Source organism: Pseudopodoces humilis, chromosome 1 (genome assembly GCF_049639895.1).
Source record: "Pseudopodoces humilis isolate 2021_Gansu_Grassland_sample_001 chromosome 1, ASM4963989v1, whole genome shotgun sequence".
NCBI classification, from domain to species: domain Eukaryota; kingdom Metazoa; phylum Chordata; class Aves; order Passeriformes; family Paridae; genus Pseudopodoces; species Pseudopodoces humilis.
This window is the reverse complement of record NC_142200.1, coordinates 34,196,708-34,485,065: the sequence shown is the minus strand read 5'-3', so window position 1 is coordinate 34,485,065 and position 288,358 is coordinate 34,196,708. Positions and strand designations below refer to the sequence as shown.

The following is a 288,358-nucleotide window of genomic DNA, read 5'->3' as shown; positions in this document are numbered from 1 at the left end:
TTTAAAACTGCATTTCAAGAAGAAATGACGCAAGATATAATAGTATCTAAATATTGAAAAACAGCAAGAGAGGTTTATGAAGCTTTGGCAAAGTAGAAAAATTCAGGTAAATTTACCCAGTTTTATATGTGAATGTGAAATTATCCTGTCTGGCAATTAAGGTGACCCATCAGACAGAGAATAGCAAAAGATGGACATGTATTGAAACAACATGTTTTTATCACTAAAACCTTTCTAAGCATCTGATTCAGGCATTGCCTTTAATGATCATAAATCAAGTATTTGGTAGTCCCTCAGCATACCTAACTCTCATATTTCTTTATGTCAAATATTTTCTGAGATAAAAGCTGGTCCAAAATCTCAAACTTTCTATGCCTGAATCATGCTGTAAGCCTAACAAGGTTACTTGCATTTAATGAAAATGCAGAACTATGGAAACATGACCAGCCTTTGAAGGGGCAGCACTGAACTCCATAATTTTACTGAAAAGTCCTTCAAATGGTCTTGAAGAAGTGTCTCTACAAGCTCTGCAGCCCAACCTGGGACAAAGTAGTTCATCCTGCCACAGATAAACAACTTTATTTAGAAATTTGAGGGCTATTAAACAAGGTGAATTTCCCTAGTGGATCAGCACAAATTTATTAATCCAGGTGTTACTCTAATTGTGATTCATTGGGGATAGAAACTCTGTTCAATGGTCCTCAAACTTCCTCTTCCATTTAGTGCTGTGCTAGAAACGCAGCACTGGGAGCTGCAAGCTGCCTAAAAAATCCTTCATAGTTTTTTATATTTTGCCATTATTTGTACTTAATTGTCTTAGCAATTCTATAACAATGGTTTGTTGCAGCAATTGTGGTTTTAGTTATTAAAAGGTTTTTCACAGTTGGGTTTGCTGCTCTGATATCTTTTACCTTCAGAGTTATATTTATCATTTTTCAGTATAATATATGTTTTTTTGTTGTTTTTTTTTTTTTAAGCAGTACTTAAAAAGAGGAAAATGAACAGCTCATCACAAAACAGGACTGGGACAGGCTTCAGTCAGAGAACAGACGTCAGTCAGAGCAGACTTTACTATCACAGACAAACATGTAACATTAATCCCACTGCATTTGAAAACTACTTTTCTTAATCCTTCATTTGCAATGGAAGACTGTTTTAAAAACCCATCCCTACTCTAAGCATCTTGTCTGAGTTCCCAAATAGGACTCTCTTACCACGTTGTTGACTCACTATAATCTGTATCTTCACCCTTTTAATAGTCTTTTTTCCCCGCACTTCTCTGCGGTGACAAAGATGGACAAAGTGATCACTTTCAAAAGCATCCTAAAATGCCACTTTACAGCTATGAACCTGCAAAACAAAGCCCACAGACTGTGGGACCAGGTATCACAGAACATGATTACTCAGTGTGATATTAATTCATATCTGTGCAGTGACAAAGTGATTAAAAATGTCTTTTTTTTCACATATGTGGAAAATATTCAAGGCAACGGTGTTCAAGGAAGAAGTAGATAGATCTGCCTTGCATGTGCATACAGATTTTTAAATTAAATTAAAAATAGAGGGGAACACACTGTATATGACAATTCTGCCCCATTGGCATCCCCTGTACAATGCTGCACATAGCTACAGCACCATGGAAACATGAAGCTTGGAAAGGTCCAGTTGGACACAAGCATATCCACAGCAGGCTGCAGAAATCAGGCTACTGAATAAACAGATACATCCATGATAGTGGCCTTTCTATTGCTCACCATCCATTTACTCCCTAAGCACTGAGTATCTATGGATTTAATTTCATTTCCTGAAATCATTAAACAGGGAAATATCTACATCTGGAATGTGTGTGAGGTAAAGAGAGACAGAGATTTAGCACCAATACGTTAAAGATAAGGAACCATCACTTCTTTTAACACCACCTCTCACTCTACTTGAATCTGTCCAGCTCAGCTGCAACTTGCTGCTGTTGAGAATACACTTCCGGATGTAGATGTTTGGAGTCCCCAGTACAATTTTCCCTGGCTCAAATGGGAAATTTGTTTCAGTATTATACTTGTCACTCTCAATGATTCATCTACATTGCTTAAATTAGCTGTATAGGAAATTTATTAAGAGTACAGACATACCTACCTAGGTTCAGCTCTACAAACAAGGCAAGGAAAAGTAGTGCTCTCTGGTGAAATAACCGCATGACACTATAAGGTAAAATCTCACATATCAATGCACTTAACTCACTGTGTAATAAGGGTCTCCAGCTCTCTGTACTTGCAGGTTAACACTTTCAGGTACCAGTTTCCTTTGTGTTTGCTTTAAAGTTGCTAATACATCATGAATACACAATAGAGTGAACTCTAATTTAATTCCTGGAAATTTTCCAAAGATATCCCTCCTCACCTTTTCAGCTTACTAGAAAAAAAAATGGTTGGTATGAATTAATAGATTGAAACTGGCAGACTTAAATTTTATCATAAATTATATTTGATGGAGTTCATTTTGGTAGCACCAAGAAAAAGAAACATGCAATCATTTCTTCTTTAACAACAGCCATAATCACAAATCATTAAGATTCTCTTGAATCCAATGGGGCGTGACATGTTTTCAGAGGTCAAAGATGAATCCATTATATTTTGGTGTGGTGGCTGTAGAACAACTGGAAGTGACCAAAACATCCAGGCTAAGATGAGAAACACAAAACATTCATGTAAATTTCCCACAGCCTCCTATAAACAAACACAAAGGTAGAGCTAGACAGCAACTGCTAGGTGCAAACTATGTCCGGCTGTGTTTGGTCTTCCACGCCAGCCCTGTGTGGATGAAAAAAGTAAGGGGGAAACTGGAAAAAAATTGTGGAGAAAGTTGCAAGGTGTGACAAGAGGTTTTGTCAACTTCACCCTGGGCTGCATCAAAAGCAGCATGGCCAGCGGGTCAAGGGAGGTGACTCTTCCCTGCTCTTGTGACACCTCACCTGGAGTACTAGTGTCCAGCTCTGGGGTCCCCAGAACAGGAAAGACATGGATATGTTCAAGTGGGTCCAGAGGAGGCCAGAAATGATCACAGGGTTGGAATACCTCTCCTATTAAGGCAGGTTGAGAAAGTTGGGGTTGCTCAGCCGGGAAAAGAAAAGGGTCTGGGGGGACCTTGGGGCACCTTCCAGTACTGAAAGGGGACTGAAAGAAAGCTGGAGAGGGACTTCTGACAAGGGCATGAAGGGATAGGACAAGCGCTAATGGTCTTAAACAGAAAGAGGGCAGGTCTAGATTAGACACTAGGATGAAATTCTTTACTGTGAGGGTGGAGAGGCACTGGAACAGGTTGCCCAGAGAATCTGTGGATGCTCCTTTACTGGAAGCCTCCAAGTCCAGGCTGGATGGGGATTTGAGTAATCTGGTCTAGTGGAAGGTATCCTTGCCCATGGCAGGAGAGTTGGAACTAGGATGATCTTTAATGTTTCTTTCAACCCAAACTTTGCTATGATTTTGTGAAACCACTTGCCTAAAGCACATTTGTGATGATGGCTGCAGTCTCCACTCAGTCAGCCATGTATCCTAGCAGAGCAGTGGACTCAGACTCCAGCTGATAACCACTTCTTCTGCTTCATCTCTCATAGTTATCCAAAAGCCAGGACAGGCCAGAGGGCTTCCTTACCTCATTGAAGAGTTCGGGGATTTAGAAGGATTTGTGAAACATGAAACACTGTTGAGTTCAGCCCACAGCCTTAGACTCCACCAGATCAGAAAAATAAATAATTTTTTTTTTTTTAAGTTCCTTGTGATTTGATACATGGTTCCCCAAAGTCTAGGAAGAGGAAGATGTTTTCAGAGTAGCTGACAAATTCATATGTAAAATTAGAAAGCCAGAGAGCCTCAACAGAGGAAGAGATAAATAGGGAATGGTTGTGAAAACTGAAAGTAAAATGAGACATATTACTTATTTATAATGCATTGTTGGCTTTTTAATTAATTTTCTTTCATGCAAAACCCAAAAATCCCTATTGCAGATTTTTTTTTTAATTGGCAATTTTTGCTGTTTGTATTTCTTTGTAGTTGATAAAGACATAAATAGTCTTTTTATTTGAACCACATTTTAGTTACATCTTTTTATGACATTCCAAAAGAGGTTTTCTAAGCCTTAAACGGCCCACAGAGAGTCAGACATGTGCTTGTAGCATACTGCAAGGAAGTCCAAATGAAATTTCTTTATTACCATATTTGCTAGTAAAGAAATTTTCGTTCAACTGCTTCCACTTTCATCATGAAAAGTCTCCCAAAAAATCTGAGGTAAAAAAGCCTTACCCACTTATATCATTCTCTTAAAGTGCAAGTAGTAGAAATTAGGGGGAAATTCCCACTTTTCCTTGCCGTATTTCCTGTAATCTTCCAGATAATATATGAGTTAAGACATTCATTTTACACACTAGCCAGAAGATACAGCTGAACTTTAATCAAATATTGATGCAAAATGTTAGATATGTGTTACTTTTATCAGTCACGTATTTTGTTCCTTTAGAAAGTTACATTAATTTACTAACACTTCAGAATCCTACTAAGGATTCATGCAAGACCAAAGATGGAAGGGAAAACCTGCTTTACCTTCAGCTTAAAGGAAAAAAATAAAACAGAAGTGGAAGAAATTGATCCTGTTTTGAACATTTTTCATGACAGCAAAGGTGAAAATTTTGATGCCACTGTGAGTGCTATATTAATGATTCACCATAACACACAAATTGTTTGTTAAGCTACTTTAAACTAAAAACTTTTCATTTCCTAATCAAACTTACTATCACTGCAAAACATTTACAGCTATTTACATCAATAGCTCTATTCAAATCTCAGCTAAATGCAGTTTAACATCCTAAAATTTGAGAGCTTCATTAAATATAAATTTAATGTGGGGAGGTTTCCAGATTAATTTCAGATTAATTTGCATATAGGTATTTGTGTAGCTCGAGCAGTATCTTTCCTTTCTGTCATTTCCATCATCTGATGGACGGTGGAAGGAAGAAAATGTATAGAGAAGATGTACAGTGATAAAGTAAGTTGAGGAAGATTTAATTACAGACTGTTATTACATATTCTGCCCTGGAAAGCATGCAAAAGGTAAGAGAGCAACATAAATTTGCTAACGACTAGAGTGATAGAAGATACTGGAACATCTTAGATAAATAAAGTGGGCAGTTTGAAATAGCAGAGCAAGGTACATGACTATTAATACTACTGCATTCTCTGTTGAAGTTTAAAAATGATTTGACAACATAGGATGCTTCATGCACATCAGATGAATTGAATCTTTCCACTAGCAGAGTTAAAAATACATAAGAAATTTCAGAAAGTGGGTTTATGGGTGTCTGAGGGAAATCACCACAGATGGGTATGGGAATTCTGAACTGTTTTGAAAATTGCTAACACTTGCAAAATACTAGCTGAAAGAAAACAGAAAAATATTCTTGCAGCTCCCAGCATAATCGTTTATCTATTAGGGACATGGCCTTTCTGTTTGTTTCTGTTTTTCATATGTTTCCAATAGAGTATCTCTACAGGGAGGAGTTAGAACGAAGTAAGTTGAATATATAATACAGTACATTCAGATACAGAACATTACTAATTATTTGTTTGGGGGGCCAGTGAATCTGGCATACCAGATGGCTTGCATGTTTCCATTGGCAGCAATAAAACCCAAACTCACCTGTGGGGAAGTTACTTGTGCACCACTTACCCCCTTGCATGCTCATGCAATGCATCCCTTTAGACTTCTGCCAGGGACTTCATAGCTGGTCTAGAGCTCACTGAGCACTTCACATCCCCACAGCAGGTAAATGGACTTGTTCTTGACATGTGCTGTAAAAGAGATCATAATTGCTTAAGACTAATAAAATTAGTGCTTTGCCCATTGAAGATGTGAAGGATGGGCACCGCTTGAGCCTCCTGTACAGAATCTGGGTGTGACGGTGATCCTCCATGCTTGGATGTTTCCACTCCTTTCTTCTCTAGCATCTTCAAGATAGGGGCATAAAGTAGAGCAACACTTGCAGCCCAGAGAGCCACAACATCACACACAAGGATATTGCAGACATAATGCCAAGGGCGTGGGAGGGAGCTCAATCAAGAGGAGACAATTTGGTTTGCCCCATAAAAGAAAAGCCAACCACGTGCGACAGGAACAATGGCTCAAATCACTGACTGCCACGAAAAACAGTTTTGTTTGGGGGTTACAAGAGGAGAACATCATTAAATAGCTAAAAAAAAATAAATCATTAAATAGCTGGTGCAGGGTGGTAGCTGCAGCAAAACAATCTGCTAAAAAAGGAATTCAAGATAAATCATTCTTACCATTGTAGCTTATGAGCTATCTCTCATCATAGCTCATAAAATAAAACATTGTCAATCTGAGTAACGATAAAACAAACAATGAAATCATACCACAATATTGACAAAATGTAAGAGAATCAACAAACTATTAGAATGGGCCTGTTGACTCAAGCAAATGGAATGCAGTAGAACAGCTGTTCGCTTTATCTTGCCCATAAAGGAAAACCTTGGTGACTCATTGAGGGCTTTATAAATTACTGGCTTCTTTTTTCCCCTTCCCTGATATAAATAGGATTCTTCAGTCCTGTCCCCTGAGTCCAGCCTGCACCTATCTCACCTCGACTTACCATAGCAAGTGCTGTTAAATACTCCCTACCTTCCACAAGGAATTCAGATCAGAAAATCACTAATCTATTTTCAAGATTGTTAACAGTGAGTTAAGTGATTTAGCTTCCACCAACAGGCAAAAAAAGAGCCTAAGAGCTTTTGGGAGCCTTTTCAGCTTCCACATCAAAATGTAAAGAGGTCCAGTGGGAACAGAAACGAGGTTTTGTTGACTGATGCCAGAAAATATTCTTATTTGTGTTTTCAGGAAGATGGTATGGTAATGAGCATGACTTAGGGGAAACTACAGCCCACAGAGTCAATTCTAGATCACTGTAATGATCTCAATCATAATTTTTCCTCATTCAGGAACTTGAAATAATTCAGACATTGTAGACCAAAACAGATGCTCAGAGGTACTCCATAGGGACTATGGACTTTCTAGATTTTTTCTTTTAGAATTGAGTCACAGTATGGTGCAAAGACGTTTATTTCCTCAATGACTTGCACTTTCTAGAACACAAAAAAAAAAAAAAAAGCTGTTTTTATCATTGTTCTCACTGCTAAAATGATGTTTAATATGCTATGTATGAAAGCACTCAATCTCTAAGATATTGCATGGCAAAATAGAATATATCTAAATTGTTCCATCTTTACAATTACAAAAAACTAGTCAAGGTTGGAAAATTGAACTAGAGGAATTCATTTATGTAAGCATGACTGCATTCATTTTTGATGGCTGATACAGAGAGCACAGTGAAAATCAAGCCCAGAAAAAGGCAAGGACCCAGCCTTACCATTTGAGAACACTGGTTTGAGATTTAGCCCAGCAGCTTGCATGGGGAACTGTGAAACTGAACCTAACATTTTAAAAATTAAGGGTTTGGGGAGAAACTAAGAGACAAAAAAAACCCACAAAAAATCACTTCATAGAGCATTGTAGCTCATAAAGTAACTGAAAAAGAATAAAATTCTGCCAGTGTAGGATTGAAAAAAAAATCCTGAAAACTCAAGCCAAACACCTCAAACAATTAAAAATTAAAAGCAAAATACTTTTTGTGAATATTTTTTTAGTGTCTCTAACATTTATAGATGTTCTTGTTCAGCATGTGCAAATAATGCACTGATGTGTGTTAGCTCATGCCTTAAGCTGCTGTAAGGCTCAGGTGAGGCTTACAGGTAGCAGGAGCAGCCAGCAGAGTTCTGAAAGATTTGTGTCATCTTCAGAGCTTCGCCCTTCCAGCCATAGCCAGGATCTGTTGCTGCCATGAACAGGTCAGACTCGCCAGTCCAAGCTCTTTTTTCCCTGGCAAACAGAGGCCGTTTCCAGCAGGTAATTTCCAGGAGTTGTGGAAGACAGGCAGGGCTCCACCAGCACCTAGGCTGGGTGGCCGAGCGGCGCGTTGCCAGCGGCCAGCCGGGACCATCCGTCTGGCAGTTGCTAAGAGACAGCACATGCCAACGTGGGTTGAACGGGAGCCAGCTGAAACGACAGGGCTGCAGGATGGAACGGCTCACACCCGGAATACCAACTCCTGGCATCCTTTTTCTGAGCTCCCCACTGGCCCCTTAGCGTGGTGGGAGCTGGTTTTGATTGGGGAGGCCTTTCTGTGAGCAGCGGCAACTTTGCCAATTCTCCCCAGTCCTGCTTCATAGCATTTATTGATAATAGCAATGCGTTAATTATAGGAGACTTGTTCATGGACTGTGAATCCAGCAGGAAGGAACACATTGCGGTACAAAATGTTCCTCTCGCACCATCACGCACCCACCCACCCACCTATTTTCCTTCCATTTGAATTACTCTCCACTTCTCTCTCAGCGTTGCCACTTCTCCTTTGTGTTTGCCAAGGAGCCAGGGCTAGTCGGACGGCAGAGCAAGGCCTCCAGACGAAAACATCACATTCAGCTCCCCAAGAGCTCTCCAAGAGACTGCTGGGAAACAGTCAGGCAGCTCCGAGAGACTTCACAAAACTCGAGTTCCTCAGACTTCACTCTCAAGGCTAGTCCTCAAACATAAACCAGAGACAGTTTGTTTCAAAAATTTCAGGCATGCCAACAAGAAGTCCACTTGTCCATGCATGTGCTCAGCAGGCACATTGATATTAGCCATGAGTACTTGCAGAATAAGCATCAATATCATTCTCTTACAAAGATCTTTCCAGCTGCTGCTGATTTTAGCCAAGAGCCTTTCTGAGTTTTTAAGCTCATTCACAAACCTGTGCTAGTACCTACTGCAAAATACCTTTTTGGACGGCAAATTGCAACAGCAGCAAAGGAGATAAGTGGAAAAAGTATTTTAAAATTTCTGTATACTATTCAATACATGGTTTACTGATGATCAAAATAACATCTTTGGGATATTTCCCTACATTAAATTTTGTACAACTGCTATTTTTCCCATGATGCTATGTGCCCTACTGCAGCAAATACACAAAACTTAAATTACAGAGTCTTAAAACAGATATAATAGACCTTTCATTAACAAACTTCTGTTAATATATCTGTATAATCACACATCATTCACATGAGACTATCCAAAAATAAGGCTTCCTAGGAGCTAATCTCTCATTCACATACTTTAATCTTTTAGATTGTTTAAAAGCCTACAAGACAGAAGTTTAAAGAGCTTTAATAGGCACTTTTGCCAGTGTAATAAAATACCTTTTCCAGGTTGCATATCATCTTATAAAATCAAACTTTAAAAATACAGACTAAATGTTCAGGCCTGCAATTCTTTATCAGAACAGACCCACTGAGATAAAATAAATGTTGCTGTGGCAATGAGACAATGGAACAGACTGTTCAAATCTTATGAAGGTGATTGCTGTAAAAACACATCATTTTCCAGCAAGACACAATCTTTCATTCACCCTTGGTTTGGCAAGTTCCCCCAGTGGGGAGAGTTATAGACAAATGACAGTACAATAAGGACACAGTGGCAGCTTTTTTACTGATTTCCCTGTTTTTTGTCAGTTTTTGTTACAATGTTAAAATTACTTAAATCTAGGGTTAGTTTTTCTGTGAAGGAGACAGGCTATTGACACTGTGTGACATGGGTGACTGGGGGAGATTTTGCATGTCACAATATATTTGTGCTTTGACTGTTCTACCTATAGATAGATCTGTTTTTAAAAGCTTCAGTTTATGCTATGTTCCTGCAGGCCATTTCTTTGAGTTGATGAAGCAAATAATGGGGTTTTTTGGCTTTTTTAACACAGATTTTAAGGGGTTGTCAGAGAAAGGCTGATGAGGGGTTAAGAATTTCTCTTTGAAGTTGTACAGAATTACTAATGAGTTGATTTCTTTGATGGGTCTTTTATATTTGGCTGCAGCTGTACAAGAAGCAACCACAAAGGGATCTTGATTTTGTTCATCGTTAATTCTAACTCAACAGATGAAGTCTGGCTATCATTGTCACCTTCTCAGTTTGCCTCTCTATTATGTGAAGCTCATGTACTCAATTAACAATCTGATTAGCAAGTTCTTACATTCTTCAAGTAGCTTTCTTTATTGCTGCCAACATATTGAGACCTTCAAGTAGGATTCAAACCCATAATACATTTTTGGCTGTGACATAATTTATAATCTAACATTTAATACTGAAGCACACAGGCCAGCAGGGGAACATAGAAATGAACTTAAGAAAGTTATTAAGAATCACAAAGATTTAGAGAGAGTTATTTCACTTTAAGCTATAGTGAATCAATCTTTTTTTCCTCCTTTGTACAGAAGAAATGCTTAATGAGGTTCTTAGTTTTGCCACTTTTGTTTAAATTATTAAGGTCTTACAGAACCAAAGCAGAGCAAGAAAGATCTGATGTTCTGGACTCTGGTGTAAATTTAAATCCTGGTCTGGACTGGACACAGGTACTGATGAGTGCTTTACTACAAAAAGATGACACAATCTTCTTGGCCCCTCTTTTCCCATCTGAAGCCTGGAATCACTGTTTCAGGAAATCAAACCAAATGGAAACAATGAGGCAGTGGCTGATCTTGACATGGTGTAGAGCTTTATTTAAAAATTGCCTGTTCCAGAAATAAGAGTAAATATCTGAATATTGAATAGCATTTTGTCAGTATTTAAAACTCACATCAGACTTCTGCCTGGAGGAGGTACACTTGGACAGAGAGAATATGCATGAAAATATTTGAGTTCCTTTTATAATCACATTTAGCCCCAGACAGAATCAACGGCAAATGCACAAAAGACGTTTATGATTTTTTAAACCAAGTTATCTTATTGCAAACACACAAAGGAAAAAAAAAAAAAGACAGAAGCATGAGAGTGAAATCCATTGCATTTACAACTTAATTTACAATGACATGTTAATGTTTATGTTTTTCTATATCATATCTAGCAGGTACAAATAGACCTATTCAATCTTTTTTCTCTGATGAGCTAAAACTTTTGCATCTGCCAAATTCCACAAATATTCAGAGGCTCCTGTTAGTTTGATCACACCTGCAAAATAACACAGAATAAGTGTGAAATTTCTCTCTGTTCACTTTGCAACATCACATCACACTCCCATAGCACATGATGAGGCTCCTCTGCTACAAGTGACTACAAGTTTAAATTCACAAAATTTTAAATACAGCACAGTGAAAGCAGTCCCCTTCCTTCACCCTGTCCACAGGCCATTGAGATATGATGCTAAGCTGGCCCCTGCATGCTTCAGAGGATGCTGAATTCCTTGGAAAATCATGAAATGACAAGCTTTTCTAGAAGCATAAAGGTGAAAAGAAATCATAGTTTTTCAAGGAAACGCTAGCACTTTTATTGCTGCTTCTAAAGGTTTATGTAATACCTTGCACTTGAATAGCACTCTTCTCAGTGATCCCAAAATCCTTTGTCGTAGTGTATTTCACTTTGTGACAGTCCAACGAGACAGGCAAATAACACTATCTCCTTTATATAAATTGGTCAGTGAGTCTGAGAAAGTTAAGCACCTAATTCAAAGCCCATTAAGGTAAATGAAAAGACTCCCAACAGGCTTTTGGTCAGTTGTTAATGAGACATCTCAGGTCATACAAAAAATTTGTGACAGAGAGCAGAACTCAAGTGTCCTTATTCCAATTCATGTGTCTTAGGTAGACATCATCCACCTTCCAAATAAAAAAGATTTTTCAAAGGGCAGATTTGTGGCTGTCATAGCAGAGTGTCAAACCTTTAAGGTGATATTACACCTATTAAAAAAATAGCTACACAGCAGAAGGTCCCAGGTGGGCAAAGAGGGGTCTCTCAATGAACAGCTATCCAAATCACAGCTCCAGGAAATTAAGGCCATATTTCAGACCAAAGTGACCCAAGTGTGTCCTGACCATTTTTATAAGTACAGGAAATCTTCACCAACTGAAGCATGGAGAAATAAGAGGAGAATAATAATCTGATGGGAGGGGGTAAAGGCAGCATAGCCAGACACTTCTCTGAGATTGCCAGTGACAGAAAAAGAGGCAATGAACACAGATCAAAATGCAATAAATTCTGTTTAAACACATTATTTTTTTTTACTGAGTCACAGTAGTTGAACACTGGCTCAGGTTGCCCAGAGAGGCTGTGGAGTCTCCATCCTTTGAGTTGATTAAAAAACTGGGCAGAACCCTGAACAACAACAGAGTAGTTGGATGAAATGACCTCCAGAACTAGCATTATGATGAAAAAATTCTACGGTACCTAAAGCAGAAGAAATCACCCCCGGCTACTCAAAGTCTAGGTGTGGTATACAGTAGCAGAAATCCTTGCAACCCATCTCCAACCACTGTAAGTAGTTTTAAAGAAGAGCTTTCTCCTCTGCTGACCACTAAGGTCTCCATGCAGGTTGCACTGGAGCTCCAGGTCCCACGGCCGTGGCCATGAGGCTGCAGTGACTGCTGGGGAGCATCCAGGGATACTGCAGTGCTGTAACTGAGAGGCACTGTAGTTTAGAGATCCACCACACCTGCAGTGACAAATGTATTGCTCATGTCCAGCTACAGTGAAATAACTCTCTACTCAGCCATTTTTCATAACATTCAAAATGGAAAGCACTTTTTCAAATCACCATTCAAGAGACAGGTAAAGAAATGGTGGGGGATTAGGAGCAGGAAATACCTTATAGTCTGCCTACACTTTACCTGGAAAGGTTTGTCTTTCCCTTTACAAATTCTGAAAAACCTGCTTTTTGATGGCTTTTATCTTCCTGTATATCTCTATTCTTAGGTTGCATACTTCAGAAAAAAAATCTTTCCTCCTAGCTTGTGTTCCCTTTATTGAAACTTAACTAGGTACCAGGAACCTAGACAAGTTTATACTTTATTTGTGAAACTTGTCTAGTTCTTTCTCTTTGAGAGACAGAATCAGTTCATTCCTTTGGGGATACAAATGTCTTTCATGAAACTGTGGAGTTTCTGTAGTGATAAAGCAGTTTGTAGCCACTGCAATGATTCTTAAATCCTTTTCTTAGATGTATCCTAATCCTTTCCTTCCTGGATCAAACATATTTGTTCAGTAGAAGCAGAATCTTTCCTTTCCTGAAGTGTCTGACCTACATTTCCTTTTACCAGCATGCAGCTCAAAAAAAGTGGTCTTTATCCATGAATGAGCATATCCTATATGATACTGCACAGAACCCATCAATGAAGTATGTAGTTATAAGGAACATATTCCTTAGAAGAAGACTCTGCTGACAGTGTACCTCTGTAGATACTAGGTATATTATTAAGGAGAAATCTCTTCACTAAAAATGTAAGTGATTGATATGCTTGCATCTACTTAAAGCTAACTACAACTACACTACAAAACCCAGTTTTTGAAAGTCATGCCCCCACCTCTCATGTGTGTTTTAGTCACCACAATCCCCTACTGAGTGCTAAAGGTAGAGTTAAGCAACAAATTTCCCTGAAATGGCAATGAAGTGCAGCCAAAATAGAGATAATTATTTTAATTAATGGTAATGATTTTAACGGTTGAACATTTTAACTAATTAATTATGATTGATTGCTTGTTACTAATCAGGAATGTGATTCAAAGTTCTAATTGAAAACCTGAGAGCAACATGCACTAAAATATGATATACTTCTGCAGAGAGAGCAGGCATTTATTTTTTATAGGAAACACTTCAAAGTAAAATTCATTTTGACATTTAAGATGGCCAGAAAATAACTTAAATTTCCTTCACAGGAGGCTTTTTACCCTCAGACACAGGAATCTGAAAATATCATGATAACCAACTTGAAAAAAATGAAATAATCTTTCTGATCTTGTTTGAAATCTGTTTAACCCTCCTGTGTTACGTCCCATGTTGTTCCCTGTCAACATGGCATCACACTGTTGTACTTTAATACACAGGGGAGAAGTTAACTGCATAATATTTATTCAGGATATGAACTCACTGAAGTGGCTTTATAGATCTGAAGCTGCTCTAAGGATCTCAGTGAGGCATTTATTGAATTAAGTAGCCCAGCAATCTATTCTCACAGACACATCTCTCACCAACGCGCTACTCCTGACTTCCTCAAGCCTGCATTGAGGACCACAAGGCAGAGTAGACCAGCATCTCTCCCACCAAAAAAATCTAACATTGCATCTGTTCACGTGGTGGCACAGGCAGCACTGTGCCATGTGAGGGGATGCTGCTCCCCAGAGCCATAGGGATGTGTGCCAGGAGCCAGGGCTACAGTTTGCCCTTCCACCAGTGGCCAGGACTCTGGGGCAGCAGTAGGGTTTACAAGAGACCACTGTCTGACCACTGCTAACCAGAAGGCTGGGCTGCTCACAGAGCAGCTGCTGGACCACCACAAATGACAGCAGAGACAGCTTTCTAGAGATGCCATTAGTCCTGCACACTGGCCACCATCACTGCACAAGGACAGACAGCCCTCCATCTAAATTCTTAGACTGCAAGGAGAGGTAACCTAGTGCCACTGGGAACATTTTGACATTGTTCATTTCATGTAAAGGCAGCCTTCCTCTAAAAGGGGCAGTCCTGCTCATACAGTTATCCTGGCCTCTTTATCTCTTCACTTCTCCCAGTTCTTCATGGCATCTAAACATCCTATGGCAGCAGGGCAAGTGATTTCAGCTGACCTGGCAGATAATTTATCTGTTGGGGGAAAGAGAGGCAAAAGTCTCTGTCAACAGCTGCCCATGGTCACTGGCTTATGTGGAACAGCCAAATGTCAGCACAGAGAGCAATTCACAAGAGGCAGCAGCCCCAGGAGCAAACACCACAAGCTGAGAGCAGGAAACATTGCAGATGGGCAAGGTCAAAATCATCCCCCTTTCCAGGAGTGGGGCATCAAATGCTGGGCTGAAAACTGATCCTCTCTAAAAACTAGAGTCAGAAAAATTTCCCTGCTACCAGTGCTTCCCTGCAATGCAAATCTCAATAAAGAAAGAAAGAAATGTTCTGGCCTGGGCAAAAGGGAGTTGTAGTGCCACCAAAACATTTATATAGAAGAACCATGAAGCTAATCCACAGTTTTGAGAGAGGATTTGTTCCCTTGTTAGTCGATTTTAAAAAAGGAAGTTCCCCAAAGTACTACTTGTCAACTACTATAAATAAATTATTACATCATTGCACACATAATACTGCTTTCTTCTTCTTCAAAAAAAAATAAATTCACAATACATGTATGTGTTAGAGACATGTAGAGCTGGATTAAGATAATGTGACATTTTTAAACAGGCTTGATACTGCTGGTAGCAATGAGATGGCCTAAGGTAGGCAGTTCCTGGTTTGAGCTGGTGGTGGTTGTAGCAAGGCAGGATCCAGTCTCACACCAAGTGGGCAATGCCATGGGAAGCGTGAGGGCTCTGGACACCTCCATCCTGTAGCCTAGCCCCCAGCTTTGGGTCTTTGATGCCTTTTTGTCTGGTTCAGTGGTCTGAGGATGCCTACCTCCAAGTTCAGGCAAACCACTGCAGTGATTTACCCTGGGAGCATGATTTTAAAACTGTTCTGACAACCTGAATATTGTTTAAATCTATCATAGAACTTTCATGTGTGTTGTGAGGTTCAAGCTGGAGCAATATGCCCAAAACTCTAGATGTTTTAAGTCATCAGGCACTTCAGTGCAGAGCCTGAGAATCCTTGGGGACTTTAATCCAACACACATGACCAAAATGCAGGTATCTCACCATGGTCCAGGCCTAAGCTGTCATTCCACCTGAGCTCCATTCCACCTAAACCTTCCCAAAGTCCAAACATGGTCAGATTTGTGCTTAATTATGACAGTAATTACTCTGGGCTTTAGAGGCTTGACTGCTCACATGTGCAGGTGCCCCATGCCCATCATGCACGTACCTGGGGACACTGCCCTTGAGCCCCAAACCCAGCCAGGAGTGTCATCTCAGGAGCTGATTCCTGGTGGACCAGACATCCTTGATTTAGCCATAGCAATTTCCATTAACAGAACACAGGCAGGAACAAACGCATTCACCTCAATTTCCCATCATATTTGGTACCACTACCCCAAATTCAGTCCTTGAAATTGAGAGACTGAATTCCACCCCAGACACTACACATTTACTCGTTGTGTTAAACCATTAAGTTCATCTTGGAACAAAACAAAATAAAGCAAAATAAAAGGTAGACAGCATTGCTGATCTAAAGAAAAAGAGAAGGGAGTCAGTGTCAAAGATAAAACTTCCACCTACCTCTATATCACAGACAGAATTTGGCAACTTGACCATGCAAGCATCTTTAAAGATTTTAGCACATTTCTTCCTTAACTAATTGCATAGTAGAGGTATGATTTTTCTTCCACACCACCCCTATAGCATAAATTCATTGGCAGAGCTGACTAGCAGACACTAATACACAATCGAGCACTTGCAATTTTATCTTTGGGAAGAGACAAACTAGAATGGATTTTTTCCTGACATTATCTCACTCTACCTCCAAGCAGCAAGCTGAGAGAACCAGAATTCCAAGGAGTATGGCTGCCAGCTCAAAAAGAAGGGGAAAATAGCAGTACAGTGTAGAAAGGACTGTGCCATTCAGTTTACTACTTGCATGTTGAGCAATTTAGCTGGGGGGAACAAAAAAAATTCGTATTTGCTGATTGCCTAAATAAGCCCCAAAGCTGCAGTCCTGTGCATTCTGCTCCTTTGAAGGACTGCCGTATCATATTAGCAGTCATGAGAGGAAACCATGCCTAGAAACTTCTCTGAAAGCTGCAGCACTTCAAGAAGGATCAGGAAGAAATGTCACTAGGCAACAGTCCCTCTTGCCCCTTTAGCATAATGGCTCAGGAGAGGGAGATTACAACAGGTTTTCATCATGAATATTGTGTGTTTGAGCAAGGAGCAATTTCCTGACAGCTTTGATTCCAAATTTCAACATTATGTCACTTACTGAAGTATCAGACACATCATTAACCAGCTCTAGCAGGTTTTGTTATGATATGATGAGTCAATATCTGCCTAGAAAATTTAACCCATTTTTCTCTCTCTCACACACATTTTGAACAAGCTCCTGGAAATGCCTTTCTGAACAGCATTTCATCTGAGTCATAAAATACCCTTTGATGCCTCATTATTTACAGAGCATTTGCACATGCTTGTGCCTTATTCTCAATCATTTCCATGAAATAGCTCTACACAGGATTCAAGATTTAGTTGTATTCTTTATTTTAGGCAACTAAACATTATGCTCCTACCCCTAATTTCAGAAAAAGGGAGAGAGCTGTGATATCTCACATTTCAAGCCCTCTGAAAGGGCAACTGCTGGCATGTACAGCCAGGCCAGACCCCACTTGCTATGCTCCATTCCACCTTTTCTTTCTCGTTATAGTTTATGTGCACTATCCCAAATTAAAGGAGCTGATGCGCTGGATGATTCCCTTAATCTTGCAATTGGTATACATCGTTATGTACAGTGCTTTGCAAGACTAGAAACTAGGATAAGTGGGTTTTAAAACTCATATATTTTAAGTATGAAAAGGGCTAGTTGAAGACAATGACTACTCATGTCAGAAAGAGATATATCAAGGTAGCATTAAATCTCCCTAAACTATATACTTTAAATTCAGTTCCAGCCAGGCTTTATTACAAACCTCTGCTGATCTAGAAGCAGGGAGGCCATCTAAAACCAGGGGTGTTAAATTATATTTTCCTCACTACTGTGTTCATTTAGTACATCTTTTCTGTTTCTTTAAAGCTACTACATGAAACATTTTCATCAAAATATGTCTGTTTAAATGCTCTGGAATGTGCTTAAAGCAATACACTTGGGTTTGCGAAGCTGTCAGCCCAATTTTATTTTCAGCAGGTTAGGATTATTTAGAGAACTGCTTTCCTCCTTCAGAGAGGATTTGGGGAAGGAAAGCCTGGGAGGATCTTCTCCTGGGAATCTCACACACCATCTTGTAGACCACCATAGCCTGAGTATGTGTTGAGATAACTTTGGAGGCTATGCTCAGAGAGCACAGTCAGATCTAGGGCATTAGTCTTGAGCTCTAATGCTAAATATGTATGTTCTTATACAAAAGTATTTTTAAATTAAACTGCCCAAAATCTGAATTGGTTATGAATTTCATTTCAGGTTCTCCCTGTTCTTTCTTGTGTTGTTTATGAATAACATGGTTATTCACAAAATACACCCAAAAATATTTCTTAGCTAGTAGACTGAAATGTCAGTGCAAAAAAGCAGGACTTGGACAAATATTTTTCCAAGGTTTTCACACATTTTCTGGCTCCAAATAAAGCTGTTTTTCATCAGCACTGTATCTGCTGTATTTATGAACTTGTTTGATCTTTCTTCAAAATACAAATCAGAAAACAGAGCCAGAGGTAGTAAAAACACAAAACTAGCTGCAAGTTGAAATATCAGCTTTACCTATATTAGCTGCTCTCCTAAGAGTTGTCCCAAGCATGTCACCCCTTAAACAAATCGTGAGTAGGAAGTTGGAGGTACAATAAATGCTCTAGTTCAAAATTTATTCCTGTTAGGATACACCTACATCTGCTATGTCTGTTAATTGTTAATTAATATCTCTAAAAATAGTTACCTGAATTAGTTTTATTTGCAAAGAGAAATATAATTACATAGGCTTTTTTTTATAAGTCAGCATTCAATATGTCAAGATGCTACAGAAGAATGAAAAATAGATTAAGGTTCAACCTGGTGCCCTTTCTCTCTCAGAAACTGGGCTTGAAAGCCTTAAAATGGGCTTGTTCAATACAGCAGCAGCCTAGATCTCATGCTTCTATTGAAAACGGCCTTGGAAATGAGGGTCATACTGCAAAACTTTTGGAGAAGAGGTGGAATAGAGAATTCATTCACTTGAGCAGCAAAGAGATACAAAGTCCTCAGACAGGAGCATTATTATTTCACCAAATGATTGGCAACTGAAACAGAAAACAACAACAGCTTGCTGGTACCCCCAGTAAAAACACTGATAATTCAGCATATTTAAGCTGCCTTTCAGCCTTACTGGTGACTTATTGGTGGGGAAACTGAGGCACAAGGCAGTTTTTATAATCAACAGCCAGGCCAGGAAAAAAAAAAAACCTTTCCCAGGCTGTTGGCCTGACTCCTTCCAACACAACACTGAATATTTCCATCCCCCTTGTAGTTCCCTGCCCCCACGGGACCAGAAATTGTTCCAGCTGGTACCCAGATTTTTACCAGCAGGCTCAAACTGGGTCCCAAAGGTGCAGTGGTAGAAGTACACAACTGTCAATAGAAAGACATTTCCATTTTCTTAAACCTAACTATGAACTTATTCTGATTTCTTTGGCTTTTGTTTTGTTTTCCTCACAGAATAAAACAATACTGAGAGCCTTCAAAATTTCTGCAAAATTTGGAAAATCATCTCTATTAGCCAGTTCTCTGACAGCTGCGTTATTAAGGATGTCACCTGCTTAGATCATCTCCTCTAAAATATTCCACACAGAGGAAGAGAAAAAGCAACAAAAAAAAAGCGAGTTGGAAGGAAAGAGAACTTACTGTGAAGAATGCAGAAGTCTCTTTGACTGTTTAATAGATAGGAATGAATGCTGCTTTTTAACTAGATCCAGCCACTGAAATATCTAATTAAAACTGATGTGCTTATTTAGTTTCCAATTCATCACAGGTGGGCCCACATTAATGTGAAAATGAAAGTAAATTACCAGCATTTGGCAATCTCACTGAATGTCATTCACATTATTAGCTCAAATCTCAGAATGCATTTTAAAATATGGTTCATAGGTAATAATGTGCCTGAGAACCAGTGAAACCCACAAGTGTGAATTCAAACTATACCGGGGGAGCTGCCGAATAATGCATGTGATGTTCTGTACATAAGTGCCTTTAGGCAGAATGTTCTGGGGGAGTTTCACCCACTTTCCTACCACTAATACCACTTGGGAATGGTTGTTTATATTGGCCCCACTCCTACCCGTCCCCCTCCAGCTAGAAGCTCATAATAACTTCAAGCCATTTAATTGTAACCAGATTTCAGGCTCACACTCAGATCACGGAGACCCTGCGTGCTTCAACCGCAGTGTATTCAGCTTCACAATTGCAAAACAAAAAGGGGAAAATAGGCTTGAAAATAATGTGTCCTCCTAAAGCATTTGGTTTTTTTAATTTATTTTTTTTATATATATTATATTTATAAATTTTACCTGTTATATGAGCTTGAGCTGGTTGGAAAAAAGAAAACTAAAATGCATTTGAGTTTGACTGAGAAAATCTATGCAAATTTTCAAAATTTGCAAGAACACATTTAAGCCACAGGTTTTGACAAACAGAATTCTTACCCAGAGCACAAAGGGAGACTATCCAGAAATACATATATCCCTTCAAAGCCAGTTAGTAGGATTCTACTAAACTGAAACCATTAACTGTCTTTGTTTTTGTGTGGGTCAATGTAATGAATATCTCTTAAAATTAAGTGCTATAATCAGCTATAATATAGCCAGCTATAATCAGGGACTTACCTCAGGTGCTCAAAGTCCATGAAATACAGTGATGCCAAGCTTTAGATCACATTTCTTAAGTTCAGAGAACTTTATTTTCTTTAACATTTAATCACAGTATTGTCTTGAGTATTATTGGCCACTTAGAACTCTAACACATGGTTACTATAGTGAAAAGGGAAATTTCTATTTCATTACTTCAAAATAGTTTTTACTCTGCTGCTTTGAAAACCACCACTTTTCATTTTAGAAAATAATTGTAAAAATATTTTACTGGATTTGAAAAATACTTTTGCAATCTTTTCCTGTTTTAATGGTCTTCCCCACTCCTGTTTTGCCACTAGAAAGAGGAATTTAAGGGAATTTATTAAAATGTGGGGGAAGATATATATACAAATTTCTTCACTAATCAATTGGTAATTGCAGCCTGTGGTTTTACTGGAAAAAAGCCTGGTTTTTCCTTGGCCAAACTCCTATGTCAAGGCACTGCAGCCCTTGCAAGTACCATTTTAAACACTGTCTCCCATTATCAACCACAACAGAACATTCCCAAGACTTGTATTGCAAAGGCAACCAGGCTACTCTCCACTAATCTCTTTTTTTTCAGACAGAGAAAGTGATGAAAAGCATGAGATGAGCCAGAGCACACAAAAGAAGAGAAAGGAATGGGAAGAGAGAGAAAGGGCTAAGCAGAAAAACAGTGTGCCAAAGAGAAAACATCAGAAACTTAGTTTAAGAAGAGAAAGAAAAAAATATACAAACAAGGGTGTCACATCACCTAACTAGTCTGGAAAAAAAAAAACACTATGTGATTTTAAAAGCAAAGAAACAAAGGAAATATATAAGACCAGCAGCTTATCCACTGGATGTGGTGAACCACCATTGTGTGTTTGACAATGTATAACTCATCTCAAGCTGATGAGTTGCCAGCCAAACCTTTCAGAATGTGAGGTGAGACCAGCCTCCAGCCCCATCAGGAAGTACAGTCAGGGTGCTGCCAGTCTTCCAGCAGGGTGAGGACACTAACATCCCTAGGAATGTTACTGGACAGCAGCTGGGGATCAGGCTTTTTGCCTCCACCCCACCACAAACTCTCTTTTCAAAGACTCATTTGCAGTACATGTAAGGAAAGGAGGAGTAAGGCCAAGAAACTGGTTGGAAATAACAGGAAAGAAGTGCTGTAGTTTGATGAGGATAATAACCTTTTTAACTGGTGTCCTATCATATTAGTTTCCCCATGAAATTATTTAAAACAGCAGGGAATCAAACATCCCCACATTATTAACCTCTAACTTGTGCTTATTGAAGAAAATCAGGCAGATATTTTATGGGTGGCTTCCCAGATGATGCCACACAGCACGGTGAGGACCACAGGACCAGGCGCTCACGCTGATGAGGACATCCCTCTGTGTCCCAGCTCTGGTGGGCTGGTTGCCACCCCACACAAGCCCAGTGACCACCACCACTCACTGCTCCCTGACCCTCTCTGACCAGCTGCTCGGGGCACAAGGTCTCCCCATCAGCTGTGGGAAGGCAAATACCCACAAGCAAGTGAAATCCTCAAAAACAAAGTGTACAAATCACAACACAACGCCAGGATGAAACCAGACCTGGCTGTCAGTCCCCACTGCTCTATTAACTCAGCTCTTAACAAGGCATTTGAATATGGCTTTTTAGGTGAAAGCTAGTCTCGTGCTAAACATTTCAGGGGAAATATTTTTAAAACCAAATGAAGTCCATTTATGAAAAAATGCAAATGTTTCAACTGGCAGAGCTGGGAAACCAAAGCATTGCATCATCTTTCTTACACCACTTGCAAATCTTCCAATGTGCGACAAAAGAAATTAAAAAAAGTAGCCACCTTCAAAAGCAGTTATTAGATAATCTGTGAATTTATATCATCAAAAGACAGAGCTGAATCATTTAAATGAGAGGTTCTTCCTACTTATTCACAAATTGAGTTGGGAAATAATTTAGCACCTTTTTTTTTAATTGTAGTCCTCCCTCAGAGCAGTACATTGTTTGGCTGGGGATCCTCTGCTGGCTTTTATGTTTAAACATTATATTTTACTTAAATGCTTTCTAGGAAATATTTTTTTTCTGTTGCCAAAAATTCTTTTCTTTATTCCCAGCAAAACTCATATGATATCTGTTTTTCAAATGCTTATGCTTATTGACTAAACCTGCACTTTTGTCAAATGCTAAGGAATTTAGTACAACAGAAAGTCATTGAAATGTTACTTTGAAATATTTAAACCTTCAGAGGGCAGGTTCAGTTTTTAAAGGTTTATTTTTGACATTTGTGAAGATATACATACATAAATTATTGGTAGCACTGAATTCCAGCACTGGAAATGCAGCAAAGGACCTTGGTGGCACCACCACAAACAGCTGCTTGTGATGAGCCTGCCTTCCCAAACACCCAGAGGAAGGTAGGTAGCACTGAAGTGTTGGCTGAAAACTCAAAAACATTGCAAAGAATAAACTTCACCATAAAGCAAGATGTGAGGAACACACTTCTGTTCTTAACACCCCTTGGGGCAACACTGCAGGAAAGACCTGGCTATATATTTTATATCTCTGCTATGTGCTCATACAAACACGCTCTTCTGAAAAACAAACAGAAAGTACCTTATTACTATTTCAGTGTCTCTGAAATAGCACTGACACCCCATAAAATAAGTATTTCCCATGTACAGCACAGCATAATCATCTCTCTGCATGGCCAGAGGTATTTGCCATCTCCTGAAGTGTCACTTTTTAGCCCTGGCGGGACTACAACTGGCAAAACAAAAGGAGGATTCCTGTATGATCAGCCGGATGGTTCAAAGGTGCTGGGGCAAGATGAGTGAGCAACTCCTGAGAGAAAATGCAGTTTAGCATGTGAGTGAGAAGGGCAGGAGAGCTTTATGGTGGTGCAGGGTTATTTCTGAGAGGTATATTATTGATCACTTTGGAGCAAAGGCGATGCCTGTCAAGAACTGTCGCTATGTCTGGGGCTGCTCACACGCCGTAATAAAGACAGATTCCTCCACAGAGATTTTACAAGCCAGGTATATGACCAGACAACACACAGATGTAATGCACAAACACAGAGGAAGAGAGGAAAGGACATAACAGTAGAATGAGCATGCATTTTTCATAATAGGCAGTAATTTCATGGCTTAATTTAATCAATGGTCTAACTTAGTGCAGTACCTTGCTCTTCTCCTGTACTCATAGGTTTTAAGGCCTCATTGACACAGGATGTGTATGGAATATTTTATGGGGTCTTGTTCCATTTTGAGTTGTGGCCCCAATAGAAAGTATTTACCAACCATCATTTCAAGAGGTGTTCTGCAGTAACTTATGTTTTCTGTAGTAAGAATAGTATATGAGTGCTGAATTTTTGGCTCTGGTATCTGACAAGTGCAAGCCTAGGCTTTTAAGAACATCCTCAGCATTGTATTGTCTGACTTCCACTTACCCCTGTCTTACATCTGGAAAGGGCTTTGGGAACTGCTGGCAAAAGATGTCTCAGCACCATTAAGTGCTGTTGTAATGAAACCTTTTCCACAGAGAAGAGGAAAGTGCTATGTCAGTTTAAAAGGTGAAGTTAAGCTCTAATCCTGAGGATGCAGTTTTTGCTGGGGAAGAATGTTCACCATGTGTCATTGTTTTCTGTAGGAAATCAGGCTGTGTGTGACTTAGCATAAAGTCATTAGCATGAATATATGTACAAGGTGTACAAGGCAATAGCCTTTTATGTTTTATTTGCCATCGCTCTTCCTATTCTTACCTTCCATTCAATGACCTCCCATCTCAGGCTTAGCTGCAAAGACCTGCCAAGAGACTGACTATGGATATATATGACCACACACCTTTGATTTCATTTCAGTAGATTACCTAACACATAAGGACTTTTCTTAACTATCTTGATAAGGCCCACAAGGCCCTTAAATAACAGAGGAGGAACAATCATCCTCCTGTGTTGCTGAACATCACCAACTTGTGTTGAGACCAAAATATACATTTGTGCTATATTGTGCTATTGATATAATTGAAATTCACCATGAAGATTCAAGATCTAAAGAAACTGGAGAAAACTCAAATCTGGTGCCAGCTGAATAGAGCAGCAGAGTTAAAGGAGAAACTAATTTGGCCTGATTATTTTAATGTGAATTTACTGCTCTTGAAAGACACTGCATTTATGATAGTACTTTATTTCTCATAAGATGTACAGTATGAGTGACACAGAGGCTCCAGGAAAAGTGTTTGCATCCCCTTCATCATGTCCACCAGGATCTTTGGGCTTCCAGGTCTCACCAGCAAAGTCATCATCATTTTATCAGCATTTTTCACACAGAGGGGAGTTAGGCTCACAGAAAAGAAATTAGATCAACTTTTTTTTAAGGGCTGCTGAAACACAGCTAGATGATAAAGCTTTTCCCTTGTAAGAGATCACAAAATCTCAGAGCTAAATTAAATCATGAGCACTGTAGAGGCATATTTCTCCACAGGTTGCCACTTTCAGCTGTATTCATGGCTCTACTCATTTCATCTTGCCATTAGTGAGAGCAGAAATGTAGCTGCAGGTTTCTGAAGAATATCCCAAACTTCAAGAAACTTGATTGGAACCAAGTCTCCCCTTCAACTAGAATATCCTGGCTGCTCTTTTAACAACATTAACAATTAGATTTTAATTAATATCACTTTATAGCAGAAATTTAATTTCCTATTATATCCCATTGGTCTTCAGTGCAATTTTTGGAAGAAACCTATTGAATTATTTTGATTTATTTTTTAGGAGATCTCTTTAAGGAAATGTGCATGAGCAATTACCACACACTTTGTCACAGACAAGTCTAGAGAGTTGACACTGCTTGTGTTTGGTGTCTATACCCATGGTACAGTGCAACAGAAAAATGTGCATGTGTTTGGCTTAGTGCTAATTCATCCAAGATCAGGCAGACAAATCAAAAGCTAGAAGCAGGAAGTCAAACACCCTGCCCTGACATTTGGGTATGAAGTTCAGCAAACATTTTTGCATTCAGAACAGAGGGAAAGAAACTCCCATGAGCCAGATAAATCTTCCAGCCAGCCATTTTTCTACCATGGAGAACAATTCTTCTTCACTCAAGACCCAAAATTTCTGTTTCCATGGGAATTTTTGGTTTCTGTAAGCCATTTTGTTCAGTATTCAGGTTCAGCAGTTGTGAAATTCCTCCAGACAAGCGCTGAACAGTATAACCCATTTTTTCTTTGTGTTTTCAAATTTTCAGAAAGAACAAGAGCACTAAGGAGACACAGAAGTGTTAGTCTTACACTAACTTCCATGATGTTTAGTTATATTTATCCAGAGGATAAAGTCCATTATGTAAATTTTAAACTTTCCTACAGATTGAAAACATGAGATAGGATATAATGCCTTATGATCATCAGGAAAATTAAGTACTCAATCTGAGATTATTACAACTTTGGCAGAGAATTCTAGACCTCAGAATTTCTAGAGAATCCTACATATCCTTGGTTTGTGATCTCATTCCAGCTACACAGAGAACATTTGCAAGTACCTAAACTGGTATTTCAGCCCCATACAGCATCTGTGATATCCATCACTGGTGAGTTGTTATAACTAGACCACTGAGTACCCATGTCTAGTACTCATAGTACTCACTGGATAGTGAAATAGGCTTAAGAGCACAGTTTATCTCTGGGATTTTAACTAATTTTAAATCAAACTTTGAATTCCATGCCCACCTTTTCAAACAGAAGGGTGTTACCTACTTTGATTATGTAGGAGATGAGGTAGATGTAGCAGAATAATACAATTAAATGTTTGGCTTCCTTACTTCCACCCATTTCCTCCTCGCTTTAGTGTTAATCATTCACCACCATAGACTTTAGCCCAGAATAATGTCTTTTCAATTAAAACAAAAAAAACCAAAGAAAAAACAGGAAAAAAAGCATCATCAATAGCATCATCATTAACAATCTGCAATTACTGTCTAGTTACAGCACTTGTTCTGGCTTTGGGGCGGCGCGCATCCCCACGCTGATGACGGCGATGATTGCAGTAGCAAAGGTCAGGCTTGCAGCCTCTCCGAAGCCAGTCATCCAGACGATTACCATCATTGACAGTTTTTGCCAGCAGCACACTTATTGAAAGCAATGTGAATGCCACAAGGACTGTGTATAAAAATAGAGGAAAATTGTCTGCAGTCTTCCCTCATCTCCTGGTTGCCAATTGTAATTAGATCTTCAGGCTGCTTTGTAATCAGCCATCAATTCTGCGGTATAAAGACCTCCACAGCAGAGTATGCACTCTATGTCTTTATCATCAGAGTCCTCCAGTCATTCAAATGGCTTACAGTATAAATATCCTTTTCATATAACTTAGGAAATCCAGGGAAAAAAAGGAAACTGAGTATACCAGAGCTGCTTCTAGCAGAAACTAGAAAAGAATATCAATTGTAATTACTGTGCAGTATTTCCTAATGCAACCTTATGCTTTGCAGAGGTACCAAAATAAGGTCAGAAAGAATCTTCATTTATACATACAATGTTCCACTCTCTTTTTGCCTTTTTCAATACATGGGATTGTGTCCCCTCATGCAACATATTTAATCTTTTGTTTATCACTAACGTAATATTCTTAATTTCAGTATTTTGAGGGATCTAATTTGATCATACTGATACAAGCGACCTCTAAGATTGTATTCACCTACATGTTACATGATGTTTCTGTATCATTTTCTCTCAGGCAAAAAAGGCTTTTCTTATCTATAGGCTGTTGTTTAAATAAGCTGAATTACAATTGTAGTGATTTATAAATAGATATGCTCATAATCAATTTCCACTGTGTTTAGATGTTAGATGCATAAATAGAAGAGCATTCATCTTATTGACCCATAATCTATGCTCTTTGTATTTATTGCTCTTAAAGGAATCCATATGGACAAATACTCTGATTCACACCTTTGCACCAATGTCCTGGTTTTCATCATAAAGAGCATCAAATACATACTTTTTTAAGTCCCTCTCAGATAATTGTCTTTTAAAATGTATTTAATATGGCAGAAATCTCTCAGCAATGCATCTTCTACTAAGCAATACCAGAAATTACAGTAAGACATAATTCTTCTGTCTCTGAAAACACTGCTCCATGCTTCTCTTTAGATGAATTCCATGTGGGTGGTGGAAGAATAACTACTGTTGCATTTCATAAAGCCATAGACTACCAGCACAACCCCTCAAGGTGAGTTCAACCACTCTTTAGCTGCAGAGGATTTTCACCAGCAGAAAACTTCAGAGCACAGAGAAAATTGTGTGTATTTGCTGGGCCTGGTTGTTGAAGCTGGCAAGTCCCATCTCCATCTTCTCAGATGCTCATCCCATGAGTAAAAGAGAGATTCTATAGTAAGGACAGTTCTGGTCAACATAGACATAGGTGTTCACTGCAGTTTTGAAAGCTGTTTCTTTACTAAATAGGAATGATAATGACCCTGCAATGTAGAGTCAATATAATAATAATTATTTCTGCTACAAAAGTTCCTGCAACCTTTGTCCTTACTTCTAAAACCATTGTCAAGAAAGAACTAGTGCTATACTCCCTTGATTTTACCTTGTCTCTCCAGATGAAGAATATACTTCTATAGAAGAGATAGGGGCAAAACTTAAGAGTAAGACATTTAAAAAATGTTTCATGAAGATTGGAAAATGTCACACTGAGCTTCTCAGGTGAAAATTCAGTTTTTATGCATTCCAACCTTCTTTCGCTATTCCCATCTGACTCTCCAGATTCATTAACTGAGCAGCCACATTTTCTAGCAGGTTTCCTACAGTGATTGAAGTTTGCAACACATCTATTTCTGCATATAGCAATTCCAACACTTCTCAAAATGATCCCTTAAAGTCCAGACTTGTGGCAGATTGTCTTTCCAGCAGGACAGCACAAGATGGGCTCTGGTATGTGTCTTGAGATGTAGTGGTAATGCACGTTAAAACAAATTAACTATTTATACAGAGCATTTCATCTTAAGAATTATAGAGCTATCTACCTCACAAACCATGCATAAAAGTAGCAGCCCCTAGAAAGAGACAAGGGGCTTTATGCAGATCAGGATCTTAGGCACTAACAAGACACCATCCTAAGGAAACCTGATGAACTTGGGTGGTTCTGAAAATAACTGTGATGTTATTTGAATCACTAAACGTTGTGTAAAAAAATCTTCCAGGATCAGGGATTAATGGTTCAGTTTTGGCAATGAAAAGCAACTTTATATCTTATACCTTTATACCCTAGCAGAATGACCTTTAGGCATGACTGGAATGTTCTGCTTTTTTTTTTTTTCTTTGTTAAGAGCCAACAGCTTTAACCAACCTGTATTTCAACAGTCATTGATAGAATTAATTAGAAAGAGAAAAGTTCTCAAAGTTCTCCTAAGTATTTATGAAAAACAGCTGCCTAGTAATTCTATAGAATTACATCAAGTGAAAATACTTTAATAGTTTTGTTATATTGTGACACCTACAACCCACACTTAGTGGTTAATGGACATAACTTCGGGGTTTTTTTAATCTACCTTCTCTCACATTTACCAACTAACAGTAGGATGCAATCAGACCTGCTTCTTGCAAAACTCCAGCCAGCTGAACCCAAGTGACCTTTAGAGAAATGCAGGTGATGTGAATTTTCTTTTTAATCACATGTGAAATTTATTTTTAATTCCTGTGTTTCCAATATAAGAAAAACAAAACAAAACTGGCTAAGATACAGACTTAGTGATGAGCAGCCAGGAGTTGTACTCTCAGACAACATACTAAAAATTAAATCCAGTTCCAACTCTTCCATTTTTTTTTGTTAGTATTAATCATAAAATCATATAAAAGGTTGAGGAAGACCTTGTAGATCACTGAGTCCTACTGTTAACCTAACACTGCCAACCAAGTCTACCTCTTAACCATGTCCCAGTGTGCCACACCTACACTTCTTTGAAATAACTTCAGGGATGGTGACTCAATGACTTCTCTGGGCAGCCTGTTCCAATGGTTGACACCCTTTCTGTGAAGAAATTTTTCCTAATATCCAGTCTAAACCTCTCCTCTAAACTTGAGGCCATTTCCTCTTGTTCTATCACTTGTTACCTGTGACAAGAGACCCCCACCTTACTACAATCTCCTTTCAGGCAGTTGTAGAGGGAAATAAGGTCTCCCACCAAGTCTTCTTCAGGCTAAACAATCCCAATTCCCTCAGCTGCTTCTCATGAGATTTGTGCTCCAGACACTTCACCAGCTCTGTTGCCCTTCTCTAGATTCACTCCAGCATCTCAATGTCATTCTTGCAGTGAGGGACCCAGAACTGAACACAGGATTCAGGTGCAGCCTCACCAGTGCCAAGTACAGGGAGAAAGTCACTGCCCTGGTCCTCCTAGCCACACTATTCTTCATACAAGCCAGGATGCCACTGGGCTTCTTGGTCACCTGGGCACACTGATGGCTCACATTTACCCAGTTGTCAACCAGCACTCCCAAGTCCTTTCCACCAAGAAGTTTTACAGCCACTCTGCCCCAAGCCCTCACGGGGTTGTTGACACCAGAGTGCAGAACCTGGCACTAGGCCTCGTTGAAGCTCATACTGTTGGCCTTGGCCAATGAATAGATCCAGCTTGTCCAGATCCTTTTGTAGAGCCTTCCTGCCCTCCAGCAGATCATTACTCTTGACCAGCTTTGTGCTGTCTACAAAGTGAGTGTGCCCTCGATCCCCTTATCCAGATTATAGATAAAGATACTAAACAGGACTGGCCCCTTTGCTGAGCCCTGGAAAACACCATTTAACACTGGCCAGCAATTGGCTATAACCCCATTTGCCACCACTCTCTGGCCTGGCCACGCAGCAAGTTTCTTACGCAGAGAACAATGCACTCATCCAAGCCATGACCAGCCAGTTTCTCCCATAGAATACTGTGGGAAAATATGTCAAAGGCTTTCCTGAGGTCTAAGTGGAAAATGTCTACAGCCCTTCCCCCATTCACAAAGTGGGGCACCTTGTAATAGACAGAAATCAGGTTAGTCAATATCATAAGTTAAGGCTGTCATTGGTACTGCGGTCCATGAAACACAGTGCCAAATTTACCAACTTTTTTTATGGGAAATGACATTAAAGCAGCCGCTTCTATATCTCTGGTAAGCTCCACATATTGTACAGACAGCTCTGAAGTTGCCTTTAGATCTGTCATATGGTGCAAACAGCTGTCGATGAGCCATGTGAACTGCTTTGACCTCCTGTGTGCCATTTTCCTCTGGCTTCCCTTTGACTTTGAGCATGCGGCCTCTTTTACACAGCTCACAGGACTGCAAGACAAAAGTTTTTTTCCCATTTGAAGAGACCAGTGATTTTTCTTGGAGAATACAAATCAATAGTTTCTCATTTTGACATAAGGGAAATGTGGGTTTTTTTCAGTGAACTCTTTTTTTACCCCTGAGACTAGTACAAAGCAACAAGAAGAGGCTACATTAGAGATGCACAGGAGATTTTAAGACTCTGCTTCACTTGCCCCCAGTTCACATTGTCAAAAGATGTAAAAACAAAGGATTTAATTTCATTGACAAAAGACATGTCAGTAAGTGTACAACTTCAGAAGAAGTTTAATTACATGGTGAATTCACAGGTGACAAGGTGATAGCATTTGTATATATAAAAACTGTCTGACTTTGTATATTTGAAACCACCAAGCTTTCAGAAGGATATTTCCTTCAACACAAGGAAATTTTTTCTACTGTTTCTCACACTTATTTAAGGTCAAGAACCCCAGTCAGACATGTACATAGGACCCTGGGCTGACTAAACCAGCAGCAGAATAGATACAGAATGTGTCCCTTGAGGTGTACATTCCCCTTCTCCTCCTGGACACCACAAAGCTGGGCTTTCGAAATGTATCTTTTTTTTTTTTAGGTTCGTTTTATCTATTTAATATCTGACTGATTTAGCTAGGAAGTGAAATCATCTTTACACAACATGCCTCCGTTCTCAAGTGGTCTGCTAGGCAGAAGTTTCATCAGAAGCTTCTGCCCTTTAAATTCCTCTTGTAGAGAAAGGGGCAGCATGAAGCCATAGGAATAGAGCAGAGAGCTGTTCCGGGGAGAATTACCAAGCCATGGCCCTGGTACAGCTGGAATTAGGAGCAATGGATTTTCCTGTGGGACTTTTATGTCAGTTCAGGGAAAATACCACATGCCCCAGCTCTGCCCCACCTTCTGCCATGGGGGAATATGCCCCAGGAGGTTTCCATGCCACAGTGCTCAAGTGACATATCCTATGCTCAGGGCATTACTGAGCAGGATATGACATCAGAAGCAGGTCTGGAACCCAAATTTTGCTCCAGTAACCTGTGTGGCTTGCTGAAATCCTGCAAGTCTTACACAGGACTGAGATGTTTAAGACCAAAGACAAAATTTGTTTTCTTTTGTTTAGACTTAACAGAGCTACATTTCATTTCACATTCCTTATTTGTACAGCAAAGAAGCAGATTGATATTTCAAAACCTTTTCCAAATGTTTATTTTAAGCAGTGATACAGGAACTCTGTATTTTTACATATGGTTAGTGGTGCTGTTTGCAAGTTATCATTCATCAGTTTAATTTTTAATCAAAGGGTTTAAAACATTTGTGTATCTTTGAAAGTTTCACACATATTTAAGTGAAGCTTGATGAGTAGCAAAGTTTTAATTGAGCAGGTGTTCAGGGATGGATGCACACTTCCTGATAGCCCTCCTTAAGGCTATCCCTGGCTAGCAAGACACTGAGTGGCTGAGAGTACAGGTAGCTGAGATTAGGCGTGCTGACAAAACACCTTATTTAGTACAAAATCTCTAAAACAAAAAACAAAAACCAAAAAAAAACAGGAAACAAGAACAGGCTTTGATTGTTATAAAAGTTACAAAGATAATTTTACAGCTACCATTACGTATTGCACATACTGCATAAATTATTTTCTATTCTGTTATAGAAATCTTCATGCATTCAAGTTTCTTGGGTTTTTTTTTTGCTTTGTTTTGCTACTGCCACTTTCTGATGATTGTCTTTGATTGTATTACTTCATTTGAGTTGACTGTTTATTACTCTGCTGCTAGAAACCACAGAAAAGGATGTAAATAGTGCAGGGAAATAATCTAACCCTGAGGGTCTAAGGACCAACATTTGTGACTCCTTTTACTTCTCTCCAGTTTGGGTCACATATATAATATACATGCCATATGGAGCCTTAGAGATTTTATTCTTATTAGTTAAAACATGGTAGATTTCGAGGTATACACATTATATAGCTAGAGAGACAAGAGCAAGTATTAAACATTCACAGACAGATATGAAGATTCAATTATACAAGCAGTTTTGAAGTCTTGGAATCAATGTATACATACACACACTCAGAGACATACACACATGATCATACAGACACCTAAATGCAAAGGGGTATTAATACTGGATATTGTTTTCTAAGTGACAGTAAAAAATAAGTATATGTCTGTTGCATTCAAAAGACAGAATTCAGTTCCTCAAATGAGTTAAAATGTAAATACACCAAAAAGTAAACATGAACAACAGATTTAACACAGGAAGAATTAAAAAAATCTTCACAAAAACAAAATATATAAAAGTGGGTCCAATTATTTGAAAGTTTCTTGATGTATATAAAATTCTAAACTATTAATAAATATATCTGATAAATAATGATGATAGTCTCCATATTTCTTTGTTTAATTCTCAGTTTTCTTGCAAGATCTTCTTGAAGTTTGGTTGTAATGGATCATTACGTCCATAATGTGCTCAATGTTGGAGTGAATTTTGAACAGTTTTTCGGCTGCATACTGTTTTCTTCCAGATAATTTACTGGATTAGAATTAGCAGTGTGAAAAGCTGTAGAGAAATCTAAATGCCTGCCAAATCAAAGAAATAATCACATTTTTATGAATATTTAATATCATAGTCATGGCAAATAAGGCAAGTAATTAGTACTTACCATAAATTTGCAAAGTATTATTTTATGTAAATGTTACATTCTACTAGTTTGATATGAATTATTCATTGTATTACCAGACAGTGACACAAACCAGCAAACACTAAAATCTATGTGTTATTAGTTTACTTACCTTTAATGATATTGTTTAGAGGGTATTTTTCTGAGATTACTATTTTTTCCCAAATGGGATGGAAACAACAAGAAAGTCATTTAAAGTCACCTACTGCACATTCCAATATTGGAGAAACTCAAGATGCAAATCAACAGAATGCAAGTTCTTTCATGTGTACAGATGAAGAGCTCTCAGCTATGTCTCCGATTGCAAAGACTGCACAGGTGATTATTATTAATGAAGTATGGTAAAAGCTGTTTACAAAAATAATGGATGTGGGAGAAAAACACACGTCTTTACAGATAACCTCCAGAGCCCCTCACAGTCGAGGGCCAGAGTCCTTGGGTCAGGTAACTGAATGATTAAAAGAGAATCTAGCCCTGACTATAACACACAATATCCAAATAGCACTTCAGGACAAAAAAACACACTCCCACCCCCCCAGCTTGCCTACAGGTGTGCCTTGTCACCGGTCTTTCGAGGCTTGACTGCTAACTTCCCTTGATTCCTACAAAACTCAATTCCTTTTCCTGATTTGTGATTAGCACTGGTAACTGAAAACATCAATCCTCATCACACTTCCAGCATTAGAGTATATTAAATGGTCAAAGCCACTTAAAACTCTTGCTCCATCTTAAATATAATCTTCATCTCCTTCTGGTGGTAGAAAAACATTTCATTTTATTGTAACTGGCAAATTTTCACTGATACTCCTTTAAAATCGCCAAAAGAGAGCTACTCAACCCTAATTTCTAAAACATAGACCCCATTGCAATTACCTTATGATGTGAAAAATCACCAATAACTTCCTCATCTATCTTCCACCTACCAAATTATTTTATTGAATCCTGATGAGCAGCATCTGACTGTTTTTCTTGTACAAAGCAAGTCTTCTCCAAACAGTAAATCTTTCAGTCTAAATAAATTACATCCACTGCTTGTCAGCTTGCTCTGCAACAAACTTATCAAAATCTTATCAAAAGTTTATGCCATACATCCTCTCTTTGGTAAATCCGTGTAACTTTTTCTGCAGACAATTTTAATCCACTCTAGTACTCACCTTTCCTAGTATAAACCAATGAATTGCTCATGAGACTTTCAGACTAATTGGTCCTGGAGCCAAATTCTCACCAAAAACATTTTGTGTTTCCTATGCAATAAAAAAACATACATTGGTCTTTTGGATCACAATTCAACTTAGACCTACCACAATACACTTGGAATCTACCAAAGGATATTATAACTTTCGATGTCTGCTTCACTCTTCACCTCTCTGGCAGTGTTTGTGGGCAATAGTGTTCACAACACACAGACAAAACGCAAATGCTCTGTTTGTAATTTTTTTTAAAATTCATCAAAGAAGCAAAGAGTTTTCTTGTCCTAATAGAACTCTGAATAATGAAAATGTGAACTACCTACACACAGTAAAAAGCAATATTACCATCTTTGGAGAGAGGTTGGAGCAACTGGAGTAGTTGTTTTCTCATGGTAAATAAATCATATTACAGACTGGTAGAGGTAGCTTTTTCCTAGCCTTTGGCACCTCTGAATTGGGAATTTGCAAGTATGAGAAACACTGGTCTAAATTTTGTTTATTTTATTTAAATAGAGGTTTCCTTATGCAATCTTAATTCTGTTTTACTTGTACTTTTCACTGGTTGGTATCTGGAATTTTGTTCAGCAAAGGCAAGCTTTAGCCTTTCATGCTATCACTGCAATAGAAAGTGTGATTTTGAATAATGTCATGCTAAGGCACACACCAACCATAGCATCTTTACAGTTTCTAGTGCATTTCACAAAAGTAAAACCATCCCATTTCCAAAGAACTGAAATACAAGGATTTTAGCTGGGACAGAAGATGGATATCAGATGTGGCTTCTTGAAATGAACTATTTCGAAGTACAGAGGAAAAGGTGCTGTTACAGTAGCTCCTTGCTATGAGTTCATGGTTTCATGCAGTGCTTGGGAAAGGAACTGGCTGCTAAGCTTCCAGTATTAGAAGCAGTTTTAGAAACCACAGCTCAGTATCCCCCATTTTAAATAAAAGCTCGCCAGCTGGCAAGTAGGAGAGAGGGAAATTTCTTGTCCTTGTGGGTGGCTTGGACTGTGTACCAGTAAACCATCAGTCTTTACCCTAACAAAACTCTCATAATCTTTGGAAGTTGCATGTTTTCCCTTAAAATCACCCTTGTGTAACCTATTTTATTTAGGTTCAAATTTATTTCCGCCTCCAAGTAAGCAAGTTAGCAGAGTCTATAGAAAACATAGAGAAACAGATGCAATGATCAAAAGCTCACACAGAAGAATCCTTCAATCCCTGACTCTTTCACCCTTTGGTGTGGAGTCTCCTGCACCCCACTCTGGCCTCATCTCCCCCAATCATAATGATAAGCAACATGTGCAAAACATCCAATTAAAGGCAAAATTTAAAGTGATGATAGAGAAGAACACAGCACAATGGACAGCAAAAATGTGGTTCACATAAATGTTTGGTTTTAGCTTTAATATTTTAAACAAACATTTCCTTCCACTTAGACTCATCCTAATCTGCAATCTCCACCTGGTGTTTTTCAAACCAGATGGAAATGTAAATTATTTAAAATCATGAAATTCCATTAGCAGTTGGGCTTAAGTGCTTAAAAAAAAAAAAAAGAAAAAGAAAAAAGAAAAAAAAAAAGAAAACAACAAAAAAACGAGGAAGAAAGAGAACTTTTCCGGGTTCCAGAAGGCGACTGCGCCACCCATTGTGTGTGGCTGTGGCTACAGAGAAGGGTCCAGGAGTGCTCTGCTCTGTGCATGCCCTGGCTGAGCTCTGAGCACTGGTGGAGAAGCCCTAGATGCAAGTCGTGGCTGAGATTTGCACTGCAGCAGCACCTGCAGCTCGCTCATTCCCACAGCAGAAAGAGTGTGACCCCTGGAGAGCCTGCAAAGCAGACATCCATTTCACCTCCCAAACTGCTTCCAGCAATGCTACCTACTTTGCTTCTATTCCATGGGGAGAAAGAATTTTCCAAAAATGGGGTTTTTTTCCAAAGTGCAGCCGGTGCCTGTGATGATGCCAGTTCATTTCTGTTTGTAGCATAAAAGCCTGTGAAGAAATACCATATAAAGAACATGCCTGCGTGAACAAATACCACAGTGAAATGAGAAGGACCACAAGGAAGAAAATAGAAACTAACTGCATCTTTCTATATGCAGGATCTTTGGCCATGACAATAACAAAAATTACATTTGGAGGCATGGAATTCTTTTATTTCTCCTCTTTGTTGAGGCCTTGCACAAACAGTGACTAAAAAGATACAAATAGTTATGTTGTTGAGGTGACTCACAGATCTCAGGTGCATCACAAGACAGGAACCTACAGCCACTAACACCAAGAGGCTGAGTCATAAAATCTTCTCCCATCTCCCTTCCTTTAAGCTGACTGAGTTCTGCCAAAAAACATCACCCTCTGCTGAGCTCCCTATTGCCCTGCACAAAAAAAAATCAAGCACAGCAAGAAATCTTCACCACTGGCTGAAGGATTTTCTTCTTGTGCTTTCAATATCAGTTTTTGTGAGATGGGAGCTCTCTGACTGATTACTGTTTGCTTGGATTTTCTAGTATTTGGCCACATGTTACTATAAAAAAATCTCTAAAGCTCAATTGTATTAATTAATTTGAAAGAACTTCAAAGTATATACAAAATGTGTAAGAAGTTATATGTACAAGAGTATATCCAGTGGCATGGATATATTCTATTCACACTCAGTGGTATCCTGTATATATGTACCCTTTACAAAATCTACACCAGACATACCCATTCTGGCTCTGTTATTGAACCCCAGTTATTAACAAGCATACTCCTTTTATAACCTCACAATTTTAGATGGTAACCACACCTCCACCTTTAATCCCACTTTCATTGACCATGGAAGAAAGGCTGGATTTTATTAATTGTTCATGGACCAAATTCACTGAAGGAGACTTATGCACTGTAACATTATCTTAGCTGTCTTATTATGAATTCAGAACTCTGCAAGAGATGGCTACAGCCTCCTTGCAAGGCAGAAGAAGAATTTGATGCTTGTGAAGGGAGCACACTGAATGCCTGTCAATGCACCTAGGTCTCTCAGAGTGCTGACCTGGTGCACACACTCCTCTGAGGTTACACAGATCTCTCTGCTTGGTTTGGACCACAGATCTGAATCCAGATCTAGTCCAACAGAAAATGACTACATAAGAAATCTTAAGCCATACAATCAGAGGATACAGCAGATTGTTAAGGGCATTGGATAGATGGGTGGCAAGTGGGCAAGGAGCTGGAATACTAGGTTTGATTTCAAGTTCTTTGTTTGAAGGTGGTACCAACTCTATGAGTTTGGCCTGTTTGTACATTGCCTTGTCCAGTATGAGTCCTGTCTGCTGCAACACCCTGTGAAATTCAGAGAAACTGTGTTTAATGGTTATCATATTTATTGTGGAAACAATCACTTGGGATTTTTTTCTTGTTTTGTTCCTTCACACCAACACTTCTGCAAATCTTTCATGCCTTTGGTGCTCAGATATGACCCTCTACAGGGAACTATCTAACTACAATTCCTGGTATTTTGTACCATTGGAAAACAAAACTCTTTTTCATAGGGAAAACATATCAAATGTTGTAGCACTGAAAGCACCCAGAAGTGGCAATGTAACCAACAATCCAAGTTTCTATGTCTTCAAACAAATGTCAGAGTAGCTGCCTTATGGAACACAGGGCTGGTTGTTTCGTATGGCTCTGCTCTTCTCTGCTCTGCTCCTTTTCCTTATTACATAATTTAAATTCTGGAGATGCTCTTGTCACAGCTTTTTCTCTCTCTGATTTCAAAGAATGAACCAAGGGCTCAGGAATAATCAGGATGGAGAAGCAAAGAGAAAAAAAAGCATTCTGTTCCTGTAAGAAAGGGAATCCTGTCAAAACACACTAAAATAAAGAGTATTTATAAGCATACCTATTTCATAGGTATACCTATATTTTTTTTTTTGTTGCAGTTTGGGCAAAGAGAACTGTATTCACTTCATGGATCCTGGGGATGAAAGATTTTTTTGCACAGAAATTGGTGGGATAAAATGTCTCAGTGTTTCCTGAGTTCCTCAGAATGGCTTTGCAGCCTACATGGAGCTCTCTTTTATGTCACCAGGAGCATCCAGTTCAAATCTAGCTAGGATTTCTGTACTGCAGTCATCTCAGCTGCAGAGTAACTGCATTGTAGTGTCTCCTCCCATGCAAAACAAGTGACTCTAGGTTGTTAATTTTCTATAAGTTTGCATACCCCACAGGTAGTCCAAAATTATCCTGCTTCATGGAAAGAAGTCATCAGCCATCTGCACCAGAGTGAATGGTACTCAGCTTGAGAGAGGTCCCAGCTGGGAGCAAGTCTTCCTCTCATTCTCATCTGAGATTTTCCCTCTTCCCTTAACAAAACCCAGAGAAGCCATCAAAAAGTACTCCAAAATTTCCATAGCTTTATATCCATATAAATGTCCAGATATCCAGCCTCTTTAGCTTTATAAAGATATAAAGCTAAAGCTTTCTTTATATTCTCTGTATAGAACAGCTTGCAGTATTTGAGGGTATTCCCCTTCTTGGGGTAGAGCATCCAGAAATTCAGTCAGTTTGACCATAGGTCCCAGGGACAAACTCTGGTATGGTTCCTTCATCATCATCCTGCAGATGATGACAAAAGTAAAGAGGCAAAAGGGTTTGCAAACTGGGGTTATACTGTCTATCACCTTGGACTCAGAGCTGCAGAAAGAGAAAGCTCCTCTCCACTGCTTTAGGGAGATCAGAATTAGGTAGGGATTCCCCTCCATCCCATGTGAATCAGAGGGCAATGCAACTTGCACAGTTCATCCTTCTTAAAGAAGGCACAGCTATGAGACCAGGTGATGTTACTCATCACACACAAATTCTAACAAATTCCGTAAACATAGGAGTGAGCAGGTAGAGCATCCCCTTCCATGGCTTCACTCTGCTCATGGTGAAACAGTTTTTCCTCATATCCACTAGGATAGAATTTTCCTTGTTTCCTTCCAACGTCTCTTGTCCTTTCACCACACACTGCTGTAAATTCCTGTCTCCATCTTCTTGATAAGTTCTTCATTGATTTTGGTACACTTTTGATAGGTCCCCCAGAAGCCACATCCTCTCAAGGCTGAATGAACCCAGTCTCCTCAGCCTCTCTTCACAGGACAGGTGCTCCAGTCCCTGACAACCTCAATTGGCCCCCTGCAAAATTTGCTTCAGTATATTGATGTCTTACTTATGTTGGCATGCCCAAAACTGGATTCATTAATTAAGCCACTGAGAAGATCAGAAGGGGTCAAAGCAGGGAGACATTCTGAGAACTTTCTACACCTTTGAATGGGCATTTCCCCACCCTATTTGATATGTTTCAATATGAAATCACAAATGATTGCACACTTGGTTTGCAATAGGTTATCTCCTTCTGGCTAACAGGAAACCAGGAGCCAATGGAATGTACACATCTTTTTCCAGTGTAGCCTAGTTGTGGCCAGTTAGGAACCTTCACACAGCAGATGTCACCAGTTAGCTGATGTGTAAAGCCCTTCAAGTTTAACCTTCAAGTTTAGTTTATCTGTTCAGTCCAGTTTATCTGACCAATGAACGCAAATTAACTTCAGTATTGTCTCTCTGTCTCCTTTCCTGCATTGCCTGCCAGGTCTTCATTCCTCTAAGCTGGCCAAACATTTTCTTCCTTCTTCCTCTGCTATCTTCCATTCTGAAACTCTGTAGTAATTCCTGCAGCAATCCCCTTACCCTCAACATGCAGTTTGAATCTAATCCATTTCAGTGATAGTCTTTGTTTCACCACTTCTGTTTGGACCAATATCTACAGTTAGGGGGCTTCTTAGTTTTCTCCATAGGAAACACAGTTATTTATAATAACAAGAGATGTCACAAATGAAGTGCATGTATTACTATGGTTGTATCTTTAAGATAGGTCCAGTACAAGGATGTTAAGGATGGATTCTTATTCAGATTGAAGCATCTGAAGTTAGGTTACAGCTGCAGCTGTAACTCCCATTACAAAAAAGTGGATAGCTGAAATAGTTAAGGTTGTGAGCTTCTCACATACAGCTGCAGGCTGGTTTACCCATATAGCCTGCAGGCTATTTTTATCTCAAATCAAATCCTACCTGAAGAATTAAAAAATGGGTTTATATAATATAACCTAGAATTTTCTTTTCCTGCTACAGACACAGGAAAGAAGGACCAGTGTGAAGCAATTACACATTTTGTGCTAGCTCAGGTCTCCCAGTGGCTTGCTCCAAATACCACACCTTGCTCCCTTAAGATGTTAAATGCAGCAGATCAGCTCCATTTAAAAATATTTCTCAGAGCTCCCACATGCTTTGTATTTTGCTACAGGCCAGCGGTGGCACAGGGATGCAAGACCCTCCAGAGCCTCCAGCATTCTGAGTCTCCAGGTTCTGAGTCCTGAGGGCACAGCAGTGAACACAGGCTCCACCTGGGAGTCAATCCCCACCTAGGGCAGTGAGTGGAGAGCCCTTCCACCAGCAGGTCCCAAGGAAAACTTTACCAACAAATGGAGGAAGAAAAGGGCTCCCAGGTGAAGGGGTCCGGCTGAAGCAGTTGGCTGGGGCACAATATCAAGGGGGAAAGAATGTATATTCTCCAGTAGTCACCGTGCCATCTTTTTTGTTTTCTTCTTTGTTTGGATCCAGGGCAATTCAGGTCCAGATGAGACCACTTTCAGAGTCAGGGGACAGAAGCAGTTTCAAGTTAAACAAAAAACATTCAAAGTTAATAAACAAGTCTCTGCAAATGGGAAGAAATAGATTCATGCATTAAAGCTGCATTAAGTGAGTAAAGAGAAAAATAATTCTCTGTCTGCCACAAGCTTCACTTTAACTGAACACTAGTGGAAAAGAAATGCTGTTGGTCCCCAGTGCAAAAGTGGAAGGGGTAGGAAGGTTACATGGGGAGAAGAAGAAATCACTTTATTTCTATCACGATGCACTAAGATATAAATACAATCAAAAGGGGTTAATCTAATCCTTTTGTGAAGCACTGAGTCAGAGAACAAGACAAAAACAAATCTGTGATCTGGAACTTCCTGAGCACCCACTCAGGGTGGATTAATGAGGAGTACACGGCTGTGAAATTACGTGCCCTCTGAGTCAGGAAAATGGTCCTAGTGGTGCATGACCTTGAAATGAGGGGAAGCAAACTTCACCTGATCCACAATTATAAAGACCTAAAAGGAGGGGGACTAAGGAGGAGAGAGAAGACATTAAGAGCCAAGAAAATGTTTCTGAATATAAAACTAACAAAATATTAAACAAACCCAAGGCTTGAAAGATTAATTAAATGTAGCATAAAAATATCTAGAGGCTTTAAAGGATACTGGCATTAGTGTTTGAGCATTATAAGGAAAGCTTGTCCTCTTTATTTACATGAAGTGGGTATTTTGTTGCTGTTGTTATGGACTTAGCGATATTTGTCTGCCTTCAATTTTCTCTTTGCGATGAAAAATTGTTGTGAGATGATTTCTAGTCTTAGCTGCTTTACATGACAGTATTATCAAGGATTCATCAAGAGGCCATCTGTCGAATTTATGAAAAAAAATGCAAAAACAAAACAGATGAAAAGGAAAGAGCAAGACAGAGACTAGTCCAGGGGACGATAGATGTGGCAGCATGTGCCTCAGTGTGAAAATTACAACATTTAAATACTGTAGAATAAATTACTGTGCCGAAAAATTAGTGATGCTCTCCCACTTCAGATTCTCTCCTTATGATGAGAACATAATGAAATAGATCACAGACCAAATCATTTTTTCCTGTGGCTATTATTATATTCTAATGAAAAATTAAAATGGAGTAAAGACATAAAACCTGTAAGGGAATCAAATAAGCTTAGCTACTGAGTCATTTCTTAGGTATCTCCAAAATGTACAGCTGATGTGGAAACAATAAATTCATAGCTTTTTATGTCTGTAATCAACTGATCTCCTCCTGTTTTTCATATCTTCTTGCATCTTTATTGTTGATATGTGTAGACTCAAATACATGCCTGTGACATAGAAAAGATAATGGAAGAGCAAAAAAAATTATTTGCCTCATTACAACTGGTTGAATTGCATAGCAAAGTAAGTAAAATACAAACATCTATTCCCAACCAATATATATTGCATATAAAATTCACTCTCTACTCTTTTCTAACTACATTGATACCCATGTTTACATACTGTGTATAAGAAATAAATTTGAATCAAATACATGCATATTAAAATCAGGCTGTTTGATTTAATCAGAATTTAAATCCAGCTTGTAATGTATTTTTTAAAATTCCGTGTCTTTCTTAGCCTCTTTTCACTTGTCTTCCATAAGGAATGCACTTCAAACTAAGTGGGAAAATATTGCACTGATTATTGTACAAATTCAAAGATTTTCAACAACCTTTCCCCAATTTGTATTTTACTGATTATGTTTAAAGTTACAGAAAGCCAGCCACCAGGCTATACCCATAAAAATGTGAACAATCAGAATTTGTCAGATAATATATTTTTAAACATAACTGTAAAACATAATGAAAAATTTGAATTCTCCATGTCCGCAGGGAGAAAAACTGAGAGAAAAAAAGGCTGATACTGCTGTTATACCACACATAGAAAGACACTCAAAATAGCTAACTCTGACTTTCTCCACCTCCCCCAAAAGTAGATGGCCTACCAACGATGACCTATGCAATGATTTTCTGCACGAGAGAAAGAGCAGATGAAATTGCCCTCAAACTTTATTAAAGACCTTCCTCAACTATTCTAGCTTAGTGTCAGAAACCAACTTCTGCACAAACATCCATGAGTTCCAATTTTTAACTAACAAGCAAAGGAAGGCTACATTTGGAAATCCATCAGGCAGTCCTCGAGCACACAATCATTTAATTTAGATGATGAACATATTTGGTGCATGGAAAAGGCAACATCCCAAAATCTTCTGTTGACTTGGGAAAAAAAGCACCAAGATAATCATTAATTTTAACATAATTGAATTGGGAAGATCATCTTGATGCATCAGTAATTAAATGACAGCAAACACCATAAAAGCAAACTGTGCATATATCTTAATGGCACAGAGCAAAAAGCAAAACTACTTACAAGGCCTAAACTGTGTGTCCTTCCAAAACTACAATGCAGTTTATGGCTAAAGACCATTGTATCATTCACTGTAGCCTGGGGAGACTGCATTAGGGAGAATCTGTAACTTTAACCCTGGAAATATATGCTTACTTATTTCACTTTACTCATGAGAGTAAGCTCACAAATTTCACTTGTACTTGACCTAACTGTAAGGGCAAGAATATACAAATCCCTCTGAAAGATGAGCCATAAAATTTACATTCTGGAAACTTTTTTTAATACAATTATGCAAATATTACTATCGCATTATTATGCTTTAAGGATCAATTCTTTAATTATATAAGCATCAATATTCACCTGACAACTGTGATGTAATTACAAGCAAAAGAGGAGGTAGTTATGCTGGGTGGGGGCTAATTAAGTAAAAGTCTTCTGCAGAGTATTTTCTTTTGAATCTACTCAAATATCTGACTATTAAACAAAGTCAGGAGAACAACTCTATTACAAAAACATTGTCTGCAGGACTTGCTTTATGATTTAAAAGATTGTTACGTGAATACCAAACTTCATACCTTTTTTGAAGAAGGACCTGTCATGCAAATGCAGTGAACCCAGAGTTTCTCAGGGATCAGTAATCTTGCTTGTGAAAATTAACAGAGAAGAAACCCACAGCAATCAAGTCTATTTTGTCACATATACCCTATTAACATTTATGAAATGACCAAGCATTTAGACAAAGATTGTGCCATAGTAAAAAGGAAATAAAAAACTTGTTGAGAGTGATTTTTGATCCTCACTTTACTGCATCTCTAGGAGCAGTTCAGAAGCAAAAAATGGCATCAACAAACTATCAGTGTCCTCTGTGACTGATTTTTAAGAATCCAGCTACCTTGTTTAGAACTGACAATTTCCTTTGCTCTACATTCTCCAAGAAAAATAATTAAAACCTTTGCTTGAGCCAATGTGAGGACCAGCTCATGCTGAAATGGCACAAGACTGCTTCAAGTTTCAAGGGAGTGGTGTTTCTGACAGAGTTGCAGAATTCTGCAGATGTCCAGCCCAATCCCTGCTATTGATGGATCATTTAAGCACCTCACCCATGCCAAACCATTATCTCTGTACTGTGCAACAAAACCCAATGGTGACATACAATAACAATCAGCATCAAAAGAAATTGTCATGCAAGCACTGGAGGTCCAGTTTCATCAGGAGCAGAGAATTCCTGGTAACTCCAATTCATTTACTGGGCTCAGACACAGTTGTTTCACTGGCAGCAGATTTACCACACAAGCTGTGGTCCTATTTTTGGGAAATCGAGAGCTTTTGTGCCACTCTTTTCCTGTCCCGAATTGCTGGCACCCCGTGAGGAGAATTATGCTGGGGCAGGGTTGTGTGGGAGAACATGAAAACACATTCCATTAAATTAGTTACTCAAGTGTGTAACACTGCCGTGCACAGGAGTCAATTACCTTGATAGCCCTGCTCTGCCCCACTCCCTATCACCATATGACTGAAGATCCATTGTATAATAATATCCTGCAACAAGGTGTCAAGAAAGGACATCAGGGGTCTCTGAAGCAATGAGCATTAACTGGGTACAATATTTTCCTGGGTCCATTTTATTGGGATAATCCCTGAACTATTCAAAGACATGAACTCCCATATGAAACGGGTATCTCTCCATCTGCACAAGCCCCGTTACTGATGAACAGGCTGGAAATATATGGGAAGCTACGATATTTTAAAGAACTGTTCCATAAAATAAATAGTAAGCACACAGCTCAGCATTTCAAGAGCCATAAAATAAACCATCATCAAAAAAAGCTTATTTTATGAACCCATAAATTGCCTGAAAATAAACGTTTTCTTCATCTTCCCGTGTTTTAATAAAAAATTCCTTTTTTTACTCACTCAATTACAATATCACTATCAGTTCAAATTACAGGTCAATGATATGGGGCTTAATGTATGTACAGCCAGTTCTCTTCTCCTAATAACCTGTCATTCCCAGGATTTGAATGTCAGAACAGAGCCTGCCGTGGTAATGCTACCCGGCAGCACAGTGATGAAAACTTTGGACAAATCATGAAGAACATTCCAGATCCAAATCATCAGAAGGTTACTGGGGAGAGCCCTTCATCCCGCTCTGACCCCTTGATCTGACAAGTGACACCTACAAAATGAACAGCTCTCCAGCTTAAATTGTTTAACTGTAGCCTGATCAGTTTTATTATCTTGCTAATCCGGATATCAGCCATTTCATCAGAATGGAAGATATGCATATCATGAATTATTTTGACACCAAGACCTTTTAATTTTTGCCAGCAATATTTCACTACACCAATCAGGGGCTGCAGTCAGTGATGCTGTTCGCCTCCTGGGATGTCAGAGGACAGTGCACTCCTGACAGCACCAAATCATCTGGGAGCTGTAACGAGCTATTGCTGCAATTATTATTATCTCTTGTAGTCATGCATTTCATTACAGTGCAGGCAGACAGAGGTTTCAGTTTCAGGCCGCTCTTATTTAGGAATCTCTGCCATTTTATGGGCTGTAGGGCTCTGTAGTGTAATTTCTTTTCTCCTCGGTAGACAGGGATAGGTGAATTTCTAATAAAAACAAAACACAAGCGAGGTACTGTAGAAAGAGGGAGCACAATACAGTACATTAACCAGCAGTGAAACAGCTTAAATGGCCCACTTGTAGTTTATGAAAGCAGTGGTTAATCAGCAATATGGTTTGCTGCAGAGAGAAATAAAGAACAGTTTATCTTTAAATACATATATATTATCCTTTTTCAAGCTACCCACTGCTAAACTTTTTTGAAGGCTAACACTAAATCTTGAAGGGACAGATCTATGGCTTTTAGTGAATTTTTTTCTGCCACTTCATAAAAAAAAATCCTAAAATAGTTTAGCTCATATTTCTGTTTTTTTTTGTCTAAGCAGCTTAGTGGCCATTATTGCAAAGCACAGGTATGTAAACAAGCATGTTGGAGAGAAAGGGGAGAGGAGTAATCTCATCTAAAAATTAATAAAAATTATAAAATTATAAACATTTAAATGGATATTCAAAGGTAAAATATATCACGTCTTATGAGGAACAGCTGAGGGGGCTGGGATTGTTCATTCTCAAGAAAAGGAGGCTCAGTGGGGACCTCATTACTCTCAAAAACTCACTGATAGAAGTTGTGGTGAGGTGGGGGCTGGTCCCTTCTACCATGCCTGCAGTGAGAGGACCAGAGGGAATAACCTTAAACTGAGACAGGGGAGATTCAGATGGGATATAATTTTTTTTTTTTTCATTGTTCAGGGGGTCAGGCATTGCAATAGGTTGCCCACAGAGGTGGTGGAGCCACCATCCCTGGAGATGTTCAAGAGCTGTCAGAATCTGGGCGATGGTTTAGTGGTGTAGGGGTTACAGTGGTAGTGCTGGGTTGATGGTTGGACTTGGTGATCTTAAAGGTCTCTTTCACCTTTGATGATTCTCTGATTCTATGACCAGGGGTCCTTCCCAGAGAAATCAACAATCACCATTTCATTTCTTTCTTATATCTAAGGAAAAATGGTTGCCCAAAAGATGACAAAATGTGAGATGACTCTCTCTTCAGCAGTTCCTTTTCCTCAGTTTCCTTTCTCCTTTTCAAACTGACTCCTTCTCAATGTTTAAGATACAAATTACTTAATTTCATAATAGAAAAAGAAACACCAAGAAAAACAGGGATAGAATTCATCAATTTCCATGCTTTTTAGTAACAGTATGTAATACGATGAATGAAAAATAAATAGGAAACTTTCTATTAAATGTGAGGTGCACAGCCAAGCTCCTGGCTATCTGTGTATTCATGATAAAACACTGGAAAGTCAACCACACACTCAGAGAATCTAAAACTAAGTTACTACCAATATAGACAGAAATTCCTGCTACATTAAATAAAATGATAATTTGAAGAGACAAATATAAGTGTAAACAATAAAAAAAACACTTCACACCACCTTTCCCCATGAAAACTACATGATGTCTTCTTCTGTGCTGAGGTATTTAATTATGCACTTTCCGTATTCAGTCATCTCCTCCACATGTATAGTTTTTTTGACAGCAAGAGAGACAAAGTTCTGAATATTAAACTTAAAGTAACATATTCTGCCTCATCACTTGTGTAAAGACAGCTGATATTGCCTGAGAGTTTGGCACCAGGGGCCAGGCACCATATTTTCAGCCACCCACACATAAACCCTTTCAATACAATCACTAGCAACTTGACTGTGAAATTTCCAGACATTGATGGCTAGCAAAGACTAATAGCAATGCTCCTGTGATGGACTCCCGTCAAGAAAACGCAGCTCTTCAGCTTTTTTGATCCCATCTGTGTGATGCGAAGAGAGCAGGGGAGACTTTGCCTCAGCAAAGATAGGATAGTGTGTCCAAAAAGGAGCAGAGCAGCACACCAGGGTCTGTAGTGTTGTGTTTATTTACAGATGCCATGCAGTTTTACATAACTCCCTTGTTAGTTAAGGGTTGCTGATCCTACAGACTCTTACACATGTGAGCAGTTCCATCAAAGTCACTGGGACGTGCGTGAATTAAGATTCCACTTTCAAGAAAGGCTTAGCAGGATCAAGGCTGGTCCTCATGGCTGTTGAAATCTTTGAGATTGACTAGAAGGAGAGGCTAAACCCCCTCAGCCCTAATCAAACTGGAGAATACTTTCTCATGACCCATCTCAGTCTCTCTTTGTCTAGGAAGACAGTCATTCACACCTCTGAGGGGCTGGCTCTGCCAATCAGTGCTCGTGGTGTGCAGCTACGGATGAGAGAGCTGGACCGCAGCCCCAGAACAGGTAACTGAGGTTAACACTGAAGAGCATCAGCTCAAGGCACATGGACAGCAAAGATTGCTTTGTTGCCTGAGGGTCCTGATGGCCCCTGCTCTGCAAGGGCTGGCCCATGGGTGACTTAGAGGCAAAGTTTCCATGTCACCCATGGGTAAGCAAGAATCATCCTCCTCTCTTTGTCAGCAAGACTTCAGAAAACAACTTTTTAAAGTCACTTCACCTTGCAGGTGTTTTAACACAAGCTTTACATTGGCTGTGCCTATCACAAGTCAATCACAAGTGAAGACATTTAGCATGAAACCAAAGCAAGACAGCTCAGCCAGGAGGATCTAAAAACATCTCAAACCCAAGATGGAATTTTCTGGACATTTGCAGCTTTTTCTCTACCCTGAATACAAACTCTGTTTTGCTCCATCACAGCTAAGAACTAGGAAACAACTGAGCCAAAGGCAGAAGTGTGCTGGCTGTGCCAGGTGGCTTCTTTTTGAGAACAGGTGGGAAAGCACAAAACTTCCTTCAAATTACTGAAAAATTTTAGTGTAAAAGAAATTTAAAAAAATTAGAAGAATTACCAATTAATTAGAAAAGCGTAAGAGCAAACCCATGCAGTGGAGTTCTCCCACTCCCACTCTACAACCTGTCACTGCCTCTAATGTCCCTTATTTTATTTATTTTATAATCATTTTTATTCCCCTAAGACAAATGTTTTCCTAAATGACTGTCATATCCCTTTTTAAAATCAGCTTAAAACTACTGTCACCTCTTTACTATCAGTTTATCTGGATAGACTTGATAAAAAATCTTTTTAACTCTTGAAAAATTGAAATTCTTTCATGTGCATCAGTAAGAGATTAAAAATACAATGCAATAAAAAGAAGAAACATTAAAGTTGCCATTCTTCAGGTCAGTGAGAAGCTCTCCAAACACATTCATGCAAACACACAAGGGTACAGATTTCATACAGTGTCTTCTGTAATATAGTTTTGAATTCCACATTATTGTGAATAAAAATTCATAGGAAAATATGCTAATAATGTCAAAAACACCTGCATTTCAATCATCTTTTGGTGTGTAAGTGATGGGTTTTTTTTGTTTAACAGAACACAAGAACACCTGACTATAAGGAAATTACACAACAGATATAATGACTTAATTGGATCCTCATAACATTTCCAGACAATCTGTTCCAGAATTGTCAGAATCATCAGAGGTCAAATTCCACAACATCCATTAAAGTGAAACAATGTTGTTAATTGATCTGACTCAGATCAGACTCCTTATATTTTTCGGGGATTTCAACATATGTTAGCATGTTGCTTAAATCTTGTAGTGATTATTATTTCTTGTTTACTATACATTATGTTGCCTTAGTAACATCTTAGCTTGTTTATTTACCTGAAGAGCCAGGTCCTTTGTACTGCAGTTCAAAGAGTGTTCTTGCTTATAACATCAGAATTTTAGTTATCTTTAATGACAACACAACAGATTTGCACAAAAATAAAGTTCTTCATCAACTTTAGAATGTGTATAGACTCAGCCTTTTCTTTTTTTACAAAATCAAGCATGACAGATTCTTCATAATATTTATCAAAACAGAACTTGACTTCCATCTGAGTCTTGATGATGAGCTGCAGTGTAACATTGCAGCCACCAACATCAGCGTTTACCATCTCAGCTTATAGGTGCGTTTACTCATCTAAGTGATCCGACAATAGTTAAGCAAAAAATCTGCAGGAATTTTTAAAAATCTGGCTCTCAGCAACCTGTCAAAAGCTTTATCCTTAAATTCAAGGTAAGAATTCAATATTTCGTAGGTATCATGACTGAGCTTCAGCCATCAATTTGTTCCTTGTAGTAGCTCATGGAAAATTTTTTCCTTCCCCCTTTGCCTTCAGTATTGTGTCTTTCATTCTTGCCATGCTAAAAAGTTAAGGATGCAGAGTATACAGCACTAAGGGCACTTTTTACCTTTGCACTGGTAACCTCATGTCCATGTAGGGAATGTAGCACAACCTGCTTAAATTCCAACCACTTCTACCTATGGTGAATTTAATTTGTTAAATATCCTGCAGTTTATGCCATACTCACAAGTAAAAAACCAAGCTAGAGAAAGCTTTCATGGTTTATGTATCATGCAGACATGAATACCCATTTTAAAAGCAGAAACAGAAATCTGCAGTCCAAGAATGACCTGGTAAAGTTTGGAGCAAAGTTTCCAAATGCAGTTCCTGGTGGCAGGCTTCCAAGCCCATGTTAGGCTCATGAGCCCATATTAATCTTAAAGCATCCATCCAAAAAAAGGGGGTTAAGCTCTGCGTGAAGGAGCCTCACAGCATTTCAGTAAGCACCTGCTGTTTTCACAGAGAAGGAGCCAAGCATTGCCACAAACAGCTCTTGTTGGATCTGTGTTGTGCCAAGGTATGCACTGGGAATGGAGCAGCTCTACTGGCTGTGCCAGGAAGGAGATCACTCCCAGTATCTGGGAAAGAGCTGCAGGCTTTAGGGGGTCAGTAAACCTCAAGAACTAGGTGCTCTGGAATAATGTTCTCAGCAGAAACCTTTAGGGGTATAATGTTGGATATTTAAAACAAAACTCAGAAATAATTAAGTGACCAGACTCACATTTGGTTTGACTTAAAACCACTTAGTGCCTGTATGTCCCACTAATGGCAAAAGCTACTGTGGCTTTTTTATGGAAGAGACAAATCTGGAATGCAAAATTAAGCAAAATATTTGAAAATGTTGGCCTATAAACCTTGTGTATATAACCAGTCTAAACTAAACTCCTAAATATTTAAAATCTTGTTTGCTTTTTATTAGACATAATTTTGGTTTTAGGAAAAAGAAGAATGGAAATAAAACCTCTTATTTTTACTCATAGGATTCATTTATATGACTCCATGAGATCACAGTTAGGTACATAAATTAAATTAAACTACGCAAGTAAGACTTCTTTGGCTTGAAAAGTAAGTTAGGGAAGAACAAATGACCATTTTCCCCCCTTCTGCCTGATACATTTTTAACCCTTCTTTCTTGTGCAGCCACCATTGCCATTCAAGGTGAAGTTTAATGGAATTAAAGAAAAATAATGTATAGCACTCTGCTGCATCTACAATCACCTAATTTTAACTCTTGCACATAAAATTTTACAATACTAAATCTAAAAGACTAATCTTGAAAACTTGCTGGGAATCCTGACCAGTGAAGTGACTCCACCATTCTCATTTTTCAGTGGAACTAAGAGAAGGGCCCCAGGCTGTAAGTCTGTGTAGGGTAATATGTGACTTTCCTCAGAAAACCCACTCTTTGCTGGCAGTTTGGCAAGTTTAGAATCAACCCCTCTGTTGATGTTTACATGCTGCAGAGAACCTGACATGTTCCAACAAAGCCTGTGTGAAACTTTCAGAATATTTCTTTCCAATATACTGGGTGTGTCCACAATTTTCTTTTAAACCTGAGGAAATAGTACACTTACCTGTGCTGTCAGTTTGTTGTTAAGCCACCACACTGGAGAGAGAAGCCACTGGCTTTTGAAGGAGGGCTTGATCAGTGCAGCTGCTGCCTACTTTATGGGAAGCTTTAGGCTTTCTTTTCCCTTTCTCACTCACACAAGGAAGTTCCCATTTCCAAATCAGTCTGAATTAATCTATAAACTGCTACACAGACATATTTATAATTTTGTTTTATCCTAAACAATGTTTCCTTTTAATGATTTAAAAGCACTTGGGTTGGTATAAATCAGTAGTTCAGATCTGCTGTTGTCATTCTATAGTAAATAACCTTCTGAATTACTTGTAAAAGGAACGGTCTCCTAAAAAGGGGAGAAAATATCTTCAATTAAATCATAAACATTTTATAACATAAACTGTCATCCTGGGGAAAAAAACTGTCTAATTTTTTGTAAAACCATGTTATCTAAGTAGGGAAAAAGCATAATGAAACTCAAATCTTATGAAAAGAGTTTCAATAGGGCATTTTACTTTGTAAGCAGTGGACAAATAGAGATCTCACACACTGTCTACTACAATATGCAGGGGATGGGCCATTTTTTGCAGAGGAGTTGAAACTCAATTGTGTGATCAAATGTGTGTTCATGTCCAAAGGTATGTAACCAGTTTTGTTCAGGAGCAGACAAAGCTACTTCTAATTAGTCTTCATGTTTAAAGCTGAGCATGTACTTGCCTTTGCAGAACTGTGGCCAAAATGGCTTTTCAATGCAAAAGATGAGGCAGGTCACTCATTTCTCTGGAGAATACTTATGTGCTCCCGGGTTAGGTGGACAAAACAGTACTTCACTGTCAAGTTCACATCAATCATAGTTTGCTTTATTTGCAATCATTCTGCCACAGGAGCCTTGCAGTTCAGTTTTCATTATTTGTGGGTTTGGGAAGCAAAATTAAAATGTGAAACCCTATCAACATGTGAACTCTGCACCCTCTGACATATGGGGCATGCCCCTCATCCAACACAATCTTTGGTTAACAGCTGTGAGGAGTTTTACCAGGCTAAACAGCTTTTTAGTCTAACCCAGGGGAACTAGCATGTGTTAGCAGAGCTACAGAAGGTCTCTACAGTCCCTAAATGCAAAAACATATTGAGGATTGCAAAGAAAAAGTTACAAGGGGGACAGAGTTCAAATAAAATTTGTTTTCTGCTTCATGGCAAGATCAATCTATGCTCACAAACACATTCAAGACAGGCTCATTTGCCACAGGTTTGCATTTGTGAATGCTCAGTATTAAGAGCTCCCATTGACATCCCCAGGAACACTGGCACACAGAAATACCTCTCCTCTGTGGAGTGCAGACAATTTGCGCCACCTGAGGATTCAATTAAAAATACTTACAAGATGAGGTTAGAGGGCTGTGTTCCATTATAAGCAAAATGAGAGGCAGTATCACTTTTGTTTCATTTGGGGGTGGGGGGGATTCTTGCCAGTGGAATAGCCTTAAAATTCATCCAGGTATGCAACAATCCATGGGCACAGCAAGACCTGAATATGGAAAAGCAAAAATATTTACCTAGGCAATTTTTTGGTGTGGCCACTGTCTGAAGGTAATCCTAGGAGCAGCACACATTGAATTTTTCCCACTCAGAGTAGCAATGGAATATTAACTGCATGCAAACTGGTGTCTGTGTCTGGGGCTGCCATATTTCTGCGCCTGATTCTTCTGTAAGGCAGATGATGCATACAGATTTTAACAAATCTGTTATGCAAATATAGGCAGAACAATACATCCCTCAACTTGAGGCTTACTGTACCTTTAGAGTTCATCTGTCATGCCCAGCTGCCCTCCACTGCACACAGAGCCTGGTCAGACCCAGCAGCCTGAGCCGGCATCAGACAGCCTGAAACACTGAGCAAACGGCAAAGTGTTCTTTCCTTGCCAAACAAAGGAAAAAATAAAATATTTTCAAGGAAAACTGGATATATGGTAGCAATGTCCACATAATAAAGAATCCAGACTAGCTTAACTCTGACAGCAGGACAGTCTGTTCAGGCCAGTGTAGCCTGTAAATAGCCCATTGAGCACTTGAAATCACCTCCGTGCTGCATGAGGGGGGACATGAACACTTATGTGCCACAGACATGTGAGAGTCAGAGAGAGAAGGGTGTTTACTCCCTTGTCAGTGTGAAGGGTTTGTTTCATTATTCTGGCTTTGACTGAGTTCCTCTGCCTCTTGCCAAGTTAAACTTCCATTATCACAATAATTCTAGGTGCTGCTAAAGGCATTTGGCGAAGCATGAGGAAAGCTAATTGACATGGAAAAGGAAAATTTGCAGGCCATGTTTTCTCCTGTGGAAATTATGTTAAATTGTTGCTGCTGCATTACACAAATAATTTTGATGCATTAACTTGTCTTTTGCTTGTCTTTACCTCAATCTCACCCAAATACTATGTTTTTTTTATGTACCCTTTTTAGTTCTTAGTTGACTGGCGTCTGGAGAGCTCGCAAAGGCGTCCTAGAGAGCAGGTTCCTTCGCATCGCTTCAAATGCTGATATGGAGCGCCAGTTATTCAACAATACAATCATTTCCTTAAAAAGGAGCAATACTTTATCAAGCAGCTTACATTTCTCTGAAGGACTGACAGTACTGACTGCAGTCAGGCTCTGCTGCCATGGCACGAGCTGAAGCTCTGCAGTGCAGCAAGACTGCTGCCAGGTGAAGGTTAAGTCCTTCGTGGCGGCTGTCGTGCCCTGCTGAACTATTTTTGCCTGTCATCATCATCCTCATGCACCACCTCAGGTAAAACCCTGACCTAGCCCATGCTGCTTGAAAGTCATATTCACTGCTCCTGTGGTGACAACTTGGTGTGACAACAGGCTTGCCATCCTTCCCCATCAAAGGTACAAAAAACATTACTGCCAGAAAGCAGCAACATTTCTGAGGCGTTTAGTTCTGCTTTATCTATGTCTTTGTTCAGTGCTCACCCACACTGACTCTGTCATTAGTTTCTAACAATTTCAGGCATTCCTGTTTTCAGCTTTCTCTGAAGCAGCATGTAAGCCTCTGACAGTCACATCTCACTGATACTTTTCTGTAATTTAGCAAATCTAAATATAGATCAGAATTCAACTCAAAAAAAATTGGATCAACAGACACTTTATAAATTTTACACTATTTTCACTTACCCACTGCAATGACAAAAGCAAAGACTATTAGTTTTTATAGTGTTAAAACTATACAACATTTATAATTCATATCTCTTTTATAAATACATAAAAACTTAATCAAATTACTTCACTGCAAAGTGCTGAAATACGTGCCCCATAGATTGTGGCCAAATCTGAAGATGGCTATGAATGAGTCCCTCAGAAATTAAAAAAAAAAAGAAAAAGAACATTAACATTAAAATATTTTTAATTATTTACATCTCTGTTGTTTCACTGTATCTTAGATGTCATTTTAAAAATGAAGTGATATTTTATCTTGATTACTAACAAATATATTACCACTATTTTGCTATGGGCTTCACAATACTATCTGTCTTGCTAATAGATATTTAGAGAAAATGAGAACTCTGTTTTATTTAGAGAATGATAATATTCTTGATTGTTCATCCTCACTGTTCTGGAAGAAAATGAAACAGCACTTACATGAAGGATTTACTGGTTTGCATGCCAGGACAAAAACAGATGGACAAAAGAAGTTTAGACAACTGAATCTGAAAAATTGGATGACCTTTATTTCACTAACAAAGTTACAGAAATTCAGAAAAAGCCAAACACTGTTTTATTGCCTTCAATGGAGAAATTCCAGTATTTGTCCTAGAGTCAATCACTTTAATTTAAACCTGATGATGTAAGTTAGTAGCTAGCCCTTATGGCCCATACAACATCATTCCTAAAGCACAAATATCTCAAACGCTTTAAAAAAAGCCCCACCCCATTCCCCAAAATAATTGTCTTAGCTAAGGGTAAGATCAGACCTAATGAAGGAGATATATGGATTTGGTTTCTTGGGGGTTTTTTTGCACTTGGTAGCATTGACTCACAGCCAAGATCAAGTGACTTGCAGTGACAATGTCAAGCTTGGGTGAGAGATCCTGACTCTGGCAGCTCAGGGGTGAGGGTAAGGCAGAAATTCACCAAGCAGACAAAACAAGAGGTCTGGTAGGCTGCTGAAGAGTTAAGGAGGAAAGAGAAAAGCACACCCTTGTTAGCAACAAAACACAAGGTTCAGATCACTGGTTTTAAGGCATGCAAAAGGAAATTACACAAAGCAAGTCTTCCACTGATGTTTCTAAAATATCCCATTCATGTTCTCTTTGCTGAAACCATAAGAATTGAGGCAATCCAGGCAGAGAGCAAAGATATGGGAAGGCCACTGCAACAAGTAAGTTTTGTAACTATGCCCGTATATATTACAGATTTGGAAGGGAGATTTAAACTCTGTAAGATCTATAGAATTCAAATATTAAATTAAAAATATTCCCACATGTATTCTTCACACCCATTTGAGAGCACAAGTGTAAACTGAAATTATCATGAAAAGCTGATCAGTGTCCTTTCAGCTTTAAATACAATGTGTTCTAAGAAGCTGGAGATTCAAAGTAAACAAAAGGAAAATTAAAACCTACACAGGAGAATCACCTTATACAGAAGCAAATAGAAAACATTTCAAAATATGGAATAGCAAAGTTTGGGAATCACAGTTCCCTCAACAATCAAGCCCAGAAACAGCTAGGTAGATATAGAAAATTGCTTCCTTTTCATCTACCTAATAGAAATCAGCTGCTCTTTTAGGAAGTATTCAAGGCAACTTCTCATGTTCATGTGGTCTTCCTCAGAGAAGCATCCTACTCACTAAGGATTCTTGTCAAGGTTTTTGTCCCCCACTGATCACACTGGGAACTTGTGTTCACACACAGCAAGGGATGAGGATGGCCTCCTGTGAATGGGTAGGTCCTTCCTCCATACAGCTCCTATGCAAAAGTCAATTTTATACATGATGGAAAGGGTAGCCCTTGTGAGAATATATCAGTCAATGTAGCAGAGGGACAGCCTTGCCCTGTCATTTTTAAATGAATACTTACAATACTGCTGTGGGAATATGGGTTTACTATGTTCTATGTGGTTTTGTGTGAATTTGCTATCTAGAAAATTCACTTAGTACCATAATTTTTAAAAAAACCACAGAAATTTATAAGATCATGGGGACATTTACCCTTCACTTTGTTGTCTGTCCAGACAGTGTCTCCTCTACGGTCATGTCATGTGCAGAACACAGACCTATACACCTGCTTGAAGCACCTGGTATTCTAAACTGGACACCATCATATCAGAACATCATTTTTAACAGACCCCTCTGCCTGGATTTCTGGTGGTTATGACTTTGGTCTTGACTTAATCCATGTACATCCTGATGCCCAAGTTATTCTCCTCTAACTTTACTGGGACTCTGCCCTGGCTCAGGAGAGACATGATCAGGTCCCAGGTACAATGTGTGACTGCAATAGAACCAAGCATTTCTGCTTTCAAGTGAAAGAGCTTCTCTGCAATCATTTTCCTGACTGAGGCAGACCACACAACATTATGACCTGAAGGATCTTTATTTTCTTTTTGTGGCAGGGATAAAGTGCTCCCTCTTCTGCATCTCTCAGCTCTATCAGCCTTTGTTTCACAGAGCTGTTCAAAGATCCAAAAAGACAGAATCCTCCTGTTCTGCCTTTTGCAAAACAAACTGCTGTATTCAGAATGAAAATGCTCTGCAAAGACATAGCTTTTTATTCTCAGTATTTCTGTTTTTCTTTTTTAGCAGAAAATGGTTTAATTCTGTCTAACAAGCAATTAATATGTTCTTCCAAACAAATCAGAACTGAAGAACCAAATTAACACCCTTCAAGATGGATATATATCAGTGCCGGATTTCACAGAATGCTTTATGACCCTTTCACCTAATCTAATGGATAGATTTTAAACATAAGAAAGCCTTAACATAGCTTGAATTTGAACACTTCAACTTCTTCTGACTGTGTGCCACTAATTACAGTGAGACTTTATTAAACCAAGTAGTCCCCTATTTCAAAGACAAGAAAACCTTTTAAAAAGCCAGCAACCACTAAACATTACATTCACTGTTATTTTTATTGAGAAATACCCAGCGAAGGAATATTTACCATTTCAATACTGCATACATATCAAGATTATTTGTAAATCTAAAATCAACTAAATATGAAACACATAGCAGTATCTAGTCAGAACCAGGGATATCAGCTGCTAATTTTTTCCACTTGTCTTTCACTTCCTTCAGCTCATAAACAGATTTAATAAAAAAAGAATCATGGAATCAAAACAACATATTCATGGGGAGGTATGTTCATTTAAGCAACAGGCTGTTCCAATGTAGCTTTTAATAAGATAAATGAAATTGAGTAAGTGATAATTTAACCAATGACAGAAATGGTTTTGCATACATTGCAATAATGCCAAGTTTTGAATTCTAATGAATCCCCTGTTTTTCTCATAAAACATCAGCTCTTATAGTTAGTTAATTAGGCAGTAATTTCATTTTTTATTTGGGGGAGTATGCAAAAAGATACAATTCTGGGAGTTGTATTTAACAAAAAAAAAAAGAAAAGTTGATATGAAGGAAACACCTCAGAAAACAGATAGTAAAGGAAAAAAAGAACACAATGTTCAAAATTATGCAGGTTTTGTGTTGTATGGTGGGCAGAGCTCATGATTACATATATATATTCAAAGTATCCACCAGGATGTAGATGCTGGGAGTCCAGGTGGTACCATTACCTGGTGGTACCATTACCAGCACCTGCAAAAAAGATGAGGCAGACTGGGAATATAATTTGTGCTACTGAGCTCTTCATGGATTAATATCCAGGATAATATCCAGAATCAGGGTATCACCCAGGAGAGTGGTCAAGTGTACGCAGAGTTAAATAGCCTAAATGAATGGGCAACAGCAGGGCAAGATTCTAATGATGCCTCACTCACATAGGCTAACTTTGTCCTGAAGAAGTGCCTCTGAAAACAAGGCTAAATCAGCCTGCATGCCTGTACAGCTTCTGCACTGCCAAATCTGGCAGCAGAGGTTTCTGCCAATTATTTTTTGTTAAGGGAATTGGACTGCAGCCTGTGATTCATTTTACATATAGTAGAGCAAGAGTTGGCCTACATATAAAAATTCACACTGATAAAACTGTGTCAGTTTGGGGTGTGATATTTTGCTGACAGTTTTACCTTTAAAAGACCTAAAGTAGATGTGGTGAAATCTGTGCCCAGATACCTTATACTCACTGAGGTTCTTTGTTGGGTTGGTATTTTTTTCCTGGTTTTCAGCTAGAATAAACAGGCTAAACTATACAACTACGGCACCTTACAACAGGCTGCATATTTATCTGTTCTTATCAAAATAATACAGATGACATGTAATTCCAGACATGTACCAGAAGCTCCCCTCCAAAAAAGGGTCCTTTAACAGGCCCTTTGCTCCAGTCCTCTCTTTACAGAATCACAGAACAGCTAAAGCTGGAAGCGATCTCCAGAGGTCATCTGGTCCAATGGCCCCGCTGAAGCAGGACCACCCAAAGCTGGTTGTACAGGACCATGTCCAAACAGCTTTTGTATGTCCTCAAAGATGGAAAATACGGGGCAGTCGGTGCTCAGTCATCCTCACAATGAAAAACTGTTTCCCAATATTCAGACTGAAACTTTACAAGAAGGATAAACTTGTTAGGCACAGACATTTTAAAAATCTACCAAATCTACCAGAATTTTTGAGAGGTTAAATAATATATATAACACCCAGAGTTACCAGAAATGAGTCTATGTCTTTGGTCTAAAAATGATACCAATGCAATGGCCTCATTACTCACACTTTCCAGAAATCAGTGTTTATACTGAGTAGGGCAATTCACCATATTTAATTGAAAAGTAAGGAGGTCTGAAACTAAATCTCCTCCTTGGATACCAGCAAACTGAGACTTGCCAGAAAGGCACAGTCAAAAATTAGTTTAATTTTTAATGTGCACTCCCAGTTTATTCCTCATGTTACTTGTAGGTAGGAAGAGATCATAATATAATACAAATGTTTTAAGAGTCAAGATTTACATGGGGAAAAATTATTTTCTAACCAACTACATCTTGTTTTATTAGAATCACTATTTTGAAAAAGACTGAGCAATGAAAAGAGAATTTGCTTTCATTTTTAACATTCCCTTCCCCCATTAATACTCTTAGTCAATAGCAGCAATCAATTTCGGTTTGACCCACTGAGACTTCACATTGTAGGGACTGGAGTGGGTAGACAGCTTTTGCATCTTTTCCATATACTATTTTATCCGACAAAACTAGTTTGGCAACCACATGTCAGGCTCTTGGCAGAGGATCTGACCTGACCATTTTAAGCACTGTTTTCTTAATATAATGTTGACATATGGCTATTGTGCTCTTAATGTAGTTATTTTGTGTCTGCTGTGTTGTTGCTATCTCATCTTCTGAATTTTCTTCAGGCAATTACTGTCAGAGGCATTTAATTTCTTCTGCTACATATTAACCAGTTGCCAACATTCCCCTCTTTTTGGTGTGGATGGGGTATTTATGAGGCCAAAGCAATACTGTTGCAAGGTGTCCTACCTATATCTGTATACTTGCAAGGCCATCTAAAAATATCCTGATCACATAACAAAGAGATGTAGAGAAGCTTTGGAGAGAATAAAGCTGTTCTTTTGGCCTTCACATGTCATGAAGCCAGAAAAAAACACGCTATGTTGCTTTCATGTCTAATATGTTGAATAGTTGCCTGTGGTTAATTACAGTGCATCGTGGAAGGTGCCACAATCAAGCAGTAGGTTTAAGCCAGTTGAAAGTGATGTGAGGAAACAGATGGAAAATAACTCAGGTAACCACAGAAAACAAGTACAAGAGCTCCAGTTGTAAGTAGGCAAAATATCACATTTAACCATTTTACACAGTGAAAAAAGGAAACTCCCCTGCAAGAAATAAACAGTACAAGCTAACACCCAAGACACACACATTGTTCACTACCACGTGTTGACAATATTTTGACCTTGAGCATGCAAGACCAAAGGTACTTACGATAAACTGAGAAATGAAATAGCTGTTAGGCACAGATTTAACACAGGAGAGGGGAAGGGGGATGTCCTTCACATTCCTGTGAGGGGGAGCAGCTGCCCTGCTGCCATGCTTTCCAACATCCGTCAAGGCAGTTGGATCATCCCTGACCAGCCTGTAGTCTTTATTAAAGTGTATGGCTTCTGTTTGGTTCTTGTGTCTCGTTCTAATGACCCTTAACTCTAAGCTATGGAAAAGCTGCCAGCAGAGTATGAGATCAGGAGGTATTCTTATTCTACGAGACTTCACAGTGCTAAGTCTGAATGGTCCTCCAAGGAGCTTCTCTCCCTTTCCATTTCTGTAAATAATTCACCTCACAGGCACCGAAAGTGGGCAGTGTGAGGTCCTGTTCATCAGCATTGTGTTCAAGTGCTTTGTTCACATTCCTGTGCATGATGCAACTTCATTTTTCCTGCGCCTCTACTTGCAGAATGGGGTGGCAAGACCTACTTTACCAGCTGCAAATATTCCAGCTTGTTGTCAGGTGATCAGCTTTGCCTTTATGGGCATGACTCGTGCTCATGATGTTTGCTTTCACGGAACAAATTGCAGATCTCTAGAAAATCAGCATCTAAATTTGTTGCAGACACTCATTTTGAATGCAAGCTAAGTCCTATGTTTTCAGATTGTACCCCACAAATACTAAAATAAGCACTTCCTGGGGGCTGGAAAATAAACCTTGAAAAAATATACCCTCGATTTCTCAGAGAATCAAGAGTAGATATGTGAAGAGAAAGAATGAAAGATATGAGATCTATTCCTATACTTCCTAGTTTGCCAGATTCTGTACTGAAATTCAACCAACCATTAAGTCATAGGATAACATGTACTATTTACAACAAACTAAATATAACAGTTGGTTTTATTCACAAATGCTCATACTTTTGTTTAGTGATTTCTAAAGGAATTTTATCATATGACCATAGGTTTCACAAATGTTAGTTAGACAGACATGACAAGGGTACTGATTACATCATAAAAGCAGCAGTTACACTTTACTTGACCACTTAGAATAAATTGTATCTGTATCAGCTAATCAGATAACTGGTTAGCAATTAAGAAACCAGTTGATTCATAAAATTAAATGTAGCATCAAAAACAATGTGGTAATATGACTAAGCTGATCATATAGTTTGAAGCATATTGGACAAGAGACCTGTTTGCAAAGTTCATGAGAATTCGGCTGTGCTGCAATATTCTACCAGCCATCATCATTATCTTGTACAGGTACCTAGTGGACAAAATAACAATCTGAACTACAGAGAAACTGCTAAAATTCACAGTTGAGTGAAATGCTGATTACAGCAACAACCCTCTTGTCGTCTCCCTGTCACTCCCACCCTTTTGTTCTCTTCCACTTTGCTTTCCTCCTCGGAACAGCAGACAGCGGTACAATGGCGTGGGCAACATGTGGTATATTGGTCTTATTAGCACTCATTTACACCGAGCCACAGAGCTGCACTCCTCCCAAACCCACACTGCTCAGCATCCCTACTGCCAAGGCACACGCTTGCCTGCACAAGGGATCAGGACACCTTCTCTCATGGGCTTTTCGTCTGCCCCAGCAAAGAAGAGCAGCTTTCTTCCCACTTTGTGCACTCAAATGCCTCATTGTTTAAATCAAATTGCAAGCTTACGTTGTGTCCAATCTCTTTATCCCCTGAAACCAAGTTTGAATGTAAAAGATAATGCAGCACTCACCATAAATATTACTCTGTTCCATGACTGTAATTTTCATCTCCTAATTGAAATATTTCTTATTTTCCTTTTCTCCGTGAGCTATTTTAAGGAATAGCTGAATGAGATTGTGCCAGAAGACACACGGAGTATTGCTCAAAACAGAGATTTTTTTCAGTGAGCAAAATATACCAGTTCCAAAATAAGTCTACCTGACGTGAACCTAGCTTGTTAAAAACTGGCCTTTCCACCAGCTTTCATAGCCAAGTCATTGTGAAAGCAGAATTCATGAAAAGTTATCTAAAGAACACTTATATGTCATGGCTGGATATAATCTTTGTGTGAGAACTAACATAGACCACAAAAATGTCCACCCAACTAAAGCATCCTTTTGAGTTCCACAATATCACTGTTGCTTGCTGAAGAAGAGGTCTCATTTTTTAAGGGACATTGTAAGATCCCTTAAACTACAGCAAACCATACTTTGCTCAATATTTTTACTTCAAAATATAAAGAATTACTTTATATTTTTCACAGTTATCTTAAAATAGGAAGCTATGGGGGAAAAAATAATTTCAGACAACAGCCCAGCAACTGAACAGATTACTTGATGCCATCCCCAAAACCTGGTTCACAAAATATCTGGCTCATTGGTCAGGGAAATGGGAAGTCTGTGCAGTACCTGATCTATTATTCTGAGCTGCTAAATTTTTCTTCTTCCCTTTCCATCCTTCATGCATTTTAGCTAGCACAATCAGTGTGATTAAGAAGTTCTAAGACAGTGCAATTCACCTGTGAGACAACAGATACATAAAAGCAAGGGTCAGGGAAAGGAGCTGCTTTGGGACTTAGATAGAGCTGCCCCTCCATCATGCAGCAGGGTGGAAAAACAGGTGCCTGCTTTAGGGCAAGGGAAAAGAAAAAGAAAGGTATAAAAAAGGAAAAAATACAACTGATGAGTTTCCATCTTCCTTTTGCTTTCCTGCCCCCCTTTACCACCAACAGAGAGATAATAAATTGAAAGACTTGGTGCTGTCAGTGAATCAGGGTCCAGCCTCCATCGGTGTCTAGAATCCAGTTTGAAATCATCATGCCATCTTCCAGGTAATAGATATAAAAGTTGTTGCAGGAGACAAAGCACCTGAAGTTGGATCACATCATCAGTTTTGTACTGATGAGACATTGGATGGGTTTTCTATTACATATCCAAAGAGTGAACATCTGTCTTACCAGAAAGCTTATTCAGGCTCAGCCAAAAGCTTTCATATTCAGGGATACTTGTCATAATTCGAGCCTAGTGAACTGGAGATATTCTGGGGGAAGAAACATGCCAGCACAGAATATTTTAACACAGCTGAGATTGGTCTAACATGGAAAGGACACTCAGGAAAAAAAAAAATTCTTGGAGTTTTTTATTTCTGTTTAATTCTGAGTAAATCTTTTTCCCCTGTAAATCTTGTGTGCTATATGCACACTGGGCATATAGGAGATAAATAGGAGATAAAGCCACTAAAAAAAAAAAAAAAAAAAGGAACATTAAACAAAATAACAATAAATTTCAAAAGCATTGTCTTTAAAATAAATTTAAAGTATGTGGGGTTTTTTATAATGACAGAAAAATTCTCCCAAGCTAAGGCAGACCTGCTGAGACCCAGCAAGCTTCCAGAACGTGTTTCTTTCCAGCCATCAAGGATATCAGGCCTCTGGGGAATCTTCCTCTAAATTACATGGGGAAAAGCAGGCTTTGAATGTGCATGGCTTGCCTCCTGAAGGCAGCTATCTGTGCAGTGACCAACCTCCACACCACATACCTTCCCAGAACACCTGAAGTCAGCTGGGGCAATATTGCCCTATGTGACCATAAAACAGAACCTTCCTGGTGCCACACCATGCTATAAATCAAGTATCTGTTAGAAAATTTATCTTCCCAAGAGGACTTTTAGAAGACAATCCATTTTTGATGCTTAGGTATCCAGGTACAAAACAAGAGGATCCAGCCTGGAAACAACTTCTTCACACAGGCAGCACCATAAATTTTAATGTACCTATTTGCATGAGTAAATATTTTGCAGACTCATGACTTTATTTCTTAACTACCTTTTGTAGAAATGGCATCCTAAAGCCCCTTATGAAATGAAATAACATGGTCTACTCTTTTGTATCTGATATAAATTACAGAAAACAGCATCATAAAGATATTGCACGGTGAATAAATTAAATCATTCAGTCGTAAGGCAAATGACCGAAGGAAAGAAAAATTAAGAGACATAGGCAAAGAAGGAAAGATATGTTTCAGGACTGGGTTTGAAAAGAGATAGAGTTGATGAGGCAGAGAGACATATTCATGCAGTGGGACTGAATACCAAGAAAAACTTTCCGATTTTCTGATAGCCAGACAAACCAACCATGGACAGGCTTGAATAGACACATGGTACATGGAGGCTGCCACACATCTTCCTACACAAACAGCAATTCTCACACCTCACGAATTAATTATAGGGAGAAGCCTGGTGCTTGACTGGTCTATAACTTGTTATGTCTCTAGTTTTTCAGTTCACTGCCCTATAAAAGGCATTTATGCCAGCACAAATCCAGCAAGACACTAGACGTATAGCTTCAACCCATAGAGCAGAGACATACGAAGTGTTTCCTGAGAGAAAGAACAACATTCATGAAGGTACTCCAAACTCTTCTGCATTCATGTGCAGCCATGTTGTGATGCCAGCAATCCAAGGTGCCAAACAGGTGGACAAGATTACTGCATTTACAGCAGTATAATCACAGCAGAAACTCCAGTCAGGTGGCATTTGGTTTAGTTTTCACTTCTATCAAAACTCATGGGCCATACCCACATTCATATTTAGGTGGCCTGTGCCACTAATTTCAATGGACCTTAGATGCTTAAATGCCTCCATGAGCACAGCTTTTAATGCCTGGTCTTCAGCAAGTCATTTAAAGATTGTGTAACTCAAACCCTTCCCTGTCAAGCTGGGATGTTAGCACTTGGTAAGAATAAATTAGGCCAGTGAAAAGTTCCTGTAATAACACACAGCACTAGAGCCATAATATCTGCCTAACATTTTCTGTGTCACATCAACCAAGAGACAAACAACCCAAAGCCACAATCAGAAACAGTTGCCAGATAGGGCTGCCCCTTCAGGCAGAGCAAGACACTCTCAGACCCAGAAAGAGATTCAGAAAGTTCATTTAAAACCTATTTGTACGTCAGTTTCACCAGAGCTGATGAAATAAAGCTGGAGTCCACAGGAAGAAAAAGACAAATTATTCCTTCTATCAGATGCAGAGATATACCTTCCTTCTTCCAGCTGTCATACTGGCTCCTTTCTGTTAATGGGAGGTGGGAGGTGGAGGGGGGATCAGCTGTATGATTGTAAAAGACTCATTGGACTATGTACATATTCACTCCAGGTCCTCTTGCCTGTGTTCCCACAAGCACCTTCTCCCATCGTTATTCTGATCAATCTGTCCCAGCCTTTCTATCCCTGCCACCTCCGCCAAGAAGCTTCCCAAGTTCATCCAAGTTTTTCTTTTTCCCTAGAAAACTTATCATCTGAAATTTCCACTCATGACAAGCAGCTTAGGTGTGACCTGAAGAGCAGTGCTGCAGAAAAGGCCCTGGGGATCCTGGTCTGTGGCAAGTTGAATGTGAGTCAGCAGTGCCCTGACAGCCAGGAGGGCCACCCGCATCTTGGGGGGCACGAGGGACAACATGGCCAGTTGGGCAAGGCAGGGATTGTCCCACTCTGTGTCACTGCTTTGGCCTCACCTTGCCTGATGTATGCAGCGCGGGGCACCACAATATAAAAAAGACATTAAGCTATAAACAAGCGTCCAAAGATGGTGAAGGGCCTGGAGAGGAAACCTTATGAGGAACAGCTGAGGTCACTTGGTTTGTTCAGTGTGGAGAAGAGGAACTGAGGGGAGAACTTAATGTGGTTTTCAACATCCTGAGGGGATGCAGGGGCTGGTGTAGTAGACCTCCATGTTGTAACCTAGCTGCCCATGGCAGCAGGGTTGGAACTAGGTGATTATTAAAGTCCCTTCCAACTCAAGCCATTCTATGATTCTATGACTTAAACTAGGAAACCTGCAAAACAGTCACATTGTTAAGCTGCTTCTAAACCACCATGCTAACTTTTAATACTCTATGGAGACAACTGCTGATGAATAATATGGTTTATCCTCCTAAACAGAAAAAAGAGAAAAATTATTGTCTTGGTTTTGTCTGAAGACAAGAGGAAAATGTAATCTTACAGGTCTGCCAGTAGAACAGGTAGTGAGAATTTAGGTTCTCAGCTTTGGTAAAGACTTTTCATCTCTGAGCCTAGTCACGCCAGCCTGTGTTTTCCATGGTGATATCTCTTTTTTTACATTATGAGAGCCTATGGTGATAGGCTTTGACTCACTGAGCACTTCCAGATTCATAGAATCGTAGAATTGTAGAATTATCAAAGTCAGAAGAGACCTTTAAGATCAGCAAGTCCAGCCATCAACCCAGCATTAACAGTGTAATCATACTATTTTAACTGGAGGTAGAGCCAAATCGTGCTTCCATGAAACTGGATGTGAGGAGAGTCAAGTAGATCGAAGAACTCATGAAAATGCACCACTGCTTTTGAAAACTTGAATATTAACAATCCTTCCTCTCAATTTTCTCCCCTAGTGCAGAAATGTTCTACCTGCTCAACACACCAGGGCATAATGAAGCTGAAATCAAGCTTAGAAATTATATAAGACTCTTGGAAGGAGCTGCCTCAGAGGAATGACTGCTTAGCAAATTCCTCCTAGGAAAGGGAAGGGACACGTGTTATGTCTTATTGAGCTTGACTGTTGAAGTGAGACCCCAAAGATTGTATGGTACATGACAAGGTTAGACATTTGCAAAACAGACACATTCTTAATATGCTCTTTAAGTCATATGGACACTCACTAATTCTTCATTAGGCTGATAATCCCTCTGCATGAAAGGACAAAGACTACAGATTTTTCCATGTAGCCTGGGAGCCATGAGGTCAGCTTTACTGAATGAATTTATCAATAGAGTTAGAGTTTCAATTTATCTAATATGTTTTACCTAATAAGGCAGTTCCTGTAGTAATTGCTGTTGTAAAGATAGGAGGTTAATCTTTTAAGTGATGGCACTGGACTCACCTGCTGAGAGATGATCTGAAGCACTCCAATAAAACATTCATGCCTCCTCTGCTGCACTTAAATCTGTGTTAACAGTTTCAAAAAGCTAAAAAGTCAGATCTATGTTCTGCAGTGATCAGTGGCACCACAGTCAGAGATCATTGCATTCAGCTCAGTCAGATAGATTCAGTCTTTGGTAGATTTAGCAGTGGGTGGAAATGACAGATGGAATTTAAATCTTTTGTTGAAAAGCTTTGTTCTCCTCCTGCATTAATGCAAAGAAGTTTTCTGTGATGTTTTGCTTGCAGTCCAAGAGACCTGAAGCACCAATTATTTTGCTTTTTTCCTGCTGGAAAATAAAATAAAAATATCATATTTACTGAGTATGGTGTGAGGAGACAGAAAGGGCAAAAAGAGGCACACATCCAGTTCTTCCCTACTGAGGTGACCCTGAGAAGATTACATAATGTAATAGAAGGATTTAGAAAACAAAGATCTAGAAGTAACTGATAAGAATGGCAGAACTTAACAGGAATGATTCTGCCATGAAATAAAATTTACAGCATGGTTCAGTAACACTTACAAACTAGTTACACCATGCAATTAAATCCAGGGGACAGAGGTTGCTTTCATCTGTTAATGACAGAGTTAAGACTATGATTATCAGGTGAAAAATGGTATTCAAGTGTGAACCATCAAGTTCCAAAAACTACTGTTTTCTTTCTGAAAAATAAGAAGCATCTGCTCCACAATGGTCATGTTACTAGTGCAGGTCAAGCACAGAATATGATCTATTGGTATCCTATTTATTATCATTAGATGGATGTTACACTTTCAAATTGCTTTTTATAAAAGTGAGGTAGTTAACAAAGATACAATGGATGTAATTTTAAACTTGTGACCCATTTAAGGCTATGGATACCTGCAATCTCAGCAAATACCAGTCTGCATTGGGGAATCAGTAAAATGCCACTAGCTCACCAAGGAACTCAGCTGAAGAAGACTCAGAAGAAGAAAAGCAACAAATAAAACAGCTGAAGGTTAAAGTCTAGTTAGCAGTGGCAAGGCCAAATACAATCCTGGGCAGTAATTTCCTCAGAAGCTGAAACAAATATCTCTTACAAGGCCCTTTTCAAGCCACATTCAGAATAGTTTATTTGACGTGCTTCTTTCTGAAAAAGATAGTCAGGTACAGAGGAAGAACCTAGAGAACCAACAATTCAGCAGTAGACTAAAACATTAAGGATTAAGATAAAATTATCAATATTTTAATCCCTAAAAGGAATGCCTTTTGTTTCATCAATAAATTTATCTATGAACAAAATGGAACTTGAAAAATCCTTGAAAAATCCTACTAAAAAAAGGCACACAAGGGTTAGCATAATTTGGAAGATGCAGCATAAGTGGAGCCATACTGAATATGAAGATGAGACACATTTAGTTTAAACCTCAGAAAGGGATTTTCTCAAAGGAGGATGAAACATAATGTTTGCTATGTGCAAAACATAAAGATTGCATCACCATCCTTTTAGATACAGCATATGAACATATCTGCTGAAAGTCAAAAGTGAAAGACTCTAGGAAGCTGCCAGACCTAGGGAAAATGAATATTCTGCAAATATATTTATTTTACATGTAAAGCAAAGCAAGGAAAAATGTTGTTAAATATTTACTCATCACTCGGTAGTTTATTAATCTTTGTTGCAGCAAATACAGCTGACTGCAGAGTGTGAGCAGAGATGGTCCTTCCAATAAATAAGCAGAAGATGCACCACCACAGCCTGGGGCTCCTAGGTAAGCAGAAGCCCTAAGAGGGGCAGTGGCTCAGCTGCATAAAGAGCAGATGCACAGGCAAACCTGGCCATTACTCTTACATCCTCTTGCTCTTGTTTTTGCTCTGTGATTTCCTTCACCTGGCCCCCAGAGCTGTCCTGCTCTAGCAGACATCTCACAGCTGTTACTGCAGCACCTCTCCAGAATCACTGGAGTCCGTGAGGACATGGACATATTCTGATGACCTGCTTTAGGCACTTAATATTGAGAGTTGGAACACCTGAAAATCAAACACCTTGCCCCAGCCTGATGACTCAGGAGCAAAGGCTCCTCACCTGCTCTGTGGGGAATGTGATTCAGATCATCAAATGTCTTTTTCTCCCCTTGGTCCTCTAGGTTTCCCAAACATGGCACTTTCTACTTCCACCTGGTAGGAAACACTGGTTCCTAGCAGGCCTGCACTGGAGCTTGGTGCAGTTTCACACCACTGCCTGCTGAGAGAGGAGTCAGGAGTTCAGGCATTCCTCTGACTGACTGAGCAGCCACAGCTATTCCTGCCTTAGCACAACAACGGGGTGGCAGGTCCCCAAACCCAGGAAGAGGAGACTTAAAATCTGAATTCTACTTTAGACTGAGGGCATCAACCCCATCAAAATCTCATTTCCCTGGGAGTACCTGGCTGTGCAGGTTACACACTAGAAGAGAATGCTCCCTTTCTTAAAACTGTGCCTGTTTTGTTCCCCTACACACTTCTGTGCAGGGCTCATAGCACCAGAGAACAGACAGGGAACCTGCCTGCACCATCCAGAAGAAGTCAGAGAGGTTTGATTCATGGTTGCTGTCACTCAATGGCTCTCATCAATTCAAAAGAAAAATACCAAGCCTCCTGGAACAGGAAGCAAATGACCTTGAGAGAGTCTCCCCCTCATGGATGGCATAGAGGCATAGAGGAAGTTATCTGATTAACTCTTGATTAAAAAAAAAAATTTTAAAAATTAAATTAAATGAACACATCACACATGGAAAAGACCACAAAATAGTTAACAGACAGCTTCATTGCACATTGGAAAATGTGCTGAGTGTTGCAGTGGGCTCTGGCAATAAAATTATGACTGGTTGTTTTCCCTGGGGATACACTGGCCTTCAAGTGTGAGTTATTTAGTGAAAGTCCAAAGGTCTATGTTATGCAAGAAGGCAGATTAGATGGTCATAGCAATCCCTTCTGGTCTCTTGCAATTAATCTATGACATGATGTCAGAAGGTTGGTTCATCACAGGCTGAAAAAAGCAATTTCCTTGCTGATAAATGAAAAAGTAAATCAATTTTTAGTCCTAGAAGAGGATGGGATTCCACTAGTCCCTAGGGTCTGTTTCCCTGTTCAGGCCCTGAGCAACTGATCAAGGGACTGCTGGACCAAACAGCATGTGCTCTTGCCAGGACCTGGATTTATCCTCCCTGTTTCCAGCAAAATCACAGCCACAAAAAGTGACTTCTGGCTTCTGAAGGCACTGATGAGTTTAGATGGGGTCCTGGCTTCCAAAGGAGTACAGAATGCTCATTGATACTCAGCTGAACAAATGATGGAAATCAGGGAAGGAAAAAATGGGCTGGTATTTATGCTGCAGGATCACAACTTCACTGGTCTACATTTTCCCCATGAATTCAGTTCCTCAAGTCAAGATTGGATGCTGAAAGACAGTTTTCGGGAAATTTTACTGCAACAGGTATTGAGTAACAAATTCTCAAATACTTGTGTGACACCAGGGGCAATGTTCTTCTTACCTCCAGTTCCCCAGGGAGGGAAGTAAAACATAAGAGAACATGGCCAAAAGACAAAAAAAAAAAAAAGGAAATGAGAAGAGGTTGAAAGTGGAATAAGCAATTCTCCCAGTCCCATACTCCTACCGCCAAGTTTCATAATCCTTCAAAGGTCATTCCTGCCATTTCCAAGACTCATACGACTTAAATCTCCATGTAAATTTATATCTCCATTTAGCACTTTAAATCTCCATTTAGCACTGTTTTCTCTTCCCTGTACTAGGATCTTACAAAGTGAGAGAACAACAGTGGTCAGAGCCTGTGCCTTTTTCAGCCAAGGAATGGCTGTAGTACAAAATGGCAGAAGGAAACCAAACCACAAAATGAGTTATATTCCATCATCTTCAAGCACTGAAAATGGATGGATTACACTGCCACTACATTCTTAATGATACCACTGCCAAGAGGATTTCCCCACAGCAAATGTAAATTTTTCATTAATGCAGTTGCAGAAATTATATAATTTATTACATTTTTTTAAATTTCTCATTGGTTATGTTTAAGTATATAACAAAATAATTGTTGTGCACGTTTGAAAATGACAGATAGAGAGGAACTGCTCAGAAATAATGTGAAGTGGAGCCACAGTGTCTTTATTTTGCATTTGAGGCGTTTTCCCAGTCAATGAACCTCTGTGGAAGATTAATGTCATTTGAACTTTTATTGTGGAATATCATTCGTGCACTGTCACACTTCGCACAAATGGTGCTTCAGTCACAGTTGGGTAACACTCCAGCATATTATTTCCCAGGCATTTGAGAGTTTAGAGAATTATTGAAGGGCAAACTGTACTCGTTTGGTAATAAGGCAGATCGCTGTTGCAGTCTCCATATGAATTCAACAAATGGAATCAATGTTAATTTCATTGAACGTAGAAAAATAGTTGTGATAATAACCCCAGTGAAATATTACACTAGAGAAAAGAGATGGAGTATAGTGTCACAGTGTTTTATATTATCTACTCATAGGACTCTAAAAAAAATACAGAAATGGGTGTGGAAAAAATACCTTAATAATTTCTGAAAAAAATATACTCATATGAAGAATCAAAACTATTATTTCTCACAGTCTTTATGCTTTGATTTTAAGAATTTGCTGCTGGAGAAAGAATTAAGGAATTCTCTTCTAAAATCTTCTAAAATCACTTCCTATTTTTACCAACCACATCCAGCTTTGAGGCAGTCTAGATGTTTCAATTTGGCATTACTGTTTGTGCAAATACGTGTTATACTGATCCTGAAAGTAAACATTTCCCAAAGCCATGATTTGTTAGCACTGTCTTCACATATTATAGTCAATTAGTCAATGATTAGTCAAATAATTAAAAATATAATTATGCAATGATGTTGCCTTACTTTTAAATTAAGGACTCATTCACAAGCTGATTCCTTTTCCAGATTACATGTTTCTTTGCTGCTAAGCACAGAAAATTTAAGCACAGAAGCCTTGGTTGCTTTTTCTCCCTTTTAGATTTAAAACAGGATTCTGTTAATAAACAGACAAGAGCTTATTAATGTGCTGTCACCAGCAAAGACACAAATGTGCAACTAAATACTTATGCATCTCCCCCAGATGCAAATCTATCTGTAAGAACCATCACTGATGTGTTAGAGACCTCTAGAGCTGTAGCTCTTCTCATGAAACTACAGTTGCTGACATTACCAGTTATTTTATAAGGGCTATGGTTCACATATACAATATCAAGCTTTATTTAAAAACTAAACAAACATTAAAAAAAACCCCTACAATAAAACAAAAAAAACTCACTAACTAAAAAATTCCCTTGCAGAATTATCAAAATATCTCCTATACACAATCATAAAGTGCACAACACCCCAGCAACCACCATGGTTTCAGTATCTTTGAAACTTCCTTGAAACAGAGGGATATGAGCCTTTAGAATGGAACTGATGTCACGCAGAGGACTTGGTACCACTATTAGAGAAAGAGAGAAGTGTCAGTGCTGTGTACTGGCACCCAGAAAAGTAACTTCTACATGAACCTCATAGCCATAAGACAACCAAAATCAGGAATTCAGTGTGTCTTTAACCATCCATTCATTTATCTGGTTCCCATCTATCCATACCAAGGCTACAGGACTTCCAGCTTGCAAGGTCTGCAAGGAGGGACCAGGATAACTTGGAGTGAAGACACACACTTCACCTCACCCTTCAAATATAAATCTATGTTTCTAACTTAGGAACTGAAATGTATGTTATATGTATGTTGTATGTTATATGTATAATCCAGTGTTCTCCAGCGACTATATTCACCTTCCTATCTAGCTACCTTTTGTAGTTGTGTTAACAACACACTAATATTCTGAGAATTTCTATCATCTAGGTACACAGTTATCAACAGGACTGCATGGTGCTATGCCATGCTCCATTGCAGCCACCTCATGCCTCTTCACTTTAGGGCTGTGAGGAACCTTATCTCCCTGTAATCTCAAGAATTTAGAGGGAATCTCAAGAAGTTAGAGTCGGTGACACAATCAAAACAAACACAGGACTATGCATTAGTTCCCCTGTAGATGGAAATGGAGACTTATGCAGAAAAACAGTTACAATTTGAGCAAAACACATGCCAATCATCTCATGTCTTTAAAAATGGCTATTATTTTACCAGATGCAAACAATTCCTATTAAAAACTCATAAAAGTCACCTTGCGTTATTCTTAAGGTCATTTAAAATCACCACTATGGGCCAAGCTATCCCAAATTAAATCTCATCAACAAATGTATCCTGATGATTGGAGGGTTAAATACTGGATCACAGAACCACAGAATGGGTCAGATTGGAAGGGTCCACAGTGGGTTATCTGGTCCAGCCTCCCTGCTCGAGCAGGGTCAGCACACGGCACAGGATTGCATCCAGATGGTTCTTGAATATGTGCAGTGAGGGACACTCCAACATTTTCTGCGCAATCTGTTCCAGTGCACAATCACCCACATAGTAAAGAAGTCCCCAGTATTCCAGTGGAACTTTGTGTGCATCTATTTCTGTTCATTGCCTCTTGTCCTAATGCTTGGCACCACCAGGAGCCTGGATCCATCCTCTTGACATTCCCCATTCAGACACCTTTATACACTGATGAGGACTTTTCTCTGTTGTCTTTTCCCAAGGCTGGACAGGCCCAGCCCCCTCAGCCATTCCTCATAAGAGAGATGCTCCAGCCCCTGCATCACCTTTGCAGCCCTTCACTGGACCTGCTGCAGGAGCTCATTGTCTTGTCTTGAGGAGGCCAGAAACGGACAGAGCACTCCACATGGAGCTTCACCAGGACTGAGTAAGGTAGTTACCAGCCACTTCAGACCACTTAGATGAGCGGGATTCTTGTCTGAATGAGGACTGAGTAGAGATTAAGACTTGATTATGTTATGAAGGCAATTGTGCAGTTCCAGCCATGTATAACATAAACTTCTAAACTAAATGCATCCAGTACACTATCAAAAATATTCATTTTTCTAATATGGATGTTTTTCCAAGAAAACTCTCAACCATAATTGGTACCAAGATGTGGGCTTGGCAGGTGTATAGAAAACTTCAATTTTTGTCTCTTAATACATGGTACTAGAGATGGGAAACATTTTTGCCTTCATACAGGACCCAGATGGCAAACTGTGAAAGCTTAATTTCAAGAGCATTCAGGCTGACAGCTCTACAAGCAGCTAGCTGAATTTAACTTATGTGATTATGACACATACACAGGACTCTTCAACCAAGTGGTCCAACACTCTACCTATTAGAGGCACAGCTATGAGACCTGCCTGTGCTGCATGGAAGCCTTTACTGTGCAGATCAGGTCTGGACTACTACATTAGGAACCACACGTGCACATGCATGCAACTTATTTCCATGGTCTAGCTTGTCAACCAGGATATTGGTTCTATTTCTGCTTTTGCAAAGGGTAATGAAGAGTCTAAACCTAAAGGGTTTCACTTGTGTTGTGCCTTACTCAACTCCACGCTGGCACACCACCTACTGACAGCCTAGCGTTGCTTTCCGTGTTTATTAAAATCCTGTCCCTATGTGAGCCCAAGACCTCTGACCCTGTGATGTGTGGCTGTGCAAGCCAATGCAGCAGCATTTGTCAAGATTCTAAAAAGAGAAGGTATTGAGAGAAAGGATCTTCAGGCCACTGGTGGTATATTGATAAAAATTAATAAGCTCAGCTGTTCCACATTTCAAGCCAAGCGGTGGGAAACGAATTGTCTCCCAGTTGAATGAGAAGCAAGCAGTCAGACAGCTTATCAGCAAGCAGTTAATGAGTCTGGTATTCTGAAAATCTCTTTCATCCAGGCACAAAGTTAGCAAAAGGAGTAATAATTGTATAGTAATACCCCATCCTCCGTTTCAGGCATCTCCCAAGTGCAAAGGTCAGTTTAAGTTTCTTTTGATTCCACATTATTTTAAGGTGTTTGTATATTTTAATGGTTGCAGATATGCAGTCAGATTGTGGTGCACAGAACAGAAGTGCATAAAAGCATCACCTTTTGTCCTTTCTAACATTACTTTCTATATCACTACTGCACAACTCCATAAGGCTGAACTTCCTGTCCCTATTTTTTGCAATGTTTTATGTTCTTTTCCATGTATTTACTTTGATACTCCATAAGTAGCACTCTTGAACCTCATAGGCTATTCTAAGTAAGAGGAAACCATGACAAAATAGTTGATCCTGATAGTGAAATTAAGCGTGTCTGGAGAGAATTGACAGCAACTAATGACCCCTCCACTTTCTTCAAGTTACAGCTGACTGTACATTAAGTCAACCAAGCATTCCTGAACTTAGTAATGCTGGGATTTGACAGATACTTCACATCATCCTGTCATCTTTAACATTTGAGGTGTCCTGATCCACTGACTTTGCCTCCTTCAGTAACCCAGTGGGAGCTACTTGTCTCCCTTTCTCCCCGACTTCTCATGACACCTTGATTTGGTCTGGATCTCCAGATCTCAGCCCATCTGTTTCACCCTAACTCACCTTTAAGAATACCTTAAAAACACTATTTCTGGAACTTTTGGTGAAAGGAAGACATGAGTGACAAAAAAGAAGGGAGAGGCTGTTACATGTCTGACTGAGGAGCTGTGTGATCGTCCTCCTTTTCCTCTGCTCACAACATGAAGGGTACACAATCACACCAATGGAATTCATGTTCCTCAGTGCCAAGATCATGGTTTGCTTGTCCCTGTTAGACACTAAATAGCCATTTAGAATAATAAAGGGAGGGATATTTCCTATGGAGGTTGCTAGTGTTGCAGTCTCTTAAAAAGATTAGTCTCTAGAAGTATCTAGTGTGTCTAATCATCTCAAGGGTCAATTGGAAAGAAGATTAACATTGGTCTGATCCAATTAGCAGGGATTTGAGGAAGAAACAACAACAAAAAAAAAGTTGTAGATTAACCTTTAATAAATCCTCAGGCACAAGTCTGAGGAATTGGTACACGTTCTGCATAGCTGTACAAGTATGTGTTCATTCTGGTGTGTGTGGTCTTAAAGGGATCACTGCTGCAAGGGGCTTTGCTGTGCAACTGATGCTTCCCTGTTTGGTGTGTGTACCTCAGCTGAGATGGCACGGAGCATCCAACTCCCTCTGCAGCTGCATCCAGTCTGGAACACCATAATTATCCATCTGGGGGAAAACCTGATGCCTTCATTTGCCCAGTTTAGAGCTAAAGGGTAAAACATTGGATGACTTCCCTGAGTCACACAGGTACAGCAGAGAACATAGCCCTGGGATCACCAACCAAAAATTACTGTCCATAACAAAGAAGTTTTCTTCCTGGAGACAGAAGAAGCAATAAGAGTTAAGTAGTGTCACAAAGACCATCAGGAAACGGGCACAAGTTTTTATTGCACAAATGTATTTGTAGAAAAAGCACCCTCTTCAATTTTAAGTGTTGCCACTAAAATTCCATGAAATCTAACTGTAACAGTTAAACTAATGAAGATCCAGCAGATGTTGGATCTGTGCTATTTTCTAGCATTATTTTAATTGGGGGAAGAATCCAGTTTTGCTAAAATATTAATGAAAGCATGCTCATTTTGCTTCTGGATTCACAAAATGCCTCTCTTCAATAGCTTGTTCCTATTTCCAGTTCCCACTGTTGCTTCTTCATCTTACTAGTAAGACAGCAAGAGGCAAAAACAAAGAACTAATAGTCTTTGTGCACTGAACTGTTGAATGTACGCTGTGAAGAGGACAACACAGAGGCTGACATGAACATATTTCTTCCTCTATGACTGCACCTTGGAAACATGTCCAGCTGAAGCCAAACTGAAATCAGATGACACACACCCCACCCCCCCCCCAAATTTCCTTTTGATTATGCCCATACTGTATGAACAAAAGTCATAGGAGACTTTCCAAGTATTGAGCTTCAAACTGCAAACCTCATTCTGGACAAAATACCCCATAGTAAATTGGGAGGCTTTTATATAACAACTACATTTGACTTACTGTGATAAGATAAAAAAACCTCAGGTTTTGCACTCAGCCTAAGTCACAGGATCACAACCATCTAGGCTTGCCATGAGGCCTAGCCATTTGGAACATTTCTAAAGGCCTAGAGTGAATTCTCATTTCTGACTGACTGTCAGGAGTTCTCTTTTCTGTCCCCACAACAGAAACCTCAAATTCTGTTATTTCCATAACAAGCAATCCTGTGCCTTTTTTTTTTTTTCTGAATCACTCTGCTATACGTGGCTCTCTCCTGTTATACATCTGTTGTGGCACAAGCTCATTTCCCCACTGTCATTCTCTGAGTCAGTATTTGTACTTCTGTCTCATATTATGAAGAAAACATCTCTAGTGGCACTACATTTTAATTGGTATGAAAATATTTGGTAGCATAGTCAGTAACACCCACAACTTTCATTTATTGCTTCTCTCTCTCTATGGAATAGTGGCATCATCATCCACTTTTAAATGGCATTATTCAATTCCCATTTTTTATTCCACTGATGGGACTCCTAGTTTTAAGCAGTCCATTCTACTAATACATAAGACTCTTTTCAAGGAAGTATTTTAGAGATGTGGGGAAAGGAATTTAATCATGGCACGAACATCAGTAGACTTTACACCAACATCTTCAGCTGCACTTACAACCAGAGCCTGACACAAGGTCAGATAGGACCATAAGACATATTCCTGAAATTTCTGTGGGCTGGTCTTCTTGGTCAGCAGCTGTGGCCACAGACCAAGCTGATTTCTGTTGTAAAGGTCCCATGAGGGAAATAACCATGACCATGTGTCCTGTGTATTACACACTGCAAGAATATCAAAGCCTTTACACCTGCAGTAATTTTATGAAATTTTACTTATATATAACATAGGTTATGGCAATGAATATGCACTGTGGGTGGCAGGAGGAAGTCTATAAACAGACTGTTGTCTATTCTGAAACATTCAGGTAACAAGAAGAGCCTTCTGAAGTAATATGCACAACATTTCTCTCTCCTACACATAATGCATCCATATCCACCAATCAACTGATCTTCCAGCAACATATTTTAAATAAATTTTTAAATATATTTTAAATACATTTTAAATACATAAACATACATATTTACAACATACATGTTTACAGGCCTACAAGAGGAAAAAATATTTGTCTCTGCTTTCTGTCCTTTGGAATAAAGTGCATACAGGGTATGTAAATTGTAAAAAAGATCTTCTAGGTTCTAAATTAAAATGCCTTTTTGTAACCCTTCTGTATTGATTGTCTTCATAACAGTGGCACTAGTTTCCTCTAATTTCACAGTTAATTCCTCTAGTTTTTAAAAGCTAAGTCAAACAGAGTGGAAGGGCATTGCTTCCTAAAGAAGAAACTTGGAGCTCTAATTTTGGCTGCATTAACCTGGGCCAAACTTTACATATACCAGCATAGCTAAAGGGTGCAGACCTCTTCTTTGCCTCACTCAACCTTCCACACACACAAGGACCAGCCCCACAGCCACAGCAGCCAGGAGGCACTTGTGGTGCCAGCACCATCCTTGAGGGGAATCAGCTCTCTCTAGGAAGGGAGGAGCCAGGCTGCTATCCCTGCCCCCAATGCTGAATGAGGCACAGCACATTCCAAAAGAAAAATAAACACACACAGGCAAAACCTTAGCCACTTCCAGGAAACGCTTTTTTTGTGTTTCTCACTAATTCCTCATTTAGATGGATGTTCTTCCATCATGTATCGCCATGAGGAACACCAGAATAGATGAAGAAGAGAGGCACTGCTCATGTTCCTGTATTTTAAAGTCAGCCAGAAGCGATGACAGCGGTGGGGCATTGGGTGGAAACCTGTTATAGCAGCCTTGTCCAAGTGCTGGGCAGGTCTGAGAGCTGGCCATCAGCCTCTGTGACTGTTCATGCAAACTAAGCCTACAAACCTACAAAATCCTTGGCAATACCTGGGTCTGGAGGTTGAACAAAAAGGAACATCCCTTCCTCTTGAACCAAAGCATGACCTAGAAGAGGGCATTTATTTGCAAAGAACCTGGGCTGAATTATGATTTATGTTACATTTGGGATAAAACTAGGATTAAATTATCCTGTGCTTGCACTGTTGTCAGGTAGATCAGCTCAGGACTTCTGTCACTCAAGCAGGTGGCACATAGAGCATAAATCTGCAGATATTTACACACAGACATACAAAACACACTATCCATTCCATTTCATGGGTCATTAACATTGTCTGTAGCGCTTTATATGCAGTTATGAATAAATTAATTGTAAAAAATAAACGGTGGTCTTTATTTAGAGACAGAACTCACTTCCGGCAGTTTTTCTGAAAAAAAAACAACAACCCAAAATAAAACAAAATAAAACAAAACAAAATAAAAAATCGAAGAAACGTAAGCGTGAGATCCACATGAGAACAAAGAAAGCGTAATGCTCCTTCTATGAAAACCACACAAAGTTCGGCAGAAAAGTGAAAGAATGCATTTAAAAGAGAAACAAACAAACAAACAAACAAAAAAAACTGAAGGAGTCAAAAGACGGGAAGACATCTACAGCCTCGTACCCCAGCCGGGAAGGCGCCGGGGGCTGAGGTGCCAGCATCCCCGGGCGGGCTGCCCGCTCCCTCGTTGTCCCCTTCCCTCCCTCCCCCGTTCCCCGTTCGCTGCCGCCTCTCGGCCATCGGCACGTCCATGCTGCCATCTAGTGCTGCCGCCCCGCTGAGCATCCGCACAGCCCCGGTACAGCCCGGCACAGCCCGGCACAGCCCGGCACAGCCCCGGCACAGCCCCGCACAGCCCCGGTACAGCCCCGGTACAGCCCCGGTACAGCCCCGGTACAGCCCGGTACAGCCCCGGTACAGCCCCGGTACAGCCCGGCACAGCCCCGCACAGCCCGGCACAGCCCCGGCACAGCCCCGGTACAGCCCCGGTACAGCCCCGGTACAGCCCGGCACAGCCCCGCACAGCCCGGCACAGCCCGGTACAGCCCCGGTACAGCCCCGGTACAGCCCCGGTACAGCCCGGCACAGCCCGGCACAGCCCGGCACAGCCCCGCACAGCCCGGCACAGCCCGGCACAGCCCCGGCACAGCCCCGGTATAGCCCCGGCACAGCCCGGCACAGCCCCGGCACAGCCCGGTACAGCCCGGCACAGCCCCGGTACAGCCCCGGTATAGCCCCGGCACAGCCCCGGTACAGCCCGGCACAGCCCGGTACAGCCCGGTACAGCCCCGGTACAGCCCCGGTACAGCCCCGGTATAGCCCCGGCACAGCCCCGGTACAGCCCGGTACAGCCCGGTACAGCCCCGGTACAGCCCCGGTACAGCCCCGGTTCTGCCCCGGTACAGCCCGGCCCAGCCCCGGTACAGCCCGGTACAGCCCGGCACAGCCCCGGTACAGCCCGGTACAGCCCGGTACAGCCCCGGTACAGCCCCGGTACAGCCCGGTACAGCCCGGTATAGCCCCGGTACAGCCCCGGTATAGCCCCGGTACAGCCCGGTATAGCCCCGGTACAGCCCCGGTACAGCCCCGGTACAGCCCGGCACAGCCCCGCACAGCCCGGCACAGCCCGGTACAGCCCCGGTACAGCCCCGGTACAGCCCCGGTACAGCCCGGCACAGCCCCGCACAGCCCGGCACAGCCCGGTACAGCCCCGGTACAGCCCCGGTACAGCCCCGGTACAGCCCGGCACAGCCCCGCACAGCCCGGCACAGCCCCGCACAGCCCGGCACAGCCCGGCACAGCCCCGGTACAGCCCCGGTATAGCCCCGGCACAGCCCGGCACAGCCCCGGCACAGCCCGGTACAGCCCGGCACAGCCCCGGTACAGCCCCGGTATAGCCCCGGCACAGCCCCCGTACAGCCCGGCACAGCCCGGTACAGCCCGGTCCAGCCCCGGTACAGCCCCGGTCCAGCCCGGTATAGCCCCGGCACAGCCCCGGTACAGCCCGGTACAGCCCGGTACAGCCCCGGTACAGCCCGGTACAGCCCCGGTACAGCCCGGTACAGCCCGGCACAGCCCCGGTACAGCCCGGTACAGCCCGGTACAGCCCCGGTACAGCCCGGTACAGCCCGGTACAGCCCCGGTACAGCCCTGGTACAGCCCGGTACAGCCCGGTATAGCCCCGGTACAGCCCCGGCACAGCCCGGTACAGCCCGGTATAGCCCCGGTACAGCCCCGGTACAGCCCCGGTACAGCCCCGGTACAGCCCGGTACAGCCCGGTATAGCCCCGGTACAGCCCCGCACAGCCAGGCACAGCCCCGCACAGCCCGGCACAGCCCCGGTACACCCCGCACAGCCCCGCACAGCCCGGCACAGCCCCACACCTCCCGGTACAGCCCCGCACCGCCGCAATAGGTGCACGGCCACCGGGACCCCGCTGCGGGAAGGACACGGGGGCGCTGGAGCGGGGCCGGGGAAGAAACGAAGCTGGTCAAGGGTCTGCAGCACAAGTCCAATAAGGAGCAGCTGAGGAAGCTGGGAGTGTTTAGCCTGGAAAAAAGGAAGATCAGGGGTGACCTTATTGCTCTCTACAACTCCCTGAAAGAAAGATGTAGCCAGACGGGGTTAGGCCTCTTCTCACAGGCAGGTAGGGAGCACAACAGGTCACAGTCTCAAGCTGCACTAGGGGAGCTTCTGGTTAGACATTAGGACAAAATTCTTCAGAGAAAGGGTGATTAGATATTGGAATGGGCTGCCCAGTGGAATCACCAGCCCTGGAAGTGTTTAAGGAAAGAATGGACATGACCTAATTGACAAGGTGGTGTTTGGTCACAGGTTGGACTCAGTGATCTCAGAGGTCTTTTCCAACCTGTGATTCTGTGATTCTAGCTTTCCATCTTGCTTAATGTGCAGAAGTGGTTTCAACAGGGTGACAGAACATCTTCTCAGAGCTGGCAGTACCAACTGCCAGCCAAGGGGAACAGCCCTGTGGCATTGCTGAGGCCCAGGTCACAACTCTGGTGTTTGACACTGTTCAGGTAAACCATAATGGGAATGGGCACAGGCAGCAGCAGCAGCCAAAAAACACACAACACCTGAGATGCAATACAAAGTGGAGTTTCTTCCTAAAGTCTCTTCCCATGCAGCAGGAGACCAGCATGGCCATGCAGTCCTTTTAGGACTTTAGGACTCATAAGGTTCGGTTAACTTTAGGTGCAAGCATGCTTATGTGGGGAGTCAGCCAGTCCTTCCTTCCCACTGCCCCTTCACACAGGAGGTTTAGCGTGGTCAATGAGACAGAGATGGAGCATCAACCAAGCCAAAGCTGAAGGTCTAGAGGCTGGAAGGGGATGAGGTGGGGAGAGTTTTCCCTTTGCATCAGAAGTGCCCTTAAAAAGTGCCTCTTTAGAACCTCCATAACATTTTCACAGTCATCAAACACTAAGTAGCAGCTTTGGGAATAAGGCCAGGCCATCAACTACAGAGAATAACTGAACTGGTGGTAGGAGAAGTCCAGGAGTCCTTCCTGCCTGCACTAGTGGGCTACACAAGCAGCCACCCAGGCCTCTGGCAGGAGACCAATACTTTCAAACAGAGAATAAAGGAGTTTCCTGATATCCCACATTTTCATTTATACAAAAATCATCCAGGAGAGCAGGTGATACAGCTTCTCTCCATAATCTTCACATCCCAGAGACAATTTCTGTGATTTCATAATATATGTGGGTAAGATTTACTAACAGCCTCCTCCTATCTTGGCCCAGTGCTGCCCAGTCAAGTCTCTCTGACTTGATTCAAATACTTCACTTTACCAAATCCTAAAGGAGAAAAACTCTGCCCTGTTATCCTGCCTTGCCTGGTTGAAAAGTGAGATGCAGAGTTATGGCAAGCAAAACAGGCAAAAGAAGACAAAGCAAAATATAAACAATGCAGAAGACTCTGAATGCTTCAAAACCACCAAGCCAGGGAAACATGAATAGGTTGCATGAAATGAAGCTGAGGCCAGTGAGGAATTAGCAAAGGAAGGAGAGTGGAAAACTTTTAACTTTTTGTTTGGTTTTGGTTTTTTTAATGCAAAGCCCTAATTTATAAGGCAAGAAATTCTACAAAGTCTCAATTTTCATTAAAAAACAAGCATCCCTAATCCTCACACCTGCAGAAATGATGGGAAAAAACCCCCAAAAAACAGAGAACTGCACTCTAGCATACCCAAACAGCAGGATAAAACAAGCAAGAAGCAAAATTATTGGGTTTGAATCCTCAGGGAATTTAAGCTGAGTTTCTTGTGGGAACTACTCTTCCATATTTAGTGTTATAAGGACTGAATGGATGAAAGACTACAATGATGATGACAACAAGAGTATTGTAATAAGAGCAAAAGCAAGGAACAAAGAGTGCAGTAAAAGAAGCAGGTTTGTACAAAAGAAAAATACTTACTTGCTTAAGGATTTCACACTCTGCACTGATAGATGCTGCACCAAGGCTGGAACTCCCAACATCCTTGGATTTATTATTTTCTGTGGAGGGACTTGTTAATTTTAAGTGTCTGGAGTTAAGTCCTGAAGAGCAAGAAGCTCAGGTCACAGAACCCAAACCAATTTCCCTGTTTCATGCTGATCAAGCCAGCATTTTGCAGGATGGCCCAGCAAAAAGCACTGCACAATTCTGGTGGGTATCCAGTTTGTTGAACAGCTCTCCCTTTGGCAGGGGACAAATTTGGTTCTTAGTTTTGCCTTTTGATGTCTCACACAGCAACTTTCTTTGTGCAAACAGATACCCTCATCCACTTTATATTACTTCATAATTTTTGAGTTTAGAGTGGAGGCCCTTGCTTATGCTGGAATTCAGTTCCTTGTAGGACAGTCCTAGTAGAACTGCACTCTGATATAGAAAGAAGGAAAATCTCCCTTATGGAGGCCAGTACTGGTCATTTCTTAAAAGCAGGTGCAAGGAGTAATCACCAGTAACTTTCTTCAGATTTCTAACTTTCGCCTACCAGATTTAAGGGCCAGCCTCAGAAAAGTATGAAGGAAACACGTTCTTGCCAAGACACTATTATTAGAAAAAACTATTCATGGAACAGCCATTGCTTTAGGGTGTCACTGTGGCACTGCAAACTGCTACTGATAATTAATAAGTGGCTTATAAGAGCTTTGTCTTAGGCAAGTGAGATCATATCTCCCATGGATGAAAAAAAAAACATTTTTACACTATTTATTCCTATCAAAGAAAGTTTCCCACTAATAGCAATGGAAGATGTTGATCAGACTTCTTTAAAATCAGCTTAAGGACAACATTGCAATCACAACAGCATTATGTGGGGGCATTTTTGTCAGCATTGACAATTTTTATCCTGTACAAATGGTGGTGTTTAACAAAGACATATGTTTACACAGATGGAGGAGGGAGGTTGTAGTAATGGTGTGATTGAAAGTAAATTGGATTGGTTGAGTAGCTGATGCCAGCTGCCATTTCAGTCTAGGAGTAGGTGGGTACTCGAGATGGGCTGTAGTCACTGGGACCACAAATTGGAAGTTTGCTGGGTACCTCTTATCATCCATTTAGATGATCCTAAACCCATCACGCAGCAGCTGAGAGCTGGCTCAGGGTTCAGAATGCAGTGAGGCCTTTTGGGTTTGGGTGTTCCTATCCTGAAGGAAGGAAGGAATGGCATTTAAGTACACATGTCTTTAGAAGTAGGCACACAGCACATTGATGAAGGCTAAACTTAAGTATCCTTACAGGTCTCCAAAAGGAAAATTTATTTAAAGACCACCCTCTCTCTTTTCCCTGGTGGTGGCTGACTGTCCAACAAGACAGACACACAGACGACTATACTGTTGTTTAGCCAAAATAGCATGACATTGACCTTGCAGAAGAAACACTGGTCCTAGAGTGCTAATGTTTTGGCTGGTCAAAAAGGGCTATCTAAAGATAGAAGCTCATTTTCAGAATTTGGGTCTTTATGAGCTACCACTACTAGAATATTGAAGTACCTCAGAGCTAATGGGAATAACTTTTTCCATTTTGTGCCAGTCTCACATGAGCAAAGGGTCTGTTCCTTCCCACATCTGTTTACAGACCCTGCTGCTGCCTAGTGGTTTTGGGATGAGTGACCAGGAAGGGCTGGGCTACATTCAAGCTTTTACTTCATTTTGTGGCATTAGATTTTTTCCTTCTCTCCTTCCTACTCAATTAATTTAAATTATGCAGGAAACTCTTACACACTCAAGGTCTTCACAAATAGTCAGGTGTAGCTCTCACTGTAGATAGCCAGATATCCATTCATTCTACAGACTGGTCTGCATCATGCTTCCCTGTGTACATTATGAACAATGTCTCAAAAAGGCATTTTTAAAAATTTAGATACAATTTTTGAAATTTCTAAAGTTATTTTTTGCGCTTTACACTAATAACTACCATTTCATTTTCATAATTTCATAATAAAATCATAGACCCTTGATTCATTTAATTGCAACTGACTATTTAGCTTTACCTTCATCAGGTTCATTATACTGGGGGTGGTGTGTGTGGAAGGCTGAAGAAAAAGGAAAACAGCACAATATGACATTCTTAACTTCTTTAGCCAGTCACACAAATATGAACTACAAACATAATATTAGAGAGGGCATGACTTCTGAGACATCCCAGGTGAAGAACTAGCCATTGCCAGCTTTCATTTACAGGTTCCTAGCTTTGAAGAGGGTAACACACACCTATTTGATAATGATCAGTGTGAAATTATGTTTCAAGAAGCTGTTTTCACAGCGAAGGCTTATGTACAAAAAAACTATTTACTTTTTTCTTAGAACAAAATTTTGCAGAATGGTGGAGGGTTTTCATTGTTGAAGCTGTAACAGTGAAAAAGGTTCCAAAAACCAGACATTATTTATTTTATATTTGCTTAGCTTGTTGAAAGATATAACCCCATTTAAACAGCAGGAGTATCCTTTGATCACATGTAATTTACTGTTACAAACAGCAATGCATTTTATACACCAGAACATCTACACATATGGAGAAACAAAAGCAGCTACATTGACTATAACAGTAAGATTGCTTTAGCAGCCTAAATGACAGAGTTAATGCTCACCTATGTTAAATGGCTGCTATTTCCCTATTATAGTGGGTGATATATCTTCATTGTTTCAGTAATATAGCCAACAATTGAGAGCTAAGTAGTAGCCACTCTTCACCTTCAGTAAGCTTTACAGGTATTTTATATGCAAAGAAATAGACTCCTTAAAATATGCCATTTACTACATCCCACTGAATTACAGTGTATAAACAATAATGGTTATTTGCTAAAACATTACAGCACATATTTGTTGTAGCAAAGGAGGTAAAGCCATGAAACCCAAGGACAATGTATAAGCTGCTAGTTTTATACCGAGATTATGAACCTGAATGGCATTGTGAATACTGAATGTGGGACTAAATACAGGGATTTACAATAAAAAAAATCCATTATGGCAGTTTAAGTTTTTATTCAGAAAACAAAATTAATCTTGCAGTAATGCAAATTAAATCCTCACCTTTAGATAGTCTCATGTAAAGCTAAATTAGCGCTGTTCCTCTGGCCAGGAGGAGCAGCGTTTTGCAGATGAGAAGTCTCTTTGCCTGTGAATTGTCTTCCAGCTTCCTTCCACTCCCTTCCAGCCTCCCCAAAATCAGGACTGCCTGTGCTGGAACATCTACTTACCCTTTAAAGTTAAATACAAAACAATACACCATGGATACTTGCCCATTGAAGGAAGCATGGCCAAAAGGCCATACCATAAAAGGGACACTGGTGTGCTATCACTTTCCACCTGTGTTATACACAGGGGCAGGAAGGGAGTCTAACCAAAACAAGTAATTAAAAAGAAACACTACATTTATATAAGATATATAATATTGTGTATTTGGGGAGTCTAGAAACAGACAACACCTCCCTAGAGAAATGTTAAAGATTAAAACCCACTAATAACATTAACTGCTGGAAAGAGCACAAATACCATGGTCAGGGTGGTTTAACTCTGGTGAAAGCTGCAGATGCCTTGGGCACCTTATGCAGGCAGCACTGCTGAAATACATCATGTTGTGCAAAGCTTTTGAAATATAACATATGCAAAGATAGCTGATTAAAAAATAAAAGCCCAAAGGGTATTTTTTACCAAAAATTTCTTTGCTACCTAGAACTTCAACAAATCAGTAAGGACTATTTTGAGATGAAAATTGGCTTTTGACCTTGCCTTTCAACATCCTGATGCAGAAAACATGTAACTCAATAAGGAAAGTTGCTTGTGACAGGTTTGACTTTCCTACTCCAGCCCAGAGAAGTTGACAGTACAAAGGTCCCTCTTAAAATGGAAAGCATTTCAGTTTATTTATGAAGTGAAGCATGAACTAAGAATCAAAGACAGCTCACAAAATTTTGCACTTCCCAGGATTCCTGAGCAATTTGGGTAAACAGATTCTGTTGTGTAGTCTGTAAAATGAGGCCAATAGAAAAACCCTTTTTTAAAGACCTTGTTTTATGTATGTTCACATGTCTGTGGGATCTTAGGTGTGAACAGTGTGCCAGCTGCTCCCTGCTAGCTCGCCATGGGCTCACGAGGGATCTCACCCTCCCCTTTCACCAGCAAACATCCAGAGGGGCAGTTCCCACAGAGAAGCTGACACAGCAATTCCCTGCACTAGTGGGTTACCATGTCATGACCCGGAAGGAACTCAAAGAGAAGAGGTTTGAAACAGTGAAGTATTACCTCAAACAGCACCCCTTTACTTTCTGTATTTCAAGTTAGTGGTCTGATAGGAAATGAAAACACTTCTGTCATATGGTGGGTTTGTGGTATTCAGATTTCTAATAACTGCTACTTAGAGGACCTTTGTTATGCCAGTCAGACATACTGCCATGCGCTGCTGACAACAAAGTGCTTTCGACGTAGGAAGTTTGGTTTCGCTTGTGATTTTATTCAACTCTTTAGATCAGAGCAGCACAAGCAGCGCTGGCTGATCAACCTGAATTGTAGCCACTGGGCAAGTATTAAACACTGCAGAAATTATTTAGCTACCAAGTTCTGTATCTTGGTAGCCATGAAGTGAGAGAGCTGCTGGAAACTTGATCTAGATAGCAGCCTTCAGATCCCAACATAATAAACAACTTCTACCATGACAACTGGCACAAAAATCTGTTAACAGTGTGCATCTCCTCTGAGATGTGTTTGTATCTTGAGACTTTAACTGCTTTAAAGGATCCTAATTTATTCTACAGAGGAAGCTCTAATTCTTGCAGCCACTTGCATAGTGCAACACGCACAAATGAACAGTAGCTTGAAGAAACTTTAAAATAATGTAATTCTGATGTGGCATGAGTGTCAGCTTAGAGGTAGACCTTACTCTCCATCTATATACATGCAAAGTACTGCAAATTTAAATCAGCTGTTTTCAACCCTATTTAAAACCTCCAATGCATGCTAAACAAAGACTATTGCCTGCCCTCTGTAAACTACAAATAGGACAATTTTTTTTTTTTTCTAATAGCTTTATACTAAGCTTTAGAGCAGGAATCTCAACAGGCAGTCACCCCTGGGGCTAATTAGATGCTGTACCTCACTGAAGAAGTCTCCAGTGACCCCTCCACTCACTCCCTTTTGCCAAATCATGTGCTTTCAACTTTTCCTGAAGAATTACAATCAGCAACAGAGATGGGTTGAGACATGATTCTCATCTCTATGTGTTTTCAACCCTTAATTTTAACAGACAGGGGTTGTTAAGGTTTTAGGAACCCAATAACTAGGTACAGAAAAAGAAACAGGAAAGGCTATGATCCAGCCTTCTGCCAAAGGAATACAGGAATGAGTGGTGCTGCTAATTTTTATTAGGTGTGTTTTTAAACTCTGCTAGTTGACAGCTAGAACGTTGTCAGAGGCAAAAAGGTGCACCCACATTTTATTTTACGTTGCAGGCAGTTACAGGAGTACTTCACACCTGCCAGTTTGCATCTGCCTAGGTAGTCAATGCTTTCTTCCAAATTAGCCCCACACAGTACCCCCCCTTGCCAGCTTACACAGCCTGTGGCAAAACTCAGCCACATCAGCTACTTTTGTACAGAATAAGCCATAGGAATGGGAAAGCCAGAGTATAATGTATTTCACTGTACTGCTTACAGTGCTTTGACAGCTGCTCAGAGGCACAGCTAGGAGCCTAAATTTTGCCTCTACCTATCCCATCAGCATTTACTCTTATAATGAGGAAACATGGTAGTGATTATTCCATTATGCTGTACACAGTGATAACCCTAGGACAAGTCAGGAGCTTCCACCATGATGCAAAGCAGTGCCTGCCTTGGCAACTGAGTACTTTGCAACTTTGCAATGCAATACCAGTGCCATGTCTCCCAGTTCAGCTTCTTTTTAGAAGCCTCTAATTTTGTATTAATTCTTTTTTGTCACATCCTTAGGTCAGAGCAAAAGGGTTTTCTTATTCTTCATCTGACCTCTGAAAAAGTATAAGCATTAAATTAATGAGTCTGTACTATGATTCCCCCCCAATAGTTTTATCAAAGAAATTTCTCCGGAAGTGTTGTTTTTCTTAATTTCCCTAATGAAATATTACCTGCATTGCATCAGTTATTAAAAAATAAAAGCTAATGTCCAAAAAACCCCTGTAAGAATGAATTTGAGATAATATCCTCAAGAATCATCTGCTTACCTACTTTTGCAAAAAACTTTTGTTTTAAATGTAAGCATGTTCTACACATATACAAATGCCCAGCTGTGACATACAGCAAAGGACTCAATATGACTGGACATCTGCATTCCTTTCTGTCAAATTAAAGATGAATACACTTCTAAAACCACAAGTAGCTTAAAAAAAATGCCAGAACATTTAAGAAGGCACCAGATTTTCTTTAGACATTTAAAAAGGCACCAGTCATGTTTTGTTTAGTTATATTATCCTTTATTATTTTACAATGTATTTCAAAAACTTTTACAGATGCCTTAAACTGTTCTACAAGAGCTGCAATACTGTCATAAAAGCACACCTACAGACCGAATGCACAAATGAACTGTAATACCTACTGGTATTGAACCATTAATATCCAAAGGGTGTAGTCTTTTAGCAAATAGATGTGCAGTAATGCAAATGCAAACAGATGTTAATGCAGAAAAACAAAACTCTGCATTCACGGCTATAGAACAGAGGACTTTTCAAACACATTTGGTACTGTAACATTCTAGACAGCAATATGAATAGCATTACATATTTAAAGCAATACATGCCCTGAAAAGCCTGTATTTTCAATCTGTGCGTGTAAACCTGAATCAAAAATAAACTAGATATATTAAAAAACATGAGACATCTAGTCTGCCAACAAGATTTTGTTTTAGTTCTGTTTCTTAGAATGACAACCGGGTGGGTGAACTCTGACCTGCATTATTATTATTATTATTTTACATTATCATATCCTCAGCATTTCTGTAGTACTGACAGCCTGCGGGTTTTTTTATTTATTCCTTGTGCACAGGCACAGGAGAATAACTTTGATGCATTAAATTTCTTTTCTGAGTCTCCAAGTGGTATATATGATTCATATTATAGCAAATACATTACCACAAAAAAAGCACTGTATAAGGACGTTTATAACATGTTTCAAAGTTCTCAGCTGTATTTCTCTGGTGCAACAAAGCAGGGGCACTGCAGCTTTCAAGCACTGTGTATTGAATCCGTTCACGCACAGTGTTTACTAACAGCTCAGATATATTATTCTCTACCTACAGAAGTTTTGCTTTTATTATCACTTCTGCTCATAGGAATCATATAAAGACATCTTTAAACTTATACTGTCTGTAAGTTACAGGGCAAAGCCAATTGTTTACATATGTTTTTTAAGCCAAGCTGATGTATTTTCATGGGAGTCTCATGAAATGTCTTTAGGAGGAAATAGTAATTGCATATCAGGATTGTTAGGGGAAAACAAACTATAGAGTCAAAATTTACAAGTGTGGCACTGTGGCAAAAGAGGCATTCTGTCCTGCTTCATACTTCAAGTTTAAGGTTTTAGTTACCATTAAATATTTCCTAACAGTAAACACCATTTCTTAATCAAATATAGTCTACATTCCTCTATTCTCTGCAGGCAGAGCTGCAATGGGTAATCACTACATTAGACCACAGCTTTTTCTGCTAGTCTTCCCAGCTAGCCTAAACAGCAGTCAGTGGTATTTATTAGTTATATATATGTATATATATATATATATATCAGTCAGTCACACCCATCATTACAAATATGTTCTAGTTTATTTACTGTACAATGTATGTATACATATTTGTGTTTTTCAGTCCCTTTTTTCTTATCTTAAGCACTCCAATGGTTAAGGGCAGGCTGGGAAAAGAATCAATACACATAAAAGGGTTACACATTTCAAGTCTGTAGTGATTCTAGTTTAACAGCAAAAGGGGATCCTCGTGCTCATGCTGTGAACACAGCTGGCAGAAACAAAGGCAAAAAAAAGAGGCAGACTGTATTTTTCTCTGGAAAATCTAGAAAATTGAACAAAACGATGTTAGTCCAAAGGGATGTAGAAATGAAAAGGGCATTTCATTGAATGTACAACTGGAGCTATTAAGAATTTTCTTTCACAGAGGCCCTGAGACGAGTTGAATGGATTCTCTCTACCGTGTTTCACGTGAAATCAAACTTAAAGCTCTATAGGTATAGCATAAACATTTGGTATATAACAGTGGACCCATTTTTAAAAAGTGAAGCAATAAAATCTACATGACAAACTAATGCAGGAACAATTTGATTGGAGGCCTCTGTCCTTTGACCCCTGCCCTATCAGGCTAAATGTCCAATAAAATGTAAAATGCAGCATACATTTGCTTAATCTAAAATTTTTGTGATGATTTATTGCAAATTGCACTTGGCAGTTCACCACACCAATGGAAAACTGGCCCCCTTGTTGGTTCATTCACACAGTCTTTCAACACCAAATACAAGTCACCAGTAGAAAGATCTTGATAGAAAGTTTGCTGCTGTGCTGAGCCAGCTTGCTGCACCTTCAGGGTGTGACCCAACACGAGACACTGCTTTGTCCTGCTCCTTAGTAGGGCTCTCATCTTCTGGCAAATACTCAGGTAGATCTGTGTTCTGCTCTACTTCCACTGGAGTATCTTGGAACGGAACTAGCATCTGGTAGAACACAACAGATTAAAATTATGTCAAATGTTGTAACTTAAAAGAATGAATCAAAGTTATAATATATTCATTTTCAGAGTGACAGGCATGCATTTTGTGAGACTCCTCCCCATTGCCCGGTAGAGCAAGAACATAAATAGAACATACTACGCATAGAAGATACACAAGAAAATCTTTGGCTTAACAGGGAAGAGAAAGCATCAAGTAAATACAGACTACCTTTTAGTGGTTGTGAAACAAATGCACATAAGCAACTCCAACCAAGAAAAGCTAGCACGTTCATTGTGACCCTTTTCATATCATTATAGAGATAATCAATTACAGTACTTTTGTCCTTCTTCTGAACAATAATTTCTGTATAACTGATAGATAACTGTCAGGATATGCTTGATTCTCCTTGTATTGGATGTGTAGCACTCACACTTAAATTCTGCTACTCTCAGATATTATGGGCACAGAGGTGTTGATATTTAAGATACAGCTGAGCTGTAACAACTGGTATTTATAAAGATAGGGCTCCTACCTCCTCACCACTTTCACTTTTCACAACTTGCTGTGCCTTCATAACTTTGGTTGACGCTATTGCCGTTGCCAGCGCCTACAAATACAGAGAAAAGAAGCAAGAGTTCAGTGCAACCGAATGCAATAATGTGAGGATCTGGAGGGTTACAAAGCACTTACCTCTGCTTTTAAATCTGAGCGAATTCGGACCACGCACCTTTGAACAGCCATTTGAAAGGTAAAACTAATAACACCTTTAATTTTCAACAAGGCTTCTTCACAAAGATTCCTTCGAGACTGAAAAAACAAACAGAAGTCCCACAACTAAAAACATACCATGTGAAAATGCTCACAATTAATTGTTAAGGTGCTACTGTATGTCTCAAAGCACATGGTTACAAATGTGTGGTTGAGTAACAGAAGAACTAAGACTTATATTTTAGTGCACAAATATTAAGACTATCTTGTCACAAAAGAAAAATTTGCTTACACTTTAGAAGTCAAAGAAGGATGGAATCAACTGTAAATAATTAGAGAAAAGTGCTGAAAAGCAAAGAACGTTTTTCTCTGTGTGATCAGCTAAACAGTCCCCTCTGGTTAAGTTCTGACTGACTGAAGTGCTCATTGATGAGTAGTTAGTGTTTAAGTTGCTATTTATCAGACACCTTGGCTCCATACTGACTGAATGCATCAAAGCAGCTGTTGTATCTTTCAGCTGCTTCATCTGTGGCAGCTCACAGACATCACAGCACAGCAGACACTTAATTCTTATTTTAAAGGGAAAGTACTTGGTTGATAACCCAGAGTGTTACGTATAAAGTAAGTGACATCACCTACTGTGCTGTAACATTACATTGACCCCTACTAGTTGCATCTGCTACACTACCTTAGAATGTTCTATTTTTTTTTCCTTTTAATATTTGCACAAGATGGTTGCAACAAAAAGAATTAAAGTCTACTTGGAGAGACTGCTAGCACAGAAGGGGATGAAAAAAAGATGGATTGTATCAGACAAACTGACAGCCTTTACACAGGTTTAAAATAATTATATACTTAACTTTTTTTTCCTTCAAGGCTTTAAATAATTATTTATTTCAAAGTATATTTGCATTAGTTACCAAATAATCACTAGTCAGTATTCACTGTATGCACAACAAGCAAATTAAATTCTTTTAATCTCTGGAAGAATGAACTGAAGCAGATTGGTTTGGTTTTTTTTTTTTTAGCAGTTAAGCATATATATTTATTTAAACAATTCATTTGTGTAAGTTTATTTATCAAAATAGCTAACATTTTTGTGTTTTCCAAAACATAACTTTGTCAGATATGCTACCTTTACTATACAAAGGAAATATTTGATGCAAAGATGATAGGCTGCCTTACACAAGTAAAAGTATAAACCTACTCCTGGACACAGCAAGCAACACTTTCATAGCTTCTTAGCCTAAAAAATTAAATTCATACATGGGTGTGTAGCAATTGTGATAGAATTCAGCTTTTTACTCTTAAGATCCCAGGTAAACCACAGGCACCTCAGTTTAATTCAAAATGAGGCTTTCAGTGATCAGATAACTGGTGAATCATTTCTTAAAAGACAGAACTTAAGGTCCATACAAACTCCTTAAAAAACTGGCAGCTTGGCAGCCACCAGCTTTGCTGCACAGACATACTTTGCAAAAGACATTTGACTAGTAGGTAGCCACAAACCCCAGAAATACACAACTAAACATCTTTCTGCATGGTACTGCTGAAGCATGGGCACAGGCAAAATTTAGGTTATTTTCTTACACACCAAGCCTTGATTACCATGTCCCTCACAAATACTACTAAAATATACAGACTAGAAACTGACTGAGGGGCATGCCACAAACTCCTGAGTTACTGCCTTTTTTACCTTTATCACCAAATTTGATTACTAAAACACCTTAAAAAAATTAAAACACCTGACACCAAATTAAACAACAAATGACCTTTCCCCTTTCTTCCTAAAACAATCAATATCTACTATTTGAGGTTTCAAAATCCACAAGTATTTGTAGGATCTGCAACCATTCCTAACAGGAGCTTCCATTTACAAATGTGCTCAGATGACTGAGAACACCATGTCTAAAGTTCTGTGCTTACTCACTACGCCTTTTCAAACTCATACATGCAACCTAATATTGTCTGCTACTTAAGTGAGGAATAAACTATTGAATGAAACCAAATGGCTTTTGTTGCTCACAAGTTTTATGACCCTCCCAGTCTCAACTTATCATAACATTTAAAACAGCATTACAGAGATATTTAACTTCTGATGAGCACCTCTTAACATTTCTTTAATCTGATGAAATACAGAGCTACATACACCAGCTATCTCAGCCTCTGTACAGCCAGATTTTCTTTCAACAACAAGCTAGGAAAACATGCTGGTGTGATCTACCTGCAGTTTTGCTCTCTAGAGATGAATATCTAAATATTCTATGCTTTTTCACAAAACCTTTACCTCACCATTGCAGAGAGAAAACTCCACAAATATTGCTATGTTCCATTTGTTGAAGAAAACAAAGACATGCCTGTAAGATAGAATTGGACTACAGGCAAAATATCTAAACTCACAAAGTAGAAGTGGATGAAATTTCTTGCTTGGAGATACCTATGAACAAACAAATCAACTACAAGCTTAAAAACAACAACCTATGGGACTGAATTTAAAAAATTTTACAGACTAGAAAAGCCAATGGTGTTGACAAAGCACTGCCTTTCTAGATAGAGCAAGTGCTGGAAGGCCAAAACTGTAAAAAATATTTGTGTAAAGTGAGCTAGAGCAGCATGTTATTTCTAAAGGAATTAACTGTGGTCTTATGAAAACAGAACAGTGGGCATGCTGCTGGTATAACTGGGCCTGTGGACATGCTTACTTGGCAGAACGTAAAGCAACAAAGCAAAGGATCAGGTTTGATCATTTAAAATGGGTACAAAACTGAAAGATACAGAGTCCGGAGGGCACTTGTGGATAACGTGCTTAAACAGCCTACATGCTGTTTGGCAGCCGTAAAAAGGCAAACATGGCCCTGGGGTGTTATCTACAGGGGTATGGTAGATAAATCTGCAGAAGTTATTCTGACATTGCATAAAGACTCAGTGAGACCTCATTAATTCAAATGCCATTCTGGTCACCACAGTAGAAAAGATCTCACAGACAATGAAAAGATGCAGCAAAACCAACTCAAAATACAGCATTTCTAATAATAAAAAAAAAACCCTGGTGTCTGAAATCTCTCATAACCAAAAGGAAACTTTTTTTTAGGTAAACACACTTATACAACCACAAGAGATCCTTAAGTAAAAAATGCTGAAGGCATTTTGTTTATTTTATTCTTTCTTGAAAAACCATCAAGAAAACTGCCTTAAAACATCTTCTTTAAGTGCTCTGAGTAAGCTCAATTTATACAAGATTTTATACATATCTTATGCTTCAAAATACCATTCACAGAAATTGCTGACAATTGATGATGTCACATAAGGAGCCCGACTTGGTTTCTGGGGTTAAAATAAATCTCAGTACAGTATACCTTATTTACACAAACTCTGAAGGTTTCCTTACCGAATCATCAAGGCCATCTATATGCAAAACCACTGTCTTGGCACGCTTATTTGTGCTGCCGAGGAAAAACTGTGCTTTCCGCCGACGGTAATTCATCTCATTCACATTGTCCATGTCTGACATGTTGGAAGACTGAAGGATATCATAGACTTCAGAAGCCAGAAGTTTAGTCTCTCCTGGTGTAGTGGTCCTTAAAGAAAAAAGGGACAAAGATTTCCAAATATTTGTTTACTCATTAGTACTTCACAAAGCTATTGATTACATCCTTGCAACTGGAATATTCCATGCAGTACAGTCAAGACACGGCAAAAATGTTAAGTGGGGAGAGCATAAATTGGGTAAAATTATTTTCTTTTCCCAATTCCAATTTTTTATGTTGATTTGTTGATTCCATGCTCATTATGAGAAGGTCTGTTCTCAAACAACATGAACACAATTTACATCAGTTTGACAACTACAAGCCAAACATGGCAGTAACATAGCCAGTGCTCCAGGGTTACTCTGTGTTCAGCGTTATTTATTTTACAACAAAACTTCAATTGCCTTGTGACATGTTTTGTTTCCCACTTTCCTTGCTATATAATAAAAGTAATTTCTCTGTAGAACTGGCATTTTCCCTAATGTTTTCTTCTCCAAAGTTATTGAGCATCAGCAGCAGAGCAGAAATACAATTTCCTTGAAGAATCCAAAGGTTATTCCTGATTAGACTACAATTTATGATATGAATTATATGATAGCATTTTTTTAGATAGAAAAAAGTGGATAATAGATTCAACATATATTGAATTCTTATGATTAATTAAAACTAATTTTAATAAGGTACTAATATAAATCTGTTGTCCAAATTCCGCCCTGTTTTAATTATGCCAGTTATTTAAAGCTTTGTGTAGAAACAAAATTATTACTGCATCAACTTGTAATGAATCTTAAAATGATGAATGACAGCTTTGCTGCTTTGTTTAGCAAACACTAAGTAAGTAACAAGTACCTTTAGATTTATTTTTTTTTCCAATAGACTTCCTTAATTACCAGACACTAAACACGTTTTCCATCCTACCATATGGACAAGAAAGAACACTAAAGCAAGCATGTTAAGAGTTCTTGGCTTGTGGGGGTCTCAGCTAGCCTTTTTTTTTTTTACTTCTCTGCACCTTGTTTCGAACAGCACCCATTTGGAAAGGAAAATGTCAGTTCTTGTGATAATTCAGTAGATTAAAAACATTCCAAGAGAAAAAGAAAAAAGTAGTAATAAGCAAATAATCAAGACCTAGAAAGGGATAGCATTCCAACATATGTTCGGTTTTAAATACATGTTTACATTCTGCTTTCCTATACTGAAAAACCACTTACGTCAATTCAAAGTAACAAGCACTGAGTTGAAACAAAGATTTCAACTTTATCCTTCCATAATTTATTAGATAAAGTAATAGAACTGGTGACAAAGCCATGCAACTGGATGCCTTGAGGTAGTAATAAATCAGCTTCTGCTAAAGTGATAGCTTATCAAGAGATTAAGGAATTGCCCCACTTACTAGTTTTGCCAATTTCTTTCAACAACAATCCCGTTCATACTGAGTGATTTATAACAGAGGAGTTTTATTTTTTCTAAGTTTAAATACAGCTCACTAAGCAAACTATTGAAAATGTCACTATTCTACTCACAGCACCCACTATGCAGTTGGTAAGGGGCTTTGCACCAAAATAAATTGACTATTGCACCACAAAGTTAAAAAAAAAGACAAATGAGAAACAGAGTATCCTTAATATTTGCCGTGATATGTGTATATATATATATACACATATATATATACATACCCACACAAAAGAAAGACAATTTAAAGCTGTCACTATGTCAGCAAATATAAAATATTCAAGTGCCTAAAAGCAAAATATCACAGTGGTTTTCATATATGTTTTATTCTCCCAACATTATAGTTTGCAAGGTTCTTTAAAACTAATGACCTGCTATTAACTGCACAACTGAAACAACCTGCTGACTTTAAAACACAAAAGTAAATTGGTTCTTATTTCACACAGTTACTCCAAGATCTTCCAAAAACAAGTCTATACTGATACATTTTATTTGTATACGCACACACACACTCTCAAACAAGATACTCAGATAATTTCCAATATTCTTCCAAATGGAGGATTACCACTATCTACCACTAAGTTACCCCTATCACCTTTAAAAAAAAAAAAAAACAAAAAACAAACTCAAATGGAAGACTTTAATCTTATTTAAAGAGAATCAGTAATAAGCAACTCACTGTGTAATAAAAAGCATCAAGAAACTCAGACACTACACTACAGGGGCAAGGACAATGACTGTTCCTTAGAAATATCAGATTGCAAAACAATCCCAAGTGAAGGTATCCACCTGTTTTACTTTGCAGAAACAAAATACTACATTTTCAGCAACTCAGTTAAACAAAGATGCCCAAAATTCCTGACAAAACCTTCTAAAATTTTAAATATACTGGTAAAATGACTGAATGCAAGTTTTGAGCAACCTGTTACTCTTTCATCAAAGCAATTTCTGCAACAGTTGTAAAAATAATAGAAATCTTTATATCTTAATATCAGATTAGATAAAAGGAAATGTTTTATGATGAGTGTGGTAGAACACTGGCACAGATTGCCCACATAAACAGTAGATCCCCTAACCGTGGAATCATTCAATGTCAAATTGGATGATTCTGTTGCAGATACCCCTGCTCATTGCAGGAGGTCTAGACTCGACAACCTTTAAAGGTCCCTTCCAACCCAAACTATTCTATGATTCTGTGATCTTTAAGGAAAGCAAATACCTATCTGGAAGCAAGTATAAACCCTCTTGATTGCAAAACCAAGGTGATGTTCAATGGTGAATCTGTTTGCTTACATACTATATTACTAATGAAAACAAATACAATGAAACTGCACATAAAATTAAACCACAGAAGAGTGGAAGTTTTTTATTAAAAAAAAACTGCTGTAACTCGTGGGCTGTGGCTTTGTTGCCTAAAATAAGAAAACTTTAGGAGAAGAGTTCTGAGAGCACTGACACCAGCCCTCCCAGCACCTGTGTGTCAGTAGTTTCAGATAATACTGCCCACAGCTGTCTGACCCAGTCTCCTGCCACCAGCAGAGCAGCACAAGGGAACCCTTGCCCTTTCTCCCTCTCCCACTCCAGTATAGCACTTTAGTCACCACTGAAGGTGCAGGTGCATACCATAATGTCACTGTGCAACTAGATGAGAACAATCATTGGAGCAATCTCAATAAGGGACACAGTACAGCACCCACCACTGGAGGTTTTCAAGATACAGTTCAGACAGGGCATGAGATTGTCTCATCTAGGTTCCTTTTCCCAGGAAAGGTTGGACCAGATCATCTTTTGTGGTCCCTTCCAAGTTGTGCTCTTCTGTGATTCTATGGCTACTGTTGTTCTACTGTGCTAGGAAAATGGTAGCATCTACTTAGAGCGGAGTAACAGTTGGCAAGAGTTGGTTACCATCCCTTTCAGAGGCAGTAACATCTTACATTACTTCAGCAAGATTCAGAAGATGCCTGTCAGAAACCCAACACTTTAGTTTTCACTGTCTTCCTGAATTCTTGTCATCCTAGATTGCTGCCTGTCCTTCCATCATGTTCACCCAAGGCTGGCTGTATAAGAAATATAAACACAATCCAAGCGACACATGCTGTATCTGTCAGAAGAGGATACAAGAAATAGTTCTCATTTTCTACACTATTAAAAATAACTTTTCAAACATGGTCCAAGAGCTGCAGAGTTTTTATTAATATAGCAAGACTTTTTTTAAGTTTTAGCTAACCTTAAAGGACATGAAAACTAATGGCTACAACTCCAAAGGTGTGTGTGATGTGGGCAGAGTACAGATGCTTGGAAAGAACACGTAAGCAGTGTACAGCATCACAGTTGTACAACCAGCACCGAAGTACACACACAGCATCACAAATGGTAACAGAAGGGCATGACAACCTTCCTAGCACAGCTTCATCTGATGCAAAGGTAACAGAGACAGTTTCTTCCTCTAGAAGAAGCACAAAGACTGAGAAAGACTAATATAGTAATTTTCCCCTTTTAGAGAAGGGCAAGATATAAATAAGTTTATAAATATATACATGGGGGCGTGTGTAAAAGATAATCTTATCATTTTTTAAGCAATAATATTTTATGCATACTTTTAAAAATAAAAGTGTATACATACTTGTAAATTACATACAAACTACTGCATCAGAGGAAACATGCAACTGTAACCCTGCTCAAGGTAGAGCACACCCTGTGCACTGTAGGTGTCCCTTTCCTTAGTGGCACCCATTGTGCTCTAAAGACACATTAGCCAAACATTTAACAAACGCACAACTGCATTTCATTACTGTGTTTCTACTGAGTTTATAACCTTGACACAGGAAGTTTCCAAACAAAAGAGGGGATTTTTCTTTACCCAAACTCAAGTACATCCCAGACCCTAGCAAAAAGAGATTTATGTCATTTCATTCCAAAAGTTTAATTTCTGTAATAATTCTGCTTTTGGATGTACTTGCTCAGTTTGTCCAGTACCCCAAGAAGATGAAAAAGTTAATTGTCCATTCGCGAATTGTCAAGGCTCTGATAATCTCTGAACCCCTGCGAAGGTGATGGAACAAATCTGAAGGTGCCTAGGAAGTGTCAGCCCAAATTCACAGAGAAAGTCATTCCTGAGCACCCCAGGGGCCTCCTATAATGAAATGACTGGCTTCACTGGGATGGGAGAACAAATGGGTACTGTCTGTTGGCACTGGCCCTTACACAATCCCCACAGAGAAGCTGATGAAGGATGGCCTGGCTGACCAGATTGTGATGCGGACTGAAAACTGGCTAGATGGCCAGGCTCAGAAGGTGGTGATGGAGGCCATGAAACCCACCTGGAGGTCAGTATCTATCAGTGTACATCAGGGATCAACACCAGGTCCCATTCTGTTCCATATCTTCACCAATGATCTGGGGCACAATGGACCCTTAACAAGTCTGCAGATGACACAGACCAGAAAGGAGCTACAGATACATCAGACAGCTGTGCCAGAGAGATCTCAACAGGCTGCAGAAATGGGCTGACAGGCACCTCATCAAATTCAACAAGGGCAAGTGCAAAGACCTGCATCTGGGGAAGAACAGCCCCAGGCACCACTCAGATGAGGCACAATCCTAGAATGAGCAGCTGGAAAGCAGCTTTGCAAAGAACCTGTTGGACATGAGGATCAGCATCAGCCAGCAATGTGCCCTTGCTGCAGAGGTTACTGGTAATCCTGGGCTGCATTGGCAGGACTGCTGCCAGCAGATAGAGGGATATGATTCTGCCCCTTGCATCAGCAGTGGTGAGGCCTCACCTGGAGTGCTGTGTACAGGTCTGGACTCCCAGTACACAAGATGCATGAACATGCTGCAGAGTCCAGAAAAGGGTCAGGAAGATGATTACAGGGCTGATGAGAGAAGGGACGGAGATCTGGAACAGTAGATTTCTAGAGAAGGCTCGGGGGGAGCTTATCAATGTACATAAATACCTGAAAGGGATGCAAAGGGGACAAAGCCAGGCTCTTTTCAGTGGTGCCCAGTGGCAGGACCAGAGGCAATGGGAACAAACCGAAAAATCAGAAAATACTTCCCCACAAAGGTGACTGAGCACTGGCAGAAGCTGTCCAGACAGGTTGTAGACTCCATCCTTGGCCATACTCCTTGGACAGCTGCCTGGACATAGTTCTGGGCAATGTGGTTTAGGTGCCTATGCCTGAGCAGACAGGAGCTGGACCCATGACCCGCAGAGGTCCTTTCCAACCTCAATCAATCACCCTGTAAGACTGTGAACATATATTGAGAAGTCATTAAGTAAATTCAAGCAGCAATATACATGGAGCACATCCATTTTTACCTACTTGTGGATCTCTAATCTTTCAGGTTAAGAGTATTTTAGGAGATAGGCTTTTATGTAAGTAAAGCAAAAATTTATTTCATTTTCCTGCCAACTATTTTCCTTACACACAGTCTTCCAAAGAGTTCTGCATGACAGCTTACATAATTCTAATGCATCTGATAATTAGAAAGACTGATTTCAGAAACTTCCTGCTCTCATATTTAGACTTACAGTTAACTGCTCAGTCCTAAATTGTTTTATTTTAAGGCATCATGAACTAAAGGCAAGACTAGATGCAAAAAGGAAGGCATCATTCTCTAAGGAAGTAAAACTTGTCAGTTAGGATTGCTGATGTTTTCACCTTCATAGAATCATCCTTGAATGGTTAAGGTTAGAAGAGGACCTTGAAGATCACCTAGTTCCAACCCTCCTGCTGTGGGCAGCAACACCTTCAACTAGACCAGGCTGCTCAGAGCTGCATCTAACCTGGCCTTGAGCACCTTCAGGGATGGTACATCCACAAATTTCCCAGGCAACTGTTCCACCTTAGCCTATAGCAAGGTCTTATTACACACAGTCATCATGGGAAAACTACTGAGATTAGTACACATTATAATAACAATTTAGAAACTTTTAATACAAAACTTGAAAATCCAATGACATTGATTTTAGGAAAACACTGCTCCCAGGTTTCTCACTCAAAATACATAATTTCTTTGTAATTCTACTTAGTGTAATAACTGTATTCAGTAAACAGAACATAAAGAGTATAAAGCCAAAGATGAGATCACACAGACAAACTAAAGATATATTTTAACTTCAAGTAACTTCACAACACAGATCAAAAAGTCAGTGCATATAAGCTCACTCAGTAGTTTACACTGTTACTCTCTTATCTGAATCTGATGTAGTTCAAGAGTATTCCATTTGGGGACCAATCTCAGCCTTGTACTGATGGGCCTTTTTTCCCCATGCTCGTGAACAAGAGAACCAAAGAGACAGAGAGCATTCTCAGCTGCTAGGTTTAGAATCACCTTGTATCTCAAGGCTGACCTGTGGGGCTGTCCTGTGCAGAGCCAAGAGCTCAACTTGATGGTCTCTTTGTGGATCCCCTCCAACTCAGGATGTTTTATGATTCTCAGGATACATGGAGAAGAGCTACAACTCATTCCCCTCCTCATGGAGAAGAGCTACAGCTAATTTGTCTAAACTGAAAAACCTCTGTGATAAGAGGGCAACCAGAGGTAGACTCTATGACAGAACTCACACCCCAGGACTCTGTTAAGATCAAAGCAAGGGAAATGATACAGGAGAATGGTAAATTTGCAATACACCACTTAACATAATATTTCACACAGAGAGTGTCTGCACTATATATATTTTCAGCTGGCATGGCCCCATAAGTAAGGGAGCACCACATATAGCCTTATAAATCATGGACAAAGGTTGTGGTACAGCCAAACGGAAAAGGTGGATATGCACTGTATGGTTCATCACTGTGCTCTTGGTTCACTAATACTTGGGAAACCAACAGAAAGAAAAGAGCAGCTCTGTAAACGCAAAAAGAAAAGTAGCTATCAGTGGTGAAGGAAAGAAACTGTAAACACAAAACCAAGGAAACAGTTCTTGATGTTTTAAAGTTAGCTCAGGTAAAATTTCCTGTATGATATCTCAAGGATTTTACATAGTAATGGAAAGTAGTACCTTAAAGCGCAGATCTGCAAAAAGAATCCACTACACAATTTAAGTCTAACAAATATGAAAAGTTTGAAGAAGAAAAATATCTTCATTATCCAAATTAAGGCTCCAATATTTGGCAAGACTTCAGCAAATGCCATCATAAATAATCTACTCATAAATTGAAAGTAGAAACAGTCACAGAAGAATCCTAAATCACTGGACATAACGAAAGACTGAATGCGTAATTTTTCCTTTGAAACACTAGTTAGAGGGACCTCATTACAGAGTGACACAAACACCTTTCCAAAAAGTTAAGAGAAAACCTATCATCACATAGAAGCAAATATTTTCATTTGATCCCAATCCTCTTCATACACACACATACTGGCCCTAATACTTTCCCTAGGAGCCTAAGTAGTGATATTTTCAACGACTGTTTTATTTATGCAATAAACTTCATTCATTCCAATGTATATAGTAGCCCATATGACACAAAAAGCACAAGTAAGTATTTAATGGATTGACATGAATTCTATCATTCTATCACTGCTGGGCAGGTGCATGCATATAAGAGAGTTTAAAGTATATACATGGTAGAGATTTATCATTTAGACACAGGTAACAAATGGCAAATCAACATATACTGAGGTCGCTATGCATTAAGACCACTGATGTATTTGTTTTCAGGTGAACTATTTCTTTCAGAATACATTCTTCCTATACTTAAAAGAGAGAAATTGTTTCCAGCAACTAAAAGGAGCAGTAGGTGCAAAGAGTTGCTACATTCTGTAAGAGGGAAGGTAGGAAATCACTAATCCTTGATTTTAGAAGTGAGACACGGTGATTGACGTGGTTTTGATGAAAACTTTGAGCATGAATGACAAGCCTAAAGAAAGAGCATGGTATTAGAGAAAAAGCAATCTGTTTCAAGACAGTTATCTGATCTAGCTGCTTTTCTGCCTGTTCTCCTCCAGTGCTAGGGCAAGATTCTTTCTTATCTACAATAATGCTGCTCTTTCTCGTAAGCTTTTAGAGCACCCTGTGATGCAGTGGGCTCTCTCATAAGCACACAACTGCTCTCCTGACTCGTTCCAGGCAGGCACATTGTTTAAAAACAACTTGAAGCATTACTTCAGCACACACCTTCTCAGAATGGTGCTACTACCATACTACACCCTCAATTCCTTCAGCCCCAAAACACAGCGAAGACCAGATAATATTAGAGAGCAGCTAACAAAATGATCACCACCTGCTTTCTGAAAAGAAAAAGTCAAAATCCTGAAGAATATAGACATGCATTGAATACATGCATGAAGAATACAGACAAGATATTGTAGATAAGTTGCTTGATAACAATATAGTAAGCATAGTAATGGGTTAACAACAGGAAAAATAATTTGTAGGGGTAGAACAGGAAAAACAAGAGAACCTGTAGGTCTGGCAAGACTTAAATGACAGAATAAGCAGCAGCACCATGGATCTTCAAACCCCAAAACCAAGCAGGTGGACTGCTCAATAAACCTATGCACAGCCTGAGTACAGTAGTGTTATGTGCTGACACTCCACTGGTATCAATCACGTGCTCCTAGGCAGTTCCACCATGGAAACAAGGCAAGGTCACACAGATTTTCCTAGAATGCTCCCTAGAACTCCAAGATGCCTGTCACTTGGCAAGCCTTCCAGATGCTACTCATGCTGGTAACTGTGAGAATTTGACCAGGAAACACCAAACTAAAAAGCTTATAATGAACAAGGAAATATGATGTCTTAAGGTTGACTTTGTATTTAACAAGACATACTCCACTGAAACTAGAAGTGAGGATTGGATTTCCCAATCCCACTTCCAGCTCAGTTTACACTATATACCTACTGACCTTGAAGATGTACAGAAACCCATATGTAAATGTTGGGATGCTCTGAAGACTGCTGAAAACAAACAAACAAACAAGCCTAAATATTAAATGAGTTGTAAATAAGAATAAAATCACAGTACAATCCCATTAACTGCTGAAAAATCAGCAACTGTGATATAATTTAAACATTTAGCAAATTGATTAATTACCCATACTTAGAACATTTTCCTGATTCATTCTATTGTCCTCTGATCACAAGAAGTGAATGAACTTTCAAGAATGGGATAACAGATTTGAACATATGCCATATGCTTAACCCAGCTATTCATCCAATTTTGTTTAACTCTTGCTATTTATACATTAAATGGAAAATCAACTTTTGATCTCCCACAGCTTGGTATCTACCATATGGACACACTCTGCATAAAAAAAAACAACCCACAAAGGCTGTTAACTCAACTAAACTCAAAAGGCTCCATAGCAGCATTTGCTAGACAAGAGTCCATGTAGCAGACAAACTCCATGCTGAATTTCACAGTAGCTAATTCCAACATCTTCCAACAGTCTGCTAATGAACAGTAATAATTTCATGGATGGCAAAAATCATGTTTATTATATGGTTTCAACAAATTGCAACAGGGCTAAAAAAAAACAAAACCAAAAATATCTTAAGGGTAACAACTGTCTCTGGTCCTTTACAATGAAAGATATAAAATGTTGGCATTAAAAATCCAGTTCTTCCTGGGAATGATCCTGTGCTGAAATCAGACTCAGCACAGAAGCATTTTAGAAACATCTTGAAGGAAGCCAAATACCACTTTCTTGTGTTGTCAGCATGCTAACAGCACTAAGTATACAATATAATAACAGTTGATTATAATAATTATCTGGAAAATTCATTTATATCTTAAAATCCCCATCATTTATTTTAGTTTTTAAAAGTAAGGTTCATCTGATTATTTCCCTGAAATTTACTGGAGAAAGTTTAAATAAAAAAGAAAAAAGGGTTTGAAAGCTCTAAGATACAGCCTTCCCTAAACAAAACTTGTATGAATAATAGGAATTGAACCACAGCAGCAACCAGTCCCAAAGGAAGAAAAAAAAAGCAAGTTTAATCTATGAAGGCATAAAGTCCAAGCTTCATATTTGATTTGCTAATATAAATTAATATCAATTCAGTAGAGACTCAAAGTAGGTAATTATTGAAACTCTTAAACTACTTATTTATTAGCAAGGAACTGACTTCTTTATTTTTAAGCAAGCCAGAATTAGCAGCTTCATTTCTAGTCAAAGGGACTGCAGTCCCCATGCAAAATAGGTTGAAGCATACAACAAGGTTTAAAAAAAGTGTTGTGGGGAACTTGTTGATGTACTGTATAAATACAGCATGTGGTAACAATTTTAATTTGTTTCAAGTTATTAGACTGGACTTTCTACTGCAAAATTCAATGGAAATCCTGCTTAAAGATATTGTAGCAGGTACTGCAAAACAACAAAATATCAAAACATATTCCTGGATAGAAATACATCCAATTGAGAATCACATCTTTTAAGATTAATTGTTCCAGAATAAAATTTATTCTTTTTTGCCTGTAATACCCATCTGAAACTACGCAAGTTCTAATCACACACCAGCACCTTACTATGTTTATTGATCGAGCAGCAGTCAGAAAAAAAGACTAATACAAGGGTAACGCACTTATGGTTTCTTAGGAAAAAAATCTGCAATTTTTTTGGGATGCTTTCCATGAAGGTCAAAGACCAGGGACAAATACCAACTGTGGACAAGGTCACTGTAAACCAAATGTAGACATGTGACACTGGCAGGGGAAGATGAGAAACCTTACAGTGTTAAGCATGTATCAATGCCCTTTTCATAAGTAAATGACTCCAGCCTACAATACTGTCAATCCTCACCTTCACTAGTATTAAATACTTCACCCTACAATTTGTTACTTTGATTTCAAATCATCTTACACCTTCTTAGCTCTTCATTTTAGTAAGCATCAGTAAAAGTCAGCATACTGAAGAACCTACCTCAGCACTTTTTCTTGTAGACTCAATAGTAACCAGAGAAGGTCACTGTATTCCTGAAATACTTTCACCACCAGTTGATGACAAGGTTTATCGAGCATTAAAGGCATCCTGTGTTGCCATTACTAATCCTGACTCCTCTGCCAATCCACTTAAATCTCTACCCTTCCACATACAGAACATACAGAACTCCACCACAAAAAGACAAGAAGCTGTCTTCTGGCACACTGTGTCAGGCAGATCTTGAGGCACTAACATCCAACATCCAACAGTCAGCAGTTATTTAAATACCAACTCAGATTCTATTATTTTTTAAAATATCATAATATTGTGTCTCACTCTGTAAACCACTTTATTTTTTTTAAAATCAACATTTCTGAGTTCCCTATTTGTTTTAATATAAAGTCTGTAAAAAAACAGGAAGTAAAAACATCTTAATCTTAAATTACTTCCTAAAATGTTTAACTCCCTGTTTTAGCCAATATCTCAATAAAGCAGACACTGGCTAAGATATTGAGCACAAAAGGCTTTTAAAGGCTTTAAACAGATGTGTTTTTATTTAAGTTATTTTATACCTCATAACTTTCTCAGTGTTTCAAAGTTATCTATTTTTTAAATTCTGCAATACTCATCACAATATTTCTTGCCTACAGTGAAAAGCGACTAGCTCATTTTTAACTTGCCAACTGATTTTTTCCCCATTTAAACAGAAAGCACTCAAAGCAATTATGACTGCGGCCCTCCCTCTGCCAGAAAAGAAGAATAATGCCCATTTACTCAGTAATGGGTACTGAAAATTCTTTTCCAGGTTTAGGAACATACAATTTGGTAATTGTACAGAAATCACCACTGTAGAACTCAGGCACCTCAATGGACAGGTAACTACTTTCATTGCTTATTATCATATTCTTAAGCCAGTGACTGTAAACCAGCCAAAGGCCATAATTCTGAAAAACTTGCAGGTACTTCTTAAAAACACTGCATTAACAACTACTTATTTTGTTACCTCACTGATTGTCAATTAGTTAACATGAAAGTCTCAAAATGCTAACAAAATGGAACATTTCTATCAAAGAAAAGAGGCAGAACAAACTGAAATGAAAACTGTTACGTCAGAGAAAGTTTTGCATTAACTGCAAGTGCTGCACAGAAACCAGTAACAAAAGTTCTGCTGTGTCATAGGGCGTGCAAATGCTTTGATGTAGCACAGTAAAAGCTGCTCTATTGAACCAGTATGTACTGAACTGGTACTATGAAAAGTCCAAGGAAGCGCAGTACCTGGATTACACTGAGACAGACATCAGGCACTGTAAAGCTGCAAAACCAACAGTCCTGACAGAAATGCCAAGTGGAGCATTGTGAGGTAAAAACAGTAGCTTGGAAAAGAACAAAGAGCAAAACTAAACTGTAGTTCTGATTACAGTAAAAAATACTGTAATAGCAATTATACACACATGACAGAATGAAACTGTTGAGTACAGAAATATATGATCATGTAGAGCTCACCAAGCAAGTTACATGGAAGTAAAAATGACGACTGTGTAATGTCTCTGACTGCAGAGAGGTCCTGAGATAAACAAAAAAATTAAAAAATTAAAAAATTAAAAATAAAAAACCACTAACATAAAAAATAAATCTTGTAAGGGCACAGAGGAGACCCTTCCATTGGGTCATGCTTTTGTATATCTTTGTGATCAGCTCTACACACACACAACAGTAAGCTTACCCTAAACTGTAACTCTCAAAATAAACCTATAGAACACTTACTTACATGACTGCTAATTTCTATTAACCCATGCAAAATATAAACTCACAGTAGTATTTCAATATGTAAATTGCTATTTACATTTGAACTGCTGATGATCCAGACTTTGACTAGACTTACAAATGGACATCCATCTTTCCAAGACTTTAAACCTTATTTCCTTACCTCACAGCAGCCATAAGATTCTCCCAGAAAGCCTATTACATTATGACTAAAGTCTAGGTTAACACCAATATTATAACAGTAGGATTTTAACTAATGCTTTTTTTGTTTTATTTGTCATCATTTGTCCCTGTGCCTGCACCTCTGTGTCAAGATCATAACTTCCTATATGGTTACTGAAACACAGTAGAGGAACCAAAGTCTGAACTTTTGTCAGTTTGCCATGATCCACAAAAAAGAAGAGCAGGAACTTGTACTGAGAACACACCTGAGGTAGCTCACTACATTAAACCTTCTCCCCTCGATATGACTTCTTTCAAAAGAAAGCCTTTGACAGACAAAAGGAGCTTTCAGTTATTTAGAACAAGTAATGTGGTATTTTTAAAGATGATATACTGATGTCTCCTACATTTCATAATATTTCATTTTTTTCCAGGGGGAAGGGGGCAGAGGATGCTTTCTCAAAAATAACTTCAAGAAACAATCAATTTCCAAAACTTGTAATGTTTAGAAAATATACAATAAGAACACTCTTTAAAGAAACTCTGGGTATCTAGGAGAAGGGGATATTAGGCTACTTTGCTTAACAATGCTGAACAGAACAGCCTGCATGTGTCTTCCTGCTGTGACCTTCTATTATTAACAAACACATTGCTCCAGCAATAAATACACTGGCAGCCCCACAGCCCAGAGATGCACCAGCAACCAAGGGTGTCATTTTATTGGGAAAAATAACAGGAAAGGAAAGCCCAGGAAAGTTAACATAAAACAGACAGAGATGTGTGTATTATTCTTCCTCCAGGTGATATACTACAACTTGGAAACAGTGACTAAAACCAAAGTTTTCTGAACCTACTGCTCACATGAATATCCAAGGCCTAGGATAATAATATTTTTCTCCAAAAAACACAATTTCTCAGTGCAGAACCATAAGTACTGTAAAGGTCAAAAATAATCATGCAACAGAATCATGCTTCTCATTACCCAATCTCAACTGTTTCTCAATTTTGACGTGTTAAAGAAACCCCACATGCCAAGGATTACAAAATAGCATTACTAAGTGATGCAGGTAGTGAAAAATAAAATTTCTATACTCTACAAAAAACTGATTCTTTGTCCTTTGCAGATCAGAATTTAAGTACTCCAGTTAAAAACATAAATGCATTAAATGTAAGAAGCTTAGTTTTTTAACTGTAATTTCTCACAAAGTATTATCTTGAAGCTAACTATATGTCAACTTCCCTTTAATCATTAAATATCCCTTTAAATACATTGTTTGCCTACTTCCTAATTAATATATGCCCTTTTCCCTGTCTTTCCCCAACCATTCATCCACTCACAAAGAAGAAAAAATAGTATGCCACACAACAAAAAAATTGTAAAACTATTGTGATGCTACATCCCTACTACTTTAATTTTAATTTCAGCAAATACTATCTGAAATAATTGGCTTTTTGCCCTTTTTTTTTGGTCAGACATCATAAATTTAAACTTTACTGGTTTCAATGAATAATTAAATTTTCAAAAAGTGCAGGTAATTAAGACTACCAAAAATTAAAATTGAGTAAGAAGTCAGCAATTATAGACTGCATGTATTTTACCAGATCTGCAAGGGACTCTAATTAAACACATATTAATTGCCCTAATCTTCTTAGGCAAGTAATAAATTGGAAGAGCTGATTAATGCACTGGATTTAGTTCAGCTTGTTAAATCTGACAACCTGGCAAAGGAAGACTATCTTGAAAAGCTCTTTTAGCTAAGTAATTGGAATTTTACTCTCAGTAATTTGCCATTCCATAATAAGATCTATTTAGTATATTGACTCTTCATCAGTGTTTTCTTTTTTTTTTTAATACTATTTATACGGAAACAGTAGCATTATGCTGACCATAAAGATAATGAAAAATTATGAACTTTGACCTTTATTGTCCATCAAAAGACACTTTCACTCTGAACAGAAACTAGGGTATTTCCTTGTAGGCAATAAATCCTAATTAACTTTAATTCCAGAAGCTGCTAATAACATTTTAGAAAGTCCATATGGACACATTAAGTCCTCTACACAATTCATGAAGCCAGCAACTAAACCAGTTTTCGATATTAAGTAACTGCTGATGACTGCTGGAATACAATGAAACACCAATATTCAAAGAGCTTCAATTTCTTCTCTCTTTTTTTCCTATTTATGCAAACACTTCTGCACATACACATGACAAGGGAGTGTAACATTTTTGCAATCTCAGGCTTAAAAAAAATAAGATAGAGAAGTTTGTAAACCTCCAGGCAGAGATTTTAAAGGTCTGATATCCCTCCAACACAGTTGTGTACTCTGAGCTTATAACACGGAAAAATGCATCAAGTTTCACTTAAAAATAAGTAGATGTAGGTGAACAAAAGAAAAAAAATCTCCCTTGCTAAGGAAAAAGGCAGCAAGTAAAGAACAGGGAATCAGAAATTTTTATGCTTGAAAAATGTTTTGAAGTATTCCATGAAAGCTGAAACAGTTCTTCATCTGTCCTAGAAAACGTGGAAGTATACAAAGTCATTCACATGAAGAAGCTTAGAAAGTCATGTGTTCCAAATCAAGTTCAGTCAGAAAACAAATCCTAAACATAATATTATCTAGCTGCCATCAAATTTTCATTCTGTACTCCTCAGAGCTGACGTTCCATACTTCTTCTGTAGAAACTGTAACTTCCAGGATCTACAATTAAAATTTGTTACTCTTTTGTTAACAAAATCTAGTGTTTATTGCACCTTGAAAATCAGTCACAGTGAACCTGAAACCTATCTTTTGTTCTTTAAGTGTAGTATCAACTAAGCAGTCAGACAGACATCAGTTTTGAGCAGCAACATGATTTTCACAACTGAGCTTTAACACAATAAGAAAAACACCAAGAAGTTGAACAGATAATACTAGAGGACTGATAAGCCATGGAAGAAGACATGAAGGTACCTCAAACAACTGTCAAACTCAAATGTCTCAAATATTTCCTACCCATTCCTCAGGATGCAGTGCAATTTACTGCTTACCACCGAGGTCCCTAGCACAGGATAAATTCTTTATTGTGAAGGTGGTGAGGCACTGGCACAGGCTGCCCAGACAAGCTGTGGATGCCCCATCCCTAGAAGTGTTCAAAGGCAGCTTGGATGAAGCTCTAAGCCGCCTGGTCGAGTAGAAGGTGTCCCTGCCCAACATAGGGGGCTGGAACTAGATCTTTCAGGTCCCTTCCAATCCATGCCATTCTATAATTCTATGATTGGATAACCAGGTGGAAACTCAATGTCAACTCTCATCCTCAGTAGTCTTCATGAAAGAAATAATACTTTGCCATCATGTTATTTGGTTTAAGTAAGTGGTATAGTCTTTTTCAATTGGTTGTGTATTAATCGCATTGAAAGGGTTGGGGCTTGTGCCTGAGTCTCCCACGTACTACTACAAGAAACCAGCAGTAGAAAACCAATTCCAACTACTTTCCAGCTGATGGCATTGACCATTTAAAGATTTTTACACTTGTTTAGCTTCACTTAGGTTATGAGAAGAGATTTCATTTTTGAAGTTGAGGTCTCTAACACAGAAACCTTCAAATCTTATAAAAAGACACATGATGAGAAAAGCCCTCAAATTTCAATATTTGCGTTAAACTGAAAGCAAAGCAAACTGGAATGCTAAAAAACCTCAACTTCCTAGCACAGTGTCAGTTCAGCACTGCTGAACATAAACTTAAGTTTGAAATGTGACTAATATTCAGTTTGTGATTTGCCTGCACTCCATTTCATTGCTTAAGACACACCGCAGCTTTATCAGTGGCAGAATACAGTTTATCATAAAAAAGTACTGAATAGGGAAAGCCACTGACTTTTATTTAGTTAAGTGAGAAAATGGACAGTGAGAGTAGAAAAATCCTTGGTGAAAAGGAACTACTGAGATGACAGGATGTGCTTCATCTGTCAGGAGCAAAAAGCCACTGACTACAACTTCTGGTCCAGAAGATGCTGGGTTCTGTCCCACTTGAAAGAAAGAAAAAAAATCTGGAAAAGCAGAATTCTGACGGAAGTTTCTATCTTTTTTGTATAATTTGTTTGCATTTTTGTAACACATTATCAAAAAAAATTAAATCCCAAATTACATTCTGAAAATAATAAAATATTTTAGATAGAGCAATGAGTTAAATATGCAGATTCTGAAATTACAAGGGAACAGAGAGCATGAAGTCATTTAGACCAAAGCATCTATTAGTGTCTAGTTTCAGTTCAACAAACTGTATCTTCTGGTAAACTGAAATAAAAACTAGAACTTGCATTTTGTAAATCAAATCAAAGACAGTAGAGACCTTGTTTTCTTCCCTACAGACCTTTTAACAAAAAAACCCCACAATCCAAAACCTAATTGTGATAAAAATAAGTCTATATTTATCTTCTTGGAACTCTTCTACCATCTTTCCCCATATTTATGCAGGCAGTACAAAATTTCAGCATTTCGTGTCAACATTAAAACCAAAAATCCTGACAAGCACATGACAAAATCTTGTGGTTGAAGATGCTATGTATTTAAATTTTCATGATATCACACTTCCCAAATGTTACAAGCATACAAATCAAACGTATGTTCTTACTGTTGCCAAAGAGCTTTCTAGAAAGGAAAAAAAAAAAAAAAAATAAACACCTACAAGATTTCCACTTATCTCTCATTTTCTGCACATATCTGAACTTCACTCTTTTGGCCCTTGAAATTGAAACCTAGAAAAAAATATTGTTGAAGAGATTTCCATAAAATTCTTTAAAGTTTCCCAAGTAATAGTTGCAAGCTACAGAGACTGATAATGAACTACCATTCCCCTCTCAACTTTTTCAGAACATCCCTGCACTCTAAATAGACATGCAATCTATACTAAAAGTAAGTTCTTTAGAAACACATGCTTCTGTTATTGCCTAAATGTTTCTGGTCTTATTGTTATTATAAAAGTAGCAAAACTTCTGTATATTTCACTTAATTACGCTTGTCCTTAGAAAAGGTGAATATCCTAAGATTTAATTCCATTTTTTGCTATATACATCATATTAGAACACCTATCACTTCAAAAGTTATACCATTATTTTAAAAAAATTGACACCTCTCTTCTAAATTTTAGAAACTTCGTTCATTTTCTTTTTAAAGGCACATGTTTTAAATCCTTGTGTTTTGCATAACTGGTGAATCACAAGATGATATTCAGGTATAATGCTGAATTCCATGCCAATACATAATCATCTTTAGCTTTAGCACAATTAATGAAATACTTAAACAGCAGTAGTATTTCCTAGACCACACAGAACTTGAGTACAGACCATAATTTCCCCTCCTTCAGGTTCTCACGTATAGATAAGGAGTGTCAGACAGAGGGAAATACAACAATAATCCTGTAATATCCAATAATAATCCCAAATCCTAGGCTGTATCAAAAGCAGTGTGGCCAGCAGGTTGAAGGAGGTGATTGTCCCCCTGTACTCTGCTCTTGTGAGACCCCACCTGAACTGCTGAGCACAGTTCCAGTGCCCCCAACATTAGGACATGGAACTGCTGGTGCAAGTCCAGAGGAGAGCCACAAAGCTGGTAAGAGGACTGCAGCACCTCCCTTACAAAGACAGGCTGAGGAAGTTGGGGCTGTTCAGCTTGGAGAAGAGGTTGGGTGGAAACCTCCTTGCAACCTTTCAGTTTTTGAAGGGGCCTACTGGGAAGCCAGAGAGGGACTCTTCATCAGGAACTATAACAACAGGACAAGGTGCAAGGGGTACAAATTGAAAGAGTTTAGATATTAGGGAGAACTTCTTTACTGTTAGGGTGGTTAGGCACTGGAACAGGTCGCCCAGGGAGGTTGTGGGTGTCCCAAGCCTGGCAGTGTTCAAATCCAGGCTGGATTAGGCCTTGAGCAATCTGGTCTAGTGAGTAGGGACTAGATGATCCTTAAGGTCCATTCCCAGCCCTTAATATTTTATGTTAATAGAAGACCAAGAACTGGCAGGGCTGTGGTACGGAGGAACTAGCAAAGTCCAGCCTTGTGTTTTTTCTAGAAAAAACTTGTACACTTACAGCACAAGTGACAGAGGTTCAATTAACATATTAAAATATTCAAAAACTTTCTACAGGAATATTTAATATACAACATCACTTGTGTTTTATCCTATTCTAAATAATTGTTTTAAACATTCATCAGAGACATCTTAATGCAGCAACATGACTTTTCTCCTCCCCCATGGAACAGTTCCTCACATCTCCAAAGTCCTGGGCTCCAACAGAGCACTTCCAAACTGCGTGTAAAATAATCACCTTCAGCTAGTTTGACGGCAAGTTAATTTTTGCTGGGACAGACTAATCTTTGAAGGAGGCTGTAGGGGTTTCTTTTGAATAATGATTCGCCTTAGCTCATCACATAAATTTCTGTTGAGTAAGTGCACACATGCATCACCTCCAGTGTGCATGTACACAAAGATCTTCCAATATTCATTCAGCAGTTAGAAATCTTGAGAAAAATCCAACAATCACAAATTTTAAGACACATAACCCATCTGACACCTTGTACAAAGACATCAAGAGACCACTACAAACCTCGTTAACTTCTACTCCATCTGTAAGATGCTTTCTCAACACAGAACTGCAGATATTTACTTCCAAAAATACATTGAAACAAATTCCCTACCCAAAGGTGGGGTTCAAAGAATAAATGTGGCAGATGCCAAGCAATTTCTTTAAACATACTACCGCAAGGCAACCTTATAAAATGATGAGAAGGATAAGAGAACCTGAAGGGACACAATTAGTTATCTTGTAACAAGGCAAAGAAAACTTGTTTGGCAAATGATCTGCAAATTAATATTTCTGGTAGACTATGGTTTGACTACTTCAAAATACCATAAAATGAAAACCATTAATTGCCTGCAGCCGCATGATCTCAACAAGGAAATATTAGAAGGATATATTAGAAACTCAGTATACAAATTCAAAGTTTGACTTTGTATCACAATTATATGTTTACATTGTTTGGATCCAACATCCCATTGTAAACTTACTTTTGTATTACATTCTGTAAGCTGAGCATCATACCCAATTCACTTTTCATCTTTTCTCTGTTGACACGGCACTCAGCCAAATAGCGGAGAGCCTGAAAGAAAGAGGACCACAGCAGATCAGCAGTACATCCAGTACATTATCAGTCATTTCTGTTAGTGCACATCTGCCAAACAGTCACAGAGGCAGTTCTAGTAGGAAGAGGAAGAACTATCACCTACAATGAACACCAAAAAATTATTTTATTTTTATAAATACACAGAAAGCACAGAGTATCTAATCTATGAGAAAAGGCTGAGAGACTGGGTTTGCTTACACACCAGCTAAGAGCCTAAGGGACCATTTAACAGCTGTCTATAGCTATGCAAGAAGACTTTACAAAGATGGTCAAGCCAAACTTTCCTCTACAGCAGCAGACAAGGGAGAACAGCCACAAATTGTAGTTTGGGAAGTTCAAATTAGGTATTATAAAAAGCTTTTTTTCCTCTGAAGATAGATTCCTTTGAAGAACAAATGACCTAGTGGAACTGCAGAATGAACGAGACAAAGCTACAACTGACCTGACTGAGTGCTGGTGACAGTCCCAATTCAAACAGGAAACTGAAGTGAACGACTTCCAGAAGTCCCTTCCAATAAACATTTATGTGACCTGAGATCTAAAGTAATTTTTATACATGATGCTTCCAGTACAATTTCCATCAATTCTGTGGGCTCCCCCACTACTAGAAACCTCATCATTACCAAGTTCCTACTGTCCACAAAAAGAGGTCCAACACGTGTATAAGCTTTTGAAGACTAATTGCAATTTCATCATTCCATGCAGGAATAAGAATACAAGCAGCAGCAAGCTTCTTAGCTTACTGTGATCTAAACTGGGAAATTACACTTATTTATTGCCACGGTCTTGTTCACTTGACTTTCAAAGTAGATTCTTTGCACAATTTTACACTGTTGACCCCAGTTGGTAACTGTATATTCATAGGATATTTCTAACATAACACTTTTCCAATTAAAATGTCAGTCCTCTTCATGAGACATCTCTCTATAGTTTGTGCTGAGAAAGTTTTCTTAGAAGGAACCATCAAAGGTTTACTGATGTAGGTACAAGAACTGTACTTGAAAAATCCTGCAATACACAATGATTTATAAAATGGGGTTTGTGACACAAGGTTTAGAAGTGCACCAGCTCTTTATATATATAGCCATGTAGTACCTACACTGCACAGTAACTGCTTTAAAAATAACATGCTCCTTAATCCCTTCAGAAAGAGAGGACTAACCATTGGGGTTTCTTTTTTCCAAGTCATCTTCAGCACATATCAGGAAAAATTCACAAGACCTTTTTATTGTCTTTTAAGAAACTATGGCTGCTTCCTGGCATGGTGAGAACTTTAGATGCGATTTTTGTTTTGTTATCTCCTGATGTGGACCAGTATCAATGGTTGCACCTTATAAATGCTGTATATCCATTTATTATCCTACTTTTCAACTATGGGGAAATACCTAAATGATAGCTCTCAAGTAACTTGCATGCTATGAAACATATCCTTGCGTGTAACAGGTTTCTCATTCTTATTTTGGCAATTTACTAAGGGTGCAACTCAGCTGGACAAAGGAAAACCTATTCTCTTCACAGCTGGTTCTTTGAGTCACTGCTCAAATAAGACCAAAGTCATAAGACCAACTTAATTGACCCAACTTTTCAAACACTAGGGAGTTCCCATTCCTCCTGCCTCCCATGGGAAATACAAAGAACTGAACCTCAAAAGAAGTGAGATCATTTACACTTACTAAATTCAGAATACTGAAATCATAGGGAAAATTATTATGAACTTTGGCTCAGCTTCTGTTGAAGCTGAACACTTACCTGTGTTAGTTTTAAGGCTCATATATATAAGTTCGTCATAATGAATAGGACTACATGCATACTTTAATATAATTACACTGCTGCCAGTCTTAATAGAAAGACATCTTGGATGGTTTTTATGTGAAATTTTAAAGTAGTTCCTTAACTTCAGGGACCTATTTTTTAAAATTTTAGTCCAAATTTAAGAGGGGAAAAAATAGTAGTATTGCCTGTGTTACTTCTGATTTATTTAATTTAAATCATTCAAAACTTCTAACATTTGAAGAATATCATAAAGAATTTCTGAAATCAAGACTAGAGAAAACCAGAAATATATAGAAAACATATATCACTTCTTCAGCAGATACAAAGAAAGGACTGAGCTGAAACTACACCTGGGGAGAAAAACACCCTCCCTGAAAAGTTCTACAACACATCCAAGAAGTTAAATACTAGAAGTTAAACTATTAGATTCATACAGATTGTTGCAATTTCAGGTACAGGAATTGCTGAGTAGTACAAGAAGAAATTTGAAGTCAGTGCTGCACATCCCTTTATTAGCTACACATTTAGGGGAAGATAATTACATTTAACAATCACATTCAAATCGAAGCACTTTTTAACCAACAGGAAGAGTACAAAAACAAAAAGACTTTTTAGGATGGAAAAATATAAAACATGAAGTCTAAAAAGTTGCCAGCAAAGATATTTAAGCCTTCAGAACCCAAGCAGCTCAAGAACTCATAAACACAAGGAGTCTGAGTAGCAGACCAGAACATGTTTTCACAATAAACCAATCCATTTCTCATTGCAGCCATGTCCTGGTCTCCTCTAAATCCAATTCTTAATCCACTCTAACTGTAGGTTATCGCTACATGGAACAACCCATGTGTCTCCCATCCTCATCCAAAGAGATTTCCTTTCAACACAACTTGAGTACTATCAGGGGCTGTGGAACCACACTGCAAACTGGCTTAGTCCTCATCACTCCGGACAAAGCCAGTCCTTTTATGCAGAAGTAATTTTTGTAACTTGATCAGAGACTGATTTGTGAATCTCATGAAAGCAGTGAGAATACACAGCCCAACATAACAAAGGAAACAAAAGAGAGTGGGACATCCAAATAAGATCTTCTAGGATCACAGCCTAAGGAAACTACACTGGGAAGAAAAACAATGCAACACACTCCCAAGAACACTAAACTCAACACCAAATGCTAGGGCAAGGCTAACCTAAAAAACAATTAGCAGGATGCAGGTTTCTGGCTTATGGGACCTCCCTCCCCAAACTCAAAAGAAATCAAGAGTCACCAAGGTAATTTCATGAAGTCCACTAATATCCACTATGAAAACAACACAAATGAAAAATAAAGAATTATGGTACAGATAAGTCTCAGTGATATAAAGAATAATGTACACTTGCATGTAAAAGCCAGAGCTCTTTGTTCTTTTACATTATTTACAATTCATTAATGACAAAAAAAAGAGCACCACATAAATATCAGTGGCTTAAAATCTAAGAATTCTAACTCAGCTCTTGAAATTACTAAATTTCATTTAAATTTCTGACTTTCATTTCTCCCATTTCTAAGTAAGAAACACATTTTTAAAACTAATATTACAATTCAGGATAAGAAATTAGGACTTCAGCACTTATGATTTAGAACAAGAAGAAACAGACAGAAGCTGAAAAAACTTTTCCTTTTAAGTTGTTAGATATTGACTGGATTGATATTATTGATTAGATGTTGACAGATTCGGGGTTGGTTGGTTCTTTCATTTTTGAGAGGGTTTTGTTTATTTTTAATACCATAAGGCTAGTCAAATGCTGGAACAGTGTGCCAGAGAGGTCATGGAAAGCCTTCAAAGTGCTCAAGATCAAACAGATATAACCATGAGATGTGATCTGAGCATACCTAATTTGGGCACAGGATTGGACTACTTCACCTCGGGAGGCTGTTTCTAACCTAAGATACCCTATGATTGGATTTTGATTTTTATAATGTGAGTATCAAATCACTGTCCATATTTACCGAGCTCTGACTTTATCTTAAGAAAGAGATTTAAGGGTCCTTACCTCCCTCCACACAAAAAGTCAAATAGCTGTATTAAGAAAAAAATGCAAAGTAAATTAATAGCTTTTAAAAAAATCCCCTGGAACAATGTGTCATTTCTGAAATGCATGGTTTTTATAAAAACACATGTAATGCATATCAATATAACCAGGCATTATTTTCCACATTTTCACTTGTTTAAACAAATTGTTTAAACAGCTTTGTTTGTAAACTGCTTGTTTAAACAACTTGTTTAACGAAGTTTAAAACTGAACTACCAACACAGAAATTTATCTCCAGAATACTTACTAGTAAAGCTGAATGAACAACCTGAGGATTGGGATGGTCCAAAAACAGAATAAGACCTGGCAGGCATCCTTGATCCTGAACAATGGCCCGTCTATTCAATGGATCAGCTGCTAGATCTCGGAGTTGGTTAACTACAGATAGTGCATCAGGCTCCTCACTCATAGCAGAATTCATCTTTTCTGCACCATTCATACAAAATACCTGCTGAAAAAAAAAAGTATTATTACTATCATAGCATTTATCATCAATTAAAATATGGACAAACAAAAGCACAAAGGCAATTATTTGTTCTAAACAAAAAGGTATAAAAACCCACGGACTAGAATCCACAGAAGATGGATTAAATTGATAAGGATGTGGGTCCTGAAACTTATAAACTGGAAATATTAATTTCCTATGCAGAGAACAGATATATTTGGTTAATAAGGTTTTTATTTGTTTCCTACGTGTCATTTCAGACCAGTCAATCTTTATGGGAGTATTTCATGTTGGTTTTTTTTCCTTACACTACTGACATATCCTTTCAATAAATCTGGGTTTCTCAAAAGGGCACCCTAGAAGTCTATAAACATCCTTCTGCGTAAAGGCACAAAAAGTGTTTTCAGAGTAGCTTTGGCAATCAAAAAATTTTACAGAAAAACAAACCACAAAAGTATACAAAATATTAACAGTGTATCAAAACCAGCAAATATTAAGCCTAATTCTTCATCTATACATCAAATAACTAGTACAATGCCATACAATCAAAGGCAGAAATGGTTTTACAGGCTGGGTTTGAGTTGTTTTTTCTCCTTTTCATGAGTATCCCTTGATAAAAAGAGAGCAAGCAGGTTGCGCCTTGCTCCAGTCGAAGTCCAAGCCACCAGATCAATTTCAAAGGAGACACATGTTAGCTTGAAAGTATCAGATTGCAGAGCTGTTTATAATAACAACAGGCAACAAAAGCATAGGTTTTCCCAGAGAAAATGCTAAACTCTTGTGTAAAAAACACAGCTTCTTTGTGCCTCTGAAACTACTAAATGCTAACTGTAGTCCCGCTTGTTGCCAGTACCAACTCAGCCAAGTAACTTAAGGCACAAAAGTGGGAGTGAGTACATATTGTTAATTTGTTAAATAACTCAAATAAAGAGCAAATACAATTTTTAGGTAATCACATTCTTTTAACATTATTTGCCAATGTTACGTAGTTTTTCCTCACTGAAGGTTGGCCTCTGGGGAACATAAATTTATCACACTCATCAAAAACAATGAACCATAAATATGCATTTGGATTACGATAATTTCTGATAATTATGACATTTTCACATAGAAAAAAATGCTATTAACCTCTAAGTCAATGCTTTTTACTTCAGGAAAGTGACAGCTAGAGTGAAAAGTACAGGCAAATGATTAGTCTCCAGACTACTTCTCTTGATTATCAGAAATCAAAAATATATCAACTGGGAGATACAGCACCTCAACCAATACAAGTTTGTGTTTCCAAAGGGAAAAATTCTAAATTAAAAATAAACGAACAAAACAAAACCATCAAACAAACAAAGCCAAAGCAACTCTGTTGAGCATTATTAACTATTTTCCCTAGTACATTTTATTCAAGACTTAAAAGTCAAGTGTGGAGCTGATGCTAATCAAAGTCTCTGACCTCCAGGTCCCAATCACCAGATCATTCCTATAACTCTTTCCATCCTGATCAGCTTTTGCCTTTTTCCTTCTAACCCTCTGAAAAAAAAACCAAAAACACTCCCTCCTATTCCACTAGGCTACTCATCTGAAGGGAGCTTCAGGAAAGATGGAGAGGGACATTTTACAAAGGCATAATGACAGGAAAAGGGGTCTTTAGGACAATGTCTTTAACCTGAAAAGAGGGTAGGCTTGGATTAGATACTAGGAGAAATTGCTGTGAAGATGGTAATGCATTGGAACAGCTTGCCCAGACAAGCTGTGGGTGCCCCATCCCTAGAAGTGTTCAAGGCCAGCCTAGATGAAGCTCTGAGCCACTTGGTCTAGTGGAAGGTGTCCCTGCTTAGAGTAGGGGGGGTTAGAATTAGATGCTCTTCAAGGTCTAATCAAACCCAAACCCAGACCCTTCTCCATCTCTCCTAAGCCTCAACTCCGGAGACAACTCTGAAATTCTCACCCTTCTCCATAACTTGCAACAATCAATTCCATCAAAACTGCCGCCCCCCACCCTCTTCACGGAATTTTTTAATTAAAAACATCAGGTGGTCTTAAAAGTTATAATAAGATATCCAGAATTCAGGAGTCTGGCAGAGCAGCGAGCCAGGTGCCCGCTCCTGTTTCCTCTTCCTAGCTTTGAGATCAAAGCCTGACCCAGGCACCGCAGCCCTATCTCTCTGCCGTTTTCCCCCTCCGCTCTGTGCTCTCGCCCAAGCGGCCCTGGAGAGGAACCTCCACAGCCCCGCTGCCAGCCCTCCCTAGGCGGCTGAGGCCTCAGGCCGGCGGGGACTAGGCCCCGGGGTCTCAGCTCCCAGGCCCCGCGGCCGGCGGAGACTCAGCCCCGCAGCCACCGGGCAACAGGAGCTCCGGGATGTATTCGGAAAGCAGGGGGGATCTCGGCCGCACACGCCGCCCCCTCACGGCCCTTCCCGGCGCGGCCTATTCCCTTCCCCGGCAGGGCCGTACCGTCGCAGAAGCCGTCCCTGGGCGGACTAGCAGCTCAGCCCCGCGCCCCCATGTCCCGCGGGGCGGCGCAGCCTGCGGAGAGCGACGGGAGGAGCACGGGAAGAGGCTGGGGAAGAACCGCGGGACGAGCACCGGGACGAGAACGGCCGCACCACCCACCGTAGCCCGCTCTGACCCGGCACTGCGCAATACCGCGCAGCGCGATTGGTGCGTGCAGAGCGTGACTCTCCGCCAATCCTGGAGTTCTTTGTTCCTGGGAGAGCGCGGTGCAGGCCGGGAGGTGTAGTCCGAGGGCTGTAGTGCAGAAACATGCTCCTCTGCTCCACTTGTTTTGAAATTACTTTTTGTTTTCTTCAAAGACGGTTACCGACAGAAGTTGACTTTACTGCTGAAATACAGTGTAGCGTGTACTGTAAAACAATCTAGTGTGAACCACACTTGATGCTCTATGGGCAGAGTGTGCCCATCTGGTTCGAAACCCGACGTAGGAATATGAACCCCATGAAACACCGAAATTAAATCTGGTTTAATGTAGAATCAAAGCATCGTTAAGGCTGAAAAAAAAAAAGCCTCTACCAGCACCGGGTTCAACATCTAGATCCTTTACGATGGTTTGGGTCCCAAACTCTTTAAAGTCGCAAAGGTTTTCTTTCCTCCACGTCCTTCGCACCTTATTTTAAAACGCTTGAGTAAAGTTTTCAGTAGTTTCTAAAGCTGAAGACACCCGGTAAGCAATTCTTAAACTAATTCAGCACGAAGAAACTCTCCCTGACTTCCCCTGTACCCCGCAGCCCCCTCTGCCCCACAGCGATCCCGACTTCCCGCCTGGTTCCCACAGCGGTCCTGGCCCTTCTTTCCACAAGGTTTTAATGGGACACAGCCGACGCCAGCCCAGGAGCCACCGGCGGTGCCACAGCCGACAGCCGCACCTCCGGGAGCCGCAGGCCGGCCACAGCGGCCGGGCAGCGCCAACAGCCACTGCAGCCTCCAGAGGAGCGCGGCCGCAGGCTGGCACAGCGGCACTGGCCCGGCGGTGACAGGGGAGGCCCGCTGCCGTTCCCCACCCGATCAGAATCACGGAATCAGCGAGGCTGGAAAAGACCTCTGAGGGCGTCGAGTCCAACCTGTCACCAAACACCACCTTGTGATCTAGAGCAGGGCACTGAGTGCCACATCCAGCCTTTCTCATACACCTCTGGAGATGGTGACTCCACCATCTCCCAGGGCAGCCCATTGCAACGTCCCCGTTTTGTGAACAAATCTTTCCTGATGTGCAATCTGAACCTCCCCAGCTTTTAAGCTGTGTCGTGTACCCCGTTCACTTGTTGCCAGGTAGATGATACCAACCCCCAGATAGCTGTGGCAGCGGGACGGAAACTCCGCGGCCCGGCTGCACGCCCGGCGGCCCGCGCCTATTGGCGGGCAACGCTCACGTGACCGGCGGGGCGGGGCGGCTCCCCCGCCCGCTGCCGGCTCGGCGCCTGCCGGGTAGTGCCTCACGCCCACAGCGCGCGCCACGTCCCGCCTCCCGCGCCCGCCGCCGGGCCTACGATTGGCCGGGGCGGCGCCGAGCGGGCCACGGATTGGCTGCCGGGGAAGGGTCGCGAGCGGCCGCGCGAGGAGCGGGTGAGGCAGCGCGGTGGCCGCGGCGGCGGGTGAGGCGAGGCGGGGGTGGGGGCGGCGGCGGCGGCGGCCCGTGGTTCTCCCTTTCCTCCTAGGCAGCCCCTTCCCCCTGGGCAGCCCCTCTTGGCGCGGCCGATCCCGGCCGAGGGACGGTGCGGGAGGGGAAATTTGCCTGAAACCACGTACAGGCCGCTCGGGGTGGCCCTGCTCTCCCAGGGCAGGGCCGTCCCCTTTCTCGGGCCTGTCCCGGGCAGGGCAGGTGCCGAGCAGGACCGTGGAAGCGCCTCGGAGTGCTGGACCGAAGCTTTTGTTCGTGCAGGAGAACTGCAGGGATGAGAAGGTGACAGGTCACGGGAAATAATGTAAATAAAAGATGATGTGGCGATAATACGGATGAGTTTGAGGGAAGTCTTTTAAGGAGGCTTTAAAATAGAGAGTTGGCGTATAAGAGAAAAGACGAGCCCTAAGGGGTATGGTGGTTTTATTTCTCTTTTCTGTAAAACTTAAGCTGCTTGCTTTGTGCACCTTTAGTGATACTGCTGCCGTGCTTAGGATCTTCTATAGTGATCGTAAATAAATAACTTGTTGGGTGCGTGTTTTCATTTTGTGTAACGAGCTGTTGAAATTCCAAATATTGAGGGTGAGTAGAATGCTGAAATCAATCGCGGTGCATTGATCTCTGCCTGACAGCGTCAGCAGTGCTTCATTAATATTAACATGCTGTCCTTAGAGTGCTCTGCAGCTCTTGTGAAGGAAGGCAAGACTTATAAAAATCAAGTGAATAGGAATTATGTCTTGTGATGCCCACGGGCTTTTACCTAGGTGATAAAAACGAGGCAGCTGAGTTATCTGAATATTAGGTCTAAAAGTTTTGGTTACTTGTTGCTTAATGCAAATAATGTGCTTTGTAGGGGTCACTAGCTAAAATATGATTGCTGTGTGTAGGAACTCGGCATACACAGATAACTGGAGGTGGAAATTGGACATTTTAAATGCTTTTTCAGACAAACAGACCTTTTTGTTTATAAGACTTACCTGCTGTTGTCTCTCAAAGCTGTAGCAGAAAGATTGACATTCACAGCAGCTGGTGGGGAGGTCTCTCTGTCTGGCAGGGAAGTGTAGTTGTTTGGTTGTCTCTATCATATAATGCCTTATGGTCTATAGGTGTTGAAAGGTTTCAGTTTCCTCTCAGTGGTGTCATAGTGAACTGTGCAGGTGTGATCATTGCTGAGCAAAGGCTTTTGATTAAACTAATACTGAAACATGGATTTTTTTTTTAATCTGACCTTAGTTGTCAAGATAGCATGAATAAAATCTGATTAATAGGGTTTTGCACATTCAGGTAAAGATGATTGGGCTATATTTTTAAGAAAACTTTAGCAACTTCTTTTTCAAATATGTATGATTTTCAACTCCTCCTTTAAATTTCATACCAATACTAGCTTAGATTGTCCCTGTAGTATTCACTGAGTTTTATCTCTCTCTTCATATCTTTCCAAACAGGTGTTTCTGTTAGTACTAGGGTGCTTCATTATTTGTAGCTTCCACATCAAGAAACAGACTTCTGTTTCTGCTATATGACCTCTGCCAAATGCATATTTATTTTGCTTATAGCTGGTTTGTGTCAGTTTGGGGCAGAGTCTGGTCCTTTATCCAAAGATTCATCCTGCCCATTTGGCTGTTGTGATAATGGTTTTTTTGCTTTACCTTCCTTTATTACTTTTTTAATAATGTTTCCTTATAGATGGAATTTTATTAGATGAACTTGGGTCATGTGGCAGTCTGAAAGACTGAGGAGATATGCTTGCCCTAGTTCTTGCTAAAATAAGGAGGAGCTTGGTCTTTTTGCATTTGATTTTTTTATGTGGCTGGTATTCCTTTGAACCCATACTTCTTTGAAAATTTTATACTTCTTAATGTTATGCCTTTTCAATTTAGAGGCTACACCTTTCATTTTTCAGATTTCATGCCTTTGTTTATTCTTTGTTAAGGCTAATCTGCTCCATCAATTCCATTAAGTCATTCTCTTTTATGTTTGTATGGATCTTAAGTGAATGAGAGAAATCTTCAGTAAAAAAATATGAATAGCATATTTCTTTTAAAGTGCAAGAACTCATTTTCTGAAAGGGACTTTGACAAATACAACATTGCAAAAACTCATAGAAGAATTTCAATTTGAAAGCAGTTGCATCTGATTTCTCTTTCCTTTAATCTTTTGTGTGTAGGACTCACTAGAAAGCATGGCAAAGGGCTTGTGTTCATATTTACTGCATATTATACCTTATGTATACAGACTCCAGAGCGTTTATATTTATTTAATGAACTTTTTATAATTTATAAATGGTATTATCTCAGCTTTGTAGACTTGATATTTGATATGAGAGTATTGAACAGAGCCTGCAAATGTGGTTAGGAAAAGAAGAGGCAAACAAGCTCCAGGGGGCTTGGAAATATAGATCTCCTCATTTCTAAACCAAGGAATCCCTCCATATTTCCGTATCTGTAAGAAAGTTCTTCAGCATTGCTAATTTCTGGGTTTCGTTGAAATGAACCCATGAAATTCCAACCCCTTCATGCTTTATGCAGTGAAATGTAATTCTTTGTGTTACTGCTCTTTGAACATCTTGGTAATCTTGTCTATGACCATATAATAGTTTTGCTGAGGCAGAGCAGAAGGATCATTTTTTTATGTCAACATTACTATCACTTAGGGCTCTTCATTGTAGCAGTTGAGTTATGGAAATTTTTTAAAATTAAACTATTTTTACTGTAGGTAGCACCAAGAAGACAGAGGATAAATATTACAAAGGTCAATGTTTTAAAAACGGTATTATTCTGTTTACTAAAAGCAATAAACCTTTAACTCCTGCTTCTGAAAATGGCATGTATACAGAACATGAGAGAAGAATTTGCTAATGCTTTCATTCCCACTGTCCAGCAGTTTCTTTTGGAATGAACCCTGTCTGTTCTTGGCACACAAACTAATTGTGAAATAGCTGAGTTTTGTGAAAAAAGGTATAGTGCAACATAGTCAGAAAAAAATAAGTATGAAAGTTGCCTGGAGATAATTCTATAAACTCATAATCATATAAAAATATCTATCTGATATACTTAGAAGCATTTTTTCTTTTAGATAATAGATTAGCTGGAGGTTTTTCAAACATGGTGTTTTTTCTTAATGCCACAAACTAAGGAAGCTAATCCAGGAACTGGGTGGTACTCTGCACTTTTACAGACTGATTTAAGTCACTTTCTTCTGCAAAAACAGACTGACAGATCATTGACAAGAGCAAGGCATTGATGACCCCAGTCTCAGGTGCTTTAAGTATTTAGGCTACAGGGGAAACAATGACTTACAAAGTGAACTATAAATATTCATTTTGCTGAAGTAGTTGTTTTGTTGAATGAATGCTCTTTTGTGTTCAGTCATCAAAGTCTTAGAACCTGGAATTATAAAGGGTCACCTTAATATTTTAGGGACGGATAAGTGCTTTGGACTATTTCCAATGCTTTGTGTCATCAGGCTCCTTCTTTTATTCCTGGGCTTTTGGAATCCCATTGAACAAGTTTATGAAATTAATTATCAATATTTCAAAAATTGCTTTGACAAGTTTTTGAACTTTGTGAGGTGAAATTCACTAGATACTGTTGTCCTGGATGCTTATAACTTGTCAGCATTGTATGTTATCCATGCTAACACCTGTCTCTCTTATCTGCCATTGTCAGGTGAAAACACTGAATACATACTGACTATCCATATCACTCACTGCTTTCTTTCCTGTTACATCATGGTTGTCTCTCTTGTCTCTTACTGCTAGTATGTGTAGGATTTCTTTATGCCTGTAAGATGGAACCCATTTTGTAGCTTGCCTTTTTAGTTTACTACTTCACATTTATAATGTGCTGTCATCCTCATGTTGTGCTACTTTTTTCCTACATCTGGTTTTGTGCTTTTAATTGGTTATCTTGTCAGATTTTGTGTTGTTCTTTTACCTGTTTGTCTTTAAGTTTCTTAAACCCATGAAAACTTTCTAGACCTGCTCTGATTTCTTTGGAGGAAGTTCTAACACTCCCTTTTCACTTCTGTCTAAATTATCTCTGTTGTTAGACTTGGCCGTCTCATTTGATCAGAAACAAACATACAAACAAAATCATACATTTTCTTCTTTGCCTGAAAGAAAATCTGACTCTGACTTCTTTTAAATGTATGAGCTGGCTGAAAGACCAATGTATCAGGATACAGTAATTTCTTTTAGTCCTATCACCTGCCTTCCTCAGTCAGCCCTGTCTTTGCAGTTGCTCAGCAATACTCTGTCTACCTTTTACTTTTTTGTTTGAATTTGTCTTGACATAGCTTTCGTTTTTCTTCCTTTGATTTGCATGCTGCTTGTTGAACAAGTCTGGACTTTGGAATGAGGTGGAGTATATCACATGTAATCACACCTTTGGAACAGGTTTCCTCTTTGAAAGGAGCATTCCTCTCTGTTTTATGTCACTGCATGCTAAAGTGCCAGATACTATGTCAAATCCAATGTGGGGCATTGTGTTCTTCCTGTTTTAAGAACACAGCAGGTGCAATGAGATCCAAGATCCATCTAGTAGGATGTGTAAGGGAAGAATAACAGATGCCTAAAGGAATAATAGATCAAGTAGATGACTGTAGCATGTATTCATGGCTCTTTGGTAGCTAGGTCATTATTCTTCGTTACTGTTTTTCTTATAACAGTTGCAGTTTTCATTTTAATCTCCTGGTGTAGATTAATAGTTTCTTCCGACCTTAGTCACAAACAAAAGAAAATCCTGTGATGATGAGAAACTAATATTAACTGTTTTTTAAGCCTGTCTAAAAAAAGATAACTGTACGGTTGTACTGTTTCTGCCAAGTTTCCACAAGAAGTTAAGTTATTACAAAGGAACTGTAAACCGTTGAAAAAAATTTGTAATGGAAACAATGATGGTTTAACTATAGGGCTTGTGGGCACTTCCAGACAGCAGAGCTTTTCCATCTCCTGACTTTCAAACTTCCCAAGTACCAGTTCCTTGCTTCTACACTGCTTTAGTCATCCCTGTCTGTATATAGAGTGGCTTCAGCAAAACTGTTGTTTCATACTACAAATACATTGCTCAGGGTGGATCACAGAGTGTTGTGTCCAGCCTGATACGCAAAACAAAGGTAAATCTGAATCTGTGGCTTCCGTTCCTGGTTTTGGTGGCATACACTTCTCAGTGGCACTCAGGTTATGACTGGTGTAGAACACAGTTAAAGAAAAAGTACACTATTTTCACTAGAGGATAAATAATGCCATCTTAAATCAAGTGAATGGAAGTGTATATAAATTGACAAAATTTGAAATCTGCCTAATTTTTATAAACTGCTTGAATATTTTCACGTCTTACATCTACAGTATTTCCTGTCATTTTCCTGCATTGGTCATTTTTTCATGTTTCCTTCTTAGTTGTAGGAAAAAGGAAGGAACAACAAAGCTGTCAGAGAATGTGAATCAAGAGAGGTGATCAGCTTTCTGCAGTCTGTTCCTGCATAGAAATGAGTTTTAGATATGAGTATGACACTTCAATCTCAGCGCTAATCCCCATCTGCAGGCATTCCATAGGGCTTGATACTCACTTATAGTTGTTCAATGCCATCATCTGTCCAAGCTCAAGTGAGCAATCATTTCCCCAACTTCTTAATTGTTAACTTTACAATGGCTTGGATTTCTTTCTAGTACCTGGAGGGGTCTACAAGAGAGCTGGAGAGGAACTTTTTACAAGGGCATGTTATGGTAGAACAAAGGGCAATTGCTTTAAGCTGAGAGAGGATAGGTTTGGATTAGATATGTACCACCATGAGGGTGCTGATGCACTGAAACAGGTTCCCAAAAAAATTGTGGATACCCCATTCCTGTAATTTTCATGGCCAGGCTGGATGGGACCCTGTGCCACCTGATCTAGTGCAATGTGTACCTGCATGTGGCAAGAGGGTTGGAACTGGATGACTTTTAAGCTCCCTTCCAACTCAAACAATCCTATGATTCTATAAAAATGACACTACTAAAACATCTTTGTTACCTGTATTAAGTAGATGCCTTTTGAACACCTTTGCTTTGGAGGATGAGGATTTGGTGTCATCTGTCTTGTATCTAAAACTTGCTTTTTCAGGAATGTAGCAGTTCTGTACATGTTCTACAACATGCATCTAAAACTCTTATGTGTCTCATTTCAGAACTACTATGGAACCTTGGCAGCCTTGTAGGTTTGGAAGGCTTAAATCCAAGTTCGGAAAGGCCTTTTCCAGTCCAGATGATTTGCTGGCTGAAGCGCTTAATTAGGATGGCTTTTGAACAAATTGGATTGAACATGGATTCAGTAAGTGTTTCAAACTTCCTTTATGTTTTCAGAAAATAAGGTCTAGAAAGCACTTTGTGTTTTTTAGTTTGTGCTTATCTGGAAGAGCACTTGAGGTATACTCGATACTGGGATGATTCTGCATTGCTGAAAAGTCATCAAGTTTATGACTTGAACACTGAAATACTGAGTAATAAATGTGTTAAAAGTACTATTCAGTTGCTTCTGGTTCTAATAAACTGTTTACTTTATAAACACTGTTTTTCATGCTGGACTTCCGTGTGTGTTTTGAAGCTGAAGGAGAATTTCATCTTATTTTTTAACAGTGATAAAAAAATAATCTTATTTCTTGTTCTTACCTTGGAGATACAAAAAGCCCCATGAAACTGACATGATTATAAATGTGCTACATTTGCCACTTCTGTGTTATAGTTACCTCTTCTGGAGGTGTAACAGTACATAAGAGCAGTACAGCTGTGTTCTTTTCTGGGTAAGCAGAGGAATAGGCCTGCATAGTTCTCCTCTTGGGGGATACTATATAGAAGGTTTTCTTTGAGTGCTTAGCAGAGAGAGACAGAGAGCTGCCACAGATCAACTGCTCTGTCACTGGTACCTTTAGGAAGCTATTTTAAGTACAAATATTGACCTCAGTGCAGTAATCCCTGTAAGTTTTTGAAATTTTTTAATGTTTTAAAAATGGGGAAATCCTTAACAGCTATGTGCAGTATTTAGTCAGTATTATTATGGTAGAACCTTTTATCAGTCTTGGGACTCTATGGAGAGCAAATTGTTTATACAGTGTAAATTAAAATTTACAAGAATCTGTATTCTAGTATTTTATTTGAATTTTGATCTGAGATTCTGTGTAACTGAAAACTCAAAGTTTAAGAATATGTTGCATTATGACGCTGGTAATTCAGCATTTTCAGTCTAAATAGGGAGAGGAACAGTTTTTTAATCTGTTTCTTCTTATTCTCTACTTACATCAAGCTTGAGATAACACAGTTATGTTACAAATTTCAGCTGTTCTGGACAACAGCAAAACACTGATGCAATAGGGGTGTATGACTAAGTAGCATTTTGTAGACTTGCTCAGCCAGTGCTTCAAGTCAACAAGAAGTTGTGTGAACTTGGTTAGAGCAGTGCTGAGACCTCAGCTCAGCTGAGCAGGGAACTGACTTTACTTGCATCCCTTGTGGCACAGTTTGCATGCAGTTTTCTGAAAATAATGTCCTGGCATATCGTGTATTACCAAAACTGAGTCATTCAGCATTTTGGTGCACCAAGCCATTGTTGTTGAAGAGCCCCAAGGGCATTTGGAAACCAGATATTTTTGAGTGCTAGTCAGAAACTTGTCTGTGGTCTGAGCAATATCTAAACAAGTTTTGCTGCTCGTTTAAAATGCATTACATTTGTGTTGGCAATAGAGCATGTAGTCTAGACTCTCTTGCTGTTGTGGAAGTACTTCTGCAACTAATTAAACCTTCCTTTGACTGGCATTATTTGTTCCAATGCCCCATCACTTTGAGTCTCTTGCCAACAGTTCTGCTTTAATCAGAATCAGTTGTGAATAATGAGACTATTACTGTGATGCTATTTGTTGGTGACTTGTTTTTGAAAGCCACTGATCTACCTGCTGTTTGTTCAGACATGTAAACAAACAGTAAAGTGATAGGCACAAATCTGAGGTCTTTGTTGAGGCAACCAAAGTGCAGCATCAAAAGACTACTCTGCTTTGAAAAATTTGTACAGCTTAGCACTGTACTAAGCAAGAGAGTGTATTTTTTATAGAATGGAAAAAAAATAGATCTGTGTGGATTCATGGCAAAGTTGCAGCTCTGTTGTGAGGATGTAGCATAACATATGTGCAGTGCACATTTATTTTGTCAAAATTTTTACATTTTAGTAAAGCCAGAGGAAGGAACGATAGAAATTAGAAATAGGCAAAATGTTTGTGTGAAGTTTGTGAAATGATCTGGGGATTAATACCATGGAACATAAACTTTCCTTTTTAATAGAAACTTCAACATCTATGAGTAGTGATCTTTGCTTCGTATATCAAAATAGCCACCCATATGTTATGCACTCCCACAGCACCACTACAGTTATCATACAGGCAATATTGCCATTGCCAATCCAGAATAGCCTGGATTTTTCCTGTTTTCTTTGTTGGGCAACCTTCTACCAGGATGTCAAGTTTGCATGAAGCTGTGATCTCTTAAAAACTAAGCTCTGGCTAGTAAATTCTTATTTACAGCCATAATTAAACACTGGCCAAGTTTTTAAAATTACCATACAGTGTTCTAATTGTTCACTAACAGTGTACTCTGTATTAGAGTCTTCTCATTACTCTTTTTCTTGTTTGCATTGCCATTTTGTTGCCTTTGCCTGTGCTGAAGTCTTTCCTACTTCTCTCTGGGGCGTTTCCTTCTGTTCCAGCTCGTTTTGTAGTATTCTCCTAGGATTAAACTCCCATTTTGCTTCCTGTCATAAATTCTAAATATAACAAAAAGAAGCAAATTTAATCCCTGTTGAAACACCATAGTGGAAATGTAAATTGTAGTAGAAACAGTTATAATGAAGCCTGGTATGTTGAGCTGCTATGGGCAGTTTTCTCTAGTTGAATCTATTTTTTTTTGGGCAGGGGACAAAGTTCCTTTCCTACAAAAAGTTCAATATATTTTCTCCTTTTTACTTTCCTTTGCTCTTCAATTTCACAGTTACATTTTCATATTTATTGTAGCTGACACTTACTTCCATTAAGAATAGTAAATACTATTCCTGTTTTACAAGAGGTCTTAATTTAAAAAAAAAAAGTTGTTTTAAGAAATGAAGAATTATGTGATTTTATGGATTTTTAATGATTGAGTGGCTTTTCTTGAAACCCTATAAAAAGAGGTGTCTGACTAAATCTACGTTCTTTATTGTCTTGAAACTTCGAATATTATGTTTATGAAGATACTTTCAGCTCCTGAAGTCTTCTGCATTACCTGATGTCTTGTTATGTCTTTAGACTTAATACAAAGGCTGTCTTGACCTTAAGCAGCCCTAGCTGTACTGTAGGCGTTCACTGGGACAGAATTCAGTGTATAAATGTTATATCCTACTCTAGCATGAAAGGAATTACTAAATACATCTAGCAAAAGCATGGTATGGAAGAATAAGGGAAAACTATTACAATATGATACAAAAATCAGTTCTCTTAACTGCTGGCTTCTTTATTTTTTCCCATGCAGATGCTTTGGTCAAGAAAGCCTTATGGTTCATCTCGGAGTATTGTAAGAAAAATTGGTACTAACCTCTCTCTTATACAGTGTCCAAGAGTTCGCTTTCAGGTAGGTGTTCTCAACAGCTTAGAATTTGTGTTTGGCTGTACTGATAAAGGGATTTTCTCATGGCTAGAAGGTTTGTCAAAGTAGAGTATGATAAACTAGACATAGGAGAATTAGCCTACTTAAGTTCTCTCTGCTTCCGTTTCAGATTTTTTCCAAATAAGTTGGAAAAAAAAATTGTAAAAGAGAAAAATGAAACTTATTTATATAAACAGTATTTATAAGCTAGGTTTAAGAGGCATGTGAAAATGAACAGTATTAAAAATACTTGGGAAAATAAACAACTTTATCAGAAATCAAAAAACTGGTAACAAGGTAACATGAGTACCTTGTTTGCTTTTGTGTCAAATACAAGGCTAGCACTGTGTAGGTGAAAGGGTAGGGTAAAGAGCAAGTGCAAAAGCTTAAGAAAGAGAAAACCCATGATTCCTATAATGAGTCTTTCAGGAACAGATGGGAAAGTGGAAGCTGTTACACATAATCTCTTCAACTCTGGTGTTAGGGGTAGGGGGTGGATATAGAATTGGAGAAATTTAGTGTTTGAAATTCAAGCAGAGAGAGGAATGTTTCGTGGGCTGAGCAAGGGTGGGGAGTGTAAAGATGAATGGAAGAAATCAGCTGCCACACTAAGATAAAATAATTTCCACACTGCTAAATTTTTCAATGTTTAAATTAATTTCTTTATCATAAATTAAATGTATGAACAATATTTAGACTTGAAATTACAATAGCAAAACCAGATAGTTCAGATTACCATAGAAGCCTTATTGGTGTGATAGTAAAAGCCATGCTAACATTTTGCCTCTCTTAAAAAATTACACTGAGAAAGCTGGGGGCAACCATCTCTCATTTTTAGTGGCTTGCTGAAAAAAATAAATAAAGGGATGTGGGGTTTTGTGCAGGTAAGGACAACAAATTGCATGCTGGATTAAACTTTCGGATATGTAATTAGTAGGTGTTTTGCCAGCAAGAAGGCTCCCTGTGCCTCAGATTTAAAAGGTAGTGAAGTTCTGTGTGTCCGATTTTCTGTACTGTAAAGGCCATACAAGGGAGGATGATGCTTGTTTGCAGATAGTATAATACTGAGTTTTCTTAATACGGTACATAAAATAAGACATTTTTGGTTCATGTTCTTGCAAGGAATGGTAAGATATATCTGAGGAATCTGTTCCTGATTATTTTTAGTGTTTAAGCAAATAAATACATAAATATGTTTTGGTAGTGATTCTGTTAAAATAAATATAATATTTGCCTCTTGGTACCCTTAAAGAGACATTCTTTCAGCTTTGTGTGTACACTAAATAAGCATTCACCTTCCATGAGATGAAAGGAAAGGATCCTGAAAACAGAAGTACAGTTGTGAGAGTTGATTTAATTAGAAATAGGAATTTCAAAACTTGAGCCTTGAAACACATTAAAATTTGTATGGTTTGTGCAGACTCTAAACTATTTTAATATATAAATTGCTGAACATGTTAAGTGTGATGCTAACATCTGTTTTTTGTGTCTTTATCTCAGCATTAAGATTCTGTAGTGAAGTTCAATACTGATCTCGATCGTTTTCGTGCTGTTGCAACTGATGCTTTCCTATAGCTGTCTCTTCCTCTTTCTTTCTTGCCAGCTTTAGCTCTGTTATGAAAGGACCATGAACTGAACCTTGCTGTAAGTCACTCTATTTAAAAAAACAGATCAAATCTTACTTGCATCATCTGAGGGTGCATGTATGTAATCAGTGTTTCTAACCCCAGAGCAGCAGACTTTCCACAGGTCCGTGTTTTTCTTATGATAAATGGATGAGACTCATTGAAAGAATCTCTCTGTAATGTTCATACTTACCTTCTAGCATGTTTTTGTTCAGCTAGTCTGAAAAAATAATAGTAGCCAAACATTTTGATTTTTGAGGTCTACTGACTGTGTATCTTGTCATAGTCAACATTTAAATTAACTGCTAAATACTAAATACTGCTAAATGCTGCTTACATATTCAGTAAGAGGTGGCAAAGCTTATGTACCTTATGTACTCTATATAGCATGAACAAATGAAAATAGTTCATACAGATCTTTTGTGTGTCATATTTTTTAGATTTATATGTAGTCTTTAGGAGAAAATAAAATTAAACTTACAAGTATAGCCTAGGTAGGTTCAACCAAACCTAGAGTAGTATCTCTCAAGATAGCATCCTTCAGCTGCAGCATCTCTGTTTTAGTCCCATGCTTCTCCTGTCTGATGGATACGTGATCACTCAGTGGAAGTCTCCTAATAAATTGGTGTGCATGTAACAAACATCTGAATTTACTGGGCTAATTTGAAAAATCACAGCAAATTTGTCTTACTTCAAGTCTTTCAAATTTTAACATATAACTGTATTAGTATTTTGAAACAAGAGGTTTTTATTCTGTCCTCAAGTGTATAAAAATATCTCTGCTGCTTTGCACTTCCTGGAGCAAACAAAAGAGCAGGGAACCTTCCCTGCTCCCTGCTGAGCGGCGTTTCCGTAGTGTAGTGGTTATCACGTTCGCCTAACACGCGAAAGGTCCCCGGTTCGAAACCGGGCGGAAACACTGGCGAGGCTGACTCTTTCTTTCTTTGGGAGTTGCACTTTGTGGTTCTTTATGTGTCCCTTCCAACTCGAGGTGCCAGAGCAGTACAGTGTGTGTAGTCTTCAGAAATCTGTGATGGGTCTGCAGCCCTCAGGCATGTCTGTGTGTGCAGCATACATGCACGCTAAGGCAAAAAGCCTGTGAAGGAGGAAGTGGGGAGAAGCAACTTCACAGTTTCCAGAGAAAGAAAAGCAGGCTATGGCAGTGATTCATTTGGTTCCTGCCATCCAGTAGAACTGGGCCTCTGTTCCCTGTTCTCTATTTTAGGTGCTGGCAGAGCAGTTGTTCAGGTTTTCTTCAGCTGGGATTGATTGGAGGAATAGGGTAGTGACAGAGGTGTTTACAGGCAAGTTAAGGTTTTGAGAGATGGGTATTGGCTTTTCATCTTTAAATTAAAGTAAAAATCTTGCATTGACTTGAAATCCAAATTCCACTGCTGAGGAAGGCTTTGTTGTTTTTAGGGATGGAGAAAAGAAACATCTGTATATGGGGTAACAAGCAGATTCTGTTTACATATAAATATGAATTAAAATTAAGAAGAAACTTTTATCACAATATAACAGAAGGCTTACTACTAAATCTTGGATTAGAAGTTATTTATCTCATAATGCAGGAATTTTGGCAGTGGTAAATATATTCCTTACTGTTGATTTGGAAAATTATTTTTGATTCAAGTATGTGTAGTGCCTTTATTTAAAAGGTTTCAATCTTTTGATGGTAATATTGATGCCAGAAAAATCTGTATCACCTGTAAGAAGTGGCTAATGTATTACAGATTATTTTAAATTGCCATTAACATTAAAACAAATGCTGTGGTCTTAAAAATTTCTATTCATTTTTTAAAAGAAAAATGCCAAGGAAACCTCAAACAGGAAAAATCCTAGCATGCAATATAGTATTCTCTAGACTGCTTTAAAGAGAGGCAGACTGTAATGGTATTAGGCACAACTGTTAATGTGATAAACATATTACCATCTGTGCTGATGCTACCTGGAAAAAACCCTGTTGTTTCCAAATGATCTGATGGTGCCAATACACACTCCTGGGAGCTGTGATAAAGACTCTCATACAAGTGAGAGTGTGAGGTGGAGGCAACTAATCTCAATTTCTAAGGCTGTTTGCAACAACTCCTGGGGAAAAAAACAGCCCTAAGCCCACAACTTTTCTCTTCCTGACACTTCTGTATCAGAGGCTACTACTAAAATACATGTGGATGTTCTTCTGAAACTGTTTCACCTCATCCAGGCTGCAGTCCTACTGTGATAGATCTGCTACAAAGTCATTAATGCTAATAGATTAATGCTAACATTTCATAGTAGTTTGCTTTTACAGAGTGGGGTTGCCTTGAAAATTGACCTAAGTACTAATGGGCTGGATGCAGACTGTCCTCACAGACTGGCATCTACTGCCACCATCTTTGTCAGTATTGCTGGCCACAGGCAGCACTTGAGCAGCTGCAACAACTCATGCAGATTTGGCTGTGGGTTTGTTGGTAGTGTTGGGTTAACAGCTGGACTCAGTGATCTTAGAGGGCTTTTCCCACCTTAACCATTCTGTGTTTCTATGGAATACAAGCAAAAGCTGGGGCATTGGAGATTCAGAACTCAAGGTGAAAGATTGAGCAGAACAAATTACTGAAAGTTGTTTCAGTAGCTTTTATCTGCTGAGATGGGGCCCAGGCTACTCAGGAGTCCAGTGACTCTGAACACATGCCCTCATCTGACCTGAGGAAGCAGCCAGTATTTCAAAATAGGTTTGAAACCATTTTGTTGAGTTGCGACTATGGAGCAAGCATTGATGGTCCAAACAATTTTTCAAATCACCATTCAGGTCTTAACTGGAAATTGAAGAAGGGTTCCAGTCTCTGAAGCTTTGCTCACCTTTGGTTTCAAACAGCTGTAAAGTTAATGGCCATGCTGGAAAATGGTCCCTTTGTTTGGCATGTTGTAATGGCACGTAATATATAATGTTACAATTGCATCCTACCTCTCACTCAAAGTTTTTGTGATTACTGAGCTGGTAGAATTGGCTTTTTGCCTGGTTTTGGGGTTGCTTTGCTTGTTTGCTTTTCCCTTTGTGCAATGTACATACTTCCTGTACAGAAATTTGGAGGTTGAAGGGAAGGGGAAACTTTGGCAGAATTTCACTTTAAAAATAATACTAAATCAGAGCAAAGTACTTAAGAAGAATTGGCAGCCTTAATGTCTTTTTTTAACTACTGGTCATTAATATAATTTTAAAACATAGTATTTGAGTTAGTATAGAAAACTGTGTGAGAATATTGTTTGTTTGTCTTAAAGGTAACAATTTGCATTGGATTTTTAGTGTTCATTAGCATGATGTGATGGTATATGTAGCTAGCCATGAACTTCTGCAGAGTGTTCAGCAGAATGGATTGATTAGTTTGAAGTCAGTGAAATGGTTCTGGACTGAGCACAGGACAGAAATAAGTGTTTCAAGTCTACAGATGTGTTTTGTGCATGTGTATGTTAATAGTTACATGTAGCCTCAGTAGAAATACTGGGTAACATAAATGTGACTTGAGCTGTTAGTATTGACTCTAAAACCTTTAATCTTGCCTTTAAAATTTAGCTTATGTCTCATGTCACGGAAGGAAGCAGTCCTGCTCAACTCAGAGAAGATGCTGTGGCCTCCTTTGCTGATGTGGGATGGATTGCTGAAGAAGAAGGTGAAGTCTCTACAAGGCTCAGGTATATTTCTGAAATCTCTCTGAACTTCCAAACTGAGAAGAAGAAACCACTTCTCTCCAGTGACAATCTACTGTGCATTACAATTACAGAGAGCACTTGAATGCTGGGAGAAGAGACAGAGATAGGGGTCTGGAAAAGAAGTAGTAGAGGTTAGACTAATGAGATTATGAAACCAAGACTTGTTGGAAAACGTACAGGAAGTTTGCATTATACAGGGAAGACTCTGGATTTTATTTATGTATTACAAAGAAGTGCACACAATAGCTTCAAGCAATGAAAGTGCCTGCTGTGCTATGGCACAATTGCTAGCAGTGATTCTCCAGTTCTCCTGAGATTGTCATTACCATGGGGCAGTGAACTGTACAGCTTCCTCATTAGCAGCAATGGTCGTTCTGGCAATCCAGTAATTGGCACGTTGTTTTTCACCTTTCTGGTTAAGGCTCCGCAGTCTGCTAAGTACATGAAAAATTTGTGGTTTGTGTTTCACACCTTTAATCTTCATAACAAAACCTGGCAGGGAAGCATGTGAGCACCTGTGTCCAGAATGATGGGATAGGTACTGCTGTGTTGGACCAAGGGTTCTACACAGCACTGTCACTACATGAAACAGTCTGGCTGAAGGGATGAAGTTCTCTATTCCATTCTATTCAGGTCGCTGCTCAGACTGTCCAGAAATAAAAGTACAGTTTTGTTGTGCAGAGGAGGTTTTTCTTCTAAACAAACTCATCTGTCAGAGAGGGGCACAGATTGTTGGCTTCAGAGATTACAGGAGGATACTGTTCTTAATTTGAAAGCATAAAATAGGTTAGTAATGACCTAGATGCCCTACAACATGACTTGCTACAGTGAAGCTTTGCGTAACAAACATTCTGGCACTGCCACATTAATTTCACAAACTCAGAGGGGAGTCACAGAAATCAGCACTTGCTTGGGAAACACTATTCCTGAAGTCTGTTTAATACAAAGGAAATTAACTGTCCAATACTACTTTTGTTTGCGCAGAAGTATTTTGTTTAAGGATTGAACTTGTAAAGCTATTACATTTAATGGAGACAACAGGGAGAATGGCTCCTTGGTGCTTCAAAGAACCTATTACAGAAGATGTAGGACTGCATATTTGCTGAAATGTCTGCATGGGAAGGGGGGAGCAGGGACAGATGGATGTGGGATGGGACTAAAATAATCCTGCAGATACATAGTGACCTTAAGGCAAACAGCTTATGATGGAGCACGGGAAGTGAATTACTTAGCAAATATGAGTATTTCAGTGTGCACTGTTTATTACGTCTGTGCACAGTATTAGTAGTGGAGCTGGTATGCATTAGGTGTTTTCCAGGCATTTGAAATTCTCTGTTTCGACAGGATCACATAGGTGTTACTGTTAAATATTTATCCACTGTAAAATTTAGTAAACAGCCTTGCAGACATAGTTTTTTTTTCCTGTGAATACAGTTTTATAGAGGAAGCAACTAAATGACAAATTATTTTTCCTTTACCCCTAGTCAGAGCAGTAGTGACAACTCCGGCATAATATTTTCCCATAGTGTTAGATTCCAATCAAGACATCTCCTTAAAACTCTTTTACTGCTCTGAGCAGAAAATACCTTTTGTTATTTAGCTATTCTGCTCCTTCAAAGAGTTTCTGGAAGGCAGGTTTTAAGGAGTGAAGAGACCACTGTGTCCTTAGACCTTACCTGGGGAGAGCAGGGAGGTGGCTGCTATAGGAGGTATCCTGTTCTCTGCTTTAGTTGCTCTCTATTCCTGTCTAGGTAACAACACCTAAATTTCATTATCCATGATAATATTCAATTCTCCTTGATCAAATTTCTGCAAGTTCTGCAAGCTGTGCTGATGGTTTTTGTCAGTGTCATAGAAGACTTAAATGTGTATCTAATCTGGTTTGATGTGGTCAGAGCACAGGGCTTGTTCTTAAATCTTGGCTCTTGCTTTGGGTCTAGCACAACTGCAGATCTAACATGATGAGCACCCACAGTAGCTTCATCCACAAATCCAGAGTGATGGGGCACTTGGGCTGAGTTAGCCTGGAACCATTCTACCCATTTCAAAAAGTGCTTTTCTGAGCCCCTGTTCTCACTCTCCTCTTTAAATAAACCATGGAATCCTGGCATTCCTGAGAAGTTTGGGGATCGACATTATGGAGAATTGAGGTATTAAGTATGTGGCCACATTTTGTGTTTTAAAGTTTATGATAATTTGTTCATCAATCCTTATCAATCCATCAGTCCTTATCAATTCTACTTACAGAATCATAGAACAGCTTGCATTGGAAGGAACTTTTAAAAGCCACCTAATCCAAACCCCCTGCGATGAGCAGGGACATCTTTAACTTGATCATGTTCCTCAGATTCTTGAGATAAATGGTTTAAAAATGCTGGTGTCCTTATAAGGGCTTATTGGACTTGTTTGAGCAGATGCTCAGTAATGCCTCAGTTTAACATGGCTTGAGCTTTGGTGGGTATTATGGGAAGGCGACATAGCTGCATTTTCTTGTGAGAAGCAGAGGGAAGGTCACAGACTCTTGAAAACTTCATGAAATTTTCTTCTCTCTAGTTCTAAATACTGTGTTAGAAAACTAGGTATGAGACCCTTTCCCATCAACTGACAAGCAGTCTCTGTGTCACTAAGCTGTTTTATGTATTCCATATTTCCCACTGCTGCTGAAATTGAAAAATTAAAAAAAAATTAAAAATTCAGAAATCCAAATACTACAAAAAAATACCCTGTGGGAACTAAGAAACTCTTCCTTCTTCAAAGGAATCAACTGCAAATGGCTATTTGCTGCCCATGGGGAAAAATAACATTTAAGGGAAGATAATCTTAATTCAAATAAAATATACAATAGGTTTGAGGCAGAGAAATAGATTAGGATAAGGGGAAGTGTATTTCTTTTTTTTGCGGAAACCAAGGATTGTACAAAACGCTGTCTGGGGGAAGAGAAGGAGCACAGCTCGTGATGCAAATTAGAAAGGATGTGAAGCTCTTATTTACCTTAAACTATTTATAAGGTCTTCATGGAAGTGATTTTTATAGAAACAATTCTGATGTCAGGTTTTCAACTTGTACCCCTGATTTGTAGGTAGCATTGGTTTAGTTTTTGTCTATTTCAAAGCCTTTAAAATACGTTATGATATTTTTGTTACAGATCAGAAGTTTGGTCAAAAACAACCCAGCCTCTTCCAGGCGAAGCACATCCTTCCAGGAAGTCCCCACACAGACAAACGTCCTTGCAAAGCCCGTCAGGAGAGGAACCAGTGCCCAGGAGTGCGGTGATGGCAAACGAAGAAGCACTACAGAAGATCAGCGCCCTAGAAAATGAACTGGCCTCTTTAAGAGCACAAATAGCCAAAATTGTAACCTTGCAAGAACAGCAGAACTTGACAACAGGTATTAAATTTGCTTAGCAAAAATTACTTACTGAATGTGTTCCTTTTGTAATTAATATTGTGCTAATTCTTTTTTGTGAGTTACTGCAGCACCATGCACTTCTCCATATTGTTTTGGTTAGTTTGGCACAATAACCAAGGGGTACAGAATAGGTCTTGAAGACAAGTGACTTGCCAGATTTTCTGTATTTTTTAGTATTCCTGAAGTCTTCATGTTTGTCTGTAAATCTGCCAGAGTTCTGAATCTGTGAATGAGTAAAGAAGTATTAAACAGCTTTCAGAGCAAAGCTCATGATAAACATGATGGCTTAAACCAAACTAAAAGAATGTAACTTAATTACTGACACTGAAGTCTTTCCCTTCAGTAAGGAAATAGGCTCTCTGATATCATTAAGTATTCATACAAGATGCTAATTATGCTTTTGGAATATGTAATATACATCTCAAGTAACAGAAAAGGCAATTAATTGTTTACTGCAATCATCTCTGGGACCAGACACATTGTCCATATGGAACCAAAAGTGGTGCACTGTTTCTGGTAGCAAACAGAATAATTCTTTTCCTGAATTTCTTTCTCCTCTTTCCACCACCTCTGACTCCTTTCAGTTTTAAGTCTTCAAAGATTAGCAGGAGGTGGCCCTTGTCGGCTGCAGATGACAAGTATTTGGTTGTCACTCTTTCCTAAGGTCACTTAACAAGTACAGCTTTGTCTATGTTTGTGTATAAAATCATATTCTGATTTTTCAGATGCTCCTTTAGCTGTTAACTGATAGCAGTTACTTTGTTTTTCCTGAACTGCTCATATTCAAAACTGTGAAATAGTTTTAAGGATCACCTGGTATCACTGGAATTTTAATTAGTGGGTGGGAAGGTGGGGACATGTGAAATAACTACAAACTTACTTTGATTTTTTTCCCTTTACCTGTATTTATTAGGGAAAATAAATTTTATTTTACCATCTTTACCTCCCTCTTCTGGTAGAACATGGTAATGACGCTGTGTGTTTGCCTTCAGGTACACGGAGTAGACTCTACTGTTTTATCCCTATAAATATCTTTACAGACTTTATACTCCAAGCCTCAAAACTCTGGTTTGATCTGATTTTTCTCTTTGTTTTTTAAAGGTGCAATTAAACACAGGTTTCTTCATTTGTTTGTCAGGTTATTACTGAGAATACATTTATAACAACTATTTTTACCTAAAGTATACATGGAACTCAAAATCAAGGTTATTGTGAGATTCTCTATGAGCAGAGACAGATAAGTAACTGGCCTAAAAATCCTCAGCCTCAGACAGCTGGAATAAGCTTTAATTTAAGCACTGTTTGAGCTCTGAAATTTACATTTAAAAATCTTGTACAGTAATTCCTTATTTGTGATGATAGGTTGGAAGATTCGCTGCTCCTGTGGTAGATTGTGACTTCTAGTTCAGTAGCAGCCTCTGAGAAGAAAGGGAAATACCGGTAACATTATGGCAGAGAATAACTAAAAGATGTGTGGTGTCGGTCCCACTGTAGTAAAGACACAAATGCACCTGGAATTAGGACTGGAATTTCAAAGGATGCGCCTTAACTTTTCAAGAAGGATCTTCATGTGGCTTTTTAGCTGAGTCTGCATAGGTGGTTTAGGAATGAAGAAGTTACGTGACAATCTAAAGGTGGCAGAGGCGATGCAGTTGAAGTTACTACAGTGATTTTCTCACCTGAGTATTTGTGACATGTGAAGGGGAAAGTAAACTGACTTGTAATGCATGTTTTATTTGTAGTTGGGTCAAGTCCACTTGCTTCAGCTGCTGTCCCTGTTCCGCCACCACCGCCGCCACCACCTCCTCCTCCTCTGCCTCCACCCCCTCCCTCAGGTCTGGATCAGAGTAAGTCTGCAATTGATCTCATTAAAGAGAGGAAAAACAAAAAAATGAATGCTGGCCAGAATGTGGTGGAAAACGGCCCAAAGAAGCCTGAAGTACCAAACATGCTAGAAATCCTCAAAGACATGAACAGCGTGAAACTGCGCTCGGTAAAAAGGTAATAAATGTCAGTGTACCAAGATTGGCGTTAGTGATTTGTTTCTATGACTCAAAACTATTTCAGGGTGAGACAGATGCTGATGCCATTTTCTTTTCTAGACCCTTAGAAGGTACAAAATCTAAAGTGTCTCAGCCTGCAGATCCTGCATCATTAATAGCAGAAGCTCTCAAAAAGAAATTTGCTTATCGATACCGAAATGATAGCCAAGAAACAGAAAAAGTGATTCCAAAGGCTGAAACAAAGACACAGACTGAGGTGCTGGTGAGTACTGTAATTCTGAACACATCCTTGGACTAAATTCTAGTTGTGCAAACCTACTTACGTCTTTCTGCTAACATATGTAGATGTTACACAAGTCAGCATCTCTGTCCCCAAAATCCTGTGAAGCGCTACTGATGTGCCAGGACTTTTGGCAATCATATATTTTTAGTGGCAATCTTAGCTTTGTGCACTGTCTTGGCCCAACCTTTAAAAAGTCCTGTTACAATTTTGTTATTTTTTTAAAACAAAAATGTTTTCTGTTGCCACAAGCATCTGATATTCAGAAAACCATTGCTAAGGGCTCCCATCAATTCCAGTCTGAATGGAGTTTGTCTGGTACTACCAACCTTAACCATTCAGCTGATGTAGGTGAAACTTTGAAGCAAGATCCTGAAACATGTCAGACATTCCTAGGAATTTGGAAAACAAATTGTTCAGAATTCCTGCTGGATCGTGGTTCCTTGGTATAGGGAGTTTATTCTAATAATTGGAAATGCTGAGTATGTGAAAATAGTTTCTTTACAGTGTGAGAATGTTAAAATTAAATTATATTTAAAGTCTACCTCCTGGCACAAGTTATTAATGGCTTCTAGTTAATTTCAGATGGTTGGTTTTTAAGCAGTGAACATTCAAAATACAAATCTCTATCAATGTACACTTAAAAAACAGCCTGGTATAGATCAGTTTTGTTTGTCAGTAATCCTTGAAGCCTTGTGCTATGGAAACGGAGAGGAAGAGTAAAGAGGGATTTTTCTTCATTTGTGCAATCAAAAAAAATGCACATAAAAGTCCAAAAGCTGGCTCTGCTCTGAATTAAGTTTTAAGGAAAATAACATTCCCACATGCCACAAATCTCAGGACTTCTGAGTACTTCAGCTAATTAATGTTGACTTACTTGCCTTTTGGCCTCTACTGTTTTATTTCTGTAATGTTCAAGCTGTTCTTCTCAACTAAGAGGCTAGATATTTCCCAAGAATTAATCACATCTCCTCAGCATCTCTCATGCATTAAGAAGAACATGAGTTGGCAGTGTTTACTCACACAGGGTTTTTTCCTTATTTTCTAGTTTTGAAATTCAGTCCCCCTTTTGAGGTAAAGGATCATCAAATCTTCAGGAGCTAAGAAAATTTAAGGTTTTCATTAAATGATAGAATGTTGATCCATAATAAGCTAATAAAACCTGTCCATCAGTTTCTTACCAGTATCTAACTTCGTTAGATCAGACTTGTATGGTGTCTTTCTATGACAGTTTTGAAAAGGACTTGTACAGAAATGCAGGGTAGAGTAAGACCCAGAAGCACTGTTAACCGGTTCTAGAGAAGTTGGTTGTCACGGTGTAACATTAACTGTGTCTATCTCCTTATTTTACTGTCATAGACCAAACTGCCTCCAGCCCTGCTCCAGCAGGTCGTTGGCTCCCTCCTCTGAGCAATTTCAGTTGTTGCTAACGCCAAGTTTTCCTTCACTTTGTGACATCCACATGCAGAGAAGCAGGGTGATAAAGGAAATTATTTCTGCCCAAGTTCTGCTTTTACTACTTGGATAGATAGTAGTTCAACAAGGGTTCTGTTGAAAGCAATCTGAACATGTTTCTGGTTTTCTTTCCAGTTTGGACCACACATGCTGAAGTCTACAGGAAAAATGAAGACTTTAATTGAAAAATCTTAGTGTTAAAGATTATTCTGCAAAAGACTGTTAAGCTGCTTTGTATAAAATATTTTATGTTGCAAATAGCACTAGTACTGAGCGGTCTCTTTCTTACAGCACAGAAAGACCTAATGTGAAATGTAGAAATGAGGCACTAAACATGTTTGTATGTATGTGATTTATCAGGGGGAATAAATTGGACCATTATACTCAGGTATTAATTTTATATCCCAGCCTGGCTTTCCACTCAGATTTATGTGATGGGTTTGGTTTTTTAACACTAAGTTATATATACAACATTTTTTGTGCATAACTGACCAACTTAAACATTTGTGTACATGTTATTAATGACGGTGATACACCCTTAAGTTAATACCAGTTTTACGTGAGCTCTACCTATAATTTGCACTACAGTGTGTAATTTGATACTGAAATCTTCATGTTGAAGTCTTTCTTTTAAACTTAACTGTAGCAAATTTTTAGCCCAAAGAAAAACTGGAGGCACTCTGCTTCTTACCGAAACAAAGTGAAAACCTGAACCTGCTGCAGAGGTCACCTAAATTTTACATGGTAGTATATTTTTGTGCAGGGCTTTTTGTTTGTTTCTCCTGAGCTTGCAAGGGTAAGAGTAAAACCTGCTTGCATCGTCCTGTGGCCATTATAAAGAGTAAAATCATGCTGTGGGAGCCTCTGTCAATAGGTAGTCAAGGGAATTTGAAATAGTCGGATGGAAGCAGATTAAAGTATGTGTTAATTAGCAAAAAGTGGTATAGATAAGAAAACAATGGTATAAAGTACTGTGGGGTGCAAGTTGCCAAAAGCAGCTCATCTCTGCTGCTCTAGGAGGTGCTCACGGACACCTCCCCAACTTGGCTCCCTGGCTTTCTGGCAGATGGGGCTTGCACGAGCCTTCATGGCCCCGTTTGCTGGGAAGAGATGGGATAAGCCCTTCTGGGGCCTTGATGCAGCAGCCATTTCCTGCCACACCTGTACCAACCACCTGAGCTCATGTCTCCAGTCACAGGTGTAGAAAGGCTCAAGCTGAAAGTACAAGTCAGGGTGAAAATAGCTGTTCAGGAACCAAGAGCTGCCATTGAGGTGCACACTGAAACAAAGCCATGGTTTGCTCTGACCATGGATGAGCATTGAAAAAGCTGAGCCTGGGTATTTTTGGTGCTCTAAGGTGATCCTGGCTACTGGGACAAGTACAACTGCCTCTCTGGGAGCTTCTCTTTCCTAGGAAAACATAAAAGCAGCAATTCTTTAATAAGGACAGCTGAATGGCTCTGACAAGGCTACTGAAGATGAGGAAGCTTTGCTGCTTATAACTGGAATGTAGGTTGTACACAGAGGATCTTTGTTTTCTGGTGTGGTACTTGAAATGGTGTTAATATGTACACAACATAACTTCCTTCCAAAGTGCTCTGCCATCAGTGCTACTGATTGGTCATTCAATCCTTCAGGTCTTTTAAGTGCCTTTAAAACACATTTGTGAAAGTTGACGTTGGTTTTAAGTTTTGTATTTTATGCTCTATTGCCACTATATAAAATTAAAAACAGATAAAATAAAAATGGCATATTTGATTTGTGGTACTCTGTACAAATGATAGCAGCCACAATAATGTAAGTTTCCATTCTGTTACAGTGACTATAAATCATCTAGTGACAGAATCCTTGCATCTCCTCCAGGGCTGGTTTGCTTACCTTGCTGTGCAGTAACAGTCTGGTTGTCTGGAAGGTTCTCAGGAACCAGTGAGGAGTTTATGCCTCACCACAAGGATAGCAGGAAGAAACTTGTTCAACAGCCTCTCTATCCCCTGGTACACTCAGGTCCTCTGGCAGTCCAATTAAATCATTAACTTGTAAAATCCAGGATGTCACTTGACCTGTTAAACCGGGCTCAAGCATGAGAATTGCCCAGACACTGTCCATCTGAACTGGGGTATCCAGCACCAGAAATGAGGTGAGCTTTAGCAGTGATGTAAAATTACTGCAAAAGTGTCATCTCTGCAAGAAAATAAAATCACATAGTTGCCATAAAATGTATTATAAAGTACCTTAATTGATATCTTTTTACTTGAAATTACATGGAATTCCACTGCTCACAGAAAAACACCTCAAGTGCTCAAACTAAGTCCCACCGTGGAGGCTGGGCAGGGCCCTTGGACATAACGTGAGGCATGTCTGTGTCTGTCTGTGTCCAGAACAGTGCTGGGAGCAGGTCTGTGAATTGGAACAGGTGGGGGGGGGGGGGGGCTGGCCCCCTCCCCCAGCAGGTTTCTGGCCTCCAGGAGCTGCTAGTGGCCATGGGACTCTAGGTCCTGTGCCTAGCATGTGTGGGCTCTCAGCTCTCCCGTGAAATGCTGAAGCTGCAGGAATGTTAAAGTTCAGTGTAGATTTGTAGAAGGCACTTACAGCCAGCATAGAAAGGGCATTTTCTTTTTTTAATTCAAGTCCAATGCCAGATGCTTCCCACACGCACAAGGAGGCGGGATTAGAACTAGTCTTTCTAAATCCAGTCTGGTAGGAAAAGACAAAAGACCCCTTTCTAGGAAGGGTGGATTAGAACAAAACTACTCCTATTTTACACTTTGAGAAACTCTTCTTGGTCCTGTCAGAGCAAAGGACAGCAAGTTCACACAATGTTAAAAATTACAGGCTCTTTATAGATACTATATTGAAATACTCTATACCTATTTGTAAAATTATTAATCTTAATTTTCATTAAACTTACATATTAGCATATGCCTGTAACAAGTAGCAAAACTTAAAATGCAGTTGATGCTCTTTAAACCAAGTTAATTTTTTATAAATGTGTCACAGAAGGCATCATCAGATCCTGATTTTAGTGATCATTTTGAAAATAGCTGCAGGCTTGACATATGTTTCATTCAAAAGGTCCAAGAAGAATCAGTATTTTTCCACGTTTAAGGCAGTGTTGCTCTGTAGTAAGTTTCAGTTTCTCTGTAGTAAGTTACACACAATTGTTACTTCTGTGTTCTCCCAGCTTTAAACACCCTTTCAAAGTCAACCTGTTAAAAGTGGCTCTTCTCTCCTGAAAATTACAACCAGAGCTCATTGTCCCATCTGATCCTTCTCTGTTGGAGTCAACATCAAGAACTTGTACTGACAGCGAAGGAAGTTCACGCAGGCTCAAAAGACAGGTTTCATTAGAAATTTATTTCTTTAAACATGGCCACTTTGAGATTAATGATACTACTTCAGGGAACATGAAAGAATAATAAACAGTTTTAGAAGGGAAACAATCAGGTAAGTCAGGATTTGCTTTTCAAACAGTAAAAGGCCAAGCTCCAAGAGGCAATAAATTTTGGCATACGAGGACTAGTATTTTCAAATCCAAAAGTTGGCTTAGTCTTACAGTGGAAGCTGACTGCAACCTTAGCTACCTTTCCACAACGCTGGACTCAATCATAACTTAAATGTACAGGAGCATAATGTGAAAAGATTTTGTTTTATTAATTAAAAGTTAACAGCAACAGGCACATATTAAAATGAATATGGCAAAGCCTTTACAAATGGCTTTACGCTGAAGCTCTTCCAAAAATGGCTGTTGCAACAAACTGTAAACAGAATTAATAAACAGTCTTTTACAATAATAACAGGGAAATACAAATGAACTAAAAGAAAGCACCAGTTTCTGAAACTAGATTACAGTTGTGCTTACTGTACTTAAAACGATGTAAAACAAATTACAAAAATGGAATGTTTTAAGTTTAAAATTAGTCCTTTAATTTTGCCCTAAAAAACATTTTCTCCTTTTCCCATCAAAAACCCATCAGTGGGTAATGTTTTAGTAGAGGGAGGAATACGTAAACAATGCACTTTTTTTATTATTTTTTTTTCAAATCAAAAACAAATTTGGTCACTTAGCTTTGTGCATAGTTTAAGGCATCTGTAGCAATTTGTTACAGTTTCCTCCCCAGTGTGGCTGTTCATGAAATTGTCACATTCTAAAAGAATAAATTAAAAAAAAAACCAAAAAACAAAAAGAAAAAATGTTGCCGTTCAAACCCTTCCCCGAGCCCTCCCGCCCTCCCCCGTCCCAAACGTACTCACACACCCACACATACACACACGCTGCAGCGAAAGGGGCATTTGTACCCTTGTTCTGAAGGACACGCTTCCCATCCCACTTTATTTCAGATTGGCAAATACCCTGAGCTGATTATGGTGTTTAGACATTCCACCTTTTTCTTGCATGTGCAGTTCAAGTGTACAATAGTGAGAACAACATGCGATGTTCCCACTGCAGAATCGCAATGCAGTTCGGACGCTTCCCCCCCCACCCCCCCCCCCCAGATTCAGAAGTGTTTTTTTTGCCGTTAAAAAAATTGCATTCCCATATAGCACTGGAGTAAAGCTTGGCTGTGCTCTATGATGAATGCTCAGTTCCCAGTGCACAAACAAAATTATGGCAAATGGGAGGCTCTTCTGGCATCCAGAGAAACAAGAGCTGCAGTCTCAGATTTGATCTTTTTCTTTTAAAAAAGCAAAAAACCCAAGTTAGTGGTTCCTTCACAGCCATGCGCAAAGGTTAAGTCTAGAACCGATAGTTTCAGAGTACATTTGTAAACATCAAGTCTTGCCAGAGGCAGCAGAGGATGGGCACTTCACATTTCCGTATTAAAACAGGGACTGAGTGGAAGGTATGCTTTGAACACATTTATGCAAGTCTTGCTAAATTCCAAGGGAGTGGAATAATCCGTGTCAAGTCTTAGATTTGAAGACCGTATTCCAAATATCATGAGAAAACCCAAGCCATGGGGCACAATGAAGCTTTCGTCCCATTGCTCCAAGGCTCAGTCACTGCTGTGCTTTGCATATTCGAGGTTCCGAACGACAACCAACTGAGGCGGGTGCATATTGCTCTATGTTCAGATCTGGCGGCTTAAAAAAATTCTGGGTCAAATGGTCTGTGTCAAAGGAAAACTTGGAAATAAATAATGCTGGCATCATTTTATCGTTTTACCAAAACCTTGGGCTGGCATGTGTCTCCTTTAATCCAACCGTGCAGATACCGAGGGAAGAGGCAGTTTTCTCATGGAGATTGAGGTCAGGACAATCGAGGTTCCTGAGGTAAAATGTCTGAGTCCATTTCCTCAAAGGTGGGGTCAACATCGTCACCGCTGCCCGACTGTTCCCTCTGCACTCCCTTCCAGCTCGCCTTGTTCAGTCCCAGGTGGCCAAGCATTGTCTGTGACAGCCTCGTGTTGGAAAACCGGGCCCATTCCCCAAACAGTGGTTCCACTAAGTAAGTCATAAAACCTTCAAAAGCAAGCAAACAAACAGAGGCAGATTAAATAAAAAAAACAATATGGAGATGAATTAAAATACTCAAACCAAACATTTTAAATAGCGTTTAGTAGCAAATAATAAACGTGTCAAACTGCTGTTCTTCAATGTGCATTTAAATATTCATTTAGATATTTTGGGCATCTTTACCAAAAAAATCTCTCAAAATGTGAAAGATTTTACAAATCACTCAGAAGGACAGCAGTACACTGCATTACAAATTAACCTTCTTTCTCTCACAGCAGTGACCAAATGAAGACAAATACTGGACAATATGGAGGGAGAGAGAAATCTAAACATCAGCAACTAAGTCACACAATTCAGAAAACCTAAATTTCTAAAAGATTTTATAATTAATTACCCACAGAGTGTCTGAATTATACTACATGGGGGGAAAAAATATATTATTTTCACAATATTAGGGTGACTAAAAATACTTTAAAATACAAATTTTGGAAATTTTTTAAACAAGGCCACAAAACAACACATTGATGTACTTGGTGCGTATGCACATGTTCATTTATTTGTAATGTCTATTTCCATGAAACAAAAATTCAGTGCTAAGATAACCAAAATTGAGTATTTTAATTAAACAGTATGTTTTCCTAGCATTCTAAATTCTAACAGTGCAGCTGGATTGAACATATCAGCTTTGTGTCAGTCTAAGGCATTAATTCATACTCTGCTTGTCATTAAATTTATTCTTTTCTTTTACTATGTTTTTAAGTTTTTTTGAGTTGCAATTCACCTCCACAATCAACTTTTATTAGCTATAAAAAGACATTTTACTATTTAAATCCAAGTCAGGTTAGCAACAACTATTAATATAATGGCTATCCACCATTCTCCATCACATCTCTGCCCACCACCCTTCCTTAAAGGCTGCATTTAAAGGGAATGCTGACATTCCAAAAAGCTAAACCCAGCATGCCCAGTTGTGGCAAGCTCTCTGCAAAAGGCATCTGAGACCACACGGCAAGGGGAAGGGAGGGACCCTCCTCTTCCACTTATGCAGCAAATACCGCTTCAGATGAGGCAAGTTCTGGGCAGCAGCATGGGAGAAGTCAGACAGTTGCCTCCCACACTGTACCTGCTCTGTGAGGAAACAGAAGCTCCAGGACTGTCAGGGCAGCATCATTTATAAACAATTCAAGAGATATTATATAGCAAATAAAAATAAAATTGCTCTTTATAATAAAGTGCTGCCACACACACACACACACACACACACTATGTTCAGCCTCTAGGAAATGTATCCAAAGAGTGTTTTTTTTTTTTCAAATTGCATGCTGAAAGAAATCTACTAAAATGAACTGAATTGCAGTTACCAATCTGGATGTTGGCAATAGTTTCTGTCTGTCGGTCACAAAGTGGACTCACACCCAAGTGATATTTTTTTTCGATATCACCTAAAGAAACGAAAGTAGAAGTCAACAATTAAATTATCAAGTCCCAAACAAATCAAACACTAACAGAAGTGAGCTGTGAGTGCTGGTTAACAAGGACACTACCCTGCAGCTGGTGGTATGCATTTACTTCTCTTCCCATCTCACAAAAAAATAAGTTGATCTGTCAGATAACAATACTTAAAACTGCATTTAAACACTTGGTGTTTTTCATCAAACAGTAATTACAGAAACCCCATAGAACCACGCAGGTTTCCTGAAGGATTACCATCCTCTTTCTTGCAAAACCTCCTACACTATCATAGAAATTACAAATTAATCCCCCCTCAGCAATATGGAAGAGGATAGCTTAGCCTTCAGAAATTTCTCGCTAAAGGCAATTTTGTTTCTGCTTCCCCATCACCTTTATCTAAGATTAAGTCTCACATAATTAGCATCAAATAAATAAATAAATGTTCCCCATTTACCATATTCACATGCAAATTAGGAGGTCTCAAGTCCACCAAACTAGCCTTAATTGTATTGTAAAACAATTTAATAGTAATGGAGCAAATTCACTCCATTTGTCAGTTAAAGGATTTATTAATTGCTCACAGTAACTAAAACCTCCCTGGCTCTTACCTGCTTACCAACCAGCCTTAGAGCTTAAGTTTAAATATTGAAGACACATGATGAACATATTCCATAATTTGCTGAAACTGCTAGGGCAATTTCAAAGTGGCCATAATTATTAATCTGGAGCCCCTTTATACAAAAGGATGTATTGCATCAGCCACTTCAGGTTCAGATTCTAAGCAGATTCTCTGCAGAGTTTTAGTAACTGACCTTTTGCAGGAAACACAACCCATGAAAGTAAAAAAATCCCATACTGTACATCCCTGCTAGTGCTAAATATAAATGGTCTAGGGGTCATGGATGCTCTCTCCACACTAAATACATTTTATACTAACAGATACTTCTACTCTTACTTGCCTTGATGGAAGAACTCCTCTGTTACTTTTTCACTCCACTGCTTGCTCAGCTCCCATGTCCGACAGGGGTTACAAATATCTGCACACTTCAAAGCCATCTAACAAGTTAACACACAGTATTAGATCGCCTTTCTTCCAACATAAGTGCCTGTAATTAATTCCTGATAGCAGATTATTTTAGGTTTTGTCAATAACAAACCTACCTACCATTTGTGCTCCAAAGTTATGTTCTGTAATATTTAAAAAACACTCTGGGAACTGTGAGATCTCATGATCATCCCTGAGTAATATGGAAATTCAGTCAACACAAAGTATTTCAGGGCCACTATATTTAGTATACTCACTGGTACAGGAGACAAAAATAACTTCAGAAAAAGAAGCATCAAAGCAAGCAAGCAGTGTTTTCCATTTCTGGCTCTCAAGCTTCTATTTTTAGCAATGGTTTGCACAAGACAGAACTTCTCATCTGTTTGTCCACTGCCTCTTACAGCCCACAATATGAACCTAGTAAGAAAATGCCTATAAACCTAAAAAGATTCTGAAGGCTTTTGTTTTTCAAGTTTGCTAAAGCTTACTAGCACAATTGCAAACTGATTCACAACAGCAGTGCTTTCCTTCCCCATAATATGTTCTGACAAAGCATTTCACAGTTCTGAGGCTGCAATGGAGTTGCTGGAAGAGCTAAACCTTGTCTTGGAAACATCTTGCTTCAGCAGCCCTAAGTTATCAGACTTAGCAATACACACCATTACTTGAGAGAAGTGCTGGCTGTAGGAATTGGAGGGAACAACCTTTTTGTAATGGAACAGAAAGATTAAAGATAGTCCTGCTCCATTTTGAAAATCTGGCGGAAGTAGTATTTAGTACTTTACAGTAGATTAGTTTTTACACTAAAATGCTGTTTCCAAAAATATGACCAGCAAGATCACCTGTAAGATGAAGTGACGATGGTTTGCATTCTCTAAACATAGATCTCCTCTATCCAAATGGGATCGGAACATGGACAGGTACTCGTTTTGTTGACTGATGTCTGTAGCAAGAATGAGATCACCTATCTGGCTCTCCATCAGCTGCCTGAAATAAATGACACCAAACATTCAGAAATACATCAATTAAGAGCAGCAGTCATCACTAGATCTACACGGCTTTTTATCATATTTATTATTATACAAGCTTTATAACAAGCATTTTCACTGAACTGTTTGTTTTCTTTTCCTAAAAAAATCTTGTAACATTCACAGAAATATCAGAATATTTCATTGGCAGCTTTCAGGAAGACTAAAACAGTTTTTAGCTTTTTTCCTCCCCCTACCTTTTTTTTTTTTTTCCTTAAAAATGCACGAACTGATTGTCTCAAGATTATTTCTTGTCAAGAGTAGGTGAAGATGGTCTATTTTAAACTACAGTTGTGGTGGCAGAATGAGAAAAGACTGCCAAGTTTAGTCTGAACAGGTGCTCAACTACATGAATACACCCCTTCAATGTCCTTGCAATAAATGTTATTTTCCAAATATCACGTTGCATCATGAACTGCTCTACTCTACCAGCACTGTATCCAGGAATTCTTAGAATAGATCTCAACATTTTGTACTCAAAATCGCCATGCAATATCTTATCTTGCAGGGCTGTCTTAGCTGACAGATTGCTTGTATCTCAAACTAATCTATACTATGTGGTATAAACATACCTGTTTTCTAATGACATATGTGCAAATAAACCAGACTCTCTCAGCAACCCCACTGCCGATCTCCAGTGATGGTTCTCTAATACTGAGGTATTCTGTGAATTAAAAGGGAGTAACACATATCAGTCAATGCCTTTTTCTTAAACTGAAGAGCTATATACCAAGAGCAGCACCAGACAATTTGGCTATGTTTTGGGGTTGGTGTTTTATTTTCTTCTTTTTTATTTTTCCCAAGGAGGTTAAAACTCACAAGTCCTGAATACTTAGTTAATTTGCACAGTTTTTTATCCCAGTGACATGGAAACAGCATCTGCATTCAATCCTACCACTAGCTAGACACATCACAATTTACATTTCTTTTCCGTACTTCTCTCCAAACCTGGTTTTAACAAAACAATTGATTTTATCCTTACCTTATATAAAGTCGCTAAATAATGATTTGTTTTAATTAGGAAAGGTTGGTTAACGCCTGGGTGATCCAAATCATGTGTGGCAGCTGCTATTAAACTGAGCAGGACATCCCATGGAGTTAAAGATTTGGAAAGCTGCAAGGCAAACCCAACCAATGTTAGTAATGCAATATTGGCCTTAGAAAAAGTGCATGAGTGTTGCATTTTTGGTTTTCAGTAATTAACAGCCAATAGAAATTTGGAGAAAATCTTGAATATGTAAAACTAACATTCCACTGACTTTTCACAGTATTTCCCCCCCAAAGCTACAAAATTTCAGCAATGGTTTAAGAATTACTCTTTCTGAATGGCAAGGTTCATTCTTAAAAACTGCCAGCACAAAACATAATTGTGTCTAGTAATGGAGCGCTTTTCCTCACCAGACCCCATCAAAGCAGAAAATTCTTAAAATTAGCTCTCCCTCTCATTTACCAAGTCCATTTGTATGTGTCTATTCTTCTTTAAATTCATACTGTGTTTTAAAAAACATGAAAACCCTTTCCTCCTAAGAGTAAGAAACTAATGTTCTGGAAGACTTAGAACTGTTTTGGATGTATTTCTACTCTTATGCAAAATTGTATTTCAAAGTCTACCATGAACAGAACCAAGGTCTACATGAACAGAAAAAAGGAGGAAAATCTGCCACAAATAAGTATTTTCAATGTGCATGTCAATTAACTCAGCATGCATCTACATGGACTTACTTTCACTGTTCATAGCTGTTCCTGCTTGTGGTTGAGAGGTTTGAAAGTTTGAACTCAGTAATAAAGCCTAGTTTGCACTAAAACAGAGAGGACAGTTCTGTCCATATAGAGCTGAACTGCAGCAAACAGCCTGCAAGGACAGAAGTTTATGTTCCCTGTTGCATTTGCCATCTATCACACCTCACATTTATAACGTACTTTAGTGCAACAGAGCTGCAGTTCAGTACACTGAACTACAGCTGTATATGTTACTAAAAATACAAAGTCTGTTACTTGTATCTGAAGCTTCACAAAACTTCCATCGCAAGTATTAAATAAAAAATGCTCAGAGCTTCCAAACTGAATGCCATAGAAAAGCTCATCATTTATCAGCTCTGATCAGGCTCACTGCACCAATTGGTCTGAGAGCAGCACTGAGAAACTGAGTGGGAGGAGTGGGCAAAGAGCCTCTGAAAAAGGCTTTATGGAGCCAAAACTTACTTGTTTTTACCTCAGAAGCAGAATAAGGAGCTATGCTATTCAAGGGAATACCAGACTGGTGATAATCTGCATCAAGGCAGATAACTTCTCGTCTAGCTACAGTGCACTACAGCTTTCAATTTAATATAGAAGGACAGCGCTTTGCCCTGAAATTGTCCAAGACATCACTTACAGCAGCCTGACAGCAGTCCAAGTAGTGAGGACAAACCCTCAATTAGTTTAGCTCCTTAAGGTCTGTCATTCTACCCTTTCTTAAAAAGTCAGAGAACTCCTGATGTATTGCTGTTAACCGCCTCTCATACAATCAAACTGTTCAGTAACAGCAAAGATGAGCAAAGCAAAGATAATGGTAATTTATGGAAGAAAAAAATCACCCCAGATGACAAGTACACAGGTTTATTATTGCCAGTTCTGACTCAGGCTGCAATTCTATATGAATGTCTTGGGGCGCAGCACTATGTTAAAGAGCTGCAACTTCAATTCCCTGCTCTAGTTCAACAGGAAGTCACACAAAAGACCATGTCAGCTCAGAAGGGGGGGGAAAAAGAAAAGCATACTAAGTGTGAATCCACAGCCTCAGCAACAGGGAGGGCAAGGGAGAGTTCAGAAGTGTTTCTTGTTGGGTTCTTAGGTTTCTTTACTTTTGATAAAACCTGTATGTGCACATACACATACATGTATGCATGTAAGTTTTTATATAGATCTATGACCTACTGCCTTCTACAACTGCCTGAAGAGAGGTTGTAGCTAGGTGGGGTTTGGCTTCTTCTCTCAGGTAACCAGCCACAGCAAAGAGGACACAGTCTACAGCTGTGCCAGGGGAGGTTTAGGTTGGACATTAGGAAAAACTTTTTCACAGAAATGGTGATTAGACATCAGTATGGGCTGTCCAGGGTGGTAATGGAGTCATTATCCCTGAAGGTGTTAAAGGAAAGGTGTGTAAGTGGATGTGGCACTCGGTGCCATTGTCTAGTAGACAAGGTGTTGTTTGGTTACAAGTTGGACCAGATCTCAGGTCTTTTCCAACCTAAATGATTCTGTGATCCGTGCACACAATCCATTCATATGCATATACACACAAACACACATTTCTGTGTGTATGAGTGATGTAAAAGTGAGAAAGCTGCCTTACCTTGGGCTCTTTTAAGTAACAGTGCATGGCCTGAGTCACATCAGCAGCATGAACTGCATTATGATAAGGATTTTGACTGTGATAATCTTCTTGAACCATAACTGCAGGAAAATAACAGACATCTAAATTTAAATAAAATTGCAATTTTTTCAAGGACCTTTTTATATGCCCCTATTAGGTACAGAAATATGCGATATCACAAGTTACATATACATAAAAGCATCAGTCAATAAACTGTCAGCTGAACCACGATGCAGCTGTAAGATTTTTATGCAAAGAAACAGTGTTTGCTAAAGGAAATCAACTACATGTAAAGTCACCTCAGAGCAAAAATTCAACAACTTGAATCAATATATAATCTGAGATTTGACTGATACATAATCTGACTTTGACAACATCCCAGAGAAGGCTGTCTTTGACAATCTGTCTGAATGGCGAGGCAACACTGAATACAACATGAAAATTTTGCTGTTTACCAAACCATTAGGATGACTTCATATCATGACCTAAAAACAGTTAGAATTTTAGAGGAATTAAGCACTGCTTTCCTATGAAGTGCTTTGTTTTCCCATTCAGAAAAGTGGTCATGGAAAACCAACTCTATTTTTAGGCATTTTTTCATACTTGTATGCAGGCAAACTTTAAGCCCATATGCAATTTAGAAAAGAATCTCATTGAGATGATGGTCTGACTAACTATACCTAGATTCAATATTCCCTATTTAACTTCTTTGCTTTCCTCCATCTTCCTGGCTGCCTTTGAACATTATAGGTAGAATTCCTTAAAGGGCATCAACATTAGCCCAAGTACAGGGAATGAAAAAACTATAATGCGATAAAGGATGGAGGGAAAGAAGATCTAAAACACAAATCAAACTATATTCTAAAGTTTTGCCTGACATAACACACTAATTCTTCCAAGCAAACCTCAAAAAACATTTTCCTGTCTGACTACAGTCTGTCAGTCCTACCAAACAAACATGCCCACAAGCTTTTCTACTTAGTTTACAGGCCCAAAGGATCCATGAAATTGTGAGTATAATGTTAGAGCATTACTGACATTTATTTGTGGTAGTTGTGAAGAGCTGTGGTCCATGAAAAATGAAAATACTGTCACCACCATGTAATCTCAATAGAACTCAATGGATAGCTTACAGCTCATATGAAAAATGAAAATCAATATAAATGTTTTTGAGCTTTATTACCTGCAGAACCCTCTCTCACCTATACCTCACATCAAGGGCATTAATGGCATATATCCCTGGCTTTCTTCTTAATTATTTTGTGGCTTCATAGGCTAATCCAGCTACCTGAACTCTAAAATTTTCCTAACTTACTTATTTTATTAAAGCAGACCTAGGTCAACATTTTGATCACAATCTTCCAGAACTGGAATAGCACAACATTGCATTTTTTCTTCCCTGGTTCAAGTCTGGAATAAGAACCTGTGAAGACACAGTAAGAAAATGCGGATCTCCAAGTAGAGGATGGAAACCACTGAAAGACTGTGTGTGTGTGTGTGTGTGTATATACACATAAACAAAAAAAAAAGCCAAGATCCTACAGGGGACTAAAATCAGCTTTTTCTACTTATAAGATTCCAGTACAGTCTCATATAATGTAAATTTTGTCTGGTCCTGGACCATCTGAGCTCTCCTAGCCTTGTGGAATTTGATCTTCAGATTGCTATGGATTAGAGAGTAAGAGGTAGCAAAAGAAAATAATTAATTGTGTTCATGCTAAGAAGCTGTATTTGGAAGAAAGGTTCCTTGATTTTACAATGGACTAAGAGCTTTTTACTGATACTACGTAGAAGGCATTAACAAAAAAGGAAAGGCACTGAATTTCGAATTTAGAATAAATTTTGCCTCCTTCAAAGTCTAATCTCATTTTTAGTAGATTATAACTTTGAATAGTCATATGTAGTTAAAACTGTCATCATCTTATGATAACCAGTTAACCAAGCCAGTAATTTCTAACTGGTTTTTCAAGTATTATAATTTGCATAATGTCAACTAACCAGATGAGAAAAACAAACCACATTCAGTTAGAACTTGTGTAGCCTAAAAATCAGATTTCTATAATCATTTTCCTCCATTCCAACATATCAGTCATTAAGGTCAGCTGATTAACATTCCTGAAACAGGAGAAAATTTATTTCACTTTAAAACATGAAATGCAAGACAGAACTGATATTTTTTTAACTGAAAGATAACTAAATTATGAAAACAAAAAGATCCTAATATTTGAAAGGGGAGAAAAGACTCCCAAATGTAGTTTCTCCCCTGTTAAGTGACAAACTTTGTAACCACAGAATTGTTTTCTCTGAAACTGTGGGAAGACTGCTGAAGGGGACCAAAAATTTGTTTCTCCTGCTCAGTTAAAAAAAATCAACCCACTTCACAAAATTAAAGATACTGTCACAGAAGAACCAAAGGAAGGTGGTCTCACATCAGCACCTGTCTATGTTTTGGGACGCAGACAGATCTGTCAAGTGAATGTACAACTTGGTTTAAATATTCTACATTGTATTTACAATTCTTTCCAAAGAAGCATTCCAGTGACACGGCCCAGACATTCAATTAAAACTGTCCTGTACTCCATCTACAGAGAAACCATGTCCACAGTATACAACGCTTACTTTTAGAAGAATGTGAGCAAGCCAGAAGCGACACCAAATTGGCACCAGAAAGTATTTTTGATATATTCCATACAGTTAGGGAACTATATAATTGGAAACAAGTAAAGATCAATACAGAACTAGAAATCAGAACAAAGAAATGAGCTGTCTAGCCTTTCCCAATACAAATGTCACACAATGTCACATATATTCCTGATTGTTTAATAGATAATAAATAAATTTAATAAATAAAATACAGCATTGCCCATGAAACTATTAAACTTGTTAATACTTGTTTGGATTTAACACGGAATATTCTATACTCCTAAGAACTTTGAGAGATCATCTCAATATAATTTAAATCACTGCACAATGTAGACTGCATCAGTACCCTTCAAACCTTATTGCTAAACTACAACCAGGACTTCATTTAAGGTATAAAAATGCAGATAAACAACAATATTCATCAAAATAAAAAGCTGTATTTACCTAAAAATCTACGAAGTTTCATCGTATCTAATTGGAAGTGTTCAATTAGTCCATGTAGATTAAACAGATGAAAGGTTAAGCTGACTAGACTGTTTCCTAAAAATAAGATGAAAATACTAATTCATTGGAATATAATAAGAAAAGTATTATTTCAAACAAATTGGTCACAAAAATTATACAAGCAAACTTCTCTACACCAAGTCATGATATTCTACACCTTTTATAAATATTTAAATCTTAATGCATGACAAGTTTCCATTAGCTGTCTCTAGTAAGAAGTGGTTTTGCTTAATTCTAATGCATTCACCAACTGTCCAATAGCAACTGACAAGAAGAAAATGGTACTGAACATTAAAAAACCAACATGTTTCAACATGCAAATCCATTATAAAGATATTCAATTTTATAAATATATTTATTCAACATATCACAAACACATACACAAAATACAAATATAATCAGGCAAAGAGAAAAGTTAGACAACACTATTGATTAGAGCACTTTGCAAATATGCTATCTCTAATTTTCATCATATATTTTGCAGGACTTCTTATTTCACACAGAACTCTACAAAAAAGGCCCTAAGTATTGTTAAAACTATTACAAGCTTATAATATATTTCACCTACTCTTAGCTTTATTATAATCTTTTGCAGAGGTGAAATAAAAAGATAAACTGTCCACAATGTTTATTTGAAATAGCTTGTCCATTATTTGCTCTGCAAACAATATCATGGCTGCCAATCTTTGTTTAGCATTATAGAACCTAGCACAGACAGAAACTGAGATACAAAAAGACAGAAATTTCTTGTAAATCAAGCTTATTACTAGGCTAGAATTAATGTATTCTCATGTACATGCCACCTCATCACAAGGAAATATGCAATTCTTGGAACCACATTGACTGGGGAAGTTCTTTCATAAAGGCTCATCCAGGGCAGCTCATCCAGCAGAGTTTTATATACAGCATTCTGCCCTTCCAAACTTTCAAGAACAAGGCTGCCTAATCCAAATGTCCTCCAAAAATGATTTAATTAGGATGCAAAATGGATGGTGGTATTGTAAGGCATCCACAATAGAAGCTCTTCTGGTAGGTACTTTTGAAAAAAGCATGTATAAAAAGTAGAAAGGGCTCTTCTGAGAAAGACAACTTCAGATTTCTCCCATTTGACAAACTAATCCAAAAGTAGCTATGCTTACATGTTGTATGTATAGCTTTTCCTCATTCAATTATGTAAAGTTTATCATTACCTATATTACCTATATAAGCATTCTATTTGTACAAGTCCTTGCTATTTTCATTTTTTTTCTACCGATTTTCTGTATTAAATGTAACTGTGAGCTTACTACTTTTACACTTGGTTAAGTCCAGCACCCCTTCAATAAAACAGAAGAGAAAAAGATCTTTCGGTGCCACATTCTGCTTTTTGAACTTAATTTCTTGTTCTGGCAACTTCAATTGCAACTCTGCTACCTTTTCCACATGACTGCTGCAAAATCTGCAAGAGCTGCCCTCTATTCTCTTCCCACACTGGCACAAATGTCACTGTGATGTTGGATTTGCTCATCTCCTCCTTCCATTCTGTTCAAAACCCAGCTGCCATTGCTGAGATTATAATGCAAAACCATCCTACCCACTGCAATAGCCCTCTCTCCTCCTTCCCAGCACATGCACAGATCTCTTTTATGCCTACAAATAAACAATACTTAGGGTTTTTTTTAACCAACTACTCCTGTAGCTCCCACTGCAATTTGTAATGGGCACACAAAAGTCACCAAAACGTTCTCTTCCTTTTCCTATGTTGTGCAAGCTATGTGTACAGCAGCTTCCCTCTGCTCAATTCCCAAGTCTCTAGGTATTCTATGTCATAATTATAATGGATTAACACCAACATGCCTCTTATGGCACTAAAGAGCAATAGAACTATTCCATCTAACACTACATTTATCGGAAAAATACTTATTCAATATAAATTACTATCCTGGGTTGATTATGATGTTAAATTGCATCCCCATTCATCCACCTAACCCAGACACAGGTTTTGTATTCTTAAAATTTCATCTAAGAATAAAAGTGAGTGGAAAAGAAGCACCGAGTCTGTTATCAGAGACTGTACTTGCTCCCCCCGCATCGGGAGTTTTGACTACAGCACAGACAGACAACAAGACACAGATCGCCTTGGCTTTCCAACTAGCCGGAGCAGAGAGGTCTTCCTGGACTGTTTTCTTTCCCTTTTTGAAACTAATCGAACCTGCTCTGGACTGGGGACTCGGGAGAGCACCGGGAGCTTGCACCCGTGGACTACCGGGAGCCCAGCCTGGGCAGCGGCATTTTCCAGCACCAGAGGGACTGATAACAGAGCGAACACCCACAGGAAAGAGACCCTCTGAAGTTTGTCATCTCTTCTGAAGGGCGAGAGGTTTTGTAATTTAATATTGTTCATTCTTGTACTAAGTAGTGCTGTGCCTGTGAAATAAACAAGTTTTTTCCACTTCTCTCAGAGAAATCTCTTCCCGGTTGAGAGGTGAGAGAAAGGGGCCATGTGAGTTTGCTTCCCGGGGTGGGGGCCATTAGAAGTTTTCTCCCAAATTTGCCCTAAACCAAAACAGATACATTCATCTTTTGGACACAACCATAAAAACTACCAGCACCCCATAACTGAAAAAAAAAGTCCAAGATCATAAACTTATTTGTTAATTTGTATCAAATTACTACTATAAATTACTAAGAGAACAGCAACCTATAAAGTACATCAAGGGCCTCTTCTACAAATCAGTGATTAGTATCAGTACTGACAGTATCATCATTTTAACAGAGTGACCAGGCAAACTAGGACTCATATTAAATACTATTAAATCAAAAAGTACTACCTGGAATTTACGGTTTTTAGTGAACAATCACACGTGACACTGCAACATAAGTGCAACAGTTAAGTTATACTAAAAGATAAAGCACAAATAAAACACCAAAAGTCAACTCACCATTTGTCAGTCTATCAAAAAGAAAAATATCAAAATTCCAATTTCCAACCTTCTCCAGCATACACTGAAAAGAAACACAAGAGCTGTCATTTTTCAATCAGTATATGCCTATCTTCTTGCAGCTTGGAGTATTTAGGATTTCAGGGACAGATCAAATCTTTACAATTTCTACATATTAAAAAAATAGCAGTAAAAGAATAATTAAATTTGTCTGATAACTGAAAAACATCACACATTTACAAATAAAAAGACCGAAGGAAAAAAACGAACAAGAAGTGCCTTGACAGAACTGTTTGGAGATCCTCCTTTCAACCTTTAGTCAGTTTCTCAAAAGACAATTTAAAACAATTAGGTTCAAATCAGAAATAGTATGGCAGAATGACTGTGATTTAGACTACCACATTAATCTCTGTGTAGACAGAGATTTTATCTTTTCTTTCTTTCCCCTGCTCATAGAACAGTATCTAGATAATTCACTAGGCATTTGAGCCATTGTATGAGTGTTTTAATATAAGAACCTGCCTTTTGACTTTTCACCCGACTGAACTAGCACGTCTTTATCCCTGCTACTCCACATGAACTGTTCTATCTGCTACAGGGATGAGTAAGAACAGCACACAGTACAAGAGGCCTCACCAGAGTTGAGCAGTCCCAATTTTTGCCTCCCCTACCTGTATCAGAAATACCTGTCCAGCACATTTTACAACAGATTCCTGCCTTCTCTTATTCTCATTAGATTGGTAGAGTAGTTTTGTGATGCAATTATAGGTTCTAGCTTTTCTCTACCAGCTCCTAGAACTCTGCTATCAGAAGAAACAAAAGCATTAACACTAATTTTTATATGATTAAATTATAGGTACATTTTTAAGATCCACTCTCTGGGTTATCAGATTTCTTCCTACACCACAGCCTGATGATATTGAGCATGGATTGTATTATAAGTATATTATTTTTCTGTGTCAGATGACAAAAAAGCACTACATGTAGTGACACAGCCTTTAGAATCTTAAATAACCTGAATAATCTTTACCTGCTCAGTCCCCTTCAGCACTGCCCATCCTCTCTCACAAATACAGCAGCCCTCATCCAGGTGGCTGCTCCCTTAGCAACATCTCTCTTCCCAGTATCTGCTTTCCCTGCTTTAGTGCTGTACAAGTGTATTACAGCTATCACTTTTCTTTTCTAGAGGTGCCTACCAAAGAAAGAGTCAGTTTGACATAAGCATGTCCTGAGAAAACCATTCACTGCACTTTATTCAATTTTGGCAGTCACTTTCCCAGTTGTTCACTAGTGAGGTTGTCCTAAAAAAATCAAAGGGAACAGGTGTCTAAATTGCTCCACTGCATTTCTTAAATACAGATACATTTTCCTCTCTTCATTTTTTTTCCTAAATTATTCAAGGGCATCCTTATTTCACCAGCTATTAAAAAAAAAACAAAGAAACAAAACAACAATAACAAAAATACACTAGTCTTCATCTGAGTAAACTTGTGGGCAGTAGAGGAGCTTTCTACAAACCATGAAATTTTACCTGGATTTCATTACAATATATACATACATACATACACACACACACACATATATGTATATAAAAAAAAATACACACACCCATGCTTAAAAAAAAAATGCTTAAAATTGGTATTTAGTCGCACTTTTAGTATGTGATATATATACTAGCAAGCATTTAGAAAAACATACTTTAAATAAATAAAAATCAAGCAACCAACCTTTGCTTGTCCATTATAATCATCATCTAAAATGTTTGAAGAATTTGGAACAGTGATACCACGGAAAAAACGGGAAGATCTCAGGTATCGCTGGAAACTAAGCAACCTTCTCACATTTCTTGCAGACACAGAGACCTCGATTTCAGAATTTGCTACAAAAAAAAAGAAAATAAACACTCTCTCTAAAAAACCTATAACAAAAAGACAAATGCTCTGGGAAGTTTGGTATAAAGAGAATGCAATTTTTTTGAGTATCAAACATTTCAGCACAAATAGAGATATTTTTATTAATACTAAATACAAGCCATGGATTAGAAAAAAATATGTTCTGTGTAAGCATCCTGTGAAGAAAAACAAACACTGAAATCATAGCTGCAACTTACCTTTATAAAGAACTCTGTTACTGAAAGGACAAAAATATTATGGATACTGTTTAAAAACACACACAGTACTGCACACAAATTATTTTTGGAAAATTGCTGTCATCTATATACATCCAAATCCACATCCCTAACAAATCATCTAAGACAAAATGTACACCAGCAAGAGAGTATCAGAAACTGAGTGTTGATACAAGAGGTACAAGTAGGCTTTGAGCAAGTACAAATTACTTTTACCCAGTTTGGAGCTCAGAAAATCTCTTAATTCTACTTTGTCGATGTTTTAAACTCAAGTAATTTTGATATTTTTGCAAATAACTACACTCTTCTGCCAAACAATTATGACATTTACGTTCACAGCATATCTAATTCTGTTTCCCAGTATGGTGAAAACACAACAGAAAATTATTTCAGCCTTTCTCAAAGATTAATCCAAATGTTTTGCTTTACTTTTATTACGTTAACTGATTTATACAAATGACTGATACTAGTTTATGTCAAATTCCACTTGATATGCCTGAAGTGTTTTAGAAACCCCCAAATCAAACTACCCAGAGCTACAGTTCCTTTGTAAAAAGCCAGAAATTCTCATATTGAAATACATTAGGCCAAACTTGGTCTTTAGTTTCTTTTCAACAGTGCCACCCAACAGCAGTTTTATATAACCAACAGGAAGTCAATAATCTTATCTTGATATTCACTCAACCTGCCTGAAATGACTCATGTTAAATAATAAAATTTCAAAAAGAGGTATTAAGTAAGGAAATCAATGGCAACATGCTCTTTTTCAAAAATGCAGATAATCAAAAACAACACGATCATAATTCCATAGCACAGATCTCGTCCTTCCAAAAAAAAAGGCATATTAGAAGCTGGTGAAGTAAGGAGTTACAACTTTTGTTCTTAAATTCAGTCTAAAATGTTATACATGGGAAGGTGTGGCCTTATTGACAATCTGAACTAAAAGCCTCAGTGATTCCTAGTGACAGCAGCTTAATTCTACATAAGATAAACCTTTATCCATTTAAATTCTTCCTGCAGAAGTTCCAATTTACTTTCTGTTCTATGCTAGCTCATTAATATATTAAATTAATATATTAATCCCCAAACATCTCTAAACAGAGCTGACAGTGGGATGATCATGGAGTATCTAATCAAACACAGCATCATTCCCTATCAACCGTCTGTGTTAACAGAGATTAAACTGACACAACTGAATGTTCTTTCAGACATGCCTGAAATGCTTCATCAAGACACTGAAGTTCAGGGCTAACACAGACATCTCCACATTAAGTATCCCTCTTCAAGACATCATTCTCAAGGGCAAGGGCTCTTCCTCTGAAGACACTGGTACCTATAATATATCCCAATTTATATATATTAAGTAAACAGACATAGTACATATGATAAAGGTTGCTTATAAAGCAACATTCATGTATACAGCAGGAAAATAGATTCTGTCATGCTACATTACCAATACTTCTAAGCACATTTGTGACCATGAGGTTACAGTCTGAGCACTGCCAGTTTGCAGAACAGACAAGCAGGGAGCAATACAGCTGCTGCTGCTAATGCAGTGTATGCTATGGGTAAGAAGTTTCTCCCCCTCAATCTCAATCCAATTCCTTAAGAGCCAAACTTCAAAACTGAAATTATTGGGTTGAAAATAATATAAAATCGTTATATTTAGTTCATAAAATGATCTAAAATATCCACAAAGTCACACACAAAAGCCAGAAACTTCACTAAATCTCAATAAAACAAAGTATTTAAAGTAGGAAAAATGAGCACTTTTTTGGAAGCATAGATAATTTTCTTGCTCTCAAGTGCTCTTCTACAAATCTACAGTTAATAAAAACTTGTTTTTGTTGTCATGCTACAAATTAAGTTTCACATCACAGGTACCACCCCATTAATCTTGAACAGAACTGTATGACGTAGGTGCTACAAGTAAAACAGCAGCTTCTGGCAGCAAAGTACACAACAGAACACAGAAATGCAATAATTTGGCAGTACAGGCCTGTGTTCCACCTATACTTGTATTCAGAAGTCATTTAGGAGGGGTTGCACATCTTGCTTCAAGATCCTTTCTGATAATGATAGAGGTATAGAGGCAAATTAGTTACTTGGTTTTCTGTGAAGCTGAACCATCATTCTCTTCAAATACACTACTGACACTTATTCATTTTACAAACATGTTTAAACTCTCTAAATTATCACCAATTTGCATAGCTTGTAAACCACTACTATTACATATTAATCCTACTTTTTCTATCCCTTGTTAAAAGAAAAAAAGCAAAGCTTACATTATTCCAGCTTTTCTAGCAGCGATGCTGCTTATTACAGAATCACAGAACAGTGAGTTAGGAAGATACCAGATGAGCTTCATCTGCTCAGCCCCTCTGCTCAAGCAGAATCACCTAGACCACACTGCCCAGAACCACCTCCCAGAGGCTTTTGTGTATCTCCAAGAATGCAACCTCTCTGAGCACCCTGTGCGAACACTTGGTTACCCACCCTCACAGTGAAAAAGTGTTTCCTGATGTGGATCAGTTTGTGCCTGTTGCATCTGGTCCTCACACTGGGCACCATAGAGCCTGGCTCTGTCCCCTTTGTATACACTGAGAAGTTTTTCCTTGAGCCTTCTGTAAGCTGAACAGTACTCTCAGCCTTTTCTCATCAGCCCTTTAATCTTCCCACCCTTTGCTGGACTCTCTGGTATGTGTCCATGTCTCTCTTACTGGGGAGCCCAGACTGGGACTCCAGGTGAGGCCTCTCCAGTGCTGTATATAAGAGAGGACTCACTCCCCTCAACCTGCTGCCAACATTCCTCCTAATGCAGCCCAGGATACCATTTTCTTTCTTTGCAGAAAGGGGATATGGCTGGCTCATGTTTAACTTGGTGCCCATCAGGAGGACCTGTTCCTTTTCTGCCAAGTTGCTTTCCAGATGGTTGCCCCCTGCTTGTGCTGGGGCTGCTCCTCCCCATGGGCTGGGCTTCGCGTTTCCCTTTGAGCTATTACTTACTGCACATGGATAGCCCAAATTAGGTAATAACACCTTGACTAAATAAATATCTTCATCCTTTAGATCTGAAATGATCAGAGTAACTTCCAAATGAGGAAAGAGATCTTGAGCCTTGCCATCCCTCTGCAGCTCCAGAGCACCTGAGTTGTGGGACTACACGAACCCAAAAACTAAATTTCTCTCTTTAACAGTTAAACATTTACCCCAGGACAATTCAGAATAAGCAAGTCAGATGCAGAAGTTTGACAGTTTATTAATTTAAAGGAGAGGCTGGAACAGAAAATAGCTGGCTTTCAAGGAAGGGGGTGAGGGGAAGATACATTCTTCAGCTGCACTGATAGCTACTGTGCCTGCCTCTTCCTTTTCCTCACAGATAAATTATTATTAAGGATAAAAAAACCAAGTGCTTTGTGGTTTTGGCAGACCAGCTAAGGTCAGTTAATGGAAAAGACTGGTAAAATGTATGATACAGTTGTGCAATGGAAACTTGGCATTTCCCTGCTGACCCATTCATTCCCTTCAGATGCATGATTAATATGAGAATTACAACTTCCCCTCTTCTATCAAGAGTCATGAGAAGAGATGCTGATTTCAGAGACCCTACCAAACCAAGGCTCAGTAATGTATAGACCATGGAAAGAAGACAGTGAAGAATGAAGAGTGCACTGCACGTGCTCATGAATAAGCATGCTGCAAAAACATCTCTCCTCCCAGCTCAAAAATCTTTCATCTGGAGCCTTCAGTGTGCTAAATGCCCTTCTAATATCCAGTATCAACCATCTGCACTCAAGGACAGTTTATGGACAAATTAGAACAATAAAATAAATATGACATTTACAGCCTTGTGAACTGAAAGAGAATGAAAGCAAAGTTGGGATGATGGGCATGTTAAGAATGACGCTACAGCATTGGGAAGTGCTTTTGATGCAAGGAACCAGAAGGCCAACTGTAGGCCTTAGTGCCTACTCAACAGCAGCTGTCCTATAACACTCTTCTTGCCGTTCCTTTGTAAATTAAGAGTTATCATCCAAAGTATCAATCCAAGTTTTTGGGGCTTTTTGTTTGATTAAAATGGTTATATTCTTGTTTCTAAACATCTTAAGTGAGATTGGTGTAATAAAAAAAAAATATTTTCTCTAAAATAAAGGAAAAGAAGTCATTCTGGTTATTAATACCAGTTATTTTGCTAATGTGATGCATATATAGCAATAAAATAACACAAGTCGCCTTCATGCAACAGATTTCATCTGTATTCCAAGATGCTAATTTTAATCTCTTCCCACTCCCAATCTTTTAACTTCAGGAAAACCTAAAAAAAACCAAGTTTTAGCACATTTCACAGGGATATTAAATATCTATTTTTCTCATGCCAATGTAAAAATACAAAGTTAGCAAAGACAAGTGATAATCTTAAAAGATTGCAATACACTGATGGATTTACTCTCAAAATTTTTGTATCTTTTGTATAGTAAGGACAGCCCACAAAAGGAAGAATGACAATTATGATTTGGTTAATTAATAGTGGAATCTTAAGTCCTACCAATATATTTCAATCTTCTTATAATGCAAAGACTTCACTTACACATGTGAATCTGGTCAAAACAAGGCTATCCAGCGATAAGAACTTTACCTCCATTTCTTCCTTACTACAGCCCAAAAGGCACATAGAAAACTATCCATGATAAAAAGCACTGAGTTTTGCTATATACCAATAGAAAGCACATAACTGAGGATCTTGGGTATCACTGTCACTAAAAAAATATGTAAAAAAAAAAAGTATTTGAGACAATGTTTCTTCTTATGTTTGAATGTAAAACCTGAACTTTGAGGTGTGCAGACCCATCATAGGAGGCTTTTCCCGAAAAAAGATGAAGGAATTATCTTCTTTTAATGGAAGTGATCTCTCACAATTTTTCTGTAGTAACCCAACTGCCCATTTATCATTTTTACACAGCAGATACTATCATTAAACCTGACATATCATGTGAAATTTTCCACTACCTGTAAATATTTGATGGAAATAAGTATTACATTTCACATGTCATCTTTCTAAGGATGCACTTTCCTAAAGATACATCTTTCCAAGATACAAATAATTTTCAATTTATGAATAATTTGAAAGTATTGTCGAGCATTTCACACCACTAGAGGGACCCATAAGCATTCTAATTTCACATCTATTCCCATCAAACCATTAAGAAATGCACTATATTAGAACCATGAACTTTTTTTTTTTAAATTAAGTCCTTCTATTTAACTCTCCTGTATGTTTACCACTCATGGTTTGAATTTTAAAATATTTTTATGACATTTAGTACTCAATATTATATAAAACCATGACTTCATTTGGAAGATATAATTTTAGTAAGGATTTTTAAAGTTACATCAAAAGACTAATTTAGACTATTGGGGTCTAAATTAGCTCATTATACTCCCTGTCTTCCTTAAAACCACTTAGAAGCCTTGTTTATCATCATTGTAAGGCACTACACTCCTTCTTCTGCTTAAAAAAAATATTAAGCCACACTGTTTTGGTTTCAATGTACAGTATATAACTATATACACATTCATAAATATTTTTTATTTTCCAAATGTTTTCCATTTTTTTTTCCAAATAATAATGACTGCTGGAAAATATGCTGTGGGTTAAGGATTAATGAAATAAACATGGCTTTGCAAGTGTCTTGTGAGTGGAATCAGAAAAAAAAAATAAAAAAAAATAAGTTTCAAGAAATTCTAGTAGTACCACAACTCTATTAAAAACTCCAGTGGTTTTCATCAGATGATTCCTAATGGAGGGGAAGTGCTAGGCATCACCACCACCAAAGGTAACTTCTCCTGAAGCACCTTACAGAACAAAAGGATCTCACTGCCTTAGCAAAGCAGAGCGCCACAGAACCATCAAATAATTTAGGTAAGAAGGGACAGAAGAGACTTCTGAAAGTCCTTTAGTGCAAACCTCTACTCAAGGCAGAGCTAATTTGAGAGAAGTTACTCGAAGTGTAGGGATTGGACTACTTCAGTATGAAAAAAGTGCCAATTCTCCAATGGCCCTCTAAGTAATTGCACAGCAGTAGAAGTGAAAAAAAAAAAAACATAATGAAAAGGTATCTACAGGATTTTACTAATTTATCTCTTTTGAATTTTGGCTCATCTTAGTATTTCTGTAAATGCTTCAGGAAAGATACAAAATTAAGTGAATTAAACAATGCCATTCCTGTGCTGGAATGAGTAACATTTTGCAATAATCTCAGGACTAGGAATCTACATACAAAGCAGTCTTTCCATGCCAGTTTACTGAATCATAAACCCAGCAATCCTGCAGTTATGCTTTTAGGGGTTTTTTTAACCTGAATCCACTCACTGGGCACAACAAATCTGTAATTCACAACAGCATACAACGAACTAAGGAACCTCACTGAAGCTAAATAGATAGAGGAAAATCATCAGAACACAAATATACAATATATATAGAAACATAGCCTTTACAAAACGGGTTATGCCATGTTAATCGAAATAGTGATCCTCCTGAAGAACGTGACATATAATGGTTCAACTCTTTTCCCAAAAGGATAATATATTCCAGATCGTTGCCAAATCATTTTCTTGCTGTCTTCCCAGAAAAACCCACCTCTCTTCGGTGTCCTAGAAATCTTCAGTTTTACAGTAAAGGAATGACAGAACCCTCAACTCATCTTTTTTGTCCATTTTTCATCACCAGAAATAAAAGAATAATTGAAAAGTAACCTGTCATGGTTAACAAAAAAATAATTTCCTTTACCAGTCTATATGACGGTCAATACAGAAAGTCAAACTGGGAGCAGAGATGAAAACAAAAGAATTCTCACGTGTTTCTACCAAATTGTCCAGCATACCAAAAAAAATCCTTTCCAAATAAGGTACTTGGAGAAAGAACACATTGGAGAAGTTCAGAAGAAATGGGAAAAAAACCCAAACCCAGAATGTATCTCTGTCTTCTTCTATGGTCAAACTTAAGCCAGCAATGAAACACAGAGTGGCCTGTACCTGTGCAAGACTCCAGAGCACACATGCTGTTTTACAGTAGCTTGGAAAGAAGAAATTGCAGGTAAAACAAACATCTGGAATAACAAAATTAAAAAACAAACCTGCTCTGTATTCTCAATTGGCACTTTTTATCCTCAAATCTTTCTTAATCAAGCTCACTTCAAGCTCATTCTTTTCATTTATCTAATACAGTTGTATTTGGAGCATTTTCTGTGGTTTCCCCTTGTGTGACTGCATTCTCCAAACTAAATCAAAGTCAAAATGTTTCTCACATTGTGGAACACAATTTATTTGAATAATCTGGACTGTGAATAATTAGAAGACTATTTCAGAATTGCATCTTTCACAGAAAGGGAGCTCTTGAAGAAATCTCTCAAGCTTTTTACTCCTCAGTGATGCTGTTTTCAAAAGGAAACAAATACTTAAGCTATGATCATACAAATCTTCTTGCATTACTTTATTCATGATGAAACTCACCCTTCTTTACAGTAGACTGCTGAACAAAACAGACAATTACTGTTAAACAAAACCAAATAGGAAATTCCTCTATTTTCTTGAAACAAAAAAGGGCATTGAAATTCATCTGGACTCGATAAGTTTATCTCAATCTCTAGATGGTATCATCAAAAGCATCATTAGCTGCTGCTACACAAGGATTTTTCAAATTGTTTCAGGCAATCAATTTGGATTTGCACTCCTTTCTCTTCTTTGAATTCTGGCCTCTCAGCCAAGGGAAGTCTAAATTAACTGTTCAAGGTAAACATTTTTCAGTGGTTCATGAGCTAAGAACCAGAACATTAAAAACATTGAAACAGCACATGTTGACATTTTTGCCAGATATTGGAATAGTTTATAATATGTTCCACAAACTGTAATTTCCAAGTAAAGAGTCTGAAGGTTGTATAAGAAAGGTAAACTCTGACATATCATCACATACTTGCACTCTCAAGAAAGAGCATTCAATTTATTTATCACCTATAAAAACATCTCTTTCTTTCCATTCCCCCTAAAAAGGCTCCATAAACAGCTAAGAAGAATAACCATCTAAATCTCAATGAAGTCTTTTACTGTACCATTATACTGTATGCAAGCAACTATTTTCTTCAAAATTGAGCATTCCTGAATGTTATCAAACACATACTGATTAATTCAAATTCCCTTTTTCTTTCTAAGATATTTTAACTCACAGATGTGATTCAGTTATCTATAAAACACAAAACAGAGCCCTATGTGTTGGCAGCATCATCATCTCCCCATAGAAGCATGCTCAGATGAGACTGGCACAAGAGAATTCTAAAAACCTTTTGACAAGATATAACTTACTCTGGGCCAGACACAACAGGAGAAGCAAGAAAAACATGTTTCTTCTCTGCAAAACCAAAGCATTCATTTTTCTATCTGGTTCCCCTAAACTATATCTAACAACCCTTCCCTAAAAGGAAGCTTAAAAGCTTTAATTTCAGCTGTATCTGCATATGACACTTCTCAATATTTTCTTCTGTTATCTTAACTATTCACTTGACCTTTATTCATTTTGGCTTCACTTCCTCACTATAACAATCTGTACATATCACTGTGCATGCTCACCGTTAGGGTTGTTTTTAAGGAGAAACAGAGAGTGATTAGGGCACATCATATATGCCTTTGTTTGTGCAGACTACAAACACCTCCAACAATCAAAATTTCTTTAAGTGTAGTAGCTTGCTCTTTTACTATTTCTGGAAAAAAGGAATATTTTTATCTTGTCACCAATTCTTCTACCAAAGGTTTTGTTTCACATTAGCTTTTATCAACATAGTCTGACAACAATGAAGACTGAGTTATTACCTGTGATGTCTTGAGTAATGTAAAGAAAATTTTGAGGTATTCATGCAAATCGTAGCCTATTTGTACACCAAAAGACAGTAAGTGATTAAAACCACTGCAATCACTTTTTCGATAACTTCCCTGAAAACCAAACAGTACATGCTGCCTTCTCACAGCGAACTACAAAACTCCCTTCTTGTTTCTCATGGAGTGAAAAGTAGATCCAGTGTTTTACAGCCAATTCAATAAAACATTACGGTGTAGGCATTTTACTGTGCAACAGCGAATTCAGAGGAAGAAAGTTGTGTGGCTGCTCTCTCCTTTCCAGAAATGGTGGATTTAAGATGCTGTCTTGATGTTATGCCCATGATCTCACACAGGCATAACTAACAGAACACAGTAACAGAAAACCTACTAAGTGATGACTTAACATAAACCAACTGCCAACCAACAAGAAGAATATAATCCTGACTTTCCCCATTCACCAGGAAACAGTCTTGTTAAAACAAAAATTTGTTTATTGAGCTATTCCTCTTGGTAGTTCCTGCAATTACGTATAAAAAGGTAACTTCTGGAATAACAGATAATGTATGTAGAAGGAAAACTACCATCCAACAAAGCTGGCTTCATTATCAGTCAAATCCCGCATTTAATAATCCTCATATATGACTCCCATTCCACTGTCTCTAACAACATTTTTCCAACCATCTTCCTAAAATCAAATTTTGTTTAAGTTACTGTTGAGAATACACAGGTTAGAAACCTGAATATTCATGTATCAATTACAGAATTCAGGGATGAAGATATAGATGCCAAGTTTATAATGCCTACGAAGATACAGAAGTGATCTTTAGAAGTAAGTGCTGACAAACTTTACTTCAGCAACACTGGTTATAACAAATATGAAGCAAAGTAATGCATTTCAAATTCAATACTCTTCCAGCCTATCAGTAAAATAAGAAAACAGGTTAAGAGCCTATCAATAAAATATTAGAAAAGAGACTGGTCAGAATATTATTAGCTAAACCTCCTGAAAGACATTCAAATTCTTCTCAAAACATCGACAGAAAAAGAAAACAATGTTGAACAACCAAAGCTAGCTAAGCAAAACACAAAACAGCACTAATGCTTCAGCACTGAGACGGACAGCCACTATGTAAGTCCTCTGCAAAACACATAAGCAATGATCATTGCAAAATATTTAGAACCACAGAATAAAGCTAGTGGATAGCACATGAAAGTTACAGTGAAACTATACAAACACAGTGGAGGAAGTATGTCCATGCACAACTAATGTTCAGGATACAGCTGTGGTGGGGAGAAAAAAAAAGGCAACATTCAGATGGTTTAGACTGCTTCAGCTGCAGAAGAGACCCCTTCCAGTTCAGTATTTGCCCCAAGGAAAGAAGAGCTGACTGACTCCTTTCACATGTTATTGCTCAAATGGGTGAATATTTTTCAGTCATTTACCTCTACGTGGCAAAATCATCTGCTTCTAAGTAACTGGGAGAGGGCAGGGAGAATATGCTAAAAATTAGGTCAAGTCTGATTCCTGCAACTTCTCTCTGCTGGCAGTCTCATAGTGCTTTACTAAATCTCTCTGGCTTAAACAATTAAGGAAACACTGGTCAAGACTGAATTAGCATTGCAGAGAGGAAGAAAACATCTTATGGATAAAAAAGAAACCCACATTTATGTAAATTACTAGATAATCTAGTGATATGGTGAGAGATGGTGCTGGATTCCTGACTGTGAAAAACTCCACAATGTGGCAGGAGCCCAGAAGTCCAAGAGCAATTCTTCAACAAGCTACAATCCTGAAGTGAAAAAAATCTGACTATAATATCACAATTCTGAAAACTAACACAGCAACTGTCTTGAGAAGAAAGTTAAAGCCAAAGAATTTTTTGGGCCTCCTAGCAATATTTTTTGCTGTCATCAGACACCCCAGGTGATGTTGCTAAAAGCTGGTAGCTGTGTCTGAACAAGTAGGAGCAAGGAGAAAGGGTGTGAAAGTCCTTCTGACTAGTCATGATCTGCCTGAGGCACGATCATCAGGATGAAAGAAACTGTGTGATGAGGACCATAGAATAGTTAATTTGACAACAGCAATAATATGCTGACTGCCTTTAAATACGTAGTTCTTTTAATACTTCTGTTAGTATCTTCCTATATCAGCATGAAATGCCACATATATATATACTCACACAAAAAAAAGACAGTTATGTATTTCATAAATTGCATGCTATTTCTACTGAGAATTTAATATACTCAATCAGGACTTGATATGAAACTTATCTCCTCTTTATTGAAAAATTCTACATAGCACACTCTTCAAACTTTGTTTTCTCACCTATTTTTATGAAACTTTTGAACAAAACTAAGCATTTAAGAGTTTTAGAAATTATCTACTTTTAAAAATAATAACTTCAGTTAAGAACAGAGCATAAGATCAGTTTCTGCCACTCATTTTTATTCATAAGGTAATTACAACAACCACACTTACTACCATGATATCGGCTTTACTCAATCTCTCCATTGTATTCAGAATACTTGGAATTGTGCTGATACAATACTGGTGTAGATCCTTTATGACAGTTAATACATTCATTATTGGCATAATTTAATTAGGACCCAGATCCCCTGCATTTTTGCTGCATATAGGTTTGGTAGTGGTGAAACTTTCTATTACCACAACTACTGACAAATTTAGTTGTAACAATACAGATGGATAATTTTACTTTTTTATCTACAAAAAGATGCTTGTAACACTTCTGAAAACTAAAGGGTTCCTCAAACACATAATCAAAGAGATTTAGGCTGCTGCTTTCTCCTAACACTTCAATTTTTATTTAAGGTTTGTCTCTGTCCAAAAATTTAAGTCCTAGCTAACCCATTTCAGTAGATGTAAACGTTATGATGAGTTGAAGAATATTTATATTACTGTAATTCTGTTCAAGCATCATCCTGGACAGGGCCTTTCTACTGCTTTATAAAAACAGGAAAGTATTCTCCTCAACTGACAGTGTCTGCCAAGTAAGCACACAGCACACACATGAGTAGCTGTTTAGAAGATAAGTCTTCATTTCCATATGGAATCAGGTCTAAATTCAATGAGTTTAAAATTATATTTTTTAAAAAAAATATTTAGCAGTGAAGATTTTCCTCTTCTATTTTTGGTAATGAGCTAGAATGAAAGATTTTCCTAAGAAGTGTAAAAAAAAATAGTCTTGCTATAAGAGATGCTAACTTTATTTTAGAGGCTCAGTAGTTAAAATTGATGGAAGCCTTTGTTTATTTGTCATTTATCTGCTTTTAAATACTTACAGTGAAAAATACGGAAATCAATGTATGGATGAGAACCTCTTCTCTCTGTTTCAAATCCTGCCCGACTTCTTACTCGCACATCTCCTAGAAACAGGGTCAAGAGTGAAATAAAAGTGTGGAAGAGTGGCAGAGATAAAATGCAAATGAACATAGCCTGGAGGGGTAAAGATTCATGTACTTAATGGAGGAGAGTAATTCAAACAATAGGCCTACTTCAATGTTTTTGTTTTAAAGGTGAAATTCAAAACAAAGTTTGAAGACTTGTTAAACATGCAATCACATGCTTTCTTGCCAAAATCTCTCCTGCCTATGCATATGTTGCCAGAAGCATGTGATAAGCATTCAGATGAAATCAGGAAGAGCTTGCTACACCAGTATGGTAAAAATGCACCTTAATATGACAGAAAACAAGAACATTTAAAGTTGATCTGTTCCTCAGTAACACACATACAACGATAACATTTTGTAGAATACAAAAAAGATTCAATTTCTAGAAATGGTAGCTTTTAGCAAATAAGCTAGTTACAATATGGTTTTATATTATATATTTTCCCACTAGCATTTACTTACTTGTACTCAGCTGTTTGAATATTACACAAGAGCCTATTAAAATATCAAAACTCAGTATTAAAATTTGATCAAACTATTTTGCACTGTAATTAGCTTCAACCTGAATCTTTAGCATGCTAGTTATACTTCTACTTATGCACTTTACCAACTGAAAGCTGATCAGTATTTTTTTGTTAGATATTTGTATGTATTAATATAAGCAGTTCACCTGGATTAAAAGCTTTCACTTAAAATTCTTTTGCAATTACAAATTTGGAGAAATCTTTGAGGATCAAATGCAATAGTGTTTCCCTCCACAAACCGTAACAAAGATAAATTTAAGATGTGCAAATATTGTGGTTTCTAATTATGAAAATCCTTCAAGCGTCGTATTCTCCTCACTTCAAACACAGCATTTTCCATATGAAACCCAAATAAATAATTAACAAAAAGCACTATGACTGAGTTTATAAGAACTAAATAAAACTATAGCTATTTATTTTTCATCAAGTAGTAAACATCTTAAAAGCATTTTTTTTCCTTTTTTCTTTTCTAACCTGCTGAAGTGTAATGCTGAAGTCGCCAACTTATCAGAAAATAGCTAAAGGTACTGACTCACACTTCAGTAATACACTTTAATACTTAACAGGCATCTTTCTAGAGATACATATCTATAAACACTGACACATCTACAGTGACAACTTTACATGAATGTTATCTTGTGAGGTGTGTTTGAAGGACCACAAAAGGTCAAGTAGGCCCAGGGCTCCCCTGAAGTTTGCACATCAGCAAAAACATAGTAAATACATGTGCCTTTCAGTTATTAATCCTTTTATTTTTTTAACTGAAAACCTTTACCGAGCTGCAAGGGAAAGCAACCCAATTACTATCTGCAAGTATTATTTTTCAGACCACTTACAATATATTACTTAAAAAGGCTTCAAGCATTCATTTGAGTGGAGTGCAAAAGACTTGTCTCCTTCCAGGCAATACAGAGGCAGCAAATTGTAGAACTCTTCTGTTAGGCCCAAGCAACTGGTGAATTTTATTTGCAAAATAAATTAATAAAAATGAAAAAGGGAGGGAACTTTGGAAGAGAGAGGGTAAATGCATTAGTAGCTGTATATGAAAATAACAGTGTACACGGAGGAAAATTCTACTTTCATTACCTTTCACTCATATTTATCTGGGTAATCAGGCATAGCTACAGCTGAGTGAATGACTTCACCAGCTATATTAAAAGAAAATAATAAATGTTTTTAAGTGGAGCTAATTTTTTACAGAAAAGGTGATATAGCTTTTGTGATTTATTTTTCGTTTAAATGCAGTTTTTTACTTTTAGAATTTACAAACCACAGTACAAATTAGTAAATAGTTTCAGCCAGTGTACAACTAGGTTTTGGCAAACAATTTAAGTGTCAAGAATAGGAAAAGTTTACAAAAAAAATACCTGAATATCAACATGGAATTCTGCAAATAACAAAATGAACAGGTTCATCTGATAAATGATGTCCAGAAAATTTCCCTCTGCTTTGTTCTTTTTCATTTACTAGTACTCTTGACTAACAGCACAGACAGAATAATAATATCACTGGCACCCTTGAAATGCCTGCAATGTTGAGAATGTTAGGGATGAAAATAAGAAAAACTGTCTGTAAGTAAAATGAAGAAGTTCAACTGACAACATTACTTTAAACAGAAATTATTAGAATATCTATTTACAGGGATATTTAGACAAAGAAGGAATTGTATACTAAAAATGCACATGGCAAACTAAGGAAAAAGGGAACTGTAATAAGATAGAGCTAAAATTACTGTAATTGCTTGCATACATATAAAATGAGAAATTCCCAGCAAGGAAAGCTAAATATTTTCATTACATAGTTATTGAGCAATAGTCTCTCTCCCTAATTATGGTAGAAGAAGCTATTTTTTTAAAAAAAACCAGTATCTCAACAATGGATTAGTTTTTTTAGAATACAACTGGATTTATTCTGGAAAAATATACCACTTCTACAGGACCAGAATTGATTATGGCAAACAAAGCAGAAAATTCTCTTGTGCCAGAACAAAGGCAAAAGAGATGTCTCCATTATCATGAATTGCTGCATTTTTCAGGATTTGAGACAATAAATGTACTTGAAAAATATTGGTACAAGTGGAATTTGATGATACCATACATCCATCTGAAGTTTCTAAATATACAGGAGAAAAAGGAATCACTGGCTGCACATTATGAAACAATGTGCTATTAGCACAGCGAAACTAATCTCTAGTGCATATGTATAGTTAGTTCCAAAACATCCAGAAATACTGGAACATTGTTACGCCTTCACTCTTTGGTTAATGTAACCCGCAGAAGATTAATGGATCCCAAATGCACCCACTTCATTGTACATTCACACAACATAACATGTTCACATCAATTCACTTGGGAAATCCTACACTAGTGTTTTGTAACCCTGTGACTCTGAATTTATGCAGAATTTAATTTTAAGGAAGAGACATGTTTATCTTCACAGGGAACCTGACAAAAAAGCACAAGGTATCTCAGACTTGAGACTACTCTTATCAAATAAAAGGACACTGTTACATAATTCCTTCAAACAGAAGTCCAACCTCAGAGCCAACCATTATTATGGTAGCAGAAAGACTATTAAAATTCAACACCTAAAACAAAAGAATTTACTGATAGTTTTTGTTTATTTAGACCTTTACAAACATATCGAAATGCTTACACAATCTTTTTGTCATCAGATCCCACAGGCTGCTTTTAAGTGACTTTCCATGGGGGAGGGCACAGAAGTGGCAGCAAGCCGACTGACAGCTTTCATCTGAAGTGTCTCTTCTCGAGCCACTTTCAGTCACACTGGAAAGATTCCTGTGTTACCTTTATGGAACAATTGTGGTACCTTCCAGGAACAATTTTTTTCCTCTTTGAGAGTTTTGCTGATTCCAAAAATTCAAGTGTAAGATTTAAAAAATGTGAAGTCTTCCTTTCCAAACTTCATTTGGAGCACAAAAACGATACAATATCTGACGGCAGATTATTTAGTTACACTTTTTTCCAGAATAGTCCTGCATGATCAGGACATTTTAAGACAAAGATGACACTGGCAAAAATTTAATTGAAGACTAAATAAATCATGGAAGAAGGAATGTAAGAGGGAGGTTTGCAGCTATAACTCAAAACTGAAAAGAAATTAGGGCTGTAACAAAACTTACCTTGAAACAGATTGTTTAGTTCCTGCCCCTCTCTCAGATTTCTGCTCACACAAGGTCAGCTCTGATACTTACAAGGCAGCTGAAATGCCAACAGCTGACATCCCTGGGTGTTAGGGTCACCCAGCACATACTTGGTGCTACCCTAACACTGCAGTGTAGCACAGTAACAATGCAGCAGCTGCTTGGGGAGCTGAGGCCATCCGAAGCAGGGACAGAAACCTCAGAGACCATGGAGGACAGCTGGGAGCAGAAATTATGACAGCCACCTCAAGGTAAAGGACTCAAGTCAAAGCCATGAGGTTGTGAAGAGTGGGATTTTCAGACAGAATTACTAACTTCACAGATTAAAATTCCTATTAAATTTGTTGAAGAAACAGATGGCAGGTCAACTGAATGTCCCAGAATTAAAGCAAACAGAACACAACATAAAAACCACTACCAGAGAAGAGCGTGCACAGTACACACGAGCTTTTCTCCAATGTTTCCTATTTGAAGTGATCAAGACCTGTAAAGGGAGATAAATGCTCCAGTTGTAGCTGAGAGGTGCATGCTCACCAATACAAGCAGTCAGTGCACCACACTTTCTACCCCATGCACAGTAGAAAAACTTTCAGTCAATATAAAGCAACAAGAAAAAGAAACCAGAAAAGCAATAAAAAAATCAAGAAAGTATCAAGATTACACAGAAGCACTTACAAGATATTTTGACAATTCCTCATAGTTGCTGAGACAAGTGGTTGAGGTGATGCAGATGTATTAGCCTTTCCAAGATCTTAAAAGAAAAATTCTACAATGCTGCATCTGTATCTATATTTTAAAATAGTAAATAAGCCACTTGGGAGTGGCTTAGTGTATATTTTGGGAATGGGGTATGACAGATGAGTCATTACAGTCACTGCTGCTTGTTTATATCAACACACTGATGAAGGCAGTTAGGAGTTAGTTTTTTATTTTGCATACCCCTAAAACAAGATCTTTTAAATTGAACCTGGACACACTGCTATACCACAGGAATTCCTATTTAATTGGTGTAAATGTATTTTCATTGGATTACCATTTGAACAGCCTGAAAAAAACACTGAATGAAGCAACTTCATGGCCAGTACAACTAAACAAATGCAGAGGGAGTTATTGTAGGTGCTCTTAGCCTTGTATTTTTTGTCTGCTAAGATAAACATCCTATCAAGGTACATTTTATTAGTAGATATAGTCTGCATGGAATAAAACCAGCCAAGTAAAAGGCAAATCTGCTCTTGACTATGCCTAACTTCCCACTAAGTTACAGCTGAGGATTCATTATAGCTTATTCTGCTCAAGTGTATTAAGATAAATAGAGCAAAAACAAACCCCTCATAATAATGTAGGAAATGCAATGCTTCACATTTCTTGCCAACAACTGTAATGGAATATATTAACCCTTGAATCTACTCTGATATGAATGTTTCTACATACCGATGAGTCCAACTGTTCAGCTTTCAGGCTGGTCTTTTTTATGATCCATTTACAAGTACAAAAATAATAAATATGTAAATAGTTGTTAACTTGCACATAACATTTGGGAAAATCAAGTGATCTTTATTAAGTAAGAAAATAATACAAATTTATCACACAATGATTTAAACATGCTGTCAGCAATTTTTTGTTTGCTTGTTGGTACCCTCCTCCCCCACCTAAGTTGGAAGTCAATCCTTTTAAAGATTTACTGCTTCTGAATAGCAGAACAGCATGAATGAATTATGCCAGCAAGAGTTATACTATTCATAACAAGCACCAATTTCATTATGTAATAATTAATTCCAATGAGAGTACAAGTGAAAAATTAATTTATTTAACATCATGTTCTGAATATTTTCCAGTTCCACCTATGAGAACAGTGGAAGACTTCCAAACCAAATTAGATTTTTCCCTCCATTCAGATGTATATACCAAAAACTAGAGGAAGCCATGCTTTGTTTCTCTCTAGAATTACTTTGCCATCACAAATCCTTCTGCAGAAGTTATGGGCCTAATTACTTCATTTTAACTTTTGAAAACAAAATAAACCTATTTACAACAACAACAGAAAAACCCAGCAGCTTTTTCAATAAACATTTAGAACTCAGCATCTTCTGTTCTCATCTTAACAAATCCCCAAAGTAATAAATTCTCTGATCAAAATCCCTTCAGTAGACAGTCAGTGCTATAGTATTAACAGCTTCACAAATGTAAAAACCCAAAATAACTGGAAAAAAAAAGTGAAGCTACTAAGTCAAAATTTGATTAATATGTATGTATGACCATATATTCCTACATATGTAGGTTAGTACCATAAATTCATATATACACATACATATAGCTTACAACTTAAATCGACAATACAGATATGAATTTCTGTGGAATTTAACATGTAAAATATACCACTAAACTGAAAAGACTCAGGGCATAAAAAGACATGTTCTGGCTGATTTAATTTGAGATGGTTAAGAATTTCTAATGAGTACTGTTGGTGCCCATTGAGCTGTGTGAGACATCATGAAAGTATTCACAGTCCATTTCAACACAAATTCATAGCTTAAGGTGGCTTAAATTAAGTGGCATCATTTAGCAGTGAAACAGACTTAGATCACATACACAGTCCCCATGCCATCTGCACCACCAGCAGCCTTCAGAAGAGGTGCGGGAAATACTGAATCTGGCAGCCAGATCTGCAAGAGCTTTCCATCTTTCTCCTCTCAACAAGTGACCTCAACTCCTTCTGTGCATTCACTATCACAGAGGGTGTCCCCTAGATGCTTTCCCCTCCCAGTACCATTATTTCATTTGAATTCAGCTTTACCCTTTATGTCTTTACTACTCTGGAAATGCTCCTCAGTAAGTAGAGTGAGCTACTTGGCCCTGTCAAGCACCCTTTCCCCTCTCAAGTCACCTTCTAGGATTAATGAGAAAAATATTGTTTAAAATCATGTCATTATTTCAAGAACACCTCATATATTTCATAGCCTCAGTACTGAAGTTTTTAAGAGTGTGTGGTAACTCTCCAACAAGAGTTCTCAAAGCCACAGCTTTAACTAGAAAGATATCATGCAGAGGTGGCAAATTCCATTGGAGAAAGATCAATCAGGAGTCTCTTAGAAAACTTTACTTCTACCAAACACATTGCGTTAATTATAAGAACTTCCCTTTTTCTTTAATATAGGAGTGAAGCATCCTACACAATGTTTAACTCAGGAAAAAAGAAAAGACAAAAGGCAAATAACCAAAAAAACCAAGTCAACACAAAAGAATCCAAACTCCTGTAGATATTCTAACCAAAATATTATCCAGGAGAAAGAGAACAGTAAGTTTATTAATTCAACAGAGATATAAAAAAGTTATTATTTAAATCAATCATAAATGTTGGAACTTGCAATATAGAAAATTGTATGCTTACCTAGCATACGAATGTACAACGCAGTCTGATCAGAGCTGTCATAGGAAATTGCTCCACGTCTCTGGAAAAAAAAAAGTGTCTATTAGGCAAGTTAGAAGCAAATAATTTTTAAATTTAAATGAAAATGAAGTATTAATTGACAATTTCCATTTTAACTCTAACACTAATTTTAGAAATTGTGTGTCTTTCATGCAAAATGCATCTTTCAAGTATGCATATCTACTAATTTTGCTTTAAGAGGGGACAAAGGAAGGATAGGAATTGGTAGTGAAAAGATTATGAAAAGCGAGATCGGAGTGTGGTAAAAAACACCCCAATATATTTCTTTCCAGTGTTCCTCACAGAATTCTGCACATTCTCACATAGAATGAGATTACACAGACACAAGAAAATGCTTCTCATGGCCTTCTAGAACACCATACTTGAAACAAATACTTGCAGATCCTGGTTTATATATATACTTTCACCTATGGGGTATTCCATCTTCCAAAGGAAGAATGAAAGAAGGAAAGATGTAGAAGAACTGAAATGACACCGTTACTGGAGCCCTGGGATGCCATATGCTACTTTCATTCTACCCTGTACTTTCTGTAGGCAAAGTAAGGTACCACTGAGGTAAGATGTTATACATAAAGGCATTTCAGAGAAAGCCAGCTAGTAGTATTTCAAATTTGATGATTAAAGTTCAGAAGAGTCATCAAATTATCCACATACAACACTGAGATACTCCCACATAAGCTGTATATTCTTACCTACATGGGACACATACGTTTCATACATATTCAGCTACTGCAGTAGTTACAAACCAGGAAGTCTCTCAAAGTATTGAGCTGGACCTGTAACAGCTAAAAACTGGAGGAATGTTCTCACTGGCATCACACAGTCTGCAAAGCATGACTCCACTTAGCACCCAACCTAACATCTTGCCTTTATTGTACTTTGACAATCTTCTGCCCCTTCCTCAGACCTTCATTAATGTTACTTGTTAATAATCCTAGGATTGGAGGATCACCTTCACAGTCAGACCTCCTTTTTGACAGTTCAGACCATTTGTTCTTCACAGAAATAAGATTTTTTTGTTTTTGTGGGAGACGTACATTAGAAACACCTATGACCTTTTTCTGTAACCCACACTTAATTCTTACACTCAGGACAGTGAAGTCTTTGATGCCACCAAGAGTCACCACATGCCTTTGAAAACTTCAGATAAAAGTCAGCCTGGTGGCAAACACAATCACCCTCTTTTTCATTTGTGCATCAGGACCAACACTACCTCATGGACACACAACAGCCTGAAAATATGCAAGTTCAAAAGATAAGAAATCAAACCATGTTAGGAAACAGGATAGAAAAAATAATGTTGGCTACTGCAAAGAATTATGAAGGAAAGAAAATGAAGGAAAGAAAAATTACATGGAAAGGTAAAATGGTAGATCTGCTGATATGCATCTACCTACAGAACAAACTGAATGAACTCAAAGACAGACTAGAGATGAATAACCTCAATCACCATGATGGGTACAAGTGATGCACTAAGACTCCAAACTTGAAAGTTACCTTTTTTTTAAAAAATATTTTTCATGCCAAAACAAAAAAATAAAACATTATTTTTTAATGGCCGTAGAAGTTTTTTTTCCAAAAAGTAAGTTTAATATGCAATTACAGAAGCGACCAAAAGACCTAGCTCCAAGTGGGGTCCAGTAATAACAGCTGTTGTAAAGAGTACAAGGAAGTAGTACAGAACCTGTACAGAACTTTTATGTTGTCTTATATTTTGTTCTTTATTTCCTTGGAAGATCATAAGCCATGCAAATAATTCCACAATATATGTTTTACAGCATTTCTCACAGCAGTAAGCCTGTCCCAAGGGGGAAGGCAGAAATACAACTCATCAGCCAGAAAACGATGCTGATTTCTCACTAACATTTTCAATGTTTACCATTAAACTTGCCTTTGAGTTTCAGAAAATCTCAGCTGAATATATTTTCTGTAGCCTGGAACATTTCATATCACTGACTAGGCACAATCAGTGATGTAATTTAGTGCTAACTTGCAATTTGCACCTGTCTATCACAGACCTCTGGACATGCCCAGTACAGTTCTGTAATCTAATACAGGAGAAACCCAAGCACACATGTAGCTACAAGACCCACATACAACTGGAGTATTAGTCTCCAAGAAAGAAAACAATATACAAAAATTTACTGAAAAATAAATCCTTTTGATACATTGATTCTAAAATATTACTTGCTCCCCTAAAGTTAAATATTGTTAGATAAAGCAGTATATATAAAGTAGTGCATCCATGTATAATATCAAATGCAAAGCATATTTTAAAAAACATACAGTAGCTGCTTATATGGACAAGTGATTTTGCTCTGCAAGGGTATATTTGAAACAATCAAATCTAGTAAAATTACCTTAGAAAGTTTGGTTCTATAAGGAAAAGTAGAGACAATCTATTGTATAAATTTCACTAGCAATACTACACAAACAATAGGACTGTTTCAGCTAGTTCTGCTAAAAGGGCTGAGGTCTCAAAGACACTTATTCACTGAAATTTGTTAAATAAAGTAGATAAGAGGAAAACACGTATTAGCAAATTCCACCAACAGATGCTGGGTAGATGATGAGTGGTCAGATCTTTTATCTCTAGACCAGGCAAGTAAGTGAGGTACAGAGACTCGAGCACTGTGGTAGGCAGTCAGAGAAAAAGGGCAAAGTTAATGGTACAGAGGTTTTTTAAGCAATTTGTGCTAAGTAAACGAATAATATTGCACTCATCCAGATACAGATAGCTTTGTGTCAGCTTACCCTGCAAATACATAACAGACCATCTACTGCAGGCATCACCTATTTTCCCACTTCAAATAATACTGTCAGTGCATTTATTATTCTACCCCCTACAGTACTCTAGAAAAATGTAAGGAAAAAAGCAGAAAGAGAGAAATAATTTAACATACATTGTGTATGCTTCTTTAAGATATACTGCCCAGATTCCACTACATAAACAAACAGAAAAACCAGATTTAATGCTTTTACTGCGATATGATCTGACAGCGAATTCATAAGGAAAGCAAACATGTCTTAAAGAACTAAAGTTACTGTGAAACACTCCACCATTCAAACAATTTAATCAGCATGATTTTACCCCTTCTGATGACCAAAAATGCCACCCTTCTCATTGCTAATCAAAGGCCCACTCGCTGTAGCCTACACCAAGACTATACCTACCCTAAAAATATACCTTACTTACACAGTTGAGACAACCATAGCGTACACTGAATCACACTACAAACACCTTGGATGAGAAATCTTTGTGGATTAAGACTGGATTCTGGCCCCTCAAAATATTAATTGTTGTCATGTTACTGACAATATTTTAAACTCATTTAGCATAAAATTTTATTTCTAAATCTCTGTGTCATCTCTTCTGTGTACCAAAGATTTGTACTAATAACAATACTGAACCTCATAAATAAATATCAAACAAATAAGCACCGTTCCAGCAAGCAGACAGAATTACTTAGTGCTCAAAGACAAGATAACCCTAATGTGATTGTGTTCAGGCAGGTTCCGTTCTCAAGCACAAGAAGAACTTGATTGGTGGGAATGTGATGGACCCTAAAGTGATTCCACAAACTCCTTCAAATGATTATGTGAACTTCTCAACTGCTCTCCTTTCCAGGCACAAGTACAGGGACCTGAACTGGGTGGGCTGTTTTGCTTCAGCGGCGAAGATGGATGTCAGAAAGATGACTGGTAAGGATTGTTTATGTTGGACTTCCACTTTCAAAGCCTCACCTTAAACTTCTGTTTCACACTAGAGTTGCGTTTATTCTTCCAAAGGGTAATAGAGTAAAAAAACTTCATTTTTTCCTCTCTTTTGAGACATATTTGTGGAAAATGAATGGCAGAAGTTCAAAATGAATTGGAAGATCCATTAATCTTCTAACAATAAAACTGATATAAAGACTCTGCAAAAACATGCAAAGGGAGTATCAACCAGAACTTAGATCTCTCTGAATATCTTTTCACAGAGTACAGAAAGTTTTTAAAGGCCATGCAATGGGAACAACATGCCAAAATAGCACACAGATACATCTTCAAAGAGAAACCGCTTCAGTGATGCTTGGAGTACAAGCATTTGCATGTACCACGTGGAAACAGAGCACCTGCTGCTGTTTGTGTCAAACAGAAATGTTTCCATTGATGTATCAGTTTTATCACATGGACTTCCCAATCTCGTTGAGAGCAGAGCACCAGCATTACTGCTGGGCCCTTCATTTTGGCAAGGGCCAGCTTGTGGACTGTCAAGCAAAACAACTCCAGGTCTCATTCTCTAACAAAACCTGCTAGAGCTGTTGGCCTTTAAAACTCAGTAGCAACTATTAGAAACAACTATCCATGCTTTTTGATGGTCTACAGGACCCTTATTTTGCTACTCAGTTGTTTATTCAGAAGCTGGGAAAGAAAGGACAGAGAGCAACACAGCCAGGCAGGTGTTTTCACCTACTTGACTTTCCAGTCCAAGCTCTTTGCTGAACTACCAGGGCATTACTCTCAACTACTCTGAAGACAAGTGTGGAGTTGTTCTACCATGGCAACTGCAAAGTACTGGTTGTGCTGCCTCAAATATACACACTTGGAAAGCATTTAAGATCATAAGACAGTTTATGAACTAGAAGTCTTGGAAATGGCAAACTAGTTAAGACCTTATTTCTCCAACTCTTATTTGATTTCAAAAGCAAGACTGTAAGGTATCTCAGACTTATTTCAAGTTCCATGCTAAGATTCAGTTTTCCAAAAGGCACCATCAACTTTTTAAGTAAAGCACAAAAAAATGCACTTTACAAGCATTTAAATTGACACTGAATTCAGGTAAGCCACTGCAAAATGGTCCTACTATTTAAAAATTTCACTGCAGCTCAAAGCATTACTCTGAAAGATTATCAAATCACCAGTAAGAAAATGTCATTAATACTGCCTTCCTGAAATTTCATCACCAATAAGAACCACACCTTTCTTTCAAATATTCAGATGTGACAATTTTAATGTTTCCTTCCATATAAAGCTATTTCACATGATCGCCTCCTAAGACAGACAACATCCATTTTTAAACTTAGCTATCCTTTGAACAATAGTTATCAATGTTAGTGATACATGTATCTCACAAACATCTGTAAGCTATTTTTTCTTATATACCTCAGATGTATATTGTGTGGAATAAGATTTATCCAAAGCTTTATCAACATAGAAAATCAACACTTAAAAATACACAGAACAAAAGCTTGATAATTGATCAGAAAGAACGTACAGTCAAAACCCACAAGCAATTGGTTTACGTGAGGACAGTAATGCACAGGGGTATTGCCTAAGAAACTAAATCAGACTAGCAGAAAGACTCAATGGCAATGGCAAAATAGGTAATTGGATGAATACAAAAATACTAATTCTTTTAAAGAAACCACCACTAGCACATGTAAAAATACAATCATAAATATCAGGGAATTTTATGCCTAACTGTATTATGTCAGCTACCTGAAATTCCTATTTTCCCCCACTTTAAAACAATCCATGACCAAACTGGATTAGACAATCCTTGAACAGGTTTTTAATGTGAAGTTCCAAAAAGCTCAACAATATAATTGTTCCAAAATAGAAGAACAACACAGAAGTTCCAAAAGTTCAACAGTATACAAGTAAAATGCGGATGATGCACTAGTCTAGCACACAGGCTGTAAATCTGCAGAATCTGCCTTGAGTCACGAGTGAACATCCATTGGGTATCCTTGGTCTTTTTCTTAATGTGACAAAAGTTGTCACAAGTGCTAACAACTAAGCCTGACCATTTTTGCTTTTCATAAATTTAGAAACATGTTATTTGCAATGACTGAAGAGTACAGGCATGGATGCCTGGCAAAGCTTGTTTTCACAGACTCAAATTCATGCTTGTTCAGATTTTCCAATTAACTGTACAAAAATTTTAGAAGCGTGTATCAGTAACAATAACAAAAAAAAAATAAAATCTATCTATAATTGCAGGAACTCTATTTTTTTTTTTCATTTCCCTTCATTCTTTTCAATGATTCTGGCTCTCCTTCATAATACTACACTTAAATTTATTCCTCCTTCTGGAATTAATTCCAGATTATGCAGCAAGCTATGCTGAGAAGAGCCTGGTCTCATCTCCAGACACCAATCTCACCTATATTTACTAGCACAAATATTCATTATGGGGATACTTACATTCTTTGGAATGAGAGAATAAAAACTTAATCCTAACATTAGAATGCATTTTTCAAATCACAGGGATCTGAAATGGAAAGGCTACAAAGTAAGTAGATAGTTCACATAAGCAAACAAAACTGGTATTTCCACTCCTGCAACTCTGAAATCAACAATACAAAAAGGATATCCTGTCCAGGAAGCAAAATACACTAATTTGTATTATTCTCACTATGTTTAAAATTGTTTTTCCTTATTTTCACGAAGGCTTTAAAGTGCTGTAAAATTGAAAATCTATGCTAGTAACAGAGACAAGACAACTCCTGCCATCCAGAAGCCATTTCAGATCCCTTTTTTAATCCCGTCTCCTAACTGGCATTGCTGCAAACACACTCCTTCCCACTTCAAGGCAAGCAAAAGACAAGAGCTACAAAATCATGTATGAACACTTCAGAAACACAATCTTAAATGGCAAATGCTGTTTCTAAAACAGATTGGATTTTAAAAGTAAAAATAAGCACTTGTGAAGTTCTTAATGACTTGTTTTCTCTCAGACTACTTATAAACCAAATTAGTCAAAACAGATTTTAAAAATGGCCTACCTTAGAACTAATCCATTTGATAAAGATCAGAGCTAAACACCAGATCAATGCAATTCCCATTGGATCACCCCAAATACCTGAAGCATAATCTCCCCCCCCCCCACCCCGATGGCTGCCAGTGCTGAAAGCAGCAGGGCACAGCAGTGAGGCACAAGGCAGGCAGCAGCTGTCACCTGACAGCCCCTGCAATGTGCTCTGCCCCACTCATCTCGCTGCCAACACTGGACTCAACAAGAAAGTTTTACAACCAGAGGACATGGCAATTAGTAAAACCTTACTAAACATCACAGAAATGCTAAAGGAAATGTAAAACCATGATTACATCCTTTCATCATCTTTAAATACAGCAAAGTGTGCCAGACAATAGGATCAAACTCCAGTAGTCAAAACACCCGAGCTAAGTCAGGATACTGCCTTGCCTTCAAATACTATGAGGAGCCTGTTTCCAGCAGATTCCACCACTTGTGATATTCACAAGTTCCTTTTATCTCTGCCACCGGGAGAACTGCTAAGAACTGAACTTCAAAACATATTTCAAAATAGCTTTTATAGCAACATACTACAAATAATGTTAATGAAAGTTAACGCACCAAATATGAGCAATTGTTCAAACCAATTGCCACTGAAAAACTTCTTTTGTCCATTAAATACCAGGCCATCCTTCATACTGTCTTTCTAGCCACTCACGCTCATGCCTGAACTGGCATGGGGCTTTCATTTATTGCTCCAAGGGTTGAACCAGGCTACAGCCTCCCTAGCCCTTCCCAGGGTTGGAAAGCAGTCTAACTTCCTCCAAGAGCACTGATTATGTAGCAAAATGGTCCTACATGCTTGATGCAGCCTTGAGATTCATGCTAATTTCTGTCATTTTAAGCTGACAAAAGTGCTTCATTTCAGAATTACAAAGAAATCTCAAATACTTTGGAAAAAAGGGAGCTACAGTGGGGGAGAAAAAGGAACAGCGTAGGATAATGAGGCGATTAAAAGGATGAAGCTGAATAACTGAAAGCAAAATCATATGAAGAATTTGCTTTTCCTATATATATTTTTTTAACAAAAAAATTGACTCCAAATTCCAGTATGTGCATAAAACATGAAAGTTCGCACAGATCACCAAAGGAGTAGTTTTAACATTAAGAAACTAATTTTCTCCCTTCCACAGGAAAAGGGGACACATACCACAGTAGATGTTTACTGGTAAGAAGATCTGTTAAGTGGGATAGGGCTTTTTGTTATTTTATGTCATGATTCCAAGTATTTATCATGCCTTTTAAGCTATAATCATGGTCTAAGCACAACCTGTGAATCCCTACAGAACCACTACATTCCAAACAGTCATCTTCTGCCATGTCCCCATGCACCAGAAAACCAGTCAGATCAAAACCAAAGGAAAGAACATTCAGAATGGGCCTTTTGGTACTTCACTTAATGAATGCAGCACTTATCTAAAGATCTGTCAAGTTCTATATAAAATACAAACTGTCACTGAGATAGATTTAAAAACATTACCACCTCCAAACAGTTGACAAGGTTAAAACACCCTGACAATTAATTACCATCAGTCTTGATGTTTCTTTAAAAAAACAAACCCACAATAAATGGCATCAGGCTATATTTGCATTACAATTTGGCACAACTGGAGCAGATCAAAACACAGCTGCTGCTCATATCTTTGCACCTATACCATATGAAGCCCAGGAAGTCTAAATTCTTTTTGTATGCCATATTTACTTCAACTTCCTGAACCAGACCCTACCACAGGAGGTTCAAAGCTTCCAAAAAGTGACCCAGTAACTGATCAAACCTCTACAATCCTATTGAGGGTTAGGGCACATTTGGTGCAGACAATGAGTGAAATTATTTTGTTTCTTTTGGAAGAAGGTTAGCCTTTGGTTAGCCCATACCAAAACCACTCTGGAAAACAACCAAATGGGCACAACAAACAAGAACAATGAGGTGATTTGCTTCAAGACTGAACTCTCCTCTGAATAAAACTCCAGCATAAATAACCTCATATTCTTAGAAATGTCAAGCATTCCTCTCTGTCACCCCTAGTATCAATCTCTGACAAGTCTTCTGTTTTCCTGTCTCAAAACACATGAAGATGTTCTTGCAGTGTGTGCATGGTCTTGCCCCAGGTGCATGGAACAAGATTTTCTTCCACCAATTTCAGAAACACAGCATTATCTTAGAAAACACAGCTACACAAAGTGATCACCATTTCTTCGTCTTCCACCATTACGTGGCTCAATTAAGAAGCCTCCTCTCACTGAAAGTTTTCTTAAAATTGTCTCATGCATAAGTTTAATATGAGAACACAGAAATAAAAATATTTTGACCACCTGTTAAGCACCACTTCACCATTATTTGTCTTAATTACAGCTTGGAAATGGAAAGATTGTTTTGGCAATATGATTCTGAATTTGGAGACAGATTAGAAAGTGCACTGGTTTGTGTGAGAAGTTTAAGAAATCAACACAGAAGCTAAAGTTCTGCTTTGAATAATCCCACTAACAATTCCAAGGTTAAAGTGAAAGAAATTACAAATATGTGGAAGAAATTATTCAAGGCTATTAATAAGTACAGTAAACCCACAGATAAGAGGCTATGTAAAAACGAGGTAATTCCCTCTGTGTTAACATACTCCCTGTTATACCGCCTCAGCTCCAGGACTGCAGAGACCCCTGAGCTGTGGACATCGCCATCAGTCTCAGCTTAATCTTGAAACTAAGAAGCACACCAAAAAGAATATCTACCACACATTGCATTGTATTTTTTAAAAATTGGGTTGCTAAGTTGCTAATGCCATTTCACTTTCTTCTCTTTACTTCTTTTCTAAGAGATTAGTTTTCAGTTTTTCTAAAACCCATTTTCTTGGGTTTTCATGGTGTCTGCAGAGACACCATGTTCATTAAGGCAAGATTTACAGTACCTAACATACAAGTCATTAGCTATTCCTGTCTCCTTACCATCAGCTCACACATACAAGTGCAATTGCAGTCTCTTACCATTTCTAAAGAAACAGAAATATCCAAATGACTTCAACGTAGACTTGGTGATATGCAGCATTGTAGATGCATTTAAACAAAGGCATGTTTTGCAACAATTTTTGCATTTACTGAACAAACCTCTCCGTGCTATTCCAGGTAAAATAAACATGCATTATCAATACAGCAGAAAACAGCTGGGATCTTGCAACAGTTGTTACAAAGATTCCACTAAGGAATTTGCAAAAGCTGTCAGTTCGCTCTCATTGGGTAACAGGCATCACATGGGACCAGCTCCTACCCATTCAAAGTAGCTCCCCCATTAACACACCATGATGATTTGTAAGGCTCCCATAATTTCCATATACACTCCTAGAGATCTGCAAGGCTCCATGCAAAAATCCATTATTTCCTATTACATACTCTGTTATTTGAAATACCAAGTACAGGATCCCAATTTTACTTGTATATTTCTAAATACCCATCTGTTCCAATACTTGCCTATTTTTATTTATTTTCCTCAAGTTCATCAGCCCTGAGGAATGACTCAGAGTTGCCTTACAAAGCTTAGTAACTACTGTTTGTACAGAAGTGTCTTTAAATGCTCCAACCCCACCCCCCAAAAAAACATTTCAGTAACACCTACAAGAAACCCAGAGTTAAAGGAAGAGCACCAGATATCAGAGACACTACTTGATCTCAAATGATGCCCTGTTTCAAATACAGCAGAGCTTCATAGATCTCCATCACCACCTGAGTTTTTATGGTAAAGTTGGAGGCCTGTTGCTTATCACTGCTTACCAGAATGACCTGATTTCATGTGCTTGCACTTGTACACCTGGCCCAGAAAAGAAATCTCTATGGAGTCTCCTCTGCCCTTCAAGCACCCCCTTCCAGAACAGAGGCTTGTGACACACTGGTTTCTAGGATACTCTCCTGACTGACCTATTACATGCTGTGAGCTAGTCTGAAAACTTTACTATATTAACAGCATACAATGACAGTAGAGGAACAAGCCTATCATTTACAAATTCAGCAAACAGAGGTAAAAAAAAACACAACTCATTTCCATCTTTTCTTTGCTTTTCTCCCTGTCTCATTATACATCATGTGTGATCTCTCTCTCTCCAGCAGACTTCACTAAAAAAGAATAATTAAATGGTAATCTATGAGTATTCTTATAACAAGTGTGGGTAGCAACTGCTGCAGCCCAACCCAACCACTAACCACTGCACTTCAAGAGAAAAAAGAAGAAAATAAGCCATTATTTTTATAGATACTGAGGGCAAAACTTCTAGAATTTCACAATATATACACAATGACCATCTTTTATAAATGCTACTTTTATTTACATCTTAATTTAAAATGTTACCTAAGCATTTTACTTCCAATTCAGCTTCTTATTTAAAAGATTTGTCATGTTAGCCTACGTTGCAACTAGGTACAAGATTCCAAATACTCTAGCTGTTTATTAACAAAATCATGGAATCATTTAGGTTGGAAAAGACCTTTAAGATCATCAAGTCCAACTGTTAACCCAGCACTGTCAAGTCCACCACTAAATCACGTCCCTAAATGCCACATCTACACATCTTTTGAATAATTCCAGGGACAGTGACTCATCAACAAAGCTACATATCAGCTAGCAAGCCATACGCAAATATGAAAATCTAAGAAAGTTAGCAAAATTCACCTCCACAACCACAACCACATATAAATCACCACTGCAACTGCCTAACACATTGCAATTAAACTCAAAAGGCTGGTTGATCTTAAACCCAGGGCTGAGAACTCCAAAACATGAACTTTGAAAGTCAAGGTCAGCTACAGATCCAGAGGGCAGAAATTATACCCTTAGAAAACACTTTTCAGTTTTAGAAATCTTCCATTTCAGCCCCCAGTAAGACAGAAAAGGAAAGAAACCCCCCTTAGAAAGGATACAATCCCAATGAATGAAAGAAGTCAACAACTTGCATTTCTGTACCATCACCCATTCTGTGAATTTTCAATTGCTACTGCAACTTAGCAATAGAAAACTATCAGGATCATGCTATGTGTCCTTTATTTCTAAAAGGGGTAAGAGGTAGTCTATATTTTATAAACAAATCATATAAATCTCTGTCCAAAAAAGCACATTATTAAACACTGCATTTTTCTGATGGCTGTTTTAAACCTTTCCTTTTATTTGCTCAGCATCATGATTTTGCAGGTTAACAGAAATGGACATGTGACATTGAAAAAGGGAAAAGCATACACTTAAGAGTTGAGGTGTGTATAAGGGGTGTACTTTTTAAATTTCCTTGCATAAATACCTTTTAACAGTTTACTTCTTTTTACAATTATTCTTTTGCAATACAAATTAAAGCACTCTCAGTGCCTCTGTCATATCATGATCTTCAGTTTAGCTAGATGCGTTTTCATAAGAATAAGTGTTATATGGTGTAAACTGGCTCAGTGACAAGCAATCCAATTTAGATAATTTAAATGTAGAAACTCTGAAATTTACTGTTTTAGGTAAAAACAAATCATCAGAAGATTAAGTGAAGTTCTACAATACAGTATTCTTTCTCTGATTTATTCAGACAAACGTTTTCAAACCACATTTACTTACTACAGCATTTTTGGCCTTCGTTTAAATTCACAGAACTAAGATTTCTGCTTCTCTCCAGAAAAGAGATTTTGGAAAATAGTTATACACCACTTTTTTCAAAGCTTCTTTAAAGAAACAATAAAAAAAATATGGAAGAGTTAGGACAAAATTGATGCACATGTATTTGTCGTTTCCTTTTTAGGAAACAATAATTTTTTAACCCTTGGATGTAGTGAGCCTTATCACCTTGGACAGAGAACCATTATTACCAGTTGTACAGATGCTCAACCTGGACTGGTCTACAGCAGTCTGTATCTGCCCACACCTGCTGGCAGGTACTGCCACCTGCTCATTCACAGCAAGAAACTGGGCCAATTTAGAGTTCAATACCAGTATCTTCATCTGTGATTTCAAACAGTCACAGGACTGTACCATTGCCACAAGACAAAGTTCCACCAAGGTCTCAAGACTGCAATCCACTCAGTGAAGGTAAACTGTTCTGAAGGTGAGATGCAAGAAGTTGAGTTTTAGCTGCTCTGAGTTACTGTGCTGCACTATTAAATACACCTTCAGCCAAAACTGAATGGTATACTAGAAGCGAACAGTAATTTCAATTCTCACATACTTCACATATTGCAAGTAACCCAGCCATGTAAGTGAGAACAGTTGAACAGTAACATGTGACAAGAAAAGCTACCAATGGTTTAGACTTTGGAATAAAAAAATTATGTTCTATTTCTAAAGCATATCCTTTGAACAGTAAAAGATCATCTTACTGTGCTATATTTAAACGGGAATCTAAATAAAAAACATTGTGTTTACAATTTCACAGAAAGACGCAGAAAAACTGTCAACATATCACAACAACCAGAAAAGGAAATTACAGAACTTAAAGCACAGAAGTTGTATCTTACAATTCTTTACAAATTATCAATAGAAGATACAAGGACATAAATCTGTCTTCTAAATTCAAGGTTTAAGCTTTTTGCCTTGGAGAGAAGCTTTCCCAATAACTTTTATGCTTATAAAAAGCATAGCTCACCCATGATTCTTCAGGGCCTCCAGAAGCATGTGTGTGGAAATGGGGAGCACAAGAAGCACTCAGGGCCTCCCCATACAGCAGCACATGTATGAATCTCTACAGATATGTCTGTCCAGCTCATGAACACAGAGAAGAGAGCAATGCAGTGCAATAAATGAAGGCTAAAAGGCACAGGGGCAGGGTGCAATGTGAAATGCTCCTTTTCCCTTGCTCCCTGGGCTCTCTCATTCACATGTGAAAAGGAAATAAATAAAATTAATGGTAACAACTAAGAGCCTCTATTTGACTAAGTGATGGGTACTCCCATAACTATGAAGGCTCACCTCTCTCTAAGCCTAGAGTAATATCCTCCTGCCTGGTTCTTGTCTAGCAAGTTTTTCCTAATCCAGCACTGCTAAAAGCTACCTTTAACCCCTTCACACATACTTCAATTCACTTTGTAGGAATAATTTAAAGAATAATTTACACAAAATTAAAATAGGCACACTTATTGAGACTCTCCAGGCAACACAGCATCCATTACCTTTAAGCAAGGATTTTCAATTTCCAAATCTCATTTTTTAAAAAAATCAGTGATTCCCACAAGAGAAAAAAGAAACAAAACAAAACCTAACACATTTCAGCAGTTCCCCAGGCACACTGGCATATGCTAAAGCTCCAACAGTATGTTAAATATTAGAAAGGCAGTAATAAAATCATCTTTGTTTCTGTTTCCTTGCTAACCATCACAAAAATATTACATTGTCAAAAAAGATTAAATTTCAAGGGGAAAGCTGGACGATTCAGGTTCACAAATTAAGCAGAGACAGCAACAGAACATCTGAACTAAATGAAGTCTGGCTTTCATTCTCTTATATTGTGATTATTTCCATTAAAGTAACTGAAGACAGTTACTCTCTTAAAGTAACAGAGGACAAACACTGAAACTGGTTACACCATTTGCTGTCAAATTCACAAATCAATATTGTATTTAACTTATAATATGATAGTGAATGAAAATAGAATTAACTTAAAGTCATGACAGAGTTTATGAAGAATAAAGGATGTCAAAGAAAGATCACAAAAAGGCAAAGCACAAAACTAAGAAGCCACACATGGTATCACAGTATATGAAATACAGAAAAGATTGACCAACTACATTCAACTTCTTTCACCTTAAAAAAACCAAAACCACTAACATTTCAAGCTTAAAGAAAACCCAAACAAATGAAACTAGCAAAAACCAAAACAAACAAAAATCAAACAACAAAAAAATCACACACATACCATATACAAACCCAAACCATTGCAGTTACAGTTTCTGCTACAATGCTCTTTCTAGAGGAAATTCATCTAGAGATGCTTTTGTGCTAACCACTTATTTCAGAATTTGCTTGTTCACCGTACCAAAAAATGCTTTTAATCTTCCAATTAAGGATAAACTGACCAATTTCAACTGAGTTGGATAGGCAGATCAATTTCAGCTGAACCCCTTAGAAAAAGCTCTGAGACAGTAAGCTGAAAACCCTAGTCTTCCCCATGCCAGACACCTGTTGGTTCAACACCTTCCCTCACTTTTCAGGCTGTAATATATTACTGCCAGCTTCCCAACTTCCATTTTATTAGCTACCAATTTTTTACATACCTCTAAATTCTCATTCTGGCCTGTAGCACATGCAAATTTCTTACAGTAAATGCTTAAAAAATTTGCTAATGAAGTTTAAGAAAGGTATTTTCATGCAAACCTTACATTTTATAGACATTTACATGGCTTTAAACATGTAGTTATTACATTGCATTAATATTCTGTCAGCATGTGGGTGCCAGCAATCCATGCATTCAAACACTTTTTCATCAAAACCCAAATCTACTTATTTCAGCTTCTCACCCACTACAGATAAAGCTGACCCTGAAACAGAGAGAGCTTTTCAGTAGTGTTGTGCCTCATGTCTGCAGGTGTTGAACTGAAAAAGACTACTGTGTTTGAGACTGAAATACACTGAAAAGGCTCAGCTTTCCATTATAGAAATGTCAATGTAAGAATTATTTTCCTGGATATAAAGAAAGGGGATTTGTTTTTCATGGATTGGTTTTTGTTGTTTTTTTTCTCCTAATAGATCACTACTAAGAAAGAAGTAGCTGACAAAGGAATAGGGCTCTAAGCTCAAAACTAATACAAAAAAATTCCAAGGCAAAAAACAATGTATGATTGCAGTCCTGTTAGGGGAGGCATGGAAGGAGGTATGGAAACAGGCGTACAAAGAAAGCGTTCTATTAACAGATTAATACATTTTTGATACATTTCACCACTGACACATTGACATAGAAAAAAAAGATGTGAAGTCAGAAGAGAAAATCTAGGGACTTCTCCAACTACAATTAATATCCTTCTATAGCCTTCTATCAAGTACTGTATCCGTGTACACACTCCTCATTATTCAACCTGAGTGTGCACTTTATCACATTTACAACATTCCAAGACCTCCTACAATTAAAAACCACTTTCAAATATTTTTTTTTACTGGGATTTCACAGCAGTACACTTCTGAATTTAATATGCCATTTTTGAAGATAACAAGATGCTATTTTCATTGTCAAGATTTTAACACTAAAGAGAAATTGAATTAAGCATAGAAAAGAAGTTATTTCAATAGGATTTAAAAATTTAAATTTGTAAAATTACATTCCATTTACATTTTACTTAGTTCTCCCACAGGGATGCTGAAAACAGCCATAGAATTATTACATTGTTTCTTAAAGAAGCAAGAATTGTAGCAGTACCAATAAGAATGTTTATCTCTGAAGCTCCTTGCCACCCACTGGACACCTGTCAGTCTTGGCACTGGCCTTTATGTGCCCATGTAAAGAAGATTTTGCATGGCATAGCCCTCTCTTGACCAAATTAGGCTAACCTCATCTGCATTGACATCAGTGCCTACAATTTTGGAATCTCATCGACAGAAATAGCTTTATCACAGGGCCCAGCATACAAATTAAGCATCTGTATAGGGCATGCTGAACTTGTGGAAGTGATAAAAAGCTGTAGTGGAAAAATCTTAGCATATACTTTGAAGCTGTATCTAATTAAGGCAACAGTTAGCTACTCTGGGTGAACTTGTTATTTGAAGTCTGGGGTTTAGTCCGCTAGCTGTCTTCTCTGTTTGCACACAAGCTAATGATAAAACTTCACATTTTAACCAAGAATCACGACCAGTAGTTCAGTATGCATTTTTGATACCAGATCACCAGTTTTGTCTTCAAATTTAGCATCACAAATCATCCCATTACTCTGCAAGAATCCATTTCAGCTTGCTACAGGATTATCTCCAGGACTAAACTTGTGCTGTCTGCACAACAAATTAAAAATACCAAGACAATTAATTTCATTAATGTTACGTGTGTTAGGCAGTAAAGGGGAAATCTGGTATATTGAATCATAATTATCTTACTAATGTAGTGAACTAATTTTACAAAGAAACTTTTGGAAAGGAGCAGAAGGACAAAACAATTAAGCTAGATACGTAACCCCTGAAATACATTTGGAAAACGAGGTAAGAGAAAGAGAAGAGTAGCTTGTATGACTGCAGCAAAATTCCAAGCTTCTCCTAATTATGCCAGAGATGGGAGCTCACAGATCAAAAGGCGTACAGTACCATACGCCCTGTTCTCCAAGGGAAAGGAGGATCTGCTGTCAGTTAGTTATCCAAATATGATGGAAGACAGACACAAGACCTCAATATAATTACAGCCTTTCTCATTTTGACAGAATTTAAGACTCATGGAAATATAGATGATCATGCAGAACAAAAGAATAGCAGAAAACATTAAAAGCATTTTTTGCTTTAAAGTAAGTTACTGAATATGGGCGTTATTGCTCCTAAAGGGAACAGTACTGGAACTGCAAAGACTACTCCAGAACACATAGCTAAAAAAAACAGAAAGAAATGCAGCTCAGCCTGAAGTTCAAGATACCTGGGTTTTTGGAGGTGCCACAGGGAGCCAACCAGTGACACACACAACAGAACCTTGATTCCAATGCTATAAATCAGTCTACCTCCATCAAAATTTCCCGAATGTCTTCCTTATTGCTTCCTACACTTGTCCTCATGCCTCTAATCAAAATTTTCCAAACAACTCGGTCTCATTCTACTGTCCCCTCTTTTGCATCCTATTCCTTCAAATAGTGTAGAACAATAAAAGAAAGGTAGCACATACTGCAGCTTAACCCATTAGCCTGGGCGAAGTCCTATCACATAGCACACCAGAGAACTCCTTGAAATTACCAGTGAAAAACCCAACTCTCAATCTTTCATTTACTTTCCAAACTGTGAAGAGCAAAAACTTCTCAAATCCTAAACATAATAAACTCGTCTTCAACACTGAACTTTTTATTCTGCTTTGAGACACACAAGTATTTCTATTAAGTAGTTTTTATGTCTTTCAAGGAAGTTTCAGACATGTCCTTCTAGAAAGCCAATACAAACATTTTGGAAAATACGCTGCATTGAAGACTTGGCAACAAATCATTAGCGAAAACAGTCGGTTTATTATAATCCATACCTATGATGCCCTTAATATTAAACTCGCCTCAAAAAATATAAAAAAGATTACTAGCAATTCTCCTACAGCATATATTAACTGTTGTTTAATAGACCAAGAGTAAGATTCCATTCTGGTTTTTCACAGAGTTCCCAAGTCAATTTATGCACATTGGTTGTTGCTCCTATAACTAAGTCATAATCCTTTACTTAAAAAGTGCAAGGTCTGAAATGGTAATTGGCTTCACATACTGCAAAGGGCTCAAACTCTGAAGGAGGAACTAATTTTTTCAGTGGCTTCTCTAAAGCATTAATCAAAACCATCAGAACACTTCACCAGTTGCTGCCCAGAGAAGCTGTGGATGTCCCATTCCTGGAAATGCTCAAGGCCAGGTTGAATGGGGCTTTGAGCAACCTGGTCTCGCAAAAAGTGTCCCTGCCCCTGGCAGAGAGGATGGAACTAGAGGATCTGTAAGGTCCCTTCCTTCCCAAACCATGCTATGATTCTATGATAAGTATTCATCCTCAAACTCCAGCCCAGCATCAAGATCAGAGCCCAAACATCAGTTCTTCTGGGCATACAATTTAAGACTGCTAGAATTGTATTCTTTAATTTTTTTTAATCACATACAGCCTACACATAAGCATGACTCCCCAGCCTAAGCATCTCCCTCTTTGAGAAGGGGGGGGAGGAGAGGAAGAGAGCAGCAAAGGCAAATCAGGCTGCAAGATCTCACATCAAGTATTCAACAAATGAGAAGCATACAATCAATCATGATGTCCATACTAATAAGCAAGTACAAGATGGAAGCATGAGAAGTATCTTTTTCTCCAGAGTGGCATTTAACTACCTTTTAAATACATCCAATCCTTGATTCTTCTCAGACAAAGAACATAAGGTGTGGTAAAAATGTGTTTCACAACAAAAGCAAATACATTTTTAGCAACAAAGGAGACAGAGATTTCCTGTAAAACATTAATAAAATTAAAATCTCACAATGCATTCTTGTAAGGATGTTAACACGGATTGCAGAGGCAATTGAAATGCATATTTTCTAAATGCTGTGATTGTCTTTAGAGTTACATCCATAATGGAAGAATACTGTTATTTCACAGCTCTTCTGTTTTACTTCAATTGGGGAAAAAACCCAAAACAACAAAATCACAAACCAGAAAAAAATAAACCAACAAACTATGGAACTATTGGCCAGAACATACTTTACCCACATAATTTGAGAGAAATTAAAAAGTACGTTCATCTCAGAGACTTCTGCTGTTTTAATATATAAACAACATATATAACTCATAATTTCTAACTACAGAAAACAAAAATCTGTTTCAAAAACTAACAAATTTAAAATGTATCTTGAGCAATAAAGAAATAAATCTTCATATAGAGATATAAAAATACACTCAAGCATGTAAGCTGGAAACAAACACACAAATTTAAAGCAATCATTCTTAACCACCGAGTACAAACTTTGCACAGAAAATAGTACAATGCAAAAAAAATAAAATAAGGTAGTTCTGTAAACTGATACATTTTTATCCTCTTACACCTGAGACAGACTTTTCCAGGAACAACTGAGCTTGCTGTTTCTATTGTCTACAAACTCAAAACTTCAATAAAAATCTTTCAAACTGAGTTCAGAAGTAGTCTGAAGCTGCTTCCTCTAGGCACACAATGCCTACTGGGGTTGTAAGTAGGGTAGAAATCAGGTGTGGACAGGGCATTAGCCATAAAGCAATCTGTCCTTGATGATGAGAATAAGTTTTCAAGTGCACAGTTTATGCCAAAATGCCTTTGATCCTGAAAATTCAACACTGTACAAAGGTTTGAACAGGTTAGCCACAAGAGCACTGCAGAGTGCTCGAGAGCCTCCTCTATAATAACTGAACTGAGACTAAACACTGCTTAAGTTTCCTTTTTTAATAAAAATAATTGCTTGATGTCTTAAAAATCCCCAGGTATAGTGCAGTTTATCTGAAAAACTGATGCCTCTCATCCTCAGATTATGGCTTGTTTTTAGTGGTACAAGACTACTTTGACTAAGTACTGCCAGCCCACCTTAAAATGAGAGATTGCAATGCTGCAGGGGGCACAACAGCCAGGGCTGGCACTGACTGGCACCTCAGTGCATGGACATTGTTGTATCTTCTTTTCACTCCTGAATTTTGCAGAACAGGTTTCAATGTAACACTCAACACTGGAGAGGCAGAAGTATGACTAATAAGGTGCACTCCTTTCCTGGATCCAGCCTCCCCCATACCATGGGCACGTGGTACAGAAGGCTCGTTGCCCTTCAGCTCTACACCTTTCAGCTTTTCACTGAAGTATGGCTTGTCCTAAGGCAATATGTATTATTCCACCTCTTCCTGAATCCAGACATCTTGTGGAGGAGTGGGACAAGCTCATACAAATGCAAGGCTCCTGAAATGAGGAACTGGAGGGGAAAAAAATATTTTTCCAAGTAATGTTGTAAGACAAAAAACACAGCTTTGAAATCAGAATTGTAACTTCTACAACCGTTACAGAGACAGGTCTATTATTTTATTACAGAAAGTTACTGTTTAAAAAACAGCATATATCTGTGAAATGCACAGAATAAACTTTGGTCTGCAACAAGCAGTACTTTTTTGTGTTAATACTTTCCCCTTTTTTTGTAGGAAAAAAAAAGACAACGAGAATCTAAAAAATGTCTTTGAATGCAAAGTTATAAAAACTTTGAATGTAAAGTTATAAAGTCACAACAGTATCCCCCAGAAAACCACATGAAGGGACAATAAACTACCTCCCACTGGCAGATGAGATTACTGGCAATTCTCACAATATTTTCATGGTAATCACTCCATATAAAATGGAATTCTATAGGTGAAATTAAGCAAGTAGCTTAGCAACACCCAAACCCTTCCTCTCTATTAATTAAAATACATCACAAAACTCTTTGAAAGAGGAATTTAGCTTTTGTTCTCTAAACAAGTATCACAGCACTTATTTATTTTGCTTTAATTTTTCCTAGACATTTTGTACATAAAATATATTCTGACAAACTCCCCTGATGTATTACTTTGTTATTTTTTTTCTTCTAACAACTATGTGTATATCATGTACCACAGTTTGATAATCTCCCTTTAAAACTGAAAGGGTGGTGATTGCCATAACTGCCAGTATTTTTATTATTTAAAACATACACAGTGAAACATAAGAAACCAAATGACCAACTGAACAGAAAGCCTCCTTGCTACACTGTGGATAACACTCCAAGTAGGAAAGCTTAACATCAACATTACTTATTTTTGTTTGCTCTTAAGACAGAAAAAAATGGGAGGTGATGAAAGCCTGAACAAATCTTTCAGACAGAAACAATTTTCAATAAACCACATTCAGATTTGCATCATTGTCAAAGCTGGGGAAGCCCAACTCTGGCTTGTAGTGAGGCACAAGAACTTCTGAAATATGAGGAGCAAGCATTCTGCAAAGCCAGAAGAGGAATTCACCTTCTCACAGTATGTGTGAGAAGTACTGAATTCCTAAATCTATAAATGTCAACAGCATGTGTATTTTAAGGGGAAGACAACATTCAGAGACTTTTCTTTAGCTCGTGACAATTGACTACCTGCAGGTCAGAGCTAAGCGTTACCACCACCTGCTCAATCCACAAGAAACCTGGGCTCCACAGTTCACACAAACAGGAACCACAAGTGAATTCAGGGATATTCTTGCCCCCCTCAACAAGCAGACTCTTTTTTTCACCTCTGAGTTTCCATTTAGGCATGCACATGTAACAGCACACCAGTTTGGGCAAAGTTTTTTATAAGCAACTATCCAAATTCCCTATATTTATCAATCTTAAGTGCCAGATATATGAAAATCCTTCAGAGAGCAACTTGGTTTCACACTGAACACATTAGCAAGTTCTGGGCACTGAGATAATTAGATACTACAAAGTCTAGAACAGACTCTGAGCTTATGAGTATGGGAACTGCCTCCATGTATGTGCTAAATCCGTGCATGTCAAAGCCTGCTACATGTGAGCAGGAGGCTGCTCTGATTCCAAACCCCTCTCTCCCATAGAGAATACCAGGTGACTCATTTCCTTGATATGCACACGCATGATTTCAATGTAGGTAAAAGACCTTTTCTTTCCAAAATGCAGGTGGTGTCATGTCAAACTCCATCAGACCAAATCAACATCATTCATACCAGTGATGTCCCTTAAAGTGAAATCCTGCTATACAATATATCCTGCTAATAATACCTTGGCATATGTGATGTCAATACACATTTCTGAAAAAATTATGGGGAGGGTATACACACAAAAACAGTTGGGAGGGAGATAATCCTGCTTTCTAGGACACCTTTTTGTATCTATAGTCAAAACTGACAGAAGCTACCAAAAAGTATTCAACACTAAATTATTAATCACCAAATCAAGAGGAAAAAAAAGCTAAGAAATGCATAATATTAAGCATTACATAGATTTGTATCTTGAGCTTTGCAAATAGCCAAGAACTGTAATACCTCCAAAAAGGCAAATAAATTCTGTAATTATTACCAGTGAAGTATTATGACCATTACATGTGGTGGTATTAAAGGGTAATTCAGTATATATAAAGACAGCTTTATCAGTTTTGTTAAAGATTAAACTATCTTGAGTATCTTGATATAGTTGTCATTTAATCTACTCAAGTAGAACATCAATTTTTTCCCCTCACACTCCTGTCTAGATTTCTCCAACTACCAACAGCCCACAGATGAACTCATATGACACAATGAAGGCCTTCAAGACATCAAGGCTGCCAGATTCTGAAGGTGTGTGATGACTTTACATTAGGTTCTTCATTTTGCTGGCAAAAGAAGATTGTGTGCTGATGAAACTGACATCATTAATACCCACAAAAAGTTCTTCATTACAATACAGAAAAAATGTAGTCAGGAATTAACTAGTGAGGCTCTTTCCATCCCCTGGCCACCCCAAAAAGCACAGATCCTCAAAGTCTCTCAGAAATCTATCAAGGGACTGCTTTCAGGAAAAGCACCAACCCATGCCAAAAACTATCAGAATAATATAAAGGTGGTCACAATAGAATGGCTAAGATAAAAAGCTATTTTAAAAAGCACAAAACCTTTGAAAACATAATAATCACACATTAATTTCATGACACCTATCAATACTTGTAATTTAAAGGCATTAGACTTACACTTTTTCCCAAACAGAAAAACAATAACAAAAGTTAAATGTTACAGAAATACTTAGAATTTTATTTCAAGTATTAAGTTACTGAAAACATGCAAGCTTGAAATGAAAGCTAAAAAATGAGGGCCTGGATAAAAACTATGACTTCTATTACTATGAGTAAAAGCCTAGGAACTAAAAAAAGTGAATTCCAATAGCTGCAATTATTTTATCACCTATTGTATTTGAATGAAAGCAACAGGATACAAAAATAATTTTTATTTGCCATGATGCACAAAGCATTTTTAAAATTAAATTATTTAAATCATTATCATCTGCAAATATCATGAATTCATCATATTATATAACAGGTACAAAGGTTAAATTCTAAGGAAACCATTTAACTACTTTTTGTGACCTTAGAAACTCTTAGTAAGAAAAATATTCAAGTTACAACTAGAGCTGTTACGTTTGTCAGTCCAGATACAATTTCTGGAAAGCTGCCCTATAAACTTTCACTGCACAGCCATACTTATATTACAGACAACACTAACAGAGATAGTACTACCCATAAAATCAGTTACTTCACTTCTTCAAACAACAAATAACAGACACCACCAAAAAATACCAGCCTAGAAGTTCACTTCAGAAAAAAAGGTTTGTTTGTTTTCACTTACCTGCATGGCCTGAAAACAGTTTTCAGAAAGAGGAATAATACTGAAAACATCATGTAGGTCTCATCTGCAGGAAAGACCTTACATCACCAGCTTATTCAGCTTTCATTCTTCCTGCTCAATTTCTTACAACTGCACTTCCCTTGCCTATACATGAGGTGCCACAAATTCTTAAGTAACTGGCATCATTTCCAAAGACAAATCACCTAGATGGCCGGACAAAGCTGATTAAAAAGATACAGTACACCCATACCAGCTTCATTTGAATGCGTGGGAGGAACTGACAGCGGTGCCAGCACATTTATGTAATGTGGTCACTGCAGATGTTCAGATGCTTTGAGCTGTCAGCTGGATTTGGAGATACACATCACAAAGCAGACTGGCAATTTAAAGAAGAACCCTCCAGGTGGTGTTGTGCGGATTTTAACATGGCGAAACATCTTGAAAAACATGCTGGGATATCTACCGTATAGAACAGGTTTTAAAAACCTCAATGACACATTCCACCATGGGCTAATTAGAATTAATTTGTGCCCCATAGCCTCAAGAGCTGCTCTTGGAATACTTAAGACTCTTTAATGATCCTCAAGAAAGCACCTTTTCACCATAATTTGATCCATGATTCTAGGACAATTTAAACTAGCAAACCTGAAAATTCTAAATTCCAAAATTTCTCAAATTCCAAAACTTATTCACATATACCATGTTTTAATGCCTTTATTTCTGGCTGAAGTGTCTCTCTGACAGAGAAAATGAATAAATAACCTTGTCTGTCCCTTTACCACTGCCAATAGAAGCCAGAGGGCTACACTTGGGCCACCTTTGTACCCTTACAATGAATCAAAGGACAAGAGCAAAGAATGCATAGTTCTTCAACACCACTACACAGGAACGCCTATCTCAAATATGTGAAGCATCTACCATGAAAACCCTCTTCCCTGCCTATATTTTTTTTTCCTTTAAAATTATACACTCAGCTATGCCTTTTGCCTGTCCTTCCTACTAGTTTTACACATTCAGGTTTTTTTCTCCTTCGCACTGCTGTTGAAATATTTTACCTCTGTGTTTTTAATATGAAAAAGTACAGCTCACACTTCTAAATACCACGTTTGGTTGATGAATTCTAGTTGAAGTTGTGAACTTAAAAAAAAAGACAAACCAGCATTCTTAGACAAGAAAGTAGGAGATACTAAATTTATCTGCTTCGTCTTGTGAGTAAGAAGGACAAATTATTGGAGTTTTCACACACATGACGACGACTCAGCATTACCAAGAACAGACCTTACACATCTGTCCACTACCTAGTCTCATTCAAACACTGCTTGAGAACCTTAAAAACAAGCAGCTTGGCAGTCCTTCCCTCAAAATGATTACTACTAAGTTAAATAATAAGTTGATTCTTAAATACTTGAACCATACTCAGAAGGTAGGTGAACATTCATGGAAGATAAATGCAGTTGCTCATCATGCCAACAGTATTTTAATGTCTATGGAATACTAAGAAAACATTTTTTTTTTAAATCCAGAGATGCCTTCTAGTCTAAAGCAGAAGACATCATGTTGCCCTCCATAGCAATAAACATTCCTAGTAATCAGAATAACCCATGAATGCTGTTGGAGGATTAAATAAATATTGGAGAGCCAGCACAAAAAAGCTGTCATCGAAGACATGTCCTTATCTAACAGAGCAGTTTTTCACAAATAAGCCTAAACACACTGCAGTTAAAAGTGAAAGCAACACCAAAGAGGTCAGCACTAATGCCTATTGCAGTATCTGCACCAGTAATTCTGTATTACTGGTTCTGGGCCCCCATTTACATGCTCAGACTCCAAAGCATTTGCCTTCATTCTCAACCCTTTTCCACCTCAAACAGCAGCATCAAGGATTACAGATTAATCAGACCCTTCTTCCCTGAGCATGACTCCCTTTTCCCCTCTAAAGTTTAGGAGCAGAACTGCCATTTTCTATGGTACACAGAAGGGCTTATAGGAGAGCCACTGAGACAAGGAAAGGGAATTTCGGAAAGAGGAGAGATTCCAAAAACATCTAAGTGAAAGGATGCACTTCTATGTGTCTGCATAGCTGAGGCTAGAAAAGAGATGCTGAGGGAGGCAGACACTTTAGTAGTGCCTTTCAACCGGATTATACAGTACATGAAAGGTCTCTGCTTTTAGTGCAGAGAAAACTAAGTTGCTTACCTCACCTACAACCCTTGTACAATTTCTCAGCCACAGAGCAGAGGTTTAACAGTATTTTGATTTCTAATTTTATTTTAGTATTATTTTTCAGAACAGTACTGAGAAAGATTTAAAATGCAGACAACTCATGCACATTTCAGCCAAGTGTAACTAGCTAGTTCAGAAATGCAAACTGAAAAAAAAAAGTATTTAAATACATAAGGTTTAGATCTGCACACTAGAAAACTAAAGAACATCATCACTTCACTAATTATCTTTTTAACTACAAAACCATTTTATCTGCCTTGCAAACTGCAAATCTCCCATCTTTGCTTAACCCAAACATTACATTCTTGAATGCACCAAGGAATTTTCACTAATATGTTTCATTTTCCTAAGACAGAAAATATAGTACCACGGACTGATAAACAGTGAAAACCTGCAGGATACCTGGGATTGAATATAAAAAAGAAGGTATTGATAAAGTACTGCAATGATGTGATATGATATGATATGATATTAATTCCCTTTTTGCATATAACCAAGTTTTGCCAGGTCAAGGATGAAACTTGACTTTAAATTATTTCAGTTTGTTATGGGTCTAATTAACCCATATCAGAAACTTCCTCTGGATATCATTGCCCTGTTGCTTTTACCAAAACCTTTCCAATCACTAATGTGTGGACTAAGGACAAAATCACATTTTAACAGTCTCCCTTTTTAAGCTACTTCAGGACTGTACTCTATTGGTTGACTTCAACGTTGAGACAGCAGTCAAAGGAAGAGTATGTTTTCAGAAAAAAATACAGAAAATGGAACCTGTAAACAGTCTCCATCTGAAGCTGCAGTAGAATGAGGCCCATTTCCAAAACCAAGATTCTCTCTTTTCCTGTGCCCTTGCTTTTTCAAGTCACTTCAACCCTAAGTAAAAACTACCCCTCCTCCCAAATTGCTAAGCACTTTAACAACCACACTCTGAAAGATCTTGTCACACTATAGTTAGAGAACAGTTCTCACACCTGCACCAAAGTCAGCCAGCCATCCAGAAACAGGACTGCTGAAGCTGCTAGTGAATTATGTGATAGGTACACCTCAAATACAGCCCCTTTATCCCAGCTGCATGCAGGCAGCTATCCTGGATCTGTGGGAATTCGAGACAAGGCAGCAGCACAGGGGGCCCAAACTGGAGGCATAGTAACAGCACCTATGAGAAAACACCATGGACCAGACACATGTGAAGCGGTTCACATCCTTCTAAGGACCCAAGAGAGGCTTAAAAGACCACTGGAACAGCAGAGTAAAATCTGTCCCATTGCTCCAAAACTGCTGGAGGCTACTCTATGGTTTCAACAGATGAGAAAATGAATACAGAGGCACTGAAGAAGCAATTGAGAAGTAATGTTGGAAACTGTAACTCAGCAACTAAGGCCTCACTGGAGGCCTCCATTGTGTAGGTGCTGCCACACTCTGCACATAACCTTTTTTTCATTCCCTGCAGAGAATTAGTGGCACACCCATACCCCCCTGCACAGAATACTGGCTCACAAGAAGCAGGGATGAAGGCATATACCACCATTACATGACAACACACACACACACACCTAGGTGTCCATGGAAGACTTAAAAGCTCATAGCTTTCTCTTCCTGACAAGAGCCACTTCCTCCTGTTTCCCAAAGCATTGAACAGTGGAATCCCTAAAGAGCAGAGACCTGCTTAAAACCCTTTTACATATTACTCTAACAAATATTCTATGCTTTCATAATAGATCCATCTTCTTTATTTATCAAACATTTCCACTGACACTTTTAGAGTGAAGTGAAGCACCGAGCCTCATAAAGCCACCTGAAACTTTCACAGAAGGTTTTCGAGACGCAGTATCTGGGCTTAAGCCACCATGTAGGAAGACAAAGAAGGCAATGCTACAAAGCAGGCAGCAGAGGGGAGAAGATATAGTGGATGAAACCAATACGGATCAATGTGTGCATTCAACAAAACCATGTTGTTTTCACAACATGCAATCTCATGCAGGGGTAATATTCTGCTATCACACATCTCATGCAGTTATCTGATCTTCACCTTCTGCCAAGGGGAATAAACCCCAAAAGGCACTGGCAGCACAGTCTCTCATACTGCCTTTTGTCAGTCCTCAGCCTTTGCTCTCACAAGTACTACAAAGAAGATTCCAGGCATGACCTTCATGAGGTATCTTGTACAGCAAAGATGAAGAGCTACTGAGAGAGGACAGCCATGCACATCACCTTTTCCATTCTCAAGTTTCACTTCATCTGCAGAACCATCATCTGCTACTGATCCATTCTCTTCTCAAAAGCCAGCATGCATGAAATGGAAGCCAATACGTTTACCACTGCAGGTTCTTCTCTTCTATCATGATCCAGAAAATGTATCAGCCAGAACAGCCTACCTTATCTCCTGTATGCTGACAGTTCCCAGGAATGCTCTCCTGGTACTACTCTGGGCAGACAGCATATAGCATCCCAACTCACTCACTCAACGCACTACTCCTAGACCAGGGGTTGAGTTCTCCACAGGCCCCTAATGAACCCACACACAAATACCTCCACACAACTGAAAGCACTTCAGGACACAATTCAAAATAATTCTGCCAATCAACATAATCAGCGTACTGTGCGCTCCACTAAATTCAGCAGAAATGGATGGCTGAACAACTGTGCACATATGTACACAGTCAATCCAGATTTGTTTTACTTGGCAACTCAGTAACACAAAGAATAGCTATTATGGTATGACTGTCCTTGGCCTAAGACATGCTTCAGGGCAAGCTCTACAGAGTTTGAAGGCGATATCTAACAACATGTAACCTGGAAACAGGAAAACCAAAAAGACTACAAAGAAAAATCCCAACAGTTACTTGACATCATCCTGAAGCACTCCCAACTGTAAAACTAATGTGTCATTCTGACCAAAAGCTTCTAAATCCTCACTATGATAAAGGCTAGCAAACTAATAAGTAAAAATCTCTTACTTAGAAAGATCAAGTGAAAGCAACAAATATTCCCAAAATTGTTATCTTTAGGATATTATTTCGGCTTGTGACTGGATGGACACAGGACAACAATTGTAGCAAATGGTACAATGAATATATTTTTTCACTTTTCTGAATCTATTCAGCACCCACCATAGCCTTCTTCAGTTACCACATTTTTATATATATCTCTATATATTTATTTTCATGTGTATACATTTATATATACACACAGTCACTCCCACATATAAACACACACTAGCAAGCCTTTCAAGTACGACAAATAATTCTCCAAAGACAAATGACAGGACTGAGCCCCATAGTCTCACACACTTCATTTATAAACGGTAGCAACCATGGCTACTTTTCATTAAAAATATGCAGACAGTTACTTTCAGTTTCACATGAAAATAACCTTTCATTCATACATTATTTCTAAATCACTACTCATACAGAAAACCAAAAATTTTCATATTTTGAAGTCAAATAATCCAAATTATGAAATTAAATGTTTTATAGGTAAAAAAACAATACAGATTCTTCTGACTTAATGTACTTAATCATTTGTTCAAAGGTTATCAATAGTCCTCTTTTAAAATGTTCTATCTATCAAGTCAAGTCTATCTAATATCTGAAACACACAGAACCACAGACTCACCTAAATAAAGATGAAATTACAGATTTTGAAGGTGTGTGAACAATAACATAGAAAAGACACCATGCGCTTTTTCAGAAATACTAAATATATGAATACAGTGCAGTACTTAATTTGAATAACAACACGGAATTAATTAGCCCACTCCTGTTTGCTGAGAAAGTGAAACAATTCCACAGAGTTCAGCTGTTCTGGACATTCCTCCAACTGCAACAGAAACAACTTGAGTCAGTGTTGCCACACACTGGGTGGCCTCTGCTTGCATCCCAGTTCCTTCCCTTGCACCAACACTCTTCAAATCCTGCAAGAAAACCAAGGAGACAAAATGAGCAGAAAATTACTGCTACAAAAATAAGAGGGCTTTCTGCTGCTGCAGCTCAGCAAACCAGCTTTCCACAGGGTCAGAGGAGTGCAACTGTCAGCACTAGAGCAGGAGCAAAGATAGGCAGCTAAAAGCAATTACTGTGCAAGCAATACTGCTTACATTTAACGCCAAAAGCATCTTGGAACTATTAATGCAGACATTAAATAAAACTCTTACCTGAAAAAGAATTTCCATTTAAAATAATATTAGTAATAAAAACTATGGCTCCTGTCAACAATAATCATCAACCACAAAGCCTCTCCAAACACCAAGCACAGCATTACGTGTCAAGGCAGAATTAAAAAAACTGCCCTCATGTTTTTCATGACACATTAAACACAAAAGTCATTGTACTTAACTTTAACAATCTTAATTTCAGGAGTGTCAGAAACAAAAACCTTCTGTAACACATATTATTACATGAAGAAATGAGCTTAAGATGTATCTTTTAGCCTTATCAACTTTTCTCTCACCTTAACCAGACTCTTTGTCATCCACACTCAGCATAAGAGAAAAATCTGATCTCCTGACTCACAAATTGCTTCCAACACAATCATATTTTTCAGGATGTAGCTTCTTTCCCATGTTCTCATATAAATATAACAACATTAAGAATGAGAAAAAATGTCTTAAACTTCATCACTCTTAACTGTCTTTCCTATTTATTCAGTCAATCATAAATAATAGCTCCTTGTCTAATCCTCTCAAATCATCTTCACTAAAATGCTTGTGAAAATGGATTAGCCTTGTAGTGCACAGCTGATTATTTTCCTTACAGTCTATTGTATCAAAAGGTGATAGGTGGAGAATTTTAACCAAAGGCCTTTTATTAAAACAAACAAAATATCCCTTCAGGCCTCAACTGAAGATGGAAGGGCATGGCAAAAATAACATCATAGTATCGCAAGGAAAAGAAAAAACACAAGGTAACCACAGCTTCAACCATTCAACACCCTTATGGATACGAAGCCTTTCTCCTCAAAGAGCCTGAAAGTCAATACAGATCACAAAGTACAAGCCCAACACAAAACTTCAGGCATTTAATACCTGCAATTTGCTAGGTTTGGCTTCTAGTCTTCATTTATGGTAGGCTGCAAAACTCCTGCAATAATCTGAAGTGACAAAGACATAAACAGAAAGACTAGATGCAGAGCACAATCTTTTTGAAAAGAGAAGGGGAAAAAACACTGAGGGGACAAATTTTTTTAATATTTGGGACATTATGAGCTTCTCAAGGTTAAAAACTCAAGATTATTTTTTGTTTTTAATTCAGGCAATAAAGCTTAACCATTTTTTCTGTTTGTGAGCTAAATACTAAGTGTTTTATCTGAACAAAAATGTATTCAGTTTATTTTGTCCAAAAGAAAACAAGCTAAGAAAATCTTATTAAACATAAAATCAGTGGAAAGTGCAGAAATTCCTATTATCACCATGCTAAAAAAATGTAGCTCAGACTTCGCAACAGAAGAAACACAACAATGTCAGAACTCCATAACAAATGTACAGTCTAGATCTCATCATAAACAAGAGCATCAAAAAACCCTGACCTTTACTATCCATATATTTACTATTTATATATCTATACATACATTTATTATTTAGCAGTTTCACACTGTGTTTGCAGCTATAAAAAACTACAGATTTTTTTTGCCCAATACCAGAAGTTCAATTATTGCAGATGAGGTCTAAAATTCCACAGGTAACAATCAAGGAAATTTAAATGTTCCAGGCTTTTTGAAAACTAGTTACAGGAATTTACCATTGCAAAAGAGAAGACAAGGCACTACTGATAAGACACACACCCCTGCCACACATACACATTTCAGATTACTGTGGCACCCGAACTTTACTGGAAAGTTTAAGAAAATGGAAGTGCAAGTTCATGCCTGACTAAACATGAAACCTCCTCCTCAGCATGCCATTAACTGCAGCATCAATATATGGGGTGTATTAGCTAAAAATACAAAGTAAGAAATAATACAGGTCAGTGCCATTCCTGCCATGACAGCTACGGTTCCTCCACCACCAGACTGTTATTCCAAGTATTTTTTGTGAGAGTGTTAACTTTTTCTGACCTCGATATAACCGAGTCCCTCAGGAAATTACTTGCTTGCCATCATTCCATCACCATATGTACCTCCATTCTTAAGACAACTAAGAACCATCACGCAATGAAACTTCACACAAAGTTTCTAAATCCTTTCTGTTCCAAGGCTGATCCACCTACTGATGTCTTGGAGTTCCCACTGTAACTTTTTCCCTCACAGCTTTGGAATAGGTTTCTGTATATTTTCCTTTGGTATTCTTTATCCTGTGGGATAGAATTGACCCCTTGCCCTAAAGGGGGCAACAGGCTGCATTTCACATGTATTAAATATCCAGTTTTATTAGAGTAGCCTCCAGCTACGTCTGTCATGGGGGGAAAAACAGGAAAAAATCCCTATGACTGGTAAAGGAAATAGTGCCTTTCTTTCCACATGTCTCATCTGGCAGAAAGGAGAGGAAGAAATAGTAAAATTGTCTACTAAAATAGACCTTTCTTTATTATTCTCATTGCTGCATATTCTTTCTGATGCTCACACACGCAGAGGAGGAAGGCCTGCTGTAAATCTTGGCTCTTTCACAACTTAGCTATAAGCTGAGAAAAGAATTCACCCTCTAACTTGTGATAAAAAGCAGACTCCAGGAATCTCTAATTATAATTATTGTGGGAGTGTGGTCAGGAAGATAATAAATCAGATTGCCATATCAAAGGTGTACAAAGAGGGGGGAAGTGGGAGGAAAACAGGAGTCAGGCTGCTGTAACAGAAGTAAAAAATTCTCAGGATATGGAAGGGAAGAGGGCAGGGAAGGCAAGATAACAGCCACAAATTTATTTTCAACCAGAAAGAAAACAAAATATTTGGCTAGAAATTCACTACAATACAGCCAGAATGCAAACATACAAATAAACAACTCTCCAACTAACCCCTAAATCTAGTTTCCCAGAACTGCATTTTTATAATAAGATATTTTGTCTTTGGCAGGCTGCCTTGTTGGATTACACAGGGTGCTTATTTACACTGCAGTTACTTGTTAATGACATAATCAGAACAAACTGAAGAAAACTTCAAATGTGATGAAACTCAAACTCTTTCAAGGTTTCCTGTGAGGATTCTGTGCATAACTCTGAAGGAGAACTTGAGAGGTCTGTTCAATTCCTGGTCCCAGACACATGCTTCTTGCGAGACCGTACACCCTTGTGCATATGCCCACACCATGTATTTGTGTTTGCTTATATAAGACTTTTCTCAAGCAGAAATGAACATTTCATTCAGTGGTGAATGCACACAAAAGATTATTTGTATTAAATGCTTTATGTAGTATGAGTACCTAGATTAAGATTCAAATTTTTTGCATGTCCATCTTCACGTCTTCATTTACAAAGAAAAGACATTCTAACAGAACACACTACATTCCTTCAATCGTAAGATAAATGAATTTGTATCTTAGACACACAATTGTATAAAATTACATGTGGAAAATATTGACATGTTAACAAAAATTTACACAGTAAAGGACAACCAAGCTACTCTGGTTTCACATTTCTGGGAGAAACAAAAAAACAAAACAAAAAAAAAGGCAAACCACCAAACTAATTTGAGCTGTCAAATTACTCATTATGCCCATGCAGGTGCAGTGAACGAAAGTGAATACAACAGGTTTAGTCCAAACCAAAAGGTGTTTCATATATGTGAGCCATAACCTGGCATGACTTGAAAATGCAGTCAAGTAATCTGAGATCTTCAGTGCAAGAACATTACTGAGTAGATGTAGAAATCTAATTTTAGCAGAAAAACAGTAAAGTTGCAGATATCGAGTGATGAGGGAAACATAAGAAAACAAGAAGCCAATGGTTAATGACATGATAGAGAACTGTTCTAACAAATCACTATTCTATTACCAGAATTTTTTTCCACTGCAGACTTTTCAGAAAGTAGAAGAACTGAAGAAATAAAGATTCACAATGCAGATGTTCTCAGCATTGTTTTCTATATGCCAAAACTGTAGAACATACATGTTAGAAAACTTACATTATTTTTATGATATGTAATTAACTCAAAACTGAGCTTATTGACTCGGAATTAACCAAGTTTGGACACTACTGCTTTTCTCAAGCAACCTATAGAAACAGACTTACCTAGCAAAGAGGGTTTTTCAGGAAAGCTGCTGAAACAGACATCCCACAGAAAACACTCTGAATTCCAACAACCTGTATTTGCATGCTATTACTATATAATTAGTTCATATAGAATACTGAGTATTCATATACTAATGCTGACTTCTTGTTAAATTGTTTTAGGGTTAAAATTCAGTATTTCCCAACTTGGGCTCATAGCTATAACCTTTCTTTTCAAATCAATTTCTCTTTAAAAATAGCATCTAAAAATTGAGGTTCATACAAAGCACAAAACAGTCTGCACAAAGAAGAATTTACTTTTGATGATTTCAGACAATCTAATTAATGGGGACTTTAAACTATTATTCTGTTTGGATCTCACATAGACAATTACAGGCCATGAAATAAGCTGCTATGACCTTTTTGTTGAATGAAGTACCAACGTTTGCTTTACACAAGAACATATGAAAAAGTTACTTGGTCATAAAACTCAGGACATTTTAAAAATGAACTGCCACATAAAATTACCGTAGTGTATGAAAGCCTCAATCAGAACTAGTCTGTGCTGTACATAGTCAGCGTCAGTCTCTCCCTCTCATATGAATAGATGCAATCTCAGCAACCAGACACAATAAATACAAGATGAAGGGAATGGCAAGCATAGCAGCAACACAGAATTAATTCCAGAGGCTAGGAATCACAACATGAAAATTATTTCATTATTTTAACTCATTAATTATTTATGCAGTAGAGATACAGGAAATGGCACGAGAAATCTAATGAAAGAGCCAGCAATTGAGAAGCACTGATGAAGAGGATTAGAAAGGTACAGAAGAAAAGTTATGAAAAATGGTGGATAAGAAAATAAAGTGGTTTAGGGCAAGGTTTTGCATTCAGCAGTAGGGCCACTGTAAGGCATTTCTTCTACTTCTCCAGTGCTTGTTACTCCTGGTCTAACATTTCAGTGAGCTGCTTCCTCCTCACTAACACTCACAGTCATTTATGAAACTGTACTATGAGTCAGCCAAGGCTGAAAAATAACCTGATAAAAAAAAAAAAAAAAAAAAAGAAAAAAAAAAAAAAAAAAGAAGAAGTTGACACAACTAAGAGGAAGACGCAGGAGTAGAAACGAGCAGCTGCAAAGGAAAAATAGGTCATGCCAACACTTCTCTCAGCAAAAGGTGCAACCATGGGATTAAAGAACAATGTCTACGTCCAGACCATATAAATACACCTCTCAACTGCATCTTTTAGCTTACCACACTACGTGCAGACCTAAACATGTTTGGAGCACATCAGGTGACAGTAACAAGAAGAAACACACAGCAAAAGGTGGCCTAAGCACTTTGCTAATGTTGGGGAAGAGGAAGTATACACCTTTCACTGAAGAATCAATTGATGCAGTATATTTCCGGTTGCTCATAAAGACTTTTCTCCCCACTTCATCCCCCATGTCAAATCTACGATTCCATATACGTGATTGAGAACAATCTATTCTTCAGGTATGAGAGTTGCCAAGTCTGACACTACATTGCATGAAATGGAGATGCAATGAAGAAGGATCATGAACCAGACTATCAAATACCAGGTAGCAGGACATAGTACTGCCTGGCACACAGCAGTACTTGGTACTTCAGGTGGAGACAATGCCTACATTTCTGAAATTCAAACGGAGTCTTCATATTTGCTCCATTCCCTCTACAAACAATTTCATCATTAGGAGATATCTTTCCTTATCATCATCAATTTCAATAATTCAAAGCTAGAAAGCTAAAGCTAGATCTTTCCTCTTATTCAGATACTGCTACCACTGATATCATTTTTGGAGGAACTGAAGAGACTTCAGAACCAGTTACCAAGTAGAGAGATGGAAATCAGTCAAAAATAGCAGGTTAGGCCAAAGTTTTCTTACTTATTTGTGATAAGTTTATGTCAATTCAACATGGGGTGAGGAGGAGTGCAATGCAGGACAATCTAAAAGTAGCTCGCAGCTATGCTTGTGGTTTTCATTATAAAACCTTATTCATAAAAACACGGACTAAGAATTTTCATGCTAAGTAAGTACAGTTCTAGAAACTTTTTTACTGATATTAACAACCCAAGTTAAAAAGCTCAGCTTTAATTTGAAAAACAGAATTTTGTAATATATGGAATGAACACCCTGAATGTAAGATCCAAGGTACTAGTTAACATTCACCTGATCTCACAGTGAACCTAAATTCAAATCTCATCAATGTGAAATGTCCTGATAATTTCAACATTTACACATTCAAATAACCTTAACAATAGCACTTTAAATTATTTCCTATTTAAAGATGATTATTAATTGAAACATTTGTATATACCCTTACAACAGCAGCTTTTCACCTGATTGGACTTGAACAATAAATATCACAAATAACCTTTAGATGCTGCCTTTATTATTTTTGTTGTAAAAATTTCAAAATTAATGAAAATTAAGACTATAGGGAAATAACTCATACATAAAAGAAAATTACAAGGAAAAAGGAATAAGCCTTTCTCTACATTTACTGGGTATGGTAAAAGGTGTAAATCACCACAAGGAAGACTTAATTTCAGTATTACAAATTCTTTTATGACAAGAACAGTTAAGCACTATTAAGAACAGTTGACTAGTGAGATTGCACAATTTCTATTATTTAAAGCTTTTATGACTTTCAAAAGCCTAATGGCACCATCTTTTCCTCTAAATTAGTTCTGACAAACTTCAATAAGCCTGTTTTATTCAAAGTGATGGCAGGAAGCTACCAAGTTTCCTGCTTGTGTTAGTTTTCTGCTGTTTTAGTGACCTGAATGAACAAACACCTGACAAGCATCAGAGATGGCACAGAGGAAGCAGCAATAACACATACCAAATGACAGGGCTTTTAACCTTCAGCAACAATGAGTTATGTCAACTCACTTCATCTCATAAGACTATATCTTAAAATATAGCTTAAGCAAACAGATTAGACAAACATCTGCCAATAATGCTGTAAATACAATTTATCCTTCCTGGAGCTGAGAGGAGTAGATCAGAATCCTTGAGGTCATTTCCAATACCACTTTATCTAAGCTTTAAAAAAGCAACATACAGCCCATTTTGAACCCATGCAGAAAAACTTCAACAAAAATGAATTTCTACTGAATAAATTAAGAGATATATATTTGCCTGCTTAGGATTGTCCAATTAAATGGTATGTATAAAATAGTGTGCATTTATCTCATGTATGTTTCCTATGCAAAATACCTTCTTGCTGGAAGGATAAGCCTAAAACTTGATTCTTATGATTCAATCATGTCACTTTTAATCTCTAAGTGGGAATGCAATTTTCAAGAAAATCTGCTAAATGCATATTAGTTGTAAAATGCTGGCTGTACATACCAGCTCCTTGAGTACACATCTCCAGTGTTACTCCTATTGCTCAAAGCTAGCTGGAGCAGAAGACTGAAAATGACAAACTGCTAAGAGTTCAGCTCTCTTTGGACTGAATGAAACTGGAACATCTTACAAGAGCCTTGTAAGGTGAAGTTAAGTTCAGGAGTTACACAGAATCACTAATCTCACTGGTGATGCTTCTTAGTTCATCATTTATACCAACCTGTGACTGCAGGTCTGGTAGACCTATTCACATCCTATTGTTTGCAGAAGACTTCAGGGAAAGGGGAAAAAATGGTAAAGCTGTACTCTAATCAGATGTCTGGTAACAGCAAAGGCTTCCCCACTTAAATATCCTAATTCCTTTTAATTAATGCATAAAATTTGTTACTTGTTGGCTTATGCAGACAAAATACTACTTGGTCAAGCACACATAGTTTCCCTTTTTACAAGTTATTCAAGCACCTCTTCTTGGACCTCACCAATACATCTACAGCATATTGGTCAGAACAAGGAACCCATTGAGAAGCTTGAAACTTAAGAGAAAAAAAACACTTTAAATGTCAATACCAGATCTAATTTGGTAAGCTTGTATACACTTCATGCATCACCTGTTCTGGAGATCATACAGAAAGGAATACAGTTCATCACCTTGACCATTTTGCCTATTCCTTTCCAGAAAACCACAAATGCTTCAAACAAGGGAGCCTCCTCTTATCCACACAGAACAAAGCATGCCACACTAGATTGAACTTTCAAGACGACTTATACATATGGAAAAGTCACCACTACTAAGTACAGCTCAGAACAAGCTGTACAAATGGGAAAGACCCTAACCTCGTTGCTACATGGAAAATTAATTTGCCATAAAACCAAAGTTTTTGTCAATTATTACATTTATACTCAGGGCAGGAAGAATGATCAACATATGTTCATCGTCATTTGCTTGCTAATAATTATTTCCACATACATTCAAGCTCCTGGTCATTAACACAATATTTTGTTGATTTTTCCTGTCCAAACATACATGTGCCTAATGCTCACACACACACAGAGCTCCACTGCTACCAAAAGGGGACAAAGCCAAAAGCAACTGGCAGCTCTGTACTTTCTACAAAGATGTATGTGTAGCACAGCAAGTAATGAAAAAAAGAAAAGCAGAATAACTTAATAAGACACACTAAAAATGTACAGAACAAAAAATTACCATTACACATGCAAAGACAACATCTTTTGTAAGGACAACATACTTCACAGACCCTAAATAGACCTTTCAATCTTGACATAGGAAATCCCTCGAAGCCAAAACGGGCTGCTCCTCATGAAAACATATGCTTTCCACCATAACTCCAGATTTTCTCCAGAGACTTCCGCCAGAATATAATTTTATCACTGGGTGCTGGGAAACCATACTAACGCACATCCAGAAATTTAGGGCAGTGTTCACAAGAAAAACCTGCCTTTTGTCCTGATAGTTATAATGACCTTTTTCACAGTATTTCCAACACGATCAGATGAAACAAAATACAGTACAGTTCACATTGTGACTGATGTAATATGGGCTGGGAACAATACCGTGGAAACGAAAAAGCCAAGGATCTTTGTCTCCTTCTAGACAAACTGCCAAGCCTCAATAGTTGGAGGGAGAAAAATCAGAGCATCCCAAATAAAACACTGCAGTGCATGTTCACCATTTCAGTAAAGTAGCTGCAGCTTTTGGCAACCCCATAGGAAATCTGGACACTTCAAAGAAAGCCCAAGCTAATAAAAGAGCTAAAAAACAGTCCTAGCTTAAAACACAACAGAAACAACCCACTGTCTAGGGAAATAAACCCCACGGAGTTCACCGCTCAATTCGCAAGCGATGCTAAATAGCTAACCTCGGCAATAATTAGTCATAAAAATATTAAATGCTGCATTTTTTCGCGACGGCCGCGGGTACTCGGGGGCAGGCGGACAAGGGCGGCGGGCCCAGCGGCAGTGCCTACCTGCGAGAGCTGCCGGGGGTTGGGGCAGCCGAAGAGCGCGGAGCTGGAGCTGAAGCTGATGGCCCCTCTGCGGCTGAGGACGTGCTGCGGCACCGGCCTGTCCAGCGGCAGCACGGGCAGCTGGTAACATACTTCCATTGACGAAGCCTCCGTGCGCCGGCCCGCCGCGGGGCAGCGGCCTCGCCCGCCGCACCTGCCCGCGCAGGGCTCACCGCAGCGGGGAAGGACCGGCGGCAAAGCCCCGCGGGGGCCCGGCGCCTCCTCCCCGCCCCCGCGCCCCCCGGGGGGCCCGGCCGGGCCGCGCCGGCCCCCCCCCTTTGGTGCTCCCCCGCCGCCAAAGCCCGGCGGGAGCCGCCGGCGGGAGCGAGGGGGAGGCGGCGGAGCGGGACGGCTCTGTCAGCGCCCGGGGCAGCGAATCCCGGCCCGCAGCCCGCGGCCGCCGCCGCTCCCTCCCTTAGGCGCGCTGCCGCCGGCGGGAGCCGCTGTCAGCCCCGCTGCCCGGCGCCGCGCATGGAGGGCCGGGGGCCGCGCTGGGGGAGACACGCGCCGCGCTCGCCCCTATTGTCCGGCACAGCCGGGAGCGGGAGGAGGAGGAGGAGGCGCCGCTCTGCCGAGGGGAAGGGGCCGGGCCGTCAGAGAGGGGACCCGGGGAGGAGGGGGGGGAGGAGGAGGAGGAGGAGGAGGAGGACGGAGAGAAGGAGGAGGAGGAGGAGGGATGGCGCCTCCGCCCCGCCCGCGCGCGGCGGCCCGGCTGGAGGAGCAGGCACGAGCCCGGCGGACCGTGCGTGGGTCGCGCGGCTGGCGACACGCGCAGAGCGGCGTCATAACGTCACCGCTGCCCACACTCGCCCCGTCCGCGCGCACCAGGCAGGGGCGGCTCGGCGGGCCCCGCACGCCGCGCGCATGCGCCCTGCCCCCTCCCCCTCGCGCCTTCGCAGGGGCGGGGGGCGGCACCGCCCTCCTTCTCTCCCTGCTCTGCTTTCAGTCGCAGAATCACGGAACAGACTGGGCTGAGAAAGGGCTGGGAGGTCATCGAGTCCTCAGCCGGGAGGTCATCGAGTCCAGCCTGTGAGCGAACACCACCATGTCAGCTAGACCACGGCACGAAGTGCCACGTCCAGTCTTTCCTTAAACACTTCCAAGGACGGTGACTTCACCGCTTCCCTGATCAGCCCATTCCAGTATCGAGTCGCCCTTTCTGTGAAGAATTTTTTCCTAATGTCCAGCCTGAACCACCTATGATGTAGCTATGTCCTCTCATCCTGTCGCTGGTTGTCCGGGAGGAGAGACCGAGGCTCACTCGGCTACAACTTCATTGGAGGGAGCTGTTGAGAGCTATAATGTCACCTCCGAGCCTCCTTCTCTCCCAGGCGACTAAACATCCCCAGGTCTGTCAGCTGCTCCTTCTAAGATTTCTGCTCCAGACTCTTCAGCCATTCCATTCCCCCTCTCTGGACTTGCTCCAGTACCCCAGTATCCTTCCTGAATTGACGGGCCCAAAACTGGATGCAGAATCCAAGATGTGGCAGTGCTTGGGTGAGACCCAAGGGGTCCTGGAACCCCTGGGCCAGAAAGGTGGTAAGTGGAGGTTTGACTTAGTACCCCCGTGTCATGTCATCTCCAAGGGATGAGGTTGTGTCAGGAGAGGCTTAGGTCAGATATTGGGAAAAGATTCTTGACCCAAGTAATGCTTGGGCACTGGAACAGGCTCCCAGGCAAGTGATCACAGCAGCAGCCTGACAGTTCAAGAAGTGTTTTGGCAATGCTCTCAGCCGTGTGGTGACTCTTGGGGATGGTCCTGCTGTGAAGGAACAGGAGTTGGACTATGATGCTTCCAGCTCAGGATATTGTGTGTCCATCTGCCCTCAGTTCCTCATTCCTCGTCCTCACAGGCTGTGCCCTGACACTGTGGGAGCAGCACTGAAGGCGCTGTGGTGTCACCAGGGCCAGATTTGGTTTCTCTGGCTGCTCCTGCAGGAGGCTGGGCGGTCAGTACAGCCTGGCCTTGAACACCTAACCTGGGCAGCTTCCTTAAAATAAAATATGGAAAGATAGTTTTGTTCCCAAATGCATCATCCATCAAATGCAATACACTGGGGAGTTTGTATATGCATTTGAACCCTTGTGGTTCATTTTTAGAGTGGGGAGAGGTGGGATTTTTTGCAAGACAAAGAGGTAAAACCATGTAATTTTTGTTAACATAAAAAATTAAGTTCCTGCAAACCACACAATTCCAATAATTGCACTTTAAGGGAGAAAAGGAATAATTTGTGACGTTATTTACTAGTCAATAGCTATGTACATCACATTAGCTGGGACAGCTAGAAAGAAACTTTGTTTTTTGGGTTTTTTTTTTCCTTAGGACTAAGCTTCCCTTCATCTGTCTGCAACTGTTGGGTTTGTTGGGGTTTTTTTTCCATTCTTTCATCTTTTTTATTTCTCCATCATAAAAAAAAAACCCTAAATATAGCATGATAGGCAAGGGAACATTTCTGTTCTTTGAATAATATATGAAATGCCTGTACCCAATTAAAAATCAGATTTTGCAAAATGATTCATATGATTTAATTTTGCATAATACATTGTTCTTCTCAGTGTTTGCTTACTGGCAGAAAGGTTTAGATTTCACATGATAGTGGTTATTTATAGGCAGTGACACAGCTTTGGAGGAACCCATTTGGGAAAAATAGGTGGTTTGTATGGAGGATTTTCATCTGTTTGAACTAGTTCTAGAAGCAAGTAGTTTCATAGATGTGGACTGATGGCCATTTCACCTTGAGCTGTGAAGTTAACAAATGCACCTCCTTCTTTTGCAGAACTGTAGTCCCACCTTGTCTCATTGATAGCCAAAAGAACATATGGACACGTGAGGAGGACCCTGGATCAACTGCTGTGTTTTAAGAGCTTTTTTCAGCTGTTTTCCCCCTTTTTTTAAAGATAAGAATCTCACAAGCATTCTCAGTATGATTTTATAATGCATGCATGCAGTAATTCAAGATACAATAAGCACATGGTAGTTTAAAGTAAAATAACACACTCAGCTTTTTTTCCCCCAGTAATTAAGACATGTCAGGTTTGCTCTGCATTCTTTGACAGTTTATTCATATTTGGCCTGCTTACATTAAATCAGCAGCGCTTTTGAGTTACTGATAGAACTCCACCAGCTTCACTGGTGTCACGTTTTCCTTCTCCCAGTAATTTTTCAAAATTACTTTTTGTTCTTTTCTACTAATAATGAATTGGTTTTCTGTATTTGAGTAGGATGAATTTTTATTCTAGTCAATCTGAAATTCAATTCATCAAAAATATGTCATGTTTTTTAGGGGAAAAAAAGTTTATTCTTACTTTCACAATATAAGCAGTGTGTATTTCCATCATATATAGTCAAACCTTAAGTGAAGATTATTAATAGTGTGGTTTATAGTTCCTATCAGCTCTGCATACTTTCCATCTGATTATTTGAAATTTGTTCTTTAGGAACACTTTAATTTTCAGTCTGAGACAGTATAGTCTTAAATAACCAGTGTTGTCCCTCGGATCACCTTTGATCTTTAATTCATGTTTCATAAACACCTTTAAGGAAACTGAAATACATTATTATGAAGTAAGCATAGGTTTTCCAGGCAGTGACTGTTTCCATAAGTGTAATGTTCTCAGAACAAAAATTGCTATTTTTTAATATATACAGACTTTATTAATATTAGCCTGATGTTGATTTCTTGAGTGAATTTACAATGAAGACCCACAGAGAATCATAGAATGGTTTGGGTTGGAGGAGACCCTAAGTATCATCTAGTTCCAACCCCCAATCTTACCTCAGGATGACAAAGCCTTAAAATTATGGAGTAAGTCACATATTTTCAGCCTAAATACGTTTGTTGCAAAAAGAACACATATTCTGTGACTTACATCCTGCCAATTCTGTTGTCTTCACTTGCCACACACTAAGAGCTTGTAGAAAAGGAAAGAGGGTTTTATTGATATATATGTCATATACCTCTTTTTCATATAGGTATAACAACACCAAAGAGTTTATTCAGAGCATTTTGTTTGAATTAAATTTCAACCATGGAGTTCTTTGGGTATCATGGTGGTGCATGTCTTAAATGCATCACAGGATATCATGAGGTGCCATAGTTCCGCCATGTAAGCCCTTTGTCTTGTGAGTTCTTTATCATGGCAGATACAGCTATTAATTAGAACATTCAAATTTAGGGAGCATTAATAATGTTTCGGTGTTTCTTTTCACATTTGTAGTTAATGTCTTTTACACATCATTATTATTTTCAGGATGCTGTCTAGCAAGGAAGAAGCATTTGTCACAAAGAACAGCACTTATGAAACTGGAGAGATGGAAGATCACAAAATCATAGTTAGTTTAGTTTCCTGGTTACTGTAAAAAGAAGATTAAATCACACAGGTACTCCAGCAAGACATTCTGCAGGGTTAACTGCATGACACAGATTGGCTCTCTGGGGCACACCCAGCTAACACAAGCAGAACTGAACAGTCTGAACAGAAAAGGATGCTTTCCCAATGTTGTCTTTACAAAATGGAAAATAAGGATCCTCAAAGGCATAATGTGCTTGTACTTTGAAAACATACTGAGAACAGAGGAAATATATATTTGTACAGGTACATGATCAAAACAAGCACAAGATGCTTTAGCTTTTCTTCTTACCTGAAGAAGTTATGTGGTCTAAAAATCAGGGTTATTCTGTAGACAAGTCTCTTTGTTTGTTACATCCCCAGTAGCTGCATTTTTAGACATTGTTTTTGGCATTTCTTTGGCACATGACCATAGTCCTTTCTTTTCTACACAGTTGTTGTCTGAGTGAATACTATATATTTCCATAGGAATTTCAGACATCTGGCAGCTGAGTTGAAATATACTTCTCTCTCTGTTTGGTGTGTCCCTTCCCTCTACCTTGCCCTGGGTCTGCATTGAGCTTCTTTGAATTGTTGGGCAATACAATGTTCTTGTCTCCTCTTTGGTTTGACATCCCCTGCACCCTGGATATTTTCTGCAGAACTTTTCATCATCCCCTCAGTGTGTTCATTCTTCCTGAGAGTGATAACTTGCACTTGCCTTCACATGAGTGTATTGTAAATTCCTCAACCCATTTTTTTGGTTGGTCAAGATTGAATACTAGTCCTGTCCTTCAATATACTTTCCTGGCTTTCTGTCATCTGCAATTTTAATAAGCATGCTCTCAAAACAGCTCAGCAGTAAAAATTACATGAATGAGTTAATCTAAGAGGTGGAAGAGATCTGAAGAATGGTATTTAGTATATCTTGTCAACTCATGCTAACTCCTCTGGGAAAGTTTTACAGTCATTTTTTTGCACCCATCTTGCAAATGTGCAATAGCAACAATAGAAAAATAGCTTTATCTTTTCTATGGCCCTGGTTCATCATTCCTGACTTTAGAGGCTTAACCTGGAGAGTAGTTGCCTAAGGCTAATTTCATAGTCAATAATTAAGGGAAAGACAGCAGGTCCTTCAAGTTGTTCTTTGAAGTTGCCTTTCTCTTCACTGAAAGGAAGGAACATGGCGTAACCTTTGTCCTAATTTAAGTGTACTTCAGTTAGTGTCTGTGAAGTCAATCAGATGAAGTGGCATATGTGATGGTTTCTGACAGTGTCAGGGTGGGCCATGGAGAAGGACGGTGTCAGCGAAGACAAGCTAAGTCACGTGTGCTGTGTTCCCATTAGCTACAGGTTTTGTCACTACTGGAGAGGCAGATAAAGTCGGTTTGACTTGTCTGGGCAGACTGCTTGTTTGCTTTTGCTTCAGTTTCTGGTATTTTAAATTATATAGAAACCTGTTCAGAATATTTTCAATATTTGTAATAACTTCAATTTCACTAAACTGACAGTGGCTAATAGATATATACCAATTCTACACCAAAACCAGCAAGCTGGAGCAGAAAGTTGAAGAGTGATCCCAGAGCATTTCATCTTTTAAGATGAAGAAAGAATCATCCTCTATGCTTAATTTAAGAGTGGAGCTTTACTGACAAGTTATAGCCTCCAGGAACACGACTGACTGTGGAAACAGGCTAACAAAAGTCAGTTCTAAACACAGCTACAGACTGTCACAAGTTTAATATGGGTTCAAAGCCAGCTTTCTCTAACTCCATTGAAGATATTATTTGGAATTATTCTTTCTAAATGCACTTCTAAAAAGCTTTAGCTAGAGTGCACACAGCTTAACTGGTCTCAGCCACTGGAGTTCTGGTTTTTCAATGATTATAGTTACCTGGACAAAAATCCTCACTCTACAGTTTAAATGACTAAGGGCGTTGGTGTCAGCATAAGCCTGTGGAGAAAGCTTCTTTTTGTGTCATTTTTATATGAATAATAACAGCTGATGTGCAGAATATTTTTAATATCAGAGTGGGAGGATATGAGAACCCCAGGTGCAGTTTCCGAGGTGCAGCTTACAAGTTTAATGGTGTTATTAGAATCTGAAAATTCACAGCTTTTTATGTTGGTAATGGAGGTGGGTTTGGACCCCTCTGAACAGATGTAACAAATTCATTGCACATTTACTAGCTGAACAATTTCTTAGCATACCACTCAGTGTACAGTACCTGGTAGCTTCCATGATAAATTGTAGAGCATCAATCTCCCATTCTATCTTTAGAAAATCTAGTGATTTATTTTTATTTGGTTTGGTAGCTTTTTTTAAATGTTTTATATGCTGCCTCAGTACCTCATCAAAATTGCACATCCTTTCTAAATTTCTTTGCATGAAGGTATAATTTTTAGCACAGCCTTTGCAAGGACTTTGTAAAGAAATTTTGACTTTTTTTAAAATGTCTCCAGAATTAGGGATTAGACTTAAGTTTGGATTTGGAAGTCACGTTTAAGTTCAAAAGATTCCCAATGTTACACTTGATCCTTTACTGGCCTATTGATACATACTAAAGATGTCATGTAATATTAAAACTGAGACTATCAAATACTGACAGAAGTGAAATAATAAGCTAAAATTGCTGCTTACCAACTAGGCTGAAGCAACAGTGTTTTATTAATCTCATTGTGTTGTTTTGTTAAAAATCACAGGAAAGCACTTTGCTTCTTTATAGGCCAAAAATTAGACCTTTCTTGGGGTTCTGTCTTCTTCTAGGCCAGAAGGAGTTTTCCACTGAATTAATTTTGCAGAAGGTTCTGTAGTGAAATGAGCCCACAGGAGAAGCAGCTAATGCAATTCTTGTTTAAAAAATAAATAAATCGAGCATGAGCTTTAACTAGTCCTGGTTTTTATAGAACCAGTTCTGGGAATAACACTAGAAGTTCTTCAGACAAAGAGTGTTTTTATTTATGTCTGGCTGTATTAAAGATGAGCACACTCCTTTGTTGCAGAAGCTTATTTGTATGAAAATGTAGACTAGTTGCTTTTTTATATATGCTAAAACTAATGAAAAATTTCTAGCAACAAAAGGACACTTTAGCAGCAGTCTCCCTTGGGTGTATGAAGCAAATCAGAAATGGCAATTGGAGTAACTTGCAGCATTTGCACTTCTGATAATTTGGATGACTATATACAAGAACCTACAGTCTCTCTCTTACACCTACATTCCTCTTACATTTTGGCTTTTTTTACTATTCAATTTTATTTTTATTGAAGGGTTATTGTGTGCAATTATTCCCTCACAAAAGAGTTAAGTTGAAATAAATATTAACTACTATTAGAATTAACAATTTCATTCAGAGGATCACATTACTAGTAAAACTGCATACTAATTAGTATTCAAATAAAATTACTTCATTATATTCCGAGCAGTTATTTTTCTGCCTTTTCAAAAAATGCTTAAGCATACTACCTCAGTTTCTCCAATAAATTTGAGCTTGCTTCAGAAATTAATCAGGATTTTCATCCTTTTGTTCCTTTTCAGCTCAGTGGTGGAAATTCTATCAAAACCCACAGCAGTAGAAGGTAATCCCATTCAGGGATAGAAGTGTGAGGATTAAACATTTGAAGCTACTGTTGTTTTTCCACCATGTAGCATCCTAACATTTCTTTTTGAAGGAAAGAATGTGTCAGAGTTAGCATTAGCATGACTTCTGCAAGTCTGGAAAAACATCTGTCATTCTGCCTGTCTTCCCATTAACTACCTGTGCAAATGCAGCAAGAAGATTTCATTACTTTCAAGAGACTAGCTCTGCTTTTCTTCTGGTTTATTTTTTGCTAAACCTTTTGTTTTTAACAATTGTGAAAAGGTAGCTGGCATCCTGTCACATTTACAACTCACTAAATTTCTATGTGCTTAATGCAATTAAAACTGGAAGGAATATTGCCAATATGTCAACAAAAATGCAACAAAGTGATGGGAGGGTTAGTTTACAGGAATTCCTGAACTCCTTTGTCTTGACCAAATGAAAGAAAATTGTTCTTGTAAAACAAGGGCATACTAAAAGGATTAGCTCTGATAAACTTTTATGTTCAGATAAAAGGCAGTCTGAGTATTAGGAGAACATTTTTTGATCAATTTCTTAAAAGCAGCTTTGCAGTTAATTAGAGACAAGTCTCGTGTTTTAAAGGCTGAATGGGGGACGGGGTGGGGAAGCGGGGTAGTGCAGTAAAACACAGAGGCTGAGCTGCATAATGGTGTGGAGCGCACTGGAAATGTGGTTTTAAAACACACATTTTGCTAATACACGTTGTGCTAAACTAGATCTTGTTGTGCAGAGAGGCCATGCCCCTCCATCTCACTCCTTCTGGCTGTTTGCTCCTACCACTACTGATGTTCACCTCTAGGGTAAGCCAAGAGAGTTTTAGAGAGTTAAACTGACAAAAAATTTCTCTTAGCCCCACCCCACTTCCTCTCCCCCTAGAAAACGTGGGACCAGCCAATAGCACAGGTTGTTTCAAGGTGCAGGTATGTAAGCAGCAGTGGGAGTGCCCCTTTTGGAGTCAGCCCACATTAGACCACATCATCTGTATCATAAAAACTCACCTACATGGTGTAAATTAGCATTATGTAAGGAATTATTCAGATACTATATAATTCAAAAAGTCGTTCATTTTAGAAAATCTAATTTTAAAATTTCACAGAAATATATTAATTGGAATGTGCGAGTAACATATTGAAATATATAACAGATAAGAGTAATATGTCACATATGGATGGAATATATTACATATGTCTAATATTTGTGTAATATATTTATGATACAAGATAGACATAGCAGAAATTGTGGTGAAAATATGGGTTAATTGGCATAAAGTGTTAGTGGTACAAAGCACATACTTAATTTTATGCGTGTTCTTACATGCTTTGCTGAGCTGGGATTATGGAGAGCACCCTCTAGTCGTGTCAGAACATCAGTTAAATCTACATAAATCAATACCATGTCAGCAGTTTTCTAGATTAAATTACATGACTAGGAATTTGTAGACTACTTTTATACAAGTATAGACCTAAGAAAATAAGCAGCTTTTATAATGTTTCATCTTACCTTGGACTCAGAATGTTTATTAGTATAATTCTTCAGTAAGAAATGTCATACTAAAAGGTATAGAAACTGAACAAATGTACTAGTCTGCAAATTGTTCAAAACCTGCAAGGCAGTGTGTTTCATAGAATACCTAAAACCAGGAAAAAAACATGACGTCTGCTTAGTTCTATGCAGGAGGTTTTACTTACATCTCCAACTTCTGACTACACAAAGTAAGTAGAAAGCCCTGTCTGAAAAGACAGAATGAGTGTAAAACTCCAATAGAAATGCTGATGTTTCTGCAGACTACAAAGAATTGAGAACAGGCCCAAAAAGCTTAATTTGGCAAAAGGTTGCTTATCTTGCTGTGATCTTAAAGTAGATGATCTGTGGGAAAATGACACGTCATTGCATCTGTAGCCAAAATAATAAATTCCCAGATAATGGGAGAATTTAATTTGTTAGAAGTCAGAATTAATACTAATACACTGCAAGTCAATACCATTTGCATTACAAGTGCCTGGTTTATTGCAAGATGCAGAAAAAATGTACAGTGTGAAGCTATGATCCCAAACAGCAAATAAATTCAAAGCTTAAATTGCTTTATAATTCAATTTTCAGTTATATTTTTGTTTTCTTGTCACTTTATTATGTCTGTATGCATGAATGTCCATTTGTGGAAACAGTTGATGAAACAGATCTTTCTAAACACTACTTGGAAAAAAAATAAACAAATGTTCATCATGCAAACTTATTCATAATTGCCATTTATCAAATGTAGGAAAAAACCATTTTTTTGTATGCAATTTGTAACAATACATTAATATAAATCTCGTGTGACTTTCAAATAAAATAGGAAAAGGAAAATCGGTGAAATCTCCTATTGTCTGGCACATCAAAGGAGATCGTGACGTGAACCAACAGTAGCAGCATATACTGACTGTTACCAAGTAATGCATAATATGCATCCTGTTCTGCTCAGATTTGACATGCATTCTGCAGCAACCCATTTCCCCTTTCTATGGCACAGACTCCATGCACACCCTGTAAGTCTAAGTCTTTATAATATTGCTAATATTCAAAGTAGAGGATTCTGGTGGCCGATTTCTACTTGCTCTAAGAAGGGCTTTTGCCCTGCTTCCCTGGAAAAACTTTATATCTTCAGATTGGTGATTTTGGAATAAAATTAACAGTGGAAATCTGGAGAGTTACCTATTATTTGATAGTCTAATTTCCAGTTGTTGGAATTGTACAAAGCTTCCTGCAGAAGCTGATGCAGGGTTATCTTGGCAGGGGACTGAGAGTGCAGTAAGGCAGCAGTAGTTCCCATGCCTTCTTAAGTAGCTTAGGTAGTCTGCTGCTAGGATACCCAAGTTTGGGAATCCCTGGCTAATATTTGCAAATTCTTTTGAAATAATATTTTGAAATAACATGTGAAAGTTTGAAGAGCTGTTATTTTAAGGAAAGCAAGAAAATTAAGTAACTCACTTCCTCTGAATTGAATCATCTTTCCCCCACCACTTTTGGAAAAAAAACCAAAAACAACACACTGTAAAGTTTATTGTGAGTAAAACCCATAAGGTTCTCCAGTCATGTACAGTAATTTATGGAAAATTTTATAAATTAGAGTTGCAAATTATTGGGCGCTCATTTTCTGTCAATCTCAATTGCGAGTTCTGTCACTTATTTATAGAGGGTTGGGATATCACCTTCAGAATCAAAAGGACGTTAAAAATTATTTTGTAGAGTTTATAGCAATCATAAAAATCTTTATTGAATTCTGGATAATTTCCATAAAGTCCATAGGACTCCCTGATATAATAAATGCCTTTTAATCCACTTGTCTGAACTAAGAAACATGAGTTATGTTAAGGCCTGTGAATATTTCCCTCTGAAAATTGTTTTCAGGTAAAGCATAATTTCTCATTTATTGATAGCAATTACTACTGTATTTTGTGGCCTGAGTTTTCTATTGCAATCAATAGCTATATAGCTATATAGCAATAAAGTTGAAAAGTTCAAGATGTTCTTTAGCAGAGAATAAATGCCAGCAGTCTGTACCTTTATGGTTATAGTGACCTTATTATGGGCAAATCAGCCGACTTGAAAACAAGCAAGTACTAAGCAGTGGCCATAATTTTAATACTGTTTTCTTGCTCAGAAGGACAGCCCGTGCTCTGTTGTCACAGCTGCCTAATTGAAATTTGATCACACAGCTGGATCACTGGTCACACACCAGTGACCGCTCCGCGGCTTTGGCAGCTCTTTGCTGTTACACTAACTTTTTGTTTCCCAATCATAAGCAAATTAAAGCAGGCAGCTGCAAAATCATCAATAGGTTAAATTCATTAGCTGTTCTCTCTATGAAATAAACAGGAAAATGAAGCTCTTCTTGGTTTTAATTAGTTCTTATAAAAGTTGGCAGGGAAACAAAGACATTTGTACACTCCTTTATTTTTATAAGAGACTTGCCTGAAAGAAAAACCTCAGACGTGTAATTTCCTTTTTTTTTTCTCCCCTCCTGTGCTTAATGCTCTCAGTCAGAAGCTAACCCAGCACCCTGCCTCTGAGGGTAGAAAGAAAGGTGGTTTGGCAAGGGGTTATACTATGTCTCTTTTGTGCGGATTGGGGCATGTTCAGGGGAGCCTGCACAAGCTGTTTCCACAGTAATAGGCCACACTCTGTGTTTGCAGTCTCCTGGATGGGTAATTCTTCTGCAGGAGAAGCCTTCGCCGAGTGCTGTGGTTCCACAATCATTACCGCTGGCTCTGGGCCATGCCACATCACCCAGCAGTACAAATTTGATCTGGATCAGGTGTGGGCACATGATTACATTTCTGTCAAATTAGCAGAGCGCTTGGTGAGGATTTTCTGCCGCCTGTCTGCTTTTATCCTGGTTGCAGAGGAAATGTGCTGTGCAGGAACCACAGAGGGTTAGGGCCACGTGGGCAACCGATACCTGTTGCAGCACTAATCCTGCTGGGGCAAAGGTAACCTGCTAAAGTTTTGTTGGAACAAATTGAATTGGCAGAGAGCATTTCAACTGGAACAACACCTTGTATCACATACCCATGGCAGTGTTAAGCTGGCAGCAGAGGCCCCTAATGTGTTTAATATATAGTTAAACATTGGCCTGTCCTTTAGTCACAGACTACTCCAGAGGAGTCTTAATTCTCCTTATTCATACTATTTTCTACAGAATTTACTTGTGCTTCATGCTTGTATGGTGTTCTGTCCCCTCCATCCTTCTTAAGGTGCAGTTCTGTGGTGAGCTGAAAACAATGTAAGGCTTTAACTGCTGCTGAAAAGGTGTGATGTCACCACTTCCATTGCATCAGCTCTAGTAATGATGCCAGTTGTGTAGTGAGTCAGACTAGAAAGCTGATTTTGCTGAAAACTAAGGAAAAAATAATAATATGAAAGAAAAACAGTGAAAGTTTGGACTGTTCCATTGCTGGCAGCCCTAAGATTAACTTGAGCCAACTGTGAGCCCATGGATTCAGACTTCGAGTTCCAGTTCTGACTACTTTCCAGCTGAAAGGTCTTGTCATAACAAGGTAAGGAAAAGAATCTTAAGAACAGCTGTGATAAATGGTTAACAATAAAGGTACTAATTTACTGAAATGTTAGTCTTCTGATCATTGCGAAACATTTCCAGTGGCTATGTGCATAATAGCATTCATGCTTATGGTTTTGCTTATTTACTTTATTGGTTAAATATTTATGCTAATGAAATACGTTTTTTTAAATTTTTATTTTCTGACAGTAAGTAGTATTCAGGAAAGAAAAATATCTTAGACTTCTGTCTTTTCATCCATTAACCTGTACTTCCTTTACTGGGATTGCATTTTGCTTTAATTCTTTGACTTGTAACTCAACCACTGAACAGGCATTCCTTTCTGGTTCTAGATAAGATAGTTACTCATCAGCACTTCAGAAAGAATTTACCTTCCTCAGCCATCAATTAAGTGAGCATTTCTAAGACAGGGCAATAAATCCAATGTGGGGATTAATGAAGCTTTAGAGAGAAATGGCTACTACCTGCTATCTCCCCTGCTGCATCCCCTCCCTCCTGGGAACTGTGTGGGTAAGCAGCTAGCTTGCAGGAATTCTGGAGAGAATAGTAGAGTGGTAGGTGCAGGGTAGAACTGAGGACTACGTGGGGATTTCAAGAAAGAGCTTGCATAGACAAAGACTGCAGGAGATGGCAGAGGGTGAATTATGAAAACTACATGAAGGAGGAACAAGTGGAGAGAACTGTTTGCTGCTGAAGAAATCCTGTATTTAGTGGGGAGGACAAAAAACAAGTCTTGATTCCCAAAGAGCAGGTACTGAGAAGATGTGGTACTGCTGTTTCCTAATCTGTTTCTGGTAAAATAGGCTGATAAATAGGTCAAAGCACTTATTTATACTATTCAAGCTGATCTTCCTGATTCTTAGCTGTAGATGATTAGGCCAGGCTAAAATGAATAGCCTTGCTACCAGAAATGTGGATTTGTAAATTTACTATAAGAAGTAGAAGAATACTGCCTTAAATCACAACAGCTGCAGTAAATTACCAAGACACTGCCTAAATAAAGAATTAAGGAATTCTCTTATTTCACTTTTACTCAAAGACCTAGAAAACTCATCTCTGAGTCGTCAAAGCTAAATAAACTTACTAGCTTTTGCTTTTTAAAAAGTAATTTAATTTAAAAATAGACAGATTATTGTGATTTACATCTTAGTTAAGGCTGCCTCCACAACCCACTTTAAATTAGGGAGGATAGACAGAACTTCCTCATAAACCACAGATGAAAATAAAATTACTGGTATTTCCTGAGTAGCTTGTTGAAAAAGTTAAATCTATTACTATTACTTAAAACATCATGTTTGGGGTCTCTAGTTTAAATTGCTAGGAAAAAAATGTTTATATCATGTCACTTAAGTAGTCTGCCAAGGCTTTGAATTGAATTTACTGGAATGTAAATTCGAGGTCTGGATTGCTTCTTTGTGTCAAACTGACCAGGTAAAGGCATGAGAAATTTAAATATGTAACTGACTGTTCATTTAAAGCTCCTGCTTCTTGAGTTTGCTAATTTTTTTCAGTACTTCAGTTAAAGATATTAAAAACCCAAGATATATTTAAATTGAGATATTCTATGTGAATAGTAACAGAAGGTCACAATATGTTCAGAGAATTCAAATATATGAATGTTCTCTTATGAATACTTACTTCTTGTATAGATGGAGTTGCAGATGGGTTACCAGATGGAATACCTTCCTTCAAATATAGTTCCATGTATTTAAAAACAGATGCAATGCAATCATATTATTTAAATCAATTCTGTTACTGCTTTTGAAGCCACAATGACAGTAACTATTCTGTAACCGAGAGTGGCAAGAGGAATGTAACTTGCTGTAGAATGTTGGGCTTGACTGACATCTAAAAAGTCTCTCTCTGAAAACGGGACCTTAATCAAATGCTCTTTTCTTTGAGAGATTGTTTGAATATCTAACAGCATGCAGTGAAGTTCAGACAGGGCACTAGATGTCCAGGAGTGTGTGAAACAGGACTGGATAAAAAGAAATTACAAGAAGAGCATCTGGGGACATAGCAATTGAGAAGGAGTCTTCCTTCTTAACAAAAATAAATTCCCATGCCTTAGCCAGAGGCCCAGCACATCTTGGCAGAAGCATTCTTTTTTTTCACTGTCTCGGTCTTTTGCCCTTTGGCTATCCTGCTTAGCTGAATGTTACAAATATTGATAGCACCACAGCATAATATTAAAATATAAAACAAAAGAAAAATCCAGAGACTGGAAAACTGCCCAGAGAGTGAAAAACTAGAACACACTACCCTTGTATGCACCCTTTCTGAATTCACATATTATCTCATCAGCCTACCATACTTCACTTATGTCCTCGTGCTCTACTTGTGTTGGGTCTTCTTTTTCCAGACTGCCACTTACACCCCATTGAAAAGACATCAGCTACCAAGAGCTCTTGTTCCAGTATCCTCACCTGCCTTCTTTCTCTTGACATGTCTTTCTCATGACAGTCACCAATATAAATTCCAACATCCTTGTGGACAACCTTTTTGTAGAAAAAGCCACAGAAATTAGCAATAACAGTACTCATAGCAGGGAAGTTTCAGGGAGAGCAATCAGGGACACTTAGACACAGTTGCCCAGAACCATGTCCAGATGGCTTTTGAGTAACTCCAAGGATGGAGGCTCCAAAGCTCTCTGGGAAAGTTGTGGCAGTGCTCGGTCATCCTCACAGTGGAGAAGTGTGTCCTGATGTTAAGAGGTAACCTCCTGTGTTTGGGAGTTTGGAGTCTGGTCATGGCACTGGCACCACTGAAAAGAGCCTGGATCTGTCATCATTGCACTCTCCCTTCAGACATTTGTATACATTGATGAGTTCCTCCCCACGGAGCCTTCTCCATTCTGGACAGTCCCAGCTCTCAGGCTTTTCTCACAGGACAGATGCTCCAGTCTCTTCATCATCCCTAGGCCCTTTTTTGGACTCTCTTCAGTATGTCCATGTCTCTTTTGTACTTGGAGGCCCTTATCTGGACCCAGCACTCCAGATGTGACCTTACCAGTGCTGAGTAGACAGTAAGGATTATCTCCATTAACATGCTGGCTTTACAGAAGCATGTCAGCAATTTATTTAAATGGCCAAGTTCCCCAAAGTAAAATCTGAGATTTTCTTTTCCTGACAGAACTGGAAGAGAGTCAAAAGCTGTAGGTTCTCCATAAAGGTCAAGAGTTCTTTATCTGATCACATGTACCCCCTAGATACTTGGATGTTGTCAGTATTAATCCTACCAGATTCAACAAACTAAAAACATAATTCTGCTTTTAAAAATTGTCTTTCCTTGCCTTGGAAATTAAAATTCACAGTGCTGTTAAGCAATGACGCCAGTACATTTATGCATGTATATGTCTCAGCTCCAGGCTTTAAGTTCTTGAACTTGCTATGAGCCTGGAAAAGGAGGGAGTGGTAGGAGGAAGGACTGGAGTGACTCAGAATTCTTCAGTCCTTAGCGGTGGTTATGTGTAACTGGAGGCTTCTGAAGCAACCCCAGACCTCCTGTTCTGTCTGGGCCATGTTTCAAATTTTTTATGTCTGATATTCAACTTTGAATTTCCAGGCATGTTCTGATTTGCCTGTTTTGAAATACATGCAGTGTATACATGAAATGTAAAGTATAAGCCAGACCTTTTTGGTAGAAGAGCCTTTGGGACTAGAACTGTGTTTTACTTTTGTATTGCCTGCCACAGTGGTCTTGTGGTGCAGTATCAGGTGTTACAATACAACAACAACAACAACAACAACAACAACAATAACAATAATAATAATAATAATGAGAAAGTGATCAGATATTAAATTATCTGGCTATTCTTCTAAATTGCATAGCTGATCTGACAAAAGAGTTATGACAAGTCAGAAAATTTTGAGTCTTTTAAAGACTCTTTAGAATTTGTTAAGGATACAGAACCCCAAAAGGGAAAAAACTGCCTAGATTTACTGGGATTGTGTTCGTTTCCTCCAAAGAAATAGGGAGTGGTTGTAGGAAAAGCAAGGCAGGTTGCAGAGCGGTCCCAGCTCTGCGCACCAGAGGGAGCTGTAGCCACACAGAACTGCAAGTCCCGGTGTGTGTCAGGAATGCAGAGCAGGGATCTTGTTCTTGTAATAGGATGAATAAAAATACAAAGGATTTGCATAACCTGAAAGTGATTTTATTTTCTGCCTGTTTCTTTTTTTTTCCTCTAGATTTTTTCTTGCCATTAGAAAGAGTACATTTTGTTTTGGTTTGTATTGCAAGAATGATAAAGTAATTTCAAAGAGAGAAATCAAGCATGCTGATTGAATAATACGGTTTATTGTGTTCATGCAATGTAATAGAATTAGCTATATCTACTCTGTTTTTATTGTCCTGGGAAAGGTAATTTGACTATGCTATTTTGACTTCTCATAACTATGGAAAACGCTCACATTTTAGATTGAAATATGCCTTGCCTTGTCCCCATAAAAAGCTGAAATTTGAGGGGATGTTTGAAATTAAGAATATACCTAATAACAAAAGAAATGTTAAAATCATATGCTTCACATTAAAAAGCACCCACTTATCTTTTTTCTATTAGCTTTCATGTTGGTGTTTTCTTTTTGTATGGTCATAATTATATAATCATAAATATACTTTATATATATGTGATCATAACATATTTTATTAGGTATTTGACCATAACTGTATGATATATGTGATCATAATACCATATATATATATATATATATATATATATGATCATAAACATACTTTTTAGATATATACTTCATATGATCATAATTATGCAACCCACAATTCCCATCCTCCTGGCTCTGCTCATGCATGGTGGGGGATAAATGTGAATGAAGGATCGAATTTGAGCCTGGAAACAGGGTGGCAAGGGAAAGGTGTTTTTCTTTTGTCTTGGTTTCTTACCATCCAAATCTCTTTTAATTAGTTATAAATTAAATTCATTTTCCCCAAGTTACATCTGTTTTGCCTATGACAGTAATGGGTAAGGGATCACCCTATCATTATCTTGATCTATGAGCTTTTCAGTTTATCCTCTCCTCCCATTCTGTTGAAAGGGGGATGATGGATGGTGTGAGGTGGGTAGATGTCTGGCAGCCAGCCAAAGTCAACACAGGACAAAGGATATAGCTTGGAATTGGGTGATCTAGGACATTTTTGAGTACAAAAGATTAACTACTTGGTTCTGAGGATGATACACCAAGAAAAATAGGGGTTTTTAAGTCTCTAGCATTTATAGTCTTCTCTGTTTCAAATGTAAAGGAATGGCTGTCCAGGTTTTCACAGTGTAAGAGTAGAAACTACCAGAATAAAAGACAACATCCTACATCTTCTGTTTTGATATAAAAATTTACAAGAACTCATGACTAAGTCCTAAAGGGACTTCTTCACTTAATCCTGTTTTGGAAGAGATTATGTAGTAAACCTAAACTATGGCTGGTCTTAAAGAAATTAAATTTAGAGCAAGAGATGTTTTATATTTAAAATAATTTAATATATTTGCATGGGGGAAAAAAAAGACAAACTTAGTGCCCCATCAAACATAAAGCACAGAAAAACAACTAACTAAATACACAGTTGTCCCAAATTTTTTGGTGTCACTAACTCTTGGATATATCAGCTTTTAAACTCATGAATATTTTATTTGCTCTTTCATAGATCTTCCTGAGAGATAAACAATTGGTTACTGGACAACAAAAGAAGTAATCAGACTCCACTGACCTGTTTAACCCTGATTGTGAAGGATGAAAAGCAGCAGCTGCTTTCTGTGGAACAGGGTTTCTTGTGGCACTTGCATCTTTCCTTCGGGATGATATTGGCATAAAGACATCAAGGTATTGAACTCATAATGTTGTGAGTTTATACATGCCAGACTGTGTTCCATCACTTTTTGAAGCAGGTATGTTCTTTAAATAAGAAATAATTTGCCTTATTTTTCAGCACTAATCCAAATGAACTATGGGTATTGTAAGAAAAAAAGGCATATCATTGCAACCTCTGTATAAGATACTTAATGCTGGGTAATATAAAATTGATACAGAAAGAGCTGAAGTTAACTGGGGCTCCATCTTCTTAGGTGATGTGGAATTGTTACCAGAATTTGGATTGTGTTTTAATAATTTTATTGTTTTTCAAGGAAGAAAACAACATCTTGGCTTTGGTCTACTGGAACAAAAATACACAGCTCACTATTAGGATTCTAATGTAATTTCAGCCATCAGGATTGTATCTAGTTCTAAAATCGTGACTGTTACCTCTTCCTTAATAGGGAAAGTTTAATTTTTTCTAGAAAAGTATTGTCTCATTGCATTTTTAGTATTTTATAGGATTGCTTTAAATAAGTAAGTAATAATTTTGAATAGCTAAAGTTAAAGCTTCAAGTAGATTAATTGCTAGTAAGACTGAATAGGCTATTGAGTCTAAATTTCCATAGCTGACTAGGTTATTAAAATTATTTTCTGAGAAAGCACAAATTACATGGCTTGGTAGTTCTTCAAAATTAAATCCATTTTAACTTTAGCTTATGCTTCAGGGCTGCCATGTAGATGACCAGCATTATGTCACAGATGTTTTAAATAATGCTATATATTTGTGACTTCACATGGCTACTACCACTGTCTTGTACTTTAATAGGCTTCGTATGCCTTGCATGATTCCAATGCCAGGATAGATCCCAGAATTATGCTAAATATGCTCAAGGTATGCCACCATGAACAAAAAGCATGGTAGCTACTGCAGGTGGTAAAGTAGTATTTAGATACTCATATGCAATTTCATTTTCTGTATTGTTAACTTAAACCCAAAAGTTCAGTACATTTAACTGAGGGATTGTTTACAACATTTAAAAATAGACAGGTATTTTTTTTCTTTCAGCAGGTCAAAGGTTGATCAGAAAAAGAAAACATCAAAGTAAATACTATGTGCCAAAATTACTACATGGATTATGACTCTCTGTGTACTTATATGGTATTTGATCTTTTTCATACTGAATACACCAAAGAACTTAAAAGTGTTACATACTTGTTTCTGAACAAAATGTGACTTAGTAAATAATATATGAATAACGTCATGATAGTGTTTCTAGCTCAGCAATGAGAAGGGTGTAATAAAAGAGGGGATAGTCTTACCTAACAAAGCAGGTTTACAGAAATTTTTCTTATGACTTGGGTTACAGCTCACTTTTAGGCTTTTTCTGTGATCACTTTTCGACATTTGGAGTGGAATCCAACATTCAAAGAAGGCAAGTTGTGGTGAGAGTTTTCTTGTGGCAAGTCTGCCATCAATGAGCTTATGAATCATAGATATCTATATCTTGTGGTTTAAATTATGGTTTATGTAAAATCCTAGAATGGTTTGAGGTGGAAGGGACTTTAAAGGTCGTCTAGTTCCAACCCCCTACCCTGGGCACTTCCACACACCTTCCACTAGATCAGGCTGCTCTGAGCCTCATCCAGCCTGGTCTTGAAAACCTCCAGGGTTGAGGCAGCCACAGCTTCTCTGGGCGACCTGTTCTAGTGCCTCACCACCGTCACAGAGAAGAATTTCTTCCTAATATCTAATCTAAATTCAGCCTCTTTCAGTTTAAAGCCATTCACACTGGTCCTATTACTACAAGTACTTGTAAAACGTCCCTCTCCAGGTCTCTTATAGGCCCTCTCTAAGTACTGGAAAGCTGCTAGAGGGAGTTTCTGCTGTTTGAGTTGCTTTGTGTCATTGCCTAGCATTGGCTAGGTCTGGTTTAAAAATGTTTCATTCTTCAAATCCGAAAGGATGAACTGTGCACTGTAAGGAGGTAGTCAAGCCACTCAATGAATGGAATTCACTCCACTGGTTCTCAGGGTCATGGGTTGGGAGTCATGGAATCAATCAGGTTGGAAAAGATCTCTGAGATCATCAATTCCAATCCATGACTGAACACCACCATGTCAACTAAACCACGGCACAAAGTGCCACATCCAGTCTTTCCTTAAACACCTCCAGGCACAGTGACTCCACCACCTCCCTGGCAGCCCCTTCCAATGTCTAATCACTCTTTCTGTGAATAAATTCTTATGTCTGACTTAGACCTCCCCTAGTGCACCTTAGAGATTGTGTCCTCTTGTCCTGTCACTGGTTACCTGGGAGAAGAAACCAACCCCCACCTGGCTACAAACTCCTTTCAATGAGTTGTAAGGAGTGGTAAGGTCACCGTTGAGCCTCCTTTTCTCCAGGCTAAACACCCCCAGCTCCTTAGCTGCTCCTCATGAGACTTGTGCTCCAGACCCTTCACCAGCTCCATTGCTCTTTTCTGAATTTGCTTCAGCACATCAATGTTCTTCCTGAATTGAGGGGCCTGGAACTGGACACAGTACGCGAACCATCCTGAGCACACTGTAGAGATAATAGGGAGAAAGTGTTTTTCCAGTTGTTCTCAGAATCTGTCTCTTGACAATATAAGGAATCTAGTTTAATTCAGAATCAAATTTAATTTACAATTTAAGCACCTAAAATTGGTTAGGCTGAACCTGAATCCTTGTGTTAAGAAAGCAAAAATTCTTCACTTTGTTATATTAGCTAATACTCAGAGGTACAAAGCTCTTACCCTGCTGTAAGAAGTCAGTAGCCTCAACAAATAGTAGAATAATTCTCCTAAAACTTAGAAAAGACAAATGTAAACAAACACAAATAAAACTAGGTGGAACTATAATGTTTGGGTATTAATGTTAGCAAATTCATCTATTCATTTCAGTTACAGCAACATCAAGTCATTAATATGAACAGTGCTACAACAAAAAAGCTTCGGTTCTTTCATTTTTACTTTTCCATTTTATCATTTTTTCCTAATTGCAAAATATATTAAAGGACAGAGGATAATATAGAGGAGTTTTTATTCTAGTTTTACTTTCATGTATTTTTAACCTTTTGCTGCCTGATAAAAATCTATTAAAATGAACAATAAGAAATACTATCTATATATACTTGCAGTATCTATATATACTTGCAGTCCCTGGTATTTTAAATTATGTTCTACATTAGCAGCTTTGGTAATGAAGTGCTATCATGGCTGAACAAAGGCAACGAGCTTTGTCAACATCAGGTGAAGCGCTATATGACATCCTGGCACTAGAGAAGGGAGCAACACATGATGAGATTAAAAAGTCCTACAGGTATGTAAAATGTGCTTTGCAACAGATGTAAAAATGCTTATTTGTCTGGTATGATTATGATGGTAAAACCTTTTGAGTTACATGTACATTAGATATTCATTGTCACAATTGTTTCTTTTTTTTAAAATTTGTGAACCTGAAAATAATCATGATGCAATGTGAATCTACCACAAGCTGTCTGTGATTTACTTAAAATGTTCTAATCTGAGTGAATGAGAGGTCGGACTGTTGGGATAAACTAACCTGGGGTATTTGAATACTGCACCCAGTTCTTATGTTAGTACCTTCCCTGAAGTACCTTGAAATGCAAAGCCAATGCAAGTGCTGTAATGACAATTTGAGAACTAGAGTAAGAGACATAAGGAGTTCAATCAGTTTATCTTGTCAGAAAAGAAAAAGAAGATTACTTAGAATAAAAGATAGATTTAGAAGACAAGAAAAGATAGATTATTTGATTATAGTGTGGAATATCCTTGACGGGGAAAATTGCTAGGTGTGAGTTGTTCACTTCATGAAGGCAGGCATAACCTAAATCAGTGCTCGGGATCTGAAAATGATTTGAGCTGAAAAAGAGGTACATGGTTTTAACTGTGAGTGTAACCAACTAGTGAAAAATACTGGCACAGGAATGGTACTTTCTCTATTGAAGAAGAAGAGAGGACATTAAGAATAGTTTGAGTCAAACACAAGTTATCAAAATGGTGACAAATATTTTATTGCTGAAATGTAACAAAACCTAGAAGTAAGACCAGAAGATTTTACGGTAATTTTGCCCTTAAATTTGCTCAGCTGCTGTTAAAAGAGAAAGAAATTTCAATGTCATGTGTGAAGTAGATGTTCTTGACGCTGAAATAAATATACTTGTAGGTTTAATAAATATTGTAAAACTTTTATTACAGCATCATTCTGGGTATTGTTGGTTGCACTATATTACCAGGCAAATTTAACACAGCTTGCTTTTCCTATCAAATGTAGGAATATATATGATCTCAAAAAGGTTTATTAAATAGATCTACTTGCATCATTGTTTAGCTTGAATTTTGGCAAGACTCTGTCCTCCATGTTTTTGAACAAATTGCATTTCTCCTGCTTTCTGTTCCTAAAGGCACATATTCAATGGAAGCAAAAGGAGTAAATGTCCAAACTCTTCATACAATGGAAGGAGAACTGTTGACATTCCATGGTTCTGTTGTCTTGTGTAATTATACCACTGGGAAAAAAGCATACTATGGTATCAAATTCACTTATGACTTGCATCTTCTGTGTTCCTGTAGTACAGCCTGGCTATAGAAATCATCTTCTGTTTCAAACTTCATGTTTTCCAGTTGCTTTTACATTTAATTTTCTGGAAATCCCCAAAGGAGAAAGTTGTCATGGAAGAATGTAGAATGCAATTAACTTTATTTAATGCTGAACATGAATATGGATGATTTACACCATGATATATGGCAAAACTGACAGTGATGCTTCCTCCATCTTTATTAGTAATTAAAGAAAAAAAAAAAAGGCTGCTTCTGACTAAAGTGGAAATGTCAAAGGGATTCACTTTTAATGGAGTAGCTGTAAATATTTGCAAGACAAAATGATGAGTCAGTCTCGTAGATTTGCTTTAATTATAATTTAATTCATGCTAATCCAAAAATCTGCTGCTGAAATGGTATTCTTTAGTACAAGGTATAAAACCAGCCATACCTGATTCTGAGTTTCCTGCCATTATTAATTAAGTCACTGTTAATTATACTGCCACAGCCCAGGGCAAAATTTGCTTTTTCATAAACATGACAGACATGACTCTGTGATTTTATTTGGAGTTTGGCACAATCTAATTTATCAGGGAGTAAAGCTAACAGGCTTTTAATCAGCACAATTTCAAAGGAGATCTGTTTATCTTCAATATAATACAAAAATAATTTTAGAACTTTTTTTGGCATAAAAAATTAAACTGTACTTTGACTTATGCTTTCTTGTCTGAATATATGAAGTAATATGCAGAGATATAGACAATGGATTTCTTTTCTTCAGAAGTTTCAAAAGATCCTATTTGATAGACTACTTACAAGAAAATCATAGATTCATAAAGTGGTTTGTGTTAGAAGGGACCTTAAAGATCATCTAGTTCCAACCCTCTGCCCAGGATTGCTGAGACTAGACCAAGTTGCTCAAAGCCTCATCCAATCTGGCCTTGAACACTTCCAGGGAACACCCACAGCTTCTCTGAGCAACCAATTCCAGTGCATCACCAACCCCACAGTGAAGAACTTCTTTGTAATATCTAATGTAAATTTTGCCTCTTTCCATTCCTAGCCATTTCCCCTTGTTCTATCACTACACGCCCAAGTCAAAAGCCCTGCTCCAGCTTTATTGTAGAACCTCCCTAAGTACTCCCTAAGTACTGTAAGTATTGTCATACTAAAGATTTCTCTTTTCCAATCTGAATAATCCAAATTCTTCTGGCCATTCCTCCTAGGAAAGGAGCTCCATCCTGCTAATCATTGTGGTGTGCCACCTCTGGACTTGCTCCAAAAGGTCAACACCTCTCTGACAGTACATTGGTGATTAAGAATTTTATTAGAAAATGTGTACAGTGCTCTTAATGCCATTTAATTACTAGCAAGCAAGGAGGGATAATGGCTTACTCATGGCTATGCCAATGGCTTGTTCTACTTCTGATACAGCCTCTGGGTCCACCCAAGGCTCCCCACAGCCACGAGAGGACACAGCACCTATGATCCAGGCAAGGGAATGAAAAGCATTGGAGAATGCGGGCATCGATCCCGCTACCTCTCACATGCTAAGCGAGCGCTCTACCATTTGAGCTAATTCCCCACCCTGCAGCCTCTGACTGAGGTCCTCTCCCCTCCCAGGCACCCAGCCCTGACCCAGGATGCCCTGAAACCAAAGCCCAGGCCTCCCACTGGACTCAATCTCATACCACCAACTCACTACTGCCTCACATTCCTGCTGGAGGTGACTGCAGACAACCCCCATGGTCAGAATCACCATCCTCTGCCCAAGGGTTCACCAAAAAATGCCTTGGCTGGTTGTCTTTCACAGTTTAGGCAAGATCTCATGGCTGAGCAGCTCATTCTGGGGAGTCCCCTGGGCAGGTCCAGAAAAAGGCAGCAGTGCCAGTGCAGGATGTGCGCCAGAGCCAAAAGATCACTCCTTCGAGCCGGAGTTGAACCAGCGACCTAAGGATGGCCGTACAAGGGAGCCTACAGTCCTCCGCTCTACCAGCTGAGCTATCGAAGGAAGCATGGGGACATGCCCAGGCAGACCTCACCCAGCACTTTTCCCAAGCCAGAGAGCACCATCATGCCTCTAATTACCACATCCTTCTTCAAACAGCCTCAGCTGAGACATCACAGCCCCTTGCTCAACACTTAAGCCCATCAGTCATGCAAACTGCAAACAGAAATGCTCCATAAGCTCCTTGGATGTCATCTTCTACAGATGGACTCTCCTTAGGGCCACACAGAGCTTACCTATATACGGCTACATTTTCCCTTGATTCCCTTTCACTGTGCTGTCTTTTGCTCTCTGCTCAACTATAATATATATATCTGCTCAAATTATAGCTGTTTCCCTGTTCTGCAACCTACATTTAAGTGCCCCAAGGTCATCCACAAGTCCTCAGAACCTGTCTTTCTGTAAACTGAACATTCCCACTCTCTTCAGCCCATCCTTAAAGAGAATTCCAGTGATTCTGTGAGATTTTTGGTGATCCACCACTGAGGTTGTTCCATTTCTTTGACATCCTTTTCTATACTGGCTTGATATTTGAGAACTGCCAAGCTGTCTTGGTTTACGTCAAGATAAGGGGGTAGACACTTTAAAATTGATTACATCCCATTTATTTTTAGCCAATTCCCTTCCACCAATAAGTAGAGATGAACATGAGGAGATATCAATAAAAAGTAACAGTTTACTAAAAATGTGAAATAGCAACAGGCAAGAAAAATATGAATAATCACTAATTACAAAGTTTCTAAATTTCACTGACTCCCTGGGCACAAGGAGAAATTAAAAGTGGTAGAGAAAGCCCTCTGCCCAAGATGGGCCCTCCATGAAGGATTGCGTGTGGAGAGACAAAGATGGTGGCAGCCCTCCCCCTCCTTTGACTGCATGTGGACAGAGAGAAGAAAAAGAGAGAAAAAAAAACCCCAAAACAACACAGATCCAAACCTCCATGATTACAAAAACTCCCCCTAAACAACAAGTAACAGAGAACTCAGGAAAAACAAAAAGAAAACCTTGAGTCCAAAGCCAGACAAATCCCCTTCCTATTTCTCTGGTGGCAGCAGCTCTGTCAAAAAAGGTACTCCAGCAGCTGGAACTTGATACAGCTGGAACTCATAGAGGGACTTCACCTTTTCATGAGGAGAAACAGCAGGCAGCAGCAGGAGCAACTTGGACTCCATGCCTTCCCACTTCAACTGAGCACTGCTGGCAGGTTGGGGCAACCATGTAGAGTGGGGCTGTTGCCCTTTTCTTGATGTGAAGTGACTGTAGACAGGTGAAATCTGCTTTGAAGCAATCCAGAACCACAAAATCCTAGGAAACCTGAAGCAACCGTCTCAGGAAAGAAAACAAAAGAAAACCAAGGCAGTCTCCACCCATTCTGCCTCGGCTCTCTCCCTGTGAGAACAAAATGGAAAGAGCAAAAACCAAGAGGTAAGAGAGAGCTGTCTATGCCTGAGAGATTCTGGCTTTTAAAAAACTTGGCAATGCCCCAGCCCTGCAGTTCCATTTCCAACCACAAGGTTTTCAAGAGACAGTAGCAATTCTGGGCACAGATGGATATAAAATATAATAACATTTTGGGTTACCCAGAACACAAGCAAAGAAGAAGAAAATCAATCCATTAAATTGCCCATAGTGCTCTTGAGGTCATCCTCCTCTGCTAACCCAGGGCACACCATAAATCTCCCCACAGCCTCCCCAGAGATCAGATGGATCCCTGGCAAAGGACCCTGTGTCCAGGCAAGGGGAATGAAAAGCATTGGAGAATGCGGGCATCGATCCCGCTACCTCTCACATGCTAAGCGAGCGCTCTACCATTTGAGCTAATTCCCCACCCTGCAGCCTCTGACTGAGGTCCTCTCCCCTCCCAGGCACCCAGCCCTGACCCAGGATGCCCTAAAACCAAAACCCAGGCCTCCCACTGGACTCAATCTCATACCACCAACTCACTACTGCTTCACATTCCTGCTGGAGGTGACTGCAGACAACCCCCATGGTCAGAATCACCATCCTCTGCCCAAGGGTTCACCAAAAAATGCCTTGGCTGGTTGTCTTCCACAGTTTAGGCAAGATCTCATGGCTGAGCAGCTCATTCTGGGGAGTCCCCTGGGCAGGTCCAGAAAAAGGCAGCAGTGCCAGTGCAGGATGTGCGCCAGAGCCAAAAGATCACTCCTTCGAGCCGGAGTTGAACCAGCGACCTAAGGATGGCCGTACAAGGGAGCCTACAGTCCTCCGCTCTACCAGCTGAGCTATCGAAGGAAGCATGGGGACATGCCCAGGCAGACCTCACCCAGCACTTTTCCCAAGCCAGAGAGCACCATCATGCCTCTAATTACCACATCCTTCTTCAAACAGCCTCAGCTGAGACATCACAGCCCCTTGCTCAACACTTAAGCCCATCAGTCATGCAAACTGCAAACAGAAATGCTCCATAAGCTCCTTGGATGTCATCTTCTACAGATGGCCACATGTCATCTTCCTTAGGACCACACAGAGCTTACCTATATACAGCTGCATTTTCCCTTGATACCCTTTCACTTTGCAGTCTTCAGGCCTTCTGATACTTTGCTCAAGTATCAGATAAAGGATAGCATTTCCTCTACTCTGTAATCGCCTACAAGCACGAAGGTCATGCCTAAACCCTTTGATTCTCTCCTTCAGCAGTCTGAACTTTCTCACTGTTCTTGCTCATCCTGGTAGAGAAGTCCCTCCATTCTGCGAGGTTCTTGTTGGCCCTCCACTGAGATTCTTTCATTCCATTGATGTCAGTTCCTGTGTGTGGGATCATCTCTTCCCAAGTGTCCTGATGGCCTTTGTCTGAGGTCACTGCACATGGTCCACGTGTGTCTTCTACACAGAGGCACAAGGCTGGGCACTGTTATGGCTTTATTTTGCAGGCAGTGAAACATCACACAGCTGTTCACTCATGCCCTTCCCCACAGTAAGAATAAAATTCACAGGGTGAGAAAAAGATGATTTAATAGGGCAGAAAAGAAATGGAAAGTGAAATAACAACAATAACGACAACAGTAACAATTATAATAATAATTCCAATATTAATAGAACGAAAATATACAAATCATATGATGCACAACACAGTTGCTTTATGCTCAGTGAATGATGCCCAGTGAGTTCCTAAGCAGTAGCTCCATTGTCTTTTCCCGTAATTTATATACTGAGCATGACACCATATAGTGTGGAATATTCCATTAGCCAGTTGGGGTCAACTGTCATGGCTTTCTCCTCCCAGCTCCTTTTGCCCACCATCCTCCTTGATGGTGGGGTTCTGTGAGAAGCTGAAAAGTCCTTCACTTATGATGAGCACTGTTCAACAAGAACTAAACCATCAGAATGTTATCAATATTATTCTCCTCCTTGATCTAAAACACAGCACCATACCAGTTACTAGCAAGAAAATTAAGTCAATCCCATCTGAAACCAGGTAAATATTTATGCCTTACTTTATACCATTTATGTCATGCTAAGGTCCCACATATTCCAGTTTCTGGTCTTTTTATATACATATGCAGATATCATTCCCTTAGCCTGGACCATTTCTCTAGATCATTTCTCTAAAATGTCAATTGAGTTTATTTAGCCCATGACTTTGGGCTCCTCTAAGTCTTTTGGGACAGGAGAGATGATGTGTGATGTTGGACTGTTGTATTCTGAAGACAGTTCTGGTTTTATCATTGCTCCACTTAGCCTGATCTAATAAAAATTCATTTTTCATAGATTAATAAAGCTAAATATTTATAATTTTGATATTGCATATAGCAACCGTAGCAAAGATGCTATACATTATTATATAGCAATTAGCATAATATAATTCAAATATTTGCCGGTTGTCACACAGAATCAAATCCCCTTGAGGTACACATCATACTTCTCCATCCTTCTGCATTACTCGCCAAGTGCACTCAGGCTCTTGATCAAAAGCAGTATCATGGATGGGTTTGCTTTTGCCTGAAGTAGGAATAACCCAGCCTGTCTTTCACAGCATAATTTCTATGTGCACTACAGGGACTTCTCCCTTTTGTAAAAGTAAATCAAAGTTTTAATTGGGCAGGGCCAGTTTGATTAGAAGATCCTCTAGTACTGGCTAACCATGTGACTTGCTAAATGTGTATTCTAATGTTAAAATGTCTCAGCACCCATTGCTCTCAGTGTTGTCTTTAACAGTTCATTTGTCTAATTTTCTGGAAGCTGGTGCATGGTAGGAGGTGTGATATACCCATTCAATGCCATGCTGTTTGAGCCAAATGTCTAAGAGGCTGCTTCTGAAATAAGTACCATTGTCTGACTCAGTTCTTTCTGGGATTAATTTTTACCTCATTTCTCAAGGCCCAGGATAGTATTCCAGCCATTGGCATGAGGCACAGAATATATTTCCAGCCATCTGGTTGTAGGTTCCACCATAGATATCAGTAAAAATTTCTTAAAGCAAAGAGTAGTCAAGCACTGGAACAAGCTTCTTGGGAAAGTGGTTGAGTCACCATCTCTGGAGGTATTTAAAAAATGCGTAGATGTGCATTTAGGGACATGGTTTGGTGGTGGACTTGACAGTACTAGGTTAATCCTTGGATCTGATGATCTTCAAGATCTTTTTCAACATAAATAATTCTACAGTTCTGTGAGTGTAAGCACCTGACGCTTGCATTGGCATATTTGTGGGAATGTGATATCATCAATCTGCCACACTTCCCCATGTTTGTATTTCAGCCACTGTTCTCCATTAGAGAGAGGCTTTTATCTTGTCTGGCTTGCTTTATTTCAGGCCATGTGTCACATTCATGGATAATCATGGATGGTGTCCATTATTAAGTCCACCCCTCAGTCAGGAGGTGATGAATATGTTGTATTTCTTCCTTTATGGCGTGAGATATCATGGACCCATTAAGTTATAAATAGTTCACACTTATGTTATGTTATGGACACCAGTCCAGATCCACCTAATCCACTTCAGTCTTTACATCCTGACTCATCAGCTGGGATTCTCAATGTTACTCAGTGGCCTGAGTCTTGGGTATGTGACTACATGATGCACTTTTACCACAAAGTCCTCTACCCAAGCAGAAATATGCTGCCTTAATCCAGCAGTCCAGGTGGGTTTATGTCTGCTCTTGACCTACTTCAATTTCAATGCTCCCCCCCCTGCACAAAGCATCTGCCACCATCTATGAGTCTGTAGAGATAATGTACTGGCCATTTTCCCTTTCAGCAATGTCTAAAGTCTGGATAGCTTTCACAATCAGTTTTCACCTCTGATAAGTTACTAGATTCACCTTTTCGTTCAGCATTTTCTGTCATGTGTACAGGACTCCACACAGCAGCTTTCCACCTTTGATATTTTCCCAAAATATGACAGGACTCATCAGGGCATATTGTTTTCATTTTCTGTTATTTCATTTACAATGGGGCTTCTTCAGTCCACATCACCTACGTTTTTAGGCAACATTCCAAAATCTTTGCCTTCTGGCCAGTCAATGATCACTTCCAAAATTCCTGGGCCACTGGGGTTTCCTATTCAAGTGCATTGTTTAATAGGTGCGCCCCACTCACTCCACATAGCATCAGTTGCATCGTGTAGAGAATGGACTCTCCCTTTGAACATCCTGCCAAGCACTGGCAGTCAGGGTACCAAGAGGAGCTTACTTCAATACTATGTCTGAAGCAGCTCAAAATCCTTCATATGATGCCAATATTTCTTTTTCAGCTGGAGTATAGCCAGCCTTGAATCTTCAGTGTCTCTGATGCCAAAACCCTAAGAATCAACTTTGAGCCCTCCCTGGATGCTTTTTGCCAATAGCTTCAAGTAGGACCATTCTCCCCAGCTGCAGCACCTTTCCAGTATCTTGTCCTGCCCAGAGCAGCCCAAGGGCTACTGTATGTAATATTTCCTTTTCAATTTGTTCAAAGATTTGTCATTATTCAGGGCCCAAATGAAATAATTCCTCTTCCAGGTTAGTTGATAGAATGGGCTTTGTATCAGACTATAATTTGGAATAAATATTCTCCAAACCTCAAATGTCTAATAAAGCTTGTGTTTCCCTTTTGTTAATTGGTGGAGATGTAGCTGTTACTTTGTTGATCACATTCATTGGGATACAATTACATCCATCTCGCCCCTTTATTCCTAACAACTGGATCTCCCATGTAAGTCACTTGACTTTACTTTGATTTATGGCAAAACTGACTTTCAGAAGAGTTGGACAATTTTCTTCCCTTTCTCAAAAACTTCAGCTGCTGTGTTTCCCCATATGATGATGTCATCAATGTATTGCAGGTGTTCCTGTTGTAGTGCAGTATGGTTAAACCCATGGAAAATGGTAGGGCTGGATTTCCACCTCTAGGGCAGGTGTACTGGACATCCCTCTGAGTGAAAGCAAATTGTGACCTGCACTCTGCTGCCAAAGGGATTGAGAAAAACCTGCTAGTGATATTGATTGTGGCAGGCCACTTGGCTGCCTTTGATACAAACTGCCTCCAGTCCAAATTGAAGTTCTAGCCTGTCTGGCATGGCGGCACTTAGCAGCAGCATGGCTTTGTTCAAGGCACTATAAACTGTTGGTCTCCACTCTGGATCGGATTTTCAGTGGTCATATGAAACTGTTACAGGGTGGGTGAGTCCTGCTAATCCCCCCAGGGCTTTCCAGCTGACAAATTAGCTTATGCATGGGAACCAGGGGGTCTTGGTTGGTGTATTATAGGATCAGGTGGTTTCCACTTCATTTACAAGTTCTTCCCCTTCTTTCCTCCTCAGTCTGCAGCTGCCTCTCTTCCTCCTCTTGTTCTCATAGAGGGTCTGCTTTGGAGCAGTCTGCCTTGTCCACTTCTTCCTGCTGCTGACTCTTAGAAGATGCTCCTTCGTCCCTTACTAAAGCAGCTGACTTCTACTTCCAGTATTTCTTCTTGTGAAGATGATATTTGTACAGGTGCGTTCTTTGGTTCAGATGCAGTGTCTGTCACTGGGACTGGGGTAGCCAAAGTGCCTGACATGTTGTCATCAGATCCAAAGACCTTCTTGTCCCCTTGAGGGTACTAAATAGTGTTGAACAGGCCTTGCTAGGCATGGTCCAGGCCCCACCATGTTGAAGTGATTTGTTTCTCTCTGGAATTACCAGGTTGACAGCATATTTCTTCCAAATATTTTACTAGGTTTTCAGGATTCTGAACTTGTTCAGGGGTGAAATTCCAAAATATTTGAGATGCCCATTGCCTGTACTATCCCACACATCCTGCCACTATATATGCTCAGGCTCAGGGCAGTTGTCTGGGTGGTATCCCTAAAGAGTTTAAGTCTAAACAAGGCCTGAAATACAATCAGGACACATAGCAGTAAGAACATACTGGTTTGAACATCCTGACTATATTCAGAATTCTCAAGAGCTATTACCTTTTTACAAGTAATTACCTTGGAGGAGAAGGGAAAGATGTGGGAAGTGTATGCCCCACAGATTTGCTCTAGGAGGAAAGATAAAGGATGCAATTAGGAATAGTTTCCAATAGATGGCTCTAGAAGTATGGAGAAGATAACAATTCTTGATTTCAAATAGATTAGTCTCATGACCATTAGTTTTATCATATCATAAGCCAGTGTTACAAAGTATGACAACATGATAACCTTAGCCCAGCCCCCAAAGGTGATAAACAGCACAACAGGAAACATACAGAGCAAGTAAGATACTATAAAACACAACCTGAGAACAGAAAACTGTTCTGAGAGTAAATAAATCAACATCAGGATTAGCTACTATTAAACTACTAAAATGAATGCTTACAAGAAATTTGTTTTAATATACTCTAGTCAGATTTGTCATTATCTCAACCCTTCAAGCCCCATGTTGGGCACCCGGTAGGCAGCAAAACTCTAAACAGCTGCTTGCTCCCTCCACCCTCAAAAGGGTTTTTGGAGACAACTGGGAGAACAAAGAAAAATTTGTGGATGGAGAAAAAGAAAGTGCAAAAGGATGGGGGAAATATCAATAATCACGACAGAATTAGATTATACAAAATAAGTGACATACAACACAATTACTCAACACCTGCAGAACAATGCCCAGACAGCCAGTTTATATGCAGTGGCCTCCAGCCCTCTTTCTCCCTACTATATACTGAGCTTGATGTCACGTGGTATGGAATATTCCTTTGGCCAGCGGGGACCACCTGTCCCAGATGTGTCTCCTCCCAGTTTCTTGTGCCCCCCAGTCTCCTTAGTGTTGGGATGGTGCAAGAAGCTGAGAAGTCCTTGGCTTGGCATAAACTCTGCTTATCAAGAACTATAAGAGCAGTGTGCAACCAGCGTTATTCTCACTCTGAATCCAAAACAGGTATAAGAAAGAAAATTAAATCTATTGTAGCCAAAACTTATATAAAGCTATATATAACAGGTACACTATTCTAAATGACATCTATCCAATGAAGAGGGAAGTCAGATAATACCTTCCTTCAATCCAGAAGCCTTGCTACTCTTGGAGAAGTCCTGGATGCTGTGCTCTACTGTGCTTCCCAGGTGTGCTTCCCAGATTTACTTACCTTTCAGAGGACAAGGGAACCCTCACCAAAGGGTGCTGTGTCCAGGCAAGGGGAATGAAAAGCCTTGGAGAATGCGGGCATCGATCCCGCTACCTCTCACATGCTAAGCGAGCGCTCTACCACTTGAGCTAATTCCCCACCCTGCAGCCTCTGACTGAGGTCCTCTCCCCTCCCAGGCACCCAGCCCTGACCCAGGATGCCCTGAAATCAAAACCTGAGCTTCCCAGTAACCTCACTCTCATACCACCACACCTCACCCACTCACAGTTCAGCTGGACGTGACTACCGACAGGCCCAGTGGTCAGAATCAACTTCCCATGGCCAAAGTTTGCCTAAAAATGCCTTGGCCATTTATCTTCCCAAAGTCAGACAATGGCTCATGGCTGAGCAGCTCATTCTGGGGAGCCCCCTGGGCAGGACCAGAAAAAGGCAGCAGTGCCAGTGCAGGATGTGCGCCAGAGCCAAAAGATCACTCCTTCGAGCCGGAGTTGAACCAGCGACCTAAGGATGGCCGTGCAAGGGAGCCTACAGTCCTCCGCTCTACCAGCTGAGCTATCGAAGGAAGCATGTAATTTTGAAACCTCAGACATTCATCACACATTCATCCAATTATTCAAGCCTCACACCACTCCCTTGTATTTACATGACTCTCCTCTGCAGGAAATAAGAAAGACTTGGCTTATTTCACATTGCTTCTCAAGCCTACAGCCCCTGGTCAGGACAGACACATCCATGGTGGCTCACTCAAGTCAGTCATCCAGAACAGAAGCCACTATCACCATGACAAGGCAGGGACAACTGCAAGCAAAGAAGTCACTGCAGAGGTCAGAATGATGACCATGTCCCATGACTGACGGGCAGGTCCATACATTTAGGTGTAAGGTGCCAAGGTTTAGGTCAATGCAGAACATTCATATGCACATCAGGTTTGGATCCAAGGTCTCTGTACCTTGACAGTGCTATGGCTATGGCCATTACTGAGCTAGAGACCAGGACTCCTGCTTTTTAACACAGAAAGAAAGTGAAGGCCCAGATGTGAACATAAAGAGAACTCCTGTGCTGATGTTTAGAGGTGGAAACCCTGAATGAGGCCAGTGAGGGCCATTCAGGCCTATTCAGGCACTTAATGCCCACATAAGATGTAATGGTCACCATGTGAGAGAACCAGAAGCCTTCCATTATACCAGCAGATACCAATAGACTATCAGGGTCCTCTCTCTGGTCTGCCTCCGTGATTGTGTTGTCAAAGCAATCAGTTTGAATGAGTCCTCAGGGCATCTCTATGTCTACCTTCTCCTCATACCTGGTGTTGGAGATAGTTACACAAGACAAGAAAGCTGATCCAAGGAAAGCATTATCATACATTGAAAGATGCTGTTTTCTAACTGCACCTTATCTTGTTGGCATGGAAACAGTCCTTTGCTACCAAGTGTTTGAAACATTAATTCTTTTTAAATTTTCACTCTCTCATAGAAGAGAAAAAAATAGAACCTCTGCTGCTTTAACTGTGGCCTGTTGTTTTTCTTTCCTCTATTGGTCACCACAGTAAAAGGCCTAACTGTTGAATCAATAACCTCCTGATAGCCATTTTGATAAGTGCTCGCTTATTTCCCACACAGCCCTTTCTTCTTCAGGATCTGCACGAGGCCACATTCAAGAGTATCTCCTCAAAGGGCAAGTACACCTGCTTCCAAGTGTCCTGGAGGCCTTACTAGAGCTCTTTGCACTTGGTCAATGTCTGTCCTATACATGGAGGCCCAAGGCTGGGCACAATATTATAGATCCTTTCCATTATAATCAGAACAAAGAGAATCTGTTGCTTCAATTCACAGCCCATGTTGCCACGGACATAGTCCTAGATGCTGCTCTCCTCTTTGCAGCGCAGGTCCAGGGAAGGGAATGAAAAGCATTGGAGAATGCAGGCATCGATCCCGCTACCCCTCACTTGCTAAGCGAGCGCTCTACCACTTGAGCTAATTCCCCACCCTGCAGCCTCTGACTGAGGTCCCCTCTCTTCCCAGGCACCCACCCAGTCTTGACCCAGGATGCCCAAAAGCCTGAGCCTTCCTAATAAACTTCACTTTCACACAACTACCCACCAACTCATTTTCCTGTTGGAGGTGACTGCAGACAACTCCAGGGCTCAGAACCATCATCTGTCACCAAGCATTCACATAAAAATGCCTTGGCTAATCATCTTCCCAAAGTCAGATAATGGCTCATGGCTGAGCAGCTCATTCTGGGGAGCCCCCTGGGCAGGACCAAAAGGCAGCAGTGCCAGTGCAGGATGTGTGCCAGAGCCAAAAGATCACTCCTTCGAGCCGGAGTTGAACCAGCGACCTAAGGATGGCCGTACAAGGGAGCCTACAGTCCTCCGCTCTACCAGCTGAGCTATCGAAGGAAGCATGGGGACATGCCCAGGCAGACTTCACCCAGGACACACTCAGAAAACCATTTGGCTTTCATACCACCTCACATATACCTGCATGACACTGTCCAGGAGGAAAAAAGAAACACTTGCCTTAGACCCACATTACCCAGAAAATCTCATGTATACACCACCAAACCAGGGCAGACCCTGCCATGGTGGCTCATTCCAGATAAGAGGCTGGAGCAGAATGTAACACCAGGCACTGCAAGCAGGGAAGTTGGTGCAGAGGTCAGAATGATGATCATGTCCAGTGAGTGCCAGGCAGGACCTGACTGACAAGAAAAGGTTGAGGTCAAACCAGAACATCCATCTGCACATCAGTGTGTGTTTCAAGGGTCTTTGTGGCTGGACATATCCAAAGTTATGGCTCAAACTTAGCTAGTGACCAAGACTCCCATGGTGTAGCATGGAAAGAGAAATTAATGTAAACAGAGCTCCTGGACCCATGGGTGGAGATGGAGGTCCCACATGAAGTCAGTTCAGAACCTTTCAGATGTATTAGGGCAGGCAGCATCCATCCAGATGTGATGTGTATCCACAGAAGGGAGCCTACAGCCCTCACTCCACCAGCAGAGCTATGGAGGGACAAAAACAAGCTTTTCCTCTGTGACAGAGCAGCCAAAGCAATCAGCTTTGGATGAGGCCTCAGGTCAACTCTTTTCAGATCTCCAACAGCAGCCTGAGCCCAAGAATCATTGCAGCTGACTCCAGGGTTCAGCCATTTATATTACATTAACCTCCAAGTATGGAGACTGAACAGCCAGGACACCCTTCTTTTCCTGCTTGTCTGACCCAGGGAGGGAAAAAATGGAATCCTGCCTCAGTTGTGACCCACTCTCTCATTCCTCTTCCCATCACCACAGTAAAAGGTCTAACAGTTGAATCAATAACCTGACAGGCATTTGAAACCTTCTGCTTAGTTCACCCAAAGTGTGCAGTTTGTGACCACCTGTCTTTCATGTATTATAATAGAATATTTTGCGTTGAAAAGGACCTTTAAAGGTCATGCTGTCCAACTTTCCTGCTGTGGGCAACAGCTTCTTCCACTAGATGAGATAGCTGATAAAGGCCCATCCAACCAGACATGAACTTTTGCAGGGATGGAGTATTTTCAAGTTTGCTGGGCAACCTTTTCCAATGCCTCACCACTGTCATAATAAATAATTTCTTTTTACATAATCTAAATCTACCCTGTTTTGTTTAAAACCATTTCTACTTGCTCTCCCACCATAAGGTCTGCTAAAAAGTGTCTTTGTCTTTCTTATAAGCCTTCTTTATTAATTGGAAGGTTGATATTAGGTCTCCCTGGAGCCTTCTCCAGGATGAATAGTCCCAACTCTCTCAGTCTGTCTTAACAGGAAAGGTATTTCATCCCCCTGATCAGTCCTGTGTCTTTATTCTGGACCAGCTCTAACCATGTCTTTCTTATGCTGGGAACCTGTGGCCAGACTGAGCCCTCCAGGTGTGGTCTCACAAGAAGGTGATAGGGGGGCAGAATAACCTCCCTCCACCTGCTGACCATGCTACTTTTGATGCAGCCCAGCATATGATTGATTTTCTGGACTACAAAGGTACAATGCCAGCTCATGTTAAGTTTTTCATCCACCAGCACCCACAAGTTCTTCTCCACACAGTTGCTCTCAATCCATTCCTCCCTCAGAATGTGCTGATGCTGGTAATTGCCCTGATCCAGGTGCAGGACCTTGCACCAGTCTTGTTTAAGCTAATGAAGTTCACATGGACCCACTCCTTGAGGTTTTTGAGGTCCCTCTGGATGGAAGATCTTCCCTTAAGCATATAAACTACACAGCTCCCCTTATCATCTGTGAAGTTGCTGAGGGTGCACTCAGTCCCACTCACAATGGCACAACTGATGAAGATCCCAATACAATACAGACCCTTGAGGGACACCACTTGATACTGTTTTCCACTTGGATATTTAGCTATTGACTACAGTTCTTTGGATGTGGCTATCCAACCCATTCCTTATTCATTGAACAGTCCATCCATCAAAACCCAGTGTCTCCAATTTAGTGGCAAGGATGTTGTGTGGGGTGATGTCAAAGGCTTTAGCAAAGTCTAGGTCAATGATGTCCATAGCTCATTCCTTGTCCACTGAGGCAATCAGTTTATCACAGGAGGCCACTAGATTAGTCAGTCATGGTTTGTGCTTGGTGAAGCCATGTTGTCTGTCTCTAAACACCTCCCTGTCTTCACATGTCTAGACATATCTAACAGGATGATCTGTTCTGTGATCTTAGCAGGGTGACTCTCACTGCTTGGTGTTTCCTAGAGTCATTCTTTTTACCATACTTAAAAATTAGTTTGATGTATTGCTTTTCTCAATAACAGAGGACTTCACTTGAGGAGGCATAAAGGTGGGCAAGGGTATTGATCTAATCCCAAATAAACAGGAAGACTCAGATACCCCAGTTTAAATCCCTTGCTGTTCCTGGTACAGCTCCAGTTCCTGTAGTTATCTGTGCAGCCAGCTACAAATACATCCTATTAACACCAGCTGGCCAAAGGCTCCCTGGCAAAGGGCCCTGTGTCCAGGCAAGGGGAATGAAAAGCATTGGAGAATGCGGGCATCAATCCCGCTACCTCTCACATGCTAAGCGAGCGCTCTACCACTTGAGCTAATTCTCCACCCTGCAGCCTCTGACTGAGGTCCTCTCCCCTCCCAGGCACCCAGCCCTGACCCAGGATGCCCTAAAACCAAAGCCTGGGCCTCCCACTGTCACACCATCCACAACTCAATTGATCATGTTCCTACTGGTTGTCATCCCAGACAACACCAGTGCCCAAAATCACAATTTCCTGGCCGGGGTCCACCCAAAAATGCCTTGGCTGGTCAACTTCTCAAGATCAGACAACAGCTCATGGCTGGACAGACCTTTGAAGGGAAGTCCCCTGGGCAGGACCAGAAAAAGGCAGCAGTGCCAGTGCAGGATGTGTGCCAGAACCAAAAGATCACTCCTTCGAGCCGGAGTTGAACCAGCGACCTAAGGATGGCCGTACAAGGGAGCCTACAGTCCTCCGCTCTACCAGCTGAGCTATCGAAGGAAGCATGGGGACATGCCCAGGCAGACCTCGCCCAGCACTTTTCCCAATCCAGAGAGTACCATCATGCCTCTAATTACCACATCCTTCTTCAAACAGCCTCAGCTGAGACATCACAGAACCCATCAGTCATGCAAACCACAGAAATGCTCCATAAGATCCTTGGATGTTAGTTTCTATGATGAACTTCCTCACGGCCACACAGAGCTTACCTTTATACCGCTGTATTTTTCCTTGATTCCCTTTCACTATGCTGTCTTCAGCCCTCTGCTCAAGCATAAGAAGAAACAAAATGATAGCCATTTCTCTGTTCTGTAACAAGTGTTGGAACATCATGTGTAAGTCCTCTAAACATCTCTTTCTGCAAACTGAAAGCACCTACTCTCCTCAGCCTGTCTTTAAAGAGAATTCAGTGAGATTCTTTGTGGTCCTCCAGAGTTTGCTCTATACCATAGATGTCCTTTTCCTGTACTGGGCTTGATACTTGAGAACTGTCCAGCAAAGAGGGAGAAGATCAATTCTTCTGCCAAACTGCCCATAGTAGTCTTAATACAGCCCTGTCGCTAAAAGACATGGAATGATTCACACGACCATGTCTCAGTGGTATGACAGAAAAAGAAGTAACTTTATTTTCTGACTCCAGTATTTATAGGTTCTTGACAATGACCAGGGATTGGATAATTAAGTTACCACTTTCCCAATCACACTGGTCATGAGAAATGTCCATCAAAAGATGTTTCTTAGAAGGAATGTGTAAACACCTTTTGTTTATAGTTACTTTCCTGGGAAAGTAACTAAAACTGTGAAAACAAGATCAGAAGGTTTAGTTTTCAGGGTGACACAACCCTAAATGTCATCCTCCTCTGTAAATCCAGGACACACCATGTATGTTCCCACAGGCCCCAGAGAATAGATGGACCCCTGACAAATGACCCTGTGTCCAGGCAAGGGGAATGAAAAGCACTGGAGAATGCGGGCATTGATCCCGCTACCTCTCACATGCTAAGCGAGCGCTCTACCATTTGAGCTAATTCCCCACCCTGCAGCCTCTGACTGAGGTCCTCTCCCCTCCCAGGCACCCAGCCCTGACCCAGGATGCCCTAAAACCAAAGCCTGAGCCCCCTGTAATCATTACATTACATTACATTAATATGTAATAATTCACTCTCACACTACCAGACACTCACTCACATTCCTGTTGGAGTTGACTGCAGACAACTCCAGAGCCCAGAACCACCATCCCCTGCTCAAGGGTTCACCCAAAAATTCCTTGTCTGGACATCTTCCCAAGCTCAGGCAAGAGCTCATGGCTGGACAGACCTTTGAAAGGAATCCTCCTGGGCAGGTCCAGAAAAAGGCAGCAGTGCCAGTGCAGGATGTGTGCCAGAACCAAAAGATCACTCCTTCGAGCCGGAGTTGAACCAGCGACCTAAGGATGGCCGTGCAAGGGAGCCTACAGTCCTCCGCTCTACCAGCTGAGCTATCGAAGGAAGCATGAGGATATACTACTCACATCCTCTGATACTTCATAGTGTTGTCATATTTGACCCTATAGAACATACTTCCCTGTCTTCAAAATATTGCTATCCTTGTTCAAAAGCACCCTCATCAGACCTATCCCTGTGCCTGATCTCACTTTTCAGTCTAAGCCTCCCACTGACAGAGTCTTGAGTTGATTTCACTGATTTCATTTCCATAGTGCCTTATCCAAAGCACATTTATCCATCTTGTGGGATAGCTGTTTCTCTGTTTGTTGTCACTTTTCTCTCTCAAACTTGCTTGCTGTTGTGGAGGGCTGCAGTGGGCAGTGATCCTAAGGTGGTGTAGGAGAAGGCCATTCACCATGAAAAAAATATTAATGTATATAAACCCATGGTTTTGGCATAGGAAGTAGCCTACAAACTACTTTTTTATTTTCACTCCCTACTTTTTTAGTCTTTTTTTTTTTTTTGTCATGATGAACCCTCTTTATTCTATAACTGGAATGTCACTTTTCCAGAGACCCACAGGTACCCACAGTACCATATAGGTAACACTCATATGAATTGCACTAATATCTAGATCTTTCTCCCACTGTTAAATCATCTCCAATTAGTATAAGTCATCTTAGTGTGCAGAGTTGTTTTGATAATGTACTCTTTAGCGAGAACATTTGTCCCAAAATCAAAATAAGAACATAGGTTATCTTTTGTTAATTGCTGAAAGCAATCCTGTTAGTAGTCTAAAACAATACTAGGTAAAGTGAGAGTGCAACTAATGTGTTCCATATTTTTAAAACTACATTCTGTTCAAATTCTTATTTTTTATAAGATTGTTTGGAATGTTGGTCAGACAGAAGGTGTCTTTGGGTCTTTGGGAAAATAAAGAAAGGCTGGAAATTCATTGTCCCATGCCTGCAAACATACATGGGCTTTCAGAAGTAATACTTCTCCTTTTTTTTCTTTTTTCTTTTTTTTTTTATTTTTTTTTTTTCCCTAATTGCTGGGGCTTGTTTTCAGGTAAGAAAAAGGATAGATTGCATAATTTACTTAAATATTTGGATGACACATAATGTCATTAGTCATGCAAGACTTAGCTTGTTTTTTCAGTTCTCATATTTAATTTTTTATTGTGTTTAGGGCACAGTTAAACATGACCAAGCGTTTGTGTTTAAGGTGCAATATGTACAGTACATTAAATATGACTGAACACAACCCTATTCATACTATTAGACACATGTTTAGAGAGTTATTTATGACCTATGATTCTGTGACTTAACAGAATTGACAAGATTGTTCCCAGGAAGCTGTTCCCAAGCTCATATCAGTCTTGATATCAGCAGAATGTCTTCCAGGCAGGAACTATCATCAGGAACAAAGCAGTTACTTTTTACTGGAGGACTAACCTGTACTAGGACTTCAAAAGGAAATCTATTAGGACTCCACTCTCAGGTTAAATTTTTTAGAGGAAGTGTAGGCACACTGCCTTCACACCACAAATACTAATTTTTGTCAGAGCAATTATGGCTAGCTCTCAAAATATTTGGAGACAATATTTACAAAATGAAGCATAGCTTTGCTGTGATTGAATCAGCTTAAAACACTACTAAATCTCTTTTGATGCCACTAGAGGTCAGCACTAGTCATTAAATAAATGTCCTGGAGCCTGCAGTTCTTTAGAGGGAGTGGTGATTTTTGAAAATATATACTTCTGTCTATGCTTGTTTTGCAAGTGTGTGTGAGCTCACACCACCAGCGCTTCAAGATGGTTGGAAGCAAACCCCTTCGTCTCGATGCTGTGCTTCCCCTGCTCTGTGAGCCAAGAGTCACACACTCTAGTTTTCAACTCTACCTGTCTTCAAATGCCATAGTGCTGAGTACACTCAGGGGGAAAAAGCAGTGTCAAACCCTGCCCTAGTAAAGGCTTCCAATGGCATAAGCAGCCCAAAGTAGTTGACAATACTCCATTCTCATGCCACACAGTGATTACTGCATTTAGCTCTGGCCACCCCAAAGTAAGAAGGACATGTCCCTGCTGGAGCTAGTACAGAGAAGAGACACAAGGATGATCAGAGCTGAGAGAGTGGCATTGTTTGGCCTGGACAAGAGAAGGCTCCAGGGAGACCTTAGAGCACCTTCCAGTACCTAAAGTGGTCCTGCAAGAGAGCTGTAAAGGAACTTTTTACCAGGGCATGAAGTGATAGGACAAGGGCAATGGCTTTAAACTAAAATGGAGTACGTTTAGATTAAATATTAGGAAGACATTCTTTACTGTGAGGGTCATGAGACACTGAAACAGCTTGCTCAGGGGAATTGTGGATGCTCCATCCCTAAAGGTCTTTAAGGCCAAGCTGGATGGGGCTTTGAACAACCTGGTCTAGTGGAAGTTGTCCATCCCCATGGTGGAGGGGCCAGACCTAGATGATCTTTAAGGCTCCTTCCAACCCTAACCACACCATGACCCTATGAAAATAACTATTCTATGATGGTTCCTATGATGATCCCATGACAATCGCCTTAACTGCTTTAACATTGTCTCAGAAATGCAGCAGTGGGGAATTAGGCCAAAAGACAGGCACTTGAAACCGGGATTAACTCATTAAGCTTTCCCACCTTGTACTTCAGAAAGATGCTTCTCTTCTATTGCAACTCCTAACTGTGTTCTCCATCATCACTGTCTGGGCTTCTGCAAACACAGACACTGTTTACAACATTTTAATGTAACTACTATTGATAGGCAATTGAACACAGAACTTCCTTTGCTATGAAGAAAATAATGTTGCCTGGATAAGCAGTGTGATCATCATGTTTTTAAACAACCTTTAAAAAATCTTTATCTTTGCTAAAACCTGCTAAATTATGCAAATGAGTTGGCAATCATAATGCAACAAATGCCTGTGATTTATTATCGTGTTGCAATCTGTGCTTTCATCATATATCACTGTCTGCTTAACACAGTAGCTGACTAGGTATCAATACACAAAGTTCATTCTCAGTGTAATAGGCACACCTCTTTCATCAAAACTTTCATATTTGTTACCTTTGTGTCACTTTTCTTCCACTGAGTACATTAGAGCTGGAAAAAAGAAGGCTGAACACAGTTCAGAATCATTATAACTAGATGAAAATATTTTTTGTAATGTTTTTTGTCTGTATACATGCACACATACAGATGACTTATTTTCCCTCTGTTTTGTTGTTTTTTGTTGTTTGTTTGTTTGTTTGTTTTTGTGTGTCTCACATTTAAGAAAACTGGCTCTGAAATATCATCCTGACAAAAATCCAGACAATCCAGAGGCTGCAGAAAAATTTAAAGAGATCAACAATGCTCATGCAACCCTGACTGATCTGTCCAAGCGAAACATATATGACAAGTATGGATCATTAGGGCTCTATGTGGCGGAACAGTTTGGTGAGGAAAATGTTAACACCTACTTCATGCTCTCAAGCTGGTGGGCAAAGGTAAGCTGTTATCTTCTTTTGGAAATAAAATGTTACAATGCATACTGAAAATTACGTATACAAGGAACTCCCTTAAAAACATGATCTCTATAGGCTTAAGAAATAGTACTCTAAAGTAAGAACTTAATAAAACAATATTATCTGGAAAATTGACAGTGGCAGAATGTAACAAAGGCTCAGAATAGCACTAATATAGAAAGTTTTCTCTTTTTTTAACCTGGTGTGTAATTATAGTACATGTTTTGTAACACTTTCAGACATTAATTAGATTTGAATCTAGTGCTCCAGGTTAATTTTGACTTTCTTTTCTGTAATGACTAAATAAAAATGACTCATTATTCAAAAACAATAAGCCCCATTTATGTGACAACCAATTAATAAGTTATTACAGTACAAATTTAGCTGTCTTTTTTGCTATTTATAGCATACAACATAAGTAAGCAATAATAATACATAACACTGTGATTACGGCATTATACACGTGCCATAGTGACAGAGTGAGAGAAAGGAACTCAAAGAAAAGGTTAGAAGAGTGGAATGGAGGAAGAGAGTAGAATGGAAGAGAATGATACATCAAAACTCTGCATATTGCTCAAGAAAAAAACCGTAATGGGCTGTTCTAGTGTTGAAGGAGTTGGGTTCATTTCTTCCCTTACCACACTGTTGTCTTCTGATGTTTGCATATATCAAATTCAGGTGTTTCTCCAAATACTGAAATGTTACAGATATGCAACAAAGAGAATTGGAAATGTGCCACATCCATGCAGTCCCCACCTGTTTCCAGCCACAGAAGCACAGAAAAGCACTCTGCTGGACTGTGCTGGAATACATAGGAAGATGATCTGTACTGTTTGAAGCAAGCATGCGATGACAGTTTTTATCTGAGAACTGTGAAACACAGATTTCTCTGTTCAGCAAGGAACAGGCCAGTGCTGCATTGCCCCACATTTCCCTTTTAAACTGGGAAGTTATATGGGCACTTTGGGGGTCTGAGAAGCCATAATCTGACTTCTGAATCAGGATGAGGCAGAAGTTGCTCAAATGCAGAACAGTGGATGAAACCAATGAGTAAAGTACTGGGATTTAAATTAAACTTGCAAAGGTGCTGCCCCTCAGAGGCTGGTTGGAGGCTTCCTGCTTGCAGCTGCTGTAGCTGCCTCCTGCTGCAGGCTGGACACCCCACCATAGCTGCTGTCATCTCCTGATGGATCATTCCCCCTTCTTCTGCCTCTTTGTCACAGCTAGGTGGCCTTAGCTGAGAGGGCAACAGTGTTGACTCCTTTAACAGTTTTTGGCAAAAGAAGGTTTTCTTTACTGTTTCTTTTTTTTTTTTTTTTAGCTTCTATTTTTCTTTTATTTGGTGATCTTTAATGGAGATTTTATGGAGTACAAAATCCTCTGGGGTCATAAAATCAGGTACAGAAATAACTACTGTGATTTTGACTCATAAAGAGAGCAGTGGGGAGTATGGAGAGAAGCTAATAAGTCCCTAACAACTAAAGGAGAAATGTGAGGATTGCTTCAAGCAAGCTGTATCCCAGAGGTGAGACAAGACATGCTGAAGAGCAAAGTAATCACTGCTTCCTGGTTTTCAAGAATTTTGTACAAAAATCCAAAATATGTATGTAGAGTCATTTGAAGATTATCACAGGTGGTCTCTCTATGTCTCCCCCAATCCAAAATCCTGCCACCCCCAAAGTATAAAGAGACCACCATGTGATTTTGTGATTCTATTTTTGCAAGAGGAGCTCACTATTTCTCATTTGTTTTTAACTCGAGCACAAATGGCTCAATTTGAAATTTTTATATTGGTCATCATAATACTATTTGAGTCTCTGGCATCATCTGCAGATGACCTCTGAACTCCTGATTTCCTCCATTCTGGTGGAGGACAGTAGGGACCACAGCCTTGGCTTGTTACCTTCTTCATTGACTGCAAACATTCCTCTTCCCACCACACCCATACTGGGAAAATCCAAGTTGTGAGGAGTTTTATCATTAGCAGTAGGGAAACTCAAATGAAAGGGGAAATGAAAAATGAAATTTACTGTTCTTTTTCAGAGTGCTAGAGTTTTTAGCAGGCATATTAAACTGGGAACATACAGACATGGGTAATGGGAACTCAAATTGCTTTTCCACTGGCAGGTATAGGGGTTGTTTGTTTAACTGTTTTAGCAAAAACTAATTTACCCTCTACCATGAAGACTGTTTATTGATGACTTCAATAAACTGAGTTTTGATTTAACAATTATGATAATGTAAGTACAAGAAATGTTGAAACATTAAAGGTTTCATGAATAAACTCAATGTGTTTTCCCCTGTATACACTTTCATTCTGTATTCTGTATACACTTTTCATTTTTTTTTCATTCTATACATTGTGGTGATATATTTTCCATAATGGCATAAATGATAAACAGATAACTTATTTTAGGGATTATAGCACCATTTCAGGTGACTATTAGAAGGAAAGCATTTTAAGACAAAAAATTAGAGTCCTTCTTTTCATTTAAAACCACCTTGCTCACTCTAGATACATGCTTACATTAATATTAGGCATAGAAATAGTCTTATTACCTTCAAAGATGATCCACTCAGCCCCCACTAACGTTAGCTCAGACATGCATACGTAATATTATTTGCATAGCTCCACTGTCAAAGTTTGACGATATCCTGACATTTGTGCTTACTTTCTTCCTCAGCAGCATGTAGCCTTAGGAATACAACAAATAGTTAGCAAAGGGCATACTGGATAACTATAATGTGAAAGCCTAGCTGTACCTCCAATCCATATATACCTGGTGGCCACAAAGCTGTGCTGCTTTTATCTACATATTCAGAGAATCATAGAATGGTTTGGTTTGGAAGGGACCTTAAAGATCATCCAGTTCCAACCACCCTACCATGTGCAGAGAGACCTCCTACTAGACCAGATTGCTTAGAGATCCATTCATCCTGGTCTTGAACATCCCCAGGGATGGGGCACTCATAATTTCTCAGGACAACCTGTTCCAGTGCCTCATCACCCTTACAATGAGGAATTTCTTCCTAATATCTAATCTAAATCTACCCTCTTTCCATTTATTTCTACACATCAGCTTTGACTTGCTCTCCAGGAATGTCACTGGTTTTTCTTTGTTCTTATACTACTATGTCCATGAAGAGATGTCCATGGAGATTTTTTCTGTGTCACGAACATCTCCAGGTAGTCCTGGATCTGCCTTGGGTCAGGAGCCAGGCTGCTGTCATGTCCCCATGGAGCACAGAGTGGCAATGCCATCCTGAGCCTACAGGTCCCATTGCTGTGATGCAGCATGCACTTCAACATCTGGGGAGCTGCACTGTGAACCCAGGCATTGGCTTCATGTGAAGGAAGAAAGCTCTATAAATTTAAATTTTCTGGCTCTTGACTCTTATTATTTCCGGTCTTAGCCCCAGGCAGTTGTGTTGTTTCTCCTGAAGCTTCTGTACTTTGTGCCATGGGGACAAGAGTGAGCAAAGGTGGGAACTTCTTGTTACCTGAGTGCCCAGATCAAGAAACCATAGTCTGAGGACTATAATTAAGGAGCTGTCATCTATGTGGTCCTGCACAGGTTAATGGGGAGAGAGAGAGAGAGAGAGAGACACTCACAATGGGCAATTCAAATACTCTTATGGTTGAATCTCCCCCTGGAAGAGTTTTTAATTTCTCTTTGACTGTGTGGGGAATCCATAGCAGCTACAGTTCTAAACTGGATGCCTTAGTTCAGTGCCCAAAATTATGCTGGATGCATCTGGCTCTTTGCTTCTTTTTCTCTCAGCTTTGTTATTGACAAGAGCTTGCCAGTAAATAAGTGTTTGCAAAAATGATCTTGGGCAAATGAGTCATTTTAAAGATAGAAATGAGTCATTTTAAGGTGGGTGGGGTTTTACATACTGCCTGGAGGATTTTTCTGAGGGCCATCAGCAGAACAACAGAGTTTGCAATGTTGAGTATGTGGGGGCCTGTTGGTTGGTGTCTTCTTTGTGGATGTGGTCCTTAGTGACAAGTAGGAACTTGTGGGTGAGAAGGGCTTTGGAAGATCTGGCCATTGATCAGGCACTGGGAAATCAGGTAGACTCCTCTGAGTGCCAAGCACTTAGGAACCAGAGTTCCTCTGACATTCTGCCTTCAGCTGTAAGAGACAGCCACAAGTCTGAGGAAGGTCACTGCTGATAGGATTTTCATCCCTCTCTGTTTAACCCAGGGCCTGTTTGCAGTCTGTGGTTTGCTGACGGGCTGTTACCTCTGCTGCTGCCTCTGCTGCTGCTTCAACTGCTGCTGTGGAAAGTGTAAACCGAAGGCACCTGACGGGGAGCAGCAGGAGTTTTGTGTGTCTCCAGAAGATTTGGAAGAGCAAATTAAGAATGACATGGAAAGAGGTGTGTATTGTAGGAGCTTACCATGTGGCAAAGCTGTTCAAAACAATCTTTAAAGCCAGAACCAGATGTTCTGTTCACAATGCTGAGGCTGCTTCCAGACTTCAGTGGAGACATGCCAATTCACTCTAGCTAAGACCACAACCCAGCAAACTTCACAAATTATGTATTAATGCAAAACCAAACTTATAGGACTTAAAACTAAATATCTCCTGTATCTCTTATGAGATACTTACACAATAAAAATATTATAGCTTATTTTAAGAGACAATGTTCACCTTGCAGCCCCCATGCCCATGTTGCTTCTTATCCTAGATCCTATACTCATATATTAGACTCTGCTGGACTGGTGCCGTCACATCTGATTGGCCTGAATAAATGGTCATTCAGACTTTAGTTCTGCAAACTTTATCCCTGCTTGTGGTGGGTATTGTACCCATTTAAGAGAAGGCTTCAAGAAAAGATGCAAGGTTTCCAACAGTAAGGTTGTGCAGTAACCCAGGAGAGTCTGCATGGGAGTTGCCATGGTCCTGTCCCTCTGCCATCCAGGCCCCAAGCTGCTCACTTTCTTCTGCACTGGCAGTAGCAATTGTACCTTACCCAGGCCTTGGATAAAATCCAGGTGTAAACTAAGCCTCTCAAAAATGTGTGTAGTTCCTGGCCCATTTAATTCTCTGATGTGCTACATGGTGGAGTAGGCAAGTGCTAACTCAGGGGCAAGAGGAACAGGGAACTTAGGAGCCAGGAACATGGGCCTGTGGCAGCAGGTCAACCTCTTTTTTGGCTTTGCTGATTCCCCCAGCTGTACATTCAGGTTTTGGATGTGCCAAGGGATGATGGAGGTGCATTCCTAATTTGGCACTAGCATGGGATACATGCTTTGAACAACGAGGTCTGTCCTAGTGTGCCAAAGAAGGGTAGTTTTGCCTTCATATTCAGGGGAAGTAGAAACATCTCAAACTGGATAGATATGAACAGGGTGAGAGATGCAGTGGGTCCTGCTCCAGCAAAAAGAACCCAAGACACGAGGGAAAGACCGAGAACACTTTTCTATAAACTAGAAATACTTTTTATATTAACTATGATTAAGGATATGGGTTTTTTATGAGGAAGGACCTAAAAAGTCGGCTCACTCTTTTTCCCTTCCATTGTTATGGAAGATCTTATACTGTTATATTCTTACATTTATTATGCTTAAAATAGCACTGCCAGATTGCAAATGTCATGTTCCCTTAGCAGCAAGAAATTTTTCCCCCCCAGCTTTTCACACAAATTTACCCTTCCATAAATATGTAACAAAACACTTGTAGTAGTTGAAACAAACGCTATTTTTATAACTGTTACGCCAACGTGTGGTGGTGTTTTTAAATTGATTTTGCCTAGAGGCATATCAAGGTAAACACAGTCAGCTTAAAAACTGATCATACTTGATCAGTCTCTGCAAAGTCAGTAAAAACTACAAGTAAAAACTTTATAACCATAAAATTAATAATAATAATAATAATAATAATAATAATAATAAACCATACCTTATTTGAGACAAATCTAATAAACTCTATGACACTAGGCACCTGAAAAGTGCAAATCTAAAATGGGTCTTGCTCTTCATGAGTCTATGATACTAAAGCCAAGTTTGAAGTAGAAGGATGGACTTTGAAGAATCAGTATGATTAATTTCTGCCCATTTTGTTAATATTTTTTTTTAAATTTAGTTTATTTTTAATTTTAATTCTCCCTCAAAATCCAGCACAAAATTCCCCAGTGGCAGAAAAATAATGGCTCTGTCCTTCTGGCACAGGTACCAGAAGATATTGGTATTCATTAATTTTAGGCCCCTTGACATCTCTTTACTCCCACCAAGTCCCACTGAGACCAATTTTAAAAATTAATTTTAAATGTTTAGCAAAGTACCAGTCTGAAAAATTAACATAATGTGGAATTTCATTTTTTAAGTATTTGGAAGACAATACTAAACATATAGGTAGGGTCTGAAGAAAACTAGATATTTATACTTTTCCTACCCTCCTCTCTAGTCTTGCTACAGTTTCCTCCTAGTCAAAACCAGCAAGTCTCAGTAAAGTAGAATTCTCTTTATTTTAGAAGAGAACAATGTATAAGGAATAAAAATAAAAGCTTTATGATACAGGGTAACACGAGCATCTTTTCCGCAGTTGAAAGTAAAACACACAATGCATTTAGAAAAAAAAAATAAAAATTACAACCAGACCAAAGTGTGCTTCCTCCCTTCCTTCTTTCCTTGTCACCCCAGCTTCAGGCATGCTGACCAGAAAGACACAGCTGACTTTTAGAATAGCAAAGACTGTGCATTTTTGAATGTTGAGCCATATAAATTAATACTCATGCCTTCCTTTAGGTAAATAATAGAAATTTTCCTGTATGTAATTCAGAAACAAACTGTAATCACGTGTGCAGCAGATTTAGTTTTGGAAAAGGAGATTCTATTAGGATCCAAGTTCTTTGCATGCCCTCTAAGCACATACTGAGCATTCTAGCCAGTAATTAATTTCTTTGCTTCCTGCTGTCTCCAGCATCTACAGTATTGCTAACCAGAACTTCTTGCTGAGGTCAAAATGTAGATTTTCAAGCCAATCAGTCATTGCTTTTCTGAGGAATGCATCATTGATAAAGCATCACAATTCCTGATGCTAAAAACCTCTGAGACTGAGCCCTTAGCATTTGTGCTCAGTGGGAGCTGCCTGGTGCTGTCTGTACTGCTCAAGAGTTGAGTTTTAGACTTCAACTATCAAACTGTCATGACTATAATAATTTTTCAGTTCTTCACATGTCTTATTCACAAAATTAAGGCTTTATACAGTTTATTTCATTCCTCAAACTAACATAAAACATAATTATTAGTGAAAAAGAAAGAGCTGAGGCCAAAGATTCAGTGATCCATTTCCTAAAATGTAAGAGAAAAGTGAGTTGCCTCTATAATCAACACAATCATGCCAAAGGCTTAAATTCTGTTGAAATGCTATTTCTCTAGAAACAGAGAATTTCTAGGGGAAATCATATTCCTCTAGAAGAAGGTTTTAGTCAAATAAATTTGACTAGCTCTAGTGCTCAGCTAGTTCAATGTCTTCCTTGAGAGCCTTGTTTTACAGCATGTACCTCCAGGGGTAACATGACCATCAGAACTAAAGGAAATTAGGGGTTTGCAAGCCCTGGCACACACGTAGCTTACAAGGATTTCTCCTCACAACTATTGATTTGTACCAGAATACTCTGACATAATATGGAGCAGAAGACCAAAAATTAAATGTTATATTTGGGTTATTACATTTTAAACATGACATTTTTTAGTGTCTCAGATCAAACATGACATTAGAAAGATGCAAGATAAGGTAATATTGGTATCATGCCATGATGTTACAGGTAACCTGTCAAAATGCACTGGCAGAGGGAAGTACCACTCGCTTGTCTGCAGCACAGACACGTGCAACACTTCATCACTTTCCCACACGCATGGAGCAGGTTGACAGATTTTGCTTCCACTGAAGCTGAGGGCAAAATTTTTGTTAACTTTTATGTTCCTGGAGGAGGTGGCATTGGAATTTGGATTGCCTTTGTACTTCAGGCTGTAATGATGCACTCAAAGCAGTTTGGCAGGTCTGTTCTCTCCTGTTCAGTTATCATTGTAAGAACAAAGCAAGGCATTTCTAGACCAACTTTTATTTTACAGAAAATGAATTCTGAGAGAGAAAAAAAAAAAAGAAAAAGAATAAAAGAACCTGAGTAGAAAAATACTTTCCCAACTCAGATGCAATAAGTTTTTATCACTTCATTGTCTCCTCCACACTCCATATGATACAAATGTAGGCGAACAGTGAGCAGGAGCTATCTATAGAAAGCAGTTTAAACTGTGAATTCTGCCTCACCTCCATTCTGCAGCTTGCCATTAGCAGACTATATTTGTACAGTTTATTATGCCATGGGTCTCTGTTCTTCTAAAAATCCCTATCATAAATTTGAGAAGGGTGCAAGCAGCAAAATGCTTGGTGAGGGTGTCAGCTAAAAGCCATCTGCAGATCAGCTGGAGGCAACGTGACAGATTTGCAGTGGGTCCTGTTCTGTTGCACACCTGGGTATCACAGCAAAATGAACTGCTAATCTCTGCCCTCCATCAACAATCTTACAGAAAATGAACAACTTGGAGGCAGAAGTGGGTGGGAAGGAATGCTGCTCAAAAATCTAGAAAACACACAGCAACTTAAAAATGGATCGGAACTGCCAAACTAATATGAGCCTGAGCTGAGCTCAAAGCATTAATTACTCACATACTTTTAGAAGTTATGAAACATGTCTGCCTTTGACCTTGTGTCTAAATATGGAATTGCCCATACAGAGAAGCTGCTTGGCATTTAATCATTCTTGCCTTTCACCTTGACAGAGTCAAAGTTGTTCTGCCCCCACTGAGTGGAAGCCGTATGGCACGCAATTAGATTCCTGCTCTGGGTTAAGTTACTCCTGTACATTACATCTTTTGCCCATGATTCATCCCATCAACTGTCATGTAAACAGAAGGAAATGTCAGATGAGATTTTTTCCCTGAACATTTGGTCATTTGGCAGAAAAAGTCATAATTTGTATTCAATTACTGTGAAAGCTATGTTAGTATCAAGATATAGATAGTCCAAAGTTTTTCATATGAAACACTTCACTAAGGTGGCTGAACTTGTAAAACTCAGTCTATGAGAATTGAGTATTTCTCTCCCTCCCAAAAACATGCAGGTTGGAAAGAGGCCCAGGAGAAGGGCAACCAAACCTTTTTTTTTATCAGATGGAACACAGTAGCCATCAAGGAAATCTGTAAAGACTTACTTCTACTTTCCTCCACTCTACAACAAATGCATTTTTTATAGATATATTGGAAAAGCAAACATAGCAGTAAGGATTTATATAGTGACAATATAAAGTTTTGGTAGTTCCAAATTCATTAAAATAGTAATCCCAGAGCCCTATTGCACATACATTACATAAGACTTCAAATTCAATTTAGCATTTTTATTTAACTAGCTGGCTTTCAGGGTATATATGATTTCTCTCCTCTCAAGTGTATTACTATTACTGCTCACGCACTTTTTCCTTTTAATTCCCCTCTTTCTTTACTGCTAACTCTGCCTTCTTCAAGACTCATTTCTGTCCCATTCTCACAAACACTGTCAAGGTTAGTGCTTGCTGACTCACAACAGCACTGATTGTATTCAGCCATTTGTAGGAACAGCCACTTGCTATTAGAACAGGCAGGAACCTTTAGCCTGCAAGCTCTGCAAAGCACAAGGTACATCAAATGTCCAGTCTAACAGCAGCAGGAGCAACACCCAGAAATCTGCCACTGTATGAGAAGTAGGAGTAAGAGCATTTGTAGGTTTGGTGTGGGCAGTGACACCTTACTAGTACTCACACAGCTGTCTATGAAACCAAATTGAGCTGTAACCGGAACAGCAAATGAAATGTTCTGGTGCTAAAAAGAAATCTGACTTTGGTAGCAAATGAAGGGTTCTTAAAGTAATCTTTGTTGTCCTCTCCAATTTAGATGGAGAAACTCCTATTACGCTTCAGCCGACTAACGTAACTGAGAAGACACAACTGATTGGGGACAGCCATCGGAGCTATCGCACAGAGTCCTAGAGCAGGCGAGCGACCTGTTGGTGCTTCTCACAGTGTCTCACAGTGAGAAAAACATATGATAAGTTCTGCAGCCTGTATTCATAGCTTTATTTAAGCTAATCAAGAGTAACTTGAGAGCAACTTCCTACCAAGGCAGAATCTCCCTCTATGCTACTTCCAATACCTGCACTGTGTATGGAGATACATATGGCTTGTACGGAGCATGCTGGTCTCTCACAGCTTCATATTATCTTTCTCTCCAATAATATTCCCTTTGGTATAACTGGTCTCCTCCCTGCTCTCATCTGTAGTTTCACCTCCCAGACACAGTCTTGAGTCCCTTTATGGGCACACTGGCTGTCTCTCCCTGCTCCAGGAACTTGCATGCAGCAGTTTTGTTGGATGTGAAACATTCCTGTGAGGGAGCCCCAGAAGTGCTCTTTAGCAGGCCCCAGGGAGAAAGCTGGTGGCAAGACAGATGGGGCTCTCCTAGCCAGAGAAGAAGTGCTCTTCGGAGGGCAGTTAGTGGCTTGCTGGGACCCAGCTCAGGCAATTACAAATTATAAATCCTGAGCCAAGACAAAGTGCTAGGAGATTTTTCTGATGGTTGTTATACTGCAAGTCACTCCAGCAGCCTCATCCATAAAAAATCTGCAAACCCATGAGACAGTGGGCAAAGACCAGGGGAGATGGAAGGCTGGTCCTGGGCTGTCCCAGAACCTCTCTCCTCCTCCCACAGCTCCTCCTTTTGGCTCCCAACCAACAGCTTTCTGCCAGCTGGCTTATTCCACCATGCCCTGGGAGTGTGGCGGTACTGCCCTGCTGGCACTGGGCTGGGAGCCATCACAGCAGCACAGGCACTGGGGCTGTGGGAGCAGCAAGGACTTGGCAGGGAAAGCAGGCAGCAAAGGAGTGACCGTCCTCACTAGCTCATTGGGGTAGGACTGAAACCTCCCTTCTGTGCCAGGCACAGGGCCCTTAAGAGCATATGGCATGATTTTAAATAAAGAGGCAGGAATGAGGTGTATGTTCAGATGTACCGCTGCACAAATCGGTGGAGATACATGTGGGTATGGCTAAAGGAAGCATGAAGAACTTAGGCCACTAATTCGTAAGAGCTAAAGGAATACCTCTAAGATCTTAAGCTTAGCACCTCACTGATTTGACATAGTAGTTTAAGCCTGAGGCAGCTGAATTTCTCCTTATTGATCATTTTACATCAATCATTGTGAGTTCTGCGTATTTGCTATTTTTGCATGCTGTGGTCTAAAGGGGCTCACAGTGTTCCAGTAAATTATACAGACTGGTGAATATATACCTAGCTAAAAGTGTTGTTTCCTTGCTTAAAGTTGGATCCTGCAGTTGTGAAACATTATTATCATCCTTCTATCACCTTTGAAGTCAAATGTCATTCAGCTAAACATATGGGAAAAGAATGTGTTTTATAGAACCAGCTGTAACTCCAAAGTCAAGACATATTACTTTCAATGTTTCTTTAAAAGTCTCATAACACAAGGATATTTTCAAGACCATTACTTCCTGTTCAGGTTATATATCTGTTCTCTGGATGCAGGCACTGGGGACAGCCAATATGCACATTGCCCTCAGAAATGGCCCTGGTTTTCTGCTTCAGAAAAGAGGGAAGATCCTGGCATGGCCAGAGTTGTGCACAGGCACTCGCTTCCCTCCTAGTCACAGGCTCTCCTTTGTCCTCAGTTACAATGATTTTGGGAACCACTTGTATGTATGTAACTCCAGACCGCCATCCTACCTGCCCACTGGGGATGTGCCCATCCAACCCAGTGGTGCCAGGAGAGGGGGGCTGGTGACACCATCCTGCCACTGAGGAGACATGACCCCAGTGGTAGCAGAGTGCTGCACATCTTCCCGTAGGTGGGATGGATCAGACAGCACTGGGGTGATGAGAGATGGACAGAGCCCAGAGACTGGGTATGTGCTGTGGACACCAGCACACACACTCCTCTTTTGGCTTTCTTCATTATTCCCCTTTTCAGGGTGTTTGTTCTGGCATAGGATGTTATCCCCAATGAAGGAGTATGGAGAGTACATAATAAATCTGCAGGTGAATTTCCTAAGTTTCACTGTCTAGTAGAGAAATTTAGTGTGAAAATGTCCAAATGTTACCTAGTGACTATTTCCAGCAGAGAGCTGAAAGAGGCACTGGGAGAAAAGTCTGGTGTAAAGCTACATTTTATATGTGGAATCCTTTCCCATGTGAAATCCATCCTCCTTTTCCCATGGAAGTCACTGGGAATTGCACCCTTGATTTCGACAACAGCTACAGAGCAGGCTTAAAGCCAGGGAGGAAGAAGTAAATCCCATAATAGCAAAAGCAATTGGGGAATTTTTTCACATGCAACACCTCTGATGTGTCTAGAGGGCCACAGCCAAAGTTCACCATAATCAAGGAAATTTTCTCTATCGGCTTGAGATGTACAGCAAGTCATGTGGCTCTTATTTACACTTTCTAAATGAGAGCTTATTCTTGGGAAAAGAAAAATTTTCGTTCTCACAGTGTGAAGCAAAGATGGACAAGCTGCTGCATGTTTGCAAGTCTCATTTACAGACACAGGGTTCTGTACAGAAGAGCCACAACACATTATCTCAGCAAAAAAACCTCGGAACAAACCAATGACCAAGCCTCTGAGGGGGTTGTCCAGGACTTGCAGCTTAAAGATCTGAGTGTCTAAACTCATGGTTTAATTTCAAATGGGAAACTTAGTTTTAAAAGTATCAGAGCATTTCTCTCTTATTGATGTGAAGATCAGCTATTCTGAGGACACGTGGAGAAAGGATGAAAAAGGATTTCAGGACTTAGCTCTTCAATGTGATTTTACTCCTTTTTTTGCTTTTCAGAAAAGTTCCTAACGTGAACACATGCTAACATTATCTGTTTTTTGTGTACAGTTAAGTTGCACACGCAGAAATCTTCTCAAAATGTACAGAGTCTCAATTTTTTTCTCTGTTTTGCTACATTTATTTATATGTAAACTTCCATGTATTCTATTCAAATCTACCTTGGCTGTCAATCACTGTGACTAAATAAAGGTTGTACGTATGAATTGTAGCATTCCCTTTACCTTGCCACACTATCAACAACTTCATTCCGGTAACAGCTAGAGAAGCTGTTGAGACAGCTGTCCAAAGTTATGGCTTTGCACCCTGGCAAGTGTCAAATGGCAACTCAGGGTTTCCCCAAAGAGGAACTAGCTCTTGGATTGCAGCAGATGTGCTTGCCCATGCAAAGCAGCCAGAGCTATGGCCACACATTGTAAGTCCTTCACTTAATGCAGAATGCTTGTAAAAAAAATCATGAGTGTGACAAAGTGATGTAACACTAGTAGTTTCACTGGAATCAGTGCCTACATGGAACAGTTTCCCCCTGCAAAAGGTGCGTGCAGAGAATAGAACCATGGCACTGCTGAGGGCAACAGCAGACATCCTGTGACATCCAGCACCCCACTCTGGCGTTTTGCATCTGCTCAAGGGCCAGCACAGACTGCCAGATAATCTAGGCATGCTACAAGATAGGAATATTTCTCACTAGGTTGGTATCCAGCCTCTGTGACCACAAAATCCCAAGTGTTTGAAAAATGGACAAGGGGCAACTGTTTTGGATAGATGTATTCTTAAAGATCTGTTCCTTTGTGTGCTTAGATATTAACACATATCCAGGTTCACTCAAAACACCAAACAGAAGAGGCAGCATAGACAATTTAGGTGTACCACCATGTAACTAGTTATTTAGGTAGTTTGTGCACTTTTACTCCCCACAACAAGTTTGTGGGATAAGCCACAATGCTTAATACAAAAAAACTTCAAACATAACTGTATGTCACTTAATTTGATTGCCTACCTTGTATAAGAATGAATACCAATATTATTTAAGTCAAAAAGAATTACATCTCTGCCTATTTGTAGAATAAAATCATTAAAAAGAGGTGAAGAAACATGCTAAACTGAGCACAGTTAAAATTATTGATTTATTTTTCTATGCTATCATTTCCTGTAGAAGAGTGTGCTGTTACGAACCAGAGAGAAATGACCAGATGACCATAACAACCTTGCTTCCCTCCACAAACTGAAGTCAGCTCAGTCATCACATCCGGCTTCTCCTTTCACTTTGAGACATGAATGGGTACAGAGTTTTGTACAAGAGGACTCAGTCCTTCATGCCAGTTTCACCCATCTCAGGGTTGGGGAGGCAGTAAGATGGGACAACTGTGTGGTAGCTGATACCTGTAATAGATAGACACTGGTAAAGACATGCAATTTTCAAGTAAGGGAGTTGACTAATCTTAGAATAAGTTGGGTAGGAAGGGACCTCAAATATAATTCATTTCCAACCCCCGGCCATGGGCAGGGATGTGCCCTGTCCAGCCTGGACTTGAACACTTCAGCTGGCTAGATGTATTCCTTTTGTGGCAGTATGTACAGATACAGCCTTATGCTGTAAAAACAGTGTCTAGACATTTGGAAGAGAGGAGACTTGGAAAAATGACCCTCAGAATTTCAACATCCTAATTAGATGCGATGAGACAAAGGGATCTCAGCCGGTATCCTCCTGCACTGACTTGCTGTGGCACGATGAAATATGAACACACGTCTTGTTCTCCTTTAGAAATTCAGGTGTTGGCAGTCCTGCATTAGGTGCAGCATTTCCTGCTCCCGCAGGAACAGCCGCTCCTGAGAGCGAGACATAGCGCATAGGCTTGGTTTGCGAACTCTTTGAGCAAAGCAACCATATCTGCAAAAAGTTAAAGAGAAATTGTTGAAAAGCACTTTGCGTAGGAGGGAGAAAAGAAAAAAAAAAAGTCGCGTCTCCTTCGAGCCGGAATCGAACCAGCGACCTAAGGATTCCCGTGGGGCGCAACCGCTACAGTCCTCCGCTCTACCAGCTGAGCTATCGAAGGGACCTGCCACTCAGGGCGCCGCCGCGCACCAAGACCGCCGCCGGCTCGCCTCGCGCATGTGCAGCACGCGCTACTGTCGGGCGGGCCTTACGGCCGGGCGCGGGGCGGGAACGCCGGGAGCGCCCCCTGCAGGCAGGCAGGGCGGGACGGGGCCCGGGCCATGAGGGGCGCCGGGGCGGCGCGGGCTGCGCCGCGCCCTTGCTCTCCCTATAGGGGATAGCGGTAAGCGTGCCTAACGTGCGGGGCCAGTGGCGCAATGGATAACGCGTCTGACTACGGATCAGAAGATTGTAGGTTCGACTCCTGCCTGGCTCGCACCTTTTTTACGTTCTCGGCCCTGGTTGCGTGTTGGAGGGGTCATGGTTTTCCAGCTGATCTCACCATCCTGGCTTCTTACATTCCTCTTCTTTTTTTTCCTTTTTTCTTCTTCTTTTTCCCCCATCTGATCTCATCATCCTGACTTCATCAGGAATTGGAGTGACAGGACAAGGAGCAACAGGTACAAAATGAGAGGGGAAATTTAGATTAGAGATTTGGAAGAAATTTTTTGCTGTCAGGCTGGTGAGACACTGCAACAGGTTTCCCAGGGAGGTTGTGCGGCTCACAGCTCTGGCAGTGTTCAGGACTAGGTCTTGAGCAAGGCATGATAAAGCCTGAAAAAGGCAAGCATGGCCTAGTGGGAGGGCTACCTGTCCCTGACAGCCGGGTTAGGACCAAATGACCTGTCAGGTCCCTTCCAACCCCTTAAAATTCTATGATTCTATGATTTAACCCATTTGTCTGCCTGGTACTGCTGTGTTTCCGAAAGCAAAACACTACTGTAGGCTTAAATTTTTTTTTTTTTTTTCCCCAAATGAACTCAATTAACACACCATTACACAGGGGAGAAACCTTCTGGCTCTGGGAGAGGAGCAGGGTACGCCTCATTGGCCTGACACTGGTTACTCGCACAGACGGCATCAAATAAAACAACCGGGAGATCTCTGAAGGCAGCTAGCAATGCTGCTGTGATTAGGAATGTTGTTTACGTTCTAATTATCCCTTAGTCTTCAGAAGTGCAAGAACATTCTTGTGCAGTTGCATGAAAGGTGTGTGATTTTGCAACAAAACCCAAACATTTTTCGTTTATGTAAAGGCTATGCAGTGTATAAAGAAGAGCTTGCAAGCGGGTGAAGCGAGGAAGGCATTCCCAATGATTAGTTTTGAGAGCATGCCTTAGCTTCAGAGTAGACAGTTATGG

At 39.0% G+C, this 288,358-nt stretch overlaps 4 protein-coding genes and 10 non-coding genes across 22 annotated transcripts; 4 read left to right on the top strand and 10 right to left on the bottom strand.

Moving 5' to 3' along the window:
- Window positions 1-90,957: 90,957 nt before the first annotated feature.
- ARMC1 (armadillo repeat containing 1) lies at window positions 90,958-124,796 on the bottom strand. Of its 2 annotated transcripts, none has more exons than XM_005517124.3 (7): window positions 124,584-124,796; window positions 121,941-122,144; window positions 117,735-117,826; window positions 97,299-97,488; window positions 93,893-94,009; window positions 93,735-93,809; window positions 90,958-93,205 (listed from the first exon to the last, which is right to left on the bottom strand). In XM_005517124.3, the coding sequence occupies exons 2-7, from the start codon at window positions 122,130-122,132 to the stop codon at window positions 93,014-93,016; spliced, it is 858 nt and encodes a 285-aa protein (XP_005517181.1). In that variant the 5' UTR covers window positions 122,133-122,144; window positions 124,584-124,796; the 3' UTR covers window positions 90,958-93,013. The 2 variants fall into 2 exon arrangements, with proteins under 2 accessions (XP_005517181.1, XP_014113446.1); XM_014257971.2 differs by having other exon boundaries at window positions 121,941-122,141; window positions 124,584-124,749.
- Window positions 124,797-126,119: 1,323 nt separating this feature from the next.
- Window positions 126,120-150,117, top strand: MTFR1 (mitochondrial fission regulator 1). Of its 6 annotated transcripts, none has more exons than XM_014258118.2 (8): window positions 126,120-126,209; window positions 132,430-132,572; window positions 135,788-135,886; window positions 141,077-141,195; window positions 144,359-144,600; window positions 146,364-146,622; window positions 146,724-146,886; window positions 148,495-150,117. In XM_014258118.2, the coding sequence occupies exons 2-8, from the start codon at window positions 132,507-132,509 to the stop codon at window positions 148,552-148,554; spliced, it is 1,008 nt and encodes a 335-aa protein (XP_014113593.1). In that variant the 5' UTR covers window positions 126,120-126,209; window positions 132,430-132,506; the 3' UTR covers window positions 148,555-150,117. The 6 variants fall into 6 exon arrangements, with proteins under 6 accessions (XP_014113593.1, XP_014113575.1, XP_014113580.1 ...); XM_014258100.2 differs by having other exon boundaries at window positions 126,193-126,238; XM_014258105.2 differs by lacking the exon at window positions 126,120-126,209 and adding an exon at window positions 126,288-126,546.
- On the top strand, window positions 138,373-138,445 carry TRNAV-AAC (transfer RNA valine (anticodon AAC)). The gene has a single exon. It is a non-coding gene; the product is annotated as a tRNA-Val (tRNA).
- Window positions 150,118-151,693: 1,576 nt separating the features above from the next.
- On the bottom strand, window positions 151,694-227,969 carry PDE7A (phosphodiesterase 7A). 3 transcript variants are annotated; one of them, XM_005517121.3, is made up of 13 exons: window positions 227,783-227,969; window positions 188,238-188,298; window positions 181,055-181,138; window positions 168,489-168,640; window positions 166,762-166,825; window positions 163,781-163,876; window positions 160,673-160,773; window positions 158,321-158,452; window positions 157,911-158,002; window positions 157,153-157,297; window positions 156,225-156,321; window positions 155,175-155,255; window positions 151,694-153,819 (listed from the first exon to the last, which is right to left on the bottom strand). In XM_005517121.3, exons 1-13 carry the CDS (start codon window positions 227,918-227,920, stop codon window positions 153,608-153,610), a joined length of 1,455 nt encoding a protein of 484 aa, XP_005517178.1. In that variant the 5' UTR covers window positions 227,921-227,969; the 3' UTR covers window positions 151,694-153,607. The 3 variants fall into 3 exon arrangements, with proteins under 3 accessions (XP_005517178.1, XP_005517179.1, XP_014112246.1); XM_005517122.3 differs by lacking the exon at window positions 227,783-227,969 and adding an exon at window positions 195,068-195,131; XM_014256771.2 differs by lacking the exon at window positions 181,055-181,138 and having other exon boundaries at window positions 227,783-227,967.
- Window positions 227,970-249,836: 21,867 nt separating this feature from the next.
- DNAJC5B (DnaJ heat shock protein family (Hsp40) member C5 beta) lies at window positions 249,837-282,205 on the top strand. Its single transcript, XM_005517120.1, has 4 exons — window positions 249,837-249,943; window positions 271,942-272,155; window positions 276,382-276,556; window positions 282,111-282,205. The coding sequence occupies exons 1-4, from the start codon at window positions 249,837-249,839 to the stop codon at window positions 282,203-282,205; spliced, it is 591 nt and encodes a 196-aa protein (XP_005517177.1).
- On the bottom strand, window positions 253,107-253,195 carry TRNAY-GUA (transfer RNA tyrosine (anticodon GUA)). The gene is given in 2 exon segments: window positions 253,107-253,142; window positions 253,159-253,195. It is a non-coding gene; the product is annotated as a tRNA-Tyr (tRNA).
- Window positions 255,357-255,445, bottom strand: TRNAY-GUA (transfer RNA tyrosine (anticodon GUA)). The gene is given in 2 exon segments: window positions 255,357-255,392; window positions 255,409-255,445. It is a non-coding gene; the product is annotated as a tRNA-Tyr (tRNA).
- TRNAA-AGC (transfer RNA alanine (anticodon AGC)) lies at window positions 261,787-261,859 on the bottom strand. Its single transcript has one exon. It is a non-coding gene; the product is annotated as a tRNA-Ala (tRNA).
- TRNAY-GUA (transfer RNA tyrosine (anticodon GUA)) lies at window positions 262,195-262,283 on the bottom strand. Its single transcript is given in 2 exon segments — window positions 262,195-262,230; window positions 262,247-262,283. It is a non-coding gene; the product is annotated as a tRNA-Tyr (tRNA).
- On the bottom strand, window positions 264,034-264,122 carry TRNAY-GUA (transfer RNA tyrosine (anticodon GUA)). Its single transcript is given in 2 exon segments — window positions 264,034-264,069; window positions 264,086-264,122. It is a non-coding gene; the product is annotated as a tRNA-Tyr (tRNA).
- On the bottom strand, window positions 267,130-267,218 carry TRNAY-GUA (transfer RNA tyrosine (anticodon GUA)). Its single transcript is given in 2 exon segments — window positions 267,130-267,165; window positions 267,182-267,218. It is a non-coding gene; the product is annotated as a tRNA-Tyr (tRNA).
- On the bottom strand, window positions 268,617-268,705 carry TRNAY-GUA (transfer RNA tyrosine (anticodon GUA)). Its single transcript is given in 2 exon segments — window positions 268,617-268,652; window positions 268,669-268,705. It is a non-coding gene; the product is annotated as a tRNA-Tyr (tRNA).
- A 4,822-nt stretch (window positions 282,206-287,027) lies between the features above and the next one.
- Window positions 287,028-287,118, bottom strand: TRNAY-GUA (transfer RNA tyrosine (anticodon GUA)). Its single transcript is given in 2 exon segments — window positions 287,028-287,063; window positions 287,082-287,118. It is a non-coding gene; the product is annotated as a tRNA-Tyr (tRNA).
- A 242-nt stretch (window positions 287,119-287,360) lies between these two features.
- Window positions 287,361-287,433, top strand: TRNAR-ACG (transfer RNA arginine (anticodon ACG)). Its single transcript has one exon. It is a non-coding gene; the product is annotated as a tRNA-Arg (tRNA).
- The last annotated feature ends 925 nt before the right edge of the window (window positions 287,434-288,358 follow it).

Coding starts and splice junctions, on each gene's coding strand:
- ARMC1 (XM_005517124.3), bottom strand. CDS start 122,132: ATGAATGGTGCAGAAAAGATGAATTCTGCTATGAGTGAGGAGCCTGAT. Junction 94,010..97,298: donor TAGATGGCCTTGATGATTCG/GTAAGGAAACCT, acceptor TTGTTTTTTCAG/TCTCGAAGGAATCTTTGTGA. Junction 93,810..93,892: donor GCTCAGATTTAAAAGCAGAG/GTAAGTGCTTTG, acceptor CTGTATTTGTAG/GCGCTGGCAACGGCAATAGC.
- MTFR1 (XM_014258118.2), top strand. CDS start 132,507: ATGATTTGCTGGCTGAAGCGCTTAATTAGGATGGCTTTTGAACAAATT. Junction 141,196..144,358: donor GAAGTCTCTACAAGGCTCAG/GTATATTTCTGA, acceptor TTTTTGTTACAG/ATCAGAAGTTTGGTCAAAAA. Junction 144,601..146,363: donor ACAGCAGAACTTGACAACAG/GTATTAAATTTG, acceptor TTTTATTTGTAG/TTGGGTCAAGTCCACTTGCT.
- PDE7A (XM_005517121.3), bottom strand. CDS start 227,920: ATGGAAGTATGTTACCAGCTGCCCGTGCTGCCGCTGGACAGGCCGGTG. Junction 166,826..168,488: donor ATTATAATGGACAAGCAAAG/GTTGGTTGCTTG, acceptor GTTTCTTTTCAG/TGTATGCTGGAGAAGGTTGG. Junction 157,298..157,910: donor CATATGTCATTAGAAAACAG/GTATGTTTATAC, acceptor CATTTATTTCAG/GCAGCTGATGGAGAGCCAGA.
- DNAJC5B (XM_005517120.1), top strand. CDS start 249,837: ATGGCTGAACAAAGGCAACGAGCTTTGTCAACATCAGGTGAAGCGCTA. Junction 249,944..271,941: donor GAGATTAAAAAGTCCTACAG/GTATGTAAAATG, acceptor CTCACATTTAAG/AAAACTGGCTCTGAAATATC. Junction 276,557..282,110: donor TAAGAATGACATGGAAAGAG/GTGTGTATTGTA, acceptor TCTCCAATTTAG/ATGGAGAAACTCCTATTACG.